This window comes from Leucoraja erinacea, chromosome 30 (genome assembly GCF_028641065.1).
Source record: "Leucoraja erinacea ecotype New England chromosome 30, Leri_hhj_1, whole genome shotgun sequence".
In the NCBI taxonomy this organism is placed as follows: domain Eukaryota; kingdom Metazoa; phylum Chordata; class Chondrichthyes; order Rajiformes; family Rajidae; genus Leucoraja; species Leucoraja erinaceus.
In genome coordinates this window covers 15,203,702-15,467,117 of record NC_073406.1, presented here as the reverse complement: position 1 = coordinate 15,467,117, position 263,416 = coordinate 15,203,702, and the positions used below count along the sequence as shown (strand labels likewise).

The 263,416-nt window shown below is 43.8% G+C and overlaps 6 protein-coding genes across 17 annotated transcripts in view; all 6 read right to left on the bottom strand.

Annotated features, from left to right (window-relative positions):
* The window catches only part of mmp23ba (matrix metallopeptidase 23ba), a 24,406-nt gene extending 12,367 nt beyond the window's left edge, over positions 1 to 12,039 (bottom strand). The window contains exons 1-5 of the mRNA XM_055659533.1: positions 11,497 to 12,039; positions 8,631 to 8,764; positions 7,015 to 7,151; positions 4,752 to 4,919; positions 2,218 to 2,382 (exon numbers count right to left, since the gene is read on the bottom strand). Coding sequence (XP_055515508.1) covers positions 2,218 to 2,382; positions 4,752 to 4,919; positions 7,015 to 7,151; positions 8,631 to 8,764; positions 11,497 to 11,625 — 733 coding nt within the window. The 5' untranslated portion in view covers positions 11,626 to 12,039. The remainder of the gene's footprint in view (positions 1 to 2,217; positions 2,383 to 4,751; positions 4,920 to 7,014; positions 7,152 to 8,630; positions 8,765 to 11,496) is intronic.
* Positions 12,040 to 24,956: 12,917 nt separating this feature from the next.
* Positions 24,957 to 148,432, bottom strand: mib2 (MIB E3 ubiquitin protein ligase 2). Of its 6 annotated transcripts, XM_055659519.1 has the most exons (21): positions 147,624 to 147,984; positions 141,006 to 141,185; positions 135,762 to 135,877; positions 116,630 to 116,943; positions 97,508 to 97,679; positions 73,841 to 73,947; positions 71,579 to 71,773; positions 61,087 to 61,229; positions 59,401 to 59,508; positions 56,581 to 56,685; positions 53,462 to 53,627; positions 50,807 to 50,940; positions 44,037 to 44,185; positions 42,011 to 42,167; positions 40,664 to 40,818; positions 38,452 to 38,578; positions 37,090 to 37,314; positions 35,615 to 35,793; positions 33,363 to 33,538; positions 30,588 to 30,653; positions 24,957 to 28,348 (listed from the first exon to the last, which is right to left on the bottom strand). In XM_055659519.1, the coding sequence occupies exons 4-21, from the start codon at positions 116,850 to 116,852 to the stop codon at positions 28,107 to 28,109; spliced, it is 2,829 nt and encodes a 942-aa protein (XP_055515494.1). In that variant the 5' UTR covers positions 116,853 to 116,943; positions 135,762 to 135,877; positions 141,006 to 141,185; positions 147,624 to 147,984; the 3' UTR covers positions 24,957 to 28,106. The 6 variants fall into 6 exon arrangements, with proteins under 6 accessions (XP_055515494.1, XP_055515493.1, XP_055515498.1 ...); XM_055659518.1 differs by lacking the exon at positions 135,762 to 135,877 and having other exon boundaries at positions 147,624 to 147,982; XM_055659523.1 differs by lacking the exons at positions 56,581 to 56,685; positions 135,762 to 135,877 and having other exon boundaries at positions 147,624 to 148,432.
* Positions 148,433 to 152,463: 4,031 nt separating this feature from the next.
* On the bottom strand, positions 152,464 to 168,361 carry LOC129711683 (cyclin-L2-like). Of its 5 annotated transcripts, none has more exons than XM_055659512.1 (11): positions 168,098 to 168,359; positions 166,554 to 166,628; positions 165,333 to 165,442; positions 164,112 to 164,232; positions 160,704 to 160,768; positions 158,201 to 158,300; positions 157,519 to 157,623; positions 157,265 to 157,406; positions 155,476 to 155,596; positions 155,158 to 155,250; positions 152,464 to 153,754 (listed from the first exon to the last, which is right to left on the bottom strand). In XM_055659512.1, the coding sequence occupies exons 1-11, from the start codon at positions 168,296 to 168,298 to the stop codon at positions 153,388 to 153,390; spliced, it is 1,500 nt and encodes a 499-aa protein (XP_055515487.1). In that variant the 5' UTR covers positions 168,299 to 168,359; the 3' UTR covers positions 152,464 to 153,387. The 5 variants fall into 5 exon arrangements, with proteins under 5 accessions (XP_055515487.1, XP_055515490.1, XP_055515492.1 ...); XM_055659513.1 differs by having other exon boundaries at positions 153,612 to 153,754; positions 155,138 to 155,250; positions 168,098 to 168,361; XM_055659515.1 differs by lacking the exons at positions 165,333 to 165,442; positions 166,554 to 166,628; positions 168,098 to 168,359 and adding an exon at positions 159,979 to 159,992 and having other exon boundaries at positions 164,112 to 164,171.
* A 7,094-nt stretch (positions 168,362 to 175,455) lies between these two features.
* On the bottom strand, positions 175,456 to 190,499 carry LOC129711406 (tumor necrosis factor receptor superfamily member 11B-like). Its single transcript, XM_055659015.1, has 5 exons — positions 189,197 to 190,499; positions 183,770 to 183,872; positions 183,187 to 183,312; positions 179,049 to 179,204; positions 175,456 to 176,201 (listed from the first exon to the last, which is right to left on the bottom strand). Exons 1-5 carry the CDS (start codon positions 189,209 to 189,211, stop codon positions 175,456 to 175,458), a joined length of 1,146 nt encoding a protein of 381 aa, XP_055514990.1. The 5' UTR covers positions 189,212 to 190,499.
* Positions 190,500 to 197,417: 6,918 nt separating this feature from the next.
* Positions 197,418 to 214,079, bottom strand: LOC129711682 (tumor necrosis factor receptor superfamily member 3-like). Of its 2 annotated transcripts, none has more exons than XM_055659510.1 (7): positions 212,256 to 214,079; positions 207,992 to 208,117; positions 206,416 to 206,523; positions 204,727 to 204,799; positions 203,435 to 203,529; positions 202,228 to 202,353; positions 197,418 to 200,411 (listed from the first exon to the last, which is right to left on the bottom strand). In XM_055659510.1, the coding sequence occupies exons 1-7, from the start codon at positions 212,380 to 212,382 to the stop codon at positions 200,266 to 200,268; spliced, it is 801 nt and encodes a 266-aa protein (XP_055515485.1). In that variant the 5' UTR covers positions 212,383 to 214,079; the 3' UTR covers positions 197,418 to 200,265. The 2 variants fall into 2 exon arrangements, with proteins under 2 accessions (XP_055515485.1, XP_055515486.1); XM_055659511.1 differs by having other exon boundaries at positions 206,416 to 206,520.
* A 5,637-nt stretch (positions 214,080 to 219,716) lies between these two features.
* On the bottom strand, positions 219,717 to 241,027 carry LOC129711681 (probable pleckstrin homology domain-containing family N member 1). 2 transcript variants are annotated; one of them, XM_055659508.1, is made up of 13 exons: positions 240,112 to 241,027; positions 239,798 to 240,011; positions 236,101 to 236,170; positions 233,133 to 233,189; positions 232,253 to 232,399; positions 231,489 to 231,575; positions 230,013 to 230,079; positions 228,716 to 228,849; positions 227,184 to 227,330; positions 225,002 to 225,088; positions 223,803 to 223,878; positions 222,369 to 222,445; positions 219,724 to 221,323 (listed from the first exon to the last, which is right to left on the bottom strand). In XM_055659508.1, the coding sequence occupies exons 2-13, from the start codon at positions 239,881 to 239,883 to the stop codon at positions 221,240 to 221,242; spliced, it is 1,119 nt and encodes a 372-aa protein (XP_055515483.1). In that variant the 5' UTR covers positions 239,884 to 240,011; positions 240,112 to 241,027; the 3' UTR covers positions 219,724 to 221,239. The 2 variants fall into 2 exon arrangements, with proteins under 2 accessions (XP_055515484.1, XP_055515483.1); XM_055659509.1 differs by lacking the exon at positions 227,184 to 227,330 and having other exon boundaries at positions 219,717 to 221,323.
* Positions 241,028 to 263,416: the final 22,389 nt, after the last annotated feature.

Sequence of the window (263,416 nt, the reverse complement as noted above, 5' to 3'; positions counted from 1 at the left end):
CTCGTCCCTTCCCATCTAAACCATCCCCTCCCCAGGTACCTTCCCCTGCAACCACAGGACAAGCAACACCTGTCCCTATACCTCCCTCGGTTCTGTCCAGGGACCCTGACTGTCCTTTCAGGTTAGGCAGAGGTTCACTTGCACCTCCTCCAACCTCATCTACTGTATCTGTTGTTCAAGATGTGGACTCGTACATCAGCGAGACCAAAAGTAGACTGGGCGATCGTTTCGCCGAACGTCCTCGCTCAGTCCGCCTGGACCTAACTGATCTCCCAGTTGTTAAACACTTTAATTCTCCTTCCCATCCCCACACGGACCTTTCTGTCCTAGGCCTCCTCCATTGTCAGAGTGAGGCTAATCGCTAATTGGAGGAACGGCATCTCATATTACGCTTGGGCAGTTTACAACCCAGTGATATGAATGTTGATTTCTCTAACGCCAAGTAACCCCTGAACTACTCTCTCTCCATCCCTCCCACACCCAGGTCGCACCAGGTTCCTGTTCTCACCTAGCAAACAGCTAACAATGGCCTGTTTCCTCTGTCATCGTTACTTTTTTGCATATCTTTCATTAATTTGTTCTATATCTCTCCAGGTCACCATCTATATCTCCTGTTTCCCTTCCCCCTGACTAGTGTAAAGAAGGGTCTCGACCCAAAAGGTGTTCTTTTCTCCATATGCTGCCTGTCCCCTGAGACTCCAGCCATCATATCTATTGTGCTGCTGCACCTGTTTGGGACACCCATAGAACTCTCTCCCTGACTAGATGGTCAAGTTTGTCTTTGAGATGGGGGTGGGTATTAATTTTGATTTATTATTGTCATGTGTGTGGAGACAGAGTGAAAAGCTTTTTGTTTGTGTGCTATTGTACCCGAGTATGACAGATGGTGCAATGAGAAAACTAGCAGAGTGCAGAATGTAGTGTTACTGTTGTGTAGCATTACTGTCTCTGAGGCGGCAGCAGAAGGACTTCCCAACCCCCTCCCCTCTGCAGTGAGGCCACATGGTCCCAGCAGGGGGGAGGGTTGACAAGTTGGGTGGGTTCATTTCTGCTGCACGAACTGCAGCTTGAACTCACAATTCCAAACCACAACCCAGATCTTATCACCCAAGAATAATCGTGGTGATTTACGAGGGAAAGCAACTGAGTAAGATTCCTTGGCTGAGTTCACAGGAACTTTGGAACACCCAGTGGCCTCGGTCCCCCAGCAGGAAATCAACGTCCGTGCAATGGCAAACAGTGTGTCGGGGGGGGGGGGGGGGGTCAGTGCAGCAACGGGGGCCTGTGTATCTGGCGAAAGGCACCACGACTCACAAACCTCAGCCACCTCAGACTCCAAACTGCGCAGTGCAAGCTGCTCACCCTCTCTCCCTCACTGGTCTGTGTACAGAGAACAGTACAGCACAGGAACTGGCCCTTCGGCCCACAACGTCCGTGCGAAACAGTGTGCCGAGTTAAACTAATCACATCTCCCTGCTCCACTTCACTCCATTCCCAGCATATCCATGTATCCTTCTAAATGACCCTTAGATGGCACTATGGCATCTGCCTCCACCACCTCCCCTGACAGTGCGTTCAAGGTTTCCATGACTCCCTGCGTTAAAAACTTTCCCCCGCTCATCTCCTTTAAACTTTACCCCTCTTCCCTTAAAGCTACGCCATCTATTCTTCTCCACCCCTTTAATTTTATATATTTCCACCCTGGAGAAAATGTTTTGACTGTCTACCCTATCTATGTCTCTCCTAATTTTATATATACTTCTATCAGTTCTCCCCTCAGCTTCCAACATACTAGAAAAAAAATACAGTCTTATGCCCCTGTCCCACTTAGGAAACCTGAACAGAAACCTCTGGAGACTTTGCGCCCCACCCAAGGTTTCCGTGAGGTTCCCGGAGGTTTTTGTCAGTCTCCCTACCTGCAACCTCCGGCAACCACCTGCAACCTCCAGAACTGCACGGAAACCTTGTGTGGGGCGCAAAGTCTCCAGAGGTTTCTGTTCAGGTTTCCTAAGTGGGACAGGGGCATAAGTTTGTCCAGCCTCTCCCCACAGCTAATACCTGCTAATCCAGGCAGCATTTTGCGAAACCTCTTCTGCGCTCTCTCCAAAGCTCACACTTTCTTCCTGTATTGGGGCGATCAGAACTGCACACAATATTCCAAATGCGGCCTAACCAAAGTCCGGAGTGGAAAGGTACCGACGCAGAGCACCTCCTCACCGTAAAGTCTCCAAATGCCCCACATGTCGTCCGCAGTGATTTTGTCTTTTCCCGTTAGAGTTGCGTTCCTGTTCATAATCGCCTTGGAGTTCTGCGAGTGCATGAGGCCGAGGCTGTGTCCGATCTCGTGGGCAGTCACGTGCACCAGGTCCGTCAGCCACACCACTGCACGACACAATACAGGCACATTGACGGAACAATCAACCTTCGCAGCTGCACCGCGCCACGCCGCGACCACTCTCATTGACCCCGCCACGGTAACTCCAGACCTGTACATGCGCACATGAGCCGTGACTATACAAGACCCAACAGTCAGATAGAGCTTGGACTAATATTACAGAGGCGATGGTTCGAATCCCACCACCGCAGCATGGAGAGTTAAAATTAAGTTAATTAAATAATTTGTCATTAAGAGACAAGCGTTAGTAAGGTGACAAAGAGCCTTTTAAGTTGTGATTAACTGCTCTATCTCACTTTCTCTGAGCCCAGACCCACAGAGTGTGGGTAGCTCTCATGCCTGGGAGCCTTATGGTCAACAACATGGTGATTGAGCATTGGATCTGCCCACCCAGTGACAACACTACCTGTGAATAAAGAGCCCTAATAATAATGTGGAGTGTCATTTGTCACATGGTGTCCTCGGGGGGGTGAGTCAGTCATGGGTCAGGTCACACTTACAGGTCAGGGACACTGGATTAGGTCAGACCACCACAGGTACTGATTTCCCCACCATTGAAGAGATTTACAGCAGTCGCTGCCTCTAAAAAGCAGCCAACATCAGCAGAGACCCACACCAGCCTAGCCACACACTCCTTTCACTCAAGAGTCAAGAGTGTTTTATTGTCACATGTTCCAGACAGGACAATGAAATTCTTACTTGCTGCAGCACAACAGAACATGTAAACATAGTACACAGCGGGAGAAATAAAAGTTCAGTGTGTGTACACACATTCACACATTCTCCATAAATAAACAAATATAGTGCAGTAATAACAGTTATAGTTCAGAGCTTATTTGTTGTCATGTTTAATAGCCTGATGGCTGTAGGGAAGAAGCTGTCTCTGAACCTGGTCGTTACAGTTTTCAGGCTCCTGTACCTTCTTCCCGATGGCAACGGTGAAATGAGTGTGTGTCCAGGGTCTTTGATGATGTTGGTCGCCTTTTTAAGGCAGCGACTTCGATAGATTCCTTCGATGTTGGGGCGGTCAGAGCCAGTGATGGACTGGGCAGTGGTCACAACTTTCTGTAGTCTTTTCCACTCCTGGACGTTCCAGTTGTCGCACCAAGCCACGATGCAACCGGTCAGCATGCTCTCTCCTGTGCACCTGTAGACGTTCGAGAGAATCCTCCTTGACATACCGACGCTCCATAATCTTCGCAGGAAGTAGAGGCGCTGATGTGCCTTCTTTATGATTGCATCGGTGTGCTGGGTCCTGGAAAGATCTTCGGAAATATGCACGCCCAGGAATTTAAAGTTTTTGACCCTCTCCACCATCGTCCTATTGATATAAACAGGGTTATGGGTCCTCATCCTTCCCCTTCCAGAGTCCACAATCAGTTCCTTGGTTTTTCTGGTGTTGAGAGCCAGGTTGTTGTGCTGGCACCATTTGGTCAGTCGGTCGGTCTCACTTCTATACTCTGATTCATCACCATCTGTAATTCGTCCAACAACAGTGGTGTCGTCGGCGAACTTGATGATGGAGTTTGCACTATGTCCGGCTAAGCAAGAAGATATAGGAGCCTGGAAACTCTATTGTCCAGGTTCAGGAACAGCTTCTTCCCTGCTACCATCAGGCTATTAAACACTACAACCTCCAAATAAGCTCTGAACTACATAGACTTGGGGGGCATTGGTTTTGTCTTTTTGCACTATTAGTGTTAGTTTTATGTATGTGTGTACATGTCTGTGTGTGTCTGTGTATGTGGGTGTGTGTGTAGATACATATACTATTTATTATATTGTTTACAGTGTACCATGTTTACATATTCTGTTGTGCTGCAGCAAGTAAGAATTTCATTGTTTTGTTTGGAACATATGACAATAAAACACTCTTGACCTAGTGGTTGTTCTGGTTGTGTGGTACGTCAATGAAGCAGCCCAGTGTTACATCGGCCTCATCATTAATTATAACCAAGCAAATAACAATGACTGGCAATTGGTCATCAGTTGAATTAAACATCCATTATCCCACCGAGATCCATGTCTCGTCCCGGGACAGGCAGCAACATTCCACGCAAGAATGTTTCTATTTACATTGGGAGACCGCAGCAAAGTTACGGAATTGATGCACTTTGGTAAATAAGCTGGCGGTGGTTTTGTCAATGGAATAAATGTGCATTTATCTGCACGTATTTGAGCACCCGGAGAAAACCCAAGCAGTCACAGGGAGAACATACACATTCCATACAGACAGCACCCATAGTCAGGATTGAACCGGGGTCTCTGGCGCTGTAAGGCAGCAACTCTACCGCAGCACCACTCTGCTGCGGTTTTACAGGTACTGTTAAATTGTTTGTTTCTTGCGCAGACTCACCTTTCGCCCAGCTGAATCGCGTTTTACCCACTATCCAGTGCTCATAGTCATCAAAATGGATCTCTCCGTTAGTCGGGAAGAAAGCATGTGCCAATTCTCCCGTTATTCCATCGAAACAGGGATGTGAAGGAGTTTTCAGGCAGTCGGTGTGATTTATGGAATAAAACCCTGGGAAAAGAGGTGAAGAGTCTGATGTTAATGATTCGACGTTAACAGCTACCACATCAAAGTGGCTTAACAGGGCTATAATCAAATGTGTCATCAACTCCCCTGCCTGCTCTACAGTTTGGGATGAATCACTGCGGATTTGGTTTTGCCTTGAGACTGCTCATTTTCCCCTCTCTTGAATGAACTGAACTGCACCTTATAGTCAAACCAAATTAAATCTCAAAGAGGCAGATGGGCACTGAGTGAAAGAGATGATGGGGTCGGGGGCAGGGGGGGGGGGGGGGGGGGGGGGGGCTTGGTCGGGAGCTTGGTGAGAGTGAGAGAAGAGAGTGGCTGAATGAGAGAGAGCGTCATACACTGTGGAAACAAACCCTTTTGCCCGACTTGCCAAGCCGACAAAGATGCAGTATCTACACTAGTCCCACGCCCACGTTTAGCCTTACCCTGCTAAATCCCTTTCCTATCCACGTACCTACCTAAATGTCTTTTAAATATTGCTACAGTACCTGCCTCAACTACCTCCTCTGGCAGCTCATTCCATATACCTACCACCCTCGGTGTGAAAATGTTGACCCTCAGGTTCTTATTAAATCTTTCCCCTCTCACGTTAAAGCTGTGTGGTACAGCGGTAGAGTTGATGCCTAACAGTGCTAGAGTCCTGGGTTCGATCCTGACAACGGGTGCTGTCTGTGTGGAATTTGTATGTTCTCCCTGTGACTGCTCGAGTTTTCTCTGGTTTCCTCCCACATTCCAAAGACATGTAGGTTTGAAGGTTAATTGGCTTCTGTAAGTTGGACCTAATGTGTCGGATAGAACTAGTGTACAGGGTGACTGTTGCTTGGTGCGGACTGAAGGACCTGTTTCCACATCCTGTCTCTAAAGTAAATTATGTCTTAAACTATGTCTTCTGTTCCTTGATTCCCCTACTCAGTGTAAAAGACTCTGTGGATCCACCATATCTATTCCCATCATGATTTAACACACCTGTATAAGATCACCCCTCCCCCATCTGTACTTCAAGGAATAAAGTCCCTATAGTTGAGGCACTCAAACCCTGGCAACATCTTTGTAAGTTTCCACATTCCTTCCAGCTTAACAACACCCTGAACACCAAACCTGAACACAATCTCCAAATGCTGCTTTATCAAAGTCTTGTACAGTTGTAACATTATACCCCAACTTCTATACTCAATACCCTGAATGATGAAGGCCAATGTACCAAAAGCCTTCTTGACCATTCTATTTACCTGTGACGTTACATTCAGGGAACCATGTGCCTGCACTCCGAGATCCCTCTGCTCTACAACACTCTCCAGGGCCCTGTCATTCACGGTAAAGGCCCCAAAATGCAAAACCTCACACCTATCTGCACATTAACCATTCCACAAACTACTTGTCTAACTGATCAAGGTTCTGCTGTCATTTTTGACAACTATCTTCACTATCCACGATACCACCAACTTTAGTGACATCTGCAAACTTACTAATCATGCTTTGAACATTCTCATCCAAATTGCTGGAATAAACCACAAACAAATGAGCCCTGCACCGAACCCTGAGACACACACTAGTCACCGGCCTCCAGCCTGAAAAATAACTGCTCACCATCACCCTCCGCTCTTTTCCATGAATCCAATTTGCTTTCTAGTCGGCTGGCTCTCCCTGGATCCCATGTGATCTAGCCTTCCAGAGCAGCCTATCATGCAGAATCTTATCAAACGTCTGGCTGAAGTCTATATAGGCATTGTCTACAGCTCTGCCCTCTTTGGTTACCTCTTCAAAAAGCACGATCTCCCACAAACAAAACCATGCTGACCATCCTTAATCACTCCCTCTCTAGCCAAATACACGCATAACTTACTCCTTAGAATTCCCAAACTGTGCCAGAGAGTATCAGAGAGAGAGCGAGAATGAGTGAGAGAGAGCGAGGGGGAGAGAGTGAGGGGGGTAGAGGGACGGGAAAGGCAGAGGAAAAGAGAGGGAGGAGATGATCGGCGAGTGAGGAGAACTTATTAGGGCTTGTTTGACCTTTATCAAATATCTGTGCACTCCCTTTCACAATCAACCTTTGCATAAAACCATTGCAGGAGCTCACCTATCTTAATATTAGCCTCGGCCTCTGGAGGAACCTTAGTGAAATTGAACGGAGTGACTTCACTCCACATTTGGAAAGCCTTTGCGATCCCTCTCGCTGTGTCTTCTTCACTCAGGGTCTTTGGAAAGGACAAGATCCTGTGGAGAGAGGAAATGCACTTTGTTGAAATGATGTACAAGTGACATATACACGAGCGTATGCGCAGATTTAGCAACGTCCGCCTCTGGAATGAATATCTTTCTCAGTGACTTCCAATCTTGCAACTTGACCAGCGACAGGATGAGGCCCCTTTGACCTCTGACCCTGAGCTGCCTTCCCATATAATCCCAACTCTTTCCTCTGGTTGTCAAATATCTACCGATCTGAGATCCAGAATGAACAATTGCTGAACAGAGAAATCCAAGCTCCTCAAAGACCCGGTGGGTTATGTTCTAATTTCCAGACTCAAGTGCAGAATTGTCCTCAGTATTGCAGTGCATCAGTTCCACGGACAAAATCCAATGTCCGCAATGGGGTAGTCGTGAATCGAACAGTACCCTAGTTTACAGAATGTCAATTGGCTTTGAATCTTGTGCTGAAACATCAATTATTCAATGCTGAACTGGCTGATATGTTGTACTTTCCTTCCTTGTTAAACAACCATATCTCCACCATGAATATAAATCAGTTCAGGGTTGTGTTTGGACTGCTAAGACTTTTGATTTGTAAGTTCAGTTAACGAGAGTGTGGTGGTGGTGATGGGATAGCAGCTGGAATCTCAGATGAGCTCCAGGCCCAGAGTGGGCGGGGGTAAAGAAAATGGGGCATTTGGGGTAGGGAAGGGTGGGAGATGAGCAGATTGGGGAAGGAAAAGGAACTGAGTGGGAGGGGTAATGGGAGAAAGGTGCCCGCTGGGGAGGGGTTAGGTGAGAGTGAGGTGGACAGTTTACCTGACATTGGACGATTCATTGCTCTTACCACTGGGTTGTAAGATGCCCAAACGTGATGTGAGGTGCTGTTCTTCCAGTTTGCATGTGGCTTCTCTCTGCCTGCCAATGGAGTGGCCCAGGACAAAAAGGTTAGTATGGGGATGGGAGGGCGAGTTAAAAATGAAAGATTCAGCCGGCCTTGGTGGACCAAGCATGTGTTGGGTCAAACAGTCGCTCAGTCTATGTTTGGTCTCACTCATGTGAGGATGCAAAGAAATTCGTTCACCAGCGATTGGGTGAAATGGAGTCGGGGCGGGGACGGGTAAATCTGATTGTACAACAAGGCAGTGTATTTAAACAACAGGGGAAGCAGAACCGGTGGCTAAGGAGCAGACAGAATGTACAGGGAGGAACTGCATATGCTGGTTCACACGGCAGATGGATACAACATGCTGGAGTAACTCAGCGGGTCAGGCAGCATCCCTGGAGAACAAGATGCTGTCTGGCCCACTGAGTCACCCCAGCATTTTGTGTCTATCTCAGAATCAGAATCAGAATGCTTTATTGTCATTGCATGTGTCACATACAACGAGATTACTGTGTCTCTCCATTTAATGTGTATCTCCGGTGGCTAAGGATTCTGTTTCGCTTCTGGTCTCTCTGGATTCAGAACCTCAACGGTACAAACTCGCCCGACCCTGTCCTTACTTGTAGGTTAAGTTGAAGTGACGCCACTTGAGCATCTGCGTGGTTAACGTGTATCTCTTGCTCCGTGCCCGGTGTGGGTGCGAGTCCAGCCGCTCCACGTCCAGCTGCAGGTAACTGGGGAACGCGTCTTGATGCTGGGGGGAGCAAAGCCACAGGTCCCTTGATCAGCGGGCTTCACAAAACTGCTGCTCAACAGGTAAGATACATGTACAGAAAATGCACACGAAGAAACCAGCACCACCACGACCCCCCCCGCCCCCCCGTAACGTCGATAGCAAAAACCAGCACCACTGGTGGAAGAAGCCGCTGCCTCTTGCAACAAGCTGGTGCTGGAGAAACTTCACGTTTCCAGCGCCATGGACATTAATACTTAACACAGTGTGACTGGCGCAGGGTTGGATGCGGCGGCGGAGGCGTTCACGTTGAGGGGCAGGTGGGGAAACCGGGGACACGTCTACAGAATCCACCCCATCATTGGACATGTTGCAAAAAGCTGTGGGACCCAGGTTAAAATGTGGAAGTTATTCAACAATTCACGGGGTTTAGGGGCGCTGTTAACTTCGCACGGCTCCCAGGTTACATATTATGTGGTGCTGCTGCAAGTAAGAATGTCATTGTTCTATCTGGGACATGTGACAATAAAACTCTTCTGACTATTTTAAAGGGGGCAGCGTGACTGGTTGCAGCTTGACAGGCATTTAGTTGTTGTGCTCAGACAATACCTCCAATGACAAGCACTCCTGTGATCTGGGAGAGGAAGACATTGACTGGTCAAACTGTCTCAAGACGCCACTCTAACAACTCCTCAAAGGAGCTTACCATCTGAACGAGATTGTGTCTTAGTTCCACGGTGTAGAAATGCTCAACATTCAAAATGTAGAAAGCATTTTATCGGGATGCATCACAGCATAGTTTGGGAACAGCTCCATCCAAGACCAGTAAGAAATTGTGGACGCAGCCCAGACCCTCACACAAACCAACCTCCCTTCCATTGACTCTATTTACACTTCTCGCTGACTCAGCAAGGCCAGCAGCATAATCAAGTAGGAGTCTCACCCCAGGTACACAAAATTGCTGGAGAAACTCAGCGGGTTTCCGAGAGGTCGGATTGGGAATGGTCCCATTCCCAATCCGACCTCTCTGTCCTGGGTCTCCTCCATTTCCAGAGTGAGCAACACCGGAAATTGGAGGAACAGCACCTCATATTCCGCCTGGGTAGCTTGCGTCCTGATGGCATGAACGTTGAATTCTCCCAGTTTTGCTAGCCATTGCTGTCTCCTCACCTTCCTTAACCCTCGAACTGTCTCCTCCCATCCCCCCGCCCTCGGGCTCCTCCTCCTCCCCCTTTTTCCTTCCTTCTCCCCCCCACCCCCCATCAGTCTGAAGAAGGGTTTCGGCCCGAAACGTCGCCTATTTCCTTCGCTCCATAGATGCTGCTGCACCCGCTGAGTTTCTCCAGCAATTTTTGTGTACCTTCGATCTTCCAGCATCTGCAGTTCCTTCTTGAACACAGGAGTCTCACCCCAGTCACTCCCTCTTCTCCCCTCTCCCAGGTACAGAAGTGTGAAAACACACACCTCTAGATTCAGGGACAGTTTTTTCCCAGCTGTTATGCGGTGACTGAACCATCCTATCAACAACTAGAGAGCAGTCTTGAGCTATTCTCTATCTCATTGGAGACCCTTGGACTATCTTTAATCAGACTTTACTGGATTGTATCTTGCACTAAAAGTTATTCCCTTTATTCTGTATCTGTACATTGTGGATGGCTCGATTATCATCATGTATAATCTATCTGCTGATTAGTTAGCACACAACAAAAGCTAAACGAGTCTGAAGTAGGGTCCCAACCAGAAACGTCACCTATTCCTTTTCTCCAGAGATGCTGCCTGACCCGCTGAATTACTCCAGTTTTTTGTATCTATCTTCGGTTTTGACAATAAACTAAACTATATATTTTTTTTAAAACAGGCTCATCAGCTGATGTTACCAATCGGCAGGAGTCAACTTGCTGGTTGTGGTTTGGGCTGTAGGTTTGGGGACAGGGCTGTGACTGCATCTGACATCGAGGCATCTTGTGTCCATTCTTTGACCAGGCCAGGAGAGGAGTGGAAACACACCCCAACAACAGAGGATGGGTTCTCAGCCCATCCACCCGATGCGGGAGCAGTGGAGGACAGAGATCTCGGTCTCACAGCACTGAGAGAGGTTAGATTATTCAACTCACACAAATGGCCAGATCATCTCTCCCACTTTGCACGGTCAAACGCTGCCCAGGCAGGTTTGGGGAGTGGGGAGATCTGGGGACCATTCCAGGGACAGGGTGCAAACTGGAATGGACAGACAGAAGGTGGTAGCAAACAGCCATCAGCCTGAAACATTTGTAGAAACAAGGAACTGTGGATGCTGGTTCACCAAGGAAAGGCACAAAAAGCCTGATGAAGAGGAGTCCTGACCCAAAATGTCACCTGTCCATGTTCTCAGCCTGAAGAAGGGTCTCGACCTGAAATGTCATCTATTCCTTTCCCCCCAGAGATGCTGACTGATCCACTGTTAATCTAGCATTTTGTGTCTTTCTCCAGAGATGCTGCCTGATCTGCTGATTTATTCCAGCATTTTGTGTCTATATCCGGGGATGCTGCCTGGCCCGCTCAGTTACTTTAACATTTTGTGTCTAACCTGCAACATTAACTGTTTTTCTCTCTCCAGAAATCCTTTCTGACCACTGAATAAATCCAGCAGTTTCCGATTGTACAAGAATTACGCCCTTGTTCATTCAAATGCACTTTTAGACAAAAAAATTCACTGAAGGTATTAGAGGATTTTAATGAATTTCAGCAATTAAAGGGTTAAGGTTTATACTCACTAACTGATGTCGCCAGGCAGGGAATGCATCTGCATCTTGCTGTCCAGGTACAAACACCAACGTTACAGCTATGCACATAAATACTTTAGTCAGATAATCTTCATTCTTGGAGCGAGGAACAAACTTCATCTTTACTGAAGCTCAAATTGTCAGGTTTCTCTCACTTTGAAATCCACTTTCACGCAGGAGCCTGTGGAGGGCTCACTGTTCCTGTGGCTTTGAGCGCAACGCCGCTGAGAAAGTGGGTTTCAATGGCTCTGTTTAGTTTAGTAGCACCAGCATGAGCTGCATTTCCGAGAGGCTGCCGGAGCCAAGCTCTGTCAAGTTACTTGATCAGATGAGGAAACCGAGGACCCATCCATCTGCAAAGGAGGCGAGTGCGAAACAGCTGGACATTCTGCAACTTTGGTGGGTTGGACCCACTTCAGCTCCGTAATCAATGTCAGATGTAGAGTCGGTCGGCAACAGCAGGGGACACTGTCAGAAGAGCACAGGCTGCAGCTAACTCCACAACCCACAAGTTAGATCACATTTGTTACATATATAAATGTGAAAGATTCTTGCCTTAGAGCTACATTTCTGTGAACAGATTTCTGTTTTGATAGAGAAAAATAAATCAGCATTACTTCCAGGAACTACTTGTGTTTCCAAGTAGACAATTGATTTGACAATGCACCAGGGCCACCCATGGCCAAACATTCCAATAATGATCAACCTGATAAAAGAGTTCGAGATAAATATTGTGCAGAAAGGAACTGCAGACGCTCAAGTTCAAGTGAGTTTATTGTCAAGTGTCCCTGTATAGGACAATGAAATTCTTGCTTTGCTTCAGCACACAGAACATAGTAGGCATTTACTACAAAACAGATAAGTGTGTCCATATACCATAATATAAATATATACACACATGAATAAATAAACTGATGAAGTGCAAATAACAGAAAATGGGTTATTAATAATGAGAGTTTTGTCCGAGCCAGGTTTAATAGCCTGACGCTGGTTTATACCGAAGATAGGCACAAAGTGCTGGAGTAACTCAGCGGGTCAGGCAGCATATCTAGAGAACAGGAATAAGTGACATTTCGGGTAGGAAACCTTCTTCGGACTCCAATCTGAAGAAGGGCACCAACCTGAAACGTCGCCCATCCTTTTTCTCCAGAGATGCATAATGTTCCGCTGAGTTACTCCAGCACTTTGTGTCTATCCAGACAAACATTCTTGGTAGTGCCGTGAATATTCAGCATCAGTGAAGAGAGATGCAGAGTTAATGGCTCAGTTGACCTAACAACAACATACAGACCTAAAACACCAGCTCTGTATCTCCCTCTACAGATGCTGTCCGAATTAAAGAGTTGGCTGAAGGATCTATTTTCCCACTCTACCGCTTAGTGACACTGTGACTTGCTGAGTATTTCCTGCATTTTCTGTTGTTTCAAATTTTCAGGCATTGTAATATTATGCTGTATTACTCTCCGAAATATGGAACTGCAAAATAGGTGCCAGTAATAACAGTTACATGAGCAACAAGAAACTGTAAAAGTTACTGCACCAAAACAAAGTGGAGCCGTTATTGGAGCAAGAACTGTCAGAGTTACTGGAGCAAGACTCAAAGTGCCGACTCATGCAATTTGGTAATAAGAATAAAGGCATTGATTATTTTCTACATGGAGAGAGAATCCAGAAATCGGAGGTGAAAAGGGACTTGGGAGTGCTGGTGCAAGACTCCCAAAAAAGTTAATTTGCAACTCGAATTGGTAGTAAGGAAGACAAATTCAATGCTAGCATTTATATCAAGAGGACTGGAATACAAAACAGAGATGGAATGCTGAGGCTCTGCAAGGCGCTGGTCAGGCTGCATGTGGAGTACTGTGAGCAAATCTGGGCCCCATATCTGAGGAAGGATGTGCTGGCCCTGGAGAGGGTCCAGAGGAGGTTTACGAGAATGATTCCAGGAATGAGTGGGTCAGCACATGCTGAGCGTTTGACAGCACTGGGCCTCTACTCGCTGGAGTTTAGAAGGTTGATGGGGGGACCTCATTGAAACTTACAGAATAATGAAAGGCATGTATAGAGCGGATGTGGAAAGGATGTTTCCACTGGTGGGAAAGTCTAATTCAAGAGGACATAGACTCAGAATTAAAGGGCGCTCATTTAGAAAGGAGGAGGAACTTCTTTAGTCAGAGGGTGGAACTCATTACCACAGAGAGCTGTTGAGGCCAGGTCAGTGGATATTTTTATGGCAGAGATAGACAAATTCTTGATTAGACTGGGTGTCAAGGGTTATGGGGAGACGGCAGGAAAATGGGATTAGGAGGCAGAGATCAGCCATGATTGAATGGTGGAGCAGACTTGACGGGCTGAATGGCCTAATTCTACTCCTATAACTTGTGAACTTGTGAAGAACTGTCACAATGGCTGCACCAAGAACTGTTGTTGTAACAAAAAGTCCTGGAATAGACACAGGAGCAACTAGAACTGTCATGGTCACAGGATCAAGAAGTTACTGCCACCAACAAGAACTGGAATAATACTGGGAAACAGCTGTCATCCTATAGAAAGTCTACTCTAAATGCTAAATAAAACCAAACAATGGGTGGCGCCAGCGATAGCTGCCTCGCCAACAGTCTGTCTGTCCCTTCCTTCTCTGCTGTGTCTTTAGCATGTGTTACATGTATGTTCTTAGTGTTCTTTACCGTGTTTTATGTGGGGGGTGGGGTTGGGGCAAACTTTTTTTAAATCCTGGAGATGCGATTATTTTCCGTATCGTATCTCCGTCCGCACTGCGGCCTAACATCAGGGAGTTGGACGCCTCTGCTGGAGACCGACTTCGGGAGCTCTAAATGCGGGAACCTGCGGACTTTAACATTGTGGAGTTCGCGGTATCCGGTTAGAAACCGACTACGGGAGTTCCAAGCCGCGGGAGCTTCGACCGCCCCGACCGCGGGAGAAAAATGAAATGAGGGAAGTAGATTAGACTTTATTGCCTTCCATCACAGTGAGGAATCCTCTGTGGTGGATGTTTATGTTAACTTTTATGCAGTTGTGTGTCTTGTTGCTTTTTTTTAGTATGGCTATATGGTAATATGAATATCACTGTACCTTAATTGATACATGTGACAATATAAGATTGTAATATCATTAGCGAGTTTAAAACTTACAGGGAGAATGAAGTTGACCTGATAGCCTTATCAATGAATTCCATCTCGAGCTGCGAATTCCTCCAATCCAAGTCCCGGGAGATGCAGAAATGGAGGAGGAAATGCTTCCTTAGAAATCTGCTAAAGAAAGTAATCAGCAATGAAGTCAGATATGTCTGGACAAGTATCTTGTGGGAGAAAAATCACAAGTGACTTCCCGTCCCACGGCGTGAATGAGGATTTAATTACGACCTCTAGATGTGGACAGATCTATCAATCTGGGTGAGCATGATTTGAAGATCCACATCCCCATAAACAGAAGAGATCTGAGAATTCTTTTGTAAATCAATAAGGTGGGAGGCATCTGGAACATATACTGCCTGACGGGCTGGGAGATACAGAACCTTTGTCACCTTTTAACTTATCTCTTGTGAAATACCTTTGTTATCATTGCAGCCTAACCTCAGCTACCTGGTCAGTCTCAACCCTTATTCCCCTGGCTTGGCAGAAGAAGATTAGAAGCAGCAGCCGGAGGGAAAAATAGGTTCTGGCATTGGGAGGTGTTTACCAGTGAGATGGTGGGACTGATCATCCGTCTGAAGAAAGATCCCCACTTGAAACTGTCCATAGACACAACATGCTGAGGTCGGGCAGCATCCCCTGAGGAAAGGAATAGGCGATGTTTTGGGTCTAGACCCTTCCTCTCACTCCAAGGTAAGTAGAAATGATTTCATTGGGGCAGGAGCAGGCAGAAACAATGTGCAGAAACTGTCCACATATGCCACCTGACCCGCTGAGTTCCTCCAGCACTTTGTGTTTTGCTCAAGATTCCAGCTCCTGCAGTCTCTTGTGCCTCTGTTGCAGCTTGGACTCCCTGTTGCTGAATTCTCTGGATTGGGAATGAAACCCTGAATCTCGACTGAGCTGGGAGAGCTGCCCATGGAGACCCAGATGACTAAAGCGAGCCGCACCCAAGCTCCTTTTAGTCTCTTTGTCTCTTCATTTATTGGTTTTATTGCTGGTTTTTTTTTTTCAGTTTTAAAGACAAAACTTGGTTGAATTTTGGTCACAACCTAAATGCAAATAGTACAAATGGATAGACTTCCCAAAGAGTTAATATTCTGTCAAACACATTTGATTACACCAGGTATTGTTCTTCCTCTTTTTTTTGGGAGAAGCTGAAGGAATTTAGGACAACAGGAGGAGAGGTGACCGACGGCACTTGCATTTCCCATCCTTTCCTGAATCTCTCTTCCCTTGGATATCCGGCAGACTCTGCATTCAAGTTTCATCGAGAATTAATTCAGCTCTCAGTTTGTTTTAATTTATTTTATTTATTAGAAGTAAGTACAATGCAGTGGTACATTGTTTCAGGTGCCAAATAAATGTTGACATGATACATTCTATGTACAACTTCATTTTTTTTTTTTAAGGAATGAGAGAGAAAAAGATAATAGAGAGTAGAAGAATGTGTAGTGTGTGTAAAAAGAGAAAGAGATAGTGAGAAAGAAAAGTAAGAAAGAAAAAAGAGCAAGAGAGAGATTAGCAAATAGGAGATAGGAGATGAGTTTTTATATTGTTGACCATCTTTCACCCAGAAACCAACTGTTTCCGCTCTAGTGTTAAACCAGGAGAATGAACGTTGGCACAATGAACAGAATCACTCAAGGAAACTTCACGGGACTCTCACGCCAACATATCCTGGGAATATTATTAATGACATTTATAACAAGAGCATCACAGTGAAGCAGCGGTAGAGATGGTGTCTAACAACGCCAGAGACCATTGTTCGATCTTGACTGCGGGTGGACTCTGTGTGGAGTTTGTACATTCTCCCCGTGACTGCGTGGGTTTTCTCTGGGTGCACCGGTTTTTCCCCACATCCCAAAGATTTGCAAGTTTGGGGGTTAATTGGCTTCTGTAAATTGCCCCTAGTGTGTTGGATAGAACTAGTGTACAGGGGGGATCACAGAGTCCAGCCTGTGAATGCAGAGCAGAACAACAGACAGCCAACCATGTCATCTCTGGGTGCCTGCTCTACCACCCACCAAATGGAGCTCAGGGCCTGGCAGACATTGACGCAGAGACAACAACTTGGCTGCTCAACACCCGGCTTGAGATCTAACTATTCCTTTGGTTTATGTTTCATTCACAAGAAGAAGAAGCTGGTCGGCGCAGACTCGGTGGGCCAAAGGGCCTGTTTCCACGCTGTATCTCTAAACTAAACGAAACATCAGCCGTCTCTCCATTTCAATCCTGGCAAGGAATTTACAGAGTTTAATGATATCCACAGCCACTGGCCCCGATGTTATTAAATAGCCATAAATGCGTACACGCTAAGTTAATTCAGTTCATGCACAACACAGTTACATTGAAAGTATTGCTTCTGCTGTAAATCAGTACACAGAAGCTCATGGAAATAAAAGGAGTCAGATTTTGTGCTGAATTGTTCAACTGTTTTCCTTGTCATGTTGTCAAATGAATCTTAGAGCAGGCTCCATGTGCCAAACCTGCCCCACCTGCTCACATAAACCCTCTGCTGCACTTGTGCCACCACCACAGCATCTTGATTTGTCTTCTTATGTCAGAGAATAATAAAGATCTGCCTGTTATGGTCGTGATCCCCCTACAGAATGAAAATGCCCAAGATCAGTCCCGACAACATCCTGTGATCCCTTTCTGCACCCTCTTCAGCTTATGTATCAGTTAGATCCAATCCGACGACGTCTGCTCACCAAGAAAAAACTGCTGGACCTTCAGAGGAATTGCATTAAATATCTAATTATCCTGTGGCTCGGAAAATGTCGACCTTCTTTAGCATTGAGAGGGATGGAACTCGACACATAACCAATTCTGCTGTTGTAGTAGCAGGCAGTAACCTGGACATGGGATGAAATAAACCTCACACAATTGGGACAATGAATACGGCAAAGGAGGAGATCACAACTCCAGTCTGAAACCTCTTGCAAAGTAACTGGAGAATATCCTCGCCAACAATGGACCTACCAGGCACCGCCCTGCCTGAGGTCATTTGTGGCTGGCCTTGATCGGTTCTTGCATCCAACTCTTCACCTCCCTTTCACAGTACACAGTCCAGGAGGCAAAGAGAAATTTGCCAATTGTAATCAGCTGACTACATTTGGAAATACAAAGACTGATTGGGGACAAAAATAGACATAAAGTGCTGGAGTACCTCAACAGGTGAGGCAGTATCTCTGGAGAAAAAGGATGGCTGACATTTCGGGTCGGGACCTTTCTTCAGACTGCCTAATTAAACCCACCCACACAGCACCACCAGGATATTGGGTCCCCGCCAATTCAATTAAGCAGTCTGAAGAAGGGTCCCGACCGGAAACGTTCCCCATCCTTTTTCTCCAGAGACGCTAACTGACACACAGAGTTACTCCAGCACTTTGCGTCCATCTTTAGGAGAATATTTCATCTGCATTTACATTCATTACTTCATTTATACACCTTTCCCTCTAATCCCATGCCCTTGGGCATGGTTCCACATGGTAGATCAAGGATGTGTGGGCACTCGCGTTTGGAGGCAGTTCAGAGGATGGTGGATTGGAACCATTGGGTCTACTGTGGATGGGATGCACACAGAGATGGCAGGGCATGTGACTTGTGTCAACGGGTGGACGATGCTCATTGTGGGCACACTGGTCTACAGGGAGTTGGGTGAACTGGTTACTGGGCCTGAGGTTAATGGAGGCAGAGTGCCTGACCTCTTCTTTAAGGCGGGCACCTTCTTTAACAGATAATTGTTGTCGACCATCACCACTCTGTTCTTGCACCACCCCATCCCAGTCATTTGTCCTCAGCCACCTGCTCTCTGCCTCTTTCCTCCCAATTTGTCAGTCTGACCCACTGCTGCTTCCTCTTCCAAATCCAAACGTCTGTGACCATTTTCCCAGGCTGGTGTCTCCAGAATTGTCGCCTGTCCCGATGAGTAACTCCAGCTTTTTGGGTCTATCTTCGACAATACTTCCTTGTTTGGGCTCAGCTCCCCCTGAAGATCATCGAGTCATAATCGTACAATGTGGAAACAAGCTGGTTGGCCCAACTTGCCCCATCTACACTAGCTCTACATGCCTGTGTTTGGTCCATATCCTTCCAAACTTATCTTGTACTTGGCCAAATGTTTTTTCAACATTGTGATAGTACCTGCCTCAACTACCTCCTCTGGCAGCTCATTCCATACACCCACCAACCTTTGTGTAAAAAAGTTGCCCACCAGGTTCCTATTTAATCTTCCTCTCTCCACCTCAACTCTGTGCTATAGCCAGAATTTCGCATGTAGCATCTTGCCCAAGGCTCGGCAAATGTCTGATTGCTTCTCCCATGTTTATCCAACTCCGTGGGACAATGTGCTCCGTGTGAAAACAAATGGAGCACTTGATCACCCACAGAGCCAGCGACACTGGAAAATAATTCTTCGAAGAGCCGTTCCCTGAGGCTGCGTGCAACGTTCTGGCTGTTTGCTGCATTCATGACATTCCTGAATCTATGACATTTAATCTGCAGCTTCACAGAGTCCTGCCGCAGAACCTCTACCCATTCCCTCGCCTCATCAACATCTCCCACTTTGTCCCCTCACTCAAAGCATTTACCACAAACAAACGTCAGATCAGATTATTTATGAAATTGATACTTGTACTGGATAAAGATTGGGCGACTTGTCTAACGGACAGAAGTTGGTTCATGTGTATAAGGAGGAAAGTCAGAGTGATGGCAGTGAGCTGGGTTGTTGGACAACTTTCAGAAGCATCTGGACATAACAGGGATTGTGATCAATTTTAGGCTGAATCGGGACTGGATGGGGAAAACAAGTCAGAAATAAGAAGTTATATCCAATTTGGCTGGGTAGTACATGATATTAAAATAGTATATGTATATCCACGTGAATCTTTTCTGATAACCCCGGAATCTTTTCCTTCTTAATAAATCTTTCACTTTTTATCCTTTTCAGAACGTTGGAGCTGGATTCCGTGAGTCCTTGGCATCCTACGTACAATGATTCAAACTCTAAGATGCCCAACACCCTGATTCAAAAAAACTGCAGTGCTGGAGATATGACAGAAAGCCCAAAGCACTCGGTGGTGTGGAAAGAAAGAGAGAATGCTTCTGGTCATTGACCTTTCCTATGGGAGAAGTGAAGGGTGCTTTAAGTGGCAGAGAAAAGTGGAGTCTGAGATTGGATGGTGTTCAGGCCAGTCTGAAACTTCAGTGGTGAAATGCAGGGAAGGCGAGATACGAGGCAGCAATGGTTGAATTCACTGCCATGCCCCAGCTATCCACACTACATCAGATGCTCTGGGCTATGTGTAGATCTCAGTGGGGTGGGAGGTGGCAGCCTTCACATGGTCCACCCTGTTTCGACTAATGCAATCAACGCGACGTGTACAAACAAATAGATGTGGCTTTTCATGCCACTTTATCTACAACTTTTGGCTGTGCACCACATACGCAAGAAGAAGTGAAGCCCATCCAGCTGGATGTCTGCGTGGTGACAGTACTTCCTCGACTGGACTCAGCTCCCCCTGAACATCATCAGGTCATAGTCGTACAATGTGGAAACAGGCTCTTTGGCCCAACTTGCCTATGCCGACCAACATGCCCCATCCGCCTGTGTTTGGTCCGTATCCTTCAAAACCTAACCTATCCATGTACTTGTCCAAATGATTTTTAAACATTGTGATAGTACCTGCCTCAACTACCTCCTCGGGCAGCTCGTTCCATACACCCACCACACTTAATGTAAAAAAGTTGCCCACAGCTTCGTTTTCAATTTCTCCCGCCCCCCCCCCCCTACTCTGGGTAAATGACTGTGCATTTACCCTATTCTACTCACCTCATGATCTTATGCATCCTTCAAGATGGTGATGGTGGCGGACGGGGGAATTAAACGGTGCCGGTGATCGGGCTGGGACCTCCCTCGCTGTCAGAAGCGCTCTGGGGGTTCTGAGGTCGGCTGTGAGGGGCACCCTGGGGCCCAGTGAGTGAATGGTGGGCATGCCAGGCGAGGGACTGTGTGTTCGTGGGTCGATATATCTGGATCGAGGTGTCAGTGGAGTGGGCCGCTGGCTCCACCTAATCCCAGAATCCAAGGGCCTCTCACATCCAGAAACCGCTCCATCTTTGTTCCGTGTGCAATCGCTGATGGGGTCCCTCAACAATCCCTGGGAAGTTCTTTACATGTCGTTGTGTCCACTCATTGTCCTTCCCCTTCATGTGGTTCCCAGTCTATCTTCATCTCAGCTGAGGCCCTGCAGCAGTGACATCGAGGAGGAGGAAGCATCGCCTCACTATGTTTAAACGTGGGTGAAGAGAAATGCTTTAAATTCCCCACAGTATTGAGTCATGGGCTCATAGCGTAGGAGACAAAGGGGAGGTTCTGAAAAGAGAGACCTTCCAATTGTAATCAGCTGACTACATTGGAAAAAGCAAAGAGCGATTGGGACAAAGATAGACACAAAGTGCTGAAGTAACTCAGAGAGTCAGGCAGCATCTCTGGAGAAAAAAGATGGGTAACGTTTCAGGTCGGGACCTTTCTTCAGACTGCTTAATTAAACCCACCCGTATAGCACCAGCAAACCTGCCTTTCAGGATATTGGTTACCCTCCAGTTCATTTCAGCAGTCTGAAGAAGAGTTCTAACCCGGGACATCACCCATCCTTTTGCTCCAGAGATGCTGCCTGAGCCGCTGTTACCCCAGCACTCTGGTCTATATTTGGTATAAACCTGCATCTGTGGGTGTCAGGAGTTATGGGGAGAAGGCATGAGAATGGGGTTAAGGTTGGAGAGATAGATCAGCCATGATTGGATGGTGGAGTAGACTTGATGGACCGAATGGCCTAATTCTGCTCCTATCACTTATGACCTTATGCAGTTCTTTGTTTCTACTGATTGGTCTTCCAAGAGGTGACCAAGAACATTGATGAGGGCAGAGCAGTAGATGTTGTCTACATGAACTTTAACAAGACCTTTGACAAGTTACCGCATGGTAGGGTATACTGGAAGGTTAGAGCACATGGGATGCAGGGTGAGCTAGCCACTTTGATGCAAGAATGGTCAGAAGGTTGGAGACAGAGGGTGGTGGTAGAGGGCTGTTTTTTCAGATTGTGAGACTTTGACAAGTGGTGTTAAGTCCATTGTTGCTTGTTATTTTGGATTAATGATGCAAATAGAGATGGCACAGTTATAAAGTGTATGGATGACACTGCAATTGGTGGTAAAGCAGATAGTGAAGAAGGTTATCTATAAAAGATCTATATAAAATATCATTAACTGGGCCATTGGGCTGAGGAATGGCAGATGGTGTTTAATTCAGAGAAGGTGCCTCACTTTGGTAAGACAACTAGAGCAAGACTTAGTAAATTGTACAGCCCTTGAGAATATTATAGAAGAGGCACCATGGGGGTGCAGATTCATGAAAGTGGCAACACCAGTAGACAGGGAGGGGAAGGCAGCATTTGGAATGCTTGCTACATGCATCAGTATATTGCACAAAATCCACCAGAGTAAGTAGTAGATGTGGGCAAAATTATGATATTTAAAATCAAGGTACGGGATACTGAGTTGGATGATCAGCCATGATCATATTAAATGGCGGTGCAGGCTCGAAGGGCCGAATGGCCTACTCCTGCACCTAATTTCTATGTTTCTATGTTCTAAAAGACATTTAGTCAGGTACATGGATAGGAAATGTTTGGAGGGATATATGCCACATGAGGGTAAGTGGGACTGGCTCAGCTATAAAAGCTGGTCAGCATGGACTAGTGGGCTGAAGGACCTGTTGGCGGTATATGATTCTATATTGACTCTGGCAACTACACAAGAGAACTGGAGCAGGTATAGGCCATTTGTCGCATCATTGCTGATCTCTGCTGACCTCAACTCCTCTTCAATACTACATTCAATACTTCCAATGATCCAGCTTCCACCATCTCCCTGGGCAGAGAACTCCAGAGATTCGCCGGCCTCTACCAGAATAAATTTCTGCGCACTTCATTTCTATAACTTGGAGCACACGGAGAAAACCCTCGCGGTCACATGCACATTGTGCAACAAATGAAAACGTCTCAACTTCTACTCTGCCAAACCCCCTTAGAATACCATATGTGAATAAGGTCCCACCTCAATCTTATCAACTCCAAGGAATACAGACCACATAGTGGGCACATAGGCGCAGCGGTAGAGTTGCTGCCTTACAACGCCAGAAACCTGGGTTCCATCCTGACTACGGGTGTTGTCTGTACATTCTCTGTAGTTCTGTACATTGTCTGTACGGAGTTTGTACATTCTCCCTGTGACCAGGTGGGTTTTCTCCAGGTGCTCCAGTTTTCTCCCACATTTCAGTTAATTGGCTTCTGTAAATTGTCCCTAGTGTGTTGGATAGAACTAGTGTGCAGGGTGATTGTTGACTCGCTGGTCCGAAGGGCCTGTTTCCACGTTGTATCTCTAAACGACTTTCCAGCATCTCATGGTACAACAACTCTCACATTAGCTTGGTGAATCTCCTTTGGGCTGCCCAATGCCCAATGCTACTATCTCTTTAGGCACGGGGACCAAAACTGTGCAGTTTTCCAGGTGTAGCCGCACCAACACCCTGTACAACAGGAACAAAGCCTTCATGTTTTTATAATTCAACACTTTGCAATGAAGGCTAAAATGTTGTTTCCTTGACTACTAGTTGGAGCTGCCTGCTAGCTAGCATGCCTTGAGTAGGAAGGAACTGCAGATGCTGGCTTAAACCAAAGCTAGACACAAAATGCTGGAGTAACTCAGCAGGTCAGACAGCATCTCTGGAGAAAAGGAATATGTGACGTTTTGGCTCCTACACAATGAAGACTGATACAAAAACTGTATCCAACATGACTACCATATCTATATTTGTTGCATTAAATCACACTTTACTTCCCCGGAGGCTCTGCATTTACCTTAGCTGCCCTTTCTCTATTCATATATCCATAGAAACTCTTACTGTTTGTTTTTACACCACATGCAAGTTTTCTCTCAAAACTAATTTTACTTAAAATTCATTGACACGAAACATTATTAGTGCCAACGACATTGGGCAAAATTCCACCTGAACCTAAAATACATCCATCCAAAAAAAAAATCTGCAATAATGTGCCTCGAAATTCATTCCCTTTAATCATTTGTTCATAATAATTGGTGTTAATCCTTTCACAAGTTTAACGCTGCAATTGTTCTGATCAGCTGTCCCTCATGAACACAGGCAGCACATGCTTGACTTCAAAGTGAGTGGGAGTTTGCCATGGATAAATGGATTACTTCATTTTTTCCCCCCCAAGTGTTGCCGCCCATGGGAAGCCTGCAACGATTAAACTTAAAATGGCTCGGCTGTTTTCAGACTTGGACATAACTAGGTGTTTCCTACCCACTGTGTTTTGGCCACTCTTAATTTTATCCAACTCAGCTGAACCCTCGTGGTGCCTATGATGAAAAGTGCACAGTTCCTAAACATTATTCCTCTATTTACAAGCAGTTACAAATGAAGAACCAGTTATTACTTCAATGAACACCACCTGATAATTTCACTGTTAGTTTACACTCCACAGGCTGCTGGTTCATAGACCACACAGAGTTTCAGTTCACGTCTATTGCTAGAAGTTTGGAAATATGCTCTTGAAAGAACCCTTTTCCTTTGCTCAGTATTTGGAATAAACAAATGCTCCAATGTTAATGCATTATAATACATTATAACGTCGATGCAAATCCTTTCCAAATGCAGTGATTCTAATGTAGTTCAAAATAATTTAGTTGCAGCAGAGAACCTCAACATGAGGATTCCCTAACCTGTGGTAGAAGTAAGTCCATGAGAACAAAGCCTTGCACACCACAAGTCCTGTAGTCTCATCTTGTCATCACCCAAATGCTGACATTGCCACTCCTGAGCAGCTATTGTAACCTCCCTCCACTATCCTTTAAAATCCTAGAAAGGATCTGTTGAACACTGCCTCTCCTGCCTCTGACTAAGATACAGAAATTGCAAGGAATCAGTGTTTTACCATGATCTTCACAGTGATCGGCTTAAGGTTCATGTCGTGGTATTTTTGAGGACGGGGAAAATGCTGGGATGTAATTGTTCATCTTCGCCGACCACAAATAACCGGCTGGTTACATGCCGGCTCCAGAGATAGGCAGCGACTACTGCCGGCCCAAAGCTAATTACCAGAGAGATCAAAGGGCTTCCCTCCCGAGACAAGACATTGAGCAATTTGTGGTCTGAACCCACTGTAATCTCAAAACTATATGAGGAAAGAGGAAAAATGTGCACAAGAAAGCCAGGCATTTGGGAACTGCAATTTTATTTAAACAGCAATTCCTGAACACACACACACTTTCCACAGTGATACAATTTGTTTGGCACATGTAATCTGATTCACTATACCAGGAAGAATCAACTTAACAAAAAGCTGCTGAATTATGCAATATTTCTATGAACTAAACATACTTATAATATGTCAAGTTGCAGGAAAAAAAACGACCACGCACCAACACAAATTGTGAAATGCTCTCTCTGCCCCATCACATGATACCAGATCTGCTTAGCTCTTCCAAGTTGCATTTTCAAACTTGTTACGTCGGCCTGATAAAGGCTGTCTGAGACATTAAATTCTTCAGGGGCATTCTTGATTCCAGTTGGCGGGTCAGATCAGCAAGCTAACATGTCCAAACGTTGCCTATTTCCTTCGCTCCATAGATGCTGCTGCACCCGCTGAGTTTCTCCAGCACTTTTGTCCACCTAAGCTAACATGTCAACCCAAATCCTTTCCAAATACTAGCAAGATCTTCCACCCCCTGAGGTCACCATTACAATCTCCTTCGTGAGTTAAGGAATACCTGACATGCAATTTAATATTTCTTCCCGTTCTTGTTGTAAATAAATTGGTGGTTTAATTCTGAGTCAGTTGGAAAATGGTCATGATTTAACAAGCCAGGAATCCATTGAGAAAGAATTTCAATTTAATGAGAAAAGAACGAATAAATCTTTCTTAAACTTGTCACCAATACATGAAAGAATTATGAACCTATGCTCCCTAGAGCACATCTAAACACTAATTGGATTTTCCTCTCCAACTCTTGAGTTATCTGCTCTTTGTAATTTCCACCCAATCTTTCTGTCAGAGTTGGAGAACACCAGGTCCACATAGAATCAGACACCTGATTAATCAAAGTCTAACACATGCAACAGGCCATTTATGATCCAATCAGCCACAAAGAGACACATGTCCATACTGCAGAGTGTTAAGGTTTGGCCCATCAATAAACTGCAGATACTGGAAATCAAAATGAGAAGAGAAAATGCAGGACAAACTCAGCAGGTCGGGCAGCATCTGAGAAGAGAAGCAGTCAACATTGCAGGTTGGAGACGCCTTGTCAGAACTGAAAAAGAGAGAGGGAAAGGTAATCCTGGCATCAGGGAAGTGGTGGGGTGGGATTGGTGGAACAAAGGGAGTGCGTATGATGGGGTGAAATAGTCAAGTCGTCAAGTCACATTTATTTATATAGCACATTTAAAAAAACAACTCTCGTTGGCCAATAGTGTAGTCTTTACCTGGACAGTGAACTCCTTGGTTCACTGAAGAAGGATTTCGGCCCGAAACGTCGCCTATTTCCTTCGCTCCATAGATGCTGCTGCACCCGCTGAGTTTCTCCAGCATTTTTGTGTACCAGTGAACTCCTTGGTTTGTTTAATGTGTAATTTGCATCTTCTTTCTGTTGGTATCGTGACTGACTATATATGCCTGCCATTTATTTCCTTCCCCTTTTGTACAATCAAGGCACGCTCCAGGAGGACAAATGGAACAACATCACCCAGACTTTACGACAATAGCAACACATCACCCAGGCAAAGCTTCAGTGCCTATTTAATGGCTGCATCATTTCACCTCTGACAGACATTCCCTATGTTTCAAATAACAAAGTGTTGGAGGAACTCAACAGGTCAGGCAACAACGGTGGAGGGAATGGATAGATAACACTTCGGGTCAGAACCCGTCTTCAGACTGTTGTCCCCACCTGCAATGTTGTCTGTCCATTCCCTCCACAGATGCCGCCTGACCCGCTGAGTTCCTCTAGCACTTTGAGTTTTCCTCTGGATTCTGGCATCTGCAGCCTCTTGTGTCTCCATTCCCTTTGTTGCATCCGTCGCCCTCCCCAACCTGCGCAACTAACCTGCTCTCTCTTTCTCGGTTCGGACCAAGGCTTTTCGACCTGAAACGTTAGCCAGTCCTCTATCCAAAATGCTGCCTGCCTTGCTGAGATTTTCCGGCTTTCTTCGTTTTCACTCAGGACCACCAGCACTCTTGTAAAGCAAAGATCTGTGGCCATCAAGAGGCAGAAACTCAATCCTGAACCAGACTTAACATGTTTGCGCCCTGAATACAATTTGTCCAACTCAAAGGCCACGGCCGAGAACACCTGAGACAACTGTGGCTTTCCAAATTATTTCATAGCTTTTATTTCCATGGAATATTTAAATATAAAAACATCCTACAATAGAAAGTACAAATAAAAATAGGATTAATATTAGGATTAAAACAAGCACTAATTCTTGTTATCTTCCATGTAAATTTTCATACCAGTATCCTTACCCAAGTTGATCTAGAGGATCAAATCAAATTGCTTGATTATGATTTTATCAGAATAACTTACATTCGTGACCAAAAGGGTAACACTTACATCAAAAGCTCTGTAATTAAATATTGAATTAACAGGTCACCCTCTTTCTTTTCATCAACCACAATTCTTCTCGACATTTTACCACGTCTTCCAGACAATATTCAAAGTAAAACTGTTCAATTCACATTAAAATGATAGACGAGGTGTTACAAATACAGGAGGAGGATAGTCTTTAAATAAAGTTTGCAGATAATTAACAGTTTTGTTATTTTGAGTCATGACTACCTGGTGGAGATTGTGGTTTGTTGCTGAGCAGAGCTGTGAATGAGAAGGGCCAACGCTGCTCGCTGCCACATCTGCACAACTGCTGAAGTGCATTTTATATTCCTAGAACTTTTAAATATATACATTGACCATAAACCACAGTTGTTAGATTATGGATTATATTACATTGTTTTAATATACATATCAGGAAGGTTTTTATGCCGCATCTCTGTGCACTTTTCAAGCATTTGCAAATATTTCGAGAGGCGCCACGCAGCAGAATAATAAACTTGCTTCATGTTATGTACAGCTGTGCTCTACAACTGTGTTCCTTGGTAACATCTCATCCACTGGTTGAACACAGAGGGCATCGCGCTATCAGAAAGGCTGAGGAAACAGCAAGTACAAACGTCAAACAGGTGTGTTCTAATGACGTTGAGAAGGATTAAAAGTGAAGTCGGCTATAAAGACAAACACGCATATCACACAGAATGTCCAGGACAAAGGATGTTCAGAAAGAAGAGAATCAGAGATAAGAAGACTTGTCATGCATCAAACAAAAATCTGTATCCGCTCTCGAATGTTCTGGCGACAGATTGGACATGCTTTCAGAGTAATGCTGCACTCCAGGCACGATCCATGGCCACACTGGAACACCAGTTTGATCTGACAGTCAATACAGATTGGGCAGGTGATCCTCTCCTCCATCTGTCGGTATCGAGACTGTAGTTGCTCCAGCAGCTTCCTCTGGTCCGGGGGTTCACCGCTCGAGCTGCTTTCAACTTCCGTGTTATCTGCCGCAGGAAAACACAGTCAGTGCTTTGCCATTACCCAATACAACGGCCACCGGCTTGTGTTAGTAAGATTGGGATAGATTAAATATATTGCACACAATAAATCAGGATTAACCAAATAATGTAGGAGACGGAACCAAGAATTAGGCGCTTAATTGATGTCACAGCAACATAATCCAGTGGCTCTGTCACGGCAGCATGAAGCTGGACACGTAGGTTCATTCCACGGGTTCACAAGCTTAAATGTAACAATGGTTTATGAACACTGAAAACCAGGTTACCAGGAATGGAAGCTAATATACAGACCTGAACATGATGGACTTAAGTCAAATGTAATTTTTTTTAATGGGCAAAACAAATAAATTGTATCAAAAATGAAACAAAATGTGATTTACAAAACTGTTGAAGTCTGTTTAATACACCGTATAAATTGGACATTGACCCTCTGTTGGTTCAGAACTCTATTGCAACCAGAAATAACATTTTAATGCTTTTAAAGGGTTTAAAGGATAATTAGGACAAGATCAAACATTTCATGGTTGAACTTCAGTACTTTGCACAGTTCATTGCCTCTCATTTGTTCTGCACTTTAATAACTGGCTATGATTACTTCTGGTCACTTGAGTAGCAACAAGTCTCAGTGAACACAGTCTGAGCAACAGGATGTGAACCCAAAACCAAGCATTTGAAATGAGGCTGACATTTCTCTGCTGATTTGATAGGAATTATGGCAACGTCTGCCCTGTGTGAAGATGTGGGCATGATACAATAGTGGCATTTAATAGACTTTAGGAAGGCACGTGCAGGGAATGGAGGGAAGTCTCTCCCTTCCAAGTTCATTTGTATAGACAATCATTTTACACACTGAATCTTAACTAAACTTAATTGGATCCTTTGATGAAGACACAAGAATGCAGATGCTGGAAGCCTTTGATGCTACGAGTGCTTGTAGTGCTTTTCAACATGTGCTAACTGTATGACGTGTGTACAAAGAAGGGCTTGACAGCACTAACATGTTAAGTGCATCTTAAATAGAGGGTTGTGACCTGCTATTGTGTACTGAATACTAGCTGCTGACAGAGGCAATTAGGTTGGAACAACGTCGGAGACAGAACCAAGAATTGGGCACTTAATTGATGTCTCAGCAACATAAACCTGTGACTCTGTCAGGGCAGCTTGAAGCTGGTCATGTAGGGCCATTTCTGGGGTCGACAAGCTGAAACGTAACTATGGTTTATTAACCAGTTACCGGGTTAATATGCAGACCTGAACATGACGGACTTAAGTCAAATTTCACTTTTTTTAAATGAGGAAAAAAACAAATAAGTGGTGTAAAATTATCAAAAATGAAGGGCCTGTCCCACTTGGCGATTTTTTTCGGCGATTGCCGGCATCATATCAATGTCACCAAAAGATTTTGAACATTTCAAAATCCAGCGGCGGCAAAAGAAATGTTGCGACATTTGAAAAAACACCGCGCGTTAAACGTCATCACGCCGCAAATGTTTCGGTGACCTGATACGTTAGTGAATGATGCCGACAGTTCACGAAAAATTAGCCAAGTGGGACAGGCCCTTGAAACAAATGTGATTTACAAAACTGTTGAAGTCTGTTCAATACACTGTGTAAATTAGACATTGACATTGGGAATGGAGGGAAGTCTCTATCTTCCACGTTCATTTGTATAGACAATCATTTCACACACTAAATGGATGAATCTTAACCAAACTTAATTAGATCCTATGATGAAGACATGAATGCAGATGCTGGAAGCCTTTGATAGTAGGAATGTACTAATCACATACATGAACGGTCCAACCTACATCCCAAGATTCTGATGTTCCCACACCTTGATTCCACTGATACTTCTGCTCCCCAGACCTCTAGCCTATAACACCATCCCTCACACCAGCCCTCTCTACCTTTCCCCAATAATCGAAGATCCATTTGACTTTCCATTCCTTCCTCTAGAAAGGATTATCCTCACCCAGTTTAAGGCCTGTTCTATTACGCATGGTGTCTTGGGGTCAGGTTTACTCCAAGCACCCTCACACAAATCTGCTGCAGATCCACACTGTAGCACTTCAACCCACCTCTTCCCACAGTAAAGAACTTTTAGCCCAGAGTTCTTTGCCGAATTGATCCTAACTGTTTCACTCAACAACCAAATTATCCTCAATCCCTTTAAGATGCTCCTCCACTCAGAATGCAGCGTTAAGGAATGTGGTTAATATATTACCATGTCTCATTTTCTTTGATATGGTCACTTGGCATTTGATGCACTTCTTCATTCTCACAGAACACTCTGTAGTTGAAAAAAACATAAGAAATCAGCATCTATATCTAATTTCCGTTTAATCTTTTGTAATATGTAGCAAATGTTGTCAGTAATACAGGAAAAAAACACAACGCTTCTAATCTTCTCTTGCATGAGAACTGCATATGAATTTGAAGAACTTAGATCAGGAATTATTGATTATGTAAATACAAAACAGATTGCCGCTATGAACCACTTCAATCCGTCTCATCTGACTCCTAATCCTAAACAGAAAAAGTTGGAGAAGGAATGCGTCGTTCTATCGTTCGTCTCCGCCATCCCAGAGAAACTCTGGCAGTCAGTTTACTTGTTATTCTCTTTCCCTGTCACGTTTAAGAATTGGAACATACATTGATGTATTGGCAGCCAGGACTGAGATTTCCTGCCACCCCGCTGGCCTTTCTGTTTTGACTATTCTTCCAGTTCCCATTCTAACTCACGAGGCACAGCTTTCTGTCTTACAGAGTCTTGTCTACTTATCAAGAATAATAAATCAGAAACAAAATAGATAGATCTGCCTTTTTGATTAAAACCAGTCCTTTGCATGGTCGAAAAGCTAAACATACAAATGTTGGAAATCTGAAATAAAATCCAAAAGTGCTGGAAATATTCAGTAGGTCAGGCAGCATCCGTGCAGAGAGAAATTCTCCCTACTAAAGGAGTATTTACCTCTATGTAAGTAACATGGATGAGATTATTCGAGCAATTATCTTGATGGGAGTGCTGTACACATAGCTGAAGATCACACACACTGATAATGTCAGTGAGTAATATGGACCAGTGATTCTGGATGCACACTTACACTACAAAAGCATCACGTGCTTACAATACTATCGCAACCTTTAAGAAACATTTAGACAGGTACATGGATAGGACGCGTTTAGAGGGATATGGGCCAAACTCAGGCAGGTGGGACTAGCGTAGGCAGGACATGTTGGTCAGTGTGGGCAAGTAGGGCTGAAGGGCCTGTTTCCACACCGTGTGACTCTCTGACACTAACATTTGTTTACAATAAAAGTGGCAAAAACATTTGTTTGCAATAAAACGTGGAAATTGACAAATATACCTCCAGTGGAACCATCCTAACCATAAGCCTAGATCAGGAACAAACCACTGTGGATTTTGCACCACTATGGATGCGCCACGTACTTCAGTGCTTCCCACTATTGTGATCTAATTAGGATATCTGGCAGTTTACTGTGTGTTTATTGTCGTGTCTAATGTGCCTGCAAAGCTGCAACAAATAAGCATTTCATTTTTCCGGTTCGCATGTGACAAATAAACACTTGAATCTGCAGCAACTATTTTCTAAGTTGATTTCATTGACTGAAGCGTGAAACTATTTTTCTCCCACCAAATGTTCGCTTTGCAAATAGATGATCAAATGTTACAATCTGCAGGGATCACAGGGCTCTTGAGTTTCATTGAGGCTACAATGGGATTCTGACAACACCCATCGCTGCAAACTGCTGTTTTATTGGCCACACTGTTCCATGATTTCAGCACCACTGGGGATATGTACACTCCCCACCCTGTTTGACAGATGGAGGCAAGGTTCTCCTCATTCTACCTCACAGCTAAATGATCACCTTCCCAACAATTAGCCAGCTAATTACAGGAACATCACTGCTAAATAGAGCATACAAACAGAAGCCACAGCTTGCAGCTGAAAGGAGACTGCATATTGGACCTTAACATTAACTGTATGTTGGCAGGCGGGACTGGACATTGTACCTTCACCTTAATAGTGTGCTGACTGGTGAGACTGTACACGGTACTTTCACATACTACAGTGTGCTGACAACAGGACTGTATACGGCATCATATTAACAATTTGTTGACAGGTGAGACTGCACACTGTACCTTCAATAACAGTGTTGACATGAGGTTGTATATTTTAACTTCACATAAGATCATAAGTGATAGGAGCAGTATTAGGCCAGTCGGCCCATCAAGTCTACTACGCCATTCAATCATGGCTGATCTATCTCTCCCTGCTAACCCATTCTCCTGCCTTCTACCCATAACCTCTGCCACCTATTACTAATCACGAATCTATCTATCTCTGCCTTAAATATATCCACTGACTTTGGCTCCACAGCATTCTGTGGCAAAGAATTCCACAGATTCATCACCCTCTGATTAAAGAAATTTCCTCATCTCCTTCCTAAAAAGAACGCCTTTTAATTCTGAGGCCTCTAGTCCTAGACTCACCCATTAGTGGAAACATCCTCTATACATCCACTCTATCCAAACCTTTCACTATTGTGTATGTTTCAGTGAGGTTCCCCCTCATTCTTCTAAACTCTAGCAAGTACAGGCCCAGTGCCGTCAAACATTCGTCATATGTTAACCTACTCATTCCTGGAATCATTCTTGTAAACCTTCTCTGGACCCTCTCCAGAGCCAGCACATCCTTCCTCAGATATGGTGCCCAAAATTGCTCGCAATATTCCAAATGCGGCCTGACCAGTGCCTTATAGCGCCTCAGCATTACATCCCTGTTTTTGGATACAAGCCCTGTCGAAATCAATATTAGCTAATAAATAAACGCATACTACAGGCTGAACTTTACTGTACCTGTATGTCGACAGGCAGGACTATGCTGTACCTTCACATTAATAGTGTGCTAACAGTGGAACTGTAGAATGTATTTTCACATTAACAGTGTGGTGATAATGGAACTGTATACTGTACCTTCGCATACTACAGTATGCTGGCAAGGTGAGAAGAGGACTAGGAAGGCCAGCTCCGAACACACCAAGCATTCAGCAGGGCCCGCAGCAAGCGGCAATAGAAGATTTGTCATAGTATTTGGAGTAGTGTGGACTCGCCGCAGAACTGTTGGCCCAGTTGGCTGCAGCTGAGATCCCCTGCAATAAACAAGGGCAAAAAAATCCACTATGTTACAGGGACAATGAAATAAAATGCTTCATTCCTCCCCACTCTCACTTATGTTCACTAGATAGCCGTTGACACAATTATCCAGCCAACTGAACATCACAGCCTCATGGATACTGGCCGATGATCAGCCGTGCGCAATGTTGAAGACATCCATCTGATGAGTGGGCTCGAGTGGAATTCAACCTCTGATGTCTGCAGACCAACAGAGTTGCACCACTAAGGAGCATTACTTGGTGGGTAACAACATAGAACCAAACCTATATTCAGACATTGCTGTAAAACATTTAAATGTGGCCATGTTTCCTGTCTGCAACATTTTAGACATCAAACGTAGAACGACATTTCTACCGCTTCGCTTGTAAACAGTAAGAGATGCTGTAGGAAGGAATTGCAGATACTGGTTTACACCGAAGATAAGACAAAAAATGCTGGCGTAACTCAGCGGGCCAGGCAGCATCTCTGGAGAGAAGGAATGGGTGATGTTTCGGGTCAAGGTCCTTCTTCAGACTTCTTTGGATTGTAGACGGTGCTTCAGTGTGATGGGGTGAATTGTGTCAGTCTTTGAACTGATTTTCTAGCAAACGCCAATCAGAAAATAAATTAACCCGACGTCATAACCTATGCACGAATTCAAGCCACTGAATGCGATCTCGGAGCAAACATCTCTTTCTACACAAGACTACTGCAGCACACAACGTGTTGGGAGTAAATCAGTGGGTCAGGCAACATCTCTGGAAAACAAGGATAGGTGACGTTTCATGTCGAGACCCTTTTTCAGTCTGATTACAGTGTAAGATTCTCTCTTGACCCATCGTTAACACTTGAATTGCTGTTAACACCATGGGAGATTCAGTAAGAATATTATTTGCACAAATGTTTATCCTGTTATTAATGATGACCAGGGGAAGGTCCTATTGACATGACTGGGCTATCAATGGTAGGATTGGATCAGTAATTACCTGAGTGTTGGTTATTTCCCTCAACACACCATTCTTTGAGTCGTTTATAAGAACCAACTGAGTATCTACTTAATTCATACATGGAGAATAATTGTTTAAGAAAGAACTGCAGATGCTGGAAAAAATTCAGGTAGTCCTTGCTTTTTCCCTCCTTCCCCTCCCCTCCCCAGCTCTCCCACAAGCCTACTGTCTCCGCCTCTTCCTTTCTTTTTCCCGACATCAGTCTGAAGAAGGGTCTCAAACCAAAACGTCGCCTATTCCTTCTCTCCATAGATTCTGCCTCACCCGCTGAGTTTCGCCAGCATTTTTGTTTGCCCACATGGAGAATAAGATATCTCGGACACTCTTTCTGCTGCATAAACTGGTGCATCACAGACTTCTGTCCAGACCATTGTGCAGCCCCAGAACAGATGAATGCATACACAATGTGTTATGCCATCGTCACTGCAGACTCCATCGAGGCTGACATCGGCACCAAAATATATCCGCAATCAACTCCTCATTAGAACCTGCTGGATTTGGAGCTGCCCAGATTGATTATATATCTCCAGGAAGGGTGGGGATCGTAGAAGGGGATATGAGAGATTAAGAGCTTTTGTTGCAGGTTGTCTTGGTAAACAATTCTACCAATTTAAACCAGTGTCTTGGATTTAAGCCCCAACATTGGCCAACTCCCAATATGTAAATGCTGGAGAAACACAGAGAGGCGGGTAGCATCTGGGAATGGAGTGAACGGGGATGTTTCGTGTTGGGACCCTTTTGCTGTGTGAACAACTGCTCCTTTACAACTTTGGCGTGAAAAAAAAACCTGTGCTCCCCACACACATGCAAGAGTCTAACGACAGGAGGGTGGGGCTGTAACAGAAAGTGTGCCACAAAGTGACATTAATTGTGGTGCAAACACACATGATTAGTAGCCAACAATCTGGCTGCAAGGACTGGTAGAAAATGTTCCCCACCCTGTTCAATGATTAACTAACTCTCTCACGTGGCATGCGAGGAAGTGAGTGCAATGAGCATTTTCTTTTAATGCCTACAGAGCAAATTCAAGAACAGAACCGCTTTGTAATAATGCTGCTCGTTTACCTGAATTTTTCTGCAAAACTTTTGACCAACTGTACTGTCCTGCCTTCTGAGACCAGATCGAGGGGTGTTTTGCCCTTGTGGTTTGCGTAGTTGATATCTGCTCCATCCTGGGCCAGGAAGCAGGCGATGGCAGTACCCACATTCAGCTCACCAGATCCCAGTAACCCTGAAGTCTGTAACTGAAGAACAAAAAAAACAAAGTCAAATCAGTCGTCGGAGACAAAGGATAAAATAGTGCCATGGAGGTTGACAACAGTCTTAATTATTACTTCAGTTGAGGAATGAATTCCAATATCCAAATTATAGATTTTCAAAGTTAGCAATTCCATACCTGATCATCAGAAGCTTTACAGCTTCCAATGAAGTCTGGAGAAGCAAGACTTCGACTACATGACTACATGTTACTGCTGGCCATTTAACCTTCGCACCGAAAGTTAACAAGGTCAACAATTTAGTCTTATCTTTGGATGTTATCTCTTGATGGGCCCCATAGCAGAAGCGCTCACATCACGGGGCTGGAAACTGGAAGTATCCCGAGCTAATTCTGCTACCACCATCATCTATTGCAATAAGTGATGGCTCCCACTGATTGACACGGAAGCTTGCGTCCTTTTCAGGACGAACGAGGACAGCGAGGTCAACATTTCAAAAACATGGAAGATGGACATGAAAGAAGAACTGTTGATGAAGATTTTAAAAGAATGTCAAATTCAAAGGTTATTTTTCCTTTCTCCCTTGATCCAATCTCTCTCTCTGTACTGGGCTTGAGATAGATTGCCCACACTGCTTTTCACTCACTGTGTTCTAAATCCTTCAGCTCTGCCTCGCCATATTGGGGCTTACTGCACTGGGCCTCACCATGCTGGGGCCTGCTGTGTTGGGTTTGCTGCATTGGAACCGCTGTGCTTGGCTTGCAGCATTGGACTCGCTGTGTTCAGCTTGCGACATTAGCTGGCCAATTTGAGTCAAAGTTGCGTGTGTGTTTAACATACGGCAGATATGTCTGAAAGCTCAGTCATCGTGATTACCAACCCAATGGAACAACTGGTAATGCAGATACATTACAGAGTCGTGCAAAGGAGCCATACTATATCAAAGTGCTATATTTCAGCATTTGTTTAGAAATGGCAGTTGTTTAATGTTATATTACTATAGTCTCAGGGTTCGATGAAAGAGGGGGAGGGAAAACCCCAATAACAAGTTCACCTTTCTCCAACGCGGCAAAGTTTTTTTTTTAGAAAATGTATGAAATACAAGAATCAAAGCTCTGAAACAAGAGCATCATGAGAATGACACGGGCTGGTAATCGTAGAACAAATATTTCCAGTATATTTATGCCAAGCCAAACGGACAATATGTTTTCACAAACCGGGTTCAGTATTTTATGTTCCTACTCCATGTTGAGATATAATTGGAAAATTACAAACTCTGCAACTTTATGGGCAGAAAGTGTCTGTTGCCACGTGGAACCTTACATTTGCAAACAAGGAGCTAGCTTCTCCCTCCCTGACTGCCGAGCGGGTTGCCAGCTGTTGCCGACACAGGGCCACGTGCAGTGCGGTGTCGCCGTCCTCGTCCTCTGCATTCACGTTGCATCCTTCAGCCACCAGAAGCTGGACCATGCCAGTGTGACCCTGGGTGACCGAGAGCTGCAGGGGATTCTGGTTCCGATTGTTCCGCACATTAATCTCACACCGACCCTGAGCAAAGGAAAAGATGATTCAGGCTTTGAGCACACACAAATCTTTGGCAATATCCAATTTCGGCAGCAATGTTGTTCTTGCTTGCTTCCTACATTACAACATGTCCGAATATGATGCACACAAATGCAATTTGCAACATTAGTTTAGTTATTGTCACATTGGACTAGAAACACACATTTGTGGAAAGTTATCTTGGACATATGTTAGAACCTCATCACTGACGGCTCTCAATACTATTACTATCTCAGTTTACATTGAAATATTTAAAGTCCCCATTATTGCCTTAAAAACCCCATTGATTTCTGCACTTCCCTTAATCTATATGGAAGTTTTCTCTTCAATGTCTTGTTAGTGAACTACATAATATGTCCAGCTTCCTCTATTCCACTCTAACCAAATAGATTTTGGCTTTGACTCCTCTGTGCCACCCTCTCGCTATAGCACGTAATACACACTTTCATTAATATTGCTACCCCTTGTTTCGTCTTTCATTATACTTCCTAGCAGCAGGGATTTATCCATGAGGCAAAAAAGAGGAGAATCACAAAGACAGAGGAAGCAGCAAAAGATTCATTAAAGGCACACAAGTTGCATTAGCCAGAGATTTAAAAAAATCATAAATTAAAAATGATCACGAGGAAGAATTGGAGAAGGGCAGAAGACCTTGGGGAGTTGTTGGGCAAAAACAGGGATAGGAGAGTCCAGAGAGCAATGTGAAATCAAGACTATGAGGCAGTATACATCACTGGACATAGGGAGATTGGTGAAAAGGACTTTGTATGCGTTAGGATGTGTTTAGCAGAGCTTACACAATATTTATAGAGGAACAGTCTGTTCTGGAAATCATTGGATTACTGTGTGTGGAGGTGACAAAGACTGGTGACGCAACATGGAACTGCACAGAGGATGTCACAAAGATTGAAAAATAATTGGTAATATAGTTTGTCACAGAGACAACCTATGTTTGGACATATTTCCGGCCACTATCAGAAAGCAATTACTTTCAGACAGTATCAATTCTAGATGTGTGTGTTTGAATAGCACTGAAATCTCTAGCACAATGATTTTTCGGCACTGCAAGTGTTAAATAATTATGTGCGCCTTAACAGGCCATTACGCAAACCAGATTCCTACCTCTTTAATCAGCACTTCAGCTACGTCTCTGTGGTTGTTGAGGGCAGCGAGGTGGAGAGCTGCAAAGCCATCCTCCTTCTTGACATCCACCAGCTGACGAGCTCTGGCCAGAATCTTCTCAGTGGCTCTGGGAGAACGAGGGAGAAACGTGGAATTAATGAGAACCAGCATTAATGTAAAAGGAACTGAACATCGCAAATGGCCAACATGGTCACATCTCTTCCAACGTGGAATTTTAAGAAGGGTCTCAACCCGAAGTGTCGCCCATTCCTTCTCTCCAGAGATGCTGCCTCACCCACTGAGTTACTCCAGCGTTTTGTGTCTACCTTGGAATTTTTCAAGATGGATCACAATGTTTAGTTTAGTTTAGGAATACAGCATAGAAACAGGCCCTTTGGCCCACTGAGTCTGTGCCGACCAACAATCACCCATACACTGGTTCTATCCTGTACACCAGGGACATTTTACAGATGCCAATGAACCTACAAACCTGCACATCCTTGCAGTGTGGAAGGAAACTGGACGGAGAAAAGCAATGTGGTCAAAGGGAGAACCTACAAACTCTGTACAGACAGCACGAATAGTCAGGATTGAACCCAGGTCCCTGATGCTGTTAGGGAGCCCTGCTGCCCCACTGTGTCGCCAATGTATTTTGCACAGCTCCACAATCTGATACACAGTAAGGTGAACATAAACTCCCACTGTTCATAAGCAGAAAGAGGTGAATGCCGAATATCATACCATATTGAATAAAGAACAGCCTGTACTTAAACAGGAAGTCATATGGATCAAAGATCATCAAAGCCAATTAAATATTTTCCGTGTGTGATCAGTAGAGCCCGGATTTTGCCATGTGCCTTTTCACGCCTTTTTTTTGATGATTTCACCAAGATAATGCCTTTTTCACGATCGAGTGCCTAAATCCGCCATTTTTTCCGTTTTGCTAAAAGGTTGTGCTATTTTCTCTAGTTGTACCGTGATTACAATGTAGTTTTCTATATTAACACGTTAATATTAGTTATTATTACCGTGTTAACATAGCATAAATTACAAGAAACTTTCCACCACTGGGGCGAAACCGAGGGCGCCACCGTTTGTTGTTCATTCATTCGTGCCGCTGCCCGCTGGTTCAGTCTTCTACAATATCTATTTATTGCTCCCAATTTTGCAAACTTCCCACAAACGATCACTTCCCTTGAGAAACGTGGCGAAACATTAGTGAATAACTTGCAGGTTTTCAACAAAGTAACTGACGATATTCGTAAAGTTCCTGGCGATGTAGGTAAAGACATACAAGGAAAATGTGAGAAAGTGATTTTAGCTGACAAAGATCTTGAAGAAATACAAAACATAGCTAAAGTTCTCAAAGGTAGTGGTAATGCACAAGAATATAAAGTCTGTAGCTTGTTTCGGGTATGCACCAGTGACCTCAGGAGAGGTAGGAAGAAGTTTTTCACAACTGAAGCATATTCTGTCTGGCAGACAGCATAGTTTAACACCAGATAATTTGAAAAAAATGCTAGTAATTATGTGCAATCAGGCAACTTTGGTCATTTATTGTAGTATACCTTTATGGTATCAATTCAACCATATTTTGGTCGAGGAAATACATGCCTTTTTTTGTCAATAATGCCTTTTTCATGCCTCTTTTTGTAATTTTATTGTGTCTTTTTGCCTGCCTATGTCAGAGTTTTTTTGTGCCTAAACCTGGCTCTAGTGATCAGTATGGTGTGTAAACAAAGCTAGCAACAAATCCATACACGGCAAGATTTCACAAACAGCAAAGCACAGAAATGATCAGCTCAGCTCTCTAGGTGATGTTATTTGTGGACTAGAAGCACCATTGTACTTAACACATTGGACTCACAGGCACCAGGCTGTTAGCATCATTACCCAAACAAACTGAATGGATTAATGGAGTGTTACCAATATAAAACACCCCTACTCAATATATTTTTCGCATTACTGCAAAACATTGCTGCTTTCAATGAAGATGAAAGACAAGCAGATTTCTCATGTTATGGTTTAAGATGGGAAAATTTAAGAATCTGAAATTTCTATGTACTCTTTGGAAATCTGCCCTCTGAATAGAATGCAGGAGTTGTACTCCCTGTTCTGTGACTATGATCAGACCTGGTATTTTTTCTAACTTGCATTTCACAGGAGATTCATGCAAGCAGCTGGCAAATTATCATTATCGGCAGTTTCTTACAATTTATTGCCTTTTAAGGCTGCATGGTGTAGCGAGTTGAAGCCACGGTTATTCTGCTGAGTGAAGTCAATGTTTGGCACGTCAGTCAGGATGGTAATGATGTCCCTGTAATCTTTAGCAATTCCATCGTGCAAAGGAGTATCACCATACGAATCCTGGAAAGATAATCGCAGAAGAGGTGAGGAGAGGTTGACAACTCTTTCACAGTGAATTCAAAGGAAGCCTTTAGTGCCGGGTCCCCCAGAGTAACAATTGTAATTTCATAATGTACACCAGCTACACATCATATTGTCCACTCACTTGCCAGAAATGACAAAGTCCAATTAGTTTCTGTACTGTTGTTATCCATCAGCTCTGTGCTTCTTGCTCCTGGTTAAACAGCTCCTTGATTTCAACATTTGTTCTGTATTTTGAAACTCCCCATGGCCTTGCCACCCTGACTCTCCAACTTGCTCCACATTCTCTTTGCTCCTCAGATTCTGGTCTTGATCATTCTCAAATGTAATCATCACTCCATTAGTGGTGTCAAGACCCCAAGCCCCTGAAAGTTTCCTCCACACCCCACCCCAAAACTGCTTCCCTTCGCCTTCCCTCTGAACATTCTTTAAACCGTACCGGCTTTTCATAGCTTTGGGCCATCTGTCTCATTTCTTCTCATATGGTTGTTTGACCCAGTATTGGTTGCACACGAGACAGAGTCAGGAGTTGGCCATTCAGACATAATGAAATATCACGGCCAATCTTACCCTGGATCCTCTGGTCCCTTCATTCCTTGATGAGAAGTCTTGCAACGCTTTGTTAGATTAAACATCATGTGTAATTAGTTGTTACGGTTTTTATATTTATTCTTATGCTGAAAGGCAAGCCCGCTGAGATGAAGTTTTGGTGAATAATTGATGAGGTACATTTACCATTTGAATGGTAAAAATAGGATGAAGATCCTTGCTAAATTATTTAGATGCCAATTGTCCTTATTATTATGAAGCCAAATCAGATCATTATCTCAACACTTTATGTTATCAATTAATATTTTATGCAAATTGCAATAAATTTGCATTAAAACTTTGACAGAAAAGTCTAAGACTGCTGTTTGAAGATATACTGTAAATGCAAGAGATTTGGTTTAATATCCCCTTTTGCATTATAGACTTCTAACAACAGGACATCACCCAGGTTCATGCAGCACAGAAGAAATCAGAAACTGGTAACTGAATTTGGAGTTCATCCCTCCAAAGAGAAAAGTGGGCAGCTAACACATTAAAAAAACACATTACAAAAACCATTCCTCCACCAGCCTTGCTGCTTTCTAGAGGGCAACCAGTGTCATTCCTGTGACAGCGCTCTCACCTGCAGATTAACATTGCAGTTGTATTCGCAAAGTGCACGCACCACATCCGTGAAGCCCTTGTTTACTGCGATATGCAGCGCAGAACACGTTGAACCATTCAGCAGATTGACATTGGCGCCCTTGCTGAGCAGTAGTCTGGCCACCTCAGGCTGGTTTCTGCACAAAAGAAGCAAAAATACTGACAGTCCCTGCCCTGCTAATCCCCACAGATCAGCACAAAGCCAAACTGAAGCAGACCTGAGAAACAAGGTACTGCAGATGCCCTTCAATCTTCACCCTTTTTACTCCCCACCTCTGCAATCATTATGAAGAACGTTACCGGTACCGAGCGCTTATGGGGAGATACGCAGGGTTAGTATTTCAGATTAATGATCATTAATCAAAAATGGGAATAGTCACCTCCTGATGAATGGTTTTCACCTTTAATGTTAACCCCAGGCCTCTTCAACTGACGCTGCTTACCCTGAGGCTTATCACCATTTTCTGTTAGTGTTTCCAGACTTTCAACTGCTGCAGTTCTTTTTAGCTTTTCAATGAGCGTCCTGCGATCAAAATACAATCTGCAGGTCCAGTTGACAGTGACCTACCCAGCGTGGTTTGGTCTCCCCTGGTTTATAAGAATGAGAGGTGATCTCTGAAGCACTTAAGATTCTGAGGGGAAGTGACAGGGCAGGTGTTACAATGGGCCTTTGGGTGCTGGTACAGCTGGGCACACCACCTCTGCCGAGACCCTGCAATAGTATACTCACCGATTTGCCCCCTACAACTTCTGTGGTAGAGAATTCCACAGGTTCATCAACCTCTCAGGGCGATGAAATTTCCCCTCATCCCCATCCTAACTGATTTATCCTGGGACTGTGTGGATTTTCTCCGGGTGCTCCTATTTCCTCTCACAGCCTAAAACATGCTAATTGCTGGAAAACTGGGTGTAGGTGGTTAGCCGGACCATCAGTGGGAGTAGATGGACATGTGAAAGAAAATAGGTTCCAGGGAAATCAGTGAGGGAAATGGGACTGATGGGAGCCGGCAGACGCTCATGAGCCTTATGACCTTCTCAACTTTAACAAAACAAGACAAATAGAGCCAGCAATTTCCAACAGGTGGTTACATTTAGAATTCACTGCTTATTATAATGCCGCTGAGATGGCTTATATATCGCACGATGGATAACTGTACACCCCAAAGGAGCAAATTCCGTGCTCTGACGCACGATCTTCACTGTTTTCCAAATGTTGGGAAATGGGACAGTATCACTAGGAAGGGGTTCTGCACAGACTCTGATGGGACTGCGGGCTCATGGCTGCAAGTAAAGGGCCCCGTCTCACTTTGGTGTCATTTGCGAGTCACGCAGGTGACGCACAAAGATTTTGTGAATCCCAAAATCCTGGGGCACCGCTCTCAATCGCGCATCACTGCCTACGTCACCACGCACCATCGTGCGTAATCCGCAACACGATGCGTGCGTCGTGACGCATAAGTGATGTCGCATAAATGACGCCCAAGTGGACAGGCCCTTAACAATCCACCTGTTCAATCAGGGGAGGTGATGTGAATAATCTTGTCAACATATTGGCAATTAAAAATCCATGGGGAATCTACACTGTTTTATTCAAGAGCTATCTGAACTACCTAACCAATTTATTTGACCAAATGTATTGAGATCCAGAAACAAGGAATGGCAGATGCCAATTTATACCAAAGATTGACACAAAGTGCTGGAGTATCAGAGGATCAGTCAGCATCTCTGGAGAAAAAAGATTGGTGACGTTTTGGGTCAGCATGTTTTTTTCTCCAGAAATGCTGCCTGACCCACTGAGTTACTCCAGCACTTTGTGTCCATCTTTGGTATAATCCAGCACCTGCAGTTCCTTCTTTCTGGGTCCAAACCCGAAAAGTCACCCATCTTTTTTCTCCAAAGATGCTGCCTGACCTGCTGAGTTACTCCAGCACTTTGCGTCTATCTTTGAATTGAGATCCAGACTGGTTACAGCCATTAGTGCCTGAACAAGGAAGCAATTTTCATACCCAAATGATGCATAATGTAGTGCTGTGTCACCATCCTCATCGTGAATCTCAAGCTTTGCGTTTGCCTGCAGGAGAATAGTCACCACCTCGAGATGTCCTTGATGAGCAGCCACTTGCAGGGCAGTCTTGCCCTGATTCTTAATGTCGACCTGCACAACACAGAGGAATGGTTAAATGTTTGAGAACTTTTACTGAGCTGATATGTTGGCAGATCAGGCATCACTCGCTGAGAACAAATGCCTGTGCACTTTAGAGTTCATTTTAAGATTCTTTTATTTGTTTTTAAATCTTTAAATGGTCTCGCCCCGCCTTACCTCTCTGAGCTGCTTCATCCCTACGCTCCTGCCCGGTGCCTCAGGTAAGCTGATCAGCTGCTCCTGGAGGTGCCGAGGTCTAAGCAGAAGCTCAGAGGGGATAGAGCCTTCTCTGTTGCTGCTCCAACATTATGGAGCACTCTACCTTTGCACATTAGACAGGCCCCTTCACTGTCCATTTTCAAAACTAGTCTTAAAACCCTTTTCTATTCCTTGGCTTTCGCCCCTGCATGAGACATTGCTCTTGTTTTAGTGTTCCTATTATTGTTTTTACTGTCTTTTAATGTTTTTATTGTTTTGTTTTATGTTTATGATTAGTCAGGTACAGCACTTTGTTGCAACAGTGGTTGTTTTTAAAGTGCTCTATAAATAAAGTTCAGTTCAGAAGTTGAAAGCCTTGCGACTTACAAAGGAAGTATGACTTGGAAAAGGAAGTCCTTTAACATGAAATATAAATATATATATTCAACCCCTCAAGCCTGCACTAACATTTGACATTTGCAGACCAATCTTCCTTCTCTTCACTATCCTCATCCCCATATATCATTGCTCCAATATTCAAATCTAGTGAGCCACGTTTTGAAATAAATCATTGATTGATTTTCCAAAGCCTCAAAAAGGAATTTTAAAGCTACAACATACGTTGCTGTAGGAAATCTCTCTTTTCTTCTCTCTAACATCGCTCATCAACCAGGTTGTTTCATGTACATGCCATCTCCATGATAACCTATCAGAGACATTCCGTTTTGCCCTATCCATCCTCCCCATGCTCTCTGCAATTGATAAAACAATTTATTTTCCCTCTTTCTCAGTTCTGACAAAGAGTCTTGGAAGTGAAAGAACAATTCAGCTTATCTTTCCACAGAAGCCACCAGATCTGCTGAGTATTTTCACTATTTCCTGTTTTATGTCAATTTTCCAGCGTCAGCAGTTTTTTTGATTTTCCTCTAAATTCTGTACTGTTATCTTTCTCTTTGTATACCTGTTACACTTGTGTATGGCTTAATGTATTCATGTATAGTATGATTTGAATAGGTGGAATGCAAACAAAAGTTTCTCACTGTATGTGGCAATAATAAACAAATACTAAAACATTTTGTATGCTTCCATGTGATTGCCTCTCATGCATCTGTTTTCTCGAGAGGATGTAATTACGCCTATGTGATAAAGCCACCATCCCAGGTACCAACCTGTACATTTGTTCTGCACTCCCACAACAACACATATATCCCTTGAAGGGCAAACTAACCAACACCCCAGGATACACAATTGGTATATGTGACAATAAATATCTCTTGTCTCTTGTCTTGTACTAAAGGTGAAGTCACACTGAGGTCCTGTGTAATTGTAGCAAGACAACCGTAAGGGCCTGTCCCACTTTCCCGAGTTATTCACAAATTCTCCTGAGTTATTCACAAATTCTCCCGAGTTTTGAAACTCGCAGAATGTTCGTAACGAGTCCGTGGGAGTCCGTGGATATATCGCAGCGGTTTGTTATGCCAGCTCGGGGGATCAGGTAAGTCGGGACGTTTTTTCGGCCTGATGAAAAATGTCCATGAGTAAAAAAATAGCCCAGTGTACATATGGCTGGCATAACGAGCCGCTGCGATATATCCACGGACTCCTATGGCCTCCTACGGACTTGTTACGAACATTCTGCGAGTTTGAAAACTCGGGAGAATTTGTGAATAACTCGGGAAAGTGGGACAGGCCATTTACTCTTGTACTCCAATCCTCAAAAAACTATTTCTAACGTACTATTTGGCTACTGCCTGACCTACACATTAATTTTTGGGTCCTCCTGAGGATACCAAGGTTCCTCTAAACATTGACATGCCTCAATCTCAGTATTTAAATCTTTTCCCCACTGCAATGGATACGTTGACATTTTCCCACATTGTGTTTCAGCTGCCCACCTACTCAGCTCGGCCGCAGTCCACGAAGCATCTGCGCATCTTCATCACGACTCACATTCCCACCGAGTTTCATGTTGTCAGCACACTTGGAAGGATTGTATTTGGCTCTCTGGCCCGAGCACCAGTCCTAGCGGTACCCCATTGTCACAACTCATCGATCTGAGGAGGACCCATTCATTCCTCCTCCTAGTTTACCAACTCTCAATCCACACCAGCATTTCATCTTAAATACTCAAACCTTGTTTAGCAATCTCCTGTGTATGACCTTACCAGAACTATTCTAAAGACAAACACACTATATCCACTGGAGAAAAGGAATCTGTGACGTTTTGGGTTCAGACCTATTCTGATTTCAACCCGAAACATAACCTATTCCTTTTCTCCAGAGATGCTGCCTGACCCACTGAGTTACTTCCAGCCTTTTGTGTCTATCTTCTGTTTAAACCAGCATCTGCCTACACATTATATCCACTGGTCCCTTTGCAATTTTTCAGTGAGATCTATCTTCAAAAAACACCAATAGCCAAGTCAAACATAATTTGCCTTTCATAAATCAATCTTATTATTATTTCCTACATGTCCGGATACCATATCCATTATTATAGATTGGGGCTTGTACTTAACTACAAACGCCAGATTAACAAGTCATTAATCTCCTTCATGCTCTCTCCCGCCTTTCGTACACAGTGGGTTCCCTTGCTGCCCTCTAATCAGCAGGAACCATTCCAGAATCAACAGAATTTTGGATGATGACGGCTGGAACATTCGCTACGCCCAGAGCAATGGGACATATTTTTTGTTAAGGTTGTTAACTTCTCCACAGTATTTCTTTAGTAATTCTAACACCTTATACTTCTTCGATTACACTTTATGCTTCGTGCTCTGGTATATTTAGGAGATTTTTTTCTCTCCCTTCATGAAGACAGTTTTTATTAGATTTCTCTGTCATTTCATTATCCCCATTATAAATGTTCGTGTCTGACTGTTGTGGACCTACGTTGCTCTTTACTAGATTGTCCTTTTTTATGTATTTACAGAAACGCTTTGTGTTTGTCACTTATTAATCCTCACATTCCATTTTCCTTTTCAATATAAAGTTTTTCAACATCTTTCACTTTTTAAAATGTTCCCAATCCTCAAATTTATGTTTTCTCGGGCAACTTTCCCTTCAATTAAATACTGTTGCTTGGTGTTTGATTCCAGGGGCATCACTGCTGAGGTTAAAATTGCTCCAGATGTGTATGATGGGGCAGCTGGGGCCATCTCAATACACCCCCCATATGGGACATGTCTACTGCTTCAGAGAAAGCTTGGGCTGATGTTGCAAACAAAAATGTAGAATCATTTTATTTATTTTGCTGAGAAGCTGCATCTTCCTGGAATGAAAACATGACAGGACAAAGTGAGAATTTCATTGTCCTATCTGGGACACATGACAATAAAACTCTGGTTTCCTCCCACATCCCCAAATTGTGCCAGTTTGAAGGTTAATTGGCCTCTGTAAACCTCCCCCAGTGTGTAGAGAGTGGATGAGAAAGTGTGATAAAATAGAACCAGTCGGAACAGGTGATTGATGGTCGACATGGAGTTGGTGGGCCGAAGGGCCTGTTCCAAAGCTGCATCTACCAAAAAAAAGGATATGCAACTCAAGAGCACCTTTATGTCTGTTTCTGGATGCTTCAGAGTGAATTGTGTTCCTTTTATAGCCTACTTACTGTCGCGCTGAAGGAGATGGGACAGCAAGTTAGTGTGTACCAAGTTCCCACAGACAGCAGGATAACAACAGAAATATCCGTTTCAATAATTTTGAGCAAGAGATGAAAGAATGATCAGGACACCAGTAAGAACTTGCAAGCTGCCTTAAATTGTCCGCTGGAAACTTTTGCCATCAGATCCGCTAACAACAGGCATGAAGTTCAAAAGCATCCAACATAAAACAGCAGCAACATCCCACATCGGACTTACAGCATCTTGGACATGCTAGAAAGATTCCCACGGAATCTGCAGTCTATACAAAAGTGGCCTCTGGCCTTTCTAAATGAGCACGTCTGTGGGCTACTTACGTCCACAGGTCAAAGATTCCTTTAGTTCAGTCCAAGAAGACTTTCTTGGGAAAAAAAACTGTTTAAACATTGTCCGTAAATTCGAATAATAGGGAATGCATTGTTTAGTATGAGTCCTCACTCTGGTCAGAAATGACTTTGTTAAAAACATCTGTGCGGAAAGCCAAGCACATTTGCTACCTTGACAGAAATCTAATGTCCAAGATGAAGTGGGAGCAAAGCAAGAGTCAGCTGCAACACTTCTGTCTTCCTCAGAAACAGGGTGTCAGGTTGTGACTTTCCTTCCGGTACTAATCCAGTTTACGTGGGCATAAACGACCATAAATAAGTGCTTGTTCTACATTTCTTCCTTTATTTTGTACAATTCATCCACACAGCTTGCTGAGCAGGACTAAGAAGCCTTTCGGGCTCAGGCAGATTCCTCCAGGTGTACAATCTTTCAGACTTTAGACTTTATAGATACAACGCGGAAACAGACCCTTCAGCCCGCCAAATCCACGCCGACCAGCGATCACCCCGTACACTAGCACACTAGGGGAAATTTACAATTTTAACTGAAGCCAACTCACTTACAAATCTGTACATCTTTGGAGTGTGCGAGGAAACCGGAGCGTCCGTCGAAAACCCACTCAGGACACAGGGAGAACGTACAGACAGCACCCGAGGTCAGGTTGAACCCGGGTCTCTGGCGTTGAGAGGTAGCAGCTCTACCAGCTGAGCTGCTGTGCTGTTCCTGGACTCTGCAGCAACTCTACCGCTCCCCTCACTGTGTCCTTCTGCAGGATGTGGAAAGTCAGTGAGACTAACAGTGTCTCTGAGGACAACACCTGTGGGAGGTCCATCCAGCTGTAGCTCCTGGCAGGCCACGTAGGCAACTTGAGCAGCAAGTAGACGAGCTTGGGATAATCCAGAAGATGTTGTCCCTGTGACCGCGTGGCTTTTCTCCGGGAACTCCAGTGTTCTCTCACATTCCAAAGATGTACAGGGTTGTAGGGTGCTTGGCTTCAGTTAAAAAACCCCATTGTAAATTGTCCCTACTGCTAGTGGGCGCGGATCGCTGGTTGGTGCGTACTCAGTGGGCTGAAGGGCCTGTTTCTGCACTCTATCTCTAAATTGAACTAAAAACTAAACTAACACCATTGCCCTAGCAGCCATCTCTACTGCACTAGACCAAGAAGCTTTACACAAAAAAAACAGTGAACTTCACCCCTCCGTCATTCTTCACACCAAAGTCTCTTGAGCCAAAGCCTCTCACTTACCCTCCACAAGACACCTCACCCCCAGATAACCTCACCAATGCGGCCACTCCCAACAGGCCACTCCGCTAGTGGCTATATTTATATACCCACTAGCAGCGATCACTCTGAGATGCTAACTGCTTTCAACTGCAAAACTGAATCTTGTATGGGAATTATTGGAGAAAAACCCTACGGGACTGGATTCATGTACATTTGGAAAGGCAGGGACTGATCAGGAATAGTCAGCATGGCTTTGTGCAGAGAATTCGTGCCTCGTTAATTTGATTGAGGTTTTTGAGGAGGTAATTCAGAAGATTAATGAGGTCAGGGTATCAGATGCTGTCAATATCGACAAGGTCCTGCATGGTAGCTGGGCCCATTCCTGGATTGGAGGGCTTTAGTTATGGAGACTGGGTATGCTGGGCTTGAGTGAAGAAGGCTGAGGGTGACCTGATAAAGGCATACAAAATCATGATTCATAGATAGGGTAATCAGCAGGTTTTTTTTTCATGATAGAGGTACCCAAACCAGAGGGTTATGTTTAAGGAGAGGTGAAAAAAGCTTTAAAGAGGTTCTTAGAGAAATATTTTTTTTTTGAAATGCTTAAAGTATAAGATCATGTGGTAAGAGCAGAATTAGGCCATTCGGCCCATCAAGTCTACGCCATTCAGTCATGGCTGATCTACCTCTCCCTCCTTGCAACCCCATTCTCTTGCCTTCCACCCCATAACCTCTGACACCCGTACTAATCAAGAATCTATCTATCTCTGCCTTAAATATATCCACTGACTTGGCCTGCACAGACTTCTGTGGTAAAGAATTCCACAGATTCACCACCCTCTGACTAAAGAAATTCCTCATCTCCTTCCTAAAATAACCTTCTATAATTCTGGGACTATGACCTAGACTCTCCCACTAGTGGAAACATCTTCTCCACATCCACTCTAACCAAGACTTCACTATTCTGTATGTTTCAATGAGATCCCCCCTCATTCTTCTAAACTCTGGACCTCGCAGTCTGAGGAGCGGGTGGAGTCAGGTACAATCACTATGTTACGAGGCATTTACACTAGCAATAATGTAGGCAAGGCCAGGATACTATTCTAATGCAGACAAATGTGATTAGTGTAAATGGGCAAAGGGATTGGCAAAGGGCCTGTTTCTGTGCTCTATGATTGTGTGTCTAAAACAAAATATCATTTACCACAAAATAAGGCTGTATACAAAATGCACACTGACCTTCTCTGGATACTTCTGCACCAAGTCCCGAACCTTTGTGGCATTCCCATGAGCTGCTTCGATTACAATCCGCCCAGGATTATCCTGGTCAGTTGATTGTGACAGAAGTTTTTCTAGGACAGATGTGACTGTGCCTACAGTACACAGAGAAAAAAAACAATTCTTACTTCTTTTTGCCAGAAATTATGGAACCAGAGTGGCCGAGAATGCTCCCCATTGTAATTTCAAGACAGTAGAATAGAATAGACAATAGACAATAGTAGTAGGGGGCAGAGCGATGGTGAGAGGGGCTTTGTATGCACAAAGCACAGTGCACCTGGAACTATGGCTAAGCATGACATAACTCAGGACAAGGGACTGTAGGTTAGATGAGAGATTGGGTGCAGCCAATATTCCTGGTTTACCTTTCTTCACAGCTTGTGGTGACACATGGTGGGCTTTCTGGGGCAGGTGGGTGGCTTTGGAATGATAGGGAATGGCTGGAGTGAGGCACTCAACATCTCAGTTGGTTTGGCAGCCAGAACGAAAAGATGTTCTGCCCAGAACATCATAAGTGGCTTGCAATCTCACATATTTGTTTCCATTTTGTTCCTGGCCCTCGCACAAGTATGTGTTTTGATCAGGCCTCACACACGGTCTGTTAGCTATAAATTTCCGATTTCACTTAATTTGCAAGTGATTGTTTTATGATTGGAAAGGACGTGAACTGAAGAGAAACACGAGTGTTGTGCACAGACTATAGTTGCTTATTTTCAACTGTGCATAACCCATGCAAAGAATAAAAAAGTCACAGCCTTGGTGATCGGCTGACCAATAGGGATTTATTGCACAATGATCTGTGACTAGTGGGGTGCTGCAAGGCTCGATGCTGGGATCCCAGTTATTTACAATATATATTAACCATTTAGATGAGAGAATTAAATGTGACATCTATAAGTTTGCGGATGACACAAAGCTGGGTGGCAGAGTGAGCTGCGATGAGGATGCTATGAGGCTGCAGGGTGACTTGGATAGGTTGAGTGAGTGGGCAGATGCATGGCAGATGCAGTATAATGTGGATAAATATGAGGTTATCCACTTTGGTGGCAAGAACAGGAAGGCAGATTATTATCTGGATGGTATCAGATTAGGGAAAGGGGAGATGCAACAAGACCTGGGTGTCCATGTGCATCAGTCACTGAAACTAAGCATGCAGGTACAGCAGGCAGTGAAGAAAGCTAATGGCATGTTGGCCTTCATTGCCAGAGGATTTGAGTTGAGGAGCAAGGAGGTCCTACTGCAGTTGTACAGGGCCCTGGTGAAACCACACCTGGAGTATTGTGTACAATTTTGGTCTCCTAATTTGAGGAAGGACATTATTGCTATTGAGGGAGTGTAGCATAGGTTTACTAGGATAATTCCCGGGATGGCAGGACTGACATATGATGAAAAGAATGGGTTGACTGGGCTTGTATTCACTGGAATTTAGGAGGTTGAGGGGGGGATCTTATAGAGACATATGCAATTCTTAAAGGATTGGACAGGCTAGATGCAGGAAAAACGTTTCCTGATGTTGAGGGAGTCCAGAACCAGGTGTCACAGTTTGAGAATAAGGGGTAGGCCATTTAGAGTTGAGATGAGAAAAAAACGTCTTCACCCATAGAGTTGTGACTGTGGAATTCTCTGCCACAGAAGATAGTGGAGGCCAATTCACTGGATGTTTTCAAGAGAGAGGATAGACACAAAATGCTGGAGTAACTCAGCGGGACAGGCAGCATCTCTGGAGGGAGGGAATGGGTGACGTTTCGGGTCGAGACCCCTCTTCAGACAAGAAAGAGTTAGATTTAGCTCTTAGGGCTAAAGGAATCAAAGGATAAGGGGAAAAAGCAGGAACAGGGTACTGATTTTAGATGATCAGCCATGGTCATATTGAATGGCGGTGCTGGCTCGAAAGGCCGAATGGCCTACTCCTGCTATTTTTCTATGTTTCTATCTGAAAAAACGAATTGCATCATTCCAGAGCACACAAGGCCAAAAGTTAATTCAAAGTAAGAAGAGAATTATGGGGGGTGGGGGTGTGGACAGATTGCTGGACTGCAAACCTGGATGCAAGGGTATCTTGGATGTGTTTATATATGTATGTCTGTTTTATCACTACATGACTATTCGGCCTTTAACGCCTATGCCAGCACCTGAACCAGTGTCCCACGTGATCCCCAGTAATCGACCCGCTCTCATAGATTCCCATGGACAGACCCTGGTGCTCCCACTGCCCACCTACACTGGGGTAATTTACAGCGACCATTTAACCAAAACATCTTCAGCAAAATAAAATAGACTACAGCATGTTGGGAGGGAAGGGATGATTTCTATCTTGCTGGATTTCACTCCAATCAGTGGATGATAAAGTTGGAGAGAATGCAAAACTCTCAGCCAAAGCAATCACTCGGCACTCGCCAAGGTCAGTTCAAACTACCCATCCCAAATAATAATTTGAAACCTTTTCACAAAAGATTATTATTAACTGGGAATTTGAGAGGAACTACATCCTATCTCTTTCCTCAAATCTGCTTTATAAACTCATCTTCAGAAAGGTACACGGAATACAAGGAACTCGTCCAGTCTGGACCTCCTGCCAATGGAACGTCGATCAAAGCGTTATTCCGATCGTCTTACTTGCTGAATCATTGGTGTTGTCTGTTGTCATGAGGTTTGCGTCCAGTTCGCCGGGCTGTGCTGCCGTTACGCAGGCAGGGTTAAAGGTCCACGTTTGGCCCCCAACGCCCACACGCAAGTCTCCATCAGCATAAACCTTTAGCACCTTCCCAACCTGCCCCAGTGTCTGGAGGATGTACAATGGAAAGATGATTCAGACAATAATCCACCACAAAAATGCATTATTTTTAGTTAATCACGACAGGCAGCAGCTGAGGTGAAACATCTTTCCAAGGGAGAGTTGTGAGCACTCAAGTAGAGTGAACTAGTCTTGCTGTGTTACTGACACAGGGTCTGTGAAAGCTCTGCACCCTGCGGTATAGGGCAACTAGTACAACAGCAGGAAGACCTGCAGGCATCTGGGGCATCCAAGGAATCACCTCTGGTGAAGTAGAAGAACAGAGTGAGTCAAAATATGCTGTTAAACTGAAAGGAAAGACAAAGTGCTGGTGAAACACAGCAGGTCAGGCAGTATATCTGGAGAATGCGGATAGGTGATGTTTCAGGTCGGGACCTTTCTTCAGAAATCAGTCTCAATCCGAAACGCTGCCTATCCATGTTCTCCAGAGAAGCTGCCTGGCCTCCTGAATTACTCCAGCACATTGAATCCATTTTTTGTAAACTAGCATATGTAATTCCTTGTGTTTAAGAAGGGTTTCGGCCCGAAACGTTGCCTATTTCCTTCGCTCCATAGATGCTGCTGCACCCGCTGAGTTTCTCCAGCTTTTTTGTGTACATATGTAATTCCTTGTTACTTCTAGGGAATTGGGTCATACATTTGCAGATACAAACAATGCTGTAACTATTTCACTGGGCATTCTTTTCATATTATGTTCTCGGGGTAATTAACAGGAGCAGTTGGCCCCTCGAGCCTATTCCACCATTTACTAAGTTCATGGTTGATCTGATTGCAACTTCAACTGTATGGCTCCTCGCACTCAGTAACCTTTCACCCTTCTGCTCATTAAGAATCTAGCTTCTGCTGCTTTAAAAATATTCAAAGACTTAACTTCCGCTGCCTTTTCATGTCTTACAACTTCAGAATTTCCAGTTCTCTCTTAAATGGCAATCTCTTATTTTTAAATAGTAGCCCCCAGTTTTACATTCTTCCATCAGAAGAAACATCAATATATCTGCTCTGTCTAGGTGCGTCATGATCTAGCTCCTTTCAATCAAGTTCCCGCTCAGTCTTTTAAATTCCAATGGATACAAGCCTAACCTATCCAATCTTTGCCCATTCCAGGATAACAGTGGAAAATGCAGAAAAATATCAGCTGCCTCTGAAAAGGGAAAGAGAAACCTGCCCATTCCAGTTATCAATCGAGTAAACCTCTCTGCACGACCACCAATGTAGGAACATCCATCCTTGCATAAGGAGACTAATTGAACCCTGGATATGGTCTCACCAATGTCCCATAAAACTGGAGCATAAGCACAAAGCTGCCCTACTTTTGTTTTCAATTCCCCAGGTAATTACCAGTAACATTATGTGAGTTTTCCGAATTACTTGCTGTACTTGTGTGTTGGCTTTTGCAAAGCGAGTACCAGGAAGCTTGGATCCCTCTGCATCGTTGCACCATTGTTAATATGCTATTTTTACTATGTTTTCCTGAACAATTTCGCATTTGCTGGGTCGTTGTTCACCATGCTGCCTCCGTATGTTTTCACACTTACGTTTCCCGTTCTTCTGAGTAAAATCAGCAAATTTTACGACCACACTTTGAGCCAAGTCACTTGTAGAAACTGTACAAGGTGGGGTCCCCAGCAATGTTCCCTGTGGCACGTTGATCATCGTAATCGGAACAGAACCTATTCATACCTACTCGCTGTTTCCTGCTACCCTGCCAATGTCCTAGCCACAGAGACAAGTTACCATCTACATCCCTTGAACGTTCATTCTTCTCAATAACTTTTGATGCAACACACTACTAACTGCATTCTGCTGCTGAGCAGTGACTGGACCTTGGACTTGGATCCTGAGACCGGCTCTGATAGCCTGTTGATAACTCGTTGTTGTTAATGTATTTGATTAACAACATTTGAAACAGCAAAAAGAGATTGAATTAACTGAGAAGTTATTATATTCTTTGTCGGGATGGGGCCACACAGACACAGAGGGGTGGGTGTGAAGTTCAAAGGTACTTTATTTCAGTGTGATTGGCTCCGTCCGGGACTATCTTTAATCAGACTTTACTGGACTTTATCTTGCACTCTATGTTATGGTGGACGTGTATACTGTTGATCGCTTCATTGTAATCATGTATCGTCTTTCTGCTGCAAAAAGACGCAATGCAACAAAAGACACAACAACGTGCGGGTTAGCACGCAACAAAAGTTTTTCATTGTACCACGTGACAATAAACTACCCACGGATACAGACACAGAGTCAGCTGCATTGGCATCTGTCTTTCAGCTCGTTCCCTAATATCCACGCTGCAATGTGCCAGCAGGGTATCAGGAGCACCGTGACCTGAGTACGACCACCCTGCCCACTGCACGACTCGGAATTCTGCTTCTGGATCTCAGCTCCACTAATTCCATCAGAGTTACACGCACTGCGGGAGGAACGGAAGAGGGATTTCTACCCCAACCTTTTGTGGAGGTTTGGAATGGGAGGGGACGGTGGTGGGAAGCGAGACATCAGGAATTATATCCAAATTAACGAGCATGTATTTGACTGCGTCAAATATCTGGCTTCAAAAATATCGGTAATACAGGAACATGGATGGAAAAGGCCATAAGACATAGGAGCAGAATTAGGCTATTCGGCCCACCGAGTCTGCTTCATCATTCGATCATGGTTGATTATTTTTCCCTTTCAACCCCATTCTCCTGCCTTCTCCCCGTAACCCTGAAAGGTTTAAAGGTAGCAAAAATGGGTAAATGGGACAATCTGAGATGGGGCATCTTGGTCGGCATGGACCAGTCGGGCTGAAGGGTCTGTTACCATGCTCTATGACTCTATAAGTGGCCTATGTCTGTACATGTGAAACATTGACCGAATGATAAAGACTATTCTGTGTTCAAGGAATTTCCAAATGGCATGATAAGCATTTAGAGAGGAATGAAGAGGCACCTACTGGAGCCATGCTGTCAGTCCATTCCCCGTGACCAGCTTGAAGCCTTTTCACCGTCTCCAGGTCCTCCATCACACGGACAATGTCACCGACAGAGAAGCTGTCCACCTGCAATACAGAGTGAGAGCAGCCGTCACGCCCAGAGTCTCTGCACAGATACTATACGTGTGACTAGTCTGTAATTGTTATTGTTACCCAGGTACACCATTCTCCAGTTTCTTCCCAGCAGTTATCAGCTAACTGAATTGACCTCTCACCAGCTGGACTGTGGTCCTGAACCCCCTTCTACCTCATTGGAGGTCTTTGAATCGGCTATGGGAATGGATCCGCCGGCTCCAGCCCGGCCAGAGTTGCAGATCCCCGGCCACAGGGATAAAATCTGACCCGCCGATCGGCCGCGGAAGTCCCGATGAAGTCGAGATCGGCCACCTCACCCAGCCTAGGCACCACATTGTGGGGGTACATCCGGAGGGGGGAGGGGTGTTTCAAGTGCACTCTTGTGATTTAATCCGAATTAAAGGAGGTGCCGGACTATCAGTTGCTGGAAAATCTGTGGTGGACCTGTATTAATTTATCAGAAACCTGTAGCCAATGCAAAGCTGCATTTTGGTGATGAAGAATGATTTGTTTCCAAAGGCATATTGATTTTAATGCTCACTGTAACCATAACTCACTTAAAAAAACCTAAATGTCCTTATCCTGAATACTGAGTGGGAGTTTGGTACATCATGACCTACAAAGCAATTCTGGAGTGCTGCAACATCGTGTAGTCATTTATCATACCAACTGACTTAGTATGTCGAAATATTCCTGTTATGTAATACAAAACTAGCAGAGAAACCACAGGTTTTTTTTTCTGGAAAGCATGGATAAACAAGTTATGATTCAAAGGACTAATTCTCAGCTTGTTGTCCTATAATTTAATCCTTTGCTGCGTGTGTGAGCTTGTGAAGACACGAAGGGTATATATTGAACTCCACTTTTGAAGTTATACAAAATGGAGTTCCAGGCTCACAGATTGCACCCCATCATTCAAAGTTCCACACCAACATCATCAGGTAACTAGTGATGGCCAATGTTGCAAGAAGTGGCTTATTTCATTTTCAACTCTTGCATGGCTGTAAGGTTTAATTGCACGGAATGTCTGAAGAAGGGTTTCGGACCGAAACGTTGCCTATTTCCTTCGGATCAGTCTGAAGAAGGGTTTCGGCCCAAAAACGTTGCCTATTTCCTTCGCTCCATAGATGCTGCTGCACCCGCCGAGTTTCTCCAGCATTTTTGTGTGCCTTCAATTTTCCAGCATCTGCAGTTCCTTCTTAAACACGGGTTTAACTGCACCATGTAAACTTGTTATCTATCCTCACACGTACCATTTCAATTGCAGCGAAAGGAGAGCTTCCCAATCCCAATTGGTTCGTATGGGTGTCAGGGGTTATGGGGAGAAGGCAGGAGAAAGGGGTTAAGAGGGAAAGATAGATCAGCCATGATTGAATGGCGGAGTAGACTTGATGGGCCGAATGGCCTAATTCTGCTCGAATCACAATAACTATAATAACAATTGACTTTAGGTTTCTGGAAGTCTTCAAAAGGCTCCATTAAGGCAACTTCTGTTGCCAATAGCATTTTGAAGATAATGGAATTCCTCCAAATGAACTCTATATCACTGAAACAGCGGAATAATAACCCTGATCAGTGACTCACCGGAATGACACTAATCCTCTTCGATGCTTGGTGATCTATGACCTACTTCAAAATAATGCAATGATTGTCAACAGACTACTTTAAAATAAAATTATGTAATGGTTGTTTCCCAAAATATTGAGGAAAGGTTATTGTGCTCGCATTAATGATATAAAGATCATTTGATTTCTGATTAACTGCTGGATTCCACTGGTTTACTTTTCCAAGGATGTCAAATCACGGAAGTTCTAATGTTCCTTTGTGTTTGTTCTTCCTATAATTTTTATGCTGTCAAATTCCAAATGTAAATTTCACCTCCCCCTTTACCGAATTCTCCAACTACAAAGTTGGTTTATTTTGTGAATGCTGAAGGAAAGGGTTCATTATCTAACCTCGCCCATACCTCTGGCTCCACACAGATTGCCCCTGTTGTCCCTAATGGGCCCGACTTTGGTTTTGACTCAAGATTCTTGCATCTGCAGTCTCTTATGTCTCCACGGCCCTACTTATTCCCCGGGTTAATATACCTATTGAACACGTTCAGATTTACCTTAATCCATAATGCCAGTGATTTATCTGTCCCCTCTTCACTTTCCTAATTTCCTCTCTGCATTTTTATACTCTCGATGGGTCTCCCCTATCTTTTATTCCTATCCCTGTAAAACACTTTATCCAATAGTTAATATCCCTCGACATCCAGTGCTCCCGATACTTGTTGCCGTGGGCTTTTACACGAACATGTTGATCTTGACCTTGTTATCTCTCTTTCTTTACTTCCACAGAGACATACAGCAGCACGGAAGTAGTCCCTTTTCCTCCCCAAGGCACTTGTTTTTCAGTGTTTTACAACTATTTGTACACTGGATACAATCAATTATACAATAACTCAGTGTCACCAAATTAGAATGCACAAAACAAAATAAACTAAACCAGAATTATTCGAACACATCAATCCCAGATTCTGGCTGAATGATGCAAGCACATACGACAGGATCAGTAGAGAATGCTGAATTATTTATGTTGTCTTACTGCGGACATATTTTGCTGAGTTACTTTATTGAACAAAATTAAGGCAAGATGTTTTTGGTACCAGGTTATGTTATTGATCTAAGTTACGGTAACACGTGTGGTCATTCACTGTACCTTAGTAAGGGCTCCAGGGTGGAAGGTCCAGCGAATATTATTGCTGTACTGCACCCTCACATCTCCTCGGTCAGTTATTCTGTGCACAGTGCCCGCTCGACTAATGTACTGTCAAATAAATGTAGTAGATTAATAGTGGCGCAGTGCAACATGATTCAGCTGCAAACTTGTTGTTTCCCCATTGTGTGTAACATCGAGGGATGGTATAGACTATGAAATGCTACTCAGTGACTGTGAATGAAGATCTCTTGTACTTCACAAGGTACTGAGCTATCACTTCTAAGATCTGAAACTTTGGATCTGTGCCTTAACACTTCTTTGAATGGCTTCAGATTTTTCCGCTTATACTTATATTATCACTGTCATCTTTTGAGCATTATGTCCAGCCAAAGCCCATCTTGGTAGCGCTAACCATCCTTGGCCACAAAGCTGGCACTTGTTCTTGAGCTGCAACAGGTCTCGCAAAGCAATGTGCATTTACACCCCATCAAATGGTAGCAATGCACAATGCTCTAAACAGTGTATCATAGGAGGTAATGGCCAGATCGCTAGAGTCTGGCTCACTGGAAGAGTTTCAGAAGCATCCCAATGGAAGAGAGAAGTAGGGAGGAGGGGAGGCAAGTGGAGATAATTCCAGAGATGAGGATTTGACTGGCAAATGCAGCAGTTGTGTCTTGATTAAACTAAGGGATGGTCGAGAGGCCAGACTGGGGAACGGCAGAATCAGAGGGAGTAAGCAAATTATTGGTGACATCTGAGCTCTGGGTATTCTGGTTTTCTTCTACATTACAAAGACATGTGGACTTGTTGATTAATTGACCTCTGTAAATGATGCCAAGTGTGTAGGGAGTGAATGAGGAAGTGAGATAACTAGTATGAACAGGTAATCGATGGTCGGTGTGGACAGTGCCCACCTAGTTGGTATACTGGGCTAGTCCCATACGCCTGCATTTGGCTCATATCCCGCTTAGCTCTTCCTGTCCTATTATCTTTCAAAAGTTATAATGACATCCACTTCTATGGCCTCCCTGGCTGCTGCTACCAGATGCAGACTATCCCCTGCCTGAAAAAGTTGCCTCGAGACTCCTCCTAAATCTCTCCCCTTTCTCGTTAAGCCTATGCTCTCTAGCTTTAGAATCTTCCACCCTTGCAAAAAGACGAGACGTGTACGCTTTATCCATATGCTTCATGATCCTGTGCACCTTAATTAGATCATCCCTCATCCTCCCACGTTCCAGAGGAATAATTCCCAGCCTATCCAACCTCTCCCTGTAACTCAAGTCCGCAAGCCTATGTAACTTTCTGATGTAAGAGAATAATGCATGGATATGGGGTTCACAATTTTTATCTTTTAAATATATGGTCATCTCTTAAATGAAGCACAGCATCTAAAATGCAATTTTTAAAAGCCAGATTGTTTAAAAATTGTAATCAGAGCAAGTTGAAAGCTGAAACATAGAGAGGATTGGATGGAAATAAAAGCTGTAGAAGGAAGAAATTACACACAGCATTCAACTTCATTCAACTTCCAGCTAGATGGTGTTTGGGGTTAAACACAGCTTTTTGACTATCCTGACATCATTACAGCTTTATTTATGGTGTATACATCGGAATTTATTTTAGGATCAACAGACTGGGAAGTAAAACCTTTCACGGTTTTAAACCCACGACTGATAGAACAATTACCTCAGCCATTTTAGGATTCCACCCTCCATGTCCCTCCTGCATCTGCCGCAGGATGTCCACCTCCAGGAGGCATTTCACCTTGTCCAGGTGCTGGAACGTGTGGCCGCCTGCACTCTCCTGCCGGGGCAGCTCTGCATGCTCACCTGAAAGGAGGGAGGGAGCGAGAGACAGAGAGAGACAGAGAGAGAGGGAGAGAGCGAGAGAGACAGAGAGAGAGACAGAGAGGGAGAGAGGAGAGGGAGGGGGAGGGGGAGAGGGAGAGAGAGAGGGAGAGAGAGAGAGAGAGAGAGGGAGAGGGAGAGGGAGAGAGAGAGAGAGAGAGAGGGAGAGAGAGAGAGAGAGATTGAGAAGAGAGGGAGAGACAGAGAGAGAGGGAGAGGGAGAAAAAGGAATGGCCTGTTTAATTATCGTATGCACCGTTAACTGAACAATGTTATTCTTACTTGTAGCAGCACAACAGGTCTGCAAATGCAATGCACACATACAAAGAACAGAAAAGAAAAACTGAATGAATTAATACTAGCGTAACAAAAAACACAAATTCTCAATGCAACCAAAGACAGCCCATAGAAGTTAATAGTTGAGGTTAGTATGCCATGTTCTAGAGCCTGATGGTTGCTAGGAAGCTGTTCTTGAACCTGGTGGTCACGGTTCTCAGACTCCTGTACTTTCTCCCTGATGATAGTAGCGGGATGTGAGTGTGACTGAGGAGGTGTGGGAGTTTGGGGATATTGGCTGCCCTTTTGAGTCAGTGTCTCATATAGATCCCATCTATAATGTATAGACCAGGCAATGTCTACCACTCAATACGGGAATACTCAATGGAAACAGACAGGAACGCTTGGAGGAGTACAGAAATTTTTCTGCATCAGACCAGAGCTCAACATTTGGGCTGCTAGATCACACGCCGACAAGCTGAGTTTTACTAACAAAGGAGAAATGGGTGAAGTGGGAAGCTAGTGAAGTGGCTGATAGGTTCTCCTCTCCACATGTGTCTCAGTTACTTGGCATCTTCAGTTATTTTCACAATAAAACATACTAATCTGTTAACAATATGGTGAACTCCCAATCAATGATGGACATCCAGGGAGGGGGGGGGGGGGGGGGGGGGGGGGATATAGAGCATCTTGGGTTGAGAGAAAAGAGTAGAATTATCCCTCAAAGTACCTTTCATGACCTCAGGCTCTTCAGTATTTATACAGCCAATAAACATTATGAGCATTGGAGTTGTAATATAGAGATGCGCTTCCAATAATAGGATATCAATCTAAAACATTAATTCTGATACTCTCTCCACAGATGCTGCCTGACTTGTTGGGGGCTTTTTATGTTGGAATGGCCAATGTAGTTGGAATGGAGTTAGAATGGCCAATGTACTCATGGGAAGATTTCATCAAGTGTAGTGAAGGGAATAGACGGATCTTTGGTAGGAAAGAACTGCAGATGCTGGTTTAAATTGAAGGTAAACACAAAATGCTGGAGTAACTCATCGGGACAAGCAGCATCTCTGGAGAGAAGGAATGGGTGATGAGAAGGGTCTCGACCTGAAACGTCATCCATTCCTTCTCTCCAGAGATGCAGTTCATCCCGCTGAGTTACTCCAGCTTTTTGTGTCTACAGACGGATCTTTGGGTTGGTTCAGAGATAGATTGTGTAGTTGGCCTGGAGAGGTCCCCATGCTCTTCATGTAGTGTCAGAGGATCCATAGAAGATGGTAAACAGGTCCTTGTTTTAATTCCCTCAGCAATGTGCTGAAATCCAATCCTGGGTTTTGGGCTCAGTTCTCTGGTGTGGGCTTCAAGCAACACCTCTCTGAATCAGCGTGGTCTGTGACAGGACGGCCAAAGTCCAAGCTGCAGAAACTGTGCGGGAAGGCAGAGAGTAGTTAAAGGTGTAACTAAATCCTAACAACACTCTCGCCTTTATATTATCTTGCAAAGGATAAAGGTCATCAACCACAGGACAGGTGGGACTAGTGTAGCTGGGACATGTTGTCCAGTGTGGGCAAGTTGGGCCAAAGGGTCTGTTTCCACACTGTATGACGCTATGACTCTGACACAACTCTATTTTCAATCGTGCAGCCTGACACTGATCTGCAGTCATCACGGTTGTAAACTCATATAACCCTCTCGGATTTTTTAAATGCCACGTGTATTGGAAAACTCTCGCGAAATTTGAAAAGGGCACTCTTTGTACTCATGTGTCCTGAGAGGATTGCAATGCATATGATAAAAGTATAAAGGGTTGAAATGTTAATTTGCACAGCTCTGAATTCCTCCTATTTACAGGACAAATGGTATGCTGCTTGCATTCATTCCCTGTCCATTGCCAACTCTGGGGGGAGCTTACTCGGCCTATAAAATTCCAGATTCTGAATATCTTTCCACAATAATGAGCAGAAATTAAATCCGCTGCAGGTTTGAACTAAAAAAAAAAAATTACATCTGACGCGTGGCAGAAGCACAACCAAATATTTTCACTGTAAATAGACGCAGAAAGCTGGAGTAACTCAACGGGACAGGCAGCATCTCTGGAGAGAAGGAATGGATGATGTTTCGGGTCGAGACCTTTCTACAAACTGGTTAGGGAGAAGGGAAACGATAGATATAGACGATGATGTGGAGAGATAAAGAACAATGAATGAACGATATGCCGATGTAAAGGAAACAGGCTGTTTGTCGGGTGAAAATGAGAAACGAGTGCAACTTGGGTGGGTGAGGGACAGAGAGAGCGGGAATGCTGGGGCTACCTGAAGGGAGAGAAATCATACCACTGGGCTGTAAGCTGCCCAAGCAAAATATGGGATGCCGTTCCTCCAATTTGCATTTAGCCTCACTCTGACAATGGAGGAGACCGAGGACAGAAAGGTCCGTATGGGAATGGGAAGGATTAAAGGGTCTAGCAACCGGGAGATCAGGTTGGTTCAGGCGGGCTGGGCAAAGGTGTTCGGCGAAACGATCGCCCATTCTGCATTTGGATGTAGAAGAGTCCACATCTTGAACAACGGATACAGCAGATGAGGTTGGAGGAGGTGCAAGTGAACCTCTGCCTAACCTGAAAGGACTGTCAGGGTCCCTGGAGTCGAGGGAGGAGATATAGCGACAGGTGTTGCATCTTCTGCGGTTGCAGGGGAAGGTACCTGGGGGGTGGGGAGGGATGAGTTAACCAGGGAATTGCAGAGGGAACGGTCTCTCGGAAGGTGGAAAGGGGTGGAGATGGGAAAATGTGGCTAGTGGTGGGATCCTGCTGGAGGTGGCGGAGATTTTGGCGGATTTTGTGTTGTATGCGATGGCAGATGGGGTGGAAGATAAGGACTAGGAGGACTCTGACCCATTCTATCACTCCAGAGATGCTGCCTGTCGCGCTGAGTTACTCCAGCTTGCTGTGTCTATCTTCAGTTTAAACCAGCATCTGCAGTTCCTTCTTACATATTTTCACTGTAATTTGGGTTTCGGCGGAATAGTAAAGCTCTGTGATCATTGCTGACCTGGTGCCAGCTCTAGAAGCAGCCAACATTCAAACCCAGAGCTGCAAACTATTCACTCCATCCAACGGATGAGAACATTCCATTGAGTTCTTTTAAAATAGCTCCTAAAATCACTGATTATTTATTTGAGAATTTTGCACAACACAATTAAAAGGCCATTGACTGTAGATATTATGCATAATTTTACAGGCTGGCTAATTAAAAGAACACGAATTGCAGTCAATTGGCCGGCAAATCTTGCTGAACAGGGGCTGGGTGGGGAAGAGGCATTTTACCAAAGTACAGCAATTTTCTGTAGACAAAAGACAGAAACACATCCGAATGGCAAAACGACACACAGGACCCGATACCTTCTGGCATCTCATTGTCCGATGGACCTGTCCAGCTGCACTACCAGGACCCAGGAGGCTGACCAGTGTGTAGGAAGGAACTGCAGATGCTGGTTTAAACTGAAGACAGACTTAAAATACTGGAGTAACTCAGCGGGACAGGCAGCATCTCTGGAGAGACGGAATGGGTGGCCTTTCGGGTCGAGACCTTTCTTCAGACTGATGTCACGGGGAGAGGGAGATACAGAGATAAGGAGGTGTGAGGTGCAAAAATAGGACAAAGGGAATTGAGATCAAGGAAAATGTAGAATATTGTTAGCTGGGAGAAGGTAACAACAAAGCAAACAGATAAAAATGTAGTCGGAGACAGTAAGGCTGGTCGGAAAACTGGGAAGAGGAGGGATGGAGAGAGAGGTAAAGCAAGGGTTATTTGAAGTTAGAGAAGTCAATGTTCATACCGCTGGGATGTAAATTGCCCAAGCGAAACACGAGGTGTTTTTCCTTCAATTTGCTGATCAGTGCTGACACAGACAGGGGGCAAATGGAATAGATACAACAGCCACCTGCTTCCATTACCAGGGTAGGCAAGACCAGACCAGACATGGTCTGCAGGGCCAGGGATGCATGAACACCCTGCTTCCTCATCAGAGCGAGCATTTGTAACCAGAGGGTTCTAAACCCACCCCCTTCATTGGTTTTCAGGTGGCATCTGGCTGGGTCAGTTGCTATGGTGATGCTGTGCTGATTCTGTGGTCTTATCTTTAGTTGAACAGAAGTGAAACCTGAGAGAGGCACAACAATAGCTAAAGCGATTCTATCCCCACTATCGTATGAAGTTTACATCTTCACCAGGCTCCAAGCAAGAATCTCGGCATCAAATCGTCAACTGTTCCTCTCTCCGCAGATGCCGACTGATCATCTGATGCTGGCAGATCATACCCAACACTTCCTGTCAGATTTCCAGCATCCACACCACTTCCTACCCCTCAACACGTTGCTTCTCCCCTCCCTGCCTCTATATCCACTTCCTACCTCTCCCCCCATGCCTCTCCCCTCCACACCTCTTCCCTTCTCCCCGCCTCTAGTCCTCTAGGGGCTAGCGGAGTCGGGGGATATGGGGAGAAGGCAGGAACGGGGTACTGATTGGGGATGATCAGCCATGATCACATTGAATGGCGGTGCTGGCTCGAAGGGCCGAATGGCCTACTACTGCACCTATTGTCTATTGCCTATATTTCCATCCTGGAAGAAAGGTTCTAACTATCCACCCTATCAGTGCTTTTCATATTTTTATATATTTCCATTGGGTCTCCCTTAACCTCTGGCATTCCTGAGAAAGCAATCCAAGTCTGCTCATCCTCTCCCCGTAACTAATACCCCCTAATACAAGCATCATTCTACCAAACCTCCTTTGTACCCTCTTCAAAGCCTCCACATCCTTCCTGCAATGGGTCTACAAGAATTGTGCGCAATACTCCAAATGCAGCCTAACTGAAGTCCTATAAAGCTGCTTCCTGACTCTGTGGAGTATTTGGTGTTGAGAACACGATGTTTCAACTCTTGCTTCATGCTGTAAATATATAGCTCTATGACTACAACTCAGTAGATGATTCCTAGTGTCAGCTAATATGCTAATTGATCCAATATCTAAGCTAAAGACCCTGTGGAAGAATCTAGATAAATTAAGCAAGTGGTTGAGAAAAGAACAGATGGTGTATGAGATGAGAATATGTAACTGCATTTACTTCAGTGGGAAGATCTAAAAAAAAAAAAATGCTTTATAAACAGGCGTTACTAAATGTTGGTGTGCAGAGGAAACTGGGCATGTTAGTTGTGATTCTATGTGGGCCACAGCCAATGAAGGAAAATGTACCATTTGTTTTTTTCACCACCCTGTCTACCTGCTACTACTTTTACCTTGCATAGTTCTGGGTGATCAAAAGAAAGCAGCAACGAGGAGCAGCTTCTATAGCATGGTAAAGTGTGCATGATGTGGATGCACTGGATAAATGCATTTGACTTTCATGCTTCTAATCCCTCATTGTACATTAAGATGAATCAATGTTATAATTTTGCAATTCCCAGCCTTATTTTCTAAAAGCACGGCGGAGTAGCGGTAGAGATACTGTCTTACACCGCCAAAGACCTGGGTTCGATCTGGACTGTGGGTGCTGTCGGAACGGAGTTTGTTTGTTCTCCCCGTGATCTGCGTGAGGTTTCTCCGAGATCATCGGTTTCCTCCCACACTCCAAAGACATATAAGTTTGCAGGCTAATTGGCGTGGTACTATAAATGTCAATTGTCCCTAGCGTGTGTAGGGTAGTGTCAATGTGCGGGGATCGCCAGTGGGCCGAAAGGCCTGTTTCCGTGCTGTATCTCTAAACTAAACTCTTACATAGCAACATCAAACCCTTCCAATCCCAATCTCTGCCAACCTTCTCCATCCCTTCAGTCCTAGATCTCTTTGCTTATCCAATAACAAACAGTCTTGATGTTCCCCAGAATGAACCACTTTGCCAGTAGAGATGTACCTTCCGTTGCCATGGTCCTGCGATCTGGAATTCCCTCTCTAACCCACACCAACCTTTCTTCTTTTTTGTCCTCTTTTAAACTCTGCTTCATTGACCAAGTTTTAGATTATCTTCCTGACATCCGATTTCTTTGGCTCAATATTAAAGACCATTGGTGTGAAACTCTGTGTATGCTTTGGCTTGTCACAAATGTTATACCAATACTTGTAGCTGTAACTAATTCTATTCTATTTGCCAATATGTGAATCTGTACTCGTCTGCATTGTAGGATCAAGCACACTTCTGTTTATTCTTCAAGGATTTATAGATAGATTTTCTCTGTTACAATCATTTACAAAGTTCAAGTCTGTTTACTTTTAATGAGGTTCATGAAGTAGGAACATCATGTTATATTTCATGGTTTTTCTAAGAATGCCAATGTTATTAAAACATAGGAATTAAATAACTACTTTAAAAATTGACAAGTTTTAACAAGCTCAGCGATTTTGTATGGGACTTCTTGTTCTTTATAAACATAAATGATTTGGAGATTTGCACTAAAGTGTTATCAATAGGAATGCTGGAAACATTCAGTAGGTCAGGCAGCATCTGTTCAGAGGCAAACTGATTCTGTTTTAACTTTAGATAAGACATAAAATGCTGGATTAACTCAGCGGGTCGGACAGCATCTCTGGAGAAAATGAATAGGTGCCGTTTCAAGTCAGGACCCTTTGTCAGACTGATTAAAGAGTGGGGGCGACTGGACGCAAGAAAAGAACAGGACAAATCAGGGTTGGCAACAGATGACCTCAGGCAGAGTGGTTCCCCGATAGGCTGATTGTTGGTCAGGGATGATGTGATGCCAAGGGGGATACATCGGTGCAAACTGTGGAAGTGGTTAACTGAATTTTAGTGGGGGAGGGTGGGGGGGGGGGGGGGGGGGGGGGGGCAAGGTGGGAAGTGGAGAGGGGGGGGGGGAGGGCGGGAGAAATGGGGGGAAGGTGGTGTATGTAGAAGAGAGAATTTAACGTTCATACCGTTGGGTTGTAAGCTACCCAAATGAAATATGAGGTGCTGTCCCTCCAATTTGCGTGTGGTTTTACTCTGGCAATGGAGGCGGCCCAGGACAGGAAGGTCAGTATGGGAATGGGTAGGAGAGCTCAAATGGTTAGCAACCGGGAGATGCAGTAGGCACTGACGGACTGAGCATTTCGCCAAAACGGTCTGCAAGTCTACGCTTGGTGTCGCCAAAGCACAGGAGCCCACATCAGGAATGCTCAATGCATTAGATGAGATTAGAGGAGGTATGTGTGAACCTCTGTTTCACCTGAAAGGGCAGTCGGGGTCCCTGGATGGAGTTGAGGGAGGAGGCACAAGGACAGGTGTTGCACATCCTACAGTAGAAGGAGAAAGTACCTGGGGAAGAGGTGGCTTGGGTGTATTTTTTTATTCCATTCTGTATTAACCTTAAACAGTTGATGTTGGAATTACTCAGCAGGTCAGTCAGCATCTGTTAATAGAAGCCAAGCAATTTTTCAAGTTGATGAACTTTGACCTGTTGAGGGCCTATGTCAGCTACATAATTTTGTTTCAGTGCTGTCATGAAGGATTGCAGGCAAACCATGGACAAGCGCTCACAGGATAGGTTAGGGCAGCAGTTAATAAATGCAGTTCAATATGTAGCAGCTAAAAAGAGCAGTGTGTAAAAACAGCATGTAGGTAGAATTGCTGCTTTACACTGCCAGAGATCTGGGTTCGATCCCAACTACGGGTGCTCTCTGTATAGAGTTTGTACGTTCTCCATGTGACTTGCGTGAGTTTTCTTCAGGTGCTCCAGTTTCCTCCCATACTCTAAAGACGTACAGGATTTGTAGTTAATAGGCTTGGTAAAAATTGGAAATTGTCCCTAGTGTGTGTGTTAGTGCATGGGGATCGTAGGTCGGCGTAGACTGGGTGGGCCGAGGGCTCGTCTCTGTGCTGTATCTCTAAACTAAACTAGATAGACAGGAGGCATATTAGAGCTGCCGCGCATTGTGAAGCTACATCTGTGTGCGAAAAGAATATCCTTTTCATGGGAAACACATTAATGATACATCAGCATGGCAGCACACAAGGGCAAACATAAATACATGGTCGGACCTTATTTACCAAACTATGGAAGGATGCAGGGAAAAGTGTATATATACGGAACATAGAAAATCTGATATTATTATTTTCCTGGTCAGGATTTCATAACAGGGTGCTGCAATTTTAGGATGAGTTCTTAGAAATGAACCGATATTCTTCACAAATAACAAACCAGTCTCATGATATGGAATGCATTCCCACTAAAGATAGACACAAAATGGTGGAGTAACTCAGCGGGTCAAGCAGCATCTCTGGAGAAAAGGACTAGGTGATGTTTCGGTCCAAGACCCCTCTTCAGCAAACCTCCTTCCTCCTAAAAGAATGAATCTTTTTTTTTTTTTTTTAAAGAGGGTTCGAAGCAAACTCAAAGGAAAACATGAAAAGATGAGCTGAAGGGGGTAGGGATTTGAGAAGATAGTTTCAAATGGGAAATTAATCATGGAGAGACATGGTAAGCTATCAGCTCTGCTCCCGTACTGAAGAGAAGACAAGAACATAAGGCACTGATGGATATAAATGGAATAAATGTGGCAATATTTCTATGAAAATATGTGCAGTGTCTTCATGTAATTGCAAAACATACATCAAATCATTGCAAAACTGTGATTGCAACACAGGCAACTGAAAATTGCCAAATAAATTAGGATCAATTCTAATCTTTCTAAACATACAGAAGAAAATGTTGTGCCAGCACTCTCTTTGTGTTGTCGGGTCAGCCTTCAGCATAATATGAGATAAAACATCGATTTTAGTGTCCTACTAACCTGGTTTAATCAAATTTATTTTTAACCTTTTATGGGATAGATTATGTTTAAGAAGGAACTGCAGATGCTGGAAAATCGAAGGTAGACAAAAAGCTGGTGAAACTCAGCGTGTGAGGCAGCATCTATGGAGCGAAGGGATTTCCTTCGCTCCATAGATGCTGCCTCACCCACTGAGTTTCTCCAGCTTTTTGTCTACAAGGGATAGATTAACTTTGCTTTACCTCCAAGCTGGAAGTTCCCAGGACTGCAATTTTGTCATTGCACCACGATAAGTGGCCACCGGGCGGTGCCAATGAGCAATGCAAGCTCATTTATTAAATATATGGAATAGGACCAAGAAGAGGCCATTCAGCCCTTTATGTCTGCTCTTACCCACTTCAGCACACTTTCCTGTTATATGCCTTTTACTCCAATCTCATGATATTACCGAAACAAAATTCTGTAGCTGACAAAGACCCTCAGCGGGTCAAAGTTCATCAACTGGAACGATTGCTTGTCACTGAGCTGCCAAATGAAGTAGTGGCAGATACAACAACATGGGCCTGTTTCTGAGCTCCATGACTCTACATCAATAACACTGCCCTCATCAATATGCTTTGTTTCCTCTTAGGAAAAAAATAATCAGATTGGGTCTCATATAGCCAAGCAATACTGAATATCTTTGATTAATATCTGCCTCTCCAAGTGTACATAATACTGCCCCTCAGGCCTTTATAGAATAACTGCCCCACCACTGACACAAGATTCACAGGTCCGTAATTAGGTGGCTAACTCTCCCTGATCGTTTAGAATTTAAAAAATCAGATTTTTCGGACATTTCCTGCTTTTATTTCAAATGTCCAGTGTCTGCAATATTTGGCTTCCTGAGACAGTTACCCAAGTAGGTAAGGCATGGAAAGATTTGGAGCTTGTGTGGGGAAAAAGGGGTTGGTGTTGATGGTCAAACGTTGACACGGACCTGGTGGGCCGAAGGGCATGTTTCTGTGCATTAGACTAAAACTTTCACTAGATGCAGCATCGGAGAGAGCTGTAAACAACACAATAGACCACACTTAAAGAGATAAACGTTGATGTCAAACATTTAAATATGCATCATAGAAATCCAAACATCATAAACAGCTAGGTGCTTCAAAGTGTGACTTAGTCGTTTGTAGAAATCCAAACATTTTATGGTGCGGACCAGACCTATTGTGCAGGGTTTGAATGCGCACTGCTCAAAGCATATTCTAGGCCAATACCTGCTGGGGTAACCATAGAGAAACAATGCAGACATACCAAGCTTTGGCAAATGGTCTTTGTAGTAGTAACCTCCAGCAGCATCTGTGACGTACTTTAAGTCCACCTTTCCTTTGTGACCCATTCGGTAGACGTTGGTTGTCCCGTTTGACCAGGCGACGCTTGAAACACTTCGTCCTGACTCAGTGTCCCAGCCACGGATATCCATTACCTTCCCAATTTTGCCTTCCCCGCCTACAAAGCAAAAAGGACCATTGTACATTTTCCTGAAAAGGAAGTTTCTTCATCCGTTTGCAATCAACCATTTGCTGCTGCTGGCCAATAGGGCCAGTTTTGCGAGTTCATAGCGGTAGCAATCTAAGCGGTTAAGCATAGAAACATAGAAAATAGGTTCTAGCCAGCACCGCCATTCATTGTGATCATGGCTGATCATCCCCAATCAATAACCCGTGCCTGCCTTCTCCCCATATCTCTTGACTCCACTAGCCCCTAGAGCTCTATCTAACTCTCTTTTGAATCCATCCAGTGACTTGGCCTCCACTGCCCTCTGTGGCAGGGAATTCAATAAATTCACAACTCTCTGGGTGAAAAAGGTTTTTCTCACCTCAGTCTTAAATTACCTCCCCTTTATTCTAAGACTGTGCCCCTTGGTTCTGGACTCGCCCAACATTGGGAACATTTTTCCTGCATCTAGCTTGTCCAGTCCTTTTATAATTTTATATGTTTCTATAAGATCCCCCCCTCATCCTTCTAAACTCCAGTGAATACAAGCCTAGTCTTTTCAATCTTTCCTCATATGGCAGTCCCGCCATCCCAGGGATCAATCTCGTGAGCCTACACTGCACTGCCTCAATCACAAGGATGTCCTTCCTCAAATTAGGAGACCAAAACTGTACACAATACTCTAGATGTGGTCTCACCAGAGCCCTATACAACTGAGATAAAAGGTCTTCAAATGCAGCCTAGACTCATCATGCAGGACTGCCATCAGTAATGATCTCAAACTGGCTGTCCACCATGTACAATTCTTCCCTGTTTTCATCTCCATTCATGAAAAGTAGGCCATATGATTTCTGTGAGTTTGCTCTGGTTGGTGGCTTCCACAATAGCTAACTTAGCATGGGCAAAAATAACTCTACGCATCCTCTGGGGAACATTTAACCTTCTCTTCTTATATTTTTAGCCCACAATCTGAGATCTACTGGTTGTTGAAGCAGCTGAGAACTATGAGGTTTAGATATCTAGGAATTGCTGCACTTCCCGTGAATGGAGTCTTTGTCCAATGAATGCAACGGCTAAGCTATGATTCAGATAATACAAGTGCAAAATACTGCACTTTTGTGTGTCAGCTGCTGCTTAGAGTGTCAGTGACTGGTACACCAACCCCCACAAGAACTTGTCAATTCAAGTCTCACTGCAGAGTTTTGAGCAGAAAACTTTTGGCTGGCACTGCAGGGTTACTCAGGGGTGTGTTGTGCTGTCTTACAAGGGAGAATCCTTGCCTGCTTTCCAGACAACCTGCCCAATATATTTCTCCATTCACAATGTGGGAGGTGCCGAAAGGGATGTGAAAGGCGCTATATAGTGTAAGGCCAAATAGCAGTTCAGAAACTTGTGGCCTACGAAATACACACAGGGTTGGTGCTTTCGGCACCCAAAATTCCTATTACTAGCACTAAAATAGCAGGGAGAACTATTTGAGAAAGATCTTCTACGTTTGTGTTCCATGGTGTTTATTTTAACCACATGAATATTTCAATAAGTAGCTCAGGTAGTTCCACTGAACCAACAAGGCCACTCGTGCATGAACCCCACCAATAAACACCACACAACTTATTTTGCCGTTAAATCCAGAACTTCCTGGCAATCCAATATTAAGATCCAATAGGGAAAATCTGGGGGATGTTGGGGAGCACATCAGCAAGTTCAGCTGTGAACCTATCAGACAACCCAGTCCATTACTTAGTGTTTAAGAAGGAACTGCAGATGCTGGAGAATCGAAGGTTACACAAAAAAGCTGGAGAAACTCAGCAGGTGCAGCAGCATCTATGGAGCATCTATGGAGTCTGAAGAAGGGTTTCGGCCCGAAACGTTGCCTATTTCCTTCGCTCCATAGATGCTGCTGCACCCGCTGAGTTTCTCCAGCTTTTTTGTGTAACCTTCCAGTCCATTACTTATCTTTGAAAGGATTAATATAAGCACATATGACAATGAGTGTCAATGTACGTGTTTGTTGTAAAACAAGCACTGGATTTTCCATTGCTCATAAATCAACAGAGCTGACAATATTTTTTCACTCACCATCTTGATTGCCCCAGTCCCAATCTGGTCCTCGAACAACTTTACCACCCTGAAAGATTCCCTTGAGTACAATTCTGGGCAGGTTCTGCCGTGGACCAACAGCAACACTGAAAAGAAGAAAAAAAAATTACATTGCAACCAAAATTATTAAGTTTAAAATTGATGAAGTGGTGCAATTTACAAAATACATTAATATTCCATAGGTTAAACAGCTTTAGGTTTGATTAATGTGGCAATAGCAGCAGTGAAGACATTTCTCATTTGGTAGCAAGCTTAATTATCACCTGAATATTAAGTGTGGTAGTAAGAGCAGTCATCTACAATTTTCAAAGGCCTAATTACATTATGAACAAGTCTATTCTACAATCTTTTTTAATAGTTCAGACAGCCTTCGGCACAGCAATATCATCGAGTAATCAATATAAAATGTAGATCCGTTCATAATTTTCAATCATCAACATAACAATAAACGGGCTGAAAAGGCAAACTGTTTGAGACTTTGCTATTGAACAAATAACAAACAAATCACACACAATACATTTGCTTTAAAACATTCTTCCTGCAGGTGCTCGTCTGTAATAGTGGACTGACTAGCTAGTAAATATTTCTGGATGTGTTATTTCTTTCATGTGATCAAAAATTAGACGTAAAAAGCCTTCACTGTGTTGTCAATGTCAACATGCTTTACTGCTTCTCACTATTTTCCTCTCCTGCCTTCTAACACGAGTGGTGAATTGGAATCCCACGCGGTCATGGGGAGCACGTACAAACACTGTACAGACTGCACCTGTAGTCCGAATCAAAACCACGCCTCCGCTGTAAGGCAGCAACTCTACCTCTGTGCCACCGTGCCTGCTGTAGCTCTCTGCGATCTCCCGACATATTTGCTCCTCTAATTCCCTCTGAATGTTGGGGGCCTTTCACATAATCCATTCAAAGAGATCATCCCTTTGTTATCTCTAAATTCCACCCATATTAACTCACTGGGTAATCCCCCAGGAATATCCTCCTCAGGCACCACCTTGATGTTCTCGTGAAACAAAATCATAACTCTGTCACCTTCACCTCTAGCACACTTGCAGCATCTGTACCCTTGAAAATTAAGCTGCCAGTCCTGCCCCTCTCTCTACCACAATTCTGTTTTGGCTATAATATCCAAGTCCCATGCTAATCCACATCAAGTTTACCTGCCTTACCTGTTAGACTTCCAGCATAACATAAATACAGTTTAGACTATCATACCTTCCTCATTCCCTGCCTGCCTGCCTGCCTGCCCTGTCAGTTGGAACTTGCTCGTTTTATCATTTACATTTGCCTCAACTTTCCCATCTGCTGTTCTGTATTCCAAGGTGCCCCCTCCCAACCCCACTGGCAGGATATTATATTGATCCCACTCTGGTTACATTCAAAACCGGTCCCGATCAAAGTAATTACTGACAAAAGTCAACAACATGATGAAGCCGATTCTTTACACACTCCGTCACAGTAATTATGCTGGCAGTGGGGTAGAGACTTATTGTAGTGGAGAATAGAGGGGTTTCTCGTTGCCCATCAAAGGCAGGAATCATACAGCACAGAAACAGGCCCTTCGGCCCACCTTGTCGATGCCGGCCATGATTCCCGTCCACGCTAACCCATTTTCCGGCATCAGCTCTGTGTCCCGACAGATAAGCAAACCAAAAAAACTAGTTTTATTTTACGTGTTAGGAACATTGAAGCGATAAAGTGAGCACGATATAGATTGAGTGGAAGTTTAGGGAAACTCAGACGTTTCGGGTCGTGACCCTTCTTCAGACTAGTCAGGGGAAAGGGAAACGAGAGATAAAGACAGGGATGTAGAGAGATATGGACGTTCTGTATTAGCTATGGCATGGGCTGTATCCCCTTCGCCCAAGGAACACGATTAAGTAATAGGATTACTTCAGAGGCCTGGAGCATCAATCCAGAGATAATTACAGAAAGTGTTCGATTGGAAGGAAGCATGAATCTGTTTCCTCACTGTACAATCTGTCGGACATGTTCCGGACTTTCAGCATTTCCTGCTCTTTTTTTCCCCAGATTTTCAGCATCTTAAGTTAATGTTTTTGCTTTTACATCAACCCTCCTCAGACACATTCACGTCCCATTACTGCAGCTAGCAACATAAATTCAAATAATTATATCAAAGTTGAACAGAACACTCGGGATGGTAATGTCGAGCATTGAACCAGATTGTGGTTCCCAATTCAAACACCACACCTTTCCATTCTGTCCATTGCAGTGCGTGTGTGATGTACACAAACAAGCAAGTCAATATACTTTGAGTCAATATTTACTTATGGACTAGATCACTCATGTACCACACCGCCTATATACTACAAGGCAATTAAGGACTACAAACAAAGCCAGCTCTGCTGTTGCCATCCCACCTCTCAGTTCAGATGTGTGTCCTCTGTGCTTCTGACAGACTGAAGACAAACGCTGATATTTTAACTTCTTATTGCTTGAAGGCTCAGGTCAGGGAACGAGTTACTGAGACCAATGTGAAAATTCAAAACAATTCCCATTCGATTCACTGACATAACTAAGCGAGAACACCATGGAGGCGGGGGTGATGGGAATCGTGTGGGGCGTGCTGCAGCAGACTGCCAGAAGGACAGGGGATGAAGTCATAATTCTCGAGCTTCTGATCGCAGGAGTAAATCCGAAAGCTTCAATTTATTTAACTTTCGACATAGCAATGTTAGATGTTCACAGAATGATGTAAAGCTGCAGCTTAAGTGCATACAATCAACATTAAGAGCTACTGATATGATGATTGCAGAGGGTTAGTATTGGCGAGGATGGAGGAGGGGGGGGGGGGGGAGATGGAAATTGCCTGCAGTCAGTTTTGGGGCAATCTACCAGACCCCCCCCCCACCTGCCTCAGCTGTCACCGAAGTCCCCCCACCCCCCTGCCATGACCCAAGGCTGGGTATCAGAGGCCAACTGCAATTAACTGCTTACATTACGGAGAAGTAATAAAGGATATTCATATGGAAGCAAAAAACAAAGTGTTAGAAGAGCTCAGCGGGTTGGGTGACATCTGTGGAGGGAAATTAACAGATTTGGGTTGGGTTCCTTTTTCAGACTGACGTCCCTCCAGAGATGCTGCCTGACCCGCTGAGTTCCCCCAGCTGTTTTTTTACTCAAGATTGCAGCTGTCTCTTGTTTCTCCTCTGATATTTATATGTAAAGTAGTCATTCTCAATAGTGAATGCTTAACTAAGCCACACATATCCACAGATAAACATAAAGCAAAATAGCAAATAAACACAGTGCTTGAGGAAGTCACTGATTCAGGCAACATCGGTGGAGGGAAAGGACAAACAGGGATTCGGGACGGGACATCATTCTGAAGAAGGGACTCAACCCAAAACATTATCTGTCCATGTCCCTCTACAGATGCTGCCTGACCCGCTGAATTCCTCCAGCCAAAAGTTTTTTTTGCTCGAGTTTCCAGCATCTGCAGTTTCTACAAGCGTTGAAGCTACGAATTATGTCTGTGTAGGATGTACAAAGCAGTGTGTTCCCATGGCCAAATGAGGGAAAGACAGTGCTGCATTTCAATCTAACACTGGCATCTGTTTTGCCTCATATTGACCCAGTTTACAGTAATCCCTTGAAAATTTGTTAAATTATCTATACAATATCATTCCAACTCATCCAGTCTAGAGTTTCTAATGGCTCTCTCTACAGCTTTTTCTGTAGACTATTACTTTCTATATAATGTTGTTTCTACCAGCTGTTCTCCATTTATTTTTAATGTTGAAAGATACGGTGTCTGCTCTGACTAGCTTTTCCTTCTTGTGAGACAATGTTCTGCGTTTGACTTCTTTGTATCATTTAACATGAGGTCACCTTGCCTTTTAATTTTATTAAGTGTGAAATGTGAGGTTCTTTAACTTAGATAATTTATCCACAGGCTTATTCCTGCTGCAAATCTTTGCCATGATCCCAGACTATTAACTCCTTTTCTGAAATGAGTAAACCGAATGGAATCTAGTCCTCTTGAAACCTTCTCATCGAGTCATGGAGTCATACAGCATGGAAACAGGCTCTTCAGCCCAACATCCATGCCCCTTCTACACCACACCCACCTGCCCACACTTGGCCCATATAACCCTCTAAACCTATCCTATCCATGTATTTGTCTCTTATGATAGTACCTGCAAATAGTACCCGAACTGACCGATAAGATTGTACAGCTTCAGCTGTGGACCGATATTCTAAAGTTCAGTCTGTATATCAGAGTCCTATTTGCTTCATGTTGCAATTTGCTGTGTTTATAGACACTGACAGCAACGATTAACCCCAATTTGTTTTGAAGCCTCCTTGTACAATTCCACTTGTGCACACTGATATGGACAGATTTTTCAATTTGTCATGCTATATGTTTGTCAGTATTAAATTCAACCTATCTGTCTCCCTTTTTCTCTCTGCTGATGTACTGACTGCGATAGCAAGCTTCTGACATGGTCATGAACAAGACTTGCACAGGTCTCTGCCATGGGTCAGTCGACATCTTTCTCCTAATATGCCCACAACTTCCACACATACCCTGATTTATACTGGCCCCTCGTTTCACCCTGAATTTTTCAATTCATCAATAATCATTGAATTATTTTGAACTTTATCGAAACATTGCAGATTTCTAAATAGACTACTCGTTTAAATTATCACTATTCATCATCTATGAAGTATATTGCAGTAGCTTATCAGATTAATTTCTGCTTTCACATCAATATGGCAGCTATTTATGAAGCACCTGTTTTTTTTAAATCCTCCTTCTGCCAATGTATTAGAAATGTTCATATTATTTCACATACTAGTATTGTTAGCCATACATATTAGGCCAATGGTGTCTGATTCACCTTTTAAAAAAAAATGTTATTAATATTTTCTGAACACTGTAGTGATGCCAATACACAAAAGGACACAAAGTGTTGGAGTAACTCAGGAGGCCTACCTACTTCTGCCCTTTCAACAACCTCTCCCAACTACTTTCCTCACTCTGGCTTCACAATCTGCAAACTCTTCAAACCTTCATCACACCTTCTGTTCTTGTCTCTGACCTTTGTTCCGACTATCCGCCTATTAAACCCATCTACACTTCACGTTGCTTCGGGAAAGCATCTAACATAATCAAGGACCATTTTAACCCGTCATTTACGTTCTCCCATCAGCAGAAGATACAAAAGCTTGAAAGCACGTACCACCAGACTGAGGAACAGCTACTTCCCCTTTGTTAATCAGACCAAGGCAGCAGAATTGCGCAGTGGTAGAGTTACTACCTTACAGTGCCAGAGACTTGGGTTTAATCCCGTCCACGGGTGCTGTCTTTACGGAGTTTATATGTTCTCCATGTAACCACGTGGATATTCTCTGGATGCATTAGTTCCTCCCACACTCCAAAGACGAACAGGTTTGTAGGTTACTGGGCATTGGTTAAATTTGTAAAATTGTCCCAAGTGTGCAGGACCGTATTAGTGTATGGAATGATAGCTGGTTGGTGTGTAATCGGTGGGCCGAAGTGCCTGTTTTTGCACTGTATCTCTAAAGTCCAAAGTCTACTGAATGGTTCTCCTATAAGCTAGGGTGTAGTCTGAATCTCCTAACCTACCTCATTGCGGCCTTTACAATTTTTTTAACTGGACTTTCTCAGCAACCATAACACTATAATGGTCTATATTATATTCTGCACTCTGATATCTTTCTATTCGCACCACCCTGAAGGGCCCGTTTCCGTGCTGTATCTCTGAACTAAACTATAAATGATCAAATACGTCACCGTAGAAACTTTCAGAAATTTGCCTCGGAGACCAAATATAGTCATTTGCAAACACAATGAGCTTTGGCTGTTGACCTCAGAGGTTTGCCAAGTGTGGGTGACTATAATAGGGCAATCTATTGTTTAGAATAGATTAAAGGTGGCAGAGTCATTCATTGTCAATAAGGATTCAAGCATGAGGAAGAGTACACATGAATGACATTTGAGACCAATAAGAAATACCTAGATACAACAGATCAACATAAAGAAGAAAGTTATGTTGCTGTTCTTTATACAACAGATGAAAATGCCAGGTTACACAAAAAAGCTGGAGAAACTCAGCGGGTGCAGCAGCATCTATGGAGCGAAGGAAATAGGCAACGTTTCGGGCCGAAACCCTTCTTCAGTCTGAAGAAGGGTTTCGGCCCGAAACGTTGCCTATTTCTTTCGCTCCATAGATGCTGCTGCACCCGCTGAGTTTCTCCAGCTTTTTTGTGTAACCTTCGATTCTACAGCATCTGCAGTTCCCTCTTAAACACAGATGAAAATGCCAAGAGCCCCAAGAGATGATTAAACAGAGAGGTTGGCAAGTTTGAAAGCCAACAATGACTTAAGGAGGTGACTGTAGTAATGGGGGATGTGCTCTAGACTTCAAAATTCTCTTGATTCCAAGTTGTTCCTGTGGATTGGAGCTTGGCAAATGTAATTCCATTACCGAAGAAAAGGAGAGAGTAAACCGAGAAGCATACATCTGTAGCCTAACAGGCTGCTTAGAATTAAGATACAGAAATAAATATCCAGGTGCAATAAATGATTAGAAAAACAAATGGTATACAAAAGGATTGGAATGCAGGAAAAAGGAAATCTTGCTGAAATTGTAAATGGTCTTGGTGAAATGTGCCTGGGGTATTTGGTCTCCATGCTTGATGTGGATGGAATGGATTGAAGGCTCATTAAACTGGGTCGGTGGTTTGCCAGGCAGGAGAGGCGATTCTCACCTCTTGAGTTTGGAAGAACGAGAGATCCCATTGAAATGTGTACAGTTCCCGCATGCCTGGCAGACTAGATGCAGGGTGGTGAGGAAGCATCTGGTAAGGAGCTTAAAATCAGCCGTCACAATTTCATAGTAAGGGGTAGGCTCTGCAGGAGGAATTTCTTTACTCAGGGGGAGGCCAATCTTTTGAATTCTCTATGCCAGTAGTTCAGTTATTGAGTTGATTTGAAGCACAGATGAGTGGATTTTTGAGCATGAGAGCAATGAAGGGATGTAGGGAGAGTGGAGAACAATAGTATTGAGTCGAAGAAGAATGATTTCAATACATGGTGGATAGGTTCCAAGGGTATGAGAGCTACTCCAACTCATATGCCTTTATATATCAATAATATATATATATCAATAATACTGATTTCAACCTTGGAAAATCTTACTTTTTTCTTGAGAATGTATTTCTTTTTGAGATATATCCAAGATTAGATCCAAGATGGCACCCAACCCAAGCGACTCTTTACTTGCTAATCATAGAAGAAGATCTGCAATCATACATTACAATCGCTCCACTCTTTTAAATCTCGACTCATACTGCAACAGTTCTTACTTTCACGTTATTCCTTTTATCATGTATCTGTACACTGTTGACGGCTCGATTGTTTATGTAATTGGAGCAGAATTAGGCCATTCAGCCCATCAAGTCAACTCACCATTGAATCACGATTGATCTATCGTTCCCTCTCAACCCCATTCTCCTGCCTTCTCCCCACAACCACTGGCATTTGTACTAATCAAGAATCTATTTATTGCGGCCTTAAAATATCCATTGACTCGATCTCCACTGCCATTTGTGGCAATGAATTCCACAGATTCACCACCCTGTAATCATGTATTGTCTTTCCGCTGACAAAAGTTTTTCATTGTACCTCGGTACACGTGATAATAAACGAAACCGAACTCAAACGCAAAGCGTTCAACAACAAAAGGTTTAAATGCTTTGTTTAAATGCAAATTTGAATTGAATGTTTTCAGCACGGTGTCAGATCTCAGGCAGACAGCTGCCGGGCAGCACGCTGAATCAGTGAAGCCACTCCAAGTTTATCAGCTGATATTTGCAAAGCCGTTTACCCTGGAATGCTGCCAATTGTTTCCTCGAATTGCAGCTCCCTGAAGCTCACAAACAGATGGTGGTAATCACCGGATATCCAAATGTCCTGTGCAAAGTTCAGTGCCAAATGTGCACTGAGCGATTCTGTGCCGTCAGGAGGCAGAGAGAGTTGAGTTGCACTGGAGAAATGGAGACAAATTGACGGAAAAATCTGAGTAAGTGCGGAAGGTCTCTTCCAGAGGAGACAAGTGCTGCTTGTTCTCAATGTTGTTCAATCCCCAATAATCCTGACAGTGATCAAAGACAATCAGCTCCCATGAAGAATTGACAGCAAGACATTATCAGGGTCTGATCACGACTCACGCTCCTGTGCTGCATTGTGAAGCAGAAATGCTGGAAGCACATTGAAGGAGGATAATCACTTTTTACATTGACAGTGGTCTCACCAGGGCCATTGACACCCCATTATTCTTCTTCATTACTCTTATCTTCAGTCAATCCTAAGAGTGCCATGTATCAGAATCCCCAGACCCATCTATGGCATTGTATTAGTAAGGTCATTTGGAGATAGAATTCATAAAACAGTACAACAAGGAAACAGGGTCTTCAGCCCATAATGTCCATATTGAATATGATGCTGTTAAATTAATCTCCTTTGCTTGTACGTGATCATATCACTACATTTCCCGCATGTCCAAGCTTCTATCTAAAAGCCTCAGAAATTTGATTAGTCAGGGGTTATGGTGGGGAAAGCATGAGAATGGGGTTAGGAGGGAGAGGTAGATTGGCCATGATTGAATGGAGTAGATTTGATGGGCCGAATGGCCTTATTCTGCTCCTATTACTTATGAACATGAAACGACACTATCGTATATGCCTCCACCACCACTCCTGGTAACGTGTTTCAATGTACCCACTACGTTTTGTATAAAAACTTGCTCGCACATCCCCTTTAAATTTTGCCCCTCTCACTCAATGATTCCTGACCTTTTCAGGCTGGGATAAAAGGCACCGACTGTCCATCTTCTCTCTGCCTCACATAATTTTATATACTGGAATTAAATAAGCATTTGCTTTTTCAACAGAGTGGATAACCGCACAGTCCCCACATAATACTGTAGCTGCCAATTTCTTGTCTGCTCGCTGAACTCAGCTAAAGTCCGCTGGCAAACTTTAGCAACGCCATTTAATGAAGTGGCTTTCTAAAGTCTTGACCAATGTCAATTTTTCAGCCAATGTGGTAGAAAAAGTAAGTCATCAGATAAATATCCCACTGCTCTTTGTCGGAGCCTGATCCATGCATATTGGCTGTTGTTACAGTGACTACACATCATCAGTATTTTATCGAATACGGAGTACTTTGAACGAGGTGAGGTGCCACCATCTGCAGATTCCCCTGTAGGTCACACACCGTTCCCAGTTTGAAATCAATCGCCAGCCCTTTATCATCACCAGGGTCAAAATCCTGCAACTCCCCACCAGAGATGCGGAAATATGTTTGCCACATTTTCAACAGTCTTTAGCAATAGACTACAAGTTCTGGTCTTGGCAGTTCCAACCACAAGCCTTGAATAAAAACATCTATTTTAAAATTACAGAAAGCAGGAAAGATTCAATACATTTCTGAAGGTATTGTTAGAATTTCAAAACATATTAATATTATAGTAAATTAAATTGAAAATGCCATATGGCACAATAGTACTGAGAGAGCATTACATCATTTCCCCGTATATGGGATATTTGTGAGGGCATTGAGTTATTATCCCGACACTGAAGTAGAAAGAACAATATGCTGTGTAGCTAAGAGTTGGATAACAAATGGACAGGAGACCTTCTGATAAAATGATGGTGGAAGTCTCTGCCTGTGGGAGTGGTGGGGATATCTCACAATGACAGTACCCGAGGAGGGTTCAGCACTTCAGCTTTTCACACATCTTGTACTGGGGCGTGAAATTATACTAGGAGCTGGGGCAACGTTGCGGGACACAGATTCACTTTGAGATAGCTGTTGGAAAGGGATAGAAATATTTTGTATTTTGGTGTGGCATTTGACAAAACCAGAAAAAGAGGACCATGAAGATAGTTGGAGTCCGACTAAAATATTTGTTCAATGTTATCCTTCGGGAATCAGGCCCCGACACTCCTAGACAGCCTGGCTTTGAATGGCACCAATTCATAGAACCAACCAGACACTCAGCCATAAAGAACAGATCGTCAGTGAGTCCAACAAATGCGATGTGGGTTCCGACATGCAGTTTTTAATTTGAAGTCCGTCCATGACCATATATTCTTTCCCTTGGAATTGTAAAATAATTTGCTGTTAATATTTCTCATTAAGGCTCTGGATCAGTTGCCCTTACTGAAAGGCTGTGATAAGAATTGACTCTCAACACGAGATAGCACCAGCATCTATAGATGCTAGCAGCCTCTGGTGGATAGGAGCAGACATAACAATCAAAGGCAAGAAATAGACGCATTTCAACTGCACCTGACGCTTCATGGAATCGTTATGCACAGGAGACCATTCAGCCAGTGCTAGCTCCCAGTGGAGTCATCCACCCAGACCCATCACCCACTCGTTCCCTATAGTCTCTCTTATTAAGCTCTAGAACTCTCTTGAAAGCTCTTTTCAATGACTGTTTCTATTGCTGCAGACAGAGTTATAGATGATTATTTTATCAGAAGATACCCTGGTAATTTTTCTTCCTGGTCTTTGAATCATTTGCAAATAGGAACTACCTCTCCATACGCCTTTCCAAAACCAGGCTTGATTTAATTTTTTTATATACCACCTCCCATTCAAAATTCAAGTGTTAAAAATGCTTAGATTGCAAAGAGTTGACGATCATTAGCTTCTTAATTGCAGCCAAATTAGAGGTCTGCTCCATTATACCTCTCTGAGCGGAGAAGTGTAAGAGAGCACAGAGACGGATTTGAAGTAATTGGTAGGTTTAGAAAGGGCAGCAGCGGGCCAGTGCACTTTGTTATGGTGATGAAGTGTTGTAGAAATGGAGCACAGAATTGCCGGCCGCAGCCATGCACAATGTGCCCCCCAATTCCTCTCCCTCCCTGGGAGTAATCCGCTAATGTGCCAGTGTGGCCACAACCCACGATATATTGAGCAGTACCATGCGCGATGTTATCACGTAGATGCATTTCAGACACAACAGGGGACGATTCCTGAGGATCACATCAAGCATTGTAACATCAGCAAGCCAAGGACCGCATAGCAACATAATTTAACACAAAAATGAACTGTAGGTGGCACATCGTGATATGCATATGTTCACAGAAGATGAATGAATCTTTTACGGACATACAGGATTTCAAGGCGCCCACTCTTCTGTCATCAGACATAGAAGCAGGTGTTATTAGAGAGGTTTTGCCTTTCTGACTCTGTGGAAGGGGCAGAACGAGAAGCTGCAGTTCAAATCTCTTTAATGGGAGTTAAGAGCAAGATCACTTATTCTTCACAAATTGGTCTGTGAAATCATTTTTGAAGCTTCGACCTGAAACATTGACTGTTTGTCTTTCCTTAAGTGCTGCCTGACCTGCTGAGTGCTTCCAAAATATTACTTTTCTTACAGATGCCCAGCATTTTCTCAGTACCCTGTATTAAGAAAGGGAAACATTTCCTAGCCTAGATTAGGGCTATGGTTGGATCTCAGCAGTTCCTGAGCCAAACATAGTAAGATGCACCACTCATGTCCATGGAGCAGACCCAAGGGACGCATGGAGTCCTTAAAGAGTGAAGATACAAATATATTAATTATAGGTAGACAAAAATGCTGGAGAAACTCAGCAGGTGAGGCAGCATCTAAGGAGCGAAAGAATAAGTGACGTTGCGGGTCGAGACCCTTCTTCAGACTGATAAGGAGGTGGGCGGGAAGAAGAAAGAAAGAGGTGGGGACAGTAGGCTGTGGGAAAGCTGGGAAGGGGAGGGGAAGGAGGGAGAAATAAGATATTAATTATCATCAGCTCTATCTTCCCACACCGTTATTTTTAGACAGGAATGCATCACAGGGAGAATGTATTACCTTCTGCTTGCATCCGAATACCCATAAGTGCCACAACACGTTAATCATGTTAATCTTTCTACTGGAGCGCTGATACGGGTACAATTATAGTGATAATATAGGAATTGCTCTAGGCATGCCATGGGAATATGCAACGCTGATGCAAGACTGTGCTTGTCGCAGTGGAATTTATAGAATGCTGTTTAACCCTGGCCTGCCCAACTTCCCATCCCACTGCCTGCAGGGGGAACCAACCCATCTATCTATCCATCCCAAAAAATATATATTTCTGTGTCTTCAGTATGTGCGAGAAACACTAACCCAAGCTAGGTGAACAACTTTGCTTTCCGTAACACTTGGATTAGCAATTTAATGGGGTTATCGTTTTACCTCATCAATAAAATGAAGCAGTGGCGCAGCAATAGAGTTGCTGCCTTACAGCGCCAGAGACCCGGGTTCCATCCTGACTATGGGTGCTGTCTGTACGGAGTTTGTACGTTCTCGCGTGACCGCGTGGGTTTTTTTCTCCGGATGCTCCGGTTTCCTCCCACATGCCAAAGACATTCAGGTTTGTAGGTTAATTTGGCTTTGGTAAAAACTGTAAATTGTCCCTAGTGTGTAGGATAGTGCTCGTGTACAGGGATCGCTGGCCGGCAGGGACATTGTGGGCCGAAGAGCCAGCTTCCACTGTCGCTAAATTAAAAAATCTAAACTGTGGTCTAGATTCCAACCACAAATTCAATTAAATCCTGGAAATACAAGTTGAAATCAGGACAAATGTTCTCGCTGATTAAAAACATGATATGTTCCAGGATATGTTCCAGAAGAAAAGCACGGAACACTCCGGTATTTTGTGAAAAAAGGATACAAAACATCCAAGGATCCAAAATCTGCCCTCAAAGTACCAAATTGTTAAAAATGCTTAGATTGCAAAGAGTTAAAAATCATTTGGATCTTATTTGCAGTCGAATTAAAGATCTGCTTTTACACCTCTTGAGCAGAGTGTTAATGAGCAGCAGATGTTAATTTGAAGTAATTGGTGGATTTAGAAAGGGCAACTTTGCTTTGCCGGCACAAAATCCAACAGATAATTTAAGAGAATTTGGGATTCAATGCAATAAGGTCTAATGGGCTCTTAAAGCACAATGAGGATGAAAGGGAAGTTGGAGTCCAAGTCCATAAGGTCTGAAGAAGGGTTTTGGCCCAAAACATTGCCTATCCCCTTCGCTCTATAGATGCTGCTGCACCCGCTGAGTTTCTCCAGCATTTCTGTGTACCTTCCAAGTCCATAGATCCTTGAAGGTAACCACACAGGCAGATAACCTGGGGAAGGGATACGAGTCGCTGGCTTTCATTAGACAAGTCACTGAATACAGGAGGGAGGTCATACTACAATTTTGTAACACATTGGTCAGACCATAGCTGGGGTACTGCATGCAGTTCTAGTTACCAAGGTAACGGGATGATGAGACAGCGCTAGAGAGGGTGCAGAGGAAATTTGCTCCATCCATTGCCTGGGATGGGACAACACAGTACTAGCAGCAGTAGTAGAAGCTAATTTCAGGTTTATTAAACATCCGACCATTGTTGACCACGTGCCATGTTGTGCGCTGATCACGTGGCGTGGGAAATCAACACGTTATATTTAAGAAACATTGTATGATGGGTCCAGAGGGATATGGGCCGATCACAGGCAGGTGGGACGAGTAGATGGGACAAGCTGGTCAGTGTGGCAAGTTGGACCGAAGGACCTGTTTCCACGCTGAATGGATCAATGACAATAATTCCTTTTACTATTGGAATACTCTCTCATTCAAAATATGTGCACCACAATTCAAATCTGCTGTTGTAAGTGAGGCTGGAATGTTATGGGTCAGAGTCACAGTGCGCAGTTTTTCCCCACAGCCCCGGCATCCACACTCTGCCTGCACCACACTTAAATCACCTAATGGGAGTGAGGAAATCCTGCAACAGTCCTATGGGTGCCAGCATTCAGCTCCAATGCTCACAACTCTCCAGAGAACAATCTTGAGAGTCTTTCGGATCAGCATTCATTTCACACTGAAAACAAAGGAACGCTGAAAGTTCTCATTCGAAACTGATATGGTCACAATTCATCAGGCAGAAATAATAGGATTTCATTTTCCCATTAAGTAATTGCAGACAGATGGGAAAAGTGAAAATGGAATCACCTCATTGAAGAAATCAACATCAGAGGTACTTAGAGAAAATTTAAAAAATGCTAGCAATAAATGCTGGCAAATTTAATAGAGCAGGCACAAATAAAGGAAGAAAGCTGCTGTCTGATTATATATTCAGCTCATGGTCACCAAGGCAGTGAGATGGTGAAGTCACTATTACAGAATTAGAATCAAACCGTTTACAGAAACTGGGAAACATCACACAGTCCATGTGCTTCAAATAAAGGTTTGATTACATTTCGGAGCCATAAAAGACAGCAGATGTTGGAATCTTGAGCGAAAAACAAATTGCTGGAGGAACTCAGCAGACCAGGCAGCATCTATGGAGTGAAGGAAATAGGCGACGTTTCGGGCCTAAACCCGTTTTCGGGTCTGAAGAAGGGTCTAGACCCGAAACTTTACCTATTTCATTCGCTCCATGGATGCCGCCTCACCCGCTGAGTTTCTCCAGCATTTTTTGTCTAAATTTAAAGTTTAGCATGCCTTAGATATTCTCCTAATGGAGGTGGTGCTGGTTATCCCTCATATGTACAACGGTTATGATATGTTGTCTCATAGCTGGTGAACCTGCCAGACCAGTTGGGATCAGTTAATTTAATCAATAACAAAATGTTTTTGTGCAACAGATTTTGCGGCAATGCCTCGAAAAAATAGGTAATAGCAAAGGTCCACACCAAGCTGGCCATACTCTCATCACATTGCTACAATCAGGGAGAAGGTACAGGAACTGAAAACCCACAGGATTGAAGCTCGGCTAAGATGACTGTTGTATATTGATGTGTGTGTTATTGCATTAATGGACCTATAAAGCTGCAGCGAGTAAGAATTGCGTTGTTCTGTTGTCAGTACAGATGATAATTAAACACTATCTAGAAATAAAGAACTGCAAAAACTGGTTCATACCAAAGATGGACACAAGTGCTGGAGTAACTCAGCAGGTCAGGCAGCACCACTGGAGGCAAAGGATAGGTGACATTTTGGGTCAGGACCCTGTCATGGCAACTAACATCATATTTAAATGCATCACGTGTTACTATGAATCAGAACAGTCGGAGGACACATGTTGCCGGGATATTAAGAAATGGCTGACTAAAACTGTTTGTATTGGAGTGTTTATTATATTTGGATCAAGGCGAGGATCTGACAGACCCTTCAAATGTCACCTATCCTTTTTCTCCAGAGATGCTGCCTGACCTACTGAGTTACTCCAGCAATTTGTGTCTATCTTTGACAATGAAACACTCTTGGTGTTTGAGAACCATTTTTTGACTGTGAAGAACTAATCACCGGTCTTCAGGATTTGGTAAGGTTGGTGCATCGAACCACAGACCATTGAGAATTTCTGCAGCAGTTTCTGACAAATCATCAGAGCACATTAAGTGAAGCATTCTTTACCTTGCAGAAACAACTTTTTGCTTTAGGATTATGCAACTATATTCTTAAACAGCAAACACCAGAATCTAAGACGGAATAAAGCAACAGCAAAGATTTTTTTTAAATTGAACTGTAAAGCTGGAAATCTTCGGAGAGTATTTCAACCATGAATATTGACACAGGGTCTCTCCTTACTCAAGTCCGATTCACGGTGGAATATTAAGTAGTTTATAGAATAAAATCATTTGCTGGTGTACATTAAAAATGGTGACGATTTGAATAAAATTTTGCTGATGTAAACAATAACCAAGCAAATAACTTTTTTTTGTTTCTTAAATCCTTCGAACTGTGCGTCTAAAACATTAATTTACAAAGATCCTTTGGATTTTAATATAATTATCTGAAACTCCAGTACAGCCAGCCTTATAGCATTATTTTCAATGATCATTCATTAATTGGACAATGCCAAGAGCAGAATATTTTTTTAAATGACCTTTCTTATTTTGCATCTGAATCCAATTCAAGCAACAATCAAACCTCATCTCTCAGCGAATATTTCTACACCTTTCATAGAATCATAGAACTCTACAACACCGAAAGAGGCCATTGGGCCCTACTTGTCCATGCCAACTGTTGCCTAACTGTGCTGATCCCACCTACCTGCACCTGGTCCATATCCCTCCAAACCTTTCCTATCCACGTGTCCAAGTGTCTTTTAAATGTGATGAGTCCACCACGTCCTCTAGCGGATCATTCCATGGATGCACCACCCTCTCACATAGTTGGTCCGAAGTGGAGATTGTCAACAGTTTCAAGTTACTAGGCGTAAATATCACCAACAATTTGCCTGATTCCATCACATTGATCATACAACTAAGAAAGTACATTAATGCCTCTACTTCCTCAAACATCCAAGGACATTCAGCATGTCTCAATTGACTCTTAGCAATTTCTACACTTGCACCATAGAAATAATCCTATTCGGATGCATCACGGCTTGGAATGGCACTTATTCTGCCCAAGACCGCAAGAAATTGCAGAAAATTGTGGATGTAGCCTGTTCCATCACACAGACTCCTCCTCCATCAGCTCCATCTATACTTTGTGCTGCTTCGGGATAGCAACCAATATAATCAGGGACTACTCATACCCTGGTTATACTCCCCTCCTCCCTCCCCTGCAAGGCAGAAGACATAAAATCTTGAAAGCACGTATCAGCAGATTCAAGGGCAGCTTCTTCCCTACTGTTGTCAGACTCTTGAATGGACCTTTCATGTGCGAAGGATGAATTCCTAATCTTCCAATCTACCTTGTTGCAGTCCTTGCATTTTTTTAATCCTGCATTTTATTTGTAGATGTAACACCATATTCTGCCCTCTGCTTACTTTTCTTTTTTGTATTACCTGATCCACCTCGCTCATGGTATGTTTTGCCTGGTTAACACACAAAGTTTTCCACTGTTTCTCAGTACACATGACAATTATATACAAATATCAATGTTTCAAATTCCTACCTAACAAAACAGATTGAAACCAGCCTTGGTCAGTCTCCCATTTTGCTGTGGAACCAACATGCCTCCAACTCCCTGCAGTGACTAGACGTATTTCAAAACGCCCTGACTGACTGGCAATGTATCTTCTCATTGAGCAGCTCTTCCCCTGCAGTGCTTTGGACATTCTGATGATGCATGCATTTTAAAACTGACACTCTGCAGCATGGTAATTGGTTCCAGAATATCAGAAAGAATAAGACATTAACACTGCCTATACATTACCTAATTGCTGTCAAAGGCAGCCTCAATTCTGGCAGCGTTGTTGTCATAGATACGTGCTGACAATCCTTGCAATAGCACAGAATGCTGTAGGAATTGTGTACCTCACATCGAGTTGTAGCTCCGTCCCACAGCAGCGACAGTGCTGCTGAAGGCATTGGGAACCGTATGGGCGCAGTGCTCAACTCACGCAATCCATCCAGCGAAATTATAGTGTGAAAAAAAAAAAAATTGCACAAACCTTGGCTTAACCTATTCACATAATCGCTCAGAGGCACACAGTTGTATAGCATGAAAACAGGCCCTTTGGCCCACATTGTCCATGGTGGGTTAGGTGGCAAAGGACCTTTTCCCACTTCATTTCATCTCATATTCTGACGAGAACCTTCAATCCCTTTCTCCCAACAATTTAATCATGCTCCAGGAAATGATTATTATTTACTTTAACCGTGCCCTATAGTAACGTGGCCATATTCTCACCACTGTGCTGAAATTGGTTTCCTGAATCCTTTACTCATGGTCTTATAATTTTGTAGCCACAATCAGAGTTTTAGACTCCTCCGCTTATCAAACGCCTTCATAAGTTCATAGGTTCTAGGAGCAGAATTAGGTCATTCGGCCCATCAAGTTTACTCTGCCATTCTATCATGGCCGATCTATCTTTCCCTCCCAACCCCATTCTTCTGCCTTTGCCCCATAACCCCTGACACCCGTACTAATCAGGAATCTGTCAATCTCTGCCGAATAATTATCCATTGACATGACCTCCACAGCCATCTATGGCAATGAATTCCACAGATTCAACACCCGCTGACTACAGCAATTCCCCCCTCGTCTCCTTTCTAAAGTTACGTCCTATTATTCTGAGGCAATGGCCTCTGGTCCTTGACTCTCCCACTACTAGGAACATCCTGCCCACATCCACTCTATCCAGTGTTGATTTTAAAAACCTCAACTAGACCTGGTCTCTGGCTAGATCATCCACACTTGGTCCTTTAGCTCAGTTTGTATGTCTATCACCCGTCTGGGCACGTTTCATGTTTTTTGTCTTGCTTGCAACCACAGCTTTTAGACATCCAATCTGTAAGCAAGGTCGGATGAAATTTGGAAATATACACCATCGCTGAGAAAACAAATTAAATCGTGGAAGGCATATTTAAGACTGGCACGCCAATAAAACAAGAAAGAAACAGTTAAAAGATAAAGACTGACAAATGGTCTAAAGGGAGGTGGAGGGGGGGGGGTAAATAACTGCCAAGCAAATGGATAATAACACGAGGCCTGTGAGACGTGGGAAGAAAACAAAAACAAGTAGAGATAATTGGGAACAGACAAAGGCAATGGAGAAGGGCAATTCTGGATAACTTTCAGATCATTGGCAAGAGGAGCAGAGATAAAACAAAGGCTGAAATATTTTTGCAGCAAACTCTAATCTGGAACTTGCTGCCAGAAAGGTTGTTGGAAGATTTAAGAGCAACTTTGAAAAGCTAACTCGCATAGATACATGATGTTTGGATGGTGGTGCCTAATTAGCAGAAAGAGAAGGTGGTGGGAATGAGAGGGGTGCAATTCTATTATTTTGCAATATCGCACTGGGAGTTGAGTGACCTTTTCTTTATTGAATTATAATATGAAAAGCCTGGAATAGGTCACCAGAAGTTCTGCTCAAAAATAATAGACTAAAAGCAGCCTATTGGATCAGTCTTTGATATAAATATGTTCTAGAAATACCCTGGCCATAGCCATGCAGTCTCCTGGCATTATTATTTTTACTGTGGCTTATGTGTTTTTCTTTAAGTAAGTTATCTGTGTTTTCTTCTCCCAATATTGGTCTGTGAGAATATCTGTTCATTATCCCCTCCACCCCTCGTCCTGCACTTTCTCCCCACACTGGGTTCTGCCTCATTCATCCAATAAATCCTATGCTTTCTCTATTGGTTCACCTCGCACCCCTCATGGTGGTGGGGTGGAGGTAAAGCAGCTCTCCCTGCAATGCTACTGTTCTCTGGGTGCCAGCTGGTATCAGTGTGATTGGGAAGTATTCTGAAGGTTGTTCCCCGCAGACAGCAGCATGCATAATAGTCCGGCAATTTGACTGAACTGTCTTGCTGTTTAAAGGAATATTCAGCTGCAAAAGTCAGTAGTTTCCACATCATTTCCCTCTGAGCTTTACTTATGTGTCTCGTTTCGGTGTGGCCAAGATTTGTCTTCATGTGAGCCGATTCAAAGTCAAAGTATCCTTTATTGTCATTCAGACTTTTCAGTCTGAACGAAATTACGAACCTTACAGTCATAACATAGAATAAAATAACAAAACACACAATGAACACAGATTTAACATCCACCACAGTGAGTCTACCAGGCACCTCATCACTGTGATGGAAGGCAAAAGTCTTAAAGTCCTTGTCTCTTCCTTCCTTGTTCTCCCTCTGCGTTGAGGCGATCCAGGCTTTCGATGCTGCGACCCCGCCGGGTGATGGTAAGTCCCGCGGCCGAATCCGAGCTCCGCGAACGGGCCGGTTCAAACTCCGCGGCCCGGGGCGTACGAAGCTGCCACCCTCCAGTCCAGCGGACGAAGCAGTTGTTGCGGGAACTCCGGAGACCTGCGACCTGCCTGGGTCCTGCGAGCTCCCGACGATGTTGTCCACTGGGCCCGCGGCTGAGCCTCCGATGCTTTGAAGTCAGGTTGCCGCAACGCCACCACGCCCCTGTTGGTAAGTCCTGGCTCTGCCTCCGGAGCCTCGAGGTCGGTCCCAGTTGGAGGCCGCCAGCTCCGTGATTAGGCCTCAGCGCAGACGGAGGATACGACAAGAAAAGGTTGCATCCCCCCCCGAAAGGAAGAGACTAAAAACAAGTTTCTCCAACTCCAACAACAGGACAAAAGAAAACAAAAAAAAGAAAAGACAAACGGACTGCAGGCGAGCTGCAGCTGCAGGGCAGCGTCGACACAATGTCAGATTGGTGCCTTAGTTAGTTATAGATTCTGCTTGATTGTCTTTTAAAAAGGGCAGCAGCACACATTTTATATTAGTGTCCTCAAACAGAAAAATGGCCAAAGTTGTCCACAGGAAACTTAAAAAGACATGAAATGATGACAATTAAATGCTTTGTTAAACACATGCTTTGTGTGGAGTGTTGAAGGGAATGAAGAAGCAATAGGCCTGCCAAGCTGATCAGCAGTCACAGTGAATTACATGGTCAGCTGCTGAGGTTCTACACAAAACACTTTTATCTACTTTGTTGGGGGTTCTCCCTCCACTAGCCCAGTGTCATCTCCCCAAATTCACCGCCCTAACACAGGCAAAAAGCCGAGATCTGGAATCCACATCAGCTGTGGTAGATTTACACTGAAACCGTTTCTAGGTCACACTGCGGCACAGCTGATAAAACAGCCGTAAACTCAACCCATGAGAGATAACAATCAACGATGCATTTGTAATGGAGGTGCTGCGCCTTTGTAAGTGGCGCCATAACCTGCTTCAGAGATCCCACATCACATTAAAGAGATTCTTAACTCCCTTCCAATCTTTCACTGACCAGTTTTAACTTAAGCTCCCCTCCCCCAATCAAGTTACTGCCCCTTAGCTAAGGGAGGGGGTGGGAGATTGCAACCTTCACGTGGTCCGCCCTGTTTCGACGAATGCAATCAACCTGGCGTGCACAATCAAGTAAGATCAAATAGAACAAGTTGTCCTACAACTTTAGGCTGTGCACGCCATATGCAAGAAGAAGAAGAAGCTAAGGGAGATGGGCCCTTTCGATTCATCCTGCCTGTGACCCTCCTAATCCTCTACACAGCAATCAAGCCCGCCATCAGCCGCATCTCATCCAAACAAAATCAGTTAAGTCTCTCCAATGTCTCAGACAAGGTATTTAAAAGGCATTTGGACAGGTACATGGATAGGAATAGTTTAGAGGGGTATTGGCCAAACACGGGCAGGTGGGACTAATGGGGCATCTTGGTCGGCGTGTACACGTTGGGCTGAAGGGCCCATTTCCTTGCTGTACGACTCCATGACACTTATCCACCGGAGGCCATCCACCATGTTCTGCGTGTGCTGCTGGATCGGCGTATCCAGTCTAGTCCCACTTCCCGGTGATGGTTCTGCCTCCGGTCCCGCCTCCCCGCCCTGGCCCTGCCCCTGCCCCCCAGCAACCGCCCCCTCAGTGAGAGTCGGGGCCCTGTAGCCATCAGCCCTGGCCACGTGCCTGGAAAGATAAAGTCCAGCCACCTGGCCATCTGAGTCACTGCTGGGCGGTGCCACCTGCTAACAATGTGGACTGACATCATCGTGTGGTTATCCCCACCCCATCAGTGAGCCTGCATCTGTTGATCGAACCAGGAAGCAGATGCCTGTGACTGCAGTGGAGTGAGCTGCCATGCACAGATAACCTGATGTACAACCGCTCTCACTGCTCAGAGGTTAAAAGGGCCGCCAGCTAAAGGAATACAACATCTTTTCCTCACTACTACTTACCCTGCATTCTCACAGCAGTAAGGTAAACCCTGAATATTCGCCATGAGCGACACAGCTACATGTACATGGTGTCACCTAAAGTTGCAGGAGGATTATACCAGTGCTCAAATCCAGCAGCCAGTTGTCTTCTGTTTTATGACAACATTCTAGTTGAGGGATTTACCGGTTTCAAAACACAACGGATCCAAGAAAACAACGTAAAAAAAGGGAGCGCTCTTGATTTCTATAAAATCAAAATATAGTTCATGAAGATAGAACAGTACAGCACAGGAACAGGCCCTACGGCCCTCAATGTCCGTGCCAAACATGATGGCAAGATAAATTAATGCCCTGCATATCTCCTTTAAACTGCTCCTCGCATCTTAAAAGATATGCTTTCTAGTTTTTGACGTTTTCACCCTGGGACATCAGCACTGACTGTCTACCCTATCTATGCATAATTATATATATTTCTAACAGGTCTCCCGTCAACCTCCAATGTCAAAGAGAAATAATCCATGATTGTGCAACCTCTCCTTGTCGTGAATACCCTCTAATCCAGTTTAACCTGTTCTGCACCTTCTCAGAACCCTCCACATCCTTGGAGCTAGAATGGAAGCTGGAATAAAATTAGAAAGTGAAGTTCTCAGCAGTTCAGGCAGAACAGCTGAGACATCGAAATCCCCTTGGTGTCTCAAAGACCTGTCCCATGGTAAGAGTTCATTCCAAGAGCTCTCCCGAGTTTGCCCTGATTCAAACTCGGGAATTTACGGTAATGGCCACTCGTCGGTACTCGGGGCTCTCGTGGAGATTTTTCAACATGTTCACGAGTCTTCCCATGCTTACCTGCCGTTAGCGAGTCTTCCTGAGCACCTGCCGTTAGCTTTACGAGCCGCTAAGAGACGTCCTCGAGCTCCGACGTACGCGCTACGTTCATTCTCCTTGCTTACCACGAGTTTAATTTTTTTTAAACTCGGGAGAGCTCTTGGAATGAACTAGTACCGTGAGACAGGGCTATCAGGATTTATCCAATTGGGGAGACAGAGGAGGTCTGAACCAAGCTGATGATAAAGTAACCGGGGATTTGCAATCTTAACGACCACACTTGAACAGGATCAGAATCAGCAGCAATCTGCCCACCACAAGAAAATTCTCGGTCAGTATTCATTCTGCAGACTCCCATGGTTTCAGAGCTACAACCTTACCTGCGTGTGAGCGTGGGAGGGCAAGAAAAGGTTATCTTCTTGCTGCCAGACAAGAGAGTATTACTGTGAAGAAAGAATTAGAGGGGAGAAAAGGAAAGATGTTTTCAACCAGAGGAAGTTGGCAGTCTGCAACTCACTGAAAGGGTGTAACTGCAGAAATACCATCACATTTGGATAACATGTGCAGTTGGTTTCTGAAGCTGGTGCCAACTTCAACCTCGATGATTTGGATGTGAATAGTCAGGACCGACCCTGTATGGTGTTGGATTGTATGGGATCATGATGGGTCTACATGAGGGAGTCTCGAGAATCCACTGCACCATGGTCAGGAGCAAATGACAGTATGGGTATGGGGAATTGTCATGAGGAATGCATCAACATTTACAAGCATCAAATGCTTTCGCTATTACAGTGGCACAGCTGGTAGAACCGCTGTCTCACAATACCAGAAGCATGGATCCATCCCGGCACTGTCTGTGTGGATTTGGACATTCTTTCTCTGATCGTGGTGATTTCCTCTGAGTGTTCCGGTTTCGTCCCGCATGTCTGAGACGTGAGCGTTTGCAGGTTCATTGTAAATGGTTCCTAGTTTGCAGTGAGCGGTTACAAAAGTGGGATAACGTAGAGCGGGTGATCGATGATCAACATGGACTGGGTGGGCCAAAGGGCCCACTTCCATGCTGTATCTTTCAATCAATTCACTGTAATTTAGAACAAATCAATTGACAGCAAGAATTGAAAAGCTGAGCAGTTACTTACGGTTGAGAATGTGCAGTTTCGTGGCGCTCAAACGAGTGTGTAAGATCATGTTTGTTGATCATGTAGCACTGTGTACACAAGTCATAGTCAAAGCACACTTTACATTTCCACCGCATCCCCATGATCCCATGCTTCTTGCAAAAGTCGCAGATTATGTTGGGGTGACGTACACCTGAAAACAGAACATAGAATTGTTATATAGCACCTCCTGGAAAGTTGTTTAATGCCTGAAAACCTCATATGGTCACATCTCCAGCCTTTCATTATCAATGCGCCTTTCGGTAATGAGTTAATGTTACAGCCTGGAGCTGTGGCACCTCAGTCTGCAGAAACATGTAGAACGCAAAGTGCTACAGTAACTGAGGAGGGCAAGCAGCATTTCCGCATGACATGGATAGGCAATGCTTCAAGACTGGACCCTTCTGCTTTTTGTCAAGTCACAGCTGTTCACTAGTCGGTGCAATCTCTTCACCATGTGGCCCTCAACTCTACAATGATTTCATCAAACTCTTACTTCATTTGGTCTTAACAAATCGAATCCAGGTTGCTGTTATGGTTTAACTTTTGTTTTATAAATGACTGAGATTACACAACCTTCCAGCCAGTGTATGTCACTCTGCCACATGGAAAGCAGGCCAACATCACCACCAAACAAGATCCTATTGAGGGTCTGACTGTTGCATCACCTTTCATAGGCTCTGGCAGCAGCCATGTCAGCAGCGTGTTAGTTTTTTTCAACTTTTTAAATTTTTTTAGTATGTCTTAAAGTATGTTATTGATGTTCCTCGGTGTGTTTTGTGTGGGGGGTGGTGTGGGGTAAGGGGGAAACCGCTTTGGTCGCCTCCTCCATCGAGAGGCGACTTTTTCGCTGCCTTTCTACGGAGACGCGCCCGAGGCTTCAGCGGCGGGCGCAGCGTGGACTCTCGGCGTCGGAGCAGGTGAGCCCTCGATGCGGCTCGCCGGAGGGGAGCGCTCCGTTTCGCAAGCCCGCGGCAGCCAGCAGCCTGAAGCCGCGGTCTGCAGAGTTCCAGCTGGTGCGGCGTCTACAGCCCGGGATCCCTCGTGGGGACCCGGGGGAAGAATGAGCTTCCACCGCCGGTCCGCGGCCAACTTCTACCGCAGGCCCGGCGTGGACTTAACATCACTCCTGAAGGGGGCTTCGACCGCCGGCCATGCAGTCTACGGTGGTTCTGGCTGCGGCGGAGACTTTAAATCTCGACCGCCGGCCTGTGGCCTACACCAACTTAAAGCCGCGGTCTCCGGTGAGGAAGAGACGATCCTGGACTGACTCTGGACTCTGGTCCTGTCCACGGGGGGAAATGGAGGAGGACTGGCCAAATTTTGTCCCTTCCACCACAGTGCTGTGGTGGATGTTTGTGTTACATTTTTATTGTGGTTGTGTGTTCTTTATTATTGTATCGCTGCTGACAACCCAAATTCCACCGACCCTGGTTGTGTGGCAAATAAATTCTATCTATCTCTCTATCACCTCTCTACCTTCCAACCCACCCACCTTAAACACCGATCTAACCTGCCGTAGAATCAGTGCGCCTTGCTGCCAGTGTCTGGTCTGTCCATGGTCAATTTGCATCATTGCTGCCTTTGTAACAACCCAAACTGCGGCCACGTCAAAGCCTCAATAAGTCATACAGTTGACCTCGGCGACTCATTTTTAGATTTATCACCTCGTTCCATCCAACACGGAAGTGTTTCCGTGAGAAAATATTACATGAGCCTGTAGATTAGATTAGGCTGCAATGTTCTATACAGTCTAACATTCTGCCAGCATTTTAAATCAAGAGGTAAAGGGAGATGCTGGCACTCAACCAGCCATGTCCAATATCTGCAGAGAAGCAGAAGTAGTAGCGTGGGAGGAGAATGATCAGGCTTGCTTATACCGAGGGATTGGTTATTACCACACACAAAAAAGTCACACCATCTTACCCTCCGTATCCAAAGGTTACTGAATAACATACGGCGTGTAGACTAGCAGTATCACTGAACCATTGAGTCAGCTGTCCATTTCATTGACCAGATTGTGAAATCCATCATGTTCCGCGTGAATGGGTGCTGCTCTGCAAGGATGCATTCTCAGCCCCCTCTTTACTTCTTGTGCACCTACAACTGTGTAGCCATGTACAAATTTAATTCAATTTAATTCAAATTCACAGATGACATTGCCATTGTGGGCCGGATAATAAATAATGAGATGGAGTGCAGGAAGGAGATTGAGAACATGTCCTGGTGTTGAGACAACAACCTTTCTTCAATGTCAGCAAGACAAAGGAGATAGTGATTAACTTCAGGAAGAGAAGTGGTACACATACCATGGTTTGCATTGATGGCGCTGAAGTAGAGATGATTGAAAGCTCCAAATTCCTAGAAGTAAATATCACCAACAACTTCTCCTGGACTGTTCATGTTGAAGCAATGGCCAAGAAACCACACAAACGCCTCTATTTCATTAGAAGACTTCAGAAGTTTGACATGTCCCCAACAACTCTCAACAACTTCTACAGATGCTCCAAAGAAAGCATTTTATCGGGATGCATCACAGCATGGTCTGGGAACAGCTCCATCCAAGACTGCAAGCAATTGCAGTGAATTGTGGACACAGCATTGGAGTATTGTGTTCAGGTTGTTTTCCCGATGAGGAAAGGTGCCATTAAGCTGGAAGGTACACAAAAAAGCTGGAGAAACTCAGCGGATGCAGCAGCATCTATGGAGCGAAAAAGGCAACGTTTCGGGCCGAAACCCTTCTTCAGACTGGAAGCTGGAACATGTGCAAAAATGTTTTACGAGGATGTTGCCATGAGTCGAGGGCCTGAGTTATGGAAAGAGGTTGGGCAGGCTGGTACTTTATTCCTTGGAGTGTTGGCAACTGAAGAGTGATCTTGTAGAAGTGTATGAAATCATAAGGGGTGTAAATAAGGGTTGGAGAATCGAGAACTAAGGCTTAAGGTGAGGGGTAAGCTTTAATCGAAACCCAAGAGGCAATTTGTTCAAATAGTGTATAGAATGAGCTGCCAGAGGAAGTAGTTGAGGCAGATAGAGTAACAACCTGTGAAAGACATTTGATCAGTTAAATGAACAGGAAAGGTTTTGAAGGATATGGGTGAAATGCAGGCAAATGGGGCTAACATGTACCAGACTGCTTGTAGCTACCTCAGAGCAGTGTAAGCAGATCCATGGGCAGTTCCCAAAAGAAACGCAGATTTCACACAAAGTAAAATTTATGAGGAATAATTAGGCCAATCGCAAAGAATGTGTAAGAAGGAACTGCAGATGCTGGTTTAAACCAAAGATAGACGCAAAAAGCTGGAGTAATTCAGCGGGACAGGCAACATCTCTGGAGAGAAGGAATGAGTGACATTTCTTGTCGGTCTGAAGAAGGGTCTCGACCCGAAAACGTCACTCATTCCTTCTCTCCAGAGATGCTGCCAGTCCAGCTTTTTGGGTCTATCTTCAATCTCAAAGAATGGTCTGACTAGACAAATCCCAGACAACAGCTGCTTGTACTGAAATGATAGGATCTAACATGCAATTAATATTAAAAGACAGCTCTATTTGTCACCATAACGGCTTTGCCAACATCATTTCAAAAGCTGTCTGACTAGTGCATGGTGGGTTAAGCTGCAGCTGCCCTGTGCAGCCCTTACTCGCCACAAAAACTTCTACTACCCATTATGAAAAGAAACAAGTCCCAAAGTGTGTTTACCTAGCCCATTTAAAGTTTTTGAAATTTCTGCTGTGAATAGAAAGACCACTGCCAACTGTGTTTCTCGAAACATGCTGGATGCTGCTTCTGTCCATCTGCAAAAGAAGAAAAGAATTTGGGAGTAAACAGGATGCCTCACATTCAGCCCCTGGTCTGCAAGCATCTGACAAACCCCCCCCCCCCCCCCCCCCCCCCCCCCCCCCCCCCCCCCCCCCCCCCCCCCCCCCCCCCCCCCCCCCCCCCCCCCCCCCCCCCCCCCCCCCCCCCCCCCCCCCCCCCCCCCCCCCCCTTTCTAGTAACGTGTCAAACTGAACAGCTTTCTGCTTCATACAAGAAAGTGACCCCCAACTCTGACACACACAATTCTCTCAAGCATTATGAAGTCAAACAGCCCCCAATTGCTGTTCCCGTTCAAAAGTTGCGCGTTTTGTCAAGCCAACACCTTTGCCATTCAAAAGCTTCTCCCATCAGGGACCCGACGGCACACTCTCTGCTGCAGCTGGTTGCACAAGCCCTGTAGGTGGATGCTGGAAAAAGACCATGGTGGTGTTCCTTTAGCCTCGTCTTCCTGGCAGCAGCTTCTTGCACTGATAACACATATCAAAAGTTCAAGCAATTACTGCAAACAATTCTCTACCCATTATGAAAAGAAACAAGTCCCAAAGTGGTTTATAGCCAATTAAGCAGTTTTGAAGTGCAGTCTCTGCTGTGATATAGAAAGGGATTAGACGCTGGTCTGGTTAAAGGCTGATCGTGAGACGACTGTCACATACTTACCCCGCTGTGTCTCTCGAAACAGCCTTTGCTTTGAAAGATTGCAATGGCCCACATTTACGCCAGTCTTCTGCACAATCTAGACCCCCTGTAATTTACGTAGAGTAAAAACAGGAGGATGCTATCTCTGTTGCACTACATTCAGCCCTGAGTCACCTTGATAATAAGAACACCTATGTCAGGAAGCTGCCTGACAACACAATACAATTTATTTGTCACTTGAACTCAATCTTTCAATTTGCTGTTAATATCAGTCAGCCAGATCTAAAACAAAGTTGAAGTAAAGGAAAGAGGTCAGTAACCTATCCCTTAACATCGGCAAAACTAAAGGGTTGGTTGTTGTCCTAAGGAAGCAAGGGGATGAATAAAACCCTGACCTTATCAAGGGACCTTCTGTAGAGAGTGTCCACAGGTTAATTTTTCTCAACATCCATATCACCAGCTACCTAACTTGATTGGTGTCCCTTCAGACTGATGTGGCGATCAAGAAAGCACATCACACTAAATATTTTCAGTGGATGCGAATATAAATAAGAGAGCCCTGACTAAGCTGAATCAAAGCAGAGCGCTGAAGTTACAAAGAGAGATTGGAGAGTCTGGGGCTATTCTTATTGTAACACTACGCCAAGTGCGGATCCGTTGGGCCCACTCCCCCAATGCAATATTCCACCAAACTGCGCATGCGCGACTGCCGCGTTCAAAGTTGTGCCATTGTCGGCTGAAATTAAGTTAAAGTTAATAAATTGAAGAAAGGACCCGTGGAGGCGTTTGTAAAATAGAAGGAAACTTACCCATGGAGCCGTTTTGTCCCCATTGCGAGGCCAGGAAAGTACAGGTGAAAGGAAAATAGATGGTGATCTGAAAATCTGGTAAGGGCTAAACTGCGAGCTGAGGGGTTCCCGTTGTGATGCCAGAGGTCACCGTTGTGAGGCATGGGGAACCCTCCCCCCACAGCGCATGCACGGATGGGGGCGCTGTTTTAAGTTATTTTAAGTTTTATATATCCGTGGAGCCTTGTGAGGCCAGGCAAGTACACATGGAAAAAAAAGCCGATTTTTTCAAAATGAAATTTGGGGTCCCATTGTAACGTCGTGACGACATTGACGTCAATATTTTACAAGTTATTGACATTGATGTTATATTTTACAAGTTATTGACATTTTAAACTTTACAAAAAATACTTTTCAAACCACTTTTCCACTTGACCTGCCCAACGGGCAGGTCAAGTGGAAAAGTGGTTTGAAAAGTATTTTTTGTAAAGTTTAAAATGTCAATAACTTGTAAAATATAACATCAATCTGAACGAAACTTGGTACTGCACATCGCAGGACAATGGTGAGTAAGGTGGGCCAAAGATAGTAGCGCTATCATGTACCGTTTTGGCAGAGTTTCCAGAACTCATGCACACGCACGCATACGGACAAACAAACAAGGTGAGAGTTTTAGTAATATAATAATATATAGATAGGAGGCTGAAGGATGAATTTATAGGGATTTATAAAAATAATAGTGGCATAGGTGGGATAGTCAGAATTTTTTTCCCGGTGTTTCGTTTCCAAGAAAACATGGCTAATTTGTTAGTGCCTCTAAATAAATCATTGTTCATCTGGTTAAAATATTGAGATATACTTTCAGTGGAATTCTATTCAACAATATTTCAGTCATTTTTTATTTATTTAGCGAATGCAAAGTCCTTTAGCCAAGCAGTTTCCTCTTGATTTGCTGTCATGTACTTGCTGCACAAAATTCTCACATGACTAGAAAATGCATGAAATCCTATGCTTCATCTTCAGGAACTGTGCAAAAATCTTAAACACAGTATTACTACCACGTATAATTAAAAATGATTAAATTATGTATAATCATTTGCTTTCATCTATCTAAAACTGGAGCAACTGATCAGTGTGTCTTTGATCAATCTTTGATAACGTGCCAATGTTGTTATATCAGTAGTAGATTCACACACAGGAGAGTATGTATTTTTTCCACTGATATGCATTTAACAGCAGCACAAAATGAAACACTTTATATTCTATCCAGATCGTTAGCATGTGAAGAATATCCATATCTTGTATATCATATCAATAGTATTTAAATGCAATATCTGAATCCATTGTGCCAATATATTAAAAGGACTCAAAGTGCTGGAGTAACTCCGTGGGTCAGGCAGCATTTCTGGAGAACATGGATAGGCGATGCTTTAGGTCAGGGCCATACTTCAATCTAGTGCCAAGATATTATCTTGATTTTGCAGGTGAATATTTATAGTTTATATGTGTATCGATACACAATATCTAAATATAGAAAATATATAATACACATATATTCCAATATCAAATCCAAAAATGGGATAATTGGATATAGAAGTTCGAGCCAATTTAAACTAATTCCACCCGCACCCCTCTTCTGTGCATGTTTTTCTAAATGCCTCTTAAACCTCACTCTCATATCTACTTCCACTGCCTCCCCAGGCAGCACAATGGAGCCAAAGAATAAACTGGTGAAAGAATTCAAAGAAGAGATGTATCACAAGGTGAATGAAATAAGTTAATGATACAGACTGTGCACTGTACTGGACAGAGATAGAAGCATGAGCCACGTGATTAGAAAGTTATTTAAAACCATGATTTAAAGATCACAAGGAGGCTTAAATGAATGATCAGCAGAACTCCGAAAACCATAGAATATTACTAGGATTTAAACATTCTAAATTTTAGTTTTATATTTATATTTAAAGGTTTTAAATCGTTCACATCATGCAGGAGTAATCGAGGTATGTGTAGCTGACCTCCAAGTTGAGTTTACCATGCTCAGCAAAATATTTAATTTAAATTTAAATAATGGAAAACAGTTTGTTTACAAAGAGATAAAGTGCAGCCAACTTTCCAGAGTTTCGGAATGCTGGTTGTGCAATGGTTGGGGGGTTTCATGTTCCAGTGCTTTAGGTCGAGGGAGTGAACGCTCACTAAAAATCCAATGGCACCGCAGAGCACTGCTGATAACGAGCAAGAACCATTCATAGAACTCAATTCAAGACCAGTATTGTTGAACATATATAAAAGCATCACCGCATGACAAAAAATATATATCATTCAGTCATGTTCAAAATACATCTCATGTTACGGAGACTCTTGTGGAACAATTGAAGAAATTCCAAGTAAAAAATTGACTGCTGGAACACATTGGGTCAGACATTTGTGGAGTTAAAGGGATGGTCGATGTTTCGGTTCAAGACCCCGAACAGGACCGAAGGGTATGGAGGGAAGAGAACCAGTACGTATAATTGAGAGGGTGGAGTGAGACAGAGGCTGTTGCACAATGGGTGGAATGAGATGTGGAGCAAATAGAATCAGGTGGGGAGGAGAACCTGTCTCAGTTCTGCTTCCCTCTTCCCTTACAGAGTCAAAACCTCCCTTTACCCACCAAGCACCCACTTCCTCAGTGCTCTTCACTGGCAGATCACTGGACCTCGGTGTCACCAATTGTTAGTCATGAATGGCAAACACCAGGCCTGATAAAGTCAGAGTCATACAGCGTGGAAACAGGCCCTTTGGTTTATCTTACCCACACCGACAAACAGGTCCCATCTACACTAGTCTCACCTGCCTGTGTTTTTGGCCCACATCCTTCTTAACCTGTCTTATCCATGCACCTGTCTAAATGCTTTTTAAACATCGCATTGATATAATGAATCTGAACAAGATTCAATAAAATTAACAAAAGGTGGGTTGAGGGAAATAGGCAGAAAGAAATAGAACTGTGCAGCAGTCACTTGATTACTGAGCTTCATGTGACTGCATATTCCACCATTTATTTCTGAGCCAACCAATGACATATTCCCACAGTCAGTAATCTCTCCCAATGCAGTAAATCGGTCTTCCCAACCCTGCACAGTCCTGCCTCTCAGACTTCACCGTTCACATCCTACATGCCTTTTCCACGCCAACTCCCACCCAACCAATTCTGAATGCCAAAATTGAGCAGACCTGAATTTCCGGCCTCAAAGCTCTTTTCACTTCGTGATCCCACAGTGCACAATCTTTCTTCCACAGATGCAAGATTTTATCTATTGAATCAAATCTTCAAATGCAGTTGGTAAACTATCACCTTCACATTGCAAAACACTAGCAGTGATCCTGCATCATGTTAGAAGGTTGCAGGTGCATATTTCACATATTTCAATCTCTGTAATTGAGTGCCTTCAGATGTTGTAGAGATTATCATATTGACCAGCACGCATTATATTGTCAAATTCTAGTGCAATTTTCTCAATAGATTCAAACGAATGGAAGGACTTGGGGGTTTAACTCATACAACTGTATCTGGACTGCACTGAAAGAGATGCCATCTTCTGAATAAGTTCATAGGCTGATAGTCTCACGGCTTAGTGATGCTTCTTGTGGCATTTGACTCGGAACTGGATATCTTTTACATTCAGGCAATCAGCCAGGCTCTGTATTAAAGCCAAAGTTCTCAATACTTGGTGATGTCCCGGAAGATTATTGTTTCAACATTGACTAAAGGAAGCTGCCAGGTCTCACTGCCAATTACCATCCTGTTTAAATCATAATAAGTGCCTCATGTGATGTACACACTGAGCCACGCATTTTCCAAAACAGAAACCTTCCCTTCAGTACGATTAATTCCAAAACTCATTAACACTCAATAGGAATATTTTCCATTTCATTCTCCATCATAGTCAGCTGTTTTCCAATATAGCAAATTTCAGAGCAGAACTTCCAAGTCTGACTTTTCCCTCTTTGTTGCTGAATCCACTTCACTGAGAAACTCTACCATCCTCAGAAAGTAGAGTACCCTTTCATAATTCCTCTTCCAAGACTACACCACATGAACTTCTGATCATTTAAGCTGGATTTGGGAAATGGCCCACCGGAATTGCAACCAACTTTATTTAGAACAGAAACAATAGACAATAGGTGCAGGAGTAGGCCATTCAGCCCTTCGAGCCAGCACCGCCATTCAATGTGATCATGGCTGATCATCCCCAATCAGTACCCCGTTCCTGCCTTCTCCCCATATCCCCTGACTCTGCTATTTTTAAGAGCCCTATCTAGCTCTCTCTTGAAAGCATCCAGAGAACCTGCCTCCACCACTGAGGCAGATAATTCCACAGACAAATTGTTTAAAAATACAGTCTGCAGCTTTTCATGCAGCGGGCGATAAATTAAATTTCCAGTTTCATAAATTTAGATACTCTCAAATGCCTGGATGGCATAACGTGGGTTACCAGATCATATCTTTCATCTCCACTCTCTGTGGAAATTAATTTTCTGCAAAGTGTTTCCGGATATTAGAAGTTGTTGGCTTCTTATTCCGGTCTCCAACAGACACACACGGGATACGATCTTTCTATTCTTGTATGCAGTGCTTCAATTGCTCAACCAATTGTCTTAATGAATCGGTGAACATGCATCAAGATATCATTTCCTCTGCACTCCTCTGATTCCTGAATCCTATGCAATGCTCCCTCAGCCCTTTTTGCATTCTGCAAATACAACACCTCACATTTTTACAAAATTCATCTCCATTACTTACAAATAACCAGTTTCGCTCAATTATGGATTTATTTTGTCTGAGCATTATCAAAACAATGAATAATGTACTTTGATTTTTAAAATGTCCAATCATTATGTCAGAACAAAATGTTAGTGCAGAGAAGAGGCAGTTCCTATCGAGCTGTTGTTGTCTAAGATGACGGGAAATATTAGGCTATTGGGACCTTAATGTCCTACAATTTTCCTTCCCAGTTCTCCCATTAACATTTGGCATGTTCCCAAATTCCTCGGGTTATGCTGAGCAAAGATCTTTGATGCTGAGTGCGATTCATTATTTTCTCAAGTGCATCATCTGAGTCCAGTATGACTGTTCTATCTACTGCTTCACTTCCTCTATTTATATTTTGGTACTTTCCTTTTTATATGTCATTTATTTCTAATTTCTGTATCTTGACTTCATTATCCCTCCCACTTTCTTCTGGCAATTTCTTCCCCGTCTTATCTTGCAATCTTGGGGCTGTGGTCATTTTGATCTTGTGTTATTGATAATCAACACATATGTGTTATATCCTAAAAGTCAGAAAACGCTGGAGTAACTCAACAGGTCAAACAGCATCTCTGGAGACAAGGAATCGGTCACTTTTCAGGTTGAGACCCTTCAATACTCAGGGGAGAGAGAATAGAGAGATACAGAAAGTACATCGAACAAATGAATGAAAAATATGCAAAAAGCAAGGATGATCAAGGAAAGGTGGAGCCCACAATGGTCCATTGTTGGCTGTAGGGAAGAGAAACCAAATGATACAAAGGATGACAGTGAAACTAGTACGATGGCTAAGGTGGGGGAGAGATGCAGAGAGAGGGGATGCAAGGGTTATTTGAAGTTAGAGAAATCAATATTCATACCACTGGGTTATAAACTGCCCAAGCGAAATATGAGGTGCTGTTCCTCCAATTTGCTTTTGGCCTTACTCTGACAATGGATAATATCAATATGGGAATGGGAAGGGGAGTTAAAGTGTTTAGTAACCAGGAGATCGCTTAGGCCAAGGCGGACTGAGCAAAGGTGCCTTCAATTGAAAAGCAGCCAGGTGACATGAGTGCATGAAGTTCATGGTAATCACTGTTAATGATAGCACATGGCCAGCAGGAGGAAGTTGTTCTAAAATTAAACATTTGTGGGCCCATTGCTAGTGGCTGAATGGCAACTGACCACCTTCACAGGCCACTGCTGTCGGAGTGGGTCAGAGAGAAAAATTCATCCATCGGCCCCCAGCACCAGAATTCGGCTCCACTACTGAAGCTAGTGTCAATGTTTTTCATGGCCATTCATCAAATTGGCTTGCTTTGTCTGTGCCTGTACAACCTAACAGGACCCACCTGTCAGTTCTCAAATGGAACTAGCTGCACTATTTGAAAGTAAACTCACAATGGCAATACTCTCGAGTCATACAATAGACACTGCCTTTAATCCCCATATTACTCCAAGAATACAAGCTCAAAGTGTTTTTGGCAGATTCAGAACCCAAGGGAAAATAAAGACAATGCTGAGACGACCACTGGTAGCAGAAAGGCAACAACATTAATGATTAATCCAGAGACCAAGTGTGGTTTACAGTTACAAATCATTATTGATAGTTTCATGCAGAGTGTGCAGCTTGTACAAGATGAGGAAATGAAAATAAAAAATGCTGCAAACACTCAGCAGCTCAACAAACGTTGTAAAAAATTCAAAATTTCAGATCCGAAAATCATTTTATGCACCAATTAGCAGATTAATTATCATACATTAGTTTAAAGGAATAGCGCTACTCGTGATCGGCTGACATTCAGGAAATGAACCAATATCCAGAGGGGACATGTTGCACCATCTCCAAGGCTCTACTGGAGTAGAGGGTGAGTGACTGTAGATGACAATACTGCTGAATTGTCCATAATTGATCAGAGAAATTAGTATGCCAGTCCATGGGATCAATGTTGTTAGGTACACAAAACTGTAGTTGGCTACTGCTCAGTTCCTTCTTTCAATAAATCTCTGACAAGCCTGTATTATCCATTGGTCTGTGCTTCACTACTAGATGAAGCAGTTAGATTCCCTTCAGGCTACAACCAGAATAATTGCATAGTAGCTTTCTTAACCTTTCACACTTGTACAAATCATGAATGGGGTGAATCACATCTTCGCTTTAACGATCACGTAAACTGCAAGATGCAACTTCAGATTTAATGGATTTTCCAAAGGATGCAGTAATCCTCCTTTCCTACAATGTAATGCATATTTTTTTGATTTTACATGAATCAACGTTAGAGATTTTCATCCCATTTCAGAAATACATTAGCCCCAGTGGTTTTGCTGTCGGATCCAAGTTCAGTTCATACATGGAGGATTTGTCAGAAACTGATTCTAACTCACCAATTACTCACAAAATTTAGATATTTTACGAACAATTTAATCTAGTTTTATTTGGAGATGGTTATTGAGTGTAATTATATGACTATAATTTAATTTTGTTGCAAAGCATTTTATCTGGCATCTCCTAGCTTGTATAAGATGCCCAAATAAAATGACCATGTTCTACGACTAAATCAACAACTAATTCTGCAACATCGCAGAAATGTAATTAACATAGTACACCACATGCACGGTAACCATTTAAAATGAACAGACATTGTAAACTCCAATGGGAAGCAATGGGAATTCTACATAAAGCAGCAAAGGTTTTTCTGAAGCTTATTGAAAGAAATGCAGTTTGCAAATGGATGAATGCACAGAGTCTGTCACCCAGGGTAAGGGAGCCAAGAACTAGATTTCTTACGTTTAAGGTGAGAGGAGAAAGATTGAATAAGAACCAACTTTTTCCACACAGTGGGTATGTGGAATGAGCTGTTAGAGGAGCAGTTGAGCGAGGTACAATTTCAACATTTAAAAGACACTTGGACAGGTACATGGATAGATAAGGTTTAGAGGGATATGGACGAAATGTGGGCATATGGGATTACTTTAAATGAGGCATCTTGTTCGGCACGGATGAGTTGGGCTGAAGGGCCTGTTTCCGTGCTGTATGATTCTATGACTATAAAAAAAGCAGCTGCCTACAATGTGTACATCATAACATTCATCTCACAGACTGATGTTGTTCTTTGTCTGATCAATTATAGACAATACTACAATATTGTGATGCTAGTGACTAGCCGTATAAACTAGCATTGAAGCAATTGTAATCTTGGTGCATCTCAGTTCTCCCATTGCAATAAACTACCAACCTTGAAGAAGTTGTAACCCTAAGTTCCCTACTTACCATAAAATGTACTACAGGTTGTTTCTATAAAATAAGTATAAACATGGTAAATATTTCTTCCATTTGTTGTTGCATGATAGCCTGATACAACTAATGTTTTTTAACTTCCTGCACGGTTCTACACAACCCTTTATACTGATGGTAAATAGTAAGATTAAACGAGAACTTACCAGTTTGAAGTTTGATCTGTATTTTATGAGGAGTTACGATGAGGGATTACGTGAAGAACCCCGCCACGACGCATGCGTGTCATTCTTCAAAGCAGCGGTGTGAAATCACAGACAACTGTAATGACTAAACATAGTAAGATTAGAGAAGAGATACCAGTTAAGTATATGATCAAGGGTGGGAGCGGAGGGCACGTAATCCCTCATCGTAACTCCTCATAAAATACAGATCAAACTTCAAACTGGTAAGTTCTCGTTTAATCTTACTATTTTACTTCAGAGTCACGTGAGTGACTATGTGAAGATTTTAAAGCTCTGTAATTTCATGCCGTGGAAACGAGTCCATGCATCACGTCTGCCTTGACTGTAGGAGGAATAGTGTTAACATAATTCGGACATGAATTCGATATTGAAATCATAAAATTTATTAACACAAATTATGACCCTTTTATGGGTTTGAATTAATTTACAGAACTTAAAATTTTTTCTGCAAATGTTCCAGGTTTCATTACTGGTTTATTGTAAAATAATTGGAATGTTCGTTCCCCTGACCATCCTGCTGCTTCGAGGACTTGGTCCATGGGCACATCCAATTGTATTGCTGCCGATGTAGCTACAGCCCTGGTGGAATGAGATTTAAAAATGTTAGTATCCACCCCAGCCTGTGTAAGCACCTGTTTCAGCCATCTGGAGATGGTCTGGACCGTCACTCTTTTGTGAGGTTGCTTGTGGCTGATCAGAAGTCCCTTCTCATTGCCTCTTAGGATTTTAGTTTTCTCTATGTATAATGACGGGTGTCTAACTATACAGAGACGGTCATCTGTAGGGTATGACCTAAATAGTATATTGAGGCCTGCTGATCCCTGTCTGTTCTGCTTTACTAGCTCGTAGATGTGGAACGTAATATTGACAGGTGAGGAAGTCATGTTGTCCAGTCTGAGTTTATGCAGTGACTGTACCCTCTGTGCCGTGACTAATGCCATTAACATGACTGTTTTTAAAGTCAGTCTGTGTAGAGTCAGAGCTGATGCTGGAGACCAGTTCCTGAGCGTCTTCAGGATAATGCTTATATCCCAAATTTGGGAGTACCTGGTTTTTGGGGGATTAGTATTAAAAATTCCCCTCATGAGCTTTGTTACCAGTGGGTGAGTCCCTACAGAGTAACGCTCTGTCCCTTGCCATAGGTAAGTCGACAGGGCATTTCTGGCACTGTTGATGGCACTGTAACTGAGCCCCTCATCATAGTGGAGGCCTGCCAGATATTCCAGAACAGACGGGATATTCATGTTTCTGTTGGTGATGTTGTTTTTATGGCAGTACATTTCCCACTTCCTGATGTAGACCAGATACTGTTTTTTAGTCGATTGTCTTTGGGCCGCCGAGATCATGTTCGCTGTTCGGTCCGTTAGTCTCAGTTGTAGAAGTGGTGTTTTTAAACTCTACAAATTAATAGGTTCAAATATTTATGGCATGGGTGGCTATCCCCTGTTACGGGATAAGTCTGGTCTATGTGGGATGGTAATACATGGTTCTAACACCATGTTTTGTACCACTGGGAACCATGGTTATGTAGGCCAATCGGGTACTACCAAAATACCAGACGTAGAGTCTTGTTGTATTTTCCTTAATACCCGACTGATGAGGCAGAAAGGAGGGAATGCGTAAATAAACAATTTCCCCCAATGCAGCGAAAATGCATCTGTCGCTGCTGCCCCAGGGTCTGGTTCCCATGAAACATAGTTTGGTATCTGGTTGTTTAGTCTGGATGCGAATAGATCGATATCTGGTGTTCCATATTTTGCTGTAATATCAGCAAATACTATTTTGTTCAACATCCATTCGGTGTTTTCATTAAATTTGCGTGACCTGGTGTCTGCCACTAAATTTAGTCTCCCTGGTAGGTAAGTGGCTGATATCCAAATATCTCTTTGGATGCACCATTGCCAAATTGAGTTAGCCAGATTGTCACATGATGTCGATTTGTTTCCACCCATGTGGTTAATGTATGCTACCACGGTGGTATTGTCTATTTGTAGTCGAACATGCTGGTGATATGACCCAGTACAATATGACTTTAGGCCATGGAATGCACCCAACATTTCCAAGTAGTTTATGCCCAGTGTGAGTAAGAAAGATGCCTCCTGTGCAGTCCATCTCCCTCCACAGCTGGTGATGGTATTGGTGGCTCCCCACCCAAGTGCACTGGCATCAGATTGTAGTACCATGGAAGGGTTACTGACAATGATTGGGTTTGAACAAAGCCAAATGTTGTCTATCCACCATATTAGTTCCGTTTTGGCTTGGATTGGTAGTCTCATAGGTCTGTCAAAGTGACATTAATTTTGAGCGCTTGTATTTTTGCTCTCTGTAAGTTTTGGTAATGTAAAGGTCCAAATTGTGTGGCTGGGAAAGCAGCCACTATTTTACCAATTACTTTTGCTACCAAACTGATGGATGGTTTTCTGATGTCAATGAGTTTATTGCAAGCCTCTATTAAATCTCTAGCCTTTCCCTTAGGTAGTGTCACCGTCATGTGAACTGAGTCAATGGTGAACCCCAAATAGTCCATAGTGGTGGACGGCGTTAGTTTAGATTTAACTGGATGGATGACAAATCCCAGTTTTTCAAATACCTGTTTTGTGGCTGTTACAGTCTGTATGGCCAATTCCAAAGTTTTGCCCACAATGAGTATGTCATCTAAATATGCCATAACCATGTGTTTACGTTTCCGTAGAAATGCTAGGGCTGGTTTTAAAATTTTTGTGAACAGCCTGGGGGCTGATGATAGCCCATTTGGCAGTGCTTTATACTGCCAGAGTTGTCCCATCCAGTTGAATTTTAAGTAACATCTGTGGTCACCTCGTATAGGCACTGTATAGTAAGCATCTTTTAAATCGATGTTGGCCATGAAGTAACCTTTGGAAATTAATTGTTTAGCAGTAACAAAGGTTTCCATTTTAAAGTGAATATATTGTACAAATGTATTCAATTTTGTTAGATCGATGATGATGCGACAACCACCATCTTTTTTGATTTTGGTAAAAATATTGGACACGAATTCTAATGGTTCGTGTTGTGTTATCTCAATTACACCTTTTATGTAGAGCCGCTCCAGTTCAGCTTGTGCCTCTGATTTTTCTTTATCAGAGAGCACGAACACTCGGTTCGGTATATGTTGAACTGGAGGGCTGTACTTGTGTATAAACTCTATTGTATATCCTTGGATACTGCTTAAGATGTAAGTATCGGTTGTTAATATGCTCCATGCATTCAAAAACCAGTGTAGTCTCCCCCCAACCTCCATGCTCTCCATATTTTTTTAGGGAAGCAGACCCACCTACCTCCATTGTTACCAGTGGCAGGTTTACTTCTTTTTGTAGTTTTTCCGCTGTTGTTGTTGCGCTGGTGCCTGGTTTTTCGGTTTGGTTGGCGTTGGGGTTCCCCGCATCTTCCAAGAAGGCCGGCCTGGGCCATGGCCTAAAAAAGACTCGTGTTTGAAATACCGTGCCTTCGAGCTTTCACCAGTTCTGCTGGTGGGTGCGTAGGGATGCTGTCTTTGGCTGTAGTGGGTTTTTGTTGGTATTCCTTTTATTAATCCCAAGGTTTTGGCTTCCTCATCGAGCTCTTTTACTTGCTTCGATAGGTTGCCTCCGAACAAGAGTATGGGTGGTTTCGTGGTCCCAGGTTTGCACAGTCCCGCGAACTTTGGGTTCAGTGTGGGTTGAATGGCACTTTTCCTGATGTTATTTATTTCATGCTGGGTGTTGCAGAATAGTGCCAGTGCATCTTGTTGATCCTGGGACATGTCCCTGTCGTCCACTGTACGGGCAAATGCTGTTATCCCTGCGGTCAGTATTTTTTGCAATTTTACATCCATGCTCCTGACTCAGGTTCGAATGTGTTTCCATATACAGTTGTTAACTATTGGAACGTTCAGAGATATGCAATTGCCCGGTGCCAGGTGTCTTCCTGTGGTGTCCAGTACAGCCTGCTCTTGTAACTGGTTTAGAGACATGTAGTCTATACTGGCAGCAAGCTTTGGCTCCAGATTTTGTCCAGTCTGTTCCGGCTGTATAAAATTGGCCACCATGTCCAGTAAGTTCTCTTTTTCCTGCACCCCATGCACACTTGTCTTTTCTTCTGCGGACCCCTCTTCCAGGTCAGCCCAGCACTGACCCGCAGTGCTCCCCTCCGATGAGGTAGAAGCACTGTGCAGCCCTTGAAAAGGTACTGCTGTGGGTTTACCATAGGGCCCACAGTGACCCGACTCCATATCCCGGAGTCTGTCACGTTGGAGCAAATGCTCCATACACCGCTCCATTCGGGTCCAGTGCTCTCGGTCACTGGCTGCCCGCAGTAGTTCAAAGTCGGACTCCTCTGAGTCCACGACCTTGTTAGTTTTGTGTCTAGCCTTGCCGCCCTACCGCGTGAATTTGGCCGGTGCGGAGGCGACATCGGGCACAGCTGATCCCACTACGGGTGATCCAAGTGCCGTTAGCTGCTGTTGCTGGCTTCCCGCTACTCCCTCACCAGCTTTGCCGCAGCCCTTGTCTTCTTTGTTTTCTCCATTTTCCTACCTGTAGTTGGAAATGGGAACAAAAAAGACCGCGCAGAGTAAACGCTTACCTGCAATTAGCGGCTTTTAAACTGCCGCCGCGGGGGAACGTCCTTCCACCGCGTCTGACGTTTCGCAATGCGTGTAGCAATATGGCACGCATGCGTCCTGGTGGGGTTCTTCACGTAGTCACTCACGTGACTCCGAAGTAAAATCAAGCCGATTTGGATTTGAAATTTCACAAAATACATACTCTAGGCAAAGTGGTGATCATGTTCAAATATTGTTAACTGGAGTATTGGTACAGTGATTTATCATACTAATTTTTATCTACATTAATAAAGTGTTTCATCTACATAAAGTACTTCCCCAAGAAGGCAACATCTATCATCAAGGATCCCCACCATCTTGGCTATGCCGTCTTCTCACTGTGACTGTCGGGCAGGAGGTACAGGCCAGCAAGTACAGGTGGGACTACACCACTATGTTCAGGAACAGCTATTTTCCTTTCACCATCAGGTTCTTGAACTGACCTGCACATGCCAAATCCTACCTCTGCCATGGAACACTACAGTCCACCTCTTGCACTACCACAGGCTTGGTATTTTTTTCCATGATGTTTTTGCACTATTATCTTGCTTTTATGCACAGTCATTTACCTTTTAGAAATTGTGTGTGTAATTTACGTATAATTTGTTTTTGTGTGTTGTCTGACTTGGTGTATCTGTGATGGTGCTACAAGCAAGATATTTCATTGTATCTGTACCTCATCATACTGTTGGATAGGACAATAAACTCGGCATGAGTCGATTGACGTTCACTTATTCTGTAATGATTTGCGTTTATTACTACAATTCTTGAAGATGTATTCCTCAAAATATGGAAGAGTACAAGTCTTTTATTATTCAAAGGAGCGTTGCATTATTTGGGGTTGGTCAATGTTGCTCCTTGTATCCTCGTAGCAAAGACATTCGCTTTGGATGACCTACTGAATTATTGTCATTCAGAATTGTGACAATTGGACTGATTAGAGGTGGGATAAAAGCAATTTAAATAAGTTAATCAGAACTCCATGACAGAACAGTAAACTTACCAATCTGTGCATTGTCGTAGAGTAGCAGGTCATAAGCTCCTTGGTAACCAGTGCGATAGTTTGTTCTAGTACCACAATCCCACTGCACCACCACGGTTTTATCTGGTGTTGTGGTGCTGCCTTGGCGACCAATCTCTACCACGGTACCAACATGTCCTTCTCCATCGTCCTGGTTTCCCCAGATCCAATCCACACCACGTACAATCCGCATGCCCATTTCCATCGTGTACGACGTGTGATCGGTGACTCAATGGCTTATTAATCAACTGATGCAATGGCGTCTAGCGACAGATGTCTCCAACTGCCTAGAACACCTGGAAAAGGAAATACAAATCAATTCAATATTCTTCATTAATCCAGAGAAAATGTATTGCATTTTCCACATGTATTGCTTCTTGGGTGCAGTACCCTCCCCTGAACTGTCCAGCTTTCATGAGCTTCTCCATGGTAAACACAGATGAAAAGTATTCATTTGAGCCCTCACCAGACTTCCTTCCCACAGCTCCACACATAGACTCACCGATCCCTCAACAGACCAAGCCAAACACCAACCCTACCCTTATACGCTTAATATATACAAATAGAATTATTTTGGATTCTCCTTTACCTCATCTGCCTGGGATATCTAATGTCCCCGTTTGACCTTCTGATTTCCACTGTTCACTCCTGCATCCGGTATATTTCTGAAGGAATTCACTCTTCCCCAGCTACCTACACCTGACATGTGGCTCCTTGTTCTTCCTGAGCAGACCCTCAACATCCCTTGTTAGCCGTGTTCCCTGATCCTGACAGCCTTGCCTTTGCTATATTTGCCTGGGTTCACTCATCACTAGAGAACATCAAGCTTGAACATTGTCACTTACAAAATAGAGTTGCTGAAGACTTGAGAAAGGACAGGAAATAAATATTAAAGAACTAGTGTCTCATTCGTCGCATCATCTCTTTAGCTAAACAAAACCCTTATATACTTCTACTATAACTCTTTGCTTGGAATATTAACGCATGTCTAAAAAGATCAGCATTCACCATTGTTCATTAAAGGGGCACCCTCCATGGGGTGCGTATTGGTGTACACTAAAAAGGAATGTTGCACAACATGAATCGTCATCATTATCTGCTGTCAATTGGAGACTTGGTGCAGACAACCAGGAAAGAAAAGAAATGCTTACATTCATATTGCACCTTATTACATCATGCTGTCTTCCAAAGGATCTTGCAGCCATTAATTTATTTACAAGTTTCGTCATTGATATAATGTTATAAATGTTATAGCCAGTTTGCCAAGAACAAGCTGTTACATCCTGTCACAAGTTACTCTAGTACTTTGTTTATTTTTGTAAACCAGCACCTACATTTCTTCGTGTCTGCATTGTACAGTACTGCAACAGGCCCTTCAGCCTTCTGCACCTATGAACCATCATGTCTATCAAAACTAATCATTAATTCCATAACGATTCCATGGCCTGTCCAGATGCCAATTAAATGTTGTTTCTGTTCCTGCCTCACTGTGTCTTCAGTCAGCTCATTCCAGACACCTTTCTATAGTATCTTTTGTGTGAAAAATGTACCCCTCAGAACCTCTTTAAACCTCCACCCTCTCACCATGTGCTAACTCTAGACGCCCACGTTCTAATGAAAATAATGTAGTTATTCACCTTATCTATGCAGTCGTTATTTTACAAACATCTAAGTGCACCCCTCAGCCTACTATGTTCCAGGGGAAAAAAAAAAACATAGCCTCTCTAATTTCTCCTTATAACTCAAACCTTCCAGACCTGGCAACCTCCTCATAATTGTTGGCAGCCTTTCCAGTTTTATGACTTCCTATAGCAGGGCAGCTAGAACTGTACACAGTATTCCAAATGTGCCTTTCCAATTTGCCTTTGTACAGCTGTAACAGGTACCAAGTCTTGCACAGTACAGTTAAATTACCCCAAATTACAAATTATGTCGTCAATTTATCAACAATTCGTTTTGATTTGATTTTCATGGACATGCAAACAGGATTTGATCTGTGCTGGCAAAAGATCCAAAGCAAACCCAACAATGTCATCTCGATAAACCAGTCCTACTGGCAGGTCAACAATGACTGCTACATCAGCAGGGATCTAGAGAGAGAAGGCAGAAATGAGAAACTCTGTCACACCTCACAAACTTGATGTAGGACAATGCCAAGAAGACATCTATCCCTCCTGCCTGCTCATGATCCATATTCCACTTTTCCATGCATATCCATGTGCCTATTTAAAAGCCTTCATAAATATCACTATCAAATCTGTCTCCACCACCACCCCAGGCAGCACATTCCTGGCACCCTCAAGACCCCTCTGTACATCAATGTTGCTCAAGGGTCATGCTGTTAACTGTACACTCACCCCTTTCATTTGACCACCCAAAGTGCAACACCTCACACTTGCTCGGATTAAATTCCATCTGCCATTTCTTGGACCTTATCTGTATCTGATCTATATCCTGCTGTATTTATTGATAGGGTTCTTCACAGCCATAACTACACCAATTTTTGTGTTGACTGCAAACTTACTATCCAATTAATCACCTTTTTGTCCGTCATTTATATATATCTCAAACAACAAAGGTCCCAGCACTGATCACTGCAGAACATCATTGGATCCGAACTCCAGCCATAATAATGCCCTTCCACCACAACCCTCGGTCTTTTATCAGTAAGCCAGTTGTCAGTCGAAACTACCAAATCACCATGGATCCCATACATCTTAAGTCAAGAGTCAAGAGAGTTTTATTGTCATGTGTCCCAGATAGGACAATGAAATTCTTGCTTGCTGCAGCACAACAGGATATTGTAAGCACAATAGAGAACAGTTCAGTGTGTCTATATACCTTAGACCAATCTTAATCTTCTAGATCAGCCCCTCGCGAGTTTCCTTTAGTCTGCAGCCACCTAGCAATGTGCTATTTCTCATGCTAACTCATATTCTCGGTTCTTTGTGCACCTCATTTACACAGGTAAAGAGTGGAAATGTGCCGATGACTGATTTTATGATGTAGATTGAGAAGTGAATGCTGTCCGGCACAATGGGAGTCCAGTTTTCCCTCAGAATAGTGGCATGGGATCTCTGACATCCACTTAAGAGGCTGGACAGGTCCCAGTTTGAAATTCTACCTTCCGATATCAGTAATACCGATTTACGTGTTGACTGCTTATTCACGAGAAACATAATATGAAGGGAAGATATGTCGAATGAAACATTTGTAGTCAACTTTTTGGTACAATTTAAAAAGCAATTGAGATCACCAGTGTTTCACCTGTGAAGTAAAAATGTAATTTAAAGGATATCATTCCAACTCTTTGGAAGGTTCACTTGATGTGAAAACATCCCCCTGCTAAATTTTGATATTTCTGAATGAAGGAACAAGGAGATAATGCTGGTAAGTGCGATTAGTATGGATGGGCCGAAGGCCTGTTTCTAAACTGTACAAATCTATAACTATTATTTAGTTACCTGTAACAAGTTTTCAATTTTACTGTAGAAGGAAACTTTCGATTTAATTTTGATTTGTGCCTTATTGTGTCTCAAAAAGACTTAATGAAAAGTGTACAATTATCCTGGAATGCATTTGTGAACTCAAGTGAATGACTATTTTGTCATAGATTTTCAGATCAAGGAATGTCGCAGGATTAAAAACAACATTCTGAAGCTTAAAATAGAAAGGGCACACATTCAAGTATGATTCAAAGACAGCACCTCTGACAACACCGCCCTTCCTCATCTCCATGCCGTGAATCAGTTTACCTGCTTGACAGGCACAAGCTCACAACACTCACCTAGGTAAAAGTACAACCAAACTGAGTCAAACTGACGCGACTGTTAAAAAAAAAAAAAGCATTATTTACAGAAGTTGGATTTGATTCAGATATCAAACTGAAGATAAAAATTGAATAACCACATGTACATACCCAGTGCTGGACAATTCTCTCACTGTCTCGCCCTCATGATTTTTGGCAACCTTTGAACACCTTGCTCGTGCGATACTGAGGTGGTCAAAATTACCAAGGTCATAAATTGTCCGAATTACTGATCTGAATTTTTTGCAGGTTTCTGCTCAATTTCAACACTGCCAATTATAAAAATCGCCCACGCACGAGCACGATTTGAACTGAACATAATACGTGAAAATAATTTACCACAAGAGTACAGACTCGTTTAAACGTGTGCTGGTCCAGACTCCAATGGTTGAAAATAGCTCGTCAAGTATTTACCATGCACCCACTGCAAACAGTATCCACCTTCGTTTTAAAATGACATTTTTATACCTAACAAAATCCAGCTTAATCTTAAAATAAAAGATAGATTTAAATAGTATATTTGATATTCCTTTCAGGATATCCCAAGGCATGTTCTAATCAACAAGGCTTATTTGAACTGCAATCCTCTCATAATGTTGGAAAAAACAGCAGCTAATGCAGGCTCCCACAACAGAAGCATGAGAACGACCAGTTCGGGCAGAAACTAACACTGAGAACTAATTCAATAGGTGAGCATGGTTGGTTTTGTGGGAGGAGCCCGTTTCTTACACATTCGCTTTTAAAAAAGCAAAGGCAATGTTTGCGGAAATTCAACATGCACTGAATAACCTGAACACGCAACAAATCGACCTTTGATATTGATGTTTGTCAATTTTACGCAATTTCAAACAACAGGAGAACACAGTGCAAATTATACCCCAACATAGCAAAGCAGGGGGGGAGACAGTGCACTGATTCATGGTGTAGTAAGGAAACATTTTATTCCTCAGCTCACTCTCACTATTCAAGACTGGAAGTCACATCTTTGTGAAATATCCTTTTTAGTGCCATAATTGAACTGTAGTTACAAATGCACGGAAAATCACCGTGAACTCAAGATAGGCAACATAATTTTGTGAACCGAGTGCCAAAGTGGTAAATTTCATTGCTTTTGGTTTCGCACTCAAATATGATGGGGTTAAGCCAGATGTAGTGGTTAGTAAGGAGTTTACAAATGCAATATGTAAAAAACTGTTGGGTCCCAGTATATTGCTGCATCTAATTATTGAAACTGAATGTTAACCCCATTGTTACAAAGCAGGTTTACGAATTTGCAAATATAAACTCTTCCATCAGGATTAAGAAACGATGTGGCTCACAGCAAGAGAAGCTTTAAAGCAGAGATCTTTCAAAACTCTCCTACAAAACTGCCAATAAGGAGCTGCCACACGATTACTACAAAGCCTGCCAACACAGGTTAGCTTCACAAATTAAAATAGCCTCTCACAATGAATTTTAAATGGAAGAAAAGAACCCACCATCTTGTCAGCTATTTTTGATCATTAAACAGCGAGAGTTGGAAGGATGCCAGTGCACAATCTTCGTGCTTGTGGCAATGCACAAAACCGTTCCTTAATTCTCTTCCCCTGCCCCCCTCTACCTTAGCCTTCTTCACATGCATCAAATAAGTTTTAGACTCAGCTTTAGACCTACCCTGCTGCTTTTCAGTCATGTTCTGGTTTTACAGCTCTGTTACTGTGTGTGTTCTGTTGCTATGTGTGTTCATTGTTCTCCACTACCATTCTCTCTATTTCCAGCACCTTTTGCCTTGTGTTCATGGTTTGCACTGCCCAGATGTGGTTGAGGGCATGACTATCAGGATGATCATTCCCTTCCTTTGATCATAGAGCACACAAGGCAGAGCCGTCGAAGATACAAGACACAAAATGCTGTAACTGAGTGGGACAGGCAACATATCTGGAAAGAAGGAATGGGTAACATTTCAGGTTGAGACTCTTCTTCAGACTGAGAGACAGGGGAGAGGAAAACTAGAGATATGGAAGCGTAAAGTGTGAAAACGACAGATCAAAGCACATTGGTCAAGGAAATGGAGAATGGTTCTTGTTGGCTGAGGGGAAGGTGACAACAAGGCATACAAATAGTAAAATTAAGGAGGACAGTGAAACTAGTCGCAGTGCTGGTACTGTTTCTCCATTGAAGCCTCGGCATGGAGGATTTGATTGAACATTCTCTGACGTTGAAACCTGGACACCCACATGGGTGGATTGCATGAGCAGCAGAATCATAGGTCATAGAGCTTGGAAACAAGCCCTTCGGCCCAACTTGCCCACTCTGACCAACGTGCCCCCACTGTCTACGTTTGCCCCATATCCCTTTAAACCTATCCAATCCATGTACTCGTTCAGATGTTTTCTAAACATCAACAGTGAATGGGGTAAGAATGAGCATTCCTGCTCTCCTTCCTCCTAGGACCACAAGCAGCATTGTACAGTTCCTTAGCTTCTCCCTGGTTTGGTCTTCATCTAGGGTTGCCAACTGTCCCATATTATCCGGGACATCCCGTTTTTTTGGCTAAATTGGTTTGTCCCATACGGGACTGCCCTTGTCCCGTATTTGATTGCCACTACTCAGGTCGAGGGGACTGTCGGGTCGGAGCGCCGCGTCCAGCCCCGCCTCACCCGTCCCGACGTAGTGCAGCCCATGGAGTGCAGCAGCTCTCCAACCTTCGGACCTTTGCTTACCGCCGACACCGCCACCCCTTATTCTCATGGCCGATCGGTTCATGAGTTGGATGGGGAGCCGCGATGTCGCCCGGGCCAAAACTCCTCAGCTGGCCCACCGGCTGGGCTTTGTATGCAGTCCAGCACCCGGGCCAACTCATCATTCACCAAGCCACGGCCGAGTCGGTCAACGAATTGCCGTCGGGAATTTGTAGCTTACTTGGGAGTGAGAGAGTTGGCAGCCCCATCTTCTCCCCCAATCCCCACCTCCATCTGCTCTAAGGTCTGGGAAATCCAGCTGTTCACAGCTGCACCAGGAGGCGCCGACCAATTGTATTAATTGCATCTCCCAGTGCTTGGCCCGTGGCCTTTGAAACGATACAAGTGTTTGTCTAGACCCTTCTTACTGTCAGTGACATTGCCCCCGATCTCTCGGGCAGTGCACTCCAGGTTTTCACCACTCTCTGGGTGAAATAGGTCATCTCAGAATCCCTCCAAATCTCTTCCCACTTACCCCAAATCTCTCTATGTCCCCTTTCAACCTCTTCAATATTTATTAAATTACCCGTTTGCTTTTATTTATGTTAATTATTAAAAGGCCCTTTTATTGAGCAGGGTTGTCTGTCAAAGCTATGATGTAGATCCTGTGCTAGCTACATAGAGCTGGTTATTTGTTAAGGATTATATCCACCTTGTTGAGATGCCCACCCTTTTCTTTGTTTATTTCAGTAACCCAATTAAATCGAACTCTAATTACGAAGACTAGAAATGGTCCAAGTTTCAGCTCATGCTGTCGTTCCCTGCTGCGTATCTTTCCTTCAGCCTAGCGACCCTGATTGGAACCTACCCTGGCAGACTCTAGAACATTCTCACCAAGCCTGCTGGAACTCGCAGCTCAATTTCAGAAACACGAAGATACTTTCTCTATTACAAGTGCAGTTGGAAATTAATGTCCATTTATCCCACTGTTTCATCAATTTTTGGCATAATGTACAAGGCCTAGCAACAGTAACACTAATGATTCACTGGGGGTAATGTTGTACAGGCTACATTTCCCTATAGATCTTCTGAATAAAAGAAAACCCAGTGTTGAAGGCACAGATCTGGCTGACGCTCATCGATGACTACAGGAAAGATTTGGCCCAATGATCTCTCGGTAACCTAATGGCAGACTGGTGTATAAACACAGAGACATCATACAGAATACAGAGCTGTTTGAATTTCCATTGCTGCAGAGACCTGCAGGGTTAAACCAGTTGAGCATGTGGTCTGAAGGAGGAAGATATATTTTGTAAACAAGGGTTTGGTTACATTCGGGATGACCTAGGCAACAGAACAATGTTCTTGCGCTGTCATGTTTTCCATTGATGCTTCTTTTACATCTGTTCATAGTCACTCAATTAAAAAGTTAGCCTGGTGCCAAACAGGGGTAATGTGTGTCATTAATTAGAAACAATGGAACCAAAGGCGCACGAACACACAGAGGTTGTACTTGCACTAGAGTGCTTCAGCTCTTTAACTGTGCAAACAAATGCACACGAGCACTGCTCACCCTTCCACCCTTGTACATCAGATCAAAACATGGAACAATTCAGCCTATAAATTATTACAACTGCAAACCGCACAAAACGCAGAGCAACAGCAGAAATGTACCACTTCACTGGTCAAACTGCCACAAAACCAATAAGACCAATTTAATTTTTAATAACACGCGATAACAGATCACAAGACAAAGCAAAACAGAACACGCTCCGTTACCTCCAGTGAGGATCCTGGCCAAGTTGAAGAAATGCACCAAACTATTAATAGCAGTAATTCCAGGGAGATAAATGACCTCAGCAAGCAAACATAAACACTGCTTTCAATGTGCTTTGTACAGTAAGGAAGCAGCCTGCACCGAGTAGAATCTAGATAAAGGGAAGCAGAATATCAGCTGCTGTCTGGCAAATCATTGCTTTCTCAAGGTGACGGCTCTGCCTGGGTTCAGAGGGAAGTAACAGGATGTAATCTCAGCAATAAGACAAAGCAGAAGGTGTGCTGCTGATCCAATTACTTAATCGCTAGTTGATGAACGATGCACGAAGGCAGCTTCCAAATGCAGTCTGCAGAAGCTGAGGTGGAGAGGGGAAACAGCAGACAAAGCCCCAAGCTCTGGTAACACACATGCTTCTCATCCTCAAATCCCGGAGACTTCACAATAAAACCAACTGCCTCCCCCTGCTGTGCAGGGCATTCAGTATGAACCTCAATATGTAAATCAAGCTCACGAAGCAAGAGGCGTGCACAGAGCACTGGAATCTAATCCGCACTCTGTACAGGAGGTGGGGAAACCTGCCCCACTATTCATTCTTACACGGTGAATAGCTCAACTTAACAGAGCCGCTTTAATTCAACAGAGATTTCACATCACAGATCAGTTTGCATGAAGAAATCTATTGGCCCATTGAGCTATTTCGAGCCACTACCTCCTTGCAGCTCTGGTGAACACACAGGCACAACAGATGAAAGGTCAGCCACCAGAAACATAAGCCCCATCTCTCACACCATAGATACCTGACCAGCTGAAGGTTGCTGGCATTTTCTGCTTTTAATTCAGATTTCTGGTACAGGCAGAATGTTGGTAAAAGGTTTCTTCCAAAGGGCAGTGTACTAACAACACAGCTAAAAGCAGCGTACCAACCTGTGGTGGAAACCACTCGAGCACAGCAACTTAGTAATGATGGAGATCATTAAGTTGCATAGAAATAAAAAATAAATTAAATAAATACAAATAAAATCACTAGTGGCCCCAAATATAAGGCTGTTGATAGTCGCAAGGACCCCTTTGACAACCCCCTCCTTAAAGGGACAACACTCATCAATTAATGGATGTGGGAGGCATTTATTTTACCAAATGGGGCATTCATGTTACTAGTTTGGCAATCACTGGCTGTGACTGCAAATTCAAATGTGGCACCACACTGACTGTTCTCCTAGGATGAGGATGTTAAAACATGAGGCACTGAGGTCACCTCTGCACTTAAAAAAACCCCACAAATTGTTGGAGTAACTCAGTGGGTTAGGCAGCATCGCTGGAGAACATGGATAGATGACATTTCTGGTCAGGACTCTTCTTTAGACTCACCCTTGCACCCTCTATCATGTAATAAAACTACAGTGGTCCATGAAATAGCGCAACGCGTCAACCTTTCCCTCATACTCACAAACTTTACCGCCTTCTGTGTGAAGGCATCTCCTAACTTTACACCCAAAAGCCCTGCTTCAATTTGTCAACCACCCTAAGATGATCTAGCAAAAATCTGTCCTCCACATTCACCCTACACATCCCCCTTAATATTTTAAATGTTTGATGAAATCATCCTTAATCTGCTGAATTTCAGAGGGTACAGCGACAATTTTCATCTCTCCATTGCAATGCAACATCTGTATTCCCTCCAATCTTTCCTCAAGTTTGGGGAGTCTAGAACACGAGGTCAAAGGTTAATGAGGGGAAAAATTTAAACGACAACTGTAAGGTAGGTTTTTCTACAAAGAGAGAGGTGAACATTTGGAATGAGCTGGCAGAGGAGATGGCAGAGGCAGATAGAATGATAATGTTTAAAGTGTATTTAGTCAGGTACTTTGATAGGAAAGGCCTAGATGGATGCGGGCCTAATGCAGGTAAATGAGAAGAGCGTAGATGGGCATCATGGTCCGAATAGACAAGGTGGGCAGCAAGGGTCTGTTTCCGTGATGTATGATTTTATGAGTGCAAAGCTGCCATAAATGGAATTCAGGTATTCATGTTTAGAAATATGCCTGATTTTGTGCATCTGGTTGTGATCTAACACAACACGGGGGTCTCGACAGAAGTTCACATATTTGTAAAAGTCCTAGGGGCTCATCAAAAATACATTTGTTACCATTAGTGCACCCAACTCATGCTGTGGGTGGCTCACCAAACCCGTCCTTTCAGCCTTTGCACCTCTCTCCTTCTCCCTAAAGGACCAAGCTCAATTTCTGCACTGATCTGAACAATTCAGTTTCAATCTCTTCCTAAGAAGGGTCTCGACCCGGAAAGTCGCCTATTCACTTCGTCCAGAGATGCTGCCTGACCCGTTGAGTTACCCCAGCATTTTGTTCTCCTCTTCGGAGTAAACCAGCAACTGCAGCTCCTTACTACACATTCAATCTCTTCCTGTTGGTCTGGAGATTTGTGCATCTTGGAAAAGTCTGCCATGCTTGCTAAATTATCTCCATCAAGTACCCATTTCGTTCCCATTTTGTCTTTAGCAGATTTTCCCCCTGTAATCGGAGACAAGAGCATTGTGTGGCGTCACATGCACGTGTAGACTCACATCACAGATACAATTGCGTTTGGTTTGTGAGAGGCCTGTCACGAGTTTGGTGGAATTATTACAATTCAAGAGGGGAATTTTGAAGGAAAATGTGAAGAAGCCCATGGATACACTGCATCGAATAGTGCTTCACAACAGACCAGCAACTTGCGGGCACTATATGAAGTTATCCCAGGAGTGGGAAAACTACTCCGAGAGGCTCTGTGCAGTTTTCCCACTCCTGGGATAACTGCTAATCCCCCATCAGTAGTAAACACCGAGCATTCTGCACAGAACTCGGGGATTCTCAGGAACACACCCTTACCATAACTACGGATTGTCATTTTTGATGATTAAAAAACGCCTGGGCAACACCTTTAATTTCCCCAAGATATTCCTGGGGAGTACGAGCAGGGTGAGTTTGGAATAGAAAAAGGCAAACAGTTTTTAGCCCCGTGATAAGAACTTGCATTACAAAAATCAAGATTCTCTAATTTACATTAACATAGACCACAGAGAAGTTTTAATAAATATTAAAGCATTATATTGCCAATGCATATCTAATGGCAGAAAATACATTTTACATTAAGAACAAGCTGAAAGCAAGAGAAAATAAATTTAATTACTAAATTTCTACTTTTCCCGTAAATTCTCCAGGTAACAAATCCTTGAAATAAAACACATCTCAACTCTCCATGTAAACAGTTAATAATGTGTGCGCCTCAATAGGGAGGGGATTGAATGTACTTCTGGATTCGCAGCAGGGAGTTTGAGATGCAAGAAAGTCTGGGTCAGAGAGTCTGTTCCAACGCTATAGCCAAGGTTCTTCAAATCCACATATTCTTTGAATGCTGAATATTATTGGGCTACAGACAAGTTATCAAACCACATGCCAAATCCTGTCTTCACCAGCCAAGACACCTGCAAGTTGGCAATTCAGAGCAATAATTTGGTCCAATCTTTGTGTCCTTGGCCAAGAGAAATAAAGGGTTGGGGCAAAAAAAACTGCAGATGCTGGAAATCCGAAACAAATATATAAAGTGCTGAAACACTCAGCAGGTCAGGCAGCAGCAGTGGGAAAGAAACGCAGCTAATGTTTTGGGTCAAGAATTCGTCATCAGAAAACACAATTGGATTAAATTGCAGAGAGGATACCTTTCCTTATAATCTTTTATCTTGAGATTACGGGCAGAGTTAGTGTGAATTAATTCACTAGACCTTCACTTAATTATGAATGATTAACCCCAGTAAAATATTCTTGGAATTAATCTACAAATCCAGAGATGGCAAAATAATGCCTTTGGGAAGAAACTTACTTCAAAGTCTAGTTGTAGCACAGCAAATGGCAAATAATCACCCTGAGTGACAGGAATGATAAAAGAGTTCCCTACACAGTCACATTTGTGTACTGAGCCTGGAGACATACCTAATAAGGCAAGGATATTATGACTTTCACTCCCATTTCATTGATACAGTGATCAAATGCATTAAAAAAAAAAGGCAAGAAAAGTGGGAAACGCTTAATTATACCACTGACTGTAAATATTTAAAAAAAAAAATAGAAATGCAAAAAATACAGACATTTCAAGACTTTGGTACTTCCTTGCCTTTGGAAAGAGAATGCATCTCCCGTGTAGTGGACAGAATTGAATCATTTGAATTTCAAGGCTGACATTAATGCATTACACCTCCACGCACAATTTCCTCAGATTTATTCAGCAGTGAATTGCAAATTTACAATAACGTGAAAACATTTTACATTTAGCAGCAGAGCATTTGTGTACTGGTTGTTAGGAAAGAAATGCCATCCAGCCCCAGACAAAGGCAAAATGTCTTGGTAATAAACAAAGGACTATTTTGATTGGAATGGGGGTGGATGTGACCGAAAGAAAGCAGAACTACATGTAGAAAATGAGATGGAAACGCAAGATGAAGAAATTGTTCAAAAAAAGCTGGGGATCAAGCTTGGGGCGGCCCATTGATGTATGATGCGGCACAGTGGTAGAGTTGCTGCCTTACAGTGCGAGAGACATAGGTTCAATCCTAATTATGGGTGCTGTATGGAGTTTGTACTGTACGTTTTCCTTGTGACTGCGTGGGTTTTCTCCGGATGCTCTCCCACAAGCCAAAGACGTACAAGTTAATTGGCTTTGATAAAATTGTAAGTTATCCCTAGTGTGTAGGTTATTATTGGTTAGTGCACTCGAAGGGCCTGTTTCTGCACTGTATCTCTAAAGTCTAAAATCTGATTTCCAAATAGTGTAATTGCCAATACTTTGTCAGCATGTGCCCTCACCTCCATCCCATAAACATCTTCTCCCGGCTTCTCACTAAACTACCTACAGCAAATGCTGAAAGGAGAATCTACCATTAGAACTTCAATGTTACAAAAATAGACTTTGTGAATGGCAATGAAAGTGCAATTATATCAAGGACCAATCTGAATAAAGTTAGTTCTCCACGTACAGGCACGATTGCATACAAATATTAACTCAAAACTTGAGAAATGGGAACAAAGATTTTATGGCATTGTCTTGGTAATTCTTTTTTTTTCAAAAATAGTGTAACTGATATTTCCACAGGACACTTGTGCAGATGGTTCAATTGTTATTGATTTCACTGAAGGGAATCCATAGAGCCTGTTTCTCAATGTGGTTCCTACTCACCCAGTTAATTCACAGAATAATTTCCGGCTAGATAGTTACCCTATGCTGTGTTGTATTTGGCCCTTCAGAACCATATTCAAATATTTATTCTATGCATGTATCTTTATGGTGAGATATGGGAAATTAACAGAGGCACAACAGACAAAGCCCAATCTTCACAGCTGCAAATTTTAAAAAGTTCCTAAAAATTGATCATTACTGAGGAGGATGGTCAACTTTTTTCTTTCTTGGCTCAAGTGAGACTTTAGATAATTGTGGAACATGGTCCACTCCTCAAGTATAATCAAATACAATACTCACCAGGCATCAAACCTAGAACCTTCTCTTTTTGGGGAAACAACAAGCCAAAGTTTGTTAGCTTTGATTTGATAACCAAGAGCATTTTATGGACGGGGCTGTCTTCATTACTTTTTTGCAGTCTTCTTTGTTCCTGGGTGTTCGCGTTGCTGAACCACGCCATAATGCAACCAGTCAACATGCTCTTTACTGTACTCCTATAGAAGTTCAAGAGAGTAGTCATCAACATACCAACTCTTCTCAATCTTTTGAGGAAGTAGAGGCATTGTTGGGCTTTCTTTCTGATTGCATCAATATGCTGGGTCCAGGACAGATCAGAGATATGCACTCCAGGGAATTTAAAGTTTTTGACTCTCTCCACCACTGTCCCACCAATTAAGGTAGGTTTGTGGGTGGACTCTACACTTTCCTCTTCTACAGTCAACGATCAGTTCCTTGGTTTTACTGATGTTGAGAGAAAGGTTGCTGTTCTGGCACCATTCAATCAATCTTCCTTCTATACTCTGACTCATGACCATCTGTAATTCATCTAACAACAGTGGTACCGTCAGCAAATTTGAAGATGGAGTGGGAAATGTGTCCAGCTACACAGTCAAGGGTATCGAGTGAATAGAGCAGAGGGCTAAGCACACAGCCTTAAGGTGCTCCCATGCTGATGGTTATTGAGGAGGAAGTGTTGCTCCCAATTTGTACTGATAGTATTCTGTTGATTAGGAAGTCGAGGTCCACTGATACAGTGATGTTACCTCCAAATCAGTGATAATGAAAAAGGCAACTAATGTTTCTAATGCATTGCACAAAATATCAAATGTCCTGAATTCAGAGAAAAATCAAAATGGCATTTGGGGAAAACAACCAAAACAATGCTTCTGTAGGTGGAAGAAGTGTCATTGGAGAATTAGGAGGTAGGTGTTGGGTTGTAGTTGACCCAGGCAAAATACAAGGTGCTATTTCACTGGTTTGTGTTTAAGCTCGCCTGGTAGTGGAGTCGATCCTGTCTACTTCTGCTGGAATAGTTTAAAACATTTGATGAAGTGCAAGCATAATAATTCACTGCTGACACACGTTTTACAAATGTAGTTTTATCAAGGAGCTTATGACAGCTGGAGACTTTGTGACACAGGAAGGAAATGAAAGCTCTTTGTGACGCATTATACAAGTCTGCAAACAAACCTTTCTTGTCTTTTAAATTAGAACAATTACTAGATACATGGACAAGTGCAGATTGTGAATGGAAAGCCATCATAACTTTACAAAACAATAGTTGTCCAGTATCTGATCAATGCAGAAAAAAACATTTCTGTGAAGCTTCTAATCAAAGCACTGCAAAAGCTACACTGGCTCGGCTGCTGCTTGCATGATTACTTAGCATGCACACTTTCATCAGAACTGCACTCTGAACATGGCTCTAGTTACTAACAAAAAAATATATGTAGCTGTTCTGTTGTGCGACTGAATTTTGGGCAGCACAGTAGCGCAGCGGTAGAGTTGCTGCCTTACAGTACCAGAGACCCGGATTAAATCATGGCTGCAGGTGTTTATCTATACGGCGTTTGCACGTGACAACTAGAAGGGTTTCGGCCCGAAACGTTGCCCATTTCCTTCGCTCCATAGATGCTGCTGCACCCGCTGAGTTTCTCCAGCTTTTTTGTGTACCTATGACTTTACAAAACGTGACTGACTATTTCTGTGAAGTTACCAAGAGTGATGATGAGGACAATGTGTTTATTGAGGGTAAATATTAACTTCCAGATTAAATTTGGTAAAATGCTATGGAATAGGTTCGTCAGCAAACTGAAGTTCATTGAATCCGACCATGACATGTGAACATTTTTGGATGAGGAAGATACATAGTTGTATGCCCTAAAAACTGGTGTCAGTAAATAGTTTTCCTTGATGAATATCACTACTATGGACCTCTTTTGCAGGGCACGATTTCAAGATTTGCAAAAGACAAAAGTTAAAAGCATGTTAAATCAGTCTGAAGAAGGGCCTCGACCCGAAACATCACCCATTCCTTCTCGCCAGAGATGCTGCCTGTCCCGCTGAGTTACTCCAGCATTTTGTGTCGATCTTTGATTTAAACCATGATAATGATAGGCAAAAAAGCATTAAAAAATGACACGAGAAAAATCTGTAGCACAATGCGAGTTGTTTTTCCCGATTAGACTAGACCATTGTTCACAAAAGTTTAAAGGAATAAGAAATCTCCTTGAAACTTTAAATCTTTATAGAGGTTAACAGGTTGTATGGAGGGAGGAAGTGTCCCCTAACCGAGTCTGGACCAAGGCTCACAATCGTTGAGCAAGGGAGAGACTACTTAGGACTGGGAAGAGAAAAACATTTCCACACAAATCTTTACAATTCTTTATCCTGGAGGCTTGAAAACAAGTAGTCAATTCCTACTTCAGAAACTGTCAGTCAGTTGGGAAGGGAGGAATTGTTGATCAAAAATATTCTGAATATGGGATTCCTTAGTTCCTTACAGTTTTTGAATAAAAACAATGAGAACGTGAGAATTCTGTTGCCTTATCATGCACGCAACTGTGCAACATGTACTACAATTCGAGGCATTTGCTTTTGTAGATTGCCCCTTCATGCTGAACCACTTTACAAGCTAGAGTACATTACTGACACCTTGGACAATTATTAAACAAACAGAATGGGAGATGGTGTGGCATGGTGCAAAAACTATCTCGATTATTAAATCACAAATATGAAATTACAATATCGATACAGGATATTCCTTGCAATTATCTATTTTAACATGAACACAGTCTTCAGAGATTACCTGAGCAGTAATAACAAGAGTTTCGACGCTGTCCTCAATAAATGACATGCTCCTGAACAAGCTAAGCTTTTAATTTAACACACATCCACATAGTCTATTTAGTTTTGTTTCGAGATACAGCATGGAAACAAGCCCTTTGACACACCGTGTGTGCACCAACCAGCGATCCCCACACATTAACACTATCCTACACTAGGGCCAATTTACATTTTATACCAAGCCAATTAACCTACAAACCTGTACGTCTTTGGAGTGTGGGAGGAAACCTAAGATCTCGGATAAAAACCAACGCAGATCACGGGAAGAACGTGCAAACGACATATAGATAAACACCTGCAGCCATGATTTAATCCGGGTCTCTGGTACTGTAAGGCAGCAACTCTACCGCTGCGCTACTGTGCTGCCCAAAATTCAGTCGCACAACAGAACAGCTACATATATTTTATTGTTAGTAACCAGAGCCATGTTCAGAGTGCAGTTCTGATGAAAGTGTGCATGCTAAGTAATCATGCAAGCAGCAGCCGAGCCAGTGTAGCTTTTGCAGTGCTTTGATTAGAAGCTTCACAGAAATGTTTTTTCTGCATTGACCAGATACTGGCCAACTATAGGACACATGGGTGTGAACTATTACAACTATTCCCAGTATATAGAAACTACTGGATCTTATACAACACTTGAGACAGAGGCTGCGTGTTTTACATAGGTTCATCTGGGTGTGTGTGTCTGTGGAAAAATAATGGCTAATAGAAGCAAGGGTGTCAGTGATCATTAATTTATCGTGTTATAGAATATTATATATTTATTTGTTGTGTTATTGTGTTAATGGGCCTTTAAAGCTTATCAAGTAAGAATTTCATTGTTCCATTCTGGGTGCCTTTGTCAATTAGACCCTCAACTTTTTAGTTCATAACCAAATTACTGACAATTAAAGAATAACAGCCAGATTGTTTCCCCAACATTATACTCAATAAAGCTAATACTGCACGATGCAAAAACCAGATATGAAACAGACCCTGCATTTACCTTCTGTAAGCAATCTTATTAACATACAACTAAATTGGCAATCATGAACAATTATTGCACATTTACGAGGTGGAGTATTAAAGCAATAAAATAATTTTATGGTTAGTGCAAAATATCATAAAAATGTTCTTAAGCATACGGATATCCCTAACGATGATAGCTTTAAGAAGATGTTGAACAATTACCTAATACCACCAATGATTTGGATATTCCCAATACAAAAAATTAACAGCTACACAAACTTTATTAGGTTGGAAAAAACCCAAAACCAAAATCACATTTTCTCTTTTAAGACCAAATGTTCTCATATAAAAGAAAGAATATGCAGCACTTCTGAGTTGTGTAAAAAAGGTGAATGTTTCCGGAGTCTGAGAGCAGTGGGAAGAAACTGTTCTTTAGTCTTGACATCCAAGCTTTCAAGCATTACTTTCAAGCATTTCATTACTTCTCCCAGAAGGTAAAGAGAGAAGAGGGAATGGCCAGGGTGACAGGCATCCTTGATGATATTTCCTGCCTTCCTGATTCAATGCCCCATGACGATGGACTGGAAGGTAGTGATGAACGGGGTTATGCTCACCACTCTCTGCAAGTTCAGGCAGTCAAGAGCAGAGCAGTTGCCATACCTGGCTGAGATTCATCAGTCAGAAGACTTTCTATAGAAAGTATTCTAACATATCTGTTGAAATTTGAGAGAATATTCACAGACATGCCAGAGCTTGTCAGATGCCTGCAAATACATTGATGTATTTTCTTAATCACATTAATGTGAAAGAACCAGGTTAGGTTGTGAACACAACCTTGCCTTCATCAACAGAGTGGATGTAGAGATGATAGACAGCTTCAGGTTCCGAGCATCTAAATTACCAGCAACTTAACCTGGTCCCATGAGGAAAGAATAAAGAGACCCAGCGTCTTTAACCCTGACCTTGGGTGCTGTCCGTGTGGAATTTGCACGATCTCCCTGTGACCTTTGGGTGCTCCGGTTTCCTTTCACATCTCAAAGATATTGTGGGTTAATTGGCCTCTGTATATTGTGCCAAGTATGCAGGGAGTAGTTGCTAGACTGGGATAACATAGAACTAGTGTGAATGGGTGATTGATGGAAGGAGTTGACCTGTAGCTTTCAATCAAAAAACTTTATTTGAACCACCTGGAAGACCACATTGCCCACTCTAGTTAAGACTTCCTCAAAATAAAAATAAAAAACAACAAATTTGTTGGATACAGTTTCCATTTAACGAGGCCACATTGACCCTGTTTGATTAGATTACGATTTTTCCAAAGTGCTGCTGTCACTCTCTTGAGACCATAACACATAGGGGCATAATTAAGCGATTCGGCCCCATAATAATTGATTCTAACAGTTTATCAACAATGGATGTCAGATCAATCGATCTTTAGTCACTCGCTATTTGGCTCCTTCAGTTTGCAAAATAAGCATTAACTTTTGAGAAAATACAGGTCAGATGGGCTGAACCTTATCTGCGTATTTCAATCTGTTAAGTCTGTGTGTCAAATTCGGGAGGTCCTACCTAAAGTATAGTTGTTCACCACACTGATGCACCGTGCTATCGACTTGGTAACCATTCTTTAGTGTAGCAATTCTGACATTTATTAGGTATGAGTTGGCAGATTTTAACAACACAGGCTGTGAAATGTAAATCGAAAAAAGATGCAAAGATCAGCTACAGATGCATATTTCTGGAAATAAATCAAAAGAATTATACGTACTTTTACAGACAATGAGCTCACACTTCTCTCCAGACTAAACTCCTACTGTTTTTCAAGCCTTTGACTAGTTGCTGAACTCCCCTGCTTCTACCATTTTCAATCAAATGCTGGGCCATATTATCCATTTATCAACCAAAAATTACCTCCCTTGTTCCATCTGCAAATATAAAGTTGAAATAGCTCAATCCAAAACTGGAAATTAACTAAAAATGTATTTAGCATGACGATAGAAAGGTTTGGAAACAATTTGTTATCTGTCCATTCACTCCACAGAATTTTCCTAACCTGCTGAGTTCTTCCAGCAGATAGACACAAAAAGCTGGAATAACTCAGCGGGACAAGCAGCATCTCTGGAGAGAAGGAATGGGTGATGTTTCAGGTGGAGACCCTTCTTCAGTTCTTCCAGCAGTTAAGTTTACATAAGAGTTCAGCATTTGCAGTTTCATCTGCCTCATTTAGAGCAGTCACTGCTTTAGCTGAATGAAATTGGAACATTATCACATATTCTTTCAGGCACTTTCATGACTTTCAGAGAGATTGTTTGTTGTTCGAAGCATTACCCAAATTGGAAATGCCTTTATAAATTTTATTTTCATTTAGATAAAGTATATAATGATAATTAGGTGAACTAATACCCAACATATACACAGTTTTGAAACATAGAAACTAGGTGCAGGAGTAGGCCATTCGGCCCTTCGAGCCTGCACCGCCATTCAATATGATCATGGCTGATCATCCAACTCAGTATCCCGTACCTGCCTTCTCTCCATACCCTCTGATCCCCTTGGCCACAAGGGCCACATCTAACTCCCTCTTAAATATAGCCAATGAACTGGCCTCAACTACCCTCTGTGGCAGAGAGTTCCAGAGATTCACCACTCTCTGTGTGAAAAAAGTTCTCCTCATCTCGGTTTTAAAGGATTTCCCCCTTATCCTTAAGCTGTGACCCCTTGTCCTGGACTTCCCCAACATTGGGAACAATCTTCCTGCATCTAGCCTGTCCAACCCCTTAAGAATTTTGTAAGTTTCTATAAGATCCCCTCTCAATCTCCTAAATTCTAGAGAGTATAAACCAAGTCTATCCAGTCTTTCTTCATAAGACAGTCCTGACATCCCAGGAATCAGTCTGGTGAACCTTCTCTGCAATCCCTCTATGGCAATAATGTCCTTCCTCAGATTTGGAGACCAAAACTGCACGCAATACTCCAGGTGTGGTCTCACCAAGACCCTGTACAACTGCAGTAGAACCTCCCTGCTCCTATACTCAAATCCTCTTGCTATGAAAGCCAACATACCATTCGCTTTCTTTACTGCCTGCTGCACCTGCATGCCTACCTCCAATGACTGGTGTACCATGACACCCAGGTCTCGCTGCATCTCCCCCTTTCCCAATCGGCCACCATTTAGATAATAGTCTGCTTTCCCGTTTTTGCCACCAAAATGGATAACCTCACATTTATCCACGTAACCTCACATTTATCCACATTTTGCTTCATAAAATCTTGATCAGTAGCCGAGTCAGCATCAAAAATGTAAATAGACCGGTCTAGCAATTGCATTATCTAGGATCTAACAAAGAACATTTATTTATGCACTTTTCTGTGAGCAACATTGTGCCAAAAAACATTATCTTTCTCAAAACACTTTTAGAATTAACATTTTTTTCCAAATGATTGGAAAAGCATAAAAGAAAAAAGCACCAGAAATACTGGTTAGAAAAGCAGGGTTAATGTTTCAGGTTGTTGAAGAAATATCAATAACCTGAAATGCTAACGCTAGTTTCTTTTTCCACAGGTGCTGCCTGACTGCCTGCCTGAGGCTGCCTGCCTGAGTATTCAAAGCATTTTTTGGGGTCAATAATTTTATATGATTCACTAACATTTGCCTCAGGAGAAAGGCAAGGTCTTAAATGAATATTCCTTGTCTATCATTACTATTGTGAAGGTCGTGTGAGCTATGTAATTCAGGGAAGAGAATATTGATGTCCTGAAACATATTCACATTACAACAGAGGTGCCAGTGGTCTTAAAGTTAATAAGAGGGGACAAATATCCGTTGTCAAGTGTCTCCGAGAATGTTGTAGGAAGCTAGGGAAAAAATTATTTGTGAAAAGCATCAAGTATTTTTAACATTCAGTCATTGAACCTGCCGAAACTCTCTTCCTGCAACAGATGCAGTTCCGACGTACTATCGCTGATCAAATGTGGCCATCATTCAATGCAATCAATGTACCAAACAACAGACTACAAATCCAAAACCATTGTGTAGAGCTGTGCAAATAAAAGTATTTGCCCCTTACTTTTAATTTTAGTTAATATTCAGTCCTCTGATCCAGCAATAACATCCACCCCTTGTATTATTCACTTACTGCTTCTTAAAACTATTTCATATTATTGCATTTGGCAACCAACTTCCAGGGTATGAGTACAGATTTCATGTGGTTCATGAAGTATGTTTTACATTTAGAGCACCCAGATGATTGCATATTAAACTTAACCTGCTGTAGTAACAGGTAAAAAAATAATTCGATGCAAAGTCTAAATTGGGATGGATTGTGTACTGCGTTGCTCAAGCATACATAATTAGAAGCTGAATGACTGGAAGATTTAAACTGTTCCTTCTTTGAACAGTCTCTTCAATTTTATTAACTGAAGATTAAACCCATTAAAGGAACAAAATGTGGTGAACAGTGTGCATGTCGGGGCAAATTTGATCAACTATTTTATGCCAGTGTAAATACTGTCTTGCTTATTTCATGCCTTCAGAACGGTCTGCCAGTACAACTTGGATGGAAACACAATGGAGTAAATTGCACATGTGCCGGATGAAATCATAATGTATTGCAATAATATTGGTTTGTACCATGGAGCAAGTTTTAAATCAAGCATGGTGCACCATTGAACAGTACAGCACAGGAACAGGACCTTCAGCCCATGATGTACATTCCAAACATGATGCCAAGATAAGCTAATCACCTCAGCTGCACATGATCATAACCCAGCATATCCATATGCCTATTATACGTTAGTATCGTAACTGCCTCCACTAACAAATTCTCAAATAAAGAGGAGAGAGCAGAAGGAAGCAAATTATCTGGGGTCCTTCTTGTCCCCTGTGGAGACCCCAGAGTACATGATAACCACTGCCAGCTGTTATGTTATAAAATCGTACAGCACAGAAATGGGCCCTTTCATCCACGCCATCTGTGATACTTATCTACACTAATCCCACACGTCCACATTAGGCCCATATCCCACAATGCCTTTCCTATCCAAGTACCTGTCCAAATGCATTTTAGATGTTGTTATTGGATCTGCCTGAATTGCCTCTACTGGCAGCGCTTTCCAGATATTCACAACTCTGTGAACAATCCCTCAGATCTCTTTTAAACTTCTCCCTTTCACCTTACTGTGATCTCTAGACTTAGACTTCCTAATCCTGGGAAAATAATTAGGTATGGGTGCAATTAAAAACCTTATTGGACTCATGCAAAAACATGCAAACACAAATTATACATAAACTAAACATAACATTTCCCAAATAAAACCTGTGCAATCAAAAGATCTTTTTAGGACCGAGATGAGGAAAACATTTTTCACACAGAGTGGTGAATCTCTGGAATTCTCTGCCACAGAAGCTAGTTGAGGCCAGTTCATTGGCTATATTTAAGACGGAGTTAAGATGTGCCCCTTGTAGCTAAAGGGATCAGGGGGTATGGAGAGAAGGCAGGTACAGGATACTGAGTTGGATGATCAGCCATGATCATATTGAATGGCAGTGCAGGCTCGAAGGGCCGAATGGCCTACTCCTGCACCTATTTTCTATGTTTCTATGTTTCTATTAGTGCAAAACGCACAATCATAACAAAACAAGTCCATGGTGAAGCAAGAGATAGAACATAGAAGTGGTGACCAATCAGGTCTGTGCTGTCCATCCTGCGTGTTTATACTAATCCCACACCTTCATTAATTTCACATCCCCTTTGGCCTGTCCATCTGCCTCTTAAAATCTGTACCGTTTCTGCCTCCACTACCTCCTCTGGCAGCTCATTCCAACTGTACAAAATGTATTAACCATAAGATCCTCTTTAAACCTCCTTCTTCTCACCTTAAGCCAATGCTTTCAACTTTCAGACACACCTTGATATTGGTCTATTGATGCCACGTGTACTATGATACAATGAACATATTTTGTTTGTGTGCAATGCAATTAAATCAGATAATACTATACTGGTACAATCAAGGCATTCAAGTGCAAAGAGAAAAACATTGTTTGTAGAAATTGTAACAGCCCGATAACCTTGATTCGGTAAGTATTCCACTGACACAGAAATAATTAAAGGCACAATCAAGTAAAACAGTATCATCTCTTGAGCACTTTCATGTCAACCCATTGGCAACAAGCTCAGAATTGGCTGAAAAGCCAACTGAAAATGGAAGTCCATTTTTCCCTTTTCCAGCAGTAATTATTTGAACGTAAGTTTTAAGAATGTTCATAAACTAGGCATGATAAGCACTAACTCAGAGCTTGCCGAGCTACTCTCCCATCATGTTAGAATCTCTCTGCAGGTAAACAAAACTATTTAAACAGAAAATTCCGAAATAGCAAGCTCACTACACCCTGAGAAAACAATGTACTTACTGCACTAAATGGGGTTGTGACAAAAGGCCAAGTCAAGTCTGTTAATCAAACACTGAAGGCAATGCTGCCAAAATCAATCGTAGTAAAGACCTTGACATTTGATGCCATATGACTGAAACAAAACTGGGATCCAAATTATTTTTGTTAACTCCGCAGAAACACAGAATTAATGCACATAAAGTGATTGGCATGAAGGGAGAATGAGCTCGGTCTCTGCTTTATCATTCTTTGATCTCTGTTCTTCGGGCCCAACTTAATTTATCAATTTATGACTTTGACAACAAATGTTCTCAATAACAGATCACCAATTAAAATCAAACAAACATGTAAATTTCCAGTTTTAGCACCAAGCCACAATACGTAGATCCAAAGGAAATTAATATCAACATATAAAATTCACTCACCATATATTGCTTTGTGAAGAAGTAACAGATAGAACAAATATCCATTATTCCAGTGAGTTACGTAAAGGATACCTGTGGTAATTAAACACAGGTACAATGTTCAACGGGGACAACTGGATTCAGTCCTTCAGCGGTCAGTGAGAAGGAACCAGCGTAATTATTGATGCTACGGACTGTCACCTATAAATATAAAGAACTTGTCAGATACCAAGTAGAGCAGTAAATTCTCTAAGTCTTACTTTACAACCGAGACATCCCCTCCCCGCCATTACTGCAGATTAACACGCTTCTTTTGCCGCATCTCTATTTTGATAAAAGGTCTTTGACTGCAGTTAATTCTGTTTCTATTCCTACAGATGCAGTTTGAACTGCTAAGTATTTCCACCACTCTACTTTTTTTTCCTCAAATTTTAGATTTCTAACAACTACAGTTTAAAAGAAAATTCCCACAAATTAATATAGCTATACAGCAAGGAAACAGACCTTTGTCCCAACTCGCCCATGCCGACCAAGATGTCTAATCGAGCTAGTCCCTCTAGCCTGCGTGTGACCCAATTCTCTTCATACCTTTCCTATTTGAGTACTTGTCCAGTGAGTCTTAAATGTCATACAGTGTAACAGTACCCCGCCTCCACCACTTCCTCTGGCAGCCTGTTCCAAATACACACCACCCTGTGTAATAAAGTTGCCTTCAAGCCTCCCACCTCCTTAAACCTAAGCTCTCCAGTTTTTGATATTCCTACTGTGGAAAGGACGGTGACCATTCACTTCCTATCTAATCCCTTTATGATTTTATAAACCTCTGTAAGGTTATCTCTCAGCCTCCACTCCATGGACAAAGACAATCCTATCTGGCCTCCTCTTATAAATCAGACCCTCCAGTCCCAGTAACAGATAGAAACATAGAATATAGGTGCGGGATTAGGCCATTTGGCCCTTCTAGCCAGCACCACCATTCAATATGATCATCCAAAATCAGTACCCCGTTCCTGATTTTTTTTCTACAGTCAGCATGCCTGGGGAATTAATAATGGAATGCAAGAAAATGGCGGGTAATTTGCATCGGTCTTCACTTCAGAGGATAGAGGTCACATCCCAGGAATTGGATTCTCCCCTCTAAGGTGAGAGGGGAGAATCAACTGGCAGATTGGTTTTCATTTTCTCCAAATTCCAAAGATCTGGTGAAGGTCCGAAGAGATTGGAATACAGCAAATGCTATAATTTATTAAAGAGGGGATGGAAACAGAAAGAAGGAATCTACTAGCTAATTAGCTTATGACCAGTCAGAGAGTAAATATCAGCAGTTGCAAAAGATGTTATACCAGGGTACTTTGAAAAATTCAATGTAATTAAACAAAGTCAACATAGTTTTGTGAAAGGGAAGTCGCGTTTGATCAATTTATTGTAGTTCTTTGAAGTGACATGCGTTGCGGTTAATGGGGAATTTCCAGACAGAATGTAGCAAGATGGCAAATTGAATGTTTTCGTGGAAAATGGAACTTGTGGTGCAGGTGGTCACATATCGGAATAGTTGCTGCATTTGCTGACGATTATTTTGAATCTGTATAACAAACAAGGTGGTAATTTGGCCATTCGAGACTACGCCTGCTCTCCGAGGAGTCAATTAGTTCCACTTCTTCAATTCCCTCTCATGACCAAATTCTCTCTCCAATGCTCCTTAACTACCCGCTGATTCACCTGCCCCATCTATACCGGGCCAATTTACAGTAGCCAATGAACCAAGTCATATCTCTGGAATGCAGGAAGACACCAGAACAATTAAGGGAATCTCATGCTGTCACGGGGGAAACATGCAAACTCTGCACAGACCGCACCTAATGTCAGGATTGAATCTGGGTCATTGGAGCTGTTCAGCAGCACTATGTGCTTCCCCACTGGAGTATAATATAGAAAGTATGCATTTTTTCCCATTCTGGCAGGAAAACATCTTATATTATTAGTAATGTTTAACCAGTAATACACTGCAGAGCTTTGAGATGCAGAACGCCTGGCTGATCTTGTGCATACTTTGCAGTAGGTCCATGTAAGATTAGACAGTAATTAGGAAAGCTAACGCAATGTTATTGTTTATCGCGCGGGGGAATTAAGAGCAAGAGCAGGTATGATATTTGTTATTAAGCTTATTGATGAGCCAATATCCACAGCACAATGTACAACACTCATCTCCTTATATAAAAAGAATATTATTGAGCAGGAAGCAGCTAAGAGAAGTTTATTGGACTGATATCTGCAATGGTTGTCTTAAGACGAAAGGTTGGACAGGCTAGGCTTGGAATTCAAATGCAAACCTCTGTAGTCACTGAACTATAATCTTTCATTTGCAAAATGTGCAAACAAATGAAAAATAACCAAATTGTTGGGGGAGTTTACTAAGCAATCTCTCCACCGACAATATGCTCATTACTTCTATGACCTTAAAAATCTTAAGCAATCTGCTGTAAACATTTTGACGCAACCTGGAATTAAATTATAATTGCCTGAATGCATACGACTGCCACGACCTCATTGAAGCCACATAAACAAATTGAAGTACAGGGGGGTGAGCATTTTTCAGAGAGAGGGTGGGGAATTACAAGAGTTACATGTTGTCATATGTATTGAAATGGAACAATGACATTCTAACTTGCGACAGCGCAATAAATTTGCAGGCAATTTGCAGGCACAGTACTCGATATACTAAACAACAACAGAAAATTCAATAAATAAAAAACCCAATATATAGTGCAAAACAAAACAAAGGGACAAGTTCCGAGTGCAACAAAGTTCCGAGTGCAACTGCAACAAGTGTAATTGGGAGTTTAATTGGGGTTCGTAGTGTTCAATATACTGATGGTTGTTGGAAAGAAGCTGTTCTTGAATCAGGACGTAAGAATTTTCACACTCCTTTACCTTCTGCCCGATGTCAGGAGTAAAATAAGACCGCGGCCAGGGTTTTTTGGGTGTTACAGATAGAGGGCAACACTACGGTGTCCCTGGGGAGAAGTGTAAATTAGGCCATGTGGTCATTGCATTAATGGGGCTGCAAGGACGAACACATTTAATAATGACAGTTAGAGATTGAGAACACAGCCAGAGGAATGAAAAAGTTGCAAAATTTGAGTCCAGAGAATTGCAAAGTGTTATGAAGCACAGAGTGAAGGTGGGGATGGAAGAATGAACCAGGGACAACCCCTTTGGAATGCTGAAAGGACTAGGACAGGAAGATGCGTCTGATGGTGGGTGATGTGAGGACCAAGTGAACTCTTACCCTTGTTTTCAAGAAGGAACTGCAGATGCTGGAAGATCGAAGGTACACAAAATTACTGGAGAAACTCAGCGGGTGCAGCAGCATCTATGGAGCGAAAGAAATAGGCGACGTTTCGGGCCGAAACCCTTCTTCAGACTGATGGGGGGGGGGGGGGGGGGGGGGGGGGGGAGGAAGGGAAGGAAAAGGGGAGGAGGAGGAGCTCGAGGGCGGGCGGATGGGAGGGTGGGAGGAGACAGCTAGAGGGTTAAGGAAGGGGAGGAGACAGCAAGGGCTAGCAAAATTGGGACAATTCAATGTTAATGCCATCCAGACGCAAGGTCCCCAGGCGGAATATGAGGTGCTGTTGCTCCAATTTGATGCTGCACCATAGATGCTGCTGCACCCGCTGAGTTTCTCCAGCAATTTTGTGTACCTTTGAACTCTTACCCTTGTCCTGTCCAAGAGAGGGGTGAGAGTAGCAGTGCAGGAAATGTTGTATTAAAGGTGCTATATTAATGGTGGTTCAAGAAGGAACTTCAACAGACCTGCACCTATAGTTTAGTTTAGTTTAGTTATACAGCATAGAAACAGGCCCTTCAGCCCACTGTGTTCACGCCAATCATCAATCACCCATTCACACTAGTTCTACGTTATCGCACTTGTCTACACACTCTGGGCAATTTACAGAGGCCAATTAGCCCACAAACCGACGCATCTTTGGTATGCACCCAGAACTGAAGCGCCCAGAGGAAATCCACACAATCACAGGGAAAACGTGCAAACTCCACATTGACAACACCAGTCAGGATCGAACCCTGGTGCTGCAAGGCACTGTGCTGCCCCTTAAGGCATCAGCTGAATCATCAATGTTCTGTTAACAGAACTGAGGGGAGAAAGTTTGCATTTAAACAGTGCCTTTTATACTTTTAAACATTTCATACAGATTGCAGTCAATCTAACATTTTCGAAGAGCAGATGCTGCAGCAATGCTGAGAAATGTAGTTCTGTGCGCAACAAAATCCTATAAATAGTGGTGAGGTAAGATAGGACAACCCATCCTTCTGCAGTTATTTAAGCAGCCCAATCCACCAGTGAACGCTCAGTTGCACAGTGCCAGGGGATCTTTTACATCTCGTCAAGGGGACTAATGCCTTGATTTACCATCTCTTTGGCCATACAGCCCATGCAACAATCCAGTACTCTCACAGAAGCTCTGCACTGGACAGGCCAGATTCTGTCCTGAAGATTCCTGGAATGGGTTTGGACCCATAATCCTTTAATTCAAAAACCTTTTACTGTCTTTGATTAAGATATGGTTGATTTCTTGGATTAACATCCGAACAAAGAATTTTTAACATCCCAAAGAAGAAGCCACGAGAAGGGAGATGGATTGTCATGTCTCAACTTAATGGGAGGGCCTTTAACATTTCATCATTGAGTATGTTTATACTTTCTCCCAGCTGAGTGTCTACACAAGAACATGTTTAACTTGGAGAGAATGAGATACACATTGATAGACCAGTGACCCAAATACTAACTTTTATATTTTTAAAGCCACTATTCTGGTGCTGACCAAATATCCTGCTCCTCCTTCTACTGTTGGCAAAATCAAGAAGGTGCTAGTAATTTTCACAAATCCCTTCTCATTGATTCATAGAGTTGAAGGTTCAAGCTCCTTGGTGTTACTATTACCAAGGATTTGTTGGGGACCAACTACACCTGAGCGACAGTCAAGAGGCACACTTCTACTTCCTAAGGCGACTGAAATTTGACTTGTCTCCAACAATTCTTACAAACCTCTACTGATGCACCATAGAAAGCTGGGTTGCATCACAGCTTGATTTGGGAACAGCTTTGCCCAAGATTGCAAGAAATTTCAGCGAGTTGTGGAAGTAGCCCAGTCCATCACACAGACCAGACTCCCCACCATTGACCCCATCTACACTATCAATCAGCCAACATAATCAAAAACTTGTCCCCCCCTGGGCATTCCTTCTACTCCCCACTCCCATCAGGCAGAAGATACCTAAGCTTGAAAGCACACAACACCAAATTCAGGAACCGTTTCTTCCCCTCCGTCATTAAGCTTCTTAACTGTCCTGCCATAAGTACTGTCCAATTCACCGCAACTCCATTTTGGACATTGGACTTTGTCTATGGAACTGGTACACTACAATGCTGAGGACTATATTCTGTACTCTATCTTCACCTTTGCTCTACCTATTATATTCGAGTTTGACAGTGGTACTTTTGTATTGTATCATCTGATCTGATTGGATAGTATGCAAAACAAGGCTTTTCACAATACAATCCATATAATTGGGGAAGGGCCCCACGTGGGGGGGGGGGGGGGGTCGAGATATCATAACTTATTTTTAACCCTTTCAATTGAACTCCAGCAGTTCCACAATCAACTCACAGAACCAAAATAGCTCTACCAAACCAAAGGCCAGAATATTGCCACTACAAGCAGGCCGTGACCGGGTCACAGTAAGATGCCCCAGAGGGCAGTATCAGCAGAAGGTCTAGCAAGAAGAATCTATGACTTTTGAACATGGACATCTGCCAGCTAGGAGGCCTCTTCTGGGGTCCCACACATTGGAATCAAAACAAAACAAAACAAAACCATAAGGCATGTGAAAGGAACACAAGCTGGTCTATTTTCTCAACTATTGTTCAGAGCTGTGAGAATCAGTCAACAAAAAAGGGAAGAGGGATTTGATGTCTTGGTCACAATGATCCGGTTCCCTGACCTGTTACAAACGGATTGAAAGACAGCAGGGGTTACACCTCCAGCTGCAACCTCTGCTATCAACGGTATTCCCGACTGCCAGAGCATGAAGCAGAGCCAGCTGACTTCCTCTCATGTGCCGAGTTGGACTCGTCCCTCCCCAATTACCACTTCAACCCCCAACCCAACCCACACTGACTCTCCCACCACCCAGCCCTACAAGGGCCTCACACACCCTCGCTCCCCCAGCATTCTGTCCACCCCCTCCCCGATTAAAGGGTCCCGAGCAGAGACGTCGCCCTCTTGTCTCGACAGATGTTGCCTGGCCCACCGAGTTACTCCAACACACCGTGCTTTTTGCTCACTAGCCCAACATCTGCAGTTCCCTGTGTCCACCTCTTCCTCCTCCTCTGGGCAGAGTATATCGCAGACCCACCACTATACTCTGATTGAGCCCTGCCCAGACCCCCACCACCGACCGCCCCGTCCCCGCCGAGGGCTGCCACTGCTGTTACTCGCCCCATCGTCGCCCTGCCGCTCCGCAGTCCGCTCGGGAAGGAAGCTGGGCCTCGGCCTCGGCCTCGCCGCCCGCCCGCTGGAGCCGCCGCCGCCGCCGCCGCCGCCGCCGCCTTTCACTCACCCGTCATCCCGCGCCGCGTTCCGGGGTGGCTGTTGTCGGGGGAAGCGTTAACCGGACGGAGCGCCGGCCGGTTTCAGATGCGCGTCACGGTGAAAGGTTCCGCCGGCGCCGGGACACGGAACCTCTGCACGCCTTCGCCCATCGTCTCTTCACATCTCACCCTCCTCCCAGGACTGGGCACGGTTAACGCTCTCACCACGGATTTCTCTGGATTCGCCAGAAAACAACTCGGATTAATCAATTTGTCCAGCAATTTTTGTATGAAAAGTAAGAGAAGCAAATGAGGCAGCATCAAGGGGGCGGCGGGGAGAGTCAGAGATACTGTCAGGCGGGGAAGATGGAAACAAAAGGGGGGGTTCCCACAAACATGTGGCAATTACATCTCAGTCAGGGACAAAGAGATAAAAGATGTAGCAACAGTGGTGGAGTGCAAAGCCGTCTGAAGAAGGGTCACCTATTCATTTTTCCCCCCCAGAGATGCTGTCTGGCCTGCCTGAGTTACTCCAGCATTTGTCTATCAATGTAGTTGCCTGGGAATTCACCGCAACGAGCTGCATGGGCATTGTCAGGGGCCGAAGACAGAGAAGAGAGTAAGGCAGATACGAGAGATAAAGTGAGGGTCACTCTTACGGACCAAACAGAGTTTGGGTGACCGTTTATTTCTGCTCTTGATGATTTAGTTATATGTAACGTTTAATGTTTGTAACGTTACGGATAGTAGTCCAACTGTATATGAATTTGATAATATAATTATAAAGGAATTTCAAGTATTATTGTTCCTGCATTGGATTTGAGCAAACAATTCAAATAAAAATGCCGCTCTTCATTCAAAGCATAGTCTATATGGAATGCAAGATATCTGTAACCTTTAGTTTTTTTTAATGCAAATACTTTCATTAATTCACGAACACAGCTGACAAGCTCTCTGGAGCTCGTGTTGGAGCGTTAATTTAATAGATTCTAAATTGTGAAAGTACCCTTCCTTGTCAGCTTTTCTTTTCTTGAATTCAAACCTAAAAAATCTTACAATTATTCTATATTTTAAATCCTCAAATTTTATAAGGAAGACGGGGTGGGGTGCATGAAAAATCCCTGAGATAAGATAAAGGAGGACCCTAACAGATTCTAATCAGATATAAAGCAAAGGAGAACATAGGCCACCCCAAGGATCAACCTGGAAATGGGTGAGGTTTCCCGCGGCTTCATACATAGACACCATATTGATCCTTAAGGGGACCTATTCTCTCCTTGCCTAGTCATTCTGTATTTACTGTGGATGTTGGAGAGTTCAGAGGAGGGAACAGTGATGGGGTGGAGGATCAAAACACTTAAAGGCAGATAAATCCCCAGGGCCTGACCAGGTTTATCATGGGGAAAATAGGGAAGTTTGTATCTATTTTAGCCACGAGCGAGATACTATTGGACTGGAGGATAGTTAATGTGGTGCCTTTCTTTAAGAAAGGCAGCAAGGATAAGTCAGCAAACCACATGCTTTTGTGTCTTATATCAGTGGTGGGAAATTTATGGGAATGGATTCTGAGGCAGGATTTATTTGCTTCAGGATTGGGTAGGGATAGTCCACATTGGGGTTCTGTCTGGAAATCAAATAATGTCATAAGTGATAGTAGAATTTGGCAATTTGGCCCATCAAGTCTACTCCGCCATTCCATCATGGCTGGTCCTATCTCTCCCTCCTAACCCCATTCTTCTTCCTTCTACACATAACCTCTGACATCTGTACAAATCAAGAATCTATCTGTCGTAAAGATATCCACTGACTTGGCCTCTACAGCCTTCTATGGCAAAGAATTCTGCAGAATTAAAACCTCCTTTAACCCACTCATTCCTGGGATCATTCTTGTAAACATCCTCTGGACCATCTCCAGAGCCAGCACATCCTTCCTCAGATATGGTGCCCAAAATATTCCAAATGCGGCCTCAGCATTACATCCGTTTTTGTATACAAGCCCTCTTGAAATAAATTCTAGCATTGAGTTTGCTTTCTTTACTACCGATTCTGGATGCTTTCAAGAGAGCTAAGATAGGGCTCTTAAAAATAGTGGAGTCAGGGGATATGGGGAGAAGGCAGGAACGGGGTACTGATTGGGGATGATCAGCCATGATCACATTGAATGGCGGTGCAGGCTCGAAGGGCCGAATGGCCTACTCCTGCACCTATTGTCTATCGACTTGCAGATTCATTTTTTGGGAATGCTGCACTAGCACTCCCAGGTCCCTTTGCACCTCTGATTTCTGGATTCTCCCCCCATTTAGAAAATAGTCTACACCTTTATTCCTACTACCAAAATGCATGACTCCACACTTTGCTACACTATATTCCATCTGCCACTTCTTTGTTCACTCTCCCAACCTGTCCAAGTCCTTTAGCAGAGACCCTGCTTTCACTACCGCCCTTCCACCTATTTTCGTATCATCCGCAAACTCGGCCACAAAACCTTCAAACCCCTCATCGAAATCATTAATATACATCGTGAAGAGTAGCGGACCCAGCACCAATCCCTGCGGAACTCCGCTAGTCACTGGCAGCCAACCAGAAAAAGTCCCTTTTATTGCCACTCTTTGTCTTCTGCCATAAAGCCAACTTGCTATCCATGCTAGTATCTGTCCATTGATAACATGGGATCTCATCTTCCTAAGCAGCCTAATGTGTGGCACCATACCAAAGGCTTTCTGAAAATCTAAGTAAACACCATCTACTGATTCTCCTTTGTCTGCCTGCTATTTACTTCTTCAAAGAATTCCAACAAATTTGTCAATCAAGACCTCTCCTTCACAAAGCTATGCTGCCGTCTATTTTATTGTGAACTAAGTACTCCGTAACCTCATCCTTTATAATGGACTCCAAAACTTACCAAACACCCAAGTCAGACTAACTGGCCTGTAGTTCCCACTATTCTGCTTTGCTCCCTTCTTGTGCAGCAGGGTAATATTGGCAATTTCCCAATCTGGGACCTCTCCTGTCTGGTGATTCTTGAAATCTCACTGTCAATGCCTCCACAATCTCTAAAGCCACCTCATTCAGAACCTAGGGTGCAATCCATCCAGTCCAGGTGACTCATCTACCTTTCAGCTTCCCTAGCACCTTCTCCCTAGTAATAGCCACCACTAACTTCCACCCCAACTCTTGAATTTCAGGCATGTTGCTGGTGCCTTCCACTGCGAAGACTGATGCAAAAAAGTTAATTCAACTGCTCTGCCATTTCTTTATTCCCATTATTACTTCTCCTGCATCATTCTCCAGCGGTCCAACTTCCACTCTTGCCTCTTTCTTACTCTTTATATAACTGAATAAACTCTTGCTATTCTCTTTTAAATATTATCTTGTGTTTTATATAACATTTTAAAATCTAGCAATTTAGATTTTTTTTTTTTTAAAAAGGTGACCAAGAGGACTGATTAGTGTAAATTATAGACCTTGTCAAGGGCCTTGCTAAAGTCCATGTAGAAAATGTTAAATGCATTAAATTGCAGTACCTTCATTTAAATCTTACCCCCCTCACCTAGCCTTCTAGTTCAGGACTCATCTACCCTCGAAAAAGGCAGATTTAGGGAAAGGCAAGTCTGTGGCACTAACACATTTCCATCATCTCACTGAATGCCCCTCTCATCGTTTTTTTCATTCACAACCCCACTAGACTGCAATCCGGCAGAGAAACATCGGTTACCGAGCAGCACTGGTGCATTTGGCCCAGAAAATACTATTGAAAGCTCATTTAACATTCCAACACAAAACTCCATGCACAACCCTTCTTCTGCTATGGACTTTGTTTAGATGGCATTGTGGCTTTCTAAAAGATGCCGAAGAAATACGTTTTTAATTTCTCTACTCATTTAGTGTACTGAACACTGATAATTCCATTCAGATTTGTAAGCTAATCAAAACGGCAAGCTGTAAATTGACAAAATGAAGGATTGCATTTTACCTGCTTGAAGTAACTCAGTATCTTGGAGACAGGAGTTGTGAAGACATGTCAAATTATGTTAAAGGACAAAAATAACACAAGGACTTGGGATTGGGTCTGAATGGAGTACAGGGCATGTTGTACCACTGTCAGGTGCTGTGCAGAAGAGCTTGATGGAATTAACAAATGATAACTGTCAGCACTGGCAGGGTGGCTCCAGGGAATAGAAATGAGGGGGGGGGGGGGGGGGGGGGGAAAAAAAAAAAAAATCATGTTTGAGAATGCCCTTTGTCACAGAACTTTGAATGTGGAACATGTGGCTTGATTGATTGAATGATACACCATTGAAACAAGTCCTTCGTCCCACCGAGTCCATGCTGACCATCAATCATCCATTCGCACTAGATCCATGTTATCCTGCTTTCACATCCATTCCCTACACTAGAAACCATTTACAGACGCCAATAAACCTACAAACCCACATGTCTTTAGGATTTAGCATGCAGATGAAATCCAGTCACAGGGAGAATGTGCAAACTCCACAGACAGCACCTACAGTTAGGATCGAACACAGGTCTGTGGCGCTGAAGCAGCTGCTCTACCAGCCGTGTTATTTCTAATTAAATACTCAATCCTAATTGTAAGGAAAACAATGGATCGTGCTTCTGGACTAAAAAACTGCATCCTATTCAGACTTTGCCAGATGGTAGAGTACAAATATTAAATAAAAGAAACATGACAGGAAAACATTGAATCTCTCCAACCTTTTCGGCAACAAGCATGCGGTAATTTGCCTAATTATTTACTGAGCAGGATTGGTTGCGCACTTCAAGTAAACCTCATTTCCAGGCTGAAGTAATAGTTTGAGCTGGTAATGATGGTGAACATCAATTGGTATAATTTCATTTCACTGGCGATTTGTTTGTTAAAAAATTTATTTACAGTATATGCATATTCAAATCCCAGTTGTAGTTCATAAAACGTACATATTCAAGGCACATGTATGTTCACTGCACTACATTAAAAGGCCTATGTACAGTATCTCCTGGTTAAGCAATTTATTCTATTAATAGAACAGAACATATACACTTGAATAGACAATTATCAGTGGTGAATAACCAATCCCCTCAAAAAAAAAGAAAATCTCTTTACAAAAAACAAATAACCACTCAGGTACATTATTTCCCAAATAAAAATATTATGGTATTTTACATAACTGCAAAGAGCATGGCTACTTTCTTTAAAAAATGTATATATGCAGCAGCAATGAGAAGTAGCCATGAATCCTTAAAAATATAACAGCAATCCAAGTATTATAGCTGGGACTGAGTATAAGATAACAGATGGTAAGTAATTACACATTTAAAAGGGACTTTAAATTATTTTTTATATGAAATTGGCACCTGACTGGGCACACCTTTAAAAGTGCCAAAAATGTGCAATGAACTGAAAGAAACATAAAGGACACTCTCACTCTCTCTCTTGCTCTTGCCCCAACACAGAAACATGTACATACATGTTTATGGCCTTATATACAATCAGAAAGCAAATTTGAAATCACATTTAACACTGGCAAATTAAAAATAAATAAACCCTGAAATAACACAAGACTGTAAACCTGTACATCACCAAAGTTTCAGAAAATTGAATATGAAAGTGATCAGCTCTAGGCGAGACACTATTGTCAGCAGGAGCCACTGCATCTGCCTTCAGAAAACTACAAAATTAGCAGTGCAATTTACAGAAAAGAACCTATTTAAATCTCTAACAGTTTAGAGATTATGTATAAATCCTGGAGTAATACAAGGCAATGCCAACAACAAAGATGCAGGCCGAGTCCATCACCGTCTGTGTCTAGTATGACTAGAGTGACTGTTGTGATGTTTTGCGGATCTTTCATAAGATCGAGATGGATCATGCCTTCGTTCTCTATGGTGACTTCGACTTTCCTTGTGCTTCCGAGGAAAATCCAAACGCTCTCTGGATCTGCTTCTGGATCTTGACAAACTTTTACTGAAGCTCCTGCTGTGTGATCGCCTGCGTTTGTGGGAATTATATTTGTATTCTCGTATATCATCATATTCCTTTGCTTTTTGCCTGCCAATGTAAGGAGAGTTTCGTTTGTGTCGTTGTGGAGGGGAATCACTGCGACTTCTTGAATGGCTGTGGGATTGAGAGCTGTTAGATCCTGAGCGACTTCTCGTTCTTCTGCAGACAAAGGACACTTGTTTAAATAAATTAATAGTTTATCCTCATTAATATTAATGTAAAAATATAAATGAATGCGTTCAAGAGCAAATGCCCTCATCTTAGTGGTCCAGTGAAGTCAATAGCAGTTAGTAACATATCAGAGGACAGGTAATATTGTGTGTAACAGTAGCACAAACCAACCAGTTCATCTAACCATGTTAATGCTTACTCCTGAAGCCTGAACGTCTGCTCAATGTTTTAAATTTACCGGGAGGTTGCAATCTCTTACAGTCCTATAGTATTTCCGAATCTCCTATGGAGGGGATTTACATTCTAAAATATACCAACAAATTGGTCCAAGAGGAGGAGGGAGGTTGGAAAAATTTAACTCCAGCAGTTTGCACACAAGCTCAGGTTTGGCTTTGAGCAGAGATGTCCTTCATAAGTTATGAATGCCTACTTAATGCCCAGAAAACGAGAGAATTCCTGCTCTCAAAATGTAATTTCCTGTTGTTTCAACATGTCCAGAGGATGCTATGAACACCAGCACTTTGGTATTCAGTTTGCAACAGGCTGTTGTGAAGACAGCCCCACAAACTATGTTCATCTGTGCCAGAATCTCATGCTTTGTCTCATGGTCAGATTAACCAGACTTCAAAAATACATGGCCACTTTAGCGTTATTGGGGAAATCATTCAAAACGATTTCTGATTAACAAACAGCAGCAGCAGCTAAAATTCACATACAACACATAATAGGTAATAGCATTTTGTGTAGCATAAGGAAGCATAGGTCAGAATACATAAATAGCAGTTCCACCAGCATGGAAATTGATCAAAGTTTCAAAAATTGAAAAGCTGCAGCATGCCCAAGTTTGTGCTAAGATCTAAAACTTTGTTAAATATATTTAACCAAGTCTCATAAAAATAATTAAAATGTTAAATAGCAAAAGCAAGAATAGCAAACCTTTATAAACAGAAGCAAGAATTTTATATTCAAAGTCAAACCCCTGGTCCATGTTTAATCCACTGTATTCATGTCAAAATGATTGACTTTATCCAATTGGATTCTCCACGTAGGATTTAACCGTTTCTTATTGCTATTGCACAAGCAATATTGTTTTAAAAGTAAATTTATGAATGCAAGGAGAGGAATGGGAGAAATAAGAAACCTGTTCAATTCCAAGGCCACATGTACCTTTAAAATTATGACATTTCCTACAATTCATTGAAATGATAAATCTCAAGTGATTGCTCTTCTAATGTGAGCAGATTACAGTATGACAGAACGCTGAGGGGACCCACACAGTCACACGGACTTGACTTTTTACATTTTGCTTATTCAAATGTCCTAAGAGACAATCAAGAGAATTATATGACAGAAAACTAGCAAAGTACTGACATTTCAAGTTTTGAACTCACCGCCTCCTCGGGGAATGCGACCTGGAGCGAGATCGCGAATAACTACGATCTTTGCTTCTGCTTCGACTTCGGCTGCTTTTCCCTTTTTGAACACTAGAAACCCAAAAAAACACCTCAGGAGTTGCACGCATAACAAGAAAGATTTTATTTGAAAGTCTATTGACAAACTGCTGTCGTTAATGAATTTTTGGGAAAGCTACGATATTTGTACAGGAAGTAATTTGAAGATATAATTTTAGGTTGTTACTGAATTTATTACTGTCCATAAAGTCATTAATAATAACTTTAACAAACTTCATTAAAGAGGATCTTGCTCACCCATTTAACGGACTAGTAGATCGGGGCCATTTTTCTTCCTCATCCAGTTTTCTTCGAGCATTCTTCATTGCTTGAATGGACAGTGGTGAAGGTTTTTCAAATTTACCATCCTTTGGAGAATCTGAAAATAATGGATTAGGAAATGAATCAAAATAGAACAGGGAAATAATATTAAGCCCCTCAATCTTATTCTGTCATTAAATTAGATCATGATTTCATTCTAACTTCATTAACTCATGTTGGCTCCAGAACCTTTAATAAACATTGCAAACAAAGGTCCATTAGCTTTGAGATTTTCAGTTGACCCATTAACATCTTGTGCTTTTCAATGTGATTACTTGTTTTATTCTTCAGAACTCTTAAAAAAGGACGAAATTTCACATTCATTCCAGATTAGTCAACCCTTCATCTCTTAATGAACCTTCCATGCACCACTCCCAATGCAAGAACATTTCACCAAAATCCACAACACTGAAGAAAAATTCTGCCTAATCTCTCAAATGAGTAACTCTTTATTTTTAAACAGTGATTTTATTTCTTTATTCTCTCTACAAGAGGAAACAACCTCTTCAATCAGATCACTCAGGGTCTGCTTTGCTTCAGTCAAAGGCCCTCTAACGGCTCAACTCCCATGGATAAACAGTGCCCTCCATAATGTTTGGGACAAAGACTCATCATTTATTTATTTGCCTCTACATTTTATTTATTTCTCACCAGAGAAGACACCCAGCAACTGGTGAGTCCATGAATCGCTGACCTCAAACAGTCATTGCATGCAAAGGATATGCAACAAAATACTGAACATGACTACTTTCATTTACATGACATTGCGGTGTCCCAAACATTATGCTGCCCTGAAATGGGGGGGGGGGGGGTGAAGGGGAGACTATGTATAAACACAGCTGTAATTTCTACACGGTGAAACCAAAATGTATAAAAATACCGTTTAATAAAATCTGACACTGTGCACTTTAACCACATGTGATTTTTTTCTATTACTAATCTCAAATTGTGGAGTTCAGAGGGAAATAAATATATGATGGGTCTTTGTCCCAAACATTATGGAGGGCACTGTAAACCAGCCTGTCCAACCTCGCGTTCTAAAATAACCCACTTATTCCACGTAACAGTCTACTAAACGTTCTCCAACCCGCTTCCAACACACTTGCATCCTTCCTCAAATAAGATGACCAATATCATACATGTTTCTCCAGATGTGGCTTCGCCAAAGCCCTACATAACAAGCATAGTCTTCCTACTTTTGCTTCCCATTCCCTGGCAACAAACACAATTTTGTTGGGATTCCCAAATTATTTGCTATACTACAAAAGAGCCGTTTATGAACAATGCATATACAACCCAGATCCCCTACAATCTCTTACCATTTAGGTAAGATACTTTATTTATCCAACATTATACTCTATTCGCCAAATCTTTGCTTACTCAACTGACTTTATTTTTTGTAACATCCATGTCCTCCTCACTACTTTCTATCTTTGTATAACCAGTAACTTTAATAAATACATCTTGGGAACCCCACAAAAAGTGACACAGAAATCATATTGGGGAAAAAAAGCAGATAAACGAAACAAATTTTCTGCTTGGCCCCAAAGAAGACAAAACAAATAATTTCCCCAAAATAGTGGATGTCGTAAGGCCACAGATAAATGAGCAGTTCAAAGAAATTATAAAAAGTTTGAAGTAATTTTCAAATACTAAAAACATGATTAGGTGGAGTTTAAATAAAAAATAATTTAAGTTAGTTTTAGTGTTCCATGAAAGTTCAGACCTGGCTTTGAAGATGGAGAGAAGCCAGGTGGGGCCTCTAAAGCAGGGGTACCATCTGGCAAAAGGCCCTTAGCTTTTGCTTTTGCTTCTTGAAGAGCCACTTTCCGCTTTTCAACTTCACTGTCAAGGAAGTCCAAGTTTGCCTACAAGTATAATCAACATCCAAATTTAGCAACAAGTTTCATTGGATTTAATTTCAATGATAGACAAACTAGTTTAAGCTATCCAACCAATTTACACCCAAAAGGTCCATACCTTTTTCCTGGTGTAGAGCTTTAAGATTTTAACACAGATCTCCCTCATTTCTTCTTCACTGGTCCCAAATAATAAAAACCAATGGGGACGATTTGGAAGTGGGATCTGAAAAAGAGTTGAGCTAAATTACATAGCCATTACATTAACTTAGCAGAATTTACTATTCTTAGTGCAACTGAAAATAATCATTATAACTAAACAGCACATCTTCATACTTCCGGAAAGAGCAGTCAGATTTTGTGTATGAAATGCTGCTTCATTTGTTTTTCCTTTGCATTAACATTGGCAAAATCAATTCTAGGTTTTCCACGATTAAATCCACAATGACTCATAACTAAGCAATGTGATCACATATTTAAAAAATGCCTTTAAACCAGTATCAATTCCTCTGAAGGCATGTAGCACCAGCCAGAGAATCAGTGAGCCATAGAAACGGGAAGGACCCTGCAGCATTTATGAGTCCTTGTCTTTTCCAGATTATACTATTGTTTCAAGGCTGCAGTGAAGTGAAAGGGTCTTTTTTATGGAGTCACGGTTTCTAACCAGCAACTGGATGGTGATTTTTCCATCAGCCTGACTCACAAATAATGTCTGCAATACTGAACTATCAGCAGATGCTGCATCTGCAAAAACATATGCGAGAATGGTCTACGTTTGCAAGAAAAAGCAAATGTTCACCAACCTCAAGTGCCCTAGCAGACAAGTAGATACAGGCACAGGCAATGGTCTCTGGATGGTACCGGACAAACACATCTGTCCGCAGACTGTCATTCATATAATTCCTGAAATAGATAATAAAAACGTTGCGGCAGCCCACCCAATATACTACTAGTTTCTCAGAATAACTGGTTTAAATCGAAAATTAAAGAGCCAAACAGGGTTCAAAATGCTCAATTTTCTGCTACTGTTTTAACTCAACCAACAACGTTGATTAACTAAAAAATCTGGGGATGACCAATGCTTTTCAAAGATGCAGATCGACATAATATTTGCTCATTCGGACAAAATACCCGTACAATATCTGTATCCTCTAGGAGTTTTATGGTATAAGCAAATAATATCTGTGTACTTGGCAGATTCTTAAAATACAAATTAAATTACTCTGGGACATACGGATCCAACCTTTTACAGTTCCAACGCACTAGTTAATCTTTAGATTAAGCAGATATGAAATAGATTTATCAATATTATACAGTGAATTGAACATTTGCTGAGCTATTTTAAATCATACTGAAAAATATCACACATATATCATACTGAAAAATTTGTTCCAAAATTCTCTGGAATCCAAATAATTTCCACAGGTGTTCAAACTGATTTCCTGAATTGCCTATAACATTGTAAATTAAATGCCAGGTTTCCAATACCATTAGTCACTGGAGACCAGGTTGCTGCTTACAATGCATTATTTGTAAATGATTACATTTTTTACTAAATTTCCACAATTACTTTTTGCTGTAAACTCTTAGTTAAAAAGTATGATCAGAAGTTTATTTTTCTGTAATCAGATTGAATAAGTAATCTAACAATTATCAACAGATATTACATAAAGCATTTTGAGCCCTGTATGGTAATGAACACAAAATAAAAGTAAACTGCAGAGAACCCATTTTAACCTCGGAGCTGACACTGGCCTGCTCTCATGTGATAAACCAATACAACTCAAGACATGCAATGTAAAATTAAGACATACTTAAAATAACCACATTTAATGAAAATCTTGAAATAGCTGGTATCCTTGATCACAATGCATGTAATCTACAAAATAAATAACTTTCCATGCACTGGCATTGTTCTTGTCACAATATTCGAGTCATCTTCTCACATCTGTACAGAATAAAGATTGACATGACCATTTTTTTTGTACACTTGGTAGTAGTCCTTATCCCATTTTATGGGCCACATAATCAGATTATCACGGATGTGCTCGTTAGTAATTGTCACATTTGATCCAAATACTCGTGACAGCACGTTCAATTCTCCCCAGGCTTCTTCAGGAATAATGGCAGAGAATCATTCTTCTTGACAGTTCCAGTAATCAAGATTCAGCCAAATCAGAAATCGAGAAGCTGCAAGATATCACAGTTGCTGCACAACAGTCAGAAGGGTTTCAACAGTCTCATCAACAGTCTTTGATTAGGTTTTCTTCTGTTACAGCAATTAATAAGTTACACTTTCTTCTAATCAAATGACATGTACACATTAAAATTAGATAAATTATTATTTTAAAATTTAATAGTTTACTATTTATAAAACAATACGTATTTTAAAATTCCATTAATTAAAGAAATATTTGTTTAACACAAGAAGCAGTTGGCCAGTTACTATATACCACCTCTCACTAGACAGTCAGCCTTCTTGGAGAAGAACCTGCAATGGATTGGTTCAAAGTGGCAGCCAGTTAGGGCCATCCTGGCATCAAAGTGCTTGGAGGGCAGTTCAGAAGTCTTAGTCACTTACCATCAGGGTCTACCCTTTGATCGAAAGAGTAGAAAAAAAGAGAAGTTAAAATGGGTTCTCGATTAAGCAAATGCTACACCAGCCAAAAAAGACGAGTAAGCAGAAATATGAAACATTATCCAATTTTGATTTTTACATAAATTAGACACTATATTTGACAACAATTCAATAAATCACATCATTCCCACCTATAAAAGTGAACAAAGCACAGTATTCGTCTGATTTTTGGAATTAATGCCAATGAATAGATGTCATTACAGGGTGTAATAGCATAATATTCCTGGGCAGAAATAAGGCTTAATTTGTTTGCCGTGTTTCCCACATGGTAACCTTCTGACCTTGGCCTCATGTCATGAGGCTATCAGAAAGATAAAAGTGCCTCTCCACCCAAAAGATTTTCATTTTATACATTCATAAATTTGGAGCAGCCACCCCAAGTACTCTCTTGCATCCTGTTAAAGGTTGCAACCTCCCATAAGCATCATAGGTTTTCCAAACTTGGGGACTGCACAAATAAAAAACAAATGATAATGTTTTACCATAATGGAGAATGTGGGCAGGAAGGTGTTAGGCAGCAAAATCAAATGTCTGAAGTGGGGTTTGGAAACCTCTGAACTAGGAAATGGTGCACGGTGAAGTGCTGGGAGGGAGAAGAGAGAAACATGGATACATATTTCTGCCACTGTCTTCGCTGGTTATCTTATAAAAACAGAAGATAAACTTACCATGCAGTCTGGACCAGAGGCCGGTTACGTTCACATTCTAACACCTGAAGGTACATTACGATAATCTGGAAGATACAGGTTACAGAGTTACAACTGAACCTCAGTCAGTCATTAACACTGTGGTTTTAAACAACCAAATATATCTCTCGCATGAGCCGTACAGATTTTTCAGGTAAATACATCAAAAATAAACTACACTTTTTGTTAGCACACAGTAGCTCTGGTCCACTACAATGGACCATAACTCTGGCAGCAAAACACTGAATTCTCAATCTTAACGAGTTCCAGCCATAGTCTTGAATATTTACCTCGGCTTTCCTCATTTGAATTGCAAGAGGAAAAATAGTGACCAAAAGTTGTCCTGGGGAAATAAAGTTCATTTAATCAATTGCTAAACAACCATGGGATTTTTGTGTTGATGTCAGTAGAGTTAAATGCAAGTTGAGTCAAGTCCTTCTTCCTCACATGTATTTGCTTGTACTTCAGTAATTTCCCTCAGAACTGCTGGGAAGTAAAGCAATTTTCACATTGCAGAAAGGTTAATAAAATGAGTAGACAGTGAACTTTGAGATTTTCAGCCTCTTATATTCAGTCATCCAGTCATCTTCGTCATCTGCTGTGTTCTATTTAGTAAAATATTTTGGAATGCAAGTTTGCTAGCCTGGATAAATAATACCTCATGGACAGATAACAGTAGATATGTTTTCTCCCTCCATGCATTGATGAAACAGGTGTACCCTAAAAATAATTCTGACTGGTTGCATCATTGCCAGGTACAACAAGTTCATCACACAGAAAACAATATGCTGCAGAGTCCTAATCTCCATCTGGTCCGCCATTAAAAACATCTACATGGAGACAATGGCTCATGAAGGCATTCTCTCTCATCACCATCCAGCCATTCTCACTGCTCAGTCAGGGCAAGAGATACTGAAACCTAAAGTGCTCCACCACCAGGTTCAGGAACAGGTACTTTCCTACAACCATCAGGTTCTTGAACCTACTTGCACAATCCTAATCCACCTCAGCAATTGAACACTGTGGATCGCCTCTTGCTCTTCCGTGGACTTGCCTTCCAATTATGTTTTGTGCTAGTGTTTGTTCTTTTCACTATCTTTGTAGAATTTGTTCAATTTGTGTTTGCTGTCTATATCTTTGATACTCTTGTAAGCAAAATCTTCATGGTGCTTGTACCTCACCACATCTGTGCCTATCACGATAAACCACTTGTGGTTCAGTTTGCATTTAAATGCTCACATCAAAATCTGTACTTTTTCATAAATATTCAGTAATAAGCATGCCACAGCATTTCTGCAGTGGAGCCCCACTTATCTAGCAAGTAGATATGTACAAGTAATGGATGGGAATGGAGAACAGCAAGATTATATTCTGATCCAGATGGCACATCCATTGACATTCCAATGTTAGTAATTGCTTTTCATTTCAGATGTTGCATTTAATTGTTTTGACATCCAACAAAACTCAAAAAAAACCAACATAAACATATAGATTTCCATATGCATATTATTTGGCGCTTCTGGTAACCAATACATTGGCATTTCCGCTTCTAATGCGGATGTATTTGGCTTCGTAGAGTGTGTTTCTGGAATGGAACAACAAGCCTTATGCCCCTGTCCCACTTAGGAAACCTCTGCTGTCCTTGCGCCCCACCCAAGGTTTCCATGAGTCGCCAGAGGTTTTGGTCACTCCCCTGGAAAGCGCGAGCTGCATCTACTGACCAAAGATCCCACAGGATCTTTGCTACTGACTGCGCACACACACACACATCGCGAAGGTGGGGGCCAGGGACAGCGGAGGAGCGCTGTCTGCGCGATGAAGAGGAAGTTAAACGGCTGCGACAGAGCACGGTAAGTCCTTTAGAGAGCGTGGGAGAGAAGGGGAAAGAAGAGGTGGGAGAAGGAGTGGAGACAATTTTAAGAAGTTTAATAAAGTTAGCTGGCATTTTACCTTCCGGCGGATCTTCTAGGTCCTGAAAACCAAAGATCCTATAGGATCGTTGCTGAAAACTCCAATGAGCCAATCAAAATGGCCGGTCAGCGAAGGAGATTGCCTTCGACTGCCTGTAAGTAAATAATGACCCCACTCCACTGGCTTCGACCAAACGGCAACCTATTTTTAGTCGAGGCCGGTTTTGATATTGTTGAAATAATTGCAGGAACATAGAAGCCTCGACTATGCGGAAATCACTTTCAACCATTAGGGAGAGTGACCAAAACCTCCGGGAACCCCAAGCAAACCTTGGGTGGGGTGCAAGATCACCAGAGGTTTCCGTTCAGGTTTCCTAAGTGGGACAGGGGCATTACACGAAAAGATGCAACAAAATGGCTAGCCCAAAATTAAACAAGTCTTAAATTTTTCACTGCAACATTTATAAAAGCATGTCCAAATCTTGTGATTTTTAGTCCATTTCAATATCATTGCTCAAATCTGGCCATTGATTTAGAATACATATTTCAACCCAGCCCCTAAAATTTTTGCAGTGATTACCATTATCTGACCCAGCAAAAGGAGGTAATGAATTCCAATTAAAACCAAGGGCCATTTAATTCAAAATCTATATTATATTCAAGAGCCACAATCTCAATGAAAGGAGGTAGCCATCCAGGGTAGAGATAAACCTATTTACCAAAAGGGTAATAAATCTTCCTGGAATTCTCTCCAAGGTGGCTTAATTATAGAAACTAATGGAATAATAGGATATGTTGATGCAGGAAAGCACCAAGATGGAAGATCAACTACAACTTTATTAAGTGGCAGAGAGATACAAGGGCCGATTTCCACATCTATTTCTTATATTCATTCCCTTTTCCACTGCTGCCTGACCTGTTGAATGTTGTGCATTGCGTTTTAATTTCAGATTTCTGTGATTAGCATTTTTTTTTTTTAATCAAGACTTTAATTACATTCACCATCCAGACATGTTTAAGAACATTTGAAACTCGCAAGAGTCCGTTTTATCAGAAGATGTAACCCGATGAGTCAAAGGGCAAACTAGAACTACCAAGACTATCAATCTTCAGTGCCTCATTATTACCACTGTAATATATTGTGTTTAAACAAATTTGCTGTTTTCCCTTTGAAGGGATACAGCCAGAGAAAATAAACAAGAGAATTTCTGACATCCTAATAGAAAGTGCAAATCGCATGGAAAATATTGCAGTAAAATTTGGGCTTGATTATCCTCTGGACTTCAACTATTTACGAAAATCTACACACTCAAGAGAGGCCAAAAAGTTGAAAATAAATTATGTCCATCTCTTTGATGGCTTGATGTTGATTAAAGGAAGAACAGGTAACAGATCAACTTTTATATCCAAATTAATGCTGGAGTAAACTGAATTTGTTAACCATTTCAATCATCTCAAATAGCAGATTAACTCAACAGACCTTATGTGGATGCTTGACATGAACACAGAATCCCAGCTCCTTTAGCACTCGTCTTTCTGCCTTGATGACTTGGTTCTTTAGGTTGACATAACTCTGATCCAAAAGAAGTGGCACAGGAGGCCTTTAACAAAACAGAAAAACATCAGCTTAAATAAATACTGGTCCTGTACTCAAACTGTAAACATTAGCTATAATTATCCTTGCATGACCATATTAATAAGCAAGACGTTTAATTTGGGGACACATTCAACCAGTGAACCTTAAATCTTAATACATTTTTGAGCCCCTGTAATACTTGCATCAGTTTCTTCAAGAAGTACTTTAAGAAATTACTTCAGACAGTCATATTAATTTCAATGACATGCCTATCATGTCAAAATATGTCAATTCAGTCCAGAAACTTGGTTTACTATTAAAGTTATCAGGCATTCTAACAAGTATAACTCAAATCTATCCATAAATGATGTGTATGCAATTAGATAGAACAACAAAGTTGGAATTTGCCCTTCATTCCAGCTCTATCCTGCCATATGATCTTGACGTATCTCTTACTTTAGCACCACTTTCCTGCATTGAACCTCCACCTTGATTCCCTTAATATCTACAAATATATCAATCCATCTTGAACATACTCAATCACTGATTCTCTTTTGGATAGGAAATTCTAGTAATTCATTAATTTCCAGCCAAGAGGTTTCCTGACATCAATATCCTCTTATTTACATAGTAGAACCTCAAGAGATACACCAGCCAAAAGAAACGTTAATTCCACATCTAACCAGTCTAGTCCTGAAGGAACGTTTATGTTTTAGTTAAATAAACCCTCATTCCTGTATCCGTTTGATGTGAAAAGCCCAGTCTGTTTATTGTTGTCGCTTAGGACAATTCCTCCATCTCTTATCCTGGGCATTGTAAGAAAATAACTAGTTATTTATCTGCTAGAAAAAAATGGCTTAAATAACCAAAGTATTAATCACCCATTTCAAAAATGTTAAAACAGATTAGGATGTTCATGCAATTTCAATAACAAATTTATCACTGAAGAGTTTTACCTTAGCAGAGCAGCATATTTCATGAGGCAGTGGTCCATTTTCTCCAATTTTAATTAGTGCCCAAACGTTTTCAACTACAAGGTTGCTGAAGTTAGCAGCTTCTTCTGCAACTCACCTTTTGTATTAAATTGTTTTTATTCTTGCAAATCTATAAATGTGCATAACTTACTTCTTCTCCCTGAGTTTTCTTAAATGATGAAACACATTGATAACGTCTCGAATGCGCCTGGGATCTTCCTCGATTTTGGAGGCCAAATGAACACAAGCCATCGATAATATCTATGGTGGAAGAAAAAGCATTAACTTTCAAGTTATATATTTAATTACACATGACTAATTTCTAATTATTTCCCAGGCCATGTATCTGGGCGTTTGCCTTTCCCACCCCCAATTCATCAAAAAAAAAAAAAAAAAAAATGCCTTTGTTTTTTAACAGAAACACTTTAAAGAAAGCCTTTGATCAATGGCTAAACTGCTGCAAACATCGATTAGATGGATTTCAAACAGAAACCAGGGGCTACACTAATAGGTTATTTATATATACTTATAAATAGCCACATCTGTTACAAAGGCAATCAATTATCACATTTTAACAATGATAAAACGGTTAACAGAATCTGTTTTTGTGTTGTTAATGTCCTATATTAAAATCAAAGGTCATACATGCTCCTCAAAGAGCGGTAGGATGTTTAACTTTCACCTTTGCTAGCCAATGATACTTCAGGATTTGCCAACACAGGATTTCCTGATGCTTCTAGATTTGCACTGCAAATACAGTGTGAAATTCCAGAGACGTTTTTGGGGAGGGCTACATGAGTTTTTTACATTCTCAAATCAAAAATACCCGCTTTAATCATAGAAGGTCTGAAGAGATTGCAGTTATAACAGCAAGTTGTTTTGATATATCTGATGGGACTCCATTGGAATTTACATTATAACGCAGATTTAAACCTGAACCATACTTCAAACATGATTAAACTCATGGAAAAGTAAGCGACCTTAAGTGGACTACAGGATTTCAGAAATCACGCAAACTTCCCCTACACGACAAATACTCTTATAATTACTTTGTAATTATTCCAATAATTAACACAATTCCAAAAAGGAAAGTGGACACGGTCAGATGACAGATTACACTCAAATTCCTGTCAATCTTAAATAGTCTATTTCACTTCTGTCACAAGAAAGGTTTATCTCATAGTTAGCTGTTGTTCGTTAGAAAGTACATTGGCTGTCAGATAAGACAATAAATTGAATCATTTCATTTCATTTCATATTTCTCCAGGCAACATTTAAAATTTACATGGCCACATTACATGGAAGTATCTTTGCATTTATGATTGAATATCTTTCTGTAACCCAATAACATAGAAAATTGTATAATTCTTACCTCCATGGGATGTTTCACAAAGGATTTTGAATAGAAGAACCGCTGAAATAAAACTTGCCCAGTTGCCATTGCCACCTAAATCAAAGAAATTGTAATTATCTAACAAATCCAGTGTGCCTTCTACTTTAATAAAACTTGTAATGATACATTACATTTACAGCTTGTTTAATTTAGAATAATTTATTAAAGTCGATGGAAATCCCCGATAAATGAACACTTAAGATTCACTCCAATTCCAATGTGTATGTTCCAAGAAATGTATAAATCCTAGTAAACTAGTTACAAAACTAAACTTGAAATAGGATCAAATGTAAACCCACCCACAAGGCATTGCAATATTGAATGTCATGCAATCCAATAATTGAAAGCCAATGGGTTATCTTGGAACTCTCAGTAAGTTCATAATGTCCTCCAGGAAATCAAAATTGCCATCACTATCGGCAATAGCCTCCATTAGACCCACACAATAAGAAAGTCTCTTAATATTCTCTACACGTAACAAGACATCTCTGTAGAATTAATGTATGACAAAGACACAGTGATAGGTGATGTTTGTGGGACGTTTTGAAATTGGAATCCTATGACCAGGAGTATGCCATGGGAAAAAATTGTACTGGGATCCATGTGTACATGTTAACGATTGGAATGTTGATGAAAAAGCATGATTTTTAAATTTGCAGATAAAAATTGGCAATGTTTTCAAATATGAGGAGTGTCATTTTCACTTAAAAAAAACCCCAAATTGATAAGATAGGCACAGCTATCTGTTGAACGGTTCTGGATGAGATGATGCATGACCTGCTGGCTGTTTTATTTCAGATTTACACTATCCAGCTTTGTTCTTGATTTTAATTTGGAGTAGACTTAGCTTCTTTGTTCTTAAAAAGGCAGAGGTAAATACAGTAGATATTAGATAAAGGACGAATGGTGACGACAAATAAAATGGAACATGGAGTTGACGTTACCATTATGCATATTATATGAAATATTGATTCAGCGAGAGGAGAATCGTCAAAATCTCAACTACGATCCAAGTTATTTTTGGTGGAAACGAGTGAAAATAAGTTCCCATCCATATAAACACATAAAAAAATTCTAAACAATCAAATTAACTCTAGAAACCAATTCACAATCTCAATAGATATAAATATTGATATGGATGTTGTATTTTGTCCAGGCAGTGAAGATCTACGTCAAGTAGCGGCCTTGACCCGATTTCCTGTTCACCGCCCTTCCGCCACTAACCCATCATTCCCACATTGCAAGTGAGGGCCGTTTGTGGACAATAGAAAATGTCGCCAATGTACAACAACGTGTGACCCTTCAATCTGCCAGCGCAACCCCGACCGATTTCGTAATTCCCGTTTCTTCGCATGTGGCACCGATTCCGAACCCTCCTTGATACAGGCGCTAAATGGAACAAACCTACCCCTCACTAGTGCTGACCTGGACATATTTATATCCTAACACAACCACTTTTGGCGAAATGTCTGCGAACAGGCACGGCCTGCGTTTGGAGGCGCTGCCCTGCTGCTGCGGCCTACCTGAGGTAGTTTCAGCAAAATGCCGGCGGCTTGGATTAACTCGCATCCCACGATTCGCAGGTCGGTTTCCACCTCCCGATCCAATCCATCCGTAATTGAAGCAGTTAGAGAAAGTTTTTCATCGGAAATCAGGCAGTTTTCTAGGGTGAGAGCAATACTAGAGTATAACTTGTCGCCGATCAAAATCCCACTAGCCGCCATCTTCTGTCTCCTCGATCCGCGCGCCTTCCGTCAGTCTGCCGGTGCCGGAAGTCCCGCCCAGACCCTCTGCGATTGGTTCACCCGTGCATTTCCGCCGTGTCCGTGTCTGGGGATTGGCTGCGTGATGGCCGGGAAGCTGTCAATCACAATCACCCTTCTTTACTCTTGTGATGTCGACACCACTTTGGGCGGACTGAGAGGAGCGCAAAGTGTTAAATTAGTTTAATGCGCATATTACGGGAAACGGAAAAGTTGGAAAAGACCTGACGTGAACGATGCCTTTCAGGTAAAGGCGATAAATTAGTCAGAGGAAGTGTCCGCTGGGCATCATTGTGTAAGAATGAGGAGCCGCCGCCGCCGCCATTATCCACCAAGATGGTGATTTACTTCAGTACAGTCTCCCCGCACTTTCCATACATCTCATCAAACTCTTGTTACGTAGTAATCTATTGATCTAAACTTTGAATGTAATCGGTGACTTCGCTTCCACCACAACTTTCCACATGCAGTGTGATTCGCCACCCTCGGAAGAAATTTCTCCTCACGTCAGATCAAAGGAATACTCTTTATTTTGTTGCTGTCATCCTGGTTCTAGATTGTTCAGCCAGGGGAAACATTCTCCCTGTTGGGAGTTTACATGAACCTCCTCCAATTTCGCCCATTGCTCTTAAATGTGGCTCCCTCAATTTTTGATGAGGATGTTTGCAGAATTTGAGGTCCCGAGTTATAGGAAGAGATTGGGTGGGCTAGGACTACATTCCTTGGAGCATGGAACAATGAAGGATGATCTTATAGAGGGGTATTAGATCATGAGGGGAATAGATAGGGTGAATGTACAGAGTAGGGAAATCAAGAACCAGGGAACATTCGTTTAAGGAGAGAGGGGGAAATGTAAAGGGAATCTGAGGCACAGAGGGAGGATAGTGAGTAGGTGAGACAAGTACTTTAACAGCATTTCAAAGACATTTGGACAGGAGTGGTTTAGAAGGATATGGACCAAAACACAGGTAGATGGGATAAGTGTAGATGGGACATCTTGGTCTGTGTGAGCAAGTTGGCCAATGGGCCTGTTTCCATGCTAAATGATTATGACTCCCAAGTGCAGACTGGGCAACTGCTACCACAAAAGTTTAGTTCCTCTTCCTGTACTGACCTGTCTGACCTTGACATCCTCTACTGCCAGAGTTAAGGCATAAGCAAACTGGTAGAACACCCATCTTGTATTACATTTGGGTAGCCTGCATTAAATTTCACCACTTCAATGTTGCTGTACCCACCAATGAATGCCTCCAATTTCAATTAAACAGTCCATGTCCTTTTCATCTACCCCTCCTTCTCATCAACCCAGCCACCCCCACACATTTTCTTTCCACGTCCGCGTACACCTTTCTTACTACACTCCTGTCGCTCTGTTCCCTCCCCGTCCTCTAGTCAAGAGCGCTTAACTGTCATGTGTCAACAACAGAACAATGAAATTATTACTTGTGGCAACATAATTGGTCTGTAATACATGTAGATACTATATAGTAAACACATTTTAATAAATATATATTTTAAATTTAATAAATACCTCATGTCGAGGTACAGGTACAATTAAAATCTTACATGTAGCAGTAAGAGTCTCAGATATACGCAAAAAGATAAATTGCACATAAATTACACATAAAAGACAGTGGGGAAAAATGACTTCAATAAAAAAGACAATTCAAAACACAATTGAAAGGCAAGTCCATCATAATATATAGGAAAGAACTGCAGATGCTGGTTTAAATTGAAGGTAGACACAAAATGCTGGAGTAACTCAGCAGGACAGGGAGCATCTCTGGAGAGAAGGAATGGGTGACGTTTCGGGTCGAGACCCTTCTTCATGCTGATTCACCATAATGTAAAAGGTTCTCTGTGGTGTTCTTCTGCCAAAGTAGGATTAGGGTTGTGTAGGACGGTTCACAAACCTGATGGTTGTAGGAAAGCAGTTGTGTCTAGTTGTGTGGGACTAAAGACATCTACCCACAACCTGACAGTAGTAGCAAGAAGAAGGCATGGCCTGGATAGTGGGCGTCCTTGACGATAGTGTCATTGTCAGGGGTGCACTTTGGAACCAATAACTGTAATTCATGGAGCACGATAGGATTGGTCCAGATGTTAAAGTCTTAAATTGGGCAAGATCAATTTTGAAAACATTAGGCAGGAACTTGCAGAGGTTCAGTGAAAGAGCCTATTTACAAGTAAAGGGGACATCTGGCAAGTTGGAGAATATCAAAAGTGAGATAGCAAGAGTATAGGGGCAGTCTATGAAGTGCAAGACTGGTAAGTTTAGAAAACCCTGGTTGATGAGAATGTTGACACTGGTCAGGAAAAAGAAGGCCCATGTCAGATTTAGGCAAGTGAATCCGCAAATATGAAAAGTGTCAGAGTACACTTAAGAAAGCAGTTGGGAGGCAAAAGGTAGACATGACATGGGGCAGGCAGGCAAGGTGAAGCAAAATGTCCAAGAAATTCTACAAGTATATTAAGAAAGAAAAGGTGACGGGAGAAAGAATAGGTCCCCTTAAAGCTCAGCAGGGCCGTCTTTTTGTTGGACTACAAGATCTAGATCAGTTGCAAAGATGGCTAAGGAATGGCAAATTGAATTTAACTCTGCCAGGTATGAAATGTTGAGCCAGGGATGAACTTACATAGAAAATGGAGAGTGTTGCAGAGCAGAGCAGAGAGATCTAAGAGTACAGGTGCATCATGGTTTCGTAAAAATCATGTCGGGTGGGGAGTGTGGTGAAGAAGGCTTTTGGATTGCTTGCCTTCATTGGGAAGGAGATTTAGTACAAGTATTGGGACATCATGATGCAGCTGGTCAAGTCGTTGGTGAGACCACACTTTTTTGCATTTCTGGACACCCAACTACAGGAAGGATGTCTTTAGGTTGGAAAGGGTGCAGAAGAAATTCATCAGGATTTTACCTGTGCTTGAGTTACAGCAAGAGTTTGGATAGTCTGGGACTTTACAGAAGACACCTTATATATGGTTTATTGCTATGAGTACATATCAAGCAACATTCTTCTCCTGTTTGTTGTACAGTATCAGAAGAGGGGACAGCATTTGATCGCCTCAATTTTTCTTGGACATTTTCCGAGACTATCAAAGATGAAAATATTCTGCCTAAGAACCCTAGCAATCTCCTACCTTGCTTACTGAAGCATTCAAAAATAGCATTAGGTCCTGTTGATTTATCTAGCTTAATATCAGCATTTCCCTCCCATAACTCTATTTCCATATCTTCTTCCAAGTGAATACTGTTGAGACATTTAGGACCTCACTCATAACCTGTGACTCCACACATATATTTCCCCATTAGTCCCTGTGGGAAGGTACACTTTCTCTAGCTATCCTCTAGCTGAGATCAAGGAATTGTTATCTTTGCAATGGTTGGGTGAAGTGTTTATTTAAGACCTTAACAGCTGGTCCAATCATATCCTCCATGAAAGACATAGCATAGAAGATGTATTAAAAACATCAAATTGTCCTTCAGATACCTATCAAGTTTAGGTTACACAAAAAAGCTGGAGAAACTCAGCGGGTGCAGCAGCATCTATGGAGCGAAGGAAATAGGCAACGTTTCGGGCCAAAATCCTTCTTCAGACGGATGACCTATCAAGTTCAGACCTATCAAGTTTACATGGTCTGGGCTACAGGTGATTTCAAATTTGCGCCATTATCGTTTGACTTGACAGATATATGAAATGGCTAAGCAGTTTCAAACTACTACGTTCACGCTGTAACAGCATTGATCCTTTTTTTTCTCGTCTGTGAAGTGAAGTTGAAGGAGTGGCACTCTGTTCACAAAATCATTTGATCTTCAACCCATTGGATAAATAATACACCATTGCCATTAGAGGGGTGGGGGAGAACAGTGGAAAAGAGACGAGGCAAGGTTGAGTTTGTTTTTGCAATCCTTCATCATTATTTCTGCACAACCCCTCAGTCTCTCCACCGCTGCTGTACAAGATGCACTGAGCAAGGTGAATGAGCACAAAGCTGCCGGCCCCGATGGCATCCCCGGGCGGGTGCTCAGGGCATGTGCTGGACAACTATCCCCAGTCCTCACTGACATTTTCAATCTGTCACTGGCCCAGGGTGTTGTCCCCACTTGCCTCAAGACATCAACCATTGTGCCAGTGCCCAAACAAGCAGCCACAGGGAGTCTCAACGATTTCCGCCCAGTGGCACTCACCCCTGTCATTGCTAAGTGCTTTGAGTGGCTGATCTTGGCTCACCTCAAAGCAAGCCTCCCCCCCACACTGGACCCCCATCAGTTTGCCTACCGGACCAACAGGTCTACAGAGGATGCCATATCGGCCCTGACCCACCTGGACAGCAATAACACCTACATCAGGATGCTGTTCATTGATTTCAGCTCCGCCTTTAACACTGTCATCCCCGCCAGCTTGATCACCAAACTCAGCGGACTTGGCATCTCCACCTTCCTCTGCAATTGGACACTGGATTTCCTCACCAACAGACCGCAGTCTGTTAGGGTCAACAACCTCACCTCCTCCACTATAACACTGAACACCGGCGTGCCTCAGGGCTGTGTGCTCAGCCCTCTCCTCTACTCCCTCTTCACCCATGACTGCATCCCTAAGAATGGCTCCAACGCCATCATTAAGTTTGCCGACGACACCACGGTGGTAGGACTGATCAGTGACAACGACGAGTCAGCCTACAGGGATGAGGTCCAGCACCTGACAACCTGGTGTGCCAACAATAACCTCGTCCTCAACTCCAAGAAGACGAAGGAAATTATTGTTGACTTCAGGAAGGTCAGAGGGGGCAGACATATCCCCATCCATATAAACGGGACCGAGGTGGAGCGCGTCTCCAACTGCAAATTCCTCGGGGTAAACATCTCGGAGGATCTGTCCTGGTCCCTCAACACCTCCAAGCTGATCAAAAAGGCGCAGCAGCGCCTTTACTTCCTGAGGAGGCTCAAGAAAGCTTACCTGTCCCCCCAGATCCTGACCAACTTTTACCGCTGTACTATCGAAAGCATCCTGACCACCTGCTTCACGGTATGGTACAGCAGTTGCACCGTAGCGGACAGGAAGGCACTACAACGGGTGGTGAAAACCGCGCAGTACATCATCGGTGCCCCGCTCCCTGCCATGGATGCCCTCCACCGAAAATGGTGTCTGAGACGGGCCGGGAAGATCATTAAAGACTCCCACCCCAACCATGGACTGTTTGCCCTCCTCCCATCAGGGAGGCGGTATAGGAGCCTCAGGTCTCGTACCAGTAGGATGAGGAACAGCTTCTACAATAATGCCATCACATTGCTGAACTCGGAGTCCCGCCGATAGACTTCTCCAGTCTCTCTGTCCACATTGTTTGATTATTCCGTATTTTTATTTTTATTTCTATATTGCACTATACTATGGACTGACGCTAAACTGCATTTCGTTGTACCCATACTCGTATATGTGCAATGACATTAAAGTTGAATTGAATTGAATGTGCCGTGCAGTAGGTGCTTGACTATAAATCCAAAATTACAATAAAAATGTAATAACATGCAGACATGCTGAACATTTTGCTTTTGCTTTTAATTTTACAGTTTCTTCAGGTTAGAATAGAATGCATAAGACACATGATGGACTAATCGGGTTTATTATAAGCACATATTATCAGGCAATATTCCTCTCTTGCTTGTTGTACAGTGCAAGCAAGTTTTTATTACATCATGCTAAACATGATTTCATGTAACAAAGTACATTCTTGGGCTATGCCATTTTAAGATTTATATTTTAATCATGATATGGCAACTATATTATTCTGGTATTAAATTGTATTGAATTGAAGATATGCCTCCAATATAGGAAAATCATATGTGAAACAGCACAGCACACGAGTTATTATGATCATTTATGTATTATTGACACGCACTCAAAAACTCATGTTCTAGAAGCAGAATAAGACCATTCGTCCCATCATGTCTACTCTGCCATTCAATCATAGCTGATCTATCTTTCCCTCTCAATTCCATTCTCCTGCCTTCGCCCCAAAACTCCCGACACCTTTACTAATCAAAAATCTGTCAATCTCCGCAGTAAAAATATCCATTAACTTGGCCTCCACAGAGTAACCATAAAACTCATGTTCGGCTCCCTCTCTGATTTTGTCTCCGTCTGTCTCTCTGTCTCTGTCTCTGTCTCTCTTTATCTCTCTCCATCTCTCTCTGCCTTTGTATCTTTCTCTCCTTTCTGAGAAAAGTAGCTTTTGTTTTTGAGATTGGTCTGCCTTTACCATAAAGACTAAATAAATTAAATCCACCATATCGGTTGTCCAGTTTCAAGGCTGGATAAATATAATGACAAGACTTCTAGCTTTTCTCGAGCTCTGGAAAATCATCCCTATCCCTATCCTGTAAAACTTCCAATGATTGAGATGGTCCACACTTCGGGTTGTTTTGAAACAAACTAGACATGGTGTCCTTGGTAATTAATGATTGGTGTGAGAATATTTTGTTTGCAAAGAGAAATCCCTCCTATACTCCTATCCCAGTCTTACATTCCAAATAACTAAACTGACCTTGTTCTGAACATTGGCTCAGTCACATTTATGCAGCAATCCTGCTCTTGGTAGTCTTTTCGAATCCCATGTTTCATTAAAGATGAAGTTATGCTGCCAAACTGGGAATTTAAATTCTTCTTACACTAGAAAAATGTAATTATATGTGTATAATTAGAAATGTAAGTAGAATGTGTAATTAAATGCTTCATTATGAAAAATCAAAAAGAAAGAAATATAAATTTAGAAAACATTGCCATGATTATCAGCTTGATGTTTAGATAATCAAGATAATTATTTCTTCAAGTATGTGGTTTCATTAACGTGTTATTTTTAGTATGGCAACTGAAAGAAAAATGTTGACAAAAGGAAGTTTTATAGTTTAGTAATATTGTAAAAAAAACTGCAAAAATGAAAGTCAAGTATATACCAGGATGCAAATGAAAGGATTATGCTTTTTTTTTCATTTTTGAAATGTGTTGGATGCATGCTTTGGCTTGCAGGCTGAGCCACTGTAAAATACATCAGCGGCTCAGTATATTACATTATGCACAGCTGGAAACTGAACTGAACTCTGTCTCATGGGCTAGAAAGGTGACTTAAGGTTGCTTTGTTGTTTGCTCTATTGTCTCAGCTTTATTACAAATAATATCCTTAAACTGGATGAAGGGGATGGTCTGGTTTGAGGGAGACTTGGTCAATACATTGACGAGTGAACCAAGCTGTTTGGTCATCAGTACCAAGTTAGATTGTGAATTTGCCTGTATTTGTTTCAGAGTATTATCAGTCAGAGTGAGACCAATTTTTATGCCTTTGACTTCAGTCATCCCGGAAATTAAAGCTTCTTGAATGCCAGTCATTCCTGTCTGCAGTGCACTCTTAATCTCTTCCATGCCTGTTTTTATAGTGCCCTGCAAGCCAGCCATGCTAGATTGAATAGAATTTTGTATATCTGCCAGCCCAACCTGCATTACATTCTGCATGTTCCCCAAGTTGGTCTGCACACTATTTTGAAATTCTGTAAGAACTTTGTTTCCTGCCTCCTGAAGCTTTAAAGATTCTTTAGGAAATGTCTGATCAATTGATTGTATCAGTGTCATTAGTGTCTTTCTTATTGTTGCCGGCTCCTGCACACGTGCAACCTTGGACTTTCCTGCGGATGTTTCTGGAGCTAACTCCCATTTCAGGAGTTTGTCTGTTTCTGATTTAGGAATAGTTTTCCTTCTCACGGTTTTGTTCACAGGTTGCAATGGATTCTGTGTACCATCTGGCTCCATAGGTTTAACATTGGCTTGAGTAAGTACAGACTGTGCTGTTGGTTTCGCTGCTTGTTGTTTGAGGTCACCTACGTTTGGTTAAAGAAAGCAGTAAAGTTAGTAATGTGCACTAAAATTATGATCGTGTTACCAATATGAATGGTATGGTTAATACAATGTTAAATTGAGGTCCTACTGAGAGAATGTAAGCAAATACATTCTAATATTTTGGAGAAAAAGAAGGGAGATATCCCAGGTTACCTGGACATTATATATTCCTCATGCAACTTCATATCATTATTAATTTAGCTTTTTCTATTTCAATTACACTTCATTGACTGTAATGCATTTTGGGATCAAAACCAATTGTATAAATGCATTTCTGTATTTATAGGTCAGAAATTACTGAAATATTGTGAAGACAATATTGTCATGCTGTTAATTTTCTTTACAGTCTGAATATTGAATATTGCAACTAATGAGGTGGGACCACTATAAACCTGTTAGAGTAGAATTGTTTCTCCAGAAAATTGCAATGAGTGAGGATGGTCGCATACAGTATGGAGGACGGCGATGGAGTGAGCCAACATCTTTATGCTCCTGGGTATGCACATATCTGACGGTCCATCCTGGGCCAAGCACATTGATGCACAAATAAATTTTACCAACACCTCTACTTCCTCAGGTTTGAGAAGATTTGGCTTGTCACTGAATACTCTATTGAACTTCTATAGGTGTACAGTACAAAGCATACTGACTGATTCTATCACGGCCTGGCACGGTAACACAAAGGTTACAAAGAAAGCAGGCTGCCAAAAATGTAAACATTGTCTAATCCACCGTCTGCACCAACTTCACGGCTGTCAATGGAATCTACAGGAAGTGCTGCTTCCAGAAGGCAGCTAATATCATCAAAGACCTGTATCACCCTGACCATGGCCTTATCTTGCTGCTACCATAGTGTAGAAGGAACAAGATGCTGAGATCTGCTACCTCCAGGTTCAAGAATAGTTTCTTCCTTTCAGCCATCAGGCTCTCAAACTACAGGGCGCAACCTTAACTCAGCAATGAAGTACAATAAACTTTTTAATAGATTGCACTATGCAGTTTGAACTATTATGGTCTAGTTACTTAGTATAACTGATATTTTATTGTTATTATTGATTATACACTTTGTGTTATTGCATTAATGTGCCTGTAAAGTTGCAGCTGGTAAGAATTTATATTGTTCTCTTCATGGTGCATATGACAATTAAACACTCTTGGCTCTTGCTGTCTTTATCCTTGTGTTGATTAATTGACAATATTTGGGATCAATATCTGTCGCAAAGCATACTTTGAAATGAACACACTAATCAGCATTAGATGTGTTGGCCATCCATCATGATGCAGATTTACTCAAGGGTAAGCTGGGCGGATGAGCAGTCCTCTTCCAGGTTTTTAGTTCATAATTAATAAGTGTAGCGGCCGACACCGACCAATATTTTCAAATAAACTATTTCTGCAGTGCACTATGTTAACTCATTAAGCTTTCATTGTGACATGTTTAGTTGACCAATATTTGGTGTAAATTTGGACATCGGAATATCTTTTCTTGCTATCCCTGAAGGCAATTTTATCATTCTGGATATTTTAATCAGGATTATAAAAACACCAAATTAGAAAAAGATAATAAGTTCAGTCTGTACACCCATTAATTGAACCTATTGTACAACGCCCGTTGTAAATGGTATCTAACACATAGAGTTAAGGGTATTTAATTTTCATATAGTCAATTGTCATATTCACCTAGATTGGAATTAAAAAAAAATTAATGTAAAGCAAGTAGAATTGAGCCTAATGATAAAATAAAATTCTTGTTGCAGCTTTACAGGCACATTAACACAAGAATACAACAAATAAATATATGATAACCAATAACACAATGTTATCATTCGGAGGAGTCTGAAGAAGGGTATCGAGCTGAAACATCGCCTATTCATGTTTTACCAGAGATGCTGCCCGACTCATTGTGTTAGTCCAGCATGTTGTGTTCTACGCAAGATACCACGATCTGCAGTTCCTTGTGCCTCCAAATGATCAGTATTACTAGGTAATATGACGTATCATGTCTGGAAACCAACTTTTTTTTAATTGGTTATGATAGTTAGATTTCTCTTTACAATTTCCTAATCCTATTGTGTTATATGTATCTAAATATCAGTATTGCTACTTAATATTGTGACTGTCATTAAACTCGATTATATGTGCCCTTCTATGTGAGTGGGTGTTAACCATTTTTCTAGAAGGACTGATGAAGGAAATGTATTCTCGTGTAATGCTTTTATGTTTCAAATGGAAAGTAATCCCTGTAAATTTGAGTCGCGCTGTTTGAGAGATGCAGGAAAACAAACAACGGTCTAGAAATGTATTTTCTTGGCTCCACATTTATAAATATCGCACAGTTGTAGTTGTGGAAACAGAGTAATTCTGGGTGACTTGTGTATTCACAAAATTTAATCAGGAAATTCTACAGGGTACAATTGTGCATATAAGAAGTTATGTATTTCGCATGCACATCAAAAGCTCACATACTTCTGCACATCTCCTTTGGAGCAGTTGCATGTGAAATTAGGTTACTTCTCTGCTTTGTGAATATTGTGGGCAATCACAGGAAACCAGGTTTTCATAATGCTCCATTCTCAGCTATGCTTTTTAAAGAGATAGCAGCACTTTGCATTTACTTTGCATCTATGGCACTGAAATGTGAATTTTGTTTAGCATAGCATAGGCAATTTGTTTTTAATTGACCTGAATTCTGCGGTGGATTTGGGCTTTCCCCTGTACATTTCTGCTAATTGGCACCAGAAGGGGTCCAGAATCTATTTGCACCAGTTCGACATGCATATCCAGTTACTGTGTGACTTGCCTGACAAATCACCAATTTAGTAACATACCTTTATCAGTTTTACTGTCATTCAAAAAATGTGTGATATATTTTGTACACATGTGGCATTTGTCCTTTGTTTTTGCCAAGCAGAAATATCCTTCTTTGCACTCACACCCAGTGTCCTGAGTTTCACTGCACTCTCGTTGAGTTTCAAGTCCCAACTCTAAAATTTAAAACACAATCAGGTTCAAATTAAATTTTCTGTCAGCCCATATCAAACATTGTATTAAAAACTGTACATTGCAAAAAACATGAAAGAACAAAAGTTTAGCTCTTAGAATTAATGGCTAGAAGAACCTGGTGTTTTTTTTGCAGCAAATTAAGAGCAGCTGGAGGAACTCAGTGGGTCAGGTAGCATCTGTGGAGGGAAATAGACAATTGGCATTTCGAGCCTACATCTAGACTGTCAGTAGAGGAGAAGTAGTCAGTGTAAGAGGTGAAGGGGAAGGGGTGCTGATAGGGGTGGGACAAGAACTAGCAAGTGATAGGTGGACACGGGTGAGAATCAGTCTGAAGAAGGGTTCCGATCCAAAACATCAGTTCCCTCCACAGATGCTGCCTGACCCGACAAGTTCCTCCGCCATCTTGTTTTTTGCTCAAGATTCGAGCATTTGCAGTTTCTTGCGTCGGAATGGTAGATTAGCAGAAAACACATGGAGGAGGGAAGGATGGGGATAGCAATAGGGGGCTGGGAGGTGATAGTTGGAGAACAAGAGGCTGCAGATTGTGGATTCTGATAGGACAAAAAGGTGTAACTGAGTGAAACACCGAAACATAAAAACAGAAAATATGTGTAGGAGGAGGCCATTTGGCCCTTCGAGCCAGCACCACCATTCAATGTGATCATGGCTGATCATCCACAATCAGTAACCTGTGCCTGCCTTCTCCCCAAATCCCTTGATTCTGCTAGCCCCTAGAGCTCTGTCTAACTCTCTTTTAAATTCATCCAGTGAATTGACCTCTACTGCCTTCTGTGGCAGAGAATTCCACAAATTCAGAACTCAGAGAATTCCACAAATTCACAACTCTCCATAAGATCCCCTCTCAGCCTTCTAAATTCCAGTAAATACAAGCCCAGTTTTTCGAATCTTTGCTCATATGACAGTCCCGCCATCCCGGGGAATAACCTTGTGAACCTACGCTGCACTGCCTCAATAGCAAGGATGTCCTTCCTCAAATTAGGAGACCAAAACTGCACACAATGTGGTCTCACCAGGGCCCTGTACAACTGTGGAAGGTCCTCTTTACTCCTAAACTCAAATCTTGTCGTTATGAAGGCCAAAATGCCATTAGCTTTATTCATTGCCTGCTGTACCTGCATGTTTTCTTTGAGTGACTGGTGTACAAGGACACCCAGGTCTCGTTGCACTTCCCTTTTTCCTAATCTGACATAATTGAGATAATAATTTGCCTCCTTGTTCTTGCCACCAAAGTCGATAACCTCACATTTATCTACATTATATTGCATCTGCCATGCATCTGCCCACTCACTCAACCTGTCCAAGTCACCCTGCATTATCATAGCATCCTCCTCACAGTTCACACTGCCACCCAGCTTTGTGTCTGCAAATTTGCTAGTGTTACTTTTAATCCCATCATCTAAATCATTAATATATATTGTAAAATGTTGCGGCCCCAGCACTGAACCTTACGGCACTCCACTCGCCACTGCCTGCCATTCTGACGGGAACCCGTTTATTCCTACTCTTTGTTTCCTATCTGCCAACCAATTCCCCATCCATATCAATACCCTTCCCCCAATACCATGTGGTCTAATTTTGCCCGCTAATCTCCTGCATTGGACCTTATCAAAGGCTTTCTGAAAGTCCAGATACACTACATCCACTGGCTCTCCTTCAACCATTTTACCTGTCACATCCTCAAAAAATTCCAGAAGATTAGTCAAGCAGGATTTCCCCTTCATAAATCCTTGCTGACTTGGACCAATCCTTTTACTGCTATCCAAATACACCGTTATTACTTCTTTCATAATTGACTCCAGCATCTTCCCCACCACCGATGTCAGGCTAACTGGTCTATCATTTCCCGTTTTCTCTCTCGCTCTTTTCTTGAAAAGTGGGATAACATTAGCTATCCTCCAATCCACAGGAACTGTTCCTGAATCTATAGAACATTGGAAAATGATCACCAATGCGTACACAATTTCTAGAGCCACCTCCTTGAGTACACGGATGTAGACCATCAGGCCCTGGGGATTTATCAGCCTTTAGTCCCATCAGTCTACCCAATACTATTTCTCGTCTAATGCAAATTTCTTCAGTTCCTCTGACTCCCTAGATTCTCTGTCCTCGAGTACATCTGGGAGATTGTTTGTGAATTCCTAAGTGAAGACAGAACCAAAGTACCTGTTCAACTCTTCTGCCATTTCCTTGTTCCCCATAATAATTTCACCTGTTTCTGCCTTCAAGGGATCCACATTTGTCTTTACTAATTTTTTTCTTTTAACATACCTAAAGAAGCTTTTACTATTCTTCTTTATATTCTTGGTCAGCTTACCCTCGTACTTCATCTTTTCACCCTGTATTGCCCTTTTTGTTACCTTCTATTGTCATTTGAAAATTTCCCAATCCTCTGGCTTGCCACTACTTTTTGCTATGTTATACACCTTTTCTTATAATTTTATTCCATCCTTAACTTCCCTTGTCAGCCACGATTGCCTCTTACTCCCCTTAGAATCTTTCTTCCTCGTTGGAATGAAATGATCCTGCATCTTCTGGATTATGCCCCAAAATTCCTGCCATTGCTGTTCCACCGTCATTCCTGCTGGGGTCCTTTTCCAGTCGACCTTGGAAAGCTGCTCCCTCGTGCCTTCATAGTCCCCTTTGTTCAACTGCAACACTGACACTTCTGATTTAACCTCCCTCTCAAATGGCAAATTAAAACTTATCATATTATGGTCACCACCTCCTCGCAGTTCGCTTACCTTGAGTTCCCTTATTACATGTGGTGGTGCCAGGAGACTGTGGATACTGGAATCTAGCAGTTTCATTCTGCTTTTTTGCTTTTTTATCACTCGGTTGCACTTGACCCACTCCCACCCAACATCGCTTTCTACTGGACACTTCTCTCTACTTTTTCAATTTATAGGAAGGGTCCCAACCCAAAACATGGACTTCTCATGTCACTCGACAGATACTAGAACTTGTTACCGGAGGAAGTGATGCAATTAGAAACAATTACTACTTTTGAGAGACATTTAGATAGGCACTTGAATAGTCAAAGCATGGAAGTATATGGTCCTGAACTTCTACCGCTGCACCATCGAGAGCATCCTTACCAACTGCATCACGGTATGGTATGGCAACTGCTCTGTCTCCGACCGGAAGGCATTGCAGAGGGTGGTGAAAATTGCCCAACGCATCACCGGTTCCTCGCTCCCCTCCATTGAGTCTGTCCAAAGCAAGCGCTGTCTGCGGAGGGCACTCAGCATCGCCAAGGACTGCTCTCACCCCAATCATGGACTGTTTACCCTCCTACCATCCGGGAGGCGCTACAGGTCTCTCCGTTGCCGAACCAGCAGGTCGAGGAACAGCTTCTTTCCGGCGGCTGTCACTCTACTCAACAACGTACCTCGGTGACTGCCAATCACCCACCCCCCCCCCCCCCCCCGGACACTTATTATTATTTATTCAAATCGTTTGCTATGTCGCTCTTCAATGGAGATGCTAAATGCATTTCGTTGTCTCTGTACTGTACACTGACAATGACAATTAAAATTGAATCTGAATCTGATCTAATGCAGACAAATGTTATTAATATAGATGGGCAATAAGGTCAGCATGCATGCGATGGGCCAAATGGGCTGTTTCTGTGCTGTAGAACCCTATACACTAATTTCATACAATTGTAAACAACAAAATTTAACAGTAACTTGATTTCTGCGTGTTGAACATGCCAAGCTAAATCTACATATTCTCTGCCATCCCATTGCCGTCTATAAAACATTCAGCTATATGATCGTTAAAATTTTCTAAAACATGCAAAGTAGTTGAGGAATAAACTTTAAAGACTGGATGAATAATTTATTTTATTCAAATAGATATTCCTTCGAACCGTCGGACAGAACTTTTGTGGGAATGCATTTGAATTAAAACATGATAAAAGAATTGTTAATGAATATTTACCTGCATCACAATATTTACACTTCATGCATTTTTCTAAACCATTTGAACGATCCATGTAAGTTCCATGAGTACAGGAAATGCACATAGTCTCTAATGTGGCAGTGCAGTGTTTTAAGACACGTGTACCTGTAATGAAAAGAAGAAGAAAAATGCTGGCGCATTACTTGAAAGACTCAGTAAGTCAGACAACATCTGTGGAGAAATATTCATTTGATGCCACTGCAAAAATTAAATCTATATCAACTCTAAATATGCTGCTTGACCATCTAAGCATTTATAGCATTTTCTATTGTTTCTTTAAACTTCCAGCAGTTAGCATTTTATAATAGCCTTACTTGGTCTGATTTAGTGTTGCAGTGTTGTGGCATTCTTTAAACCAGGACTTTTCATCATTCTACCTTATTGTTTTCAAAGCACCCATATTGAAATGCTAATCTGTGCAAAAACACTACTTTAGCTAAAGCTTGAAAGGGGAAATATGTAATTAAATTGTATTAGAAAAACTATAGCTTATCCACTTTTTAAACAGCTTAAGAGTAAGAAGTTTGCAGTGCAACATTCATTTGCAAAGGTTGTCACTTACCTGGCTGACACATGGAGCAACACAGGTCTTGAAAATTATATTCATCTGAGCCACAGCTTGTCACCAGTTGCAAGTTAAAAATCAATAATAGAATGCAACAAACCTAAATAGAAAGAAGAATAGTTTAACAAAAACACTCTCACAGCCCTCCCACACTCATGGCCCTGAAGTGGAGGGGTGATCATAAAGGGGTGTATTAAATCATGGGGCGAATGGATAGGGTGAATACATAGTCTTTTTTCACAAGGTAGTGGAATCATGAACTGGAAGGCAAAGGTTTGAGAAGGGAAAAATTTAATAGGAAACTGAAGGATAATCTTTTCATGCAGAGGGAACGAGCTGCCAGAGGAAGTAGTTGAGATTAGTACATTGACATCATTTAAAATACATTGTAGGAGCCATTAATGCTTAGGTTAGTTACTGTTAGTATTTCTGGACCTTTTTCCTAGCTTGTGGGTTGGATTATATACGTAGATGGGCATGTCTACATTTGTGGAGGCTAGCACAGACTCATAGATTGGAAGTATTTTAGTTTTAGTTTTTTAGTTTAGTTTTAATTTTTAGTAGAGGGATGGTGAGGACAACAGTTTTTTACCACGTCCACGTTCATGTTCGCAAGACGCCACATGGAATAAACAGTAAGAACGAAAAGTTATGAATTATTTATTTGTTTTGTATTTCTTCAATTAAAGACCAATTAATCAAGAAGTAACGAATGGAAGATTTGTTTTTGCTATCGACGAGTTTTCAGAATCAAGGATAACCGACCGATAATGTTAAATGTCCGCCGAGCTTCACAGCCATGTATCTCTGGCTTAATAAAAGTTGTCTGCCTTCTGTCTCCACTCCTTCTCCCCCCTTCTTACCCCCCCCCCTCTTTTAAAGGACTTACCGTACACTGTGCTTCAGCCGTCTTAATTACAGCGCCAACCTTCTGTTCATCGTGGTGTGTGTCTGTATCACCTTGGCTTTGCTCAGACAGCGCTCCCCCCGCTGGCCCTATCCCCCACCTTTGCGATGTGTTTGTGTGTGTGTGTGTGCTCCACTCTGACAGTCGCTGTTCCAGTTGCCGTTGTTTCAGGCGACTGCCGGCAACTTGACAGTCGTCGGTAGACACCTGAAAAATCCCCAAAGTGGGACAGGCCCATAAGTGGAACAAATTGCAACTCAGTCAGAATTGGATGGTATGTGAACAAACCTCTTCAGATTCATATACTCACAAGGGTGAGGAATAGTCTGGGGAACAAAGTTTGTGACCCTGTCGCACTTAGGCGATTTTTTTGGGCGACTATAGACGACTGCCGTTAAAAATTTTCGGCGACAGTGTGACAATATTTGCTGTCGTAGGTTGTCGTAGGTGAATTCCATTAAAACTAGTCTCTGGCAGTCGCCTAGGGGTCAACAACCATGTTCTGCATAGGGGCCGGGATGTATGTCTGTGTGCGGATGGCGGGCCACATCTATCACGTGTACACATGGATTCCGCCTCCATCCCGCCCCCGCATGGCAAGCATCAAATCCCGTGTTCACATAGATCCCGCCCATTCGAGGACGCCACCCGGGGGAACCGGCCCCTAGTTACGGGCAAAGATGGTTACGGGCGCTCATGAACATGGTGCACCTACTCTGTCCTGAAGGTGGTTTCTCAAATACTCATACTCACTCATCCCTGGCCTATTGACAACCCAATCCCGACAGTGTGTTTACGAAATAACTGCAGATGCTGGAAAAGACGGTAGACAAAAAAGCTGGAGAAACTTAGCGGGTGAGGCGGTATCTATGGAGTGATGTAATAGGCGACGTTTTGGGTCGAGACCCTTCTTCAGACTGGTCTCAGAGCAGCGTCAGCGGATGATTTCAGGTTACGGGCCACATTCGACCCGGGGGCCATAGGTTGCCGACCCCTGGCCTAAAGAGTCACCTAAGTGGGACAGGACCAAGGAGGGTAGAAAGAGGAACCAAATGATCAGCAAAAAGGTTTGTAGGATCAGGAGTTGCTGAGTCCCTAAGACATTAGGCAAAGAAGGAAGTTCAGGGCAGGGCTGTGAGGAACATTGGAAAAGGTTAGGCTCAGTATCAAGGGAAGGGAAGCAGCAGAGTAGATGGCTTTAAGGTATGTGATAAAGACCATGAGCTCCTGACATTTGTTATTGGAATGAAAGCGTAGTTGGAGGATAGTGCACAGTGGGACAATTTAGCATCAGTAGTAAATATTAAATGATGGCAGAATTCTTTACATTTTTACATATAACTGACAGTCATTGTGTTGACATTTCAGATTTAAAACTAGTTGCCAATTATGTTCCTTAACAATTTTTGTTCAATGTGGGTTAGTATCCAGAAACAACATACCATAACTGTCCACATTGTCTGGCTGAAGAAAGGGAAGAGGAGCTTGCTAAATACAGGATGCTGATTTATGATGCAAATTTTTTTATGTACAGCAATCAGTGGACCTATGTTTGTGTGCTGACCTTGTAGAGTTTGACTTAGCCCAAAATTATTCCTTTTGGATTTTATTGCGTTGTACATTTCCACTCATCAAATAACAATTTGCCACTGTTACTTTATCAAAAGAAGACTGCGTAAAGCTGGACTGTAGAAAGAAATTCCTGCATTTATTCAGCACCTTCCACAATCTCAAGGCATCTGAAAGTACTTTAAGTTATAATCAAGTAAGAGTGGTCTAGTTACTGAAGTAAAGTTGTACATACGGTAGTCAATGTTGACATGTCAACTCCAAGAAGCTCACCCTAGTTCTCCGACTAGTTTCACGGTACTGATTAATTTTACTGATTATATGCCTCCTTGTCACCATTCAGTTAACAATGAACCATTCTACATTTCCTTAACGTCTGCTTTGATATGTTGTTCCACACCTTACCCCTTCATATCTCTAGACTCCCTCTCCCCTGACTCTCAGTCTGAAGAAGGGTCTTGACTTGAAACGTCATTCCAGAAATGCTGCATGTCCCACTGAGTTACTCCAGCATTTTGTGTCTATCTAAGAAGCCAGAGTTGCACCACACAGAAAGAGGGTCTTTGGCCCACTAAGTCCACAACAATTGATGATAATTTAGGTTAATATTAAACTTTGTTATGAAAACTACAGCTAAAATGGTCAGTAAAATTAATTTGTCAAATGTACATTCAAACCATTGAGATAGAAATAGCAATAATGCCTGGTGGCAGTAATACAATAATAATGTGCAAGCACGCAGAGAAGATTAGTTTAACCTGGCATCATGCTCATTATGGACATTATGTGCTGAAGGGCCTGTTCCTGTGCTGTACATTTCTATGTTAAAAGAGCTTTGGACAATCACTAGTTATGGATGGTGCTAAAATGCCAGCTGTTTTGTTTCTTAGCCCCTCCCCCTCTTGTGCTCACTAAATATGCTATTAATGTAAAGGGCTTTTTGCATATTAGCTCTGTCAACCTAAAAAATATTTACAGCAATTGTAAATTTGTTGAACAAGCATGATGGAAGAGTTGTAAAATATATTGCATAAGATGTAAAAGATTTTAAGTTGAGCAATATTCAAATTATGTTAGAATCATGGTAAACTTGAGACTCAGAGGAATCCATCATGTGGACATCTCTTTTAGCCCATAATGTCTTGGTCGTTCAAAAAAAACTCCCCAATCTTATCCCATTTTCCAACACTACGTTTGCAGCTTTAAGTACACATCCAGTACTGCTTGAATCTGAGGAGGCCCTCTGTCTCTAAAGCCTTTTAAGGAGGTGAATGTTATATGCTATTTTCAGTGAAATATGTTTTCCTCGACCCACTTCTAATCCTTTAACAATTCTCAGCCCTTGGTTTATGACCCCCTCTGCTTAGGGAAGTGGGTCTTCTCTATTCACCATATCTAAGCCCCTCGTCATTTTCTATAGCTTAATTAAGTTTCCCTTCAGCTATTCTATAGAAAGCAACACTTGCTTATCAAACAACCCAAAGTGCTGGAGTTACTTCAGACTGAAGAAAATTCTCAACAAGAAACATCACCTGTCTATTCCTTCCACAGATGCTGCCTTACCCACTGAGTTACTCCAGCACTTTGTGTTTTGCTCACAATTCCAGCATCTGCGGTTCCTTGTGCCTCTATTTTCTTATCCAATCTTTCCCCATAGCTACAACTTTACAGACCCAGCATGATTTTTGTAACTTTCCTCCAGTGAAATTGCATTTCTCCTGTAATATGGTGACCAGGATTTTATGCACACTTCCGAACTCTTATATTCTTTGTTTAAGAAGGAACTGCAGATACTGTAAAATCGAAAGTACACGGTAAAAAATAAAGCTCACGGAGCACAAACCCTCCAGTCGGGTACCACAGTCCCTTAGCTGTAGCCCCTCGTTCCTTGGCGGCGAAGGATAATGGGGTAAAAACGTCTGTTCGGGTCCTTGTAGAAACCCCCTCTTCAGACCCTTCTTCTTAAGAATATTCTTTGTTTAAGAAGGAACTGCAGATGCTGGAAAATCGAAGGTACACAAAAATGCTGGAGAAACTCAGCGGGTGCAGCAGCATCTATGGAGCGAAGGAAATAGGCAACGTTTCGGGCCGAAACCCTTCTTCAGACCCTTCTTCTTATATTCTTTGCTTTGACTGACAAAGCAAAACATCCCATGTACCATTTTAACTATCTTATTGTGTTGTCCTGTTATCTGGGGATCTGTAGGGAACCTTCCATTGCCTTCTCCATCACTTCCCTGCAATATATTCCATTTGCCATTTTTCTGCCTTCCTGCATTTCTAAAGCATTCCACTTTATCACCATCTGTAGTTAAACAAATCCTTTCCATTTAAAGAAATGATTAGATTTCTTTCTGTGTATGCAAGGAATAGGCATGAAGTTATGAAACTGTAGATATAACAATTGAATCTTTAACCATTTAAGAGGTTGATTGAAAATTTCACAATCATGCAGCGGCAGAGATGTTCCATAAATCCGTATAAATCAGACTGCATAAGTGAAATGACAAATTCTGAGCATGTCAAAGAGATGCGTGTAATATAATTAGAAGAATGAACTGAAATTAGAAAAGGGCAGAGGTTTTGGGAAGGAAGCAGAATATATGACAACAGGACTGTAACTGAAAAAGCCAATCAGTCCTCACTATACTGCAACTTGCATCTCCATTTCAGCATCTTGATCAAAGCTGCTACTGAGTTCTACTATCAGAATGGTGAGGGATTGTTACCTGATCTAGGCAGAGTTACACGACATGGGATGTTCTTAATACTTAGCCAGGAGAAAGTTGCCTGACAAGTCATCCAAATATAATGGCATTTCTTAATTTAATTTAAATATTTAATTTTAACAATGATACATAGACCGATTCAAATCATAGTACTGCTGCAATTACAGTCAGGAAAGTAATGAAACAAACTGTTGAGGTTTACTGCACCAAAGAACTCACCTCAGGATATCCCATCTTTCACGTGTGTGCCAGGAACCCAGGCGTCAGTTCAAACTCCAAGCTAAAATGCAATTATTAAAATTATATTGCACTCCACCTCGTTGAATATTGGACGCAGATTGTTAGTGCTTCACTTGAAATGAGAGTTGCAGCTTTTAGTAGCAAATTTCATCTTCCTCATTTTCAGTTCAGAGCTCTAGGTCAGTGCCTTTGCTGACTTGTAGTTCTCTTGTGTTGGAAATTACGTTTCTTCTGAAAAGTTAAATTTAGGACATTCTTGAACTCCTTTGTTATTATGTTACAGTCAGTATTCACGAACTGCATGTCATTGAGAAAGCTTTTTACAGATAGGTTGGATCGAAAAATGGGTTGGCACGAGTAGACAGAGGGTGATGGGAGAGGGTTTTTGTGATTGAATGTCTGCCGAGTGGGATTAGTGAATGATTTGGTTGTGGATGTAGGGGGCATAATCAATAAGATTGGTGGAGTTGGTGATACAGGGTAGTCAGGCTATATGTTGATAGCTAATTAGATATATGAGCCTTGAAATGGCAGAAGGAGTCTAATCCGAATAAGTGTGGGGTGATGCATTTTGGAAGTACATAGGTTAAGGCACACTCCATGCAAGGTATGTTCCTGTGGAGTTATGAGAGACAGCCGGATCTTGAAGAACAAGACACTTGAAGGTAGCAGCATGGTTAGATAACATGATTATAAAGCATATGGGATATTGACAGAAGTAAATAAGTTATCCTAACTTTATAAATTGACAATCTTTACAAGGGTGTTACTGGTGAGGCCTCCATTTAACTTCCATACCTACTTGTCCTTGACAAGATAATCATTCACCTTCTTCTTGAATCAGTGCAGTCGTTTGTGATGAAGATACTCATTGGGTAGTGAGGTTGGGTAGGGAGTGTACAGAGTCTTTCCCATTCACTTTTAAGTGAATACTCAAAGGAAGAAAATTTGAAAGGCTATGGATTCAAATTCAAATTCACTTTTGAAAACATCTTATCAAAGTGTGGAACCCAGAAATATATACAATATTAAAACTGTGGCCAAACCTCTGCTTCACTAATGGTTGGCATGGAGTTCCAGGAGTTGAATCCAACCATGTTGATGTACAGACAATGCATGTCTAATGAATCACAGCAATGTAGGATGGTGTGCGACTGGTAGCAGAGTATGAAGAAGGTGGGTTTTCCATTTGCCTCCTTCTGGGAAGCAGAAGAGGCCGTATTGAGGTTATGGGCATGTGAGATGCTTTTAAGGGAGCCTTGGTTGGTTGCTGCAGTAAACACCATATAGATGATGCTGATTGCTGCCACGGTGCTCAGTGCTTGCGATAGTGTATAATTATTTTATAAATTAAACTACGCCAAGTCCTACTCAATAATTGTACATGTTAACCTACTTTACTTTCATCGATTGAAGTTTATTATGAACTAACGTTTTTGATTCCAAATCTCTCCCCACTTTATCGTATTCATTGATCACAGTGGGAATCAGAAATTTTCACAGTTATATGTAGGAAGGAACTACAGATGCTGGTTTAAACTGAAGATAGACAATGCTGGAGTAAGTCAGCGGCACAGACAACATCTCTGGAGAGAAGGAATGGGTGACATTTCACATCGAGACTGGGTCAGGTCAGATCTGAAGAAGGGTCGTGACTCGAAACAACACCCATTCCTTGTTCACAGTTAGATAGGTTCAACATGATGTTACACACTTCCTGGATACTTTCCAAGAGTAACGAGAAGCAGAAAGACTAATTTCAACTATTCTAATCCCTGGATGAAATAAGGTTTTACAATAAACACAAAGACAACATCGTTATGAATAGGAATATTCCCCAAGATGTAAAATCTATTCAAATAATTTCCATTTTAGCACAAATATTATTATCATTGTTCTACAACCAGTCAAGAGTGTTTTATTGTACCGACAAAGGAACAATGAAATTATTATGTTGCAGAATAACAGGCCTGTAAATACAATCCTCATAAATAATACATGATAAAAAAAACATAATTAATGATCTCAATAATAGTGCAAAAACACCCAAAGTCCTTAGTGCAACTGAAGGCAGTCCAAGTGATTTTGTAGTGTTAGAGGTTGTTTAGTTCAAGAATCTGATGATTGTTGGGCAGAAACTATTCTTGAAACCGGTGGTCATGGTTTTCAGACTTCTATACCTTCTTCCCGATGGTTGGCATGAAATTAGAATGTGGCCAGGTTGGTGTAGTTCTTTGACGATGCTGGCTGTCTTTTAGAAGTAATGCCTCCTATAATTCCCTTCCATGGTGGGGAGATCAGTACCCATGATGGACTGGGTGGCATCCGTCGGGACAGGATATAGGCGGTTATAACTCCAAGACATCAATGGGATGCAAAATTCTACTGGACAGTGACTACTAGTACTTTCTAATAGTTCAAAAATAATTATTGTTGATAAAATTACCACATTCCCAATAAGATTACAAACAAAATGTCCCCAGACCTGTTAAATGCAGAATAGAACTCAGTGTTTTAACAAGAACCAGCATGTCCTTATTGGCATTAGCCAGCCTTGGTTTTTGCAACAATGTTCTTTGCTTGACAGCCACCAGTCATAAATTAAATATGAGAATAATACTCATTTAAATAAAGAACTTACAATAAAACTATCCATTGCAAAGGCCAGGGTTCATTTCTGTTCATTGAAAACAGGTTCTGTAATTTGGTTTTAATTTGCTCATAGTTTGGAAGAGAAGAAGCGAAAATTACTTGAAAATGTTGATGTGTTTGTCATATAGAAACGTGGGCAGTGTGTGAGGCTGGGTCAACAAGCAGAATGTTGATTGCTTCATGCCATCCTTTTCCTGCAGACATCAACGTCCAGGATGGAATCAAGACCTAATGTGATAATATCTGACCCCGAGTGCAGCTTCTGCACTTGAAATGTGAATATGGAATTACATTGTACTTCTTTACCTTAAGCAAAAGGACAGACTTTTAAACAAAGACTTACTAGTCAGTAAGTTTCCCAAACTTTCTTAGAGCACGTAGAACTGCAGAAAAAGTCAAGGAGACGAATTCACAAGTGGAATTAAATATTTAATGTCTGCCTCCTGCTTAATCCCACTCCACTGTGTTCATTTAATGAAATTGCAGCAAAACTACCTGAAATATGGAGCAAAAGTACTTCTTGCATTTGGGTCAGGGCGTCAGTGTGTGGGCAGTGGGATAATCATCCCTCTTTAGCTCACTGAGCGAGTTAGGAGATTCGGTTTCACTCTATGCAGCCACTGTGATCTAGCCCTCATCATCGTTACCATTGCCCAAATCCACGTCTTTATTAGACTTCATATTTTCTCATTGTCTTATCCTTCAACTGAATAGAGATTCATTCTAAGGTTATGTTTAGTGCAGGACTCAAGATAGGTTAAGGTTAAGGTTTGGAGCAGCATTTCTAAATACCTCACCAAAGGTAATTATCAGAATGAAGCACTTTATCTTTTAAAACCCATTAACTTTAGCTGGAGTGCCATGAATGTCCAGGTGTTTTGTAACCACATAATGATCAATTAAGTCTACTTTTATTTTATTAAACTTTACACTGTGCTATTTTTTCATTATCTTTCTGTAGGTTTCAAACATCTGATGCACATGAACAGGTATGGCAGCAAAGAAAAACAAGGTGGCCTGCAGTGAGGCAGCTATTTTGGGATGGACTGTTTTGAGGGCGAAGGGCTGCTGGTAGATTAAAGAGCGAGCTTTGGTGAAGAGTGGGCTTCGGTTAGGAAGACGAGCAGCATTTATGTAAGTCGAAGTAAGATTTTTCCTTTTCCTTAAGTTTGCTCTTTGTTAAAGGGACTTCAAAGGTGCGGACAGCTCCTGTGAGATGTGGAAGATCAGGTGACAGTCAACTCTCCCTGACAACTATGTCTGCAGGAAGTGTGTCTACCACTCCTCTCAGTCTAGATGGATTGGTTAGACCGGCAGTTGTACTCACAGAGGAGCGTACAGGAGGCAGAGAGTGAGACAGACAGGAGTTTCAGAGCCGTGGTTATGCCAAATGTTGAATCAGTTAGACGATTGACCATCAGAAGGGCCAGGCAAGTAGTGCAAGCCTCTCCTGTGGTTGTTCCTCAATCAGAATATATATATCATTTTGTATCCTGTTGGCTAGATGGTTTCTCAGGAACAGCCAGAACAACCAGCACGACCGGTTCTACGTGTTGGTTGACGTAATAAGGAAATGTCTGGGCGATCAATAGTTAGAGGGGACTCCATCGTCATTGGTGCAGATATAAGCCTTGCATTGGCCATGCACTAGAGTTCACGATGCTGTATAGCTTTCCTGATTCCAGGGGGAAAGGGCAGGGAGTGGGGAGGGCCGATCGGGAAGGTGAGATTTCAGCATCCATAGATGTGAGCTCGCAGCATCCATAAAACGAGCATACAGCGCTGGTGGAGGGAGCACACAATGTCATTGGAGTGCTGTGTTGGAGGAGAGAGAGAGAACATACAGTGCCTAAAGGGAGAGCACACACAGTGCTGGTGGTCAGGGCGTCCATGGCAACTAGATGGAGTGCGCAGTGTCAGTGGAGAGAGAGAGAGAGCACACAGTCACCGAGGAGAGATTGCACGCTGTGCAGAGGATAGAGCGCAAGAAGCGTCCAATGCCGGAGGAGAGCGAGCACAAAGCGCCAGAGGAGAGGGAACACGTAAAGCCAGAGGAGAGAGCACACACTGACTGTGCCAGAAGAGAAAGCATACACAGTGGAGGGAGTGTACAGTGCTGAAGCAGAGAGTGCACAGCGCCAGAGGAGAGGGTGTATGCTTTGGTGGAGGAGAGAATGCACCCAGTGCTTAAGAAAGAGCGCACATTGTTGGAGGAGAGAAGGTACACAGTGTCGGAGAGACTATACTGCACGGTGGAGTGTGCACACAGCACTGGAGGAGAGGTAGCACACAGTGCTGGAACAGAATGGTGCACACTCCAACAGGGGATTAGCTGTAAGATTAATAGGGCTGTTTTATCAAATGATTTTAACGTCCCGGATATTGACTGGGAGTGTTATAGTGCTAAGGGCTTGCACGAGCTGGAATGTGTTAATTGTGTCCAGGAAAGTTTTCCAAAGCAATTTGTAGATGGCCTTCCTGTAGAAGGGATAACACTGTTCCTCCTATTGAGGGATATAGCGCTGGAGTAGAGAGCACGCCGCTCCTGAGGGGAGAGAGAGCACAGCGCTAGAAGATGGAGCGCACAATGCAGAATGAGAGAGCACACATTGTGTTGGCGCAGGGAGCACACAACGCCAATGGATAGCGCGCACGCAGTTGTTGGATGAGAGTGTTCACACCTTGCCGGAGGAGACAGCACACATTATCTGTGGATGGAGCGTATGTCGTCGGTAGAGGGAGCGCACAGCACTGGTAGAGTGCCAGCCTTTGTGGAGGGAGCACACGCACATCCAAAAGAGAGCGGGCGCATTGTGATACTGCCCCTTCCATTGGATGCCACTCTGATCCCCTTCACTGCCTGACAGTTGCCTGAGAGGCTAATTCCCGGCATCATTGGTAACAGTAGGTCCATTATGCCAAACTTCATTAGTTCACACCTTGTAAAACCCAGGCAGTCCAGCCAGAGGAGAGAAGGAAGAAGGTGAGAGACAAAACATGAAAGAAAGAAGGAAGAAAGAAAGAAGAGAGAGGAATGGATAGGAAGTGGGATGCCTCCCTGCTAGCTATGTTCTTCTGTCGCATGTTTGAGCAAGACTGAGCCACTGGGACAAACTCAAGAGTGGGTTGGTGGCACGAAGCCCGAGACAACCATCGCCTCTACTGAGAGACCGCAGAACATCCGTGCAATCTCTCTTCACCCGAGTGCTGGTGACGAGAGCGCGTACAGTACTGGAGGGGAGTAGTCACAGTGGAGGGGAGAGCGCGTACCCACTGCTGGCGGAGAGAACGCACTCACTCTGTGTTGGCGGAGAGTACACACACAGCTCCGGAAGAGAGAGCACACGGTGCCCTAGACGAGAGTGCACAGCGTCAGTGGAGAGGGAACGGTCGTGACCCGAGGTGTTGGAGGACAAAGAGCACGTGGCTTCGGGCGGAGGAGGGAACTGAGCCACGGTCCAAGCAAAGATCTTATAGCGACAGTTTGTGTGGGTCAGATTCATAAATCTGTCAGTTCAAACTTCTTGTCAAGAACAAAATTTGATTCTGGTAATTGTCTTTTTTAATGTTTTTTAAATCATTTCTTTTTAAATGGCTCACAAACAGTGTTTGAGTTGATTTTGTAGTAACCGGAACCGACCCGACTCGCAGGGTGATTGACAGGGGGGGACTTTTTGTGCGTGATTATAGGGTTAGATTCATAATTCTGTTAGTTCATAATTCTGTTGATTCTTGTTAAGGAATAAAATGTTTATAAACACACATACATGAAAATTATATAAATGTATATAACAAGCAAAGATCTTATAGCGAAGCTTCGCTATAAGATCTTTGGGTCCAAGGACCGGCCTGGTTCACCCGCCGAGGGCTGAGGACGCGCCCGCTGCAGACCGAGGACTCGTCCGCTGCAGATGGAGGAGTCGCCCGGGTTGCCCAGGAATTGCCACGGTCCTGGAACTGCCCTGAAGCCCCCGTTCGCTCGCCGCGGATCGAAGACCCATGCCGCTGAAGGGTGCAAGGAGTCGGACAGACGGCCAGTGAGCAGACTGGCGACGGGAGGAAGCGCACTGCATCGATGGTGGACTGGGCTGTTGGAGGCCCCACAAGGCTGGGACTCAGCTGGATCGGGTGCTGCTCCAACAGGCCGAGTGCATGGACTGGGCCCAAGTGAATGATATTTTGTCCAAAACTTTATTTAATTTATCAAATTTGTCAGATTATGTTACAGTAGACACATTGTTACAGGTCATAAAGGTCAACATGCTTCATCTTGTTCAAGTCCAGACATTGTATGACATCAGCATGTCTCACTCCACTGAGAAAACGGAACTGACATTTACATTCCAACACACTTTCCAATGTAGACATTGTCCTTGCAGAAAGCCGCAGTTTCTGGTCTTGCGGTGCGACTGGAAAGTTTGGTACTCTACCATTATAACTCAGCTCATAACGGTGGTGAGATTCCTACTGCACGAAGGCTCTGAGGGGAAGGACCTTTCCCACGGTCTTAGATTGTTTGAGTGACCTAATAATGAGGCATTCTACCAAGTGACTATCAGTAGGATTCACCAAAGATAGACACAAGATGCTGGAGTAACTCAGCGGGACAGGCAGCATCTCTGGAGAAAAGGAATGGGTGATGTTTCGGTTCAAGACCGTTCCACAGACCCGAAACATCACCCATCCTTTCTCTCCAGGGATGCTGCCTGTCCCGCTGAGTTACTCCAGCATTTTGTGTCTATCTTCGATTTAAACCAGCATCTGCAGTTCCTTCCTACTCAGTAGGATTCACCACGTCTTGAGGACATCCCACACAGACCATTGCCCGATGAACTTGTTCCACAAATGGTAGATCTTTTACACATTTCTGGTTCCACATATTCCCTCTGTTTCCGCACACCTTATAAAACTGGTCTATATCATCTCTTCCTTCTGCCAAATGTATAATTTCTCTCCATGAAACTTCATCTGCCACTTGCGTGCCTATTCCATCCAGCCTTGCCCCTTTGATCCATCATCCTCTTCATGGTTTACCAGACTTCCATCTGCAAACTTAGAAACTTTACCCTACATACCTTAACTAACTAATTACTATATATCAAAGTTGTAGTGCTAGAACAAACATTTGGGGAACACCAGATAATTGTGTACCATGACCCTCTGATGTTGAACCACCATTTTTTAACCCATGTTGCCAACAAACACTTCATTCCACACTTCATTCCACAAGTTTGAGCAAGACTGAGCCACTGGGACAAACTCAAGAGTGGGTTGGTGGCACGAAGCCCGAGACAACCATCGCCTCTACTGAGAGACCGCAGAACATCCGTGCAATCTCTCTTCACCCGAGTGCTGGTGACGAGAGCGCGTACAGTACTGGAGGGGAGTAGTCACAGTGGAGGGGAGAGCGCGTACCCACTGCTGGCGGAGAGAACGCACTCACTCTGTGCTGGCGGAGAGTGCGCGCACAGCTCCGGAAGAGAGAGCACACGGTGCCCTAGACGAGAGTGCACAGCGTCAGTGGAGAGGGAACGGTCGTGACCCGAGGTGTTGGAGGACAAAGAGCACGTGGCTTCGGGCGGAGGAGGGAACTGAGCCACGGTCCAAGCAAAGATCTTATAGCGACAGTTTGTGTGGGTCAGATTCATAAATCTGTCAGTTCAAACTTCTTGTCAAGAACAAAATTTGATTCTGGTAATTGTCTTTTTTAATGTTTTTTAAATCATTTCTTTTTCAATGGCTCACAAGCAGTGTTTGTAGTAACCGGAACCGACCCGACTCGCAGGGTGATTGACAGGGGGGACTTTTTGTGCGTGATTATAGGGTTAGATTCATAATTCTGTTAGTTTATAATTCTGTTGATTCTTGTTAAGGAATAAAATGTTTATAAACACACATACATGAAAATTATATAAATGTATATAACAAGCAAAGATCTTATAGCGAAGCTTCGCTATAAGATCTTTGGGTCCAAGGACCGGCCTGGTTCACCCGCCGAGGGCTGAGGACGCGCCCGCTGCAGATGGAGGAGTCGCCCGGGTCGCCCAGGAATTGCCACGGTCCTGGAACTGCCCTGAAGCCCCAGTTCGCTCGCCGCGGATCGAAGACCCATGCCGCTGAAGGGTGGAAGGAGTCGGACAGACAGCCAGTGAGCAGACTGGCGACGGGAGGGAGCGCACTGCATCGATGGTGGACTGGGCTGTTGGAGGCCCCACAGTGCTGGGGCTCAGCTGGATCGGGTGCTGCTCCAACAGGCCGAGTGCATGGACTGGACCCAAGTGAATGATATTTTGTCCAAAACTTTATTTAATTTATCAAATTTGTCAGATTATGTTACAGTAGACAAATTGTTACAGGTCATAAAGGTCAACATGCTTCATCTTGTTCAAGTACAGACATTGTATGACATCAGCATGTCTCACTCCACTGAGAATACGGAACTGACATTTACATTCCAAACACACTTTCCAATGTAGACATTGTCCTTGCAGAAAGCCGCAGTTTCTGGTCTTGCGGTGCGACGGGAAAGTTTGGTACTCTACCATTATAACTCAGCTCATAACGGTGGTGAGATTCCTACTGCACGAAGGCTCTGAGGGGAAGGACCTTTCCCACGGTCTTAGATTGTTTGAGTGACCTAATAATGAGGCATTCTACCAAGTGACTATCAGTAGGATTCACCAAAGATAGACACAAGATGCTGGAGTAACTCGGCGGGACAGGCAGCATCTCTGGAGAAAAGGAATGGGTGATGTTTCGGGTCAAGACCGTTCCACAGACCCGAAACATCACCCATTCTTTCTCTCCAGGGATGCTGCCTGTCCCGCTGAGTTACTCCAGCATTTTGTGTCTATCTTCGATCTAAACCAGCATCTGCAGTTCCTTCCCACTCAGTAGGATTCACCACGTCTCGAGGACATCCCACACAGACCATTGCCCGATGAACTTGTTCCACAAATGGTAGATCTTTCACACATTTCTGGTTCCACACATTTCCTCTGTTTCCACACACCCTGTAAAACTGGTCTATATCATCTCTTCCTTCTGCCAAATGTATCATTTCTCTCCATGAAACTTAATCTGCCACTTGTGTGCCTATTCCAGCCTTGCCCCTTTGATCCATCATCCTCTTCATGGTTTACCAGACTTCCATCTGCAAATTTAGAAACTTTACCCTACATACCTTAACTAACTAATTACTATATATCAAAGTTGTAGTCCTAGAACAAACATTTGGGGAACACCAGATAATTGTGTACCATGACCCTCTGATGTTGAACCACCATTTTTTAACCCATGTTGCCAACAAACACTTCATTCCACAATTTGGACAATTAGTCTCTAATGTGGGTTATTTATACAAATGTCACAAATGTTTTGCCCCACCATCCTTGGGTGATTTTCTTTGTTCCAATCTGGTCCTTTGCCAATTACTTTAAACCTACATTCCTGGTTTGAAATCCCCCTGGAAACAGAACTGGATCCTCCCACAATCTCCACAGACTGGAAAACTGTCGCTATGAGAAGGCTCAGATCGGCTGAGGACGGAGGAGTCCAAGGAAAGACAATTCAGGTGAATAAAATGTTGAGGACCTTGGATAGAGCAACTGGGCATTCACTGCAGACTCTTCCATGAAATTGCACATTCAAATGATACGAGCAGAACTGTCGACGGTGCTCAGGCTGTGGCCAAGCTAGTGTACAGACTGGTGTTCCATCTTTACTTCCCTGCTAACATATTCAGTGCCTCTGCTTACAATAAATAGTCTCATTCTCACCTGACGTTGGTCATGTGCCTCCTTTATTTGTTTAATCCATTCTGTCAGTTACTTATCATCCAGACCGCATTTTTTTAGTTGAGAGATATGGTGCAGAAACAGGCCCTTCGCCCCATCAAGTCCATACTGACCAGTGATCACCCCATACACTAGCACTATCCTGCACACTAGGGACAATGTACAATTTTACCAAGCCAATTAGCCCACAAACCTGTACGTGTTTGGAGTGTAGGAGGAAACCAGAGCACCCGGAGAAAACCCACGCAGGTCACCAGGAGAATGTACAAACTCCATACAGACAGCACCTGTCGTCTGGATCAAACCCATGTCTCTGGCGCTGTAAGGCAGCAACTCTACCTCTGACTTTGTTTTTCCTTCCATTCTACTCATGAGTATGTCAGTACATTTAATGAACCATTGCCCTAATCCTTAATTCCCTCTCTCAACTGCTTTTCTTCCATCATTCCTTGCCATTAGAAATCAGCTATTAGAAACAGTAGCCAAGAGTTCATGAATGTGATATGACATTCCCATTCAGCATTCTAGCAAATTATAGTGCAATTCAAGCAACAGCGAACATGGAACCCAAGGTCAGTGAAGCTGCACAAATGCCCAGGGTCAGCATCCACAAGGGTCTTCCACACTGGTGTGCTCCTTGCACAATTTTTGTGGCTGAGGCGGCCCTCCACATTCCTGTTCTGGGTGGCGGATGGTGATGGTGTCTTCAGACAATGTAGGAAGTGCTGCTTGTGTTTTATCTGTCACTGGGAAAGTTTAAAATAATAAGAAAATAACAGTAAATAATGATTATCCATTCACTTATTTCCCTTCCGAAATAACATTATGATCAGCTGCCAGGGCTCGGTGGTACTCATGCTCACAGGAGGTCAAAGGTTCTGGATTCAAGTTCCACTCCAGAGCAGTGTGCATAGAATGGTCTTGATCTACACAGTGGCACGAAGGGGGAATGTGGTGGAAAGGCAGGTGGAACACAGGACATTAAGAGTATTCCACTCATTCTGCTTAGGTAGTTTCTAACCGAATGGTATGAACAATTGAATTCTCCAATTTTACGTAACTACCCCTACCTTAAATATTTACAATGATCTGGCCTCTACAACTCTGTGGGGAATTTCAAAGATTCAATACCCCTCAACTGGCCCCTCATCTTTTAATTATGCCCACTTTTTCAAGATTCTCCCTCATGAAAAACCTCAACATCTAAGCTGCCATGCTTCATCTTCATTTTATATATCTTAATGTCACACCTCATTTTTCTAAACTATGAGCAATACAGACCCAAACTGTCTAACGTCTCTTGATAGGACCCATTTATTCCAGGAACAAACTGGGGAATCTCCCTATGTGCTACTACATTCTAGTAGCATTCTATTACAATGCCCCAACACTGAATATCACATCATTGGCAAACTTAGAAAGCTTACAGTTTGGCCCCTTCTCCTGTTCAATGAAATAAATAGTAAACAACTGAAGACTGAGGCCTGGGGTCCTCTACACAGCATCAGCAGAGGGTTGGTGGAGGGAGCACACAGCACCAGAGAAGAGAGTGCACAGCAGCAGAAGAGGAGGGAGCACCCAGCACGCAGGAGGAGAGGGAGAGTAAAGTGCAGAGGATAGAGTGTACAACATGTCGGACGATGAGAGAATGCAGAGCCGGAGGTGGAGGAAGCCATGACACCAGAGGAGCAGAGGGAGCACTCAATGCCAGAGTATAGGGAGCACATAGCACCAGAGGAGGAGATGGAGTGCATAGCGGCAAAGGAGGCGGGAGTACACAGGGAATGCATGGTGCCGCTGGAGGAGAGGAGGGCACAGCGCCATTGGAGAGGCAGACATAGATAGCGCTGACACTTACATTCAAGATGTCTAAAACAGGGCCCCACTCCCTACTTAATGGAAGCCAATGATGATGCTATTCATTAGTGTTAAGATGGGCATTTAACTAAAATATATTCAGTAGCCTGTAAACTAAGATACTGCCTACATCTAATAACTTGAGAGAAAAAGATAGATCAGCCATGACTGAGCGGCAGCGTAGACTTCTGCGCTTATGATCATGAACTTATTATGAACTATTCTATATTTGACTGATTGCCGCTTTCAGGGGTTCGGTAAACAGTGGGTGAAAGGAGCAGAACAATCAGAGGGCATCCATTGCAACCCCCCCCGACATCCCAGACCACTACAGTTCCCAGGTTTTCTGATCCAATCTGCTCCAGCCTGTCAAGTAGCACGACCTTGTGGAAACTAATGGAGGTTTCCCATCCTCAGAACAATATGTCCACTGCCCCACGCCCCACGGAAGTTGGTCTCAAACTACATTACAGGCCCACGTGATAATGGGATATCTGGGTGTGCGCTCATCCACTTCTGCCTTCTGCACCACTTCAGTCAGGCCACAGGCTACAAATCAGTCAGTGCCAGTGATCATTGTTCTCCTGTTTCTCTGTCAAATGACTGAGTGAAGCCCCACCTGCCGTGTGCCCTCTCTTCACTGCAGCCAGGAGACCAGTTCCAGATTAAAAGGAAACTCGACAACCAAGTCATCATTTTATTTACCTGGTAACAACACAAATTCTACCATCCTTTTCCTCCTGCACTTCACGATGTGCACTCCAATTGATAGACAGAGCAGGATGAGGCTGATGAAGACAATGATGCTCATTATAACTTCCAAAGTGAGAGCTGAATCGTTGGGCAGAGAAAAAGCAATCAATTAGACATTTTGTTGAAAGTTTGCCACAGAAAGAAATTCACCCATGTCCTTGTAAGGGCTATCATGGTCGACGTGGATAGCACTGTCATTTGGAGTACTGTGTGCAGATTTGGCCACCCATTTTAGGAATGGTGCGGAGGTTTCGATGAGGGTGCAGAAGAGGTTTACCAAAGTGCTGCCTGCATTAGAGGGTATTAGCTGCAAGGAGAGCTTGGACAAACTCGGATTGTTTCCTATGGAACGTTCGATACTGAGGGAAGACCTGATAGAAGTATATACAATCATGAGAGGCATAGATACAGTAGGTAGTCAGAATCTGTTTCCCAGGGTGGAAATGTCAAATATTAAAGGCCCAGCTTTAAGGTGAAAGGTGCAAAGTTTAAAAGAGAAAGTTTGTTCTTTTGTTTTTCCACGTTCCAAATAAAAGTTTGTTTTTAAGTTGTAATTGGATGTATACATTCCTTTTCTCATCCTGCCTAAAGAGTGTTTTGTCAACTCCTGTAGTCAGCAGCCAAGAAAGAGCAAGTACACTCAGACTATTGACTCTGAGCGCTGTCTTGGAGAAACGAGGGAAGTGCACAATAACCTTTGAGCTCTTTGCAGATCATTCTGTTCTGTCACATAATCGAATGGCAGAGTAGACTCGATGGGCCGAATGGCCTAATTCTGCTCCTATCTTGGTCGTATCTTAACCATGGATGAAAACCCGGGACTGTGGCACCAACTGGATGTTGAAGAACCAGGCAATCTAGGGTTACTCTGAGAGAAGTGTACTACTATATCATACTGTGAGACGTAATGATCAGCCATGATCTTACAGAATGTTGAAGCAAGTGTGAGGTGAAATGGCCTACTGTTTCAGTTTCATATTTTCTATAATGGGACTTTCTTAAACCACAGGCTGTAAAACAATTGCATACATCTCTCATTTCAAGTTTACTGCAGCATCAATTATGAGACACTTAGGAAAATAATAACCAAGAGCTGGTACTGACTTGAGCATGAAGACTGTTTAAATACACCAAATAAAATACCTGAGTCACCGCTTACATTTCTGCCTGATTTGTGTGTGATGGATATAATCGCAGATGGCATCACTGGTTTGATTGGCAGGTACTATTTCGACTTGACCCAGACTGGTGCAACTTGTAAAAGTACAGAGACAACAGCATTACTGAGAAGATTGGGGGAAGTATTTACACAATGCAACAATAGACTCGAGCCAACAGTCTCCTTTCCCCGCTCATCCCCACCCCTCCCCGCACCCCAGAGTAACATGGCCACACTGAATCACCATTGTCTTATTCAAGTTCTCCTCTGAACCAAAGGCACAGGACACTGAAAACCCTATAGCCAAAGAGAGACTTGACCAGCTGGAGGGACTCAGCGGGTCAAAGCATTCATGGAGGGAATTGGACAGTTCATGTTTCCAGTCAAGGTCCTTCACAGAGGCCAAAATAGTGGAGCAAGGTGTGGGACTGTAAGGGAGGAGGAATGCATATGGCCAGAGGAATCCTTTGCCCCATGGCTTTTATTCCTTGTTTCTTTGGAGTATAAGACGCTGAGGGGTGACTGTATTGAGGTGGATAAAATCATGAGGAACATGGATAAAGTGAACTCTCATAGACTTTTTTCCAGGGTAGAGGATTCTAAAACTAGAGAGCGTAGGCTTATGGCGAAAGAGGGGAGATTTAAGAGGGACCTCTGGGGCAACTTTTGCGCTGAAGATTGTCCGTGTCTGAACTAGCTGCCGGAGGAAGCTATTGTAGTGTCGCCTGCTGGCGCACGCAGGTGTCGAACCCGGCGTTCAGCAGCCGCAGTCACGTGACTCGGGAGGGGCTACTGTTTTCGCACGGTTTTGCTTTAGCGCCACAGTTGTGTAGCTGACGTGTTTGTGAGGACCTGTAAACCAAAGAGTTATTTCTGAATTAAATAAGTTCACAAAAACGTGGTTGGCGTTCTTACATCCGCCAAACTATAGAAGCAGATAAATTACAACTGCAATGCCAATGGAGGGAAATAGAACTAGCTCAGCATGCAAACGTGGTCAGCATGAACAAGGTGGGACAACGCTCATGACTCAATGACTGTGAATGTCCTGGAAATAATGAATATTTGTTGCAATTTTGAGTAATCAAACAGAGCAGATGTGTCAGAGCAGGAAATTGCTGGGCTGAAGTTTGATTTAAATCAATTATGTGAAAAGGGAACATTAACGTGCATCCTGGATTCCAGGAAATTGCCAATGTTCACAATGTCCTCTTCTAGTGTCACTCAGCAAATTTCTGGAAGTAATAGCAGAAGAGTCAAGGACAACCATTGAAGCAGATCTCCACCCTTACTTGGTCCATAGTTGGCAGGGCCTGGTTCCTGTGGTGGAAAATGTCCCTGTTGAGCAAGGAATGCTTTCCACACCTGCAATAAAGGAGAGGTTGGTCATGACATGAATGCCAATAGAACAAACATCATACAGCTACCATATTACTAAACATACAGGAGACTAGATAGACTTGGCTTGTACTCTCTAGAATTTAGAAGATTGAGGGGGGATCTTATAGAAACTTACAAAATTCTTAAGGGGTCGGGCAGGCTAGATGCAGGAAGATTATTCCCGATGTTGGGGAAGTCCAGAACAAGGGGTTACAGTTTAAGGATAAGGGGGAAGTCTTTTAGGACCGAGATGAGAAAATAATTTTTTCCATAGAGAGTGGTGAATCTGTGGAATTCTCTGCCACAGAAGGTAGTTGAGGCCAGTTCATTGGCTATATTTAAGAGTGAGTTAGATGTGGCCCTTGTGGCTAAAGGGATCAGGGGGTATGGAGAGAAGGCAGGTACAGGATACTGAGTTGGATGATCAGCCATGATCATATTGAATGGCGGTGCAGTCTCGAAGGGCTGAATGGCCTACTCCTGCACCTATTTTCTATGTTTCTATGTTTCTAAGATGTGTAGGAAAGAATTGCAGATGCTGGTTTAAATTGGACACAAAATGCTAGAGTAACTCAGCGGGACAGGGAACATCTCTGAAGCGAAGGAATGGGTGACGTTTTAGGCCAAAACTTCTTCAGACTGATGTCAGGGGAGTGGGCGGGACAGAGATAGAATGTAGTCGGAGACAGTAAGACTGGTGGGAGAACTGGGATGGGGAGTGGATGGAGAGAGAGAGGGAAAGCTTTCCCTCTCCATCCCCTCCCCTTCACAGTTCTCCCACCAGTCTTACTGTCTCCGACTACATTCTACCTCTGTCCCGCCCACTCCCGACATCAACTCCTCAAGAGTTTTTAGTAGTAGAAAAAAAACAATGGTGTTAATGACGCTAAGATCCCAAAAAGAAAGATGGTGGAGGTAGACACAAAAAGCTGGAATAACTCGGGCAGCAGGCAGGACAGGCAGTATTTTTGGAGAGAAGGAATAGGTGACGTTTCGGGTCAAGACCCTTCTTCAGACTTCAGATGGTGGACGGTTTTGAGTCATCTTGTCATGGCCTTAATCAATCTGTTCATTCAATCGTGGCTGATCTATCTTTCCCTCTCAAATCCATTCTCCTGCCTTCTCCCCATAACCTGTGACACCCTTATCAATCAAGAATCTGTCAATCTCTGCCATAACAATATCCATTGACTTGGCCTCCACAGGCGTCTGTGGCAATGAATTCCACAGATTCACCACCCTCTGACTAAAAAAAACAATCCTCATCACGTTTCTAAAAATACATATATTTATTCTGAGGATGTGGCCTCTGACTCTCCCTCTAGTGGAAACATCCTCTCAATATCCTCTCCACCCAGGCCTTTCACTATTCAATAAGTTTCTATGAGTGATTGCATTTTATATGTTTCCCCAGTTGTTGTGGCAGCCAGGTGGACAGGGGTGTCTTCCAGTTACACAGGCACCGCAGGCAGTTCATTTAATTGATTAGACAAGCGTTAAAATGATGATCAGAAGCACGATACTGACAGCCAGCACCCACCTTTCAATCGATTGGTTTACATTGAGCACACAGTTGCTTGCAGGTCAGTAGGAACGTTTACCTGGTAAGATGCAGCTTCTGCAGTTGCTGTCTTTGCAAACATAGCCGTCACTGCATTCACACTGGGCATTGGAGATGGACGTGCAATTTCTCTTATACTTCATCCCTGCTGCAAGAACAGAAGGTACTTTAGTACAAGAGTGGCGCGGAGGCGCAGCGCTAGAGTTGCTGCCTTAGACAAAGTCCCACAGACTCGGATTCGGTCCTGACTGCGGGTGCTGTCTGTACGGAGTTTGTATGCTCTCCCCGTGACCACGTGGGATTTCTCTGGGTGCTCCGGTTTCCTCCAAAGACATACAGGTTTGTTGGTTAATTGGCAAGGTAAAATTGTAAATTGTCCCTACTGTGTAGAATAATGCTTGTGTATGGGGATCGCTGGTCGGCATGGACTCGGTGGGCCGAAGGGCCTGGTTCCGCACTGTATCTCTAAACTCTTAACTAAACTCTCTAAATACAATAACCACAAAACAGAATTAAATCAACATCCATTGACATCAAAGCGAGATTGTGAGTGGTGGGGATGTAGTATGGGTTTGAACTCTGGGGGGGTCATATTATCCAATTGGACTCAAGGCATAGTTAAATTTCCCTTCTTTGTCTGAAGTTGAGGTAGCGCTGATTTTCTGTCCCCAATGGCCATGTTCCTACCCACCACTCGCAATCCGTAGTCCAGGCGGTTGCGTTGATTCTGTTTTTAGTAACGTCCTGTGATGCCGGTTGGTTGTTGACATCACTCAACCCACGGTGTCTGGGATTTGTTGCGCGACAGGGCAGGACAATCTACTCATCTCACCAGAAAACTTTTAGACAAATCATCATTTGCACTGCAATATCTAACCTAGGATGTCAAATTAAGCATCTGGAAATGTACTGTATCAGCCTTTAGTTAATGTTGTGGATTCAAAGCAATATTTGGACAGGTACATGGATAGGACAGGTTTAGAGGAATATGAGCCAAACGCAGGCAGGTGGGACTAGTGTAGATGGGAGATGTTAGTTGGTGTGTACAAGTTGGGCCGCACGTCCTGTTTCCATTCTGTATGATACTATGATCCTATGTCTATCAGACATGTGAGCAGAAACTACAGACTGAGACAACAGTGTAATACTGAGGGAGAGTTGCACAGTCAGAGGGGTTTGTCCTTCAGTTGATACATTAAAACAAGTCCACTAGTATCATTTTAATAAAGAACTGTTATCTCCTTCAGCTGCTATCCTTTTTTTAAACCTTCAAAGGCGAGATCCTTTGTCAATGCAATTGCTTTGATAAGCATTGCATTGGCCTCTGATGACCTTATCCAATATCCTCACATATGATGTTAAAGAAGGAACTGCAGATGCTTGAAAATCGAAGGTAGACAAAAATGCTGGAGAAACTCAGTGGGTGAGGCAGCAACAATGGAGCAAAGGAAATGGGCAACGTTTCGGTCTGAAGAAGGGTTTCGGCCCAAAACGTTGCCTATTTCCTTTGCTCCATAGATGCTGCCTCACATAGGATGTCTCTGTTTATCAGGAGGTGTTACATTTGCATTAACACACAGTGAGAACATTGACAATTTGAGTAAATGTGACATTACCGTATCCACACTCATCACAGCGGAAGCAGGAATAAATGTTGTTCCATTGCTCGGAATATGATCCTTTTGGACATGTTGCACACGTGGAATCAGAGTGAGCAGTACATTCCTTTTCCAAATAGTTACCTGGAAAATAAAAGAACCATTAAAGGGCCTGTCCCACTTGGACGACTTAATCCATGAGTTTAGAAGACCCTAAACGAGTTGAAAAAAATGTCAAGGTCGTGTTGACACGCTGAAGTAAAAGACCTCCTACGACTATGTCTACGACCTCCTATGACTATGTGTACGACCTCTTACGACCTCCCTTGACCTCAGTCTTCTACACCTAAGACCAACTACGACTAGCTAAGAGTGGAAAATGATCACATGATAAAATGATGCCATGTTTGCATTTTTTTTCTTGGGCCAGTTACCGACCTACAACTACGTACGACTATCTACGACTATCTACGACGACCTACGACTACCATCACGACCTACTACGACCTACCTACAAGTAAAAGGCATCAATTTCTTCCACGCCGACTTTTTTTTTACTCGTGGACATTTTTTATCAGGCTGGAAAAATGCCTGAGACCTACTTGAGGCCACGAGTACGTGGAGACCACTCACGAGCATGAGGAAGAGTTACGAAGACCTCCTATGACCTCGTGGCGACCATGCTGCGAGTATGAGTCGAGGGCAAACTCGGCAGAGGTCGTCAATTAGGTCGTGAAAGTGGGACAGGGGCTTAAGTATCAATGCTACAGGCTGTGGGGGAAAAAACCTAGTTAACCTTTCAGGTTGAAGAGTCTTCACCGTGATAGGTGAAATAAAATAATGTTGAGTTGCAGGAAAAGGTAGGTGTGTGAATGAATGAATGAATGAATGAATGAATGGATGAATGTATGGATGAATGTATGGATGAATGTATGAATGAATGAATGATTGAATGAAAGTATGATTGAATGAAAACTTTATTGTCATTCAGATATACGCCTAGACACAGTGCACCTTGAACGAAATTTTGTTGCATTTTACTCTCCAAAATCAAGTAATAGTTAAAAGTTCTAGGTGCGTCCATAAAAATGCCTCATACGCATGGTTCTGTAAAATAAATATATATAAAAAAGTTTTAAAAAAGTGTCGATATTTAAAAAGTTCTAGCCTCGGTTTTTTTGATTGTTCAGTAATCTTATGGCCTGGGGGATGAAGCTGTTGCAGAACCTGGTTGTCCCGCTCTTCATGCTGCGGTACCTCCTCCCAGAGTTAAGCAGTATGAACAGTCCAAATTGTGGGTGTGTGGGGGCTCTGGTAATGCCCTTAGCTCTAATAGTGGGTGAATGGGCACTGAAACGTGAGATGTTGCAAATAGCAGGATGTGTTAATGAAGTGCGAAGAAAAACTGAGGCGATATCATGGATGTGATAGCCAGTTCTGTACGGACAGAGAAACAAACCAGTTGGAGTCCGAGCCTGAAATGAACTGCTTTACCTGTTAACCTTCTTGCATGAAGGTAAATGCTGTTTAACCCACTGGTCTTTCCTCTCTTTTTGCTGTGCTCCCCATCTGACAATCTTGCAAGTAATGCAGGACATTGACTACTTTTTTGCCCTCAGTTTCTCATCTGCCTCCTTATTGCCTCCTGACAATCTAGCTTTAAACCTCCAAAGTTGTACAGGTACTAGCAAATCTACCTCCCTGGACATAATCCCAACTATTGAGTTTCTTATTACTAGAGCCAGGATGTTTAGGCACTAAATAACTGAAATAGGCAGGCAAAAAGGCATAATAAAATTACAAAAAAGGCATTTATTGACAAACATAGGCATAAAAAGGCATTTATTTCCACCCATCAAAATAATTAAATGACCAAAGTTGCCTGGTTGCACATAATTACTAGCATTTTTTTTCAAATTATCTGGTGTTAAAATGTCGTCTGTCAGACAGAATATGCTTAAGTTGTGAAAAACTTATTTCTACCCCAGCTGAGGTCACTAGAGCATACCCAAAACAAGCTACAGACTCTATATTCATGTCGATATCTTGTGTATTAGAACTACCTTTGAGAACTTTAGCTATGTTTTGTATTTCTTCAAGATCTTTGTTAGCTAAAATCACTCTCTCACATTCCCCTTGTATGTCTTTACCTACATCGCCAGGAACTTTACAAATATCGTCAGTTACTTTGTTGAAAACCTGCAAGTTATTCACTAATGTTTCGCCATGTTTCTCAAGGGAAGTGGTAGCTTGTGGGAAGTTTGCAAAATTGGAAACAATAAACACAAGATCACGGTGGAGGGACTGTTTCTGCATGATTTCACTGACTATCCTGACTGCAGCAGATTCTTCTTCTTCAAAACAGTTGACGATTTATTTTATCTTTTCAAAATTTGCAGCATAGTAGAGTACAGCAGAGAGCCATGTATCCCACCTAGTCAAAACGGGCTGAGGAGGTAGCGGAATCTCAGGTGCCATTTCCTTGAACAGCTGCACACATGACGATGCTTTGAGGAAGATTTTCTTGACATTGGAAAGTAGGCGATCGAAATTTGGAAACAAGCTACATATATGCTTGGCAATTCTATGAAGTCCTTGACTAAGCATGCCAAATGCGACATTTTGGGGAATAAAACTGTAAGTCACAAACAGAAGAACATTCTCGCGTTTATACCTTCTGGCCAAAGTACAGCAAGTGAAGATATAAACAACTGAGCTGTTTGACTTCCCCAATACTTTCAATGTCAACAAATACTCCTTTGATGGTTGACCTGCCTCCAGTGTACCGATGACCACATTGGCAACATATCTGCCCACAGCATCGGTTGTATCGTCTATTGAGATCCATATTTTGTCACATACAACTTCATCTCTAATTTTCTGCACAATGTTGAAGTTGCTGTCAACATAATTTTTCCGTAATGATGATTTGCTTAGTATATGTTCCTCTGTGTATTACTCTAAAAAAGCCTGTGAGGGATTTGTTTTCCAATTTCCACAGTGGAATTCCAGCATCGATAAATGCCTTGCACAGACCACTCGAAAACTCAGATTTGTGACTGGAGCCAGCAGTAAATGTAGTGAGAAGACAAGCTTGGGTATTTCGTTTGTTTAGTCTATACCTCAGCAGTATCAACATTGGCTTCTCTAATTTTATATAACCCTTGTCTTCTCCCTCCTCCCCCTCCACGTCCCAGCTCTCCTAGTCCCACTGTCTCCGCCTCTTCCTTTTTTTCCTGCCCCCCCCCCCATCAGTCTGAGGAATAGTCTCGATCCGAAACGTCGCCTATTCCTTCTCTCCATAGATGCTGCCTCACCCGCTGAGTTTCTCCAGCATTTTTTGTCTACCTTCGATTTTTCCATCAGTTCTTTCTTAAATAGATCTTGGAGAAGACTGAACCAGCGGGCAGAGGCACGAACGAATGAACGACCAACGGTGGCGCGCCAGGTTTTGCCCCGGTGGTGGAAGTTTTCTTGTAAGTTATACTATGTTAACACATTAATAATAACATTAAAATTAACGTGTTAACATAGAAAACGTCATTGTAATCACGGTACAACTAGAGAAAATAGCATGACCTTTTAGCAAAACGGCAAAAAAAAAGGCTGATTTAGGTACTTGATCGTGATTTTTTGAAATCATCAAAAAAGACATGAAAAGGCACATGACATGGCAAAATCCTGGCTCTATTTATTACTAATGCTCTGCTGAGCCTCAGAGACTTGTCCTTTCACGGTGGCGTAGCGGTTGAGTTCTTCCCGAAAACTTTCTTCCCAAAAACCCTTTCTGGCTTAAGTCCTCCCTCCACCACCTCCAGTTTAAATTCCACTTGGAATATTTTGGATGACCAAGAAAACCAAGAGCCAGGAGTTGCTGCCTTACAGCGAATGCAGCACCGGTGAACCCGGGCTTTAACTTGTGGAGCAGTCCTATCCTTTTCCATAATATTTAAAATCTAATAATAACGACTGTGGCTCCACTGACACTTCAATCACTGCCCAGCCACATCTCCAAGAAGGGTTTCGGCCAGAAACGTTGCCTATCTCCTTCGCTCCATAGATGCTGCTGCACCCGCTGAGTTTCTCTCCAGCATTTTTGTGTACCTTCCCCCCCAGGTGATGTCAGCCCCACCGACCTGAAACGATCTATGCAGCACCTATGTTAAACTCTCTCTCTTCCCCCCCACCCCCCTCTCTCCCTCTCTTCCTCTCTCCTTCCCTCACCTACCAGTGGCTGGATCAAGTCACCCGACCTTCATGAATATCGCGGCCGCGGTCTCACCTGCCGGGCAGCCTGAACAGCAGGGATCATCCCCGACTCGATCGAGCCTGAACTTCGGCGGACAGTCCTGGGGTAGCGCCGCACACACAGTTGCCAGCACAGACAGGAGGAGCGCCGGGGACCCCATGGGCGCAGCGCGGACAATCGGAATGCGGCGCCTGAGCTTCTGACCAAAGCTCCGCAATAAGAACTTTGCTCCTGAGACTTAGCGGTGGCACATAGATAGATGGCGGAGGCGGCATCCGGACACAGCCCAGAGCCGGGCGTCAGCCTCACGTCACCTACCACAAACAACACGAGGGAGCGCCGCACAGTGGGAGGAGCAGCAACTGAGGGAGCGCCGCATTGTGGGAGGGGCGACACTGAGGGAGCGCCGCACATTGCGAATTATTATAATGAACAATGATTATCGTGGGTTTGTTTGAAATGTTGGATGTCCCACACCATCAAATTATACGTGGAATTCTGACCCATCTCTGAAGCATCGGCATGTGGTGGGGAGATAGCGGAGTCAGGGGATATGGGGAGAGGGCAGGAACGGGGAACTGATTGGGGATGATCAGCCATGATCACATTGAATGGTGGTGCTGGCTCGAAGGGCCGAATGGCCAACTCCTGCACCTATTGTCTATTGATTTACTGTCTCGACATTTTTTTTTCTGGAGGTAAAAGTCTTCGGACATTGCTGATTTTAAACCACTGGTGATTTGAAGGCACGAGTTAATCCAACGACTGAAATTGTGCAAATATATCAGTAGGTCTTGTTGCAAGATGCCATGTTGCCAGTCAGCCACCCACCCCGGCTGACATTTGGCGGAGCTGCCTGGGGCCATGGGCACGGGATCCATCCGTGGAAACTCCGCTGAATGTCCGGGAACAGATCATGAGGCATCACTCACGGAATGACGTGGAGGGTTGAGGTGACATTACCAGCAGTGGTCGGAGCTGTAGCTGTCACTTTGTGGGTTTCCTTGCCGCCTCGTCATGCAATGCTGATGACTGGAGCAGTCGGCGAGTCCACCTTTGCCACTGCTGAGAAAAATAAGGATTTTAAATGAAGGCTGCAAATTGTCCTACAGGGAAGATGGAAAGCTATCCACTTGGTTTGCGTTCTGAACTCTGGAGAACGGTTGTGATGACAGAAGCTGCGCCGAAGATGTACACAAAATAGCACAGTGATTCAGCGGGACAGGCAGCATCCCTGGAGAGAAGGAATGGGTGACGTTTCGGGGTCTGAAGAAGAGTCTCGACCCGAACCGTCACCCATTCCTTCTCTCCAAAGATGCTGCCGGTCCCGCTGTGTTTTACTCTGGAGAACAATTACTCGATATTTCATTCATGCACGGCACTCTTGGTATTTATTGCATGTCCAATACATGCCTTTTGATAGATCAGCCATGATTAATAAATAATAATAATAATCTTTATTTATATAGCACTTTTCAACAAAACCAGTATTTGAACCAAAGTGCTTTACAGAGTTTGATTAAATTAATAGAACAGACCAAATGTCAATATATCCATACAAAACAAAAAAGAGAAAAAAGAAAAAAAAAGAAAAAAAAGACACAGAAATTATGATTGATGGGCCGAACGGCCTAATTCTTCTCCTATCACTTATGAACTTATTTTACTCCCTGTACCCCACTCTTGAACCAGTCGTGGGTTGTGATAGAAGGGTGTTATTCCTGCAGTTCTGTGCTCAGTGATGTTCCACAGGATCTGTGCTCTGTCAACTGTGGTTTGTGATACAAGACCGTGAAGAGCATTCATGCGCAGAGGGGTCGTGGGGTCGAAGTTCATAAATCATAAGTTCTAGGAGAAAAATGAGGCCATTGGACCCATCAAGTCTACTCCGCCATTCAATCATGGCTAATCTACCTTTCCCCCTCAACCCCATTCTCATGCCTACTCCCCATAACCCCTGACACCCTAACTAATCAAGAATTTATTGAATCCGTCACTGTGCGGTGCTCCCTCTACTGCCTCTCCCTCATTACTCCTTGAAAGTGGTTCCATGAGTATATAGAATGTACAAAAGGCATGGTATGCCTGTCTTGCTCAGTCAGGACATTGAGTATCAGCAGTGATGGAAATGGGTTTTAGGAACTAGGGGCACTCTAAGGTCCGTGAATCTGAGGTTGGGAAGGAAGGGGGGAGGGGGGATTTTTTATGTGCAGTCATACCCATGTAAGAGTACAAGAATACATAACTTGTTTCTTGTGTATTTATAATATAGTTTATTGTGTATTATATGTCATAGCTGCTTTCTTGCATCTCTCTCTCTCTCTCTCTCTCTCTCTCTCTCTCTCTCTCTCTCTCTCTCTCTCTCTCTCTCTCTCTCTCTCTCTCTCTCTCTCTCTCTCTCAGACAGACGAAAGCAATGATCATAGAGTGGAAATAGATGACATTTTGGGTCGAGACCCTTCTTCAGACTGACAGTCAAGGGAAAGGGAAAGAGTAGATATAGGCATATCTTCCATTCATTTGTCCTTAGTACCGTCTATATCTCTTGTTCCTCTTTCCGCTGACTCAGTCTGAAGAAGGGTCTCGACCCGAAATGTCATCTATTCCACTCTATGATCGTTGCTTTCGTCCGTCTGTCCGCTCGCCTTTGGATTAAGTAGCGCAGGATAAAGCTGTGAATTCACGCCATTCCCCTCCCATTCCCAATCTGACCTTTCTGTCCTGAGACTCCTCCATTGTCAGAGTGAGGCCCAGCGCAAATTGGAGGAACATCAGCAAGTATTTTGCAGCTTTGGTTAGGCCACATTTGGAATATTGTGTGTAGTTCTACAGGAAGATGTGGCAGCTTTGGAGAGGGTGCAGAAGAGATTTATCTTTATCCCCCCCACCCCTCCCCTTCCTCTTTCAGCGACACTCTGCCTCTATTCATTTCTCTTGGCCTCCCTTAGTTGCGCTTCACCTCCTACACTCCCTTATCTCCCTTGGCCGCTTTGTCTTTCTTCCATTCAGGCGCCTGCCCCCCCCCTCGCCCCTTGTATTCTCACTACTTCAGTTCACTACCCTGTTACTCCTTAAGCGATCAATGTCAAGTATTGCCTGATAATCTTGTTGCCCGGCCCAATGTCTATTTAATATTATTAATATTGCTTCATGAAGAGGCAAGATTGTTGTTGGGTACGAGGCAACACACGACTCCTCCCATGCCAACTCAAATATGATTTAAAGAACTGTGGTTTCCTGCAGTAAAGGTCAGAGGGTTTAAATTCCGTTCCCCATCTCACATCGCCAGCGGCTTCACTCAGTCGTGGGCGCAGGTACTTGGCTATTTAGTTAATCTCTTTAATGAGCACGTATATTCCGAGTGCCTGCAAACGCAGTGCGTGCAGAGTCAAAATAATTGTAAGTTTTATTCAGCAAGAGTTTGTGCTGCTAACGGATGCTGAATGTGAAGCTCCAACCAAACTTCCCTTTGTTATAAAAACAGCCACAAAGTGTTGGAGTAAAGGGCCTGTCCCACTTGGCCGTCATTTACACGACAGGCCGGTATGAAACAAACAGGAAATGTTGGGAATAGGGGGTCGGGCAGCATCTATGGAGAGAGAAACCGAGTTAACATTTTAGATCTGTCACTCGGAAGGGAGGGATGCCATTGGTATTTCCTCAGTGGGGTATCTGGAGCTGGGGCTGGAGTTTCAGCCTATTTTAAGATGAAGATGAGGAGGAATCTCTTTTCTTAGATCATGACTCTTTGGAATTCTCAACCCAGAAAGTTGTAGAGTTGTAGCTAATCAAGGCAAAGGTTGCCAGACATGCAAACTGTTAGGGAAGGGGCACAAAGATGTCAACCATGAGAGAATCAAGAAACATGGCAACAGATGGAAAGTATTGTTAAGTGGAATCTAAGCCACATCTTACTAAGGCTCAACTATTTCTGTACCCTCAAGATCTTAAGAAAATGTTCAGACGAAATGCGAATGCAAGAAGCTGGAATTAGTCCAAAGGGGCCTTTCTTTCATTGGGTATAGATATGATGGGCTGAATGGCCTCCTATGTTGTACAGTTTCTCTGACTCCCAAGTTGAAAGTCTCTGAGCTCAATGTTGGGGAGAGTGCAACACAATGAGTCTCTTGGCAAGTAGGTTTGAGGATATAAACCAGAACGATGTCTTGACCGGCCTACAGTTGGTGCATCTGCATTATAGATTCATAGCCAGATCTGAACAGCACGGAAAAAGTTCTTCGGCCCACCTTGTCCATGCTGACCAAGTTGGCTAGTTATTTGCCTGCATTCAGGGGCTGAAATCGCTATCAAAACATGGGGGGTGAGGACAATTTCTTAGCACCGCGCATGCGTGCACACACACTCACACGCGCGAGGCTTTGGAGGCTTCAGCCGTGGGCCCTGTGGACGGTAACATCGGGAGCTTACCTGGTTGGTGACCAAACTCCAGCAACAGCAGCTACGTCCTCCCGAATCGTGGGGCTTCAATTGGCCCGTTCGCGGGGCCTTTCATTGCCCGGCGAGGGTTTCAACATCGGGAGCCTCGATCGTCTCGACGCGGGGCGGTGGAAGATCCCGCCGATTTTAAGCTGGATGTTAATTTGTGTTTATTGTGTCGGGCCGGGCGATGAAAAGCCCCGCGAACGGGCCGTTTCAAGCCTCGCTCTATGATCTTTGCTCCACCAGGACATCACCGCACTCTATCCTCAGTCCCACCCCACTGCTTCCGCTTCTGACCCACACCTCGCTCCTCCAATGATCGCGCTGAATCATCATGTCTCGCCCCCACTGCCTGCTGACCGACGTCTCTCTCGTCCAATCGGCGCCCTCGATCATCAGTCCCACCCCCACTGTCTCGCCGAAAGCAGGGATTTTTAATAGATTTTTTTTCCTCCGAGTTTTAAAATCCAGATTACAAAACATGGGGGGGCGATTATCCCCCACCTCTCAAAGCATGGAGGGGAATGTCCCCCTTGTCTCCCACTCCCCCCCCGGGATTTCCGCCCATGCCTGCATTTGGCCCATAGCCCTCCAAACCCTGCCCAAATGTATCTGCCCAAATGTCTATTAATGGTAATGTTAACATGGCCGAGCTTTGCAATAGGTGGGCTGAGGGAGAGGCAGAGATGGTGACGTTACTGAAAATGTCATTGCAGACCAAGCTGATGACATCTTTCTCATTTCTTTGCTCGTTTCTCTTCATTGGTAGTAAGAGAGATTCTATATCGCGATTAAATTGAATTGAATTGAATCCTTTATTTGTCATTCAGACCTTTCGGTCTGAACGAAATGTTGTTGTCTGCAGCCATACATGTAATAATAACAACACACAATAAACACAAATTAACATCCACCACAGTGAGTTCAACAAGCACCCCCTCACTGTGATGGAGGCAAAAGTCTTAGAGTTACTGTCTCTTCCCTCCTCTTCTCCCTCTGCGCGTGTCGCAAAGAAAATACTTGGTATTAACCAAGTTTATCTGCTTCCTCTCAGTAAAAATAACAATTTCCCCCCACAGATGCTAGGTCAGATACTGTCATACAGGGCCTGTGGTTCCAGGCAGAATGTATACTGTCAACGTTGCAGCTTGACTTCCTATACATAAAGCAGGAATCTGTGGTTGAATTACTTGGACCTACAGTAAATTGAGACATAAAGCACAGGCCCTGCATGCGTTGGTGAATCACAAAGTGTGCAAAGTACAATGGAAGTGATACGAAGTTTCAGGAATGCCAGCAATATGTGGGACTTCACCGGGAAATCACACAACACCTATAAGAAACACCAAACCATGAGTGTTATGCTGTTTGTGGTCAAGAAGTTGAACAAATGACTATTTTCTAGTCTCCAGCTTTATGTTTCCAGACTGAGCTGGTCTCACATCCCACTGTCGATCCAGGGCTGCTCCCCAGCAACCTGACTCTGCTGATTTAACATGGCCATCAGTCAGTGCAGAAATCTTTGTTGGGGGTCACACACCGCAGCAAAGTCCAGAGTCTTCTGCCCCATCTCTCTCTGCCCTCACTCTCTACCCCCGCCCCCTTCCCCCCCTCTCTCTCTCAAGTTGGGGGCTATGCGTCAGTAGATAGGGTGGTTATGGGGTAAAAGGAGCAAATTAATAATATTAATATAATATCAAGGGGGGTAATTAGCGTGAGTGGGGGGGGGGGGGGGGGGGGATAGTTAGTGTGTGTGACGCTGCATGCCTCCTCCCCCCCCCCCCCCCCCACAACCGCACGTTGGGGGAACAGACCCAACGGGTCTGCACTTGGTATAGTGATTAATAAAATGACTGACAGATTAGCAAGTGAAATATGGATTAACTAAGAGTACTTCATACCATTAAGAATGTTGGTGAACTAAGTGGGGTCTTGGAGTAATCCTGGCTTTTTATTGCAGTCAGATTCTCAAGTGTTATCAGTCCAATGAACCATCCTCTCATAAGCTAGAGTGTGGCCCCGACCTCCCATCTATCTCATTGGAGACCTTTGAACTATCTCTACATAGATACATAGATACATAGAAAATAGGTGCAGGAGTAGAGGCCATTCGGCCCTTCGAGCCTGCACCGCCATTCAATATGATCATGGCTGATCATCCAACTCAGTATCCCGTACCTGCCTTCTCCCCATACCCCCTGATCCCTATAGCCACTAGGGCCACATCTAACTCCCTCTTAAATATAGCCAATGAACTGGCCTCAACTACCTTCTGTGGCAAAGAGTTCCAGAGATTCACCACTCTCTGCGTGAAAAATGTCCTTCTCATCTCGGTCTTAAAGGATTTCCCCTCTATCCTTAAGCTGTGATCCCTTGTCCTGGACTTCCCCAACATCGGGAACAATCTTCCTGCATCTAGCCTGTCCAACCCCTTAGAATTTTGTAAGTTTCTATAAGATCCCCCCTCAATCTCCTAAATTCTAGCAAGTACAAGCCGAGTCTATCCAGTCTCTAATGGGGCTTTATTGGCGGCGCTGCCCTAGCAGCTGCGGCTCGCATGCAGTCCGTCTGTTTTTTTTTTTTTTTTTTTTTTTTTTTTTTTTTTTTTGTTGTTTTTGTTTGTTTTTTTTTTTTTTTTTTTTTTTTTTGTGGGGGGGGGGGGGGGTGTATGTTTGGGGGTGTGGCAGAAACATGTGTTTGGTCTCTTCCTTCGGGGGGATGCGACCTTTTATTGTCGTATCCCCCCCCGTCTCCACCTGCGCTGAGGTCTAATGGCGGAGCTGGCGGCCTCCAACTGGGACCGACCTCGAGGCTGTGGAGGCAGAGCCAGCCAGGACTTACCAACGCGAGGCTGGCCGACTTCGGGGCTGTGGTGGTGTTGCGGCGACCCGACTTCGGAGGCTCGGCCGCAGACCCAGTGGACGACATCGTCGGGAGCTCGCAGGTCACAGGTTGGTGACCTGTTTTTCCGGAGCTCCTGCAACAGTTTCGTCCGCTGGACTGGAGGGCGGCAACTTTGGCAGGTCGACCGCCCCAGGCCGCGGAGTTTGAACTGGCTCGATCGCGGAGCTCGGATTCAGCCGCAGGTCTTGCTTACCATCACCCAGCGGGGTCACAACATCGGAGGCCTGGATCGCCTCAGTGCAGAGGGAGAACAAGGAGGGAAGAGACAAGGACTTTAAGGCTTTTGCCTTCCATCACAGTGATGAGGTGCCTGGTAGACTCACTGTGGTGGATGTTAAATCTGTGTTTATTGTGTGTTTTGTTATGTTATTCTATGTTATAACTGCAAGGCACAAAATTTCATTCGGACTGAAAAGTCTGAATGACAATAAAGGATACTTGATACTTGATTAGACTTCAATGTGATGAGGCAAGAGATGAGATTGGTGAAGATCTTTGCATCTTCTCTAGCCACAGACGAAGTCCTGGAGGACATGGAGAGTAGCCAATGTTGTTCCTTTGTTTAAGAAGGAAACTAGACAGAATCCAGGGAACTCTAAACCAATGATATGTGGTAGGGAAGCTATTGGGGAGGATTCTTCGGAATAGGACTCATTCTCATTTGGAAGAGAATGGACTAATCAGGAACAGTCAGCATAGCTTTATGCGCGGTAGGGCATGGCTTACTAACTGGGCGGAATTTTTTGAGCAGTTCTAAATTATTTCAAATGGGGATGTCACCCCTTATGCTTTCTTCCAATATTACCTGGTGTTGTTCTTGAATTAAAAGCAATTGTGCTCTCACTGCCCTGGTTATCACTCTGGCACAGTGCCTCTGTAAAGCAACAAGCACCATGCTTTCTGTTGTGAAAGGTGGAGTGTCCCACCACCAGACTTTAGAAACTGCAGCCTGAATAATTGTCATCAACAAATAGTTTAATATCTCGATATAAAACATTACATTTTTCAGCACTGATGATGCTGGAGACATTTGGTTGGTAGGGTGTTGGAATCTGTGTCTCTGTGGGTTGCTGAGTTTGGTTTCTCTGCGGCAGTTGAGATGTTTGTCTCCTCCATTGGTGACATTCCAGTGAGAACATGGTTGCCAAATGAGCAGCCGAGAGCTCAGCAGGTCGATCTGGAACAAGTGATGGGCTGGATTCACAGTTGCTGTGTCAAAGCCCTGACCCATCAGCTGTGCAGGAGAACACTCTGCTGATGTCTGTTGTGTGGCTCAGGACCAGCTTCTTCAAGTCAGAAAATATGGACAATAAATAGGTCATGTTGGTGTGTTCCAGGTGGAAGAGGCACCGCGACTTTCGCCACTTGTGTGGGATGGCGCTTACTGGAAGCATGACAATTATCTTTGTTTGAACTTCGCCCAACACCCACAAACACACACAGTTCCCAGAACAGTGACCAGGAGCTCGGTGAAACTGTCTTTTATCTAGCTTTGAGTTGTGGTACAGTGCAGTGAAAATGCAGTGCAGTATTTTGAAGAAGCAAGACGGGTTCAACCAATGGCTGTCTCTAAGCATGGAATCATCTTCATGGTCAAAGCTCGGAATCCCTAGAGATTCCAGGGGTGAACAGTCCTTGGCTTGAGTGGTGGTTCTGAGCAGTGGAGGTCGGTCCTAGTAACGGCAGCTCTTCCTCTTCTTGGGCAAATTGGGTGGCGGCTGGCGGTTGAAAGACAGGGTGTTGGTGCTGTAGTCCGGCTGAAGAGCAAACACAACAAACTGTTTCATTACCCTGATATCAAACCCTGGCCAGTGTACACAAACCATTGCTCTTCTACCCTGATGTAGGGTTAGACACTATTTGTTCTGTCACATCAGTAGGAGACCAATTATTCCTATACTTAATTCATGTGGAAAGAAATGGCAACTGATGGTGACTCTATGATACCTTGCACCTCTGGTCCTCTAATTTCCCAACTACCCTGCACCTGAATCCCTGTTTGTTCTCCCTTGATTTCCCCCCAATTACTCCTCTGATACAATCTCTGGATTTACCCCTTCCAGCTGATTCAGACACCAGATTCTCATGCCCCATTCCATCAACACCTAAAGGGCCTGTCCCACTGTACGAGGTAATTCAAGAGCTCTCCCGAGTTTAAAAAAAAAATCAAACTGGTGGTAAGCACGTAGAATGTATGTAGCGGGTACGTCGGAGCTCGGGACGTCTCTCAGCGGCTCGTACACTAACGGCTGATACTCGGGAAATGCGGTAAGCTCGTGAAGACTCGTGAAGATTTCTCAACATGTTGAAAAATGTCCACGAGAGCCCCGAGTACCTACGAGCAGCTATTACCGTAATTCTCCGAGTTCGAATCAGGGGAAACTCGGACGAACTCTTGAATTAGCTCGTACAGTGGGACAGGCCCTTAATTCTCCATCACCTCAAAGAGTCATACTTAGAGTCATACAGCATGGAAATAGGCCCTTCAGCCCTACATGCCGGCCAAGATACCCCATCTACACTGTCCCACCTGCTCATGTTTGACCCGTATCTCTCTGAACCTTTCTGATCCATGATTCAGTAACTGTGCCAGGATTGCAACACACACAAAGAAAGTTTGGTCCCACATAAACCTGGAAATAAGGCTGTGGAGTGATCAAGTTCCCTTCCCCTCTGTTTTCTAATCTCTGCGTTGTGAAATGACAGAACCGTGCGTCGATCAAAGCCCGAACAATAATACTGCACAGAGTTTAATTTACAAACTTAAAACAAGATAAAACTGTCAGTTTCTGTGGGCAATACCTTTTGTAGGTTGAAAAACCAGGTTTTATATTCGCCTGGCTTGGTACAGGAGACCTTCATTGGCTCCATCATCTCTCCTGCAGATGAGAATTGAATGAATAACAAAGATGACAATTCACATTTATCACACATGTTACACAGTGAAACCTCTGCAGCACCTCATCGATCATCACCCTGACCGAGGTGTCGGGGCAGGTGACTGACAGCTTAGTCAGTGAGGAAATGAAGGCAGAGTGGTCTTGGGCAGCTCCGGAGTCAAAGAGTCATTAAGTCCAGCATGGAAACAGGCCCTTTGGCCCAATTACCCATGCTGACCAACATGCCCATCTACAGTAGTTCCATTTGCACCCACCTACACCATATCCTTCTAAACCTTTCCTAATCATCTACTGTCCAAATGTCTTTTAAATATTTTGACAGCACCTGCCTCAACTACCTCTGGCAGTCCATTCCATTCACCCTCTACCCTTTGTGTGAAAAGGTTGCCCCTCAGGTTCCTATTATAATTTTCTCTCTTACCTTAAACCTATGGTTCTTCATTCCCCTACTCTGGGTCAAAGACTCTGTGCATTTCCCCTATTTCCCCTCGTGATCTTATACACCTCTATATGACCACCCCTTATCCTCCTGCACTCCAATGAAAAAAAATCTAGCCTGCTCAACCCCCCCCCCCCCTACAGCTCAGGCCCTTGAGTCTTGTTAACATCCTCTTAGATCTTCTCTGCTCCCTTTCCAGCTTGGAAAGCATATTTTCTATAACATGCAGACCACAACTGAACACAATACTCCAGATGTGACCTCACCAATGTTTTGTACAACTGTAACATAACATCCCAACTTCTATGTGTAGGAAACAACTGCAGATGCTGGTATAAATCAAAGATAGACACAAAATGCTGGAGTAACTCAACGGGACATGCAGCATTTCTGGAGAGAAGGAATGGGTGGCGTTTTGGATCGAGACCCTTCTTCAGACTGATGTCAGGGGAGTGGACTCCCCTGTCTGAAGAAGGGTCTCTACCCGAAACGTCACCCATTCCTTCTCTCCACAGAGTTGCTGCCTGTCCTGCTGAGTTACTCCAGCATTTTGTGTCTATCTTTGATCCCAACGTCTATATTCAATAGTCTGACTGATGAAGGCCGATGTACCTTCTTGACCACCCTATATACCTGTGATGACATTTTCAAGGAACTATGTACCTGCGGAAATGGGGCTGAAGATCCAAGAACTGAGAATCAGAGAGATGGAGCTATCAGGTCATGTCAGATTTCATCAACCATAGGATGTCTTCAGACGGGACACTGCTAGACTGCAAGCTCGATTAACCCGAGGCCACACACTATTAACTTGCAGGAGATGATGATTCAACATGAAATGCCGACCATCCCTTTGGGGGATTATATGATTTAGAACATAGAACATAAAACATTTACCTCTAATTTCAAACTCAAGGTGCCCCACACATGCAGATCTTTCCAAGGCTCTGATGCTGTGAGTAGGAAGTCTTCCCTGTGTGGAACAGAACATCTGGTAAACCTTTGTGCCTTTGTTGCTGCTGTAATGACCACCATGTCACTGCCTCTACTGTTGTTGATACTCTGGAACACTCTGATCTGACTTTACGGGGCATTGGACGGTGCCAAACATTCAGTGAAACAACCCAACACTGAACCGCCATCAGAAATTGATCTGCAGATGAGCTCTTGCCGTGAAATGTTAATCTTAAAGAAAGTTATTGCAATGGCTCCCACAAGGTCTGCTTCTCTCTGACAGGCCACCTTGCTGGGCTACTGCTTCACACGCACCGGCTGCCTTCCAGCTGTGGGGAAACCGAAGGTTGACTATGCAGAGCTGAGCCCAGCTCCATCCTTGCCCGATATCACGGGTGTTTCCCAACAGTGGTCACTTGATATTGATCAGAAGGTTGTCCTGCCACAGAGGCTGTCAGGTCTTAGCACAGCTGTGACCATTACAACAGCGTCTGGGTCAATGGGGAGGAGGGGGAGTAAAGGGTGGGATTACCGGGGTGCCGGACAGGTCATGTACTGGAGGTTTGTGTGGACAAAAGCTGGGTGGGATTTGTGATCGATGAGGTGCACACCTTACGTCCAGCTCGGCACTGGGTCAAGATGCGGATATCCTAGTGCTCCTTGAATTTGACACTGGAAGTGTCAACAGGCACTGTGGTGCAGCGGTAGAGTTGCTGCCTTACAGGGCCAAAGACCTGTGTTTAACCCTAACAATGGGTGCTGTCTGTACAGAGTTTGCATATTCTCCCTGTGGCCGTGTAGGTTTTCTCCAGGTGCTCCGTTTTCTCCAAAGATGTAGAGGTTAGTAGGTTCATTAGCTCTACAAAAACCCTAGTGTGCAGGATAGAACTAGTGTACGGGTGATCATTGGTTGGTGCGGACTTGGTGGGCTGAAGGGCCTGGTTCCACGCTGGATCTCTCAACTAAACCAAAGGCAGGGAAAGGGAATCTGTTTTTTTTTTACTCTGATTTTCTCTTGCATTTCCATGGACATTTGTGCATCTGCAGTAGTAAAGTCTGCTCCAGACTTAGGTTCGGTGCTGTCAGAGGTGATCTCCTTCACTGGTTCAGCTCGGGTGTTAAACAAGGGCTGGCAGACTTACTTCGTACTTGACGGCTGTTTTCTGCTCATCTGTGGAAAGTATTACAAGATCGTCTGGAAATAAAACCATGATCCTCTCTTCAAACGCCTGAAAATGGGTAAAAGCAAGTCAAAAAGTATTCAGTGAAGCTGCGGCTAGGTGCATAGAGTTGACATGTTTTACAGAATACAACAGTTATCAATACAGGAACCAGACCCCTCACTGGCTTTGAACAGCAGGTCCCAGGTATATGTGTAAGAAAGAACTGCAGATGCTGGTTTAAATCAAAGGTAGACACAAAATGCTGGAGTAACTCAGCGGGTGAGGTAGCATCTCTGGAGAGAAGGAATGGGCGACGTTTCGTGTCGAGACCCTTCTTCAGACTGATCCCAGGTATACGTCCATCTAGAGAACCGGCCACAAATTTACCAGGACCAAGTGTCCCACAGGAAGGTATAAAAGGAGAATTGGTTGTAGCTGTACTTTGGCAACTTAACCCTAACCCAGAGCCAGATGTCATTGAAAGTCAAGAGTCAAGGGAAAATTAGGGAAGAACCAGAGCAAGAAAGATTGAGAAAGAAACTAGCGCAGGGCAGGCCCAGTGCAGGTGCAGTGCTGTGCACTGGTTAGTGACAAGACAAGGGCTACGGGACCATTGGGGTATTTTCTGGGGAGGGGGGAAAAAATTGAGTTTGTTCTCGTACAGAAGATAAATCTGCGGCTAAAACCTTCCTGAAAGAAAAGGATCTGAAAGCATTTCAAGTAATTACCAAGGATAATGGCAGATTAACTTCCCACAGCTGGGGAGGGGTGTCCTGGTCTATCATGTGGCGGGCTCTGCAACAGGAGGCTGAGAGCAACATCAGAGAAAGAGCAGACGGAATTTGAGGGTGTGGGTGGTGGAGAGCCCGTCACAGAGCACAAGTTGCCCACACATTGTATATTGGAAGTGAAAATATTTTCAAAGTACATGAATTTTGAAGAATCTCGAGGTTTGACCTTTGATGAGTCACTCTGGACTTTCCCTCAATCTGCACCCTGCAATGACAACAGTTCCTCTCACTATCTGCAGTTTCCAACCACTGGAGATCTTGTCTGTGCCTTCACTAGCAGCAGACTCGGTGGTCTGTCACAGGTAACCACCTCCCTCTCCCCACCTTTTCCCACACTTCCCCACCTTTGCCCACCTCTCCCCAACTCTCTCCACCTCCCCACCCCTCCACCCACCACCCACGTCTCCACAACTCCCCGGCTCTCTTCAACTCTCTCCGTAACATCCAAATGCACTGGTTGAATAAGTGAACCGAGGGCAGCCTGAGGTGTCTTTGGCATTGTTACCAACTGGTTCCAGCACCTGTACGCAACATTTCACCTGACACTATACAAACGTTAATTCTGTAAAATGCGTCTCAGAGAAAGTTCTGTAAAAGTCCCGGCTTGGAGTCCCATCCGAGCCAGATGAAGCAACAGGCCAGCAGTCTATTCACTTTGGCAGATGCGTGAGATCCAACCTGGTCCTTGTTACTGCCAGTGTTCATTTAAAGCATAATTCATCGATTGATTGATTGAAAGATACAGGCCCTTCGATCCACAAAGGCAAAGCAAACCATCGATCAGCCATTTGCACTAATTCTGTTATCCTATTCTGAAGAAGAGTCCCGACCCGATACGCCATCTTGGGGTGGCATGGTGGTGCAGCGGTAGAGTTGCTGCCTTACAGTGCAGAAGACCCAGGTTCGATCCTGACTTTGGATGCTGTCTGTACAGAATTTTTATATTATCCCCGTGACCGCGTGGCTTTTCCACGGGTGTTCTGGTTTCCTCGCACATTCCAAATACGTATCGGTTTGTAGGTTAAACATCTTCGGTAAAGATTGTGTATTGTGCCTAGCATATAGGATAGTGTCAGTGTACGGGGTGATTGTTGATCAGCGCAGACTCAGTGGGCCGAATGGACTGTTTCTGTGCTATCTCTAAAGTAAACTAAACTAAACCATCTATCCATGTTCTCCAGGGATGCTGCCTAACCCTCTGAGTTACTCCAGCACTTTGTGTCTTTCTATGTTCTGCCATGATCAGTAAACACTGATGATTTGTAATTAACAATAATCAATTATCAGTTCAGGATGTGCTGACTTGCGTCACACTTCCTGCTGTTTATGTACAGCACATAATCCAACAAATAATAAAAGAAGTTCTAGACCTGACTGTGTGCACAGCGAACTTGCACCGTGGATATGTACACAAAGTGTCCCAGATGCTGGATTGGAGTCCCTTCCCAGCCCTGGATAGGATTCTGCTGCAGGTACTTCTCCAGCTCCTGTCGTTTCCAGTCTTCATCACAGGGAAGCTTGAGGTAAACCGGCAGACAAGAGAAAACTAGTTAAAATGAGGCGGCTTCTCCTAGTATTATGGCACGTTTAAGAACCATTTAGACAGGTACATGGATAGGACAGGGTTAGTGAAATAGGGGCCAAACACAAGCAAGTGGGATTACTGTAAATATGACGTTGGCCGGTGTGGGTGAATTGGGCCGAAGGACCTGTTTCCACGCTGTTAGACTCCATACCTCCCATTCAAAATATTCTAGCCCTGCAATATGGAAAACTCAAGCAAATCAGTCACAAAGGATTTAAGTTCTATTGAAAGACCTAATATGTCAGAGATGCTCTCTGACCCGCTGAGTTACTCTAGTACTTTGTGTCTTTCTTTGGTATAAATCATTATCTGCAGTTCCTTTCTGCACATAAGTATTAACATTATGAGAGGCATAGATAGGATGGACAGTCAGAACCTTTTTCTCCCACCCAAGGTGGAAATGTCAAAGACTAGATGGCAGAGTGGTGGGTTCCTGGAACATGCTGCCGTGGTGGTGGAGGTATGATAGTGGTGTTTCAGAAGCTTTTAGATAGGCACACTGATATGCACGAGGGAGTGATATGGATCTTGTGCAGGCAGATGAGATTAGTTGAACTTGGCCTCACGTTCGGCACAGAGATTGTGGGCTGATGGGCCTGTTCCTGTGCCGTACTGTTCTATATTCTATGGAAGCTCGCCAGCAGTTCAACGAGATGTTGATAAAATAGTTACCAGATCTCCTGGAGTAGGAGTGATTTAACCCACGCCAGCCTCAGGCTGTGATCTCCCGACCTCTGCCACACATTGCTGGTCTGTTTCCCTTTCTCACCCCTCTCAGGTTGAGTTATAACATTTTTGAAGGAAGTGACTGTACACGCAATAGTTTCCTCCCATCGATCTCTATCTTGGCTTTGAGCATTCCCTTTCTCTCCCCATTTTCCTCACAGGCGCTGTGTTACAGTGACCCTGTGGCACTGAATGACTAATCCTCCCTGGGCACTGACACTGGGCACTGATAGTTTAATCAAAACTACAGCATTGGCATCCTGGTTCTACTGGACCTCAGATGCGCCCTTTCCCTGGGAATACAGACCCAACGCTTGGTATCTCAATGCTTGCTACTTATCTACTTTATTGGAGACCCTCAGACCATCTTCGATCAGGCTTACTGGATTTTATCTTGGACTAAACATTATTTCCATTATTCCCTTAATCATGTATTTGTACACTATGGATGGCTCGATTGTAATCATGTGCTGTCTTTCCGCTGAATGGTTAGCACGCAACAACATTTTTTCACCGTACCATGGTACACGTGACAATAAACTCAACTCAACTCAAATCTTATCTGATCCAATTAGACTGCTCATTGCTTACCAACATAGCCAGCTTGTGCTGTTTATGTGCCCGATATAGAGAAGCCTTCTTAACTCTTCTTGGCAAATGAGCCATCCATATTTTGAACTCCTCTTCGTTTGAACACATTATTATCCTGGAGTCGAACATTGACCCTGCGAGAAATAAACCCGGACAGATAGAGGAATGAGTGGAAGTTTGTTCCCCAGTGGAGTCGCATACATGCCAAGTTAGGGTAACTTCTTCTGTGGGAAAGGTTTCCATTGGACAAATGACACAAAGTGCTGGGGTAACTCAGCAGGTCAGGCACCATCTCTGGAGAACAAGGATAGGTGAGATTTTGGGTCGGGCCCTCCTTCAGGCTGATGACGAATCCCAAGCTGAAACCTCGCCTATCCATGCTCATTGGAGATGCTGTCTGACCTATAGAGTTACTCCAGCACTTTGTGTCTTTCTTTTGTAAACCAGAATCTGCATTTCCTGGTGTCTGCAATGGAAGAATATCTGGTTCAGGAACACAACTGTGTATTAGAACCTGTCTGTGTGCTACCCAATCATAATGGGACCACAAGCCCACTGGCTCTGCTGGGCTGAGATTATGCTGGACTGGGTTCTGGATTCTCGGTCCACATGGAGTTACCAGATGCCTCCAGTCCAGGTGGAGCATGCCTGATGCCACGCACCTTTTGTCTGTGCAAGCAGGGTTGTGAGAGCGAATCTGCTGCACGTTGTTCATTGGAGGGTCAACCTGCCCATTGCTTCAGGCCTGAGGAGCTCACTCACTCCTAACTGGGGGCTCCTCGCAAGAGCTTGCTCAGGTCACAGCCCAGTCCATCATTGCCAGTGTCCCCAGCACCTCGAACCGGTCTTCTATGCACTGACCATTGCTCCCATCCCCACACCCCTGCTGCCTCACCGGGTGCTCCAAGGACAACCCATTCTCCTCCTCACCCAGCTCCTGACACAGGCCTGAAGTGGCTCTACCCCTGCCCCTCCAACCTAACTCCCACCCATCCCAATGTTTCCTCTGCCTCTGTCACAATCCTGTCCTTAACCTTGAACCAATTCACCCCCGCTGTCACCCCGGGATAGGAGTGTTGGATCAGAACACTTTGAGAAGACCCCCAGTATTCCAGGCACTATAAGCATCAGTGCACACACACACACATGCACACAAACACATGTGCGTACACACATACGCACATCCTGTGTTTGGTGCCCAGTGTCCAGTCTGCTGTGTCCAGTCTACTGTGCCCCAGTGTCCAGTCTGCTGTGTCCAGTCTACCGTGCCCCAGAGCAGCCCCTTAACCATTCTCACCCGTAATTTCAAATGTGTTGTTCTTCAATAACATTCTGACCGAGATCCCAGAAAGTGGCAACAGACCCTGGAAAACAAGGAGGAGAGTCAGTGAAGGGGGCAGCCATCCCTCAGCATGGAATGACCTTCGCTACATTTGGGCCTTCGTTGCCTCCTGTTATTTTGGCAAAATTCTATTTTCTCGGTCATCGATTCATTTGTAGTAAAGTCAGAAAGGGGATTCAATGCTGCTACACATGTCCTACACACCTGCAAATGTCCTGCACACTTCCACGCCTCCAAAGCACCTACACACCTCCCAGGCACCTGCACACACATACATGCGCACATACTATATATCTGCATTTTGACACAAAATGCTGGAGTAACTCGGGACTGGCAGCATCTCTGGAGAGACGGAATGGGTGACGTTTCGGGTCGAGATGTCTGAAGAAGGGTCTCGACCCAAAACGTCACCTATTCCTTCACTCCAGAGATGCTGCTTGTCCCGCTGAGTTACTCCAGCATTTTGTGTCTACCTTTGATTTAAACCAGCATTCGCAGTTCTTTCCGACACATATCTGCATTCTTCCATCCTGCTGCACACGCCTTGCCTACCCGAGTTATTGCCAAACACCTGAACGACTTTCACACCTGCCTCACACGCACAGAATCCCACTTCTCTTTTGAATGCTGATATATGACCTTTTTACACACGTTTGGTCTTACATATATGGCTCCTTGGCCACCTGCAGCATAGGGGGGTTACAGCATTGGCAGGATTCATTGGAGAGACCATAAAGTCATGGGGCCTCAGCATTGGGGAGCAGCAGTATCGGGGGAACTGCGGTGTTTTGTCTAATCTCAATGATGGGGATCATAGTGTTGGGGGGTCCGCAGTGTTGGGACCACGGTGTCGGGGGCCATGCTGTCATGGGGACCGCAGAGTTCGGGAACAACAGTGTCAGGGGGACCGTAATATTATTGGGGGGTGGTGGTGGTGGTGTTGGGGGACCACATTGTCGGGGAACCGCAGCTTTGGGGGACTGCATTGTTGGGGTACTGCAGAGTCGGGGGAACTGTGGTGTTGGGGGAAACCACAGTATTGGGCGGACCACAGCGTTGAGGAGCCATAGCATTTGGGAACTGAAGCATTGGGAGAACCACAGTTCAAGGTTCGCAATGCAGAGGAACCCCATTGTTCGGATGCTGCAGTGTTGGTGCAATCACAGTGTGGGGGGGAACCACAGTGTTGGGGGGACCACCAAGTCAGCGAACTGCGGGGACAGTCAGAGCAACGGTAGCATTGGGGAATGGCGGTGTTGGGAGGAAGCAGTACGTAGTTCGAAGGGCCAAATGGCTTCCTGCACCTATTTTCTATGTTTCTTGAGCATCAGTGACCTGTTTCACCCCTGTGGCTGAGAAACCGTCCAGACCTACGTGAACAAGTGGTCAGCTTGTGCCTTCAGACGAGGGGAAGTGTGACGGGGCCTTTACCTGGTAGATGAATCTCTGCTCCTCCTCGTCCACAGCCAGGATCAGCAGGTGTAAGGGGAAGAGTACCAGGTGCCTCCTCGTCTCCGCCTGCAGCATGAGAGCAGGTGTGAGGATCAAGGCGCGGACATTGACCCCGCGCTGGAGACCGCTCCTGCCGCCATCCTGCCAGCTTAACATGAGCTCTGTCACCGGTCATGCCCGCCCGTCTTCTGCCCAACCTCATACCCTCTCACCCATCCCCGTGGACTCAGTGCCGAATCTTGAAACCCATCTGGCCTGAGGATGAGGAGGGGGGGGGGGGGTTGGGGGGGGTTGGGGGGGGGGGGGGGGGGGGGAGTGGGTGCCCACAAGGCAGCTGACCCTTACACTAGCCAGAAATTGCTGGCGTAACTGGGCGGGTCAGGCAGCATCTCTGGAGAGAAGGAATGGATGACGTTTTGGGTTGAGACCCTTCTTCAGACCCTTGTCCACCAGCCTGGGTGATGGGGAGATGAGGTCAGCTCACCCCACAGACTGACTTGCTCCAGGTCAGACTGACATGTCCCCACCCCCAGCACTATCCCCACCTCTTCCCCCCTCCAGGGTTCGGCTCACATTGACTGCTCTGTGTGTAAAATGCCTGTGATTCTTGTGGTGGCTTCTGAGGATGCAATGGGTTCTATGTAAAAGCAGGTCTGCTATCTACACAGTGTAACCCTCCCTGCTCTAGGGTTTCCAGGGGAGAGATTTGCTGAGATGCCAGGTCTTTCAGCCGGGGCTGCTACCTCCATGTACTGATCGTGAAGTAGGGCCGAGGACGACCATACGATTTCACCCAGACGGCTGATGTCCTCTCCTTCCCAGCCCTTTATGGGCTCTGTCCAGACAATCTTCTCCAGGTCTCTGCGAGACTTTCCCCACAGCAACTCAACCTGCAACAGTGCAAAGTACAATATGGGACTGAGTAAATGTTGCACTTATTAATGCATTCAGTTGAATATGAATGGGTTCATTATATACAGGAATATCAATCACTCTGAGATGATTGAGTGACAGAGGTGGTATGCTCTCTCGATATATATATATATATATATAGATATAGATATAGATATAGAGATATATAGATATATAGATATATAGATATATATATATATATATATATATATAGATATATATATATATATAGATATAGATATATATAGAGCAATCAAGACACACAATCATAGAGACGGCAACATAGATAGGTGTAACTAGTGTGAAACATTGGGGCCGAAAACTAGCTCTTAAACTTAAATAACGGCAATTAGAATGGCATAAGGACATAGTTGGCTCTTGTGGATGGGAAAAGTTGATGGCAGGTTGGACAGTAACTGCTACGGCATCAACTCGGAGATATTTCATAGATCTCAGCCATTTCCACTGAAGGAATTCATAGTGGAATCCCTCAGAACTGCCCCTCCCACAGCACGGTGCTCCCTAAGTGCTGCCCTTCACTCAGCATACACCACCTCTCAGTACTCTCACTGTACTACCCCCCCCCAACCCCCCCCCCCCCCCCCCCCCCCCACAGTGTGCACTCCCTCAGTACTGTTGCCTACACTGCGCTCGTTGTAACAGGGTCCGGCTCAACCTGCTGAACGCCACTCGCCTCGAAGGTGATCTTACCCCAGACAGTTCTTCCAGACGCTCCTCAAACAAATGGTTACTCACGGCGGACTGACTCTGGGAACAGATGGGAAAGATAAACCAGTTACACTGGAGAGTGAATCAAAAGCCAAACACACACAATGAGTGTAGGAAGGAACTGCATTTGCAGGTTTAAACCGAAAATAGACACCTAAAGCTGTAGTCACTCAGCGGGTCATGCAGCATCTCTGGAGAAAAGGAATAGGTGACGTTTCGGGTCAAGACTCTCCTTCAGCCAGTACAGTGACACAATGAACTGCAGATGCTGCAAATCTTCAGCAAAACACAAAATGCTGGAGGAACTCAACAAGCCAGGCACCATGGACAGACAATGTTTCAGGTTGGGACCCTTCTTTGATTCTGATTGTAGTAGGATGGAAGAAGTTGGAGAAGAGGTGGGGGCAGAACCAGAGGTACCGGGTCAGCTTGGCAAGTGAAGGCAGGCACGGGTTATTGATTGGGGACGATCGGCCATGATCACAATGAATAGCGGTGCTGGCTCGAAGGGCCGAATGGCCTGCTCCTGCACCTATTTTCTATGTTTCTATGACAAGTGTATAGAGGGGGGGGGGGGGGGGGGGGGGGTGATTTACAGAAGGATGGATAAATGCTTGAGGTGAAAATGAGACAAATGTGTGACAGATAACCATATAATATAACCTTATAACCATATAATATAAGACGAAAAACAGAATGAAATGTAAAGCCAGAGTGAGGGATGGAAATGGAAGGGGACCTGGTAGCGGGGTGGAGGGGTGTGGGGAAGAGGGTTAATAGGTGAAATGCATGGGCGGGACAGAAGAAAGAGAGAGAGGGTGGGGGGGGGGGGGGGGGGGGGGGGGGGGGGTAGTGGGAGGATGGTGTTACTTAAAATTGGCGAATGAAATGTTCATACCATTGGGTCATCAGCTGCCCAAACATAATATGTTTACGTGTGGCCTCGCTCTGACAATGGAGGAGCCCTGGACAGAAAGGTTGGTAATGGAACGAGAAGGATAGTTCATTAATTCATCATCGTTGAAAACATTAGCGACGCAGTGGTGCTGGTTTCCGACAGGAACGGTGACAGACGCACCACACATCTCTGTCCTCCTGTTCCTGCGGACTTCTGCCGCTGGAAGTAGAGGATTTTGGTGGGTGTGTGCTCCATCATCATTCTTTACAATGCAGTGTACGACAGTGATTGCAACTTCTACTGAAGTGTGGATGGCCGTTGCTCGCTAGAAGCTCATCCGTCCATTGGCAGGTCTTGTTTTTGGTCCTGCTGGGGGTCCACAGCCCCTTCGTCACCTGGCAAACCAGGTGGGGGAGACGGTTTAGTCGCCAACTATCCAACCATGGAACGGGTAGCACGGGATTAATTACATGGTACCCGTGGTGGGGGGAACTCCCCCCCCCCGACCTGACCTGAATAGTTCAAATGGTTAGCAACCGGGAGATCCTACAGGTCTTGTCTGATGTGTGGGGAGGGTGGAGGTGATTTGAGACCTGGGAGAACCACTCTGCTTGGAGCTGAGTCTGGATATTGAGTAGACCTCCCTCCCACCAATAACGCAGCCTTACACATTTGTGTTTTCATTGAATGGGCTGGTACCCTCACCATCCCGTTTTGCTGGCCTTGCTGGGAGAACTGGTTACCGGGTGACTGGTTGCTTGGAGATTGGTTACTAGGTGGCTGGTTACCAGGTGGCTGGTTACTGGTAGTCTGGTTACTTGGAGACTGGTTGCTGGTAGTCTGGGTACTGGGAGATTGGTTTCCAGGGGTGTTTTTTAAGTTGGGCGGAGGTTTGGGACATTGGCAGACGAACAGATGAAGGATCGGCTTGGTGGAGTCTTTGCGGCAGAAGCTATGGTCACTCAGTCGAGAAGAGCACAGTACCATGTTGCTTGTAGGAGGGAAGTGAAGGAGTCAGGCTGAATGGGGTTGGCTGCTCTAAACGTGCTCGTTCTGTTGAGATACTGGGAGTCATGTCCGGCTAAAGGCAGACCAGATCCACGGAGCATTTTAAAGGTGGCACTGTTGACCAACATGCCCATCGACACTAATCCCACTTCCCTGCACTAATTCCACATCCATCTCTGCTCTGCTCATTTGAGATTCTTGAATGAGGGGCAGCACAGTGGCACAGCGGTAGAGTTGCCTGACTTACAGCACCAGAGACCCGGGTTCCATTCTGATGACGGGTGCAGTCTGTGTGGAGTTTGTATGTTCTCCCTGTGACCATGTGGGTTTTCTCCAGGTGCTCTGGTTTTGTCCCACATTCCAAAGACGTGCAGGTTTGTAGGTTAATTGGCCTCTGTAAATACTCTGTAATGTGTAGGATAGACCTAGTGTATGGGTAATTGTGGTCGGCACAGACTCGAGAGGCCGAATGGCCTGTTTCCATGCTGTATCTCTAAACTAAACAAAACAAAACTGAAGCATTCGAGCATCAGCGTGAAGCTGTGCTTTTGTACAGACTGGAGGAAATCTTTGATGTTTCAGAATGCTCCTCTTGTGAAGCATTAGCCCGAGATGTTGCACGGTTCACATTCCAGTCAGGCACCGTGACCAGGAGCTGCCCCCTGGCCTACACCGCAGCACCCAGAATACGGGGCTCCGTCCACCCACCAGCCCGGGAAGGAGTGAGCAAATGGACACAATGATATGAACGGCCTTGGCCAAAGGAATGTAGAAAGAAACCGCAGATGCTGACCCCAAAAGCCACCCATCCTTTTTCTCCAGAGATGCTGCCTGACCCGCTGAGTTACTCCAACACTTTGTGTCTATCCTGACTGAAGGAGGTCAGTTTGAGGTTCAGAACACTGGCCTTGGAATGGAGTCCCATCAGACCTATGTTCGTGACACCCGCAGAGGTCTGGGGCCGGAGTGTGTCTCCGGAACTCAGCCCCCAGATGCCAGTTCAGCCTGTTTGAAGAGAAAGCGGAGGCAGGAAAGATCACCTACCTGGTCTATCAGCTTGTGCAGCTCTGGAGGAGAGGCAGCTGCTCTTTCAGTCACTGGATGGGAAGAACGTCTTCAGGAAGGAAGGGGACAAATCAAACAATGTGTAATGTTCCTGGAGTAAAAACACTCGGGCAGCAGAGAGAAAAAATGTTGCAGATCACTGAGTCTTCCCCAGGTCTGGGGAAGAAAGAGCTGGGCTGAAGTTGCAGGGAGGGTGCTTTAGATGTAGGTTTAGGTTCATTATTGCTACTTGAGCCAAGGTATAATGAAAAGCTTTGTTTTGCATGCTATCCAAATAGATGTAACATACATAGATACAATCAGTTCAAACTCAAGTACAATTAGATAGTGCAAAGAGGAAGATACAGAGTGTAGAATATACTGTAACTCTTAGCATTGTAGCGCATTGTAATGCATCAGTTCCTGAGACATCTGGAATTGTAGTACATCAGTTCCAAGTCCTCTAACGTTAATGGGGTAGAGGTGAATCAAACAGTATCCTAGCTTATGGAAGGCCTGTTCAGAAACCTGATAATGGAGAGGAAGGAGCTATTCCTGTGTCTGGGGGTACGTACAATCGGGCCAATGGAACTTCTCCCAGATGGAGCGGAGAGAAGAAGCCACATGTCTTTGATTATGTTGGCTGCTATTCCAAGTCATGTGTAGATGGAGTGAATGGTGGGAAGCCTGGTGTGATGGATTGGGATACATCTACAACTCTCTGTAATTTCTTGCAGTCTTGGGTAGAGTCATATAGTGATAAATCATGGACACAGGCCTTTAAACCCAACTTGCCAACTTGCCAACCAAGATGCTCCATCTGCTAGTCACACCTGCTTGTGTTTGGTCCTGATCCATCTGAAACTGTCAGAGCAATGTACCTGTCCAAATGTCTTTTAAATGTTGTTATAAAAGCTGCCTCAACAACCTCATCCGGCAGCTTGTTCCATATACCCACCAGCCTTTGTATGAAAAAGTTGCACCTCAGGTTCCTATTAAATCTTTCCCCTCTCAGCTTAACCCTATGCCTTCATATTCTTGATTCACTTACCCCAGGGAAAAGACTCTGTGCATTCACCCTATGTGTATGCCTGATCATTTCATACACCTGTTGAATATCACCCCTCTCTGCTTCCTGCGCTCCAAGGAATAAAATCCTATTCTGCCCAACCTCTCCCTTTAGCTCAACCCCTCCAGTCCTGGCAACGTGATCGTGAATTTTCTTTGCACTCTTTTCAGCTCAACAGTATCCTTCCGATAGCAGGGTGACCAAAACTCAACATAATACTCCAAATGCAGCCTCACCAACATCTTGCACAACTGTAACATAGCATCTCAACTTTGTTCCTTAAAAAGCTATGATGCAATCCGACATAGAAACATAGAAACATAGAAATTAGGTGCCGGAGTAGGCCATTCGGCCCTTCGAGCCTGCACCGCCATTCAATATGATCATGGCTGATCATCCAACTCAGTATCCCGTACCTGCCTTCTCTCCATACCCCCTGATCCCCTTAGCCACAAGGGCCACATCTAACTCCCTCTTGAATATAGCCAATCAACTGGCCTCAACTACCCTCTTAGGCAGAGAGTTCCAGAGATTCACCACTCTCTGTGTGAACAGTAAGGTTTCTATGGTGCATCTGTAGAAGTTCACAAGAGTCACAGGAGACATGCCGAATTTCATCAATCTCCTCAGGAGGTTGATGCAGTGGTGTGCCCTCCCGACTGTTGCATCAATGTGGTTTGTTCACGGCAGATCATTGGTAATATTAACACCAATATTAATATTAATATTAATAGGCATGAACTCCACAATGCCTTCTGAAGACACTAACTAGTCTTTGCTGACATTGAGGAAGAGGTTATTGTGCTGACACCATGCTACTAAGTACTCTCCCTCCTTCCAGTACTCCGTTTCGTCATTGATGTGATTCGGCCCACCAGTGTGTTGTGGTCGGCAAGCTCGTAGACGGAATTGGAGTCAAATTTGGTCGTGGGGTCATGAGTGTAAAGAAAGTATAAGAGGGGACTGAGGACCCCCCCCTCTGCAACTGGATACTGGACTTTCTAACCAACAGACCCCAGTCTAATCAACTCTCAGATCAGATTCAGATTCAATTTTAATTGTCATTGTCAGTGTACAGTACAGAGACAACGAAATGCAACGAAACTCTTCAACCCTCACCCTGAACACCGGCGTTCCACAGGGCTGTGTGCTGAGCCCCCTCCTCTACTCCCTCTTCACCTATGACTGCACACCTGTACATGGTACTAACACCATCATCAAGTATGCAGATGATACAACGATGATTGGCCTCATCAGCAACAACGATGAGTTGGCCTACAGGGAGGAGGTCCAGCACTTAGCAGCATGGTGCGCTGACAACAACCTGGCCCTTAATTCCAAGAAGACCAAGGAGCTCATTGTAGACTTCAGGAAGTCCAGAGGCGGCACGCACACCCCCATCCACATTAACGGGACGGAGGTGGAACGTGTTTCTAGCTTCAGGTTCCTGGGAGTCAACATTTCCGATGATCTCTCTTGGACCCACAATACCTCAACTCTGATCAAGAAGGCTCACCAGCGTCTCTTCTTCCTGAGGAGACTGAAGAAGGTCCATCTGTCTCCTCACTTCTACCGCTGCACCATCGAGAGCATCCTTACCAATTGCATCACAGTATGGTATGGCAACTGCTCTGTCTCCGACCGGAAGGCATTGCAGAGGATGGTGAAAATTGCCCAACGCATCACCGGTTCCTCGCTCCCCTCCATTGAGTCTGTCCAAATCAAGCATTGTCTGCGGAGGGCGCTCAGCATCGCCAAGGACTGCTCTCACCCCAACCATGGACTGTTTACCCTCCTACCATCCGGGAGGCGCTACAGGTCTCTCCGTTGCCGAACCAGCAGGTCGAGGAACAGCTTCTTCCCGGCGGCTGTCACTCTACTCAACAACGTACCTCAGTGACTGCCAATCACCACCCCCCCCGGACACTTATTATTATTTATTCAAATCATTTGCTATGTCGCTCTTCCAGGGAGATGCTAAATGCATTTCGTTGTCTCTGTACTGTACACTGACAATGACAATTAAAATTGAATCTGAATCTGAATCTGAATCTGAGGAGGCATCCTGGTGGGGCGCTGGTGTAGGGAATTGCTGTACAGGAGGTGTTGGCATCTATCCTCACTGATTGAGGTCTGAGGGTCAGAAAGTTGAGGATCCAGTGCCAGAGGGAGCTAATTCCTGGGTTTGCTTCATGAGCTAGTCCAGGGAGGGAGTGTAAGGCAGGCAGGAAACTCTGGTCCTGTCTGAAGTGTTCAGTTCGATACTGCCAGGAGCGAGGGATGTGAGCCCTTTTATACCAGCCGTAGCATGTGGACATCTCGGGAACACTGGATGGAGAAGTGAAAGGTTATCCACCTCCTTTCCTTGGAACTGAATCTGCACCTGAGGTTGCGTTTTACCGAAAGTGCAAGGCAGGGGTGAACACCCAGGGCAGGTGTGACACATTGCACACCTGCACCCCTAGTGTGCCCAGGCACATCACCCTTTCATTACAGAAGCCACAGGGCCAAATTGTGCAACCGAGAACCTGAACCATCACATGCCTCCAGTGTGTGGGTGGTTATGCTGTGCTGGTGACTACGTGCTGCCTAGGCTCAGACTGACGGAGAGCAGAAAGTGGTGCATACCTGGTGCTTGGGATTTGGACCAGGTCCTCCTGTTCTTGCTCATTGGTGGTTTTGCAGCATCGAGGAGTAACGCTGATGCAGCCCATGTCTACAGCACGTTGGTCTGCACGCTCAGTGTTCACATCCACTCGCCAGCTTCACTTCCACATCCTAAACTTTCCACAACATCTTGCGCCACTCAGCGTGGTGTCGCAGTACAACCAGCAATCACGTTCTGCAAAGAAACCAGCAACAAAAAAAATAGTTTTCCCAAATGCATCATTTTGCTTCCTTGAGCGAAGACGTGGAGATCCTTCCAAAGTGAAGAATTTTACCGATAATCTCGCTGGAACATGGCTCAGGGTGCAGCGTATTAATGTCACTCCTTCCTGTGTGTGTGTCTGGAACTTCTTCTGTCTCAGCTTCCTGTTAACACAGTTTGGTGTTTTCCTGTTTGGTGCGTTGACTCCGCTTGGCTGTAAGCTAGCCCAGAGCTTACGCAATCTGCTTTCTGTAAATGTTATGTTACTTTCATACACCGAGCTCCTCTCAGTATTGGCCAAGGCCTCCAGAGATCCATAGACTCTTTGTCCGTGGTTATCCAGTCGCATCTCCATGTAGCACAGTTGGACGATATAAAACCCCAGAGCAAGAGGCCACGCCACCAGTGGCAGCCGGCAGCTCCAGATCCAGAGGGACATTGGTGGGGTGGAAGTGGGAGGTGTTTCCTCCTGTGGGAGGGTCCATACCCAGGGGTCACGATGTAAAGAGGACGGGCTGTCCGTTGAATTTGAGTTAAATTTTAGTTTTGTTTATTGTCCCGTGTACCGAGGTACAGTGAAAAGCTTTTGTTGCATGCTAACCAGTTAGCGGAAAGACAAAATGACAATCGAGCCATCCACAGTGTACAGATACATGATAAAGGGAATAATGTGAATAACATTGAGACTAAGACAGGATGGCATTGTCTTTCTCGGAGAGCTTTGAGTCTTTGGAATTAGAACGTAGAACGTAGAATAGTACAGCACAAGAGTAGGCCCTTTAGCCTACAAGTCTGTGCCGAACATGATGCCAAGATGATCTCTTACCTACCATATTTACCCCACTCCCTGCATGTCTCCATACCTGTCCAAAAGCTTCGCCAATGCCGCTATCGTATCTGCCTCAACCACCAACACTGGCAGCATATTCCCGGCACTCACCACTGTCTGCATAAGAAAGTTACCCCGTATCTTGGAGTTGTACGTTCTCCCCGTGACTGCGTGGGTTTTCTCCGGGTGCTCCGGTTTCCTGCCCCCCTGCAAAGACGTACAGGTTTGTAGGTTAATTGGCTTTGGAAAAGTTTGTAGATTGTCCCTAGTATGTTGGATAGTGCTAGTGTACGATATGATCGCTGGTTCGCACGGACTCGGTGGACTGAAGGGCCTGTTTCCGTGCTGTATCACTAAACTAAACATTCTCCTTTAAACTTTGCCTCTTCACCTCTTCCTCTTAAACATAGAAACATAGAAATTAGGTGCAGGAGTAGGCCATTCGGCCCTTCGAGCCTGCACCGCCATTCAATATGATCATGGCTGATCATCCAACTCAGTATCCTGTACCTGCCTTCTCTCCATACCCCCTGATCCCCTTAGCCACAAGGGCCACATCTAACTCCCTCTTAAATATAATCAATGAACTGGCCTCAACTACCCTCTGTGGCAGAGAGTTCCAGAGATTCACCACTCTCTGTGTGAAAAAAATTCTTCTCATCTCGGTTTTAAAGGATTTCCCCCTTATCCTTAAGCTGTGACCCCTTGTCCTGGACTTCCCCAACATTGGGAACAATCTTCCTGCATCTAGCCTGTCCAACCCCTGGTGAACAGGTAATATGGTAAACATAAAAATGGAAGTCAATTGGCATCAAGGGGAATTCTGCCCATGGCTTCCCTGGATTTCCTGCGTTTTGTGTGGGAGTATGAATCATAGCCCAGGACATTGGTGCAGGAATTCCTCCCGGATGTGATGACCTGACTTCCCTCAGAAGGTCGGAGGAGGGGACGTCCTACATTGGATAATGTCCAATTCCGTTCACAACTCCTCAGCACATGAGATGATTTCTCTCCGAATGTCTTTCCCCCCAAAAGTGGTGGAAGAGAGTCTCTGAATATTTTTACGGCAGCCGTGGATTCTTGACGGGATGGGGGTGAACAGATACCAGGGGTAGTTAGGAATGCGGAATTGAGATTACAATCAGGTCAGCCATCCTTTTATTGAACGTGTAGGAAGGAACTGCAGATGCTGGTTTAAATCGAAGATAGACCCTTCTTCAGAGAAGAGTCTCGACCCGAAATGTCACCCATTCCTTCTCTCCAGAGATGCTGCCTGTCCCGCTGAGTTACTCCAGCATTTTGTGCCTATTTTATTGAATCTCACAGCAGCCCAACCTTACTCTTGAAGCTAAATACATCTGTTCCCAAGGAGCCTTGGAGAGAGTGCAAGATAAAGAGATGAGTAGGCGCCAGTGGGAGAATGACTGGGACACCACTGAATCACCTGGTTTTGCTCCACATTAGGCCACCCTTGAGCTGCAAGGGTGGGGGCGGAGTGTCACCAGCAGCCAGAGTGTTGTCATTTCCAATTGCAAAAAACAGGGTGAGAATTGAGCAAGTCAAAAATAAGCTCGAAGTTCCCCTATTTCAGTGTGAAAACACCAATACTATTTGACATAATTTTCTCGTTTCTGTCAGATCTACTGGACGAAGCACTGATTCCAATAGGCCCAAGCGCAACCCGTCATCTCCCACAGAATCACAGTCACTCCACAACAGAAGGGTTTGAGTTATAAGGGGATTCTTAGCGATAGGAGGCCATTCGGCCCACCAAGTCGCCAAGATTACCCTTATAACTCAAACCCTTGAGTCTCGGTAACATCATTGTGAATCTTTTCTGCGTCCATTTCAACTTAATGACAGCCTTTCTGTCTCTGGGGAACCAGAATTGCGCACAGTACTCCAAGTGTAGTTACACCAATATCTTGTACACCAGCAGTAAAATGTCCCGATCCTGTATTTAATGCCCAGCCCGAAGAAGGCAACCATGCCAAATGCCTTCTTCACCACCCTGCCCACCCGTGTCATCATTTTCATCGAAGAGGGTGAATGGCATGTGTGAGGGTAGAGTGTTGAAGAGGGGAAAAGTTGCTGGGAGGAGGAAGGGTTGGGAGGAAGGGAAAGTGTGAAAGAAATCAAGGCATTGATTCATAGATTAAAACTGCGTGCAAACAGGCCATTCGGCCCTGTCCTCCATGCCGCCAAAGTGCCTTCCCAGTTGCTTGCATTTGGCATTTGACCCATATACCTTTAAACATTCCCTGTACATGTACCTGTCCAGATGGCATTTAAAAGTTATAATCATACTCACCCCACCACTCCCTAGGCAGCTCATTCAATGTACCCACCTCCCGCAGTGTGAAGAAGTTGCCCCTCAGGTCCGTTTTATGTCTCTCCCTTATCATCTTAATCTTGCCCTTTAGTTTTAGATCCCCTTACCCTGGATAAAATACTGTCACCATCTACCAGTGGTGCTGGCTCGAAGGGCCGAATGGCCTCCTCCTGCACCTATTTTCTATGTTTCTTACCATGTTTGTGCACTGCAAGATTTTATAGACCTCTATAAGGTCACCTCTTAGTCTCCATCGCTCCAGTGAAAACATTCCCAGCTGTGCCGTCTCCTAACTCACGCCCTCCAGTCCTGGCAACATAGTTGAGAATCTTTTCTGCCCTCTCTCTAGCTAGAGGGAGGGAGATAGACTGAGGGAGTGGATTGGAGCATGATAGTTGGGGACGGAGATTAGGGCAGAGGATACTGGAGGGGATTCGATGTGGGGGAAGGGATGGGAAAGGAGGAAGTGGGATGGAAGGCAGCTTGTGCTTGTTCTTATTTGATGTCTGTGGTCAGGCTGTCTGTGTGTGGTTAGAATGTGTGAGGCAGTGGTGCCTGCGTCATTGTGTGCGTGCTCGCTCTGTGCTCTGAACATCCTGCACGCTAGGAGACACGCGGCCTCTGTCTGCAGAGTGAAGAAAATTCACCCACAGCCAACGTCCATCATCAGAGTGACGGAATGGACGCAAGTCTTAAACCTCCAGGATCTGCCTCAGGAGGAGACGGGGCAAAAGATATGTTTTTCCACTCAACTATTTAACTATTTCTGGAGAACATTTCAGTATAAATTGCCTTTACTTATACTGTATCAGTCACCCCAGAATGTCTTTGAAGTAACTTGAAGTTGAAATGAAACATTTACTTCCATATTGGAAGGATCATATTAATGTGGCCAGGACCTTGGTCAGGTTTCCCTACTCATAGAGATCTGAATACCTACCACCCTCTGTGTGACGAAGTTGCCCCTCAGGTCCCCTTAAGTCTTTCTCTTAACGTGCCCTCAAGCTTTAGACACCCCCCCACTCCATACACTGGATAAAAGATTGTGACCACCTATTGTTTCTATGCCCTGCAAGATTTTATGGATCTATATAAGGTCACCTCTCAGTCTTCAACGCTCCAGTGAAAGCATTTCCAGCCTATGCAGGTTCTCCTAACTCAAGCCCTCCAGTCCTGGCAATATGCTTGAGGATTTGTTCTGTACCCTCTCTAGCTGGAGGGAGGGAGAGAGACTAGGAGTTGGTCCACTCCTAGAGATCGGAATTTAAAACAGAAATAGGCTGGAAATAGCTGGTCTGGCAGCAGTTGTGGAAATAAAACCAGTTCAAATGACGTCCCCGGACTTGGAACACAGGAAAAAGAAAGGAAGAGGCAGAGGCAGTAGGCTGTGGGAGAGCTGGGAAGAGAAGGGGATGGAGGGAGAAAGCAAGGAATACCTGAAATTAGAGAAGTCAATGTTCATACCGCTGGGGTGTAAACTACCCAAGTGAAATATGAGGTCCTGTTCCTCCAATTTGCGGTGGGCCTCACTCTGTCCATGGAGGAGGCCCAGGACAGAAAGGTCAGATTCGGAATGGGAGGGGGAGTTGAAGTGCTGAGCCACCGGTAGATCAGGTTAGTTATTGCGAACTGGCGGAGGTGTTGGGCAAAGCGATCGCCAAGCCTGTGCATGGTCTCACCGATGTAGAGCAGCTGACGCCTGGAACAGCGGATGCAGCAGATCAGCTTGAGTACGGTGTGGACAACTTGATGCAGTAGATGAGGTTGGAGGAGGTGCAGGTGAACCTCTCCCTCACCTGGAAAGACGGCTTGGATGGAGTCGAGGGGGGGGGGGGGTTAAGCGACAAGTGTAGCATTTCCTGTGGTTGCAAGGGAAAGTACCAGGGGAGGGGGTGGTTTGGGTGGGGGCACTATGTGCACAGCATATACTGTAGTGAGTTTTTTCTAAACCAACATATGTAGGACCAGACCCAGCCTGGTCTACCTCAGTGGCAGTTCGACTGAGTCTCCTCCCCCCACCCCCCTCTAACTGTAAGTCTCCTCCCCCCACCCCCTCTAACTGTGTGGCCCCTGCTCTTCCCCACCCACACCACAGCCCTCTCACCCCCCCCACCCCCTGACCACCCACCACCCCCTGACCACCCACCACCCCCCCCCACCACCCACCGCCTCGTCCCCACCTGCCTTCCTCCGGCCCCAACCCCCATCCCTGTCGAGTGTTCACCATCCCCCCCGACCTCCCCCTCTCCAACACCGAACGGTCCGTCCTCAACAGAGGTCTTACCTTTGTCCCCCTCCGTCCCCACCTCAATGAATTCCGCGCCCCCACCACGACTTGGAGCGCTTCTACCATCGCCTCCCCCTCACAGCTTTCTTCCATTGGAAGGAGTCCTCACCCACCCCTGATGACCCCTTTTCCCGTCTCCCAACGCACCCCCTCCTCGTGGAACCCCCCTCGTGGCCAATTACCGGCTTTAGAACTTTCTATCAATAACTGCCGTCGCGACATCAAACGCCTCAACTTCTCCACTCCCCTGTCTCACTCCAATCTCTCACCACAGGAACGTTCTGCCATCGACTCACTCCGCAACAACCCAGATTTGGTTATCAAACCCGCTGACAAGGGAGGTGCCGTGGTAGTCTGGCGCGCCGATCTCTACAAAGCTGAGGCCACGCGCCAACTATCGGACACCTCCTCCTACTTACCCCTGGACCATGACCCCACTGACGAGCACCAGGCCACCATCTCCAGCACCATCACCAACTTCATCCACTCCAATGCCCTACCCGACCGAGCCTCCAACCTCATCGTTCCCCAGCCCCGCACAGCCCGATTTTACCTTCTCCCTAAAATCCACAAACCTGATTGTCCCGGAAGACCCATTGTCTCCGCCTGTTCGTGCCCCACCGAACTAATTTCCAAATACCTTGACTCCATCCTATCACCCTTGGTTAAATCCCTCCCTACCTATGTCCAAGACACCTCAGACACTCTCCGTCGTCTCCGCGCATTCAATTCTCTAGGCCCTCACCCCCTCATCTTCACCATGGACGTCCAATCACTATACACCTCCATCCCCCACCACGATGGTCTCACAGCCCTCCGGTTCTTCCTCGACCAGAGAAGCAACCCATACCCAGCCACTGACACTCTCCTCCGCCTAGCGGAGCTGGTCCTTACCCTCAATAACTTCACGTTCGACTCCTCCCACTTCCTCCAAATACAAGGCGTAGCTATGGGCACACGCATGGGCCCCAGCTATGCCTGCCTATTTGTAGGTTACGTCGAGCAATCCTTGTTCAATACATACCAGGACCCCATCCCCATCCCCCTCTACCTCCGCTACATCGACGACTGCTTTGGTGCCACCTCCTGCACCCGCACACAACTGACTGACTTCATCCACTTCACCACTAATTTCCATCCGGCACTCAAATACACCTGGACCATTTCCGACACTTCCCTACCATTCCTTGACCTCACTATCTCCATTGCAGGTGATAGACTTCTAACCGACATACACTATAAACCCACTGACTCCCATGGCTATCTGGACTACACTTCTTCCCACCCTGCTTCCTGTAAGGACTCCATCCCCTACTCCCAATTCCTCCGTCTACGCCGCATCTGCTCCACGGATGAGGCGTTCCACACCAGGACATCTGAAATGTCCTCACTATTCAGGGAACGGGGGTTCCCCTCCTCCACCATAAATGAGGCTCGCACCAGGGTCTCCTCCATACCCCGCAACACTGCTCTCTCTCCCCATCCCCGCACTCGCAACAAGGGCCGAGTCCCCCTAGTCTTCACCTTTCACCCCACCAGCCGTCACATACAAAAAATAATCCTCCGTCAGTTTCGCCACCTCCAACGTGACCCCACTACTCGCCACATCTTCCCATCTCCCCCCATATCTGCCTTCCGCAAAGACCGCTCCCTCCATAACTCCCTTGTCAATTCTTCCCTTCCCTCTCGGTCCACCCCCTCCCCGGGCACTTTCCCTTTGCAACCGCAAGAGATGCAACACTTGTCCCTTTACCTCCCCCCTCGACTCCGTTCAAGGACCCAAGCAATTGTTCCAGGTGCGACAGAGGTTTACCTGCATCTCTTCCAACCTCATCTATTGCGTCCGCTGCTCTAGATGTCAGCAGATCTATATCGGTGAGACCAAGCGGAGGTTGGGCGATCGTTTCGCCGAACACCTCCGCTCGGTCCGCAATAACCAAGCTGACCTCCCGGTGGCTCAGCACTTCAACTCCCCCTCCCACTCTGCCTCCGACCTCTCTGTCCTGGGTCTCCTCCTTGGCCACAGCGAGCAGCACCGGAAATTGGAGGAACAGCACCTCATATTCCGTTTGGGGAGTCTGCAGCCCCGGGGCATGAACATCGAATTCTCCCAATTTTGTTAGTCCTTGCTGTCTCCTCCCCTTCCTCAGCTCCCCTGCTGTCTCCTCCCACCCTCCAGCCTTCTGGCTACTCCTCCTTTTCCCTTTCTTGTCCCCACCTACCCCCACCCCCGATTAGTCTGAAGAAGGGTTTCGGCCCGAAACGTTGCCTATTTCCTTCGCTCCATAGATGCTGCTGCACCCGCTGAGTTTCTCCAGCTTTTCTGTGTAACCTATGTAGTTCCTTGTTTCTATACTCAGTTCGCAGACTGGATGAAGACCAGAATGCAAAAGCTGCCTTTACTATTTTATCCACGTGTAATGCCACATATAGAGAAGGATGTATCTGCACTCCGAGACCCCTTTGCTGACAGCATTCCCTAGGCCTTACCATTCTCCATGGAACTCTTGTTCTGCTTTGACTTCTTAAATTGCAAAACCTTTAGTCACACATTTCCACATCATTATTACCAGACTTGCTGCATTTAGAGTCTGTGATTGGAAAACAAATGAAGAGAAAGAAACTTAGATTACTGGAATGGAAACGAACGCAGTGAGATGTTCCAGGAGAGGACCATTTTCTGATGAGAGAATCATGTTGGAAATTAATTAGTTATTCATAAAATATTATGCTTTCAGATATTAGGGCTGCACAGTGGCGCAGCAGTAGAGTGGCTGCTTTACAGAGCCAGAGACCTGGGTTCGATCCTGACTCCGGGTGCTGTCTGTACAGAGTTTGTATGTTCTCCTGTTTAAGAAGGAACTGCAGATGCTGGAAAATCGAAGGTAGACAAAAATGCGGGAGAAACTCAGCGGGCGAGGCAGCATCTATGGAGCGAAGGAAATAGGCGACGTTTCAGGTCGAGACCCTTCTTCAGCCTATTTTGTTCGCTCCATAGATACTGCATCACCCCCTGAGTTTTTCCAACATTTTTGTCTACCTTGTATGTTCTTCCCGTGGGTTTTCCCCGGGTGCTCCGGTTTCTTCCCACATTCCAAAGACGTACAGGTTTGTAGGTTAATTTGGCTTCGGTAAAATTTGTAAATTGTTCCAATTTGTAGGATAATGTTAGTTTGGTTTAGTTTAGTTTTGAGATACAGCGCGGAAACAGGCCCTTCGGCCCATCGAGTCTGCACTGACCAGCACTAGGTACAATTTACATTTACACCAAGCCATTTAATCTACATACCTGTACGTTTTTGGAGTGTGGGAGGAAACCAAAGATCTCTGGATCGAACCCGGGTCTCTGGCGCTTGCAGTGCTGTAAGGCAGCAACTCTACCGTTGCGCCACCATGCCGCTCCGTTAGTGTACGGGGATCTCTGGTGGGCCGAAGGGCCTGTTTCTGCTCTGTATCTCTAAACTAAGTGAAGGGAAGTGTAATTTGTTGGATTATTGTGGTTGGACTGAGTCATTGTGTACAGAAACTAATAATGACAGAGAATGGACAGGTGACACTGTGAATGGGACAGATTTTACTTTGACAAGATGAATTAACCATACAGATGTTATCATGCTTTCTCTCTTCGGCAATCGGCAACTTGATTGTAAATCTGCAGCTTTCCCTATAATAAGTCATTCTGCTCCTTGTTCTCGAGATGAGAATAAACTGCACACATTACTTCACTCTGATCTTCCACGCCTTCACTCCGCATGGTTTGGGGGGTTTGAGGGAGTGCCAAGCTGATCTCTACTTGAGGATCAGGTTGCTCTCCAGACTTTTACTCTTTTGAGGGACTTGCGCACACTTTCTGCCGAACGGAGGAACAAATGGCACGGTACTCATCAGCGCCTTGGCAACGCTGGAGCGCAGTTGTCTCCATTCCTTTGAGTACGGGGAGTGGCTGTCGGGGAAGGGGCTGGGGTGAGCCGTGGGTCTAATGCAGACAAGGTTTCGGAATTGGGCCAAGACGGGCAGTTGGCTGCAGGACAGCAGGGTGGAGGCTTTCTGAAACGTGTCCTTTTCAACAGCAGCGTCACCCGATAGTGACATGACCGCTTCCTGTTTCCTTACGGGCTTCTTGGTGGCCACACGTTTTGGCTGTTTCAGAAGCATTAGGGAAATCTTGTCATCTCTCACGGGTTTCAAAGCTTGAACCCGATTGCAGCCATTGTAGATTAGAACGAAATCTTTTTGTGACTCAAGTGGTAAATTCAATACTCCTTTACTGCTCTTTTTGAATATCTCAATGACTAAATCTAAAAATGAAGAGAGGAAAAAGTTTGACTTACAACTTGTTTTTTGATTATGCCTTGGATCATTTGCAACTGTTGCATGAATCCACCACTGTAACAATGTCAATGAGGACCAACTTACCAAGCGTTTCGTACAATAACGGAGGTATGAGTGTTCTCAGAACAGAACAATGCCTCTGTAGGGATGGGTTGGCATTCATCTCCAATAACCAGACCTGCAAACAGATCAGACACGTAGAGGGTTTAGTTTAGTTTATAGATACAGCATTGGAACAGGCCCTTCAGCTTACCGAGTCCACACTGATCTTTAATCACCCGGTCATGCTAGTTTTATGTTGCCCACTATCTCATTCACTCCCTTCACCGTGGGGACAATTTTACAGATGCTAATTTACTTGCCATCCTTTGGAATGTGGGAGGAGAGCCAAGCACTTGGTGGAAATCCATGCGGTCACAGGGAGAACGTGCAAACTCCACACTGACAGCATGATCAAACCGAAGTTCTCTGTAACAATGTGAATGAGGACTTTGATGCGTCACTGTGCTGCCAATAGTGAACCACTTGCGGGCTCATCTTTCAATCACCGCAGGACAGGTAAACTATGTGCTGTGAATAGGAACAAGGTCAGACCACAGGTGGAAATGGCTGACTTTCTAGATGCAAAGCTAAAGGTGAAGAGACTCAGCAAAAACTTGCAAATGATGATCCCACAAATGGGACATTTTTTACCTGGCATTTGGAATGGCTTGAAGCTTTGTCCTTTAACTTCAATGAAAAATAAATCACAAATAGAAACTATGGACATTTGGAGAAAGGTCTTGACCCACATCGCATGCTGAGTTACTGCAGCATTGTGTCCTTTTGTTTATTAACCAGCAACTGCAGTTCTTTATCACTATTATATTACGGACATGTCTCTTGCTTTCTGAAGTTGCCGAGTGGAAGCCAGATCCACTGGGTTGTGAGTTGTGGAGAACCTGGCTTTGTACAGCTGCCTCACCATGCATATCTGGACAGCACTCTCACAGGAGCAGTGTGCTCTATACACAGGCCTCTCAGGAGAAACCATGTCCTACAGGAGAACCTCCTCCTTCAGTCGGCCACAGGCCAACACTGGGCACCCCGACTCAGGAGGCTGCCCTCTGTTTACTTACTGACCCTTCCTCAGGCTTCCACCACCCTCTTTAGCAGACATCTGGGCAGATATATGGGTAGGAAGGGTTTTGAGGGCGATAGGTAAGTGCAGGCAAATGGGACTACCCCAGTATGCCAATTAGGTTGGCTTGGGCATGATGGACTGAAGGGCATGTGTCTGTGCAGTACTCTACGACTCCATGATCCTCTCCTACGAACCTCCAACACTCCGAGGCTGTGGTCCCTGACCACCGGATCCAGCCCCTGCTGATTACCTGACAACATGCTGTATCAATAACACAACTAGATCTCCTCCCCAACCTCACCATTGATCGTTGGGAGCTGACTCTTGCCCCTAGCACCTGCCCATGCACAATGTTCATCAACATTGTCCACACCTCCACATCCTTCTCTCCAGATACTCTCCCAAGCACCCAAGCAACCCCTTTGTTTTTAGGTCTGAAGAAAGGTTTCAGCCCGAAACGTTGCCTATTTCCTTCGCTCCATAGATGCTGCCGCACCCGTTGAGTTTCTCCAGCAATTTTGTCTACCCCCTTGTTTTTAGTCGGGCTGCCTCTCTGAGGAGCTCTCTGCCTGGTTCTGCCCAAAATTCTCCACATGGGAAGGATAGGTTGTCCTTTGTGTAAGTACCCACCTTTGGGTTCCCTTGTGTCCTTTGTGTTCACAGTGCATTGAGTTGAAGAGTTGGATAGCACAGAAACCAACCCTTCGGCCCACCACTTTGTCCGTCTACACCCACCCCGTGTATCTGCATTTAACCGCATCCTTCTATGCTGTGTCTATTTCATGTCTGTCCAAATGCTACTTAAATACAATGATTGTATCTGAGCTGTGAGGGGAAGTGGTGGAGGCAGGAACTGTAACTAGGTTTCAAAGGCATCCGGACAGGTCTAGTCTAGAGATACAATGTGGAAACAGGCCCTCCGGCCCACCGAGTCTGCACAGACCAACAATCTAATGTAAGAATCTTCAAGTCCCGGTTCTCTGAGGATGGACATTCTGTATCTTCCCTGTTAAATACAATTTCCAATGAATGCATTGCAGCAAAATCCAAAATGGAAGAGAATGAGAATTATAATCACCTTGAAGTTTTGATCAATAATAAAATCACAGCCCATGAGGTCAAAGAAGCCCAGTTTGCATTCCAGTTTGTACTTGGCACTATTTAAGCAAGTTGTCATAATGTCTTGCATTCTCTTCTGTTGGAAAAGGTTAAAGTTCTCAGTCACATTTTTAAATAAATGTTACTAAATGGACACCCCTGATCTCTCCCATCACAGACATCCCCTTGCTCTCCCAGCCCCTCCCTCCTCTCCCTACCCCCCCCCCCCCTCCCTTGTCTTCTCCATCTCTCCATCCTTTCTCCTCCCCATCCCTCCCTCCCTTGTGCTCCCCTCTCTCTCTGTAACTTAAGCCTGAGAGACCTTTTTTTCAATAGGGTGGTGGGTATATGGAACGAGCTGCCAGAGGAGGTAGTTGAGGCAGGTACTATAACAGCATTTACAGATATTTGAACAGGTACACGAATAGGGAAGATTTAAAGGGATATAGGCAGGTTAGATTAGCATTATTGGGGCATCTTGGTCTGCATGCGTACGTTGGGCAGAAGGGCCTGTATCCGTGTTGCCTAACTCTATGACTAAAGCACTCGTAATTTTTCCCATCTCCAGGATTGATAAAATACTATTGACTTGAAATGTTATCTCTGATCCAACTTCTGTAGATGCTGCCTGACCAGCTGAACATTGCCAGCACTTTCCATTTTATTGCAGATTTCTAATATCTGCTGATTTTTAATTTTCTTTTTAATATAAGTTCTTATACTCGTGACTACTTTAAGAGGGGAAATTATTGCGTGACCAAACAAGTTATCAGAACAAGTGTCCTGTAACAGTCTGAAGAAGGGTCTCGACCTGAAACGTCACCCATTGTTTCTATCCAGTGATGCTGCCTGTCCCGCTGAGTTACTCCAGCATTTTGTGTCTATATTAAGTGTCCTGCAGTCCCTGCTCTCAGGCAAGGTCAGACTGGGGAGGTCTGAACGTTGAAGGTTGAGAGGTGATTTGATGATGGACAGGGCTATGGCTGGTTGGGTAGGATGGGCAGATGTAAGCTGAGGCCCTTTATCAGCTTTATATTTCATGACAACATTAGGCTCACTGACTCTGTTCCAGCTCTCAGAGTATTCTCATCAGCTTGACTCCACCCTTACTTCCTGTAACCCACTGTCTCACACGTGTTCATTTACATTCAAAGTTATTTCACCAGCAGTCACGGTGGCACAGCGGTAGAGTTGCCGCCTTACAGCGAATGCAACGCCGGAAACCCAGGTTCGATCCCGACTACAGGGGCTGTCTGTGCGGTGTTTGTACCTTCTCCCTGCGACCGGTGTGGGTTTTATCTGAAATCTTCCGTTTCCTCCCACACTCTAAGGACGTACAGGTTTGTAGGTTAATTGGCTTGGTAAATGGAAAAATTGGCCCTAGTGGGTGTGGGATCGTGCTAATGTGCGGGGATCGCTGGTCGGCCTGTTTCCATGCCTGTTTCCATGCTGCATCTCTAAACTAAACTAAACTAAAACACCTACACCAGGGTCAATTTGCAATGTCCAATTAACCCAACGACCAACGCATCTCTGAGATGTCTTTGAGATGTGGAAGCAAACCGGATCACATATGGCCCAGTAACGTCACATGAAGAACATACAAATCCCACACAGGCAGTACCAGAACCAAGGATGAATGAATGAATGAATGAATAGTTTATTGTCACATGCGACAAGTCACAGTGAAATTCTTTGTTTAGAACCTGAATTGTTGGAGCTACAAGCCTGTACCGCTATGTTGCCCCCTCCAGGACCAGGGGTAAAGTTGTAAACTATGAGGTCTGTAGGGACGATGCAAGGATCTGAAATTCACTGCCAGCAAGGTGTGGTGTTGCAGAATCTTCCAAGGGGAATTGGAGCCCCCCCGAGTCCACTCTGACCAGCGATCTCAGCATAATAACACTCTCCTACACACACCAGGGACAATTTACATTGATACCGTCAATTATCCTAAATACTTGCATGTCTTTGTAGTGTGGGTGGACACCGAAGATCTCGGAGAATCCCCATGCAGGTCGCGGGGAGAACGTACAAACTCCTTACAGACAGCACCCATAGTCAGGATCAAACCTTGTACTGAGGTACAGTGAAAAGCCTTTTTATTGCGTGAATAACAACATTTAAAAGGCATTTGGACAGCTACTTGGATATGAAAGGGAAATAGGATGAACATGCTGGTCGGTATGGACAAGGTGGGCTGAAAGGTCTCATTTGGTGATCTAAGTTCTATGATTCTATGAGTCTGCCTCCATCAGTGACTTAGACAACGGGTTCCAGATTTTAACTATACTGTAGGTGAAAGAAAAGGTCCACAAATCTCCTTATCCTTTCCATAAAACTACACCCACTGTAATTCATTGAATGTGTCCGATTCATCTCAACTCCATTGCGGACATTGGACTTTGTCTATGGGACTAATGTCTCTGTCTGAGAACTAGAGGTGTCAGAAATTATGAGTAGAAGGCAGGAGAATGGGGTTAGGAGGGAGAGATAAATCAGTCACAATTGAATGGCGGTGTAGGCTTGATGTGCCGAATGGCGTGATTCTCGTATCACTTATGGCCTTATGACCACATAACTACATTCTACACTGTATGCTTCCCTGTTGGGAGAGCATGTAAGCTTCTCACTGTATTTTGGTACATGCAACTATAATAAACCGAAAATCTAAAACCTAAACCTAAGTTAGGTTTTGTCCTGGTGACAACCACAATGCACTCACTGCAAAGACAGTGAAGACCCAGTCTTTTGGGAGTCGTTTTGCTTCCATGTACTTCTCATTGATGTAGTCGTTCAGGTGTTCCATGGACCAGATTGTGTCCTCCTTCATCTCACTGTACCTGGGGTTCTTTCGTTGGATGAACTGTGGGTGGGGAAAGGTCAGAGGTGTAGTTAACAGACTGTGAAGGTGAGGCAAAGTAGCTTTTCTGAACCTGATGTCAATCTCAAGAGGCTGAACATCTGACAACAATGTTCGCTTTGAGAGCAGGGAGACTGCGATCACTGAGTTCAGGGGCATTCCCAGCATTGACCCACTAGTTCCCTACCTCCCCAGGAGTCTGGGCCAAGTGAAACATATGTCTGTCCCAAACCTGGAATTGTTTTGAAATAGAAACAAGGGGAGCAAGCAGCAATCTTCATGGCTGCTGGAGGATCTGCTTATTTCAAGCTTTTTAACAAAACAACAAACAAACCAACTTGTTGCAACCCAGGGTCATGTTCTCTGGCAAATATAGAGAAACAGCCCAAGGTTTAAAGTGAAATGGGCCAAACGTGGGCAGGTGGGACTAATGTAGATGGGGCATCTTCAGTCAGCATGGGCAAGTTGGGCTCAAGGGCCTGTTTTCCATGCTATCCTGCTGGGGTCTCCAAACTGTGGGTCGAATGGGGCTTGTCTGTGCCACTTTGGGGGTGGGTAGGAGGTGGCTTACCCATTTGCCCGAGGCACTTGATGCCAGACTCTCATCCAGGCTCTGGCCCTCTGGTCACCACCTCTGGTGAGAGACTGGAGAAAGACCTGAACACCCTGGTGATACTTCCCGTTGAGTTTTGGGGTGAGGAATGAGACTGCTCTCTACCCATGTTCAATTCACCTGATTTGTTAGATGACTTGTCAGATCATCAGAAGAGGGATTGTAGATGTTGCACGTTGACTTGGCGTAACCATGGTGAAAGAAGGCCATGTAAGGCGAGGTGCAGGCAATCAGGAAGTAGGAGCGGACATCAAACTTCCTGCCATCCAGCAGCAGGGGCCTAGCGATGTATCTGATTGAGTGAAACATACAGGCATCTAATTGGGTTAATTCCCTGTGTTTCTAATCTGACAACTCTGCGACTTTGAATCAATCATGCTTTTATGAGGTTAGAATACAGTAGATGCCATGTTCTGTGGTGACTGCTTGCTCAACGCTGCCCTGAGAAGTGTACCTCAAGGGGCTGCAAGGGCCATGCTACATCAGGGCAGTGGCAATAGGAAGTGCAGGAGGTCGTTTGGCCCCTCAAGCTTCATTCTATAAAATCAAGGGTTGTCTTTTACCTGAGCTCCACCTTTTCTGCACTGAACCCATATCCCCCGATTTCCAATGACCAAAAATTCTCCATCTCTGTCTGGGTAAAGAAATTCCTTCTAACTCTGCCCTGAATGTGTGTCTACGAACCCTCACCCTCCCTGTTTTCAGACCTCCTGGCTATGGTCAAACCATCCCTGCATCTACTCTGACAAGTTCCATAAGAATTTGTTTCAGTATGATCACTTGTTCTTCTGAACTCTGCATGGTAGTGTCCCAGGTTGTCCAATCTCTCCTCGTATAACAAGCCTTTCCTCCCTGGGGGGGGAATCTGGCAACTGATCGGTGGATACAGGTGGGGGTGGGGTTGGGTGTGGGAGGGGGAGGGGGTTAGATTGCTCATGGGTGAAGTCATTGGGAAATGATAGATGTGAAAAGGAGACAAAAGAGCATCAGATAATGAAAGAAGAGTGAAATGTAAAGCCAGAGGAAGGGATGGAGGTGGAGGGGGGTGGGGATGGGAGGGGAGGATACAAGACTTTTCTGTTCCGTCTCTGAGACCACTGTGAGGGCGTGAAGGGCTCATATTGTTAACTTTCCAGTGTCATTGGAAAGAGATAGGATGAGAGTGATGGAGGGGCTGTGATGGGGGGGGGGAGGGTGAGGAATGGGGAGGTGAAGGGTAAGAGCTAAGGGGGGGGGGGGGGGGGGGGGGGGGGGGGGGGGCAAGGGATGGAGGCTATTGAGGGATGGAAGGGTGAGGTCCAAAAGGTGGGGGATGAGGATTGAGGGATGGGGGTTGAGATGGGGAGGGGGGAGGATAGGGGATTGAGGGAGAGGGGTTGGCAGATGGTTGGTGATGGTAGGTGAGGGCTGGAAGTTGTGGGATGGGAGATGAGGGGTAGAGTGGTGAGAGATGGGGAGAGGAACGATGAAGGACGGAGGGAGAGTGACGGGGTGAAAGACGGGTGGACAGAGGGTGAGGGATGGAAGGTCAGGGATGGGAAGATGGAAGGGTGAAGGATGGGGAGATTGACGAATGGTGAGAGAAGGTGTGAGATGGGCTGAGGGACGGAAGGTTAAGGGAGGATGAGGAACAGGGGTTTGAGGGACAGGGTGAGGTATAGGAGGTGAGGTATCGGAGGTGAGAGGGTGAGGCAATGAGATGGCGAGTTGAATGGAATTGAAGGTTGCTGCAGGGGGTCACGGTTAAGAGAATATGTGTGGATGGAAGGTTTGGAAACGTCACCGTTGGGCCATTAGTGTTGCCCCTTTGTTACCTCTGTACCACTCTGTGGACGATGGAATTGTACTGAGCCGGCTTAGTCAATAGGTTCTCCATACTCTCCAGCTTTGCACGCAGCACATTCACGTCACCCCGGCACCTCAGGAGGAAGATTCCTCGACCCTCTTGTAAGTTGGAAGGTTTACAAATCCAAATCTGCCCGTCTGTGAGAAAGAATGAGAAGCAGGAACAAAACCGTGCGACCACGGGCGACATGTCTATGGGCGACCACACTTCTGGTCGAGACTGACTTATCCTAAAGAATCCCGGCACGGCTTGGCCAGGTGCAGGCCCTGACCCCGGCACTCTGGGTCGCTGGAAGTGATGGGAGAACGGCTACGGGATGGGAGACTAATGACTTTGCTCTCTTGCCTCACGTTTATAAAGCCAAAGTGATCAGAACAAGCTGATCTGCCGAGACACAGACCAGGGCATTAGCCTCTGACAATCAATCTGACAATGATACTCCATAGAATGGCTGAGATAGATGAATAATGAGTGCGGGCAGAAGGTGGGTGTGGTTGTTACGGTTGTCACAGTTTAGTGGACATTTGATGTTAAATAAATCAGGAAGGAGCTGGTAACATTGTCCACGGTCCGCCATCAGGTTAATGCACGAGAAGGTGAGAATGCACAGAACTGATGAGAATGACTCTATGACTTTAACCAAAGTCAAGTTTCTGCACTCTGCCTATGTTCATTTTGTACAAAATGACTTGCTTTTCTTCCATTGCACTGGTGGTCATTAGCTACAGATTGGGTTCCATCAATGTATCTTCCCTACATGGTGGCAGTAGCACAGCATTAGAGTTGCTGCCTTGCAGCACCAGACACCCAGGGTCAATCACCATCATTCTATCAATTTCAATGGCAAAAGATAGGACCGGTCCTCAAGTTGAAGTCCTAAATTGTGGCATGGCTAATTTCAAAAGTGTCAGGGACTTGCCAAGGTTGATTTGCAGGGGTCAGCTGGCACTTGAGAGGCTTTCAAAAGTGAGATAGGAGACAGCAGGCTCAAGACACAGAACTCTGCCTGTCTTGCTTTTGAAAGCCTCTCACCTGCTGGCTGACTCTGTACCTGTAGGGTGGAGGGTAAGGCGGGCAGGATTAGGGAATCCTGGTGAACAAAGACACAAAATGCTGGAGCAAACTCAGCGGGTCAGGCCACATCTCTAGAGAATGTGGAAAGGTAATGTTTTGGGTCGGGACCCTTCAGTCTGAAGATGGGTCATGACCCGAAATGTCACCTATTCATGTTCTCCACAGACGCTGTCTGACCCGGTGAGTGACTCCAGCACTTTGTGTCTTTCTTTGGCAACCCGGCATCTGCAGTTCCTTGTTATTACAAGGGATACTACACATTACCCTTGGTTGGCCTGTGTTTTGTTAAAATCTATTGCTAGATGGCTGTATTCTGAGTGTTTAAGAAGGAACTGCAGATGCTGGAAAATCGAAGGTACAGAAAAATGCTGGAGAAACTTAGCGGGTGCAGCAGCATCTACGGAGCGAAGGAAATAGGCAACGTTTCGGGCCGAAACCCGCTGGCTTTCGGCCCGAAACGTTGCCTATTTCCTTCGCTCCATAGATGCTGCTGCACCCGCTGAGTTTCTCCAGCATTTTTCTGTACCTTGGCTGTATTCTGACTTGGGAATTGTTCAAGTTTGAACATTTCTTTGGAATGGAGCTGTTCTAACCTGGGCTGGACCTGTATATATAAATAATTTGGAGGAGAATGGAGGGGGATGATTAAAATCTTTGCAGATGCCAGAATTGGTGGTAGAGTGGAAAGTGAAGTCATCTCAGTTCACAACAGGATATAGATCAACTGGGTAAATGGGCAAGGGAAGGGGATTTGAATTTTAATTCAGATAAATGTGAAGTTACGCCTTGTGCCAGAGCAGGCCCCTGGGGACTGTTGTTGATCAGAGAGACTATGGCATACAAATACATTGTTCCCATGAAAGCAGCTGAAGGTAGACAAGGCAGTGAAGAAGGAAAGGGTAGATTAACCGGAATATTAGACGTGGAAGAACAATTGGGAGGAAGAAAGAGTTTACCTTTGAAGACATCAAAAAAAGCCTGGCGCTCACTTTTCACATCCATGCGGTACGATGCAGGGAAATACTCATCCAATCTGATGTCCTTACTGTGGGATAGAAGAACAGAGCCAGTCCATAGCAACATCAGACAAAAAGCCTCCAGAACGCTGAGTATGGGATTACGTCATGAGGAACAGCACTTAATTCCAGGTACAATAAGTTACTCCACAATGTTGAGTTCTTCTGAAGAGGTGATGAAAAGATGTGATGAAAGCGGAGTGATTGACATGGTTCACATGGACTATTGCAAGGCTTTTTGTTGGGTACCGCATGGTAGGCTCGTCCAGAAGAGGGCAGCACAAGGGACCTGTGTGATGGGGAACTGGATCCAAAGTTGGCTTATTTATTGGAAACACTGGGGAAGGGTTGTTTCTCTAATGGGAAAACCGGAAAAACATTGTATTTCACAGGAATCGATGCTGGGAGCTTTGTTGTGGTGATTTATATACATATATGACTTGGATGAGAATCCAAGAGGAAAAAAAGACAAAGTGCTGGAGTAACTCAGCAGGCCAGGCAGCGTTTCTGGAGAACATGGATAGGTGACGTTTTGGGTGGGGACTCTTCTTCAGACTGGGTCGGGAAGGGTCCCAACCTGAAACATTATCTATCTATGTTCTCCAGAGATATTGCCTGACCCACTGAGTTACTCCAGCACTCTGTGACTTTATATAAACCAGCATCTGCAGTTCCTTGTGTCTACATCTGGGAATGTAGGGGTTATGACAAATAAATTTGCAAATAACATGAAAATTGGTTGAGTCATAGATCGTGAAAACGATTGTCTGACGAAACAGGAAACGTAACTCAGCTCGAAAGATGGAAAGACGATGGCAGATTAGATTTAATTCAGATAAGGGTGAGGTTATGCACGTTCATAGTGCAGTCTATGCACCACCACTTGACGTAAGTAATGATGCATAGAGTAAATGGCAGGGATCTCAGGAGCACCATGTATAAAAGTCCTTGGGGTACAAGCCCATAGCCCTCTTAAAGGGCCAAACAGGATAATGTCATGAAGAAGGCACCTGGTATGCTTGCTGTCATGGACTGGGGCATTAAGTATGAGGTACAGTGTCATGTTAAATACTCGCTGGAGTTTAGAAGAATGAGGGGAGGACCTCATTGAAACATACAGAATGGTGAAGGGCTTGGATGGAGTGGATGTGGATGCTGCGAGGATATTTCCACTAGTGGGGGAGTAGGACTGGAGGTCACAGCCTCAGAATTAAAGGAAAGAAATGAGGAGACATTTCTTTAGTCAGAGGCTGGTGAATCTGTGGAATAATTTGCCAGAAGGCTGTGGAGACCAAGTCAGTTGATATTTTTAAGGCAGAGATAGATATATTCTTGATTAATACGTGTGGCAGAGGTTACGGGGAGAAGGCAGGAGGAGGCAGGAGAATGGGGAAAGGAGGGAGAGATAAATTGAACATGATTGAATGACGGAGCAGATTTGATCGGCCAAATGGCCTAATTCTACACCTATCCCTTTTAACCTTCTGACCTTATGTGGAGAGGATGTTTCAAAGCATTGTTCAAAGCATTAGTTAGGACACACTCAGTGTGTTGTTTTACTGATTGGTGTACAAACCAACAAAAAATAATACTCACTGTGAACACCTGCCTTTTGAATATTTAATTACTATTCTCTCATACTCCTTGAGGGAAGTGCAGAGACCTCCTTTGGTGGTCAGGAACCTGTTGTTTGGGATCTGGTTTAAGAGCTGTTTGCCTGTCAGGATGAGAGAAACCAAGGGAAAGGAACGTGAGCTGGAGGACTGTTGCATTGTTCACGGGCTCAGAACTCACTGACATTACTCCAGCTGTTCGTGAAAAATCTCAGATGTTTGGTTCATGAAACTCTACCCTTTCTTTCTCGTTCCAATTTTTCCTTTCATTTCCTTATTTTCTCCCTGTACTTTTTCTGCGTTTGGTGCTCGTTGGAACACTTGTGAGTGAATAATAATGTCGAGATGCCGAAATTCACCAGAATCACAATTCGTATTTCACTTCCCACCAGTGATGGTCATCACAGTATTCACAGCAGCAAATACTCAAGGCAATAGGAGTGAGACTTGGCCCCTCAAGCTGCCATTTAATGTGATCATGGCTGATCTATGCTGGCTCCAACTCCCCTTTGTGTGTTTCCCCAAGACACTCAGTTCGCCGATCTTTCTAATATTTCTCCATTTTAAATGATACTAGGGGACATGACTGCTCTGGAAATAGATATCACTATCTACCCTTTCAATGATCTTCATCATTTTATCTTTAGCCTTCTCCGCTCCATGGAAAGGAAAGTCTATCTAGTGTCTCCGCATATCTCTGATCCTCCGTTGTTAGTGTTATGGATAGTGCGAGTGTTATGATAGTCTAAGGCTAAGTCTAAGGCTACAGCAGGATATAGATCGGATGGAATTGGGTGGAGTGTTAGCAGATGATATTTAATCCCAACAAGGAGAGAAATCAGGGTCAGACAGTAAATGGTTAGATGCTAAGGAATGTTGATGAACAGAGAGGCCAAGAGATCTAGTGCATAGGTCCTTGAAATGCAAACAGGTTGATAGGATGGAGAAAAAGGCATATGGTACACTTACATTCATAGAACATAACAGTTGGGATATTGGTATAGTTTTAAGAAGCCCTTGGAGTATTGTGTGAAGTTCTGGTTGTCACACTATAGTGTGAAGGATGTTGTTGTACTGGACAGAGTGCAGTGGAGATTCATCAGGATGTTGGATAGACACAGGATGCTGGAGTAACTCAGCAGGTCAGGCAGCTTCTCTGGAGAAGAAAAATAGGTGACGTTTTGGGTTGGAACCCTTCTTCATTCTATCTTTGGTATAAACCTGCATCTGCAGTCCCTTCCTACACATTTCATCGGGATTTTGCCTGGATTGAAGTGCTTAAGTTATAGGAAGAGACCAGATAGTCTGGGCTTGATTTCCCTGGGTTGAAGGAGGTTGAGGAAGTGACATAATAGAAGTATGTAAAATTACGATAGTTACAGATGGGGTAGGTGGCCAGAGTCCGTTTCACAAGGTAGAGGAGTGTCTAAAACTAGAGGGTATCATTTTCAGTGAGACGGAGGAAATTTAAAGGGGATTCAAGGGAATTCTTTTTTACGCAAAGAATATTTGATATCGCGAGCTTGCTGCCAGAAGAGGTGGAATCAGATACATCATGTAGGTTCAGAGACATTTGACAGACTCCTGAACAGGCGAGCATAGAAAGATACAGACATCATGAGAGAAAATTAGATAGTGTAGATGGACAAAAAAGTTTGGCAAGGATGTGATGGGCTGAAGGGCCGATGTCTGTACTATACAACTATAACTCTAGGAATTCATGAACAACTCCATGATAGACAAGCCACTGGTACTCAACTGTGTCAGATCTCGTACAGCAAATTATTGACAATTGACTAACAGAAGTGGAGAGGGAGCTGAAGGGGTGATACACAAAGTACAACCACGAAGTTCAAGTTGGTATAATCAAAGAAAATAAAGCTTCATTTTTAACCAAAGTCACAGAGTCAATGAAATATGAGAGTTTTCAAAGCAAAATTATGAATTTGGGGGAATTTTAATCAACTTTCATCTCTCTCCAGTCCAGTTAGTGCCCCGTCTCCGCCAGCTCTTGAGCTGTGCTGGCTGATTCTATTCTTACCTGCTCGGAAGTTTAGGTAGTGGATAGGTGATTTGTACTCTGACCATTTGAGAAAGTAGTCGCCCCGGTTATTGTCGAAGATTCTCTTCCACCCCTTGAACTCGCAGTAGTGGGCAACGCTGCATCAAAGAGAGACAGCTGGACTTTCATCCGGATTTTCATGAGCCAAACACAACTTGCCCCATGCAGAATTGAAGGCAGTGTCCAGCTCCCTCTCCCAGACTCTGCAAACCTTCCTCTAATGACTCAATCACATTTTGCAATGGCCGCATGGATTAGATTCTATAACCTCTTGAGAAAAAAACTGGGAT

Excerpts from the sequence above, each read along its gene's own strand:
- LOC129711681 (XM_055659508.1), bottom strand. The coding sequence starts at position 239,883 with ATGGGCTGCATCAGCGTTACTCCTCGATGCTGCAAAACCACCAATGAG. Across the intron at positions 236,171-239,797 it reads GTCCAAATCCCAAGCACCAG|ACGTTCTTCCCATCCAGTGA; the intron begins GTATGCACCACT and ends TCCTTCCTGAAG. Across the intron at positions 227,331-228,715 it reads AGCACAAGCTGGCTATGTTG|CTTCCCTGTGATGAAGACTG; the intron begins GTAAGCAATGAG and ends GTTTACCTCAAG.
- LOC129711682 (XM_055659510.1), bottom strand. The coding sequence starts at position 212,382 with ATGGGGTCCCCGGCGCTCCTCCTGTCTGTGCTGGCAACTGTGTGTGCG. Across the intron at positions 208,118-212,255 it reads CTGTTCAGGCTGCCCGGCAG|GTAACTATTTGGAAAAGGAA; the intron begins GTGAGACCGCGG and ends TTTATTTTCCAG. Across the intron at positions 200,412-202,227 it reads AGAATTTGTGTTGTTACCAG|TGACAGATAAAACACAAGCA; the intron begins GTAAATAAAATG and ends AAACTTTCCCAG.
- LOC129711683 (XM_055659512.1), bottom strand. The coding sequence starts at position 168,298 with ATGGCGGCTAGTGGGATTTTGATCGGCGACAAGTTATACTCTAGTATT. Across the intron at positions 166,629-168,097 it reads TTTTGCTGAAACTACCTCAG|GTGGCAATGGCAACTGGGCA; the intron begins GTAGGCCGCAGC and ends TCTTTGATTTAG. Across the intron at positions 160,769-164,111 it reads ATGTCAAGCATCCACATAAG|ATTATCGTAATGTACCTTCA; the intron begins GTCTGTTGAGTT and ends TGTATCTTCCAG.
- mib2 (XM_055659519.1), bottom strand. The coding sequence starts at position 116,852 with ATGGAAATGGGCATGCGGATTGTACGTGGTGTGGATTGGATCTGGGGA. Across the intron at positions 56,686-59,400 it reads ACCCTGGAGCCCTTACTAAG|GTGGACAGCTTCTCTGTCGG; the intron begins GTACAGTGAATG and ends TCTGTATTGCAG. Across the intron at positions 38,579-40,663 it reads GCCTTAAAAGGCAATAAATT|AGCCACTGAGAAGATTCTGG; the intron begins GTAAGAAACTGC and ends TCGTTCTCCCAG.
- LOC129711406 (XM_055659015.1), bottom strand. Across the intron at positions 179,205-183,186 it reads GTGTAAATATTGTGATGCAG|AGTTGGGACTTGAAACTCAA; the intron begins GTAAATATTCAT and ends TTTAAATTTTAG. Across the intron at positions 176,202-179,048 it reads TGACAGTAAAACTGATAAAG|GTGACCTCAAACAACAAGCA; the intron begins GTATGTTACTAA and ends AACCAAACGTAG.